Source organism: Mustela nigripes, chromosome 12 (assembly GCF_022355385.1).
Source record: "Mustela nigripes isolate SB6536 chromosome 12, MUSNIG.SB6536, whole genome shotgun sequence".
NCBI lineage: Eukaryota > Metazoa > Chordata > Mammalia > Carnivora > Mustelidae > Mustela > Mustela nigripes.
Window position 1 is genome coordinate 71,868,105 of NC_081568.1, and position 251,742 is coordinate 72,119,846.

General features: G+C 40.8%; 4 protein-coding genes and 3 long non-coding RNA genes across 12 annotated transcripts; 3 read left to right on the top strand and 4 right to left on the bottom strand.

The window, feature by feature from the left end:
• Nucleotides 1-817: 817 nt before the first annotated feature.
• On the bottom strand, nucleotides 818-134,988 carry PPP2CA (protein phosphatase 2 catalytic subunit alpha). 3 transcript variants are annotated; one of them, XM_059417583.1, is made up of 18 exons: nucleotides 134,560-134,961; nucleotides 134,176-134,358; nucleotides 126,399-126,593; nucleotides 112,445-112,623; nucleotides 97,160-97,272; nucleotides 93,531-93,670; nucleotides 87,567-87,655; nucleotides 84,468-84,621; nucleotides 84,044-84,372; nucleotides 82,707-82,800; nucleotides 80,041-80,203; nucleotides 79,143-79,240; nucleotides 9,310-9,519; nucleotides 6,267-6,440; nucleotides 5,660-5,749; nucleotides 4,334-4,495; nucleotides 3,167-3,285; nucleotides 818-2,413 (listed from the first exon to the last, which is right to left on the bottom strand). In XM_059417583.1, the coding sequence occupies exons 2-18, from the start codon at nucleotides 134,338-134,340 to the stop codon at nucleotides 2,341-2,343; spliced, it is 2,547 nt and encodes an 848-aa protein (XP_059273566.1). In that variant the 5' UTR covers nucleotides 134,341-134,358; nucleotides 134,560-134,961; the 3' UTR covers nucleotides 818-2,340. The 3 variants fall into 3 exon arrangements, with proteins under 3 accessions (XP_059273566.1, XP_059273565.1, XP_059273564.1); XM_059417581.1 differs by lacking the exons at nucleotides 818-2,413; nucleotides 3,167-3,285; nucleotides 4,334-4,495; ... (1 more) ...; nucleotides 6,267-6,440; nucleotides 9,310-9,519 and adding an exon at nucleotides 29,133-29,211 and having other exon boundaries at nucleotides 134,560-134,988; XM_059417582.1 differs by lacking the exons at nucleotides 79,143-79,240; nucleotides 80,041-80,203; nucleotides 82,707-82,800; ... (7 more) ...; nucleotides 134,176-134,358; nucleotides 134,560-134,961 and adding an exon at nucleotides 24,057-24,245.
• Nucleotides 24,684-29,147, top strand: LOC132028521 (uncharacterized). Its single transcript, XR_009407458.1, has 3 exons — nucleotides 24,684-24,773; nucleotides 25,412-25,482; nucleotides 29,060-29,147. It is a non-coding gene; the product is annotated as an uncharacterized LOC132028521 (long non-coding RNA).
• LOC132027873 (cleavage and polyadenylation specificity factor subunit 5-like) lies at nucleotides 95,183-96,187 on the top strand. The gene has a single exon (XM_059416595.1). The coding sequence runs from the start codon at nucleotides 95,297-95,299 to the stop codon at nucleotides 95,978-95,980; it is 684 nt and encodes a 227-aa protein (XP_059272578.1). The 5' UTR covers nucleotides 95,183-95,296; the 3' UTR covers nucleotides 95,981-96,187.
• Nucleotides 134,989-137,572: 2,584 nt separating the features above from the next.
• On the top strand, nucleotides 137,573-161,086 carry UBE2B (ubiquitin conjugating enzyme E2 B). 3 transcript variants are annotated; one of them, XM_059417587.1, is made up of 7 exons: nucleotides 137,573-137,754; nucleotides 139,838-139,918; nucleotides 141,420-141,445; nucleotides 145,700-145,789; nucleotides 150,117-150,205; nucleotides 151,304-151,442; nucleotides 157,595-161,086. In XM_059417587.1, exons 1-6 carry the CDS (start codon nucleotides 137,711-137,713, stop codon nucleotides 151,430-151,432), a joined length of 459 nt encoding a protein of 152 aa, XP_059273570.1. In that variant the 5' UTR covers nucleotides 137,573-137,710; the 3' UTR covers nucleotides 151,433-151,442; nucleotides 157,595-161,086. The 3 variants fall into 3 exon arrangements, with proteins under 3 accessions (XP_059273570.1, XP_059273571.1, XP_059273569.1); XM_059417588.1 differs by lacking the exon at nucleotides 157,595-161,086 and adding an exon at nucleotides 153,963-154,675; XM_059417586.1 differs by lacking the exon at nucleotides 157,595-161,086 and having other exon boundaries at nucleotides 151,304-152,643.
• On the bottom strand, nucleotides 144,867-150,110 carry LOC132028524 (uncharacterized). The gene is made up of 2 exons (XR_009407461.1): nucleotides 149,103-150,110; nucleotides 144,867-145,016 (listed from the first exon to the last, which is right to left on the bottom strand). It is a non-coding gene; the product is annotated as an uncharacterized LOC132028524 (long non-coding RNA).
• Nucleotides 161,087-161,266: 180 nt separating the features above from the next.
• Nucleotides 161,267-168,757, bottom strand: CDKN2AIPNL (CDKN2A interacting protein N-terminal like). Of its 2 annotated transcripts, XM_059417584.1 has the most exons (4): nucleotides 168,463-168,757; nucleotides 167,064-167,163; nucleotides 162,123-162,168; nucleotides 161,267-161,519 (listed from the first exon to the last, which is right to left on the bottom strand). In XM_059417584.1, the coding sequence occupies exons 1-3, from the start codon at nucleotides 168,699-168,701 to the stop codon at nucleotides 162,154-162,156; spliced, it is 354 nt and encodes a 117-aa protein (XP_059273567.1). In that variant the 5' UTR covers nucleotides 168,702-168,757; the 3' UTR covers nucleotides 161,267-161,519; nucleotides 162,123-162,153. The 2 variants fall into 2 exon arrangements, with proteins under 2 accessions (XP_059273567.1, XP_059273568.1); XM_059417585.1 differs by lacking the exon at nucleotides 162,123-162,168 and having other exon boundaries at nucleotides 168,463-168,756.
• Nucleotides 168,758-186,023: 17,266 nt separating this feature from the next.
• LOC132027874 (uncharacterized) lies at nucleotides 186,024-190,726 on the bottom strand. The gene is made up of 3 exons (XR_009407234.1): nucleotides 190,294-190,726; nucleotides 187,967-188,074; nucleotides 186,024-187,690 (listed from the first exon to the last, which is right to left on the bottom strand). It is a non-coding gene; the product is annotated as an uncharacterized LOC132027874 (long non-coding RNA).
• Between the last annotated feature and the right edge of the window lie 61,016 nt (nucleotides 190,727-251,742).

The window sequence follows — 251,742 nt, forward strand, 5'->3', positions numbered from 1 at the left end:
GTCATCTACGTTTGCTAAGAATATTCCATCTAAGAAATGAGCACACCATTTACCCATTTCATTTTACCCTTCGAAGTTCCAAAGCAACTTCTCCAAGTTATCAGTATGGAAATCTCAAAGCACTCATTTTCAATTGATGTCTGATTTTTTTTTTAAGAAAAGCTTTTTAAAAATTAATTATAAAAATTATTTTTAATGTTACTAATTGAGAAATCAGCAACAGCAATTATCTATTTTTAAAGGGAAATTACTATACTTACCAAAGCATTTTTTTAAAACTTACTTCATTATCAGGTAGGTTATTAGCACTTTCTAGTTGAGAAGGTTCAAATTCTGGAAACTGTTCTAAACCCAAGCCATTTTGGCACAATCCTTTTCTGCTAACCACAAGAATTAGAGAATTTGTACACCTGAAGGATAGTACCACATGTTGATTAGAAGAAAGGCATTCTTTCAAATCAGTTGTTACCACAGGACCTGAAAAACAGCTGCTCGGTATCTAGATCACTTGGACCCTGGGTTAAAACTAACTCACACCGATGTATTATTTGTTCAAAAAGAAGGGCATAAAATGAGAAAGCAGAAACACAAATAGATATTTCTTACGGAAGCATAAAATAAAATGGAATGGAAACATGTAGAAAAACAGTGTTTTTTGTTTTGGACCATCAACTCCACAAGCCACCAAAAATACTGTCGATTAGGTCCAAGGAGAGATAAAAAGAAAAAGACCTTTAAAAAAAAAAATGTAAGTGTATACGTGCGTTATTTTCCTAAAGCATCTTAGATATGAAAAAACTTCCTTATCAGTTCCAAATTCAACACAATACAAAGCAAAGGAACTTTTATTACTACATTCACACAAGTAATGATTAAGTGCCCTGAAGTTTACCCTGATAGCTGAAGATTACCAAATATTAGTTTCCACAGAAGAACTGTTTTAACTTTCTAATCCTAATCAAAGGAGAAAAGGGTGGGAGGAAACTCAGTAAGTGCTTAGCACTGCCACTTCATTTCAAATGCCATTTTTGTCCTTGGGTGAATGCATATTACACCAAACCATGATCTAGCAATAGTTTTCTATTTGGTTTAACTAGTAGCATTTAAAGAGCTTAATACAGGACAATACTTTAACAGCTTTTTTATCTGAGACAAAGTTAACTCTAAGATAACATGACAAGCAATATACAAAATCTGTCCATCATTTTTTTGAGTCCATCTAACATACAGAGCAATATGGTATTTATAACCAGAAACTGCACTGAGAAGTAGACATATTAGTTTTTCAAGGTCTACCTGAAAACATGATGTTTTATTAAAAGAAAAACCAAAACACTTAAATCTCAAGTTCTATGGTTTTATAGTCCAGTCTTACTGAAGTTGCAGATTTCCTTTCTTGCAGACAAGGTAATATGCAGGAAGAACCCCACAAAGAGCACGCGGGCTCTGACAAATTGTACTATCTGGATTACAAATAAGTCTTGAAAATCTTCTGAAGAATGTCAAGGAGTTGCCATAGAGATTATATAGTGACCTTGATTTTATTTTTCTTTACCTAGAATTCTATAAATTCTAAAATTTATCAATTGATGTATCTTTTAAATAAACAGCACCAGTCTTGCCCATTGATACAATTAAAATTTGACTTTCTCAGTTCTTAGTTCACAAGTTTATTATGAAAAACACTGCAGTGCTCTTGTGCAGTAACATCGTCTTATAGGAGGGGGAAAAAACAGTTCTCTTCAAAACAACTCACCAGGTTCTGACAATAACAAAGAACAACATGAGGCTGAGATTTGAGAAGGGAAATAAACTGAGTGCAGACAAATCATACAATTAAATTAAACGGTATCCCTGAAAATAAACAAAACGATTTCAAAACTCACGGGTAGAAGGGAGGCCTTGGTACTTATTTTTAAAAATGTTCATTAAGCTCCAATGATTGTTTGCTGCTATCCTTATCTACAGTCATGCTGAGTAAAGCTATAGCTAAATGGAAGTTAAATTGTATTCACGAGGTGTTAATGTTTACATCTTATTATCTGCAGTCTCTCAGAGAAAGCAAAAGTAACTACAAATAGCGCTATGCCAGAAACTGGTTTCTTGACCAACAATGTCGCTTCAGCATGCAATGAACTGGTTCATTCTAAAGTGGTCACGGCTGTTGATGACAAGAGGCTTTGTATTTTTATATGGCACATCTTTTGGTCCGTGTGAAAACAAGTTTTTTTTTTTGAATTTTAACTATTCTCTGACACTTTGTGGAGTTACTGTTGCTCTTCCCATTTCCATTAGGTCAATTTATGGTTCATGGCAATACTGTACAAGTTTAAAATTTCATTACAGGAAGTAGTCTGGAGTACGACGAGTAACATGTGGCTCGCCTCTGCGAGGTGCTGGGTCGAACTGCAAGCTGAAACACAAAACATATTTTTTTTTAATACTCCATGTATCAGTGTACTGACAATCAAGAACATTGTTCTTTCAAACTTTACAATTTTGCCTATACAATTTCAGCTTGCCTTTAATGGAAGAGAACCCTATTTGTAGCCTAATCATCCAGTCTTCTAGCTGCGTGTCTCCTCAGAGCGAAGGCAAACTTCAGATAATTTTTTAAGACAAAAATTTTATACATCAGGATTCCTTCTAAGATTATTTAAAAGAAGGGTTCTACCAAATAAATAAAATTTAAAGAGCCCAATGTACTTGTATTCTCAACCCTACGATATATTTTATTAACCCCACAATAAAAACATGTTTAGAAGATAAAATCCTAATAATTCACACAGGTGCCTATACAGAACAAGTTTTTAATTGATGAATTTCAACATATCCTAAGTCTGTTCAAAAGGGGCACCCAGGTGGCTCAGTCAGTTAAGCATCTGACTCTTGGTTTCAGCTTAGATCATGATCTCAGGGTCATGAAACTGAACCCCACACTGGGCTCTGTGCTCAGCATGGAATCTGCCTGAGATTCTCTCCCTCTTCCTCTGCCCTCCCCGAACTCATGGTCTCTAATAAGATCTAAAAACAACAACATGGAAACATAAAAATCAAACTGGAATCTGGATATAGCATGAGCCCTTCAACTCTTAAACTTCCCTTTCCAGCTATACAGTGTGACTCAACCACAAAAGCAGCCAACTACTTAGGTGTAAATACTTACAAAGAGTATTTTAGAGTATCATCAAGTTCCATGATTGCAGCTTGATTACCACAACGATAACAATAGTTTGGAGCACTGAAAATCGTTACTACATTTCGGTCGTGGCACCAGTTATATCCCTACAAGGAAAAGAAAGGTGATAAAAACCTGTTTTACTCCCTTATTTACACAACTAAATGTGACTCAAAAAAAACCCCTTCCAAAAGGCTTATTTTAATAATTTTCTACTCTGTACAACTTAAAAAAAAAAATACATGAATTTTTCCTGAATTGCAGAACTAGATTATAAATAGAAAAGACACTAAAAAAACACCAATCACCAAAGAATAAAGTGTTTCTTCTACATCTGGCCTTCTGTGAATAGCAGTATCTCATCAGCTTCCCACTGCAGTGGCCTTGAATATAATCCAAGAGTGAGTATACAGGCATTCCTTGCAGATGCAGATAAAATACTCCTCAAGACCAAAACCACATTAATTCTCTCAGTCAGAGGTGAAGGTCCCCAAGTCAATCACTGCCTCGGTACCAAGAAAATAGGCCTCTAGAACTCCAGCCTCATTCTAAGTCCATGTGAATACACGAGTTACTTTTTAAGTCCTGTACACAAATACTGTTCCCTATCTTTAACAAAGTCATACTTTTTAAAATAATCACAATTTTTATTAGTATTAATCTAAGTAGGACCCTAATTTTGTAAGTGTGCTAATCAACATCTTATTTCCCTTTCAGTTTCTTCTTTAAAATTACCTATAATCCTACCATTCAAAGGACCACTGAAACATTCTGGTATTTCATCTCAATCTCTCTTCCATACATACACATGTTAAACACATGAAATAAACAAAACTGAGATAAAAAACGTTACAATGCCTCTCCCCTGAACCTTATTCTCCCAGGCTTAAATCCAAATCTCTACCCAGTCATTAAGAATTCTCTGAAAAACATGTCAACTATGAAACTCATTATGATCAAAAGCTTGAGATTTTAATTCTAATGTGCATCTACTGTAAAGGCTCAGGCTACAACAGGAAATTCACTGGAAGGGATAAATGGAGTATCCTCATTAATATCATTAATTAGCACACCCCACCAGAAAAACACTTACTAGTATCTTCCTTCATTACATTTATTTAAAAAGCAAATCAGATTTCAGAGACAAGAACATACCTCCATCACCAGCTGGTGAGCTCTGGACACCAATGTGAGGCCATTGGCATGATTAAATGTTTCAGAAATGTCTTGCCCAAAGGTGTAACCAGCTCCTCGAGGAGATATACCCCAACCACCACGATCATCTGGATCTGACCACAGCAAGTCACACATTGGACCCTAAAAAGCAAGTTAAGTTTTAAAGTGCCTCTTACAAAAATGATTTGAGTATTTCATCAGAGGGAGCACCCTATGAAGTCACACTTTGAGTGGTGTTTGCTAAACAAAGTTTAAGGTTTGTTTTAAAGTCAAGTATCTCGGGCGCCTGGGTGGCTCAGTGGTTAAGCCGCTGCCTTCGGCTCAGGTCATGATCTCAAGGTCCTGGGATCGAGTCCCGCATCGGGCTCTCTGCTCAGCAGGGAGCCTGCTTCCTCCTCTCTCTCTCTCTCTCTGCCTGCCTCTCTGCCTACTTGTGATTTCTCTCTGTCAAATAAATAAATAAAAAAATCTTAAAAAAAAATAAAAATAAAAAAAAATAAAGTCAAGTATCTCATCAAATAAATAAACTATTTCCAAATATTTTTAAAGGCGTATTGGGGCGCCTGGGTGGCTCAGTCAGTTGAGTGGCTGACTTTGGCTCAAGTCATGATCCTGGGGTCCTAGGATCGAGCCCCATGTCGGGCTCCCAACTCAGCGGGAAGTCTGTCTCTTCCTCTGCCCCTCACTCTGCTCCTGCTCTCCCTCTCTGTCAAATAAAATCTTTAAAAAAAAAAAAAAAAAAAGACATATCCTAGATCAATCAGCCCCAAGAGCAGTAAGTCCTATAGTATGCAAAATTCAATGTCAGACAATATAGACAAGTATTTAAGGCAGAGGCTCTGAAGACAACAACAGAGATTCTAGGCCCAGTCCCAAAGGTGTTGTGATCTTGACAAGTTTCTTAATACCAGCTTCTAAAGAAAGAGGTTGATGACAAGAGTGTTCATATCACATAGGGTCATTTTTGAGCATTAAAGGAGAGAACACATATAAGAAAGTAAGTTACGGGGGCGCCTGGGTGGCTCAGTGGGTTAAAGCCTCTGCTTTCAGCACAGGTCATGATCCCAGGGTCCTGGGATGGAGCCCCACTTCGGGCTCTCTGGTCAGCGGGGAGCCTGCTTCCCACCCCGCCCCCCACCTGCCTGCCTCTCTGTCTACTTGTGATCTCTTTCAAGTGAATAAATAAAATCTTAAAAAAAAAAAAAAAAGGTTACAATAAAATTTTTTCCTCTGAAAGGTTTTCTGAAAAGATTTCATTACCAAATAAAAGTCAATACCTCATTAAAAAAAAAAAAAAGTCAATACCTCATGAGGAACTTCTTGTAGGCGATCAAGTGCTCTGATGTGATCCAGTGTATCTATGGATGGTGAGAGGCCACCATGTAGACAGAATATCTGGAAAGAGTGGTTTATTAGGTTAACCGCACATAGAAGAAACTTTGAACATTCTGGACTAAGCTGCAACAGCAGCCCACATCACTTGGTGTTGACTTGTCTTTCTGTATTCTACCAGAACCAGGCTTGTCTCAGCAGGGGCAGTCTTTCTTCCAACCAACTCCAACCTAGTGAATACACTCCCTTTCTCCCAGATAACATTTCTCTCATCTTAACCTCAGCATAAACTATTATCTTTCTCATAGAATTTTCTTGCCATGTCTTCTGTACACTCTTCTACGTGGACTAGTAAATAGCTAATTATATCTCTAAGACTCATCCAGAAACAACTAAGAGGATGGATGGGCTACATCTTCCATCCCTGTTGTCCCAACATACAGTTCAGTGTTTAATACAAAGGTGGCATTTTAGAAGTCTAGAAGAGAAGTAGGGGTGGAAAAATGAGTGGCACCTAAACATCAGGAGAGCAGATTCATGAAAATAACCAGCAATGTAAGTTTTAGGAAGGCCTACATACCTGCCCATCCACCAAGGCAGTGAGAGGAAGATAGTCAAAAAGATCTGTAAAATATTTCCAAACATTTGCATTTCCATATTTCCTTAAACACTCATCATAGAAACCATATACTTGTGTGATCTGTCTGCTCTCATGATTTCCTCGAAGAATGGTGATGCGCTCACGGTAACGAACCTGAAACAACAAAACAGACAACAATATGAATACGTGGCTCCTTTAAAGACTAAATGACAATTCAGCAAACTTCCTACAGGAAAAGCCAGAGTTCCAATTTTGGTGGTGGTGGGGGGAAATCCCGTGCTCCCAAACACTGAAATGAAACCCCACATCTATAGACATCTGTCCGTGGAGAACCGGCAAACCCCATCTCAACTACAATCAAACTCCTGCTACTACCAACTTTATATTTATACTAAGCATAATCAACAGTCACAGAACTCCATGAAATTTCTTCTACAGTTAGATGACTTTGAGTAAACGTCTAGGTATGCAATAACCATAATAATTACTTTAGAACCTTTCCATCAGTCCAAAACTATCCCCTGTGGGGGCCGTCCCAACTCCTACTCCCAGCAACCATTTATTTACTTTGTCTTTTCCATATTTCCTTAAACCTTCATCATAGAAACTGTATTTGTGTGATGCCTGGTCTCATGATTTCCTCTTCTGAGACCTTTTTGTAAAATTTCATATAAATGGATTAGCACAAGATACAGTCTTTCATGTGTCTGGCTTTATTCACTTAGCAGAATATTTCTGGGGCTCATCTGAATAAGTATCAGTGGATCCTTATTGTTCCATTTTATTGCTGCACAGTATCCTGTTGAATGGCTATACCACATTTATTTCTTTATTCACCAGTAGGAGGAACATTTGAATGGCTTACAGGTTTTGAGTATTATGAATATGTTGCTATGGTCTTCTTGCCTATAAGTTTTTGTACAGACAAACAATACTCTTTCACTTCCCTTGGGTATATTCCTAGTCCAATATAACTTGCTGGGTATAAATATGGGTATAATGTTTTAATCTCTCCACAAACTAACACTTGGTATTATCAGCCTTACTAATGATAGTCTTTCTAATGGTTATGACTAACTTTAATTTGCATTTCCATGATAATTAATAATTTTGAGCATCTTTTCATGTGCTTATTGACTATTCATGTATCTTCTTGGATGAAATACCTCTTCAAGTATTTTGTCCATTTTTAATGTCTTCTTACTGAATTATAAATAGGTTTTTATTTTATGAACACAAGTACTTTTTTCTTAGTGATATACTTTGAGAAACAAAAATAAATCTTAATTTTGATGAAGTCCAATATAACAATCTTAATGGATTGTACTTTTCATATCATATCTTAGAAATCACTGCCTAACCCAGAGTTACAAATATTTTCTCCTATGCTTTATTCTAGAAGTTTCATAGCTTTAGCTTTTACATTTAGGCCTCTGATTTTGATCCATTTGTATGGTATGAGGTATCTAAGTCCATCTTTTTTTTGTATACGGATATCCAACCATCCTTGGCACTACTTACTGAAGTTTCCTTCCCCCAATTCCCCCCATTAGTGTGTAAGGGCTGCCACAGCTAAAGTAGAACAAATGGGCAGTTCAAACAACAAAAATTAATTTCCTCACAGTTCTTGAGCCTGGAAGTCCAGATCAAAGTGTGAGCAGGGTTAGTTTCTGCTGAAGGCTTGTCTCCTTGGCTAACAAAAGGTCATCTTCTCCATGTTTCTTATCATCTTCCCTCTGTATCTGCGTCTTAATGTCTTCTTATAGGGACACCAGTCATATGAAATTAGGGCTCACCCGTATAACTTCATTTTACCTCAATTACCTGTTAAAGGCCCTATCACCAAATACAGCCACATTCTAGAGGTACTGGGGGTTAAGACTTGAACATATGAATATGGGATATGGGGAGGTATATGCAGCTCAATTCAGCCCCATAACCTTTAAATATAAATTCTTAAAGGCAGCATATTCATTCTTCTGCTAATCTTTGGGATTCAACCTGGGCTTTAAGTACAAATTAGCTTGCAAGGTTGTTTTCATATTATCTAGAGAAACTTTCCATCATTTAATCCAACTGCTTCGTTTGCAGATGCAGAACTTAGAACTGCCTCCAAAAATGTTTTGTAGCATGTTACACGATTCAGAATAGTAGCTTCATGAACAAATACATTACATATTACCTAAAATTCAGCTCTTGCCAAAACCTATCTTACCACTTCTGCAGTATTAGAGGTTTCTGGCAGTCCATTTATCATTGTGAACATTCTTTAATAAAATCTCCCCCAAAGGTAAAATCACTTTCTTTCCAAGGAAAGGCAGAAAGCCTGCCATTCTAAAAACTAGTGACCACTACTGTGTCTCATTTTCAGATCTTCATACAATCCCTTACAGCTATGATTGGTATAAAGCAACTTGCTTTAATTATCATTCCTATTGTTCTAGGCTGTCAAAGTTTTAATGGCTCCAACTATTCCAGAGAGAAATCATAATTTAGATATTCACTTTTGTTGGATATTTAAATCAATTCTTTATCTAGTATTAAACATAATGCTGAAATTAATATTTTCACACAAATAAAGCTCTTTCCTTCTTTCTTCTTGAATTTCTTCTTCAGTAAAAATCTAATTATAGGATTACTATGCCCTAAGATGTAAACATCCTGACATTTAGTATCTTTTATTTCAAAAGCATCTAGAAAGGTAATTATACAACCTCCCCATGCCCTGATTAAATGAAGAAACATTTTTATTGGACCAGCCTTCTAACATTTCTCAAGTAACTTGAATAAGAATAACCTTTTAACTTTCATTCAGAATGAAGACAGGCGTATGATTTTTAAGTCCAAAACCTAAATACTGCATTCCTAAATATGGAATTTTATTCTAAAACGTAACATTCAGAGAAAAATCACAAATCACCAGGGTGAGGGGGGGAGATGGACACCAAAACTGAGAGGGGAGAGAGAGAGAAAAAAAAAAGAAAACCCAGTACAAAATGACCCCAAACAAAATCGAAATTACCTTAAGAGCTACAAGCAGAGTAACTGTTTCAACTGAATAATATCCTCTGTCAACATAATCTCCCATAAACAAGTAGTTTGTATCTGGCGATTTGCCACCAATTCTAAACAGTTCCATGAGATCATGAAATTGCCCATGTACATCTCCACAGACGGTGACTGGACATCGAACCTCCTGCACATTGGATTCTTTTGTCAGGATTTCTTTAGCCTACAAATGGAAATAAAATAAACCAATACATGTGTCATTAAACAACATTAAAGAAGATGTTTACTTAAACATAGCATAGATTGAAGAGCAGACTTAGTGTAAGATGAAATCGTAGGCATCGATAATTCCATTAAAGAGCGCAAGATACAGGCAGATTCCATCTACTGGTTATGCCATTCCTGATACTTAGAAAAAACAGGTGTCAAGATGTATAATTCCATTCCACTAATCACTATCAGTTTTTAGGCCTATTAGTTGCCATCTAACTAAATGCTAAAATAGTTCATTATGAGCAGCCATATAAGAATATTGAAAATGGAACAAGACATTCAGATACCTAGTTCCTTAGCTTTAAACTTCTACTTATAATATGCTGGCACTCCAGTATTCCAAGATGTGAAGAAAGGTTTCTAATTTCTGCTTAACTGGTTTTTTTGGGGGGAGGGATGGTGGGGGGAACAACAGATAAAAATTGCACCTGCATTTTTATACTTTTAATGCTAAAAATACAAACTTTTTGTTCTACAACTGTAACTATTCGATATACATGTTTTTTTTTTAATTTTGAAAAATGGTGCTATATTGTTGCTGAGTTGTGGTTTTCAGTTACATAATATCTGATAAGTGTAGAAGTAACATGAGCGTTACATGACATGAGAAATGGTATATAGTTAAGATATTTTTAAAAGTACAGATAAATACAAATTGATATACATGGTTTTTATAAAGTTGTTTGGTAGCATATGCATTCCCTCATATAATCACAAATTCATACATTACTTTTTTTTTTAAAGATTTTATTTATTTATTTGACAGAGAGAGATAGATGACAAATAGGCAGAGAGGCAGGCAAAGAGGGAGAGAGGAGGAAGTAGGCTCCCTGCTGAGCAGAGAGCCTGATGCGGGGCTCGACCCCAGAACCCTGATATCATGACCTGAGCTGAAGGCAGAGGCTTAACCCACTGAGCCACCCAGGCGCCCCCATACATTACTTTTTAAGGGCAGCATAACATTTCACTCAATCAAAAGCCTATCAGTCATTCAGCATGCATTTACTGATCATTTACCTTACCCCCAAAACCAAGTGCACTGAAGAACACCATTTACTTGCTCATCATCTGAGTGATAACAATGTCCCAGGCCTTGTGCTAGCCACTGGGGACCAGAGCATACAAGATGGGTCAATGGAGACAGGGGACCACAAATAAGAAACCAAGCAACAAAGTACAGGCTACGTTAAGTGATAAAAGGAACAAAGCAAATGGCGGAGACCCATTTAAATAAGACATCAAAATGAACAAGACAGCCCATAAAAGCACAGTGCAGCACCAGCAGCAGACAATAAAATGATCAGGTCAAGTGCTAAGACATGCTAGAGTAAGCAGAGTGTTTCAGGATCACAAACTGGGACAGCTAAGAAAACTGCCTCAGGTCAAAGAATGGGTGGGACTCAATTACAGGAAGGGAATGCCAGTAGGAAATGGGAGGAGGTGCAACATAGGCAAAGTGTGATCATGTGTATAAATTCTCAGGAAGAGGAGAAGATCTACATGGCTGAAGCATACCACTTAGTGCAGAGAAAAGGGTCTATTGGGGTAGGTTCAGGGTGAACCAGCTATCCTGGTTTTAGTGCTCAAAGTCTGGCATCCTAAGAAATATCTCAGTTGTGCTCAAGTAAACCAATAATAGCTGGTCACCCCAGGGAGGATACAAGGAGGAGAACAGGGCATGGACACAGACTGAAGAACAAGTCTAATCAAAGCACTTTTAGAAGAAAGATCCCCTACTGGAAAACTTGATGACTGAATTTAAGATTCCAGAGGTAGGCCTATACATGTGGATATCTGAGACAGAGTAGAGCTTAAAGGCCACTAGTATTCAGTGACCAATCCACCAACAAATCTTGCCTAGTCTCCCTCCAAAACATATCTCAAATCAATCTGTTTTTATCTTTTTTGCTACTACCCCGGTCCAAGCCACCATTACTTCACCTGTATTATGATGCTAGTCTCCATACTGAACTCCCTGCTTCCATTCTTTCTGCCTCCTATCTATTTTCCACCTAAATATCCAAGTTAAGAGCTAAGACTGTTCACCAGGTTCCTTTAATTCACCACTGCATACACAACACCTCAGTAGGGCAATGTGTTAGATATAAAAGGCATTTAATATCTGTTTGCTGAATGAATCTAGAACTTATTTATATGGTGGTACTGGTTAAATCATCTTCAGGGAAAGCCATGGATGTCTCTCAGGACATCAAAGTACAGGCCTGGAAAATGGTACCAAGTTCTCTGGAGAATGAAGAAATAACAGGTGACAGTAATAAGGAAAGGTGCCTGGATATCTAGGTAGATAAAATAAGCCCCCAAAACAGGGAATTTTTATCCTAGAGGAAGGCAGCATCCATCTACCTGGAGGGTTATTAGAGAAAGTATAGGACTTCCTCAGGAGGAGTCAGATTTCAGTTAAGCTGACAAGGTGAAAGAAATTTGTTCTGAAAATTATTTAAAAGTATTTACTTCACACATTCTACATTTATCGAGCATTTTCTTCTATGTGCAGCTAGCATTATGAATTGGTGTTCTAGAATGTACAGTGAGAGACTGGATCAGGGGAAGGAAACACACTAGAACACGGAGTTAAATTGCTACAGCAAATTGTTGCTAATGAGCCACGCTCACTAGATTTTAAGCCACAACCAAAGGTAACAAGGACTGTTTTTTTTTTTTTAAAAAAGACTTTATTTATTTATTTGATAGAGAGATCACAAGCAGGCAGAGCAGCAGGCAGAGAGAGAAGGGGAAGCAGGCTCCCCGATGAGCAGAAAGCCTGATGTGGGGCTCGATCCCAGGACCCTGTGATCATGACCTGAGCTGAAGGCAGAGGCTACTACTGAGCCACCCAGGGGCCCCATAAGGACTGATTTTAAGGCAGTGGTATGCAACCTTAGCCATATATTAAAAATCACCTGTGAAGTTCTTTTTAAATAAATAAATAAATAAATCACACACACACACACACACACACACGCGCGCGCGCGCATGTTAAGGCTACTCCTCTCTCAAGCCAGAATCTTTGGTAGTGGAATCCAAGCATCAATAGTTTTTTAGTCTTCCCTCCTTATTCCACACAAGTGTTTTCTTAGTTTAAGGGGGAAAAAAAAATTACACACACACACACACACACACATATATATATATAAAAAAAAATTTTTTTAAAGATTTTACTTATCTGAGAGCACAAGTAAGCACAATGGGGGGGGGGTGTTGCAGAGGGAAAGGAAGAAGACTCCCTGCTAAGCAGGGAGCCCACTATGGGGCTCCATTCCAAAACCCCAAGATCACCACCTAAGCTGAAGGCAGACGCCCAAATGACTGAGCCACCCAGGTCCCTCTAACCACCATTATTTTCAAGTCTCAGAAATATTTAAGGAGCCTATTTCAAGACCCTGACCAATCACTGACATCCAAAAACTAGTCATTATTTTGTTCTAAGTTTAGAAAAAATTTCTGCTATGCCTCAAAAGTGATTTATCTTAAGAAATATATATAATACATCTTGCTAGTGTAATTCCGATTTCCCATGATTTATTATTGCTAAAAAAGCAGAATTTCTTTAGGCATATCCCATAAGACTGTTTGGCATTAATACCATGTCCAGTGTTTTTAGCACCTGGCACATAGTAATGAAAATAGCCATGAATACCATGATAGGTCCCACTTCAAAGAAATTTGTAAGTTATTCAGAAGTTTTAAAAGGGCAATGACATAAGAAACCAGATGGTCACAACCACATAAATCTTGCAGTTCTATGAGAAATTAAATTCTAAAATACATCTCTTGACACCTGCTTACCTGCAAGACTATTCTCTATGTAAATGATAAAAAGTTGCCATTCACAACTGCCCAAAGTTTCTTATTACTATCTACTCAAAATATAAAAGGACAATTAAACCTAACTGCTAGTTGTTCCTTTTATTCCAATTTCGACATATCCTAATGACAAACACTGTACCTTTACTTCTATTCTATTTCTTAAGTAGGCTCCACTCCCAGTGTGGAGCCCAACACGGGGCTTGTATGCACAATCCTGAGATCAAGACTTCAGCTGAGATTAAAAATCAGATGTTCCACTGACTGAACTAGCTAGGCACTCTGATCTTTAATTTTACTTTTAAAATTGTGCAAGTTATAGTGACACATTGTCACATAAAAAAAAATTAGCAGCAGATAAAACCAAATGTCCCTTTTGACCATTCTCCACAATCCCATTCCTCTTGGGCAAAGTAACCACCAAGAGTATTCTGATGTACATCCTTTGAAACCCCGTTTACTACAAGTTTTACATATATATTATATGCCTACAAGAACATAATTGTTTTCTTTTGCACTTTTAAACTAGGAAATGTATTATTCAGCAGCCTGTTTCTCTCTCCAACAGTCCATCCTGGAGATCATAATGCACACATATAGACCTGATTAATTTTTTGTGCTAGAGGTAGCATAGTCCCTGGGATTATAGTAAGGGGAGGGCAAGGATGAAAATGTAAAAATGCTGCAATGTATATATATATAAAACTTCACAGAACAAGGTTGAAACTGGAATAAGCTAGTCCAATAATAACAGTTTAACTAAAAGTTATTTTTCTACAGTCCTAAAATTCAAACAATTTGGAGATTCACTTGAAGAAAAGAAACCTTTAGAATTTATTATTAATGTCCTGCTTTATGAGTTCAGATTTAGAAATCCTAAAATTTTCAACTTACCATCAGGTTTCCTGGGTATGGAGAACATTAAAATGTTGATAGACTTTTTTTTTAAAGATTTTATTTATTTGACAGAGAGCACAAGTAGGCAGAGCAGCAGGCAGAGGGAGAGAGAAAAGCAGGTTCTCTGCCTAGAAGGGAGCCAAATGTGGGACTAGATTCCATACTGGGATCATGACCTGGGCCAAAGGCAGCCGATTAATCGACTGAGCCACCCAGGTACCCAAAATGTTGATAGATTATGGCTGTCTTTTTTTTTTTTTTTTTTAAGATTTTTATTTATTTATTTGACAGACAGAGATCACAAGTAGGCAGAGAGGCAGGCAGAGAGGGAGAGAGGAGGAAGCAGGTTCCCTGCCAAGTAGAGAGCCCGATGCAGGGCTCGATCCCAGGACCCTGAGAACGTGAACCGAGCCAAAGGCAGAGGCTTTAAACCACTGAGCCACCCAGGTGCTCCAGATTATGGCCGTCTTAAATCTACCACACCAACAAAAACTACTCTCATTTCTTTGTATTCCCTTCCAGCTTTTACCCACATATAGACCTCTTGCTTAAAATTGGTAAATACCTCAATTTCTGTCCTAAAGTTCATACTCATAGGGACGCCTAGGTGGCACAATAGATTAAGTGTCTGATTTGGGCGCAAGTTGGGATCAAGACCCAAGTTGGGCTCTCTGCTCTGAGGGGAGTCTGCTTTTGCTTCTTCCTCTACCACTGCCCCTCCCCCCACTCATTCGCTGCATGCTTTCTCTCTCAAATAAGTAAAATCTTTAAAGTTCATATACATGAAGCCAATGTCCTATAGCATTATAGTGATCATTTTAAAATGCCGCATAATATCCTCCCAGATTAATATATGTACTGTTTATTTAACTTCCTTTCAGATTTTCAATTGTGGGAATAAAGAGCAAAATAACGCTAACTTTTTTTTTTTAAGATTTTATTTATTTATTTGTTAGAGAACGAGCGAGCGTGAGCACAGGCAGACAAAGTGGCAGGCAGAGGCAGAGGCAGAGGGAGAGGCAGCTCCCCGCCGAGCAAGGAGCCGGATGTGGGACTTGATCCCAGGACGCTGGGATCATGACCTGAGCCGAAGGCAGCTGCTTAACCCACTGAGCCACCCAGGCGTCCCAACGCTAACGTTTTTTGATTACATAGTCCATAAAGTTCAATTATTTCCAACTCACATATGTAATAATGTTAGAATGCACTCATTCACATCTATTTCAAATATAAAATGTTGCCCTCTGATTTAACTGGTACTTTTTATTTTAGAGTTCAAACTTTCTAGTCTGTTTATTTACTATCAGTTATTCTTCCTCCTACACAGATTGTCCACACAATTCTTTGAGTATCTATCAACGGAGAGCTAAGTGATGCTCTTTTATATATTTTTCTATTAAAAATCTGATTATTAATTCAAATGTTCACTGTAACTCTATTTTACTAAATTAAACATTTCACACTTTAATCACAATTGAGTATATCTTCTGCCAATACAGCCATAAAGACATAAGGGAAGTAAACCTAAAGAAATACAAGAACTAATTTTGAATTTTATTTTTTAGTTTCACAATTGCAAACATTTGGAAACTATTTTATTATTTATTTATTTATTTTTTATTTATTTGACAGACAGAGGTCACAAGTAGGCAGAAAGGCAGGGAGGAGGAAGCAGGCTCCCTCCCAAGCAGAGAGCCAGAGGCGGGGCTTGATCCCAGGACCCTGGGATCATGACCTGAGCCGAAGGCAGAGGCTTTAACCCACTGAGCCACCCAGGCACCCTGGAAACTATTTTAAAAAGCAAATTCATGGGGTGCCTGGGTGGCTCACTCATTTAAGCATCCACTCTTGCTTTTGGCTCAGGTCATGATCTCAAGTGTGGTGGGATCTAACCCAGCATCAGGCGCAGGGAGTCTACTTGAGATTTTCTTCTTGAGCGTGCGCACACTCTCTCTCTCTCTTAAATAAAAAAAAAATTTTTTAATGGCAAATTTGCAAGCAATAATAATATTTTTCAATACCATAAGAGAATTTGTGGCATACTGCTTTTATGAAAAATAACAGGTAGGTTTTCTTGATTTTCATTAATTTGCAAATAAATTAAGGTTCATGACAAACTAGTGTATACAGCTAGATTTTTACTTTGGTGTGATACATAATGTAGACATATTACTAGCCCCGGAAGCAAATAAATCTTGAGTTAATCATCTTCAACTATCAAACCTTTCTTCATATTAGGTGTTTTTTCATTAATTACATCAAACAGATGCCTCTAACGTTTTATGAAATATTTTGGTCTTCCATATGATTACACTGTATGCATACTATCTGTGTGATTACACGATAAAAGTACTATAATCCTCCATATAATGTTCTACCAACTAGTAGTTACTACTTGGTTTTAAGGTTATAAAAGGCCAGGGATGTGAATAATTCTAAAATTGTATTAAAGGAAAATACTTAAGAGATAAGTGGGTTGCTCATTCAGTTAAACATCTGCCTTCGGCTCAGGTCGTGATCCCAGGGTCCTGGGACAGAGTCCCACATCAGGCTCCCTCCTCAGTGGGGAGCATTCTTCTCCCTCTTCCTGCTGGTCCCCCTGCTTTTGTGCGCTCGCCCGCTCTGACAAATACATAAAAACTTAAAAAAAATTAAAATATTTAAGTTCATATTCTTCCACTTCTGTCAAATGCACATGTGTAGGAATTAAAAATTCCCATTCCTGCATAGAGGAAAAAAATTATATGTAACAGAGAAATGTTGGTATATATGTAGTTTAAAAATTCTCACCACAACAATCTATCATGAATGATATGTGACCACTCTGGATGTTTCAGTTTCCTCCCTCATCTATACCAAGTGACTTGGCCTATGGTCTTTAAGGTTCCTTTCATCACTGAAATTTTACTAAAGCAATTCTTAAGCCTTTTCACTAAATCATAGATACCCAACAGAAAAAGGGTGGGCACTACTGCCAGTTTACAAACAATGGGTGGCAGACTAATGACATGCACTTGATCACCATTAGCACAAATATTTTAAAACCTTTCCCCTCTAAAGAGTTACTTCAAGTTTAAACTCCTGACTAATGAATGTGAAACCCTACTATTAGTGCAACAAATTAACAAATCCCTAAAATAATGCTATTTAGACAAAACAGTGAAAATGAGTAATTCACATAATAATAGCTTAATAAATTTTGACTGAATGAATTCCAGAACTAAATATACACTGTCACATAGTTAACAGTACCACTGACACTCCATAGTCTTTGGTGAACTATACTTTGTATATAATTCTAGCTAGGTAAATGAACTCTGTCTCCCAGGAGCAGTATGGAAAAAGGTTTACAATCTTCTTGCAGCCCCCTCAACATCCATACTCCCATCTGTAGTAGTAACTAAATGACCGAAGCAGAAGCGAGGACATGGAGTACCACAGTAACTGGCCAACTGGTCACATACAGTTTATAAAATACACAGATTCAGATATACACAACTCTGTCACTGCCTTGTTCATCCATCCCAAACCACGCTACCGATATATAAGTAAGTAATAGTAATTCTGTACTGTTAAGAAATTAAGCAGTTAATCCCAGATTGCACTTTACAATTTTTTCAGAATCCATCCCCAGCCATTTACTGGCAGCCAGACCCCTATTTCAGCTGCTTCTACCACTTCTGCAGAAGCTAAAAGAAACGCTATTTAAAACAGCAAAAAAACAAAATCTTTTCCCTTCATAGTTTTTTTTTTTTAAAGATTTTATTTATTTATTTGACAGAGAGAAATCACAAGTAGTCGGAGAGGCAGGCAGAGAGGGAAGCAGGCTCCCTGCCGAGCAGAGAGCCCGATGCGGGACTCGATCCCAGGACCCTGAGATCATGACCTGAGCCAAAGGCAGTGGCTTAACCCACTGAGCCACCCAGGCGCCCCTCCCTTCATAGTTCTAGTTCAATTCCTATCTCACTTGTGTGGGAAGTACAGCTTGAAGGTTTTTTCAGACAAGGATGGTAATGAAGGGGAAAAAAAAAGGAAATGAGAGATGGGTCAAAAAAGTAAAAAAAAAAAGGGGGGGGGATTCTCTGCCATACCAAACTTTCCCTCTCTTCTGAGCACCCTCAAAAAAGACCCTCCCTCTGTGAAATGTGTAAGCCTGATGATTCATAGACCTGTAACCCTGAGGCAAATAATATATATTAATAAAAATAATTAAAAAAAAACAACAACCCTCAACACAAACCTATTATCTCCAGGTTTTCCTAGCTCAACCTCCTCCAACCTAAACAAAGAATACTTCACAGGTAACTGACAAATAACTTACAATACCAGCAATATCGTCGGCCATTAAAGAGGGGTGGGGCAGAGACACCTGACAGGTGATACAAATGTTACCCACAAACTCTACCAGTGCCTCTCATGCTTTCTATAGCATGAGTTTCACCTGCCAGTATTTGTAGGCAGAACTCTTGACTTTGACAGAGAAAAGAAAAGGAGTTGGGGGACCTGTGTTTCCAAATAGTAGGGCTGTTCACCTTTTCGATGCTTCCACATTAATTCAACCCAAAACCAAGTGCACTACTGCTTCATGACTAGGAGATCATGAAACACACACTGACATGACACATACAGGTAGGTCTGACTACGGAAGCCATGATAAAAAGGCATTTTACAAACTGTACTGAACAATATAAATATTAGGTTTGCTTTTCAGGTATAAAGTTCTGTTTCCAGACCATGATTTGCACTAAGAATACACACAAAATGAACTGGCATTTTCTTCTCACTAATGTTATTTGAGGGGCAAATACAGCCAGCCACACTCAAAATTGAAAAATTAACTGTTTCCTCCTCCAGGACAAAGTGAGACAACACTGTGTGACATAAATAGGAAGGTTTCAAGCAATGAACAAAATGCTTTATTTTACAGAGCTATTGATTCCACAATTCAGTTTGACTCCCAATTCACCTCCTTTTTCATTAACACCACCTAAGAAAAGAGGGGAGCTGTGGAGCAACATTAGAACACTGGGCCGAGAATCTGTAAGCCTGCACATTGCACTTTAGCCCCCAAAGTCAAGTCACTTTACCTTTCTTTTTTTTAAAAGATTTTATTTATTTATTTGACAGCGAGATCACAAGCAGGCAGAGAGACAGGCAGAGGGGGGAGGAGGAAGCAGGCTCCCCACTGAGCAGAGAGTCTGGAGCTCAATCCCAGGACCCTGAGATCATGACCTGAGCCGAAGGCAGAGGCTTAACCCACTGAGGCAACCAGGAGCCCTCACTTTACCTTTCTGAGCCTCTGGTTTCCATCTATCACTGAGGATGATTACTGTCTCATAAACTTAAAAGAACTGTGAATGTGAAAATACACAAACAAATATACAAACATCGTTCTGCATCATGCTTTCCCTTTGTTCTCAATATTCAAATTACTATTATGGAAATGAGCCAAACAACCTTTTAAATGTTTGGGTTTTGTTTGTTTTGTTTTTTTAAGATTTATCTATGCATTCCAGAGGGAAAGAGACAGTGAGGGAGAGAGAGGGTGAGCAGGGGGATGGGGGAAGGGAGTGCTCCCTGCATGAGCAGGAGGGCCAGAGGGAGAAAGAATCTCAAGCAGACTCCAGGTTGAGCTCAACATGGGGCTCATCTCACCACCCTGAGATCAAGACCTGAGCCAAAAACAAGAGTCTGAAGCTTAACCAACTACACCACCCAGCTGCCTCCAAACAATGTTAAATTAAGCACACATATAGGCTCACAAAAATTTATTAACCACTTCATACAGAAATTTAACTTTGGTCAAACATTTTGTAGTTCATCCAGTGAGAAGGAGGGTTTGTTTTTTACCATACTCCTGTAACAAATGTGAGGCCTTAGTGACTGCATTTTATTTATAGTGTTTGCAGAGCAATGGAAAAGAGCATACCTAGGTAAAGAACTCCTTTGGGGAAAGGGGAAAAAAAAAAAAAAAAAAACTGGCTATCAAACAACATTCTCCACAAGTTTGGAAAGACCTGAAAGGACAAAGCCAAAAATCTTACCTAAATTAAACCACTGATGAAGTCACCGTTTACTGTAGTTGATACTATTTACTTCTTCCAATCTCTAAGTGGAAACATACCTTCCAATTATACAAATGTAGTAATGTTACTGACTACAGAACTGTACCTGAGACAAGACTGTATGCACTCACCACAAATTTTCAACAATGAACTAAAATTATGATCCTCAAAATGACAAAGTATACTCCACATACAATCATCTTGGCTTTGATATAAATCTTAATCACACTGTGAAGGGAAAAAATGCTTAACTAGTCAACTGCAAAAAAAAGTATTTACCTTTGTCTATAAACACACACCTAGATTCTCTGCATTTTGAACACCTACCACTATTAACTACTAATGGGAGATCGTAATAATAGTCTCTGAATTTTTTAGTCACCATGACCTCTCATGGTATACTTCTATCTTTACCATTTAAATATTTCATTCAGATCACCTACCACCTTCAGGTGGATAAAAGGAAGGCTTTTGTGTTACTTTTCCTTCTTAAAATTAAAGAAACGATCAACTACTACCAAGTACCTATCTCCAACAAGTGTTTTTTCTTTAAAAGGATAATCTATTATACGAATGAAAAATAGTTCCCTCGAGATTTTCAAAATACATAGTTTTCACTAGATGTGCTATTGGCTGTTCAATTAAGAGTGAAAAGAGAATTTTTGCTGTAGTTTCCTAGTACAAAAAATCATTTCAAGTCATGCATCCTCACTCATTTCACATACCTAAAAAGCTGCCTTAAAACTTAGTTTGCGAAGTTAATATACTCCGCAGTTCAAAAACTTACAAGTTAAAAAGAGTGTGAAGACTGCATAATATTTCCCCTCAAGAACCCATTTCTTGGGCGCCTGGGTGGCTCAGTGGGTTAAGCCGCTGTCTTCGGGTCAGGTCATGATCTCAGGGTCCTGGGATCGAGTCCCGCATCAGGCTCTCTGCTCGGCAGGGAGCCTGCTTCCTCCTCTCTCTCTGCCTACTTGTAATCTCTCTCTGTCAAATAAATAAATAAAATCTTTAAAAAAAAAAAAAGAACCCATTTCTTGGGAACCTTACTTCAAATATTATTTCCACCTTTTTGGCTCTAAGAACAGAAATCTGGACATAGTAGAAAGCAATGGAGATATAAGTATACAGTGGTAAATCTCACTGTATCTTAGTTTTACAAAGATGGGGAAAGCAATCACATTTAGCACATTCATAAATCTTCACACACTCAAACTAAGCACCCACTATTATCTCCTGCAGTCTCTAACACAAACCCTGTGCTCCTCTCGTGCATCTACTACTTACCTACTTCCAACCAGATTCAGGCTCCTTGAGACTGAATGTGATTATACTTCATTGCTTTTCATTTCTCTCATAAAAGTAAGCAATTGTGAATAGTAAGCAGGTGTTCAATATTTAAACACAACATACTAATTTAAATTGGATTATATAATCTCAGATTAGAAGGGAGCCTGGAACATCTATTTTACTCTTAGTTTCAGTAGCAAAATGTGGACTAGGTGATTGTCCCAAGGTCAGTCACAACTGTTCTACAACAGAAAGAGGACTAGCGCCCAGGTCTAACTTGAAGTCCGGTAGTCTTCCAATTACACCATTACCTCTCTTCCGATGTTTTCTACACAAATAACTAGTCACCTCACCAAATGCTGACTCAAAGTCTATATAGCACTGATCCCTAAAAGTCATAAAATCATCACTTAACAGCACCTAGAAATTAAGACTTGACAGTATACGTGAAGTAAGTTTAAAAAGCCTCTTTCTAAACCTTCATACAAACACCATCCTTATCTGATGAGGGTAAAGAAGGAACAGAAGACACTGCTAACATTAAAATTCAGCTCCAATAGGTAATTTGCCACCTCATCAACTAGTAGGAGAGTTGTTCAGGATAACGATAAATAAATCTGAATTTGACTCATTTAAATTGCAATTATTCACAGCACGGTTTCTGAAAAAGCCTGCATTAGGAGTATATACATCAAACTCATGAACCTAATTCTTCCATCAAACCGCAAACGAGTCAGCATAATTGCTCTCTAATAACACTCTTCACTGACACAAAATGCAAATATGGTATTCCGCAATTCTGCACTAAAATGAAATACTACCAAGTTATTTTTGATAAAAGAAGTTAAACTATCTGTAGTGGAGATAAGCATTTTCTATATATTAGAAAACTGAGTCATAAAACTTCAAAAATATAACACAGCCAATAACTAAATAGGCTACCTGTTTCCCCAACCCCTAGGTAAAAGCAAAACGGAATCAGGTAATTTAAAATGGGACTTATGGGGCGCCTGGGTGGCTCAGTGGGTTAAGCCGCTGCCTTCGGCTCAGGTCATGATCTCAGAGTCCTGGGATCGAGTCCCGCATCAGGCTCCCTGCAGGGAGCCTGCTTCCTCCTCTCTCTCTCTCTCTGCCTGCCTCTCTGCCTACTTGTGTTCTCTCTCTGTCAAATAAATAAATAAAATATTAAAAAAAATAATAAAAAATAAAATGGGGGGCGCCTGGGTGGCTCAGTGGGTTAGGCCGCTGCCTTCGGCTCAGGTCATGATCTCAGGGTCCTGGGATCGAGGCCCGCATCGGGCTCTCTGCTCATCAGGGAGCCTGCTTCCTCCTCTCTCTCTGCCTGCCTCTCTGCCTGCTTGTGATTTCTCTCTGTCAAATAAATAAATAAAATCTTTAAAAAAAAAAAAAAATAAATAAAATAAAATGGGACTTATTAAAAGCTCAATCAACAGCTATTATTACTATCCATACTTACAGCCTCAAAAATACAATCAAGTAACTTTCCCACCAAAGAGCCAGTGTACAAAATTTGCTGCTCGCAGTTTATGTTGTTCCTTTTTAAAAATAGATGGCAAAATGCCAAGTACGCTCAGCTCACAGAAGGGTTTCACAGTACCTAGTTTGAGTCAGCATAGAATTCATAGATTAAACCAACACTTGATTTCCAATCCCAAAGCTCCTTATGTGGTATGACTCACCAAATTCTCCACTTCTTCCAACTCTGAAACCCAAGTTGTAACTCCTCCCTGCACCTACCACCATGACCTTCGTAGAAACTGGGTTAGAGAAGTATTTTTAAATTCTTTTAACACACATTTTTAAGTCAGTCTCTGGAAAGGACTGCTCAGTGAATTTAACAAAACCACCAGGGACAGCAGGGCTAAAGGTCCTGGGATGCGGGTATAGGACCTTTAGACAAGTCTTGGGGTCCGGCCTACGAGCTTGCCTTTGGGGGATTCTCTGGACAGCTCTGGAACCAAGAATGAGGCCTGAGCGCAAGTAAAAAGCCTCTTATCCGCCTCACGGTAGAGTCCTACACCCGCATCCCAGGCCGCAGAACCCACGTCCTCTTACATGCACCTCAAAACCGACCCCGACCCGAACACACAGGGTCTCTGTGTGGCCCCCAGCCACCTCGCCCGGCTCCAGAGCGGAGAGGCTCGGAAGCCCCGGAGTAGGGTGAACGGCGCCATTTTAGGCGGCGGTGGCGGCGACAACCAATCCCTGCGCTGGAGGCAGGGGGCGCCGGGTCGTCCGGGAGCCGCCGCCGAGCCGCGCCGGGCGCCGGTCTGGGAAGCTCGGGGGGAACCTGGACCGGCTGCCTCCGCCATGTTGCACCCTCCCCACCGCCGCCTCCTTCCCGAGGGGCTCGGCCCGCGCCGCCTCCCGCAGCCGGAGAGAAACTCACCTTCTCGCAGAGGCTCTTGACCTGGGACTCGGACAGCTGCTTGCACTCGTTCAGCTGCTCGATCCACTGGTCCAGCTCCTTGGTGAACACCTTCTCGTCCATGATGCCACCCGCCCGAACCGGCTGCCGCTCCGCGCTCCTCCCGCGCCGCCGCCCGCACACGGGCCACACGCACACGCCGCCGCCGGCTCCCGGGGTACCTGTGTGGCTGCTGGCGGCTGCTCGGCGCTAGCGCAAACCCGCGGACTCTCCCTGCAGCACCCGGCCACCGGCCGCTGCCCACCTCCGCTCGATCTAGCCCCGGAGCTCGGCTCTCTGTAATGGCGGCCGCCGGCGTGGTGACATCACGCCCGGCGTCAGGAGGCGGCGGGGTGGAAGGGCCGGGACTAGAGCTGCGCAACTGCAGAGCCAACTCCGGTCCGCCGCCAGAGCGGCTTGGGGGGGCGGGGGGTGGGAACCAGGGGCCAAGGCGCAGGCGCGACGTAGCCGGCTGGTAACTGAGGCACCTTCGCCGGTAGGGCGTGGTCGTCCAGAAGGGAGGGGTCCAGAGAGAAAGGGAAGACCCAGGCGAGGCGAGCGCCGTTCTTACGACAGAGAACCGGGTTAATTCCGGAGCACAGCGTACTGCGCGGCGCGGGCGCCGGCGTGGCGCAGACACCGCCCCGGGGTCGGAGGGTGCTGGGGGAGAACCTAGTTGCCGGAGACTTTTTCCGTAAGGTGAGCCGGCTCTGCGCTTTACCCCGCGTTTGCATCCAGGTCACAGAAACTAGAGTTGTGACCCCGTGGTGCGCTGGAGTTGCATGGGATACCCAAATCTTTGGGGGCAGGAACGGGCGCCTAGTGGTAGCCCGGTTGGGGTGGCCGCCTCCGCCTCTGGGCGTGGCAGGCACCTTCTAATTAGGTCACTCGTGGGCGGAGGAGGGTGTGTCGGCCCTGGGAGTGCCGCGCCGTGCACCTGACAACTCCCCGTCCCCGCACACACCTGTCCTCGGGCCTAAGGTGGACTGTGGGGTGCGATGCCTGCGGCCGAGGCTTGGGCTTTTCCCTGAGCCTCCGACCGCGCGCCTGGCTTCCACAAACCCCACGCAGCCTCGCCCGTTGTTGCCTCCCGACCCAAGTGTGCGCCTTCCTATCCCTCGGGTTCCTTGTGGGAACGAGGAAGGGACAACACCCCCCTCAACCCCTACCTTCTCTGGCCTACTTTATAGAGGGGCGGCGACCCGGCGGTGTTAGAAGCGGCTACAACACGCGCTTTAAAGAAAGCTCAGATACCTTAGGATAGGATCTCGGTCTGGCTATGAATCTCTTTGGGGTTTGTGAAATGTTTTCACATCCCCATATCCCTGCATTCACAGAAATGTTTGGCTCCTTAAAGCTGTTATGTCCTGCATCCCACGCTTGGGAGAGAGAAGGGTTATCCAGACAGGTAAGATACCCTGCGTTGGTGGAAGCTTGTATTCTCCCTATAGTCGAGGTACAGATAGAAGAGAGAGGATGATGTCCACAGGACCTGGCAAATGTAACTTTCCAAAGGACATTTAACCTTAAAACGCAAGGCAAGAGCTGACCCTGGTCACTGATCTTCTAGACTTCCTACCCCCAATAGCAGTTCACTCTGCTGAACCCAGCTGCTCATTCTACATCTCTGACGGCATCATCCCAACCAAAAGGCTGAAGAAAGCTCTGGAGGCCTGGATCAGCCGAGGATGAGACTGAAAATTGTCCTTCATCCAAAACAACCTGCCTAGCGAGGCTGACTGGCTTGGCCTTCCTAGACTGAAAATGACAATTCTGCTTTCCCTTCTATCTCCCAGCAGCATGCCCAAAGGAAAGTGTCTCAGATCTACTCCCCCAAAGGCTTGTGACATAATTTACCAGACTTGGAAAAAAAATTATTTTAGCCCAAATTCTGAACATGTTTTGCAGTTATCATCCCCAAATAATAGAGGAGTAAGAGTTAAGATCATGTAGAATGTATGAGGAAAAAATCATCACTCAGTGCTCATGATTATAAAGCCATGCCCAGTGTGCTGTTCACTGTTGCCCTGTACTGTGTGAGAACTGGTTCTGTCTCATAGGGCAAGAAGCAGACAAGCACTCAGAAAAGAGAAGGGACTTCCATGGTAGTGATCAGGATTTGAAACTTTATACTCCCAAGTGCAGGGTCTCAGCCACACTCACACAACTGACCTCCAAGTACTGAAATATGGAACAGGGTCAATATGATTTCCCTTTGCCTGAGTTATCTTAACTAGTAAAGTAGGGGTGATATTAGTTTGGTTCATTAAAAAGTATTGAGCACCATAAGGGCTGCATTTATTCAGTGTTTCAGAGGTCCTTGAATGGGTGCAAATGTGTACTAGGACATCAAAATTTTTGGCATCTACAGCAGCATTTTACAAAGTGCCTCCATGGACCATAGTTCCAATGAGAAACAAATTCCTTTCAAAAGGAAATTTAGAAAATGCCATATTGTCAGAAGTTGTGTGGTTAAAAAAAAAAAAGCAAACAAAATAAAAACTTAATGGGTATTACCCACCCTAAAAACCAGTATTGAGCACCTACTATGTGTTAAGATTATAAATGAGTGGGTTTTTCCAAAGTAATGTGAGCTCCTGGTTGGTAGCCCTAATGTAGGTATTATTTTCTCTTGATGCAGATTACTTGGCTCACCACCACAAACTAGAGGGAAGATATAATTATATATACTTAAAACATCCTGCCAAATAATTAGATGCCATGACTTAACTTCTTAAGGAATGAATTCTAGGAAGCTCTTATTAGCATTCAAGCCATGAAGTAAAGCATATGTGATTACAAACAATACAGAACTAAATCAGAATGTCTTTTCCTTCAGAAAGATTCTAGAACATTTTCCTACTCTGTGGAACTCAAACTAGCTGTGGATCTAAAATGTCGGTTTGGTTAATCTGGTCTTGACTAATTGGACCTGACTGTTTAAATTCTAGAGCTGAGGAATACTTGGAACAAAAAGTTAAAAGCAAAAAAAAAAAAAAAAAAGTCCTTTAATTTCTTGGCAAAAACCAGAGAATGAATAAAGCAAATATGCTTTGAGAAAGAATTTTTGCTCAGATGGCAAACTCAGTATACAGCAAGTCTAAGTGTTGCCTATGATGTTTAAACATAGCTATAAATGAACATCATCTGATGATGGGGGCAGGGTAGAAGGAAGATGACTTTCAGCAAAGAACTTTATAATAAATACCTTAGCCAAAGTATAAAAATTTACATTAAACATAGAGAAGAAATGAGCTATATCTTTTTGTCAGCAATTCTCTTGGCCTTACCATTAGTTTTATTTTGTTGTTGTTCCTTCCAGTTCCCTGACTTTTAAGCTTTACTGAGACAGAAAACAGAGCCATGTAGGTAAGAAATGGTTCTAGAGTCAGATAGGGCTGATTTGAATTCTGGTTCTGCATGAAGTTTGGCAAGTTACCTAACTTCTCTGAGTTTCAGTTTTCTCATTAATAAAGTGGAGATAATCGTAATTGCCAAATAATAGGGTTCTTCTGAGAATTAAGTGAAATTATAAATATTAAACACACCACAGCATATAATAAACGTCCAGTATTAAAGTGTTCTATCCCTCCTCCTCCTCCTCCTCCTCCTCTTCTCCTCCTCCTCCTCCTCCTCCTCCTCCTCATCCCTTTCCTTCCCCGCCTCCCCCTTCCCCCACCCCTTTCTCCCCTTCCTCCTCTTCCTCCCCCTTCTTCTTCTTCCTCCTCTTCTTTTTGTGAGAGGGAAGGAGGGGACAGGGAGCAGAGGGAGAGGAAGAATCCCAAGCAGACTGCACAGAGCCTGACTTGGAGCTCCATCTCCTGACCCTGAGATGACCTGAGCCGAAATCAAGAGTCAGATGCTTAACCACCTAAGCCACCAAAGCGCCCCTAGGTATTCTTATTCTTATTACTTCTAAGTGGTCTCTGATCCTAAATATCCTTTAATGCTACTTGGAGCACCTCAATGTCTGCCATGAAATAGTGGTCTTTGGAAACAGAACATAATTGTATCAAAAACATCATATAGAGGGTGCCTGGGTGGCTCAATGGCTTAAGCCTCTGCCTCTGCCTTCAGCTCAGGTCATGATCTCAGAGTCCTGGGATCGAGTCCCACGTCAAGCTCTCTGCTCAGCAGGGAGCCTGCTTCCCCTCCCCACCCTCTGCCTGCCTCTCCGCCTACTTGTGATCTCTCTCTGTGTGTCAAATAAATAAATAAAATCTTTTAAAAAAATCATATAGACACAAAGTCATCAGATGAAGTGAGGATGGGAGGGGCAGGTGGGAGGATTCAAGAAATGAGGGTAGAGGTGAAACAAAAAGAACACCCCCTTTCTTCCCTTGACATCATGCAAACATTCAGGAAGACCTGTTGTATAGAGAAAAAGGCAATGAGGAATAAATCCAAGAATTAATACAGTTGGTCAGTCTTACGTTCCTGTTGTGCCAGAATCTTTTCTCTGAAAAGGGTGCCATATCTGATAACACACACTTTGCACCAAGGCCTTCTATGCCCCAGAAGCTCCAAGATAAAGACTTACTTAGTGAACATTTTAATGGCTATGCCCATGAGAAACCTGCCATGCTCTGGCTTATTGGACCTGCCCAGCTACCAGAAGATTTTGGTATCTATCCCCATTTTTCTTTGTGATTTTCAGAAAAATTAAACTTACATTGCCCTTTCACCTGAAATTAGAATTTTATAGATGTGGCCAGAATGTTGTGGCCAGGAATTCTGCCACAAATATAATAAAACTCTTTCACCCAGCATAGATGCAAAAAGGGGTTTGAGTCCCAGCTCCAAGAATTCTAGGACACCATGCCCCAAATGTTACAGCTGTCTGTTCCAAAAGCAACATTTAATTAGCACTTACCACATAGCAGGCTTAGGGAGGCACATGGGGTACAGGTGATGGGAAGAAGTGCAGAAAAAGTGGGGGAAACCCAAAGGTGCATAAAACACAGCTCACTGAGTTTATGCTCCAGCAGGGGAAGACAGACGTTATGACAGATAAACAAATCATTTATTAAACATGTACAGAAGAGGAACAGCCTTGTTGCTTGAGGTGGCTTGGGAAGTATTTCCACAGACGGCGATGCTCGAGCTACATCTTGAAGGAAAATCCAGAATTCTTCAGCTGAGAAGAGAAGAACTAGCTGTTTAAATCACTCCCACGTAAATCATATCTATTCTAGATGTTTTGAAAAAAAAAAAAACATAGGAAACTATGCCTCCATTTGTTTATTCTACAATGTTAAGGTATCAGATTCTTCAACTCCTGTGTGTTCGTGTTGAGGCCGAGGAATTTTTCCCCCCAAGTCTGTTTTCCACTGTCTTGTCCAAATGGGATACCAGATCCTGCTGCTTAGCTTGAGAAAAGCATTTTATCTCTGGTGCCTTGATCACATCAGAGCTTATATTTAAAGCATGAGTGATGAGAAGAGACTGCAGCTGAGTCCCTGGCTCTGTCCCATCCCTTGAGCACCCTCCTCTCCTCCTCTCCACTGAGGGCTCTAGAGGCCATCCTACAGTGACTGGTGGGGACCAGAGCTCATCAGAGCCATGAGTAAAATCTCTGTTCTACAATCCAGGCTGCATTTACTGGGATCTGCCACAGAGGCTCATCAGAAACCCTCAAGGAGTGGGCTACCTGGCTTCCATCCATGTGTGCCCCTCTACATATACACCCATGTTTGATGATTGGCTGGCTTGTGTGGGCTCAGGCTCAGACACCCCTTGGAGGCCTCAACCTGTGTAGGTTTCAGTTACATATCAAGCTGTTCAGTTCCCAGTGGAGATCATTCTGGTGCAGAGGCCAAGACACTATCATCAGACACACCCTTTGAAGAGCCTCCTAGAAATCTGACTCAGGGCACCACTTTTTATGGTTTCTGTGTACTCATGCCAAGTTCTTAAACCCGCTCACCATCAGTATTTTCATCTATAGGATGGGGGTCATAATTGTACCATTCCCATAAGTTTATTTTAAGCTTTAAATAAATGAATCCATGTAATGCTGTTAGCACGTAACAAGTACTCCATCTACATTAGCTATTATTATTATTAACTATTTTATAATAAAATTATTTCTGATTGTAAAAGAATCAATGATCACTGCAGAAAATTTTTGAACTACTGACAAGCTTAGGAAGAAACAATCACAGCATCCAGAAATAAGGGCTATAATCATTTTGATGTATAGTCTTCTCAGCTTTTCTAGGTATGCATATATATTCAATATATATAATATAATGAATGTAATATATAATAAATATAAGTTCTCACTTATACTAGTTCACACTGTTCTGTAATTTGTTTTATTCAACTGATCTATCATGACATTTTCCCAATATAGTTAAATACTCTTAGAAATTTTTTTTTTTAAGATTTTGTTTATTTCTTTGAGAGAGAGAGCACGAGATGGGGGAGGGTCAGAGGGAGAAGCAGAGTCTGGGCTGAGCAGGGAGTGTGATGTGGGGTTCAATGTGGGGCGCAATGCAGGGCTTGATCCCTGGCCCCTGGGATCATGACCTGAGCCAAAGGCAGGTGCTTAACCAACTGAGCCTCTCAGGCATCCTTAGAAAATATTTTTAAAAACTACTTTGTTTTCAAGTATATCAATGTAATACAATTTATGTAACTAATTCCTTATTTTGGTATTTCCTATTTTTATATTTATAAATACCACAATAAGTGTCCTGTTCATGAATATTTCTCTGCATCTTTGTTTATCTTTGTTTATTCCTTAAGATAAATGCTTAAAGTGGGATGACTGTGCCAAAGGCTCTATAACCTGTTTTTTTTTTTTTAAAGATTTTATTTATTTGACAGAGAGAGATCACAAGTAGGCAGAGAGGCAGGCAGAGAGAGAGGGGGAAGCAGGCTCCCTGCTGAGCAGAGAGCCCAATGCGGGACTCGATCCCAGGACCCTGAGATCATGACCTGAGCTGAAGGCAGCGGCTTAACCCACTGAGCCACCCAGGTGCCCTCTATAACCTGTTTTTGATGGCAGGTATATAGAATTGGATTAACCATAATCCTTTGTTCTGATGCTCTCAAAATTGGTATGGATGGCCTGATTTTGTTGTTAGGTAGTAAATTCATCAATTTTAATAATGCATTTGGTACCTGTCAATCCACAACCCAAAACAAAAGTTAGGGCCTCAGCAATAACCAATATTGAAGCATAAGGCTCTCCACCCCATCTTCTTGTGCTTGCTACCCAAGGGAACCCATTCCAAATTGTATGTTTATTTCCTTTTCTTTTGATATGATTTTGCTGGATCTGTATATCTTCCTAAAGAGTAATTTTTTAGAACTGTCCTTGGCTTTATAAAAACGACATCAAGCTGTATGTAATCTTTGGGGACTTGCTTTTTCCACTTACTTTGCTAAAATTCATCCATATCATTGTAATCCGCTGTAGTCATTTTGCCTTGTATTAAATACCAAATGTGTAGACGAAACAAGGTATATCATCTAGTCTCCCAATGATAGGCAAGTACCTTGTTTTTTAGCTCTTGCTCCCACTGCTGCTATGAACATTATACTGTAAATGTCCCCCATTGTATACGTACAAGAGTTTGTTGAGGGAACCAGTTTGCACCCCCACCAGCTATAAACGAGAGAGCCTCTGGATACACATTCTCTGTTGTTCAAGGGGCTGGCTCAGTCTACTTCCCTCCAGCAATATATATGAATGGCAATTTCTGCAAACTCTTTCCAGCCCTATGGATCATTAAAAACTTTTGACCTTTTGACAAGGAAAAGATACCTCTCCCTTCTGTGTAACTTTGTTGTAAGGTTCTGACTCCTCTAAAAGCCAAGAGGGAAGGGATTTGGCTCAGAGCATTGTTTCCAGTCTGATAACTTCAGTGACATTTCTGGGACTGATTCCCCAGTAGCTCAGCTGCTTTCCCATGTCCTAAAAGAGGTGACATGGTTGGAAGGAGGGACTGAGGGGGGCCAGTATGGGAAACAAGCCCAACTCACCACAGTGGAGGCTTGTCTCCTAGTCCCAGCCCCTGCCAGTGTCAGATCACTCTTTCTGCTTGATGAAGCAGCCATTATCTCTTCCCTACCCCCCACCCGAGAAAAGCTGGTATAATACTACCCTTTGTTACTTGAATTGATAAATTCAAACCTCTTTCCTAGCTCTGCAGTAAAAGAACTTTCTATTTTGGGCTTAATGACATAGCCCAAACCAACCAGAGAGCAGCAAGCTGTAGCCTGAGTTAATAGTCTTTCTCCAACGGAGGGAACCTACAAGCAAACAGAAGGACCTTCTAAAGTCCATCATCTGCATATCAACAGGCAGCCTATTTGCTTTTCTTTCTGCTGACAGATCTATTTCAAAATTCGAAATTGAACAATCCCTAATCTTCAGGGTAAGTTGATGAGTAAATCCTGAACAATTTCTTATATCATTTTGCCAGGAATTCATGGATAGCCAATCGTGTACTAGGGCTGGGCTAGGTATTGTCAGAGTAGAGAATTCTGTCTTCAAGGGGAATTCTAGCCACCCCAAAATATACTGATTTGAGGAGTGCCTAAAACATTTACCTAAGAATATGCCTTCCCCCTTAGTCCTTTTCCCTGCCCAAAATCTCACATTGCTACAGTGTCCCGGGTGTCAAGAAACCTTCAGGAGTATACAGAAGTTGTGCTTATAGGAGGAGCAATCTGTTTAAACCATTGGCACTGCTTAGCACAGAACCACAGCCTAGAACAGGACAAATGACAAGTAAGCTCTCTCCATCTTTGTTTTGGCAAACTTTATCTTATGGGAAACTTCAAAGACACACAAAAGTAGACATAATAAACCTCCACCTACCTATCACCAGGCTTCAGCAATTACTTCGGCAATCTTATTTTATCTGTACCCCATCCTCCCTCATCTCCATTTTAAATCCAATTTAAAGCAAATCAGATATTTTCATCCTTAAATACCTCTGTATGTATCTGTAATAAGGGCTCTTTTTTCAGTAACCATTTTATCACATCTTTAACAGTAATTCCTTAATACCATCTAGTATCCAGTCAAAGGTCAAATTACCCTGGTTTTCTTAAATGTCTTTCTTTAATGGTTTATTCTAACTAGGAGTCAAATGCTGTCATTTGTATTTATTGATATAGCTCATCTGTATGTCTAATTTTTAAACTTTTAAACAGCTTATAATTCTTTAGTTTTTAATTTTTAAATTTTTATTTATAGCAGTTTCCTCTCTTTCTTTTTACTGCTCTTCTTTTTGGTGTTACTGAAGATAGTGGGTCTTTTAGTTACTATTGCTGTGTAACATAAAACAAACAGCAATTTTTTGTGCTTATGTATTCTAGGTGTCAGAAACTCCGTGCACAGTTGGGATAGCTTCTCTCTGCTATCCGGGGCCCCAGAACTACCTGGGGCCCCAGCTGGGGAGATTCGAAGTCTGGTGATGAATTCATAACTGGGAGCTAGAAGCATCTTGGGTTTGTTTACTCACATGTCTGGTGTCTGAGCCTGGAGCACTCAAAAACTTGGACTGCTGACCAGAGCACCTACACACAGCCTCACCATGTAGCATGGCTTCCTCCCAGTTTGGGAGTCTCAGGATAGTCACCTTAGGGCTCCAACTCCAAGCATTCCAGCTAGCAGCTGGATGCCAGATCATCACTTTTTATCACCTAACCTCAGAAATTACATTCTTGCTTTTGCTGTGTTCTGCTGGTGGCAAGCCAGTCCAAAGCTCAGGCAGACTCCAAAAGAGTAGAACCAGACACCACCTGTACCGAGGAAGGGGCAAAGCTGCAGAAGAGCCTGGAAGGATGGCAGCTATTGTTGCTCTACTTGGGCCTTTCCAACATCAACCAGAGAAACGTTGCAAATCATGGAACCCCTGTGGAAGAGAAAAAGTTGGGGGAGCTTATTTGTTTGCAGGGTCATGTCCTACAGCTGGGTAGATTATACCCTTAATAACCAAGGGGGTGACTGGGCTGAGAGCCAACTCCACTTGCTGTAACTGTGCCTGACTCTGGGGCTGTGTCACTGGGAAGAAGAGGCGCCTACTCTAATACACATAAGACACTGCAGGGACAGGTTTCCCTGGGTAGTAAAAGGTCATTCCATCCACCTTACACTTCTCAGATCTCAGATACCTATTGAACACACGCCACTTTAAAGAATATTGTGTCTATTTTTTGTTGTTGTTTAAGCAGCACCAAGTTGACTTAGAAATATCTCAAAAACGGTGCTGGATTTACTCATATATTTGTTAAATGATGCAAGTTTTTAGCCATCAGGCACTTTTTGATTGCATTGGTCTAGAATGTTCCAGATGTATCTTGCAAGAAGCTTAGACACTGTGTCCCAATCTGACCCATCTCCTCAAAGCCTTGAGTGAATGCAAAAAGTCAACACAGGATGCACAGGAAACCAGGCCAAACAGAACCCAGGGCTTTCTTCTCTTCTTTGCAGTCCCTATTCTTCATTAACATAGCTTTTATAGCTTGGTTAAAGCCCCAGGGAAGTAAGTACTTTCATTTCTGTTTATGGCTATTAGGAAAATAAAATAATGTAGATAAGGCCAGGTAATTTCCAAGGATTTTAAGGACCAGGAGAGCACCAGATCAACCTGAGTTTGATAAGGACAGGTGTGTTACAAGGAAGCTCACACAAGTCCAGATAGAAGTCTCTCCGATGATGAGATTATTAAAAAGCTATGATCTCCTTGATCTCATCATGCTGCTGGTCAACAGGGGGGTTGAGGAAAGCCTCAAATGGCAAGGACAAAGGCACCTTTTTAAAAACTTATTAGGCCTCAGGAGTGGAGTGTTAAATTAATCGCACTTTTCAGTTCAGGACACATTCTCTTGGTCAGTCCCTACAGGGCCTCTCTTATGTACGTATGCCTGTATTTTCTCCTATTCCCACTCCTCACTCCTGTCCTTCCTCCCAAACATTCTAATCCATTTACTTATATTTTTTGGCTTCTATGCATTCTATGAAGATGTGTATTATTGTCTGCTCTGCATGTATTTTAATTTACACGATAGCAGTGTGTGTTACAGATCTTCCTCCGTGTCTTAGTGTTTCCACTCCTCACTTTGTTTTTAAGACCTCTCACATTGCTCTGTGCACATCCAGTCCATCCTTCCTGGCTGCTGCAGAGTACTCCAGTAACGGGCACCCCTAGGGCCTCTGACTTCCCACCACCCAACACAATGCTGCCATGAGCAGCCTCATAGGTGACCAATTGGAGACATGTATAGCAATCTCTTTAGACAACGTCTCACCCATAGATGTTCTTAGTGCATTAGAAAAGACACCTCCTTCCTCTTGGAGAAAAGTGCCCCAGAGCAAAATGCAAGGCTTGGCAGGCTGGAGCTCAGGCTGGGTTTCAGCCCCATGTCACCCCCTCAGTTGGAGTCTTGTTCAGGGCACAACTATAGGTGGTGGCCCTAACAACAAGCATTCCCCGGTTCTTCCAGCAGGTTTCAACTGTTTGCAACATCACTCCTGGTTGGTACACGAAAGGGAAAGGTGCCAACGAGCACAGAAATCTCCTCATGGAATCTGTGTCTACTTCATTTGCTCATGAAGGGCTGCATTCCTTGGGCACTTGATACATGGGTTGACACAGTTTGTGGGAGCACCATGGCTAGTGTACGAGCTCCACAAGAATCAGGGAGTCAGACACGATCTGACAATACACAGAGGGTAGTGCAGATATACCTGCCTGAGGCCAAGGCAAAGGGCCCAAGTACTTCACTCCCTCATTTTGTCTTGGAGATGGCAGAGAAACATCTTCTCTCTTGATGTTGTTGTCACAGGACACAGGTGGTCAGGCTCATATTCACAAGGCAGCAGCTCTGACTGGCTTTGTCACAAATGGTGGATATCTGGCCCTGAGCCATCCTGCCCTTGGCCCTTGGAGAACATTCTGTGGCCTACAGAACTGAGAATTGATGGTCCTTAGGTCCTTACTCAAGGTCACCTGGACAGGACAGGGACAACTCCTTTAAACAGGTCAGATTTCAAATCCATCAAAAATCCTTAGTGGCCATTGAGAAATATCTAAACCCTCTTAAAATAACTGTGTGTGGAGGTCAGTGAAATACCCAAGTTATATAGAAAGCTGTTTTTTTCATGCTGACGTTTTCTCAGCTGTCAAGTGAGGATAAACAAAATGAGAACTTCTAGAAGAAGACAGAAGTCTTAATTTACAATTTTTCAGAAAAGAATCACTACATTTCTGGATTATTGTTGTCAGTTTAGAACTACACTTAAGTATTCAGAAGAAGCCTGGATAACAGTCAGTTGTGCAAGGTTGTGAGCCACACTGAATACCACAGACATTACTGTAATTGTGTGCAGTTGTGAATAAGCAAGCGGTAGGCTTTGAAACAATGCCCGAGAACAAAAGTACAAATCAGTTGCATGCATTAACATCAGGGACTGGAAAATATTGACCACTAAGTGGGCCTATGAAAGGAAAAAAAACATAAGTTTCACATTCAGAAAGAGGAGCACAGGTTAACACTTGGAGATGCTGCCATGTGACTAGAAAGATCCAGAGATTCGCAAAATGGCCTGGCTGCTTCATGTAGGACAAAGTATCCACCATCATGGAGACCTGACTTATCCTTCTCAGATGGTTCCAGCATTACTTCATCCAATTCCATCCCTCACACCAGAAATACATGGCCCATCAGGGTCCTGGAGCTTACCTGTTCCATTGTGTCTCTTGGTTAGATCCCCATCTCGATATCCTGGAGTCACTAACTCACATCATTGGCTTGATGTTTAAAGAGTCTGGGGAGCCCTCTACACCATATGAATCAAAAGTCAGCATTTCTCCCTGCTTTGTCAGCCCAGGCCCCTGCTTTTTTTCATTAAGAATGTTGGAGACCACAAGTAGATTTCAAATGTTCTCACACAAAAAAGAAAAACGGTCAATATGTGCTGTGATGTAGGTATTAGCTAAAGCTATGGTGGTAATCATTTTACAATACAGAAGTGTATCAAATAACACATTGTACACCTAAAACTTACACAATTTTCTATTTCAATTATATCTCAGTAATGCTGAAAAAGGAAGGAAGATAGAGAAAGGAAAAGAAAGAAGGAAAGAGGAGAGGGGAGGGAGGGAGGGGAGGGGAGGAAGGTCGAGAGGGAGGGAGGGAGGGAGGAAAGGAAGGAAGAAGGAAGTGAGGAAAGAAATGACAGAGACCAGAATTGGCTCCTGTAACTCACTGCGAGATCTCAGACTGAACTTGGATTCTGAGGCTACCTTTTCCACTTTCTCTCCTATTTGATTCCTAGTCTAAGGTATATCATATTTATTTATTTACTTGCTTGTTTATTGAATTTAAAAGTATCTTTCTTCTGGGTGAGGGAATGGGTGAAATAGGCCATCGAGATTAAGCAGTGCATTTGTCGTGATGATCACCAGGTAATATGAGGAATTGTTGAAGGCTGAAGGGTATATCGTACACCTGAAACTAATATAACACTATATGTCAACTAACTGGAATTTAAATAAAAACTTTTTAAAAAATAAAAATATATTTCTTCTGAGAAGCTCAACTCATAAAAATTTTTTAAGAAGGGTGCCTGGTTGGTTCAGTTGGTGGAGCAGGTGAATCTTGATCTTGGGGCAAAAGTTTGAGCTCCATGTTGGTCATAAAGATTACTTAATAAAAAATAACAAATAGCCTTTTAAAACAATTTTAAGGAATAGCTACTTAATAATGATCAGGAAATTATGGTGTCACCAGATGACTAATTAAGAAGAAATGAGCCCAAATTAAGGCAAAGGAGATTTGAGTTGGCTCCTGAAGTATGTGGTGAAAGAGAAAAATTCAGGCTGGATTAGGCCATGGGCAGAAGGATGGGAAGTTCATCTCATTCCATAGCCCTTCAAGGAAGAGACAGAGCAAGAGACCTTATATAGTCTAGACTCAAGACATGCTTGCCTGCAAGCAGGGAAAGGCCACGGCTCTTTATACATCTGGTAACACTTCAGAAGAAGTGTTGCTCTAGTTCCTAGTTGCTCTAGCCAGCTGAAATTTTTTATTCCTAACCACTGAACAAGAACCTATTCCTAGAAGAAAAAGAAGTCCTGGGAGCCTGTCTAGGATTCCAAGAGCTCAGATAACCTTCTATGTCTGCCCTCCTGAGTTCCTAGAGAATGGATATGTTCGCTATTGATTTTCCTAACCACTTTTTAGAGGCCAAGGGAAGGGGAATCATAACTGTTATTGTCCATTTAGTGGCCACAAGTTTCAAAGACTCAAATAAATGTTACCTGTTTTATCAAAGCTACATTTGGCAGTTATCCATGTAGAAGCAGTATACAAGGTTTCTCCTAAAGAAAACTTCCTGGAGGATTTGAACAAGGCCAGACAGAGAAGACACGACATCACTGCAGTTCCCAGTGAGCTCCTCAGAGCATACAAGTGCGTGGGTCCATTCCAGTGACTGGCAGTTTCCTGTCCTTTCTCAGTGGGGGTCCAGCATGTGCCTGAGAAACTTTCCCTCTGCTGCCTCAACCAACAGCTAGAGAATCAAGAATTCTAAGTCGGCATCCCAGACTGCTTAAGCAATGACAAATCTGCTTCACTTCCTCCTTTGTTTCCTAACCGAGAGTGTAGTCCGGTTTCAGTGTGGAGGCCAGAAAGGGCTGATGACGTCACCACTTCCCCAAAGCGGTTCATTCCATCATCTCAGCAGGTAAGCCACCTTCCCTACACTTCTTTTGAAAGCCAAAGCTAGAGATTACAGTCCTTAAACAAGGCACTCAACACATCTCTTGATGCCTGGCAGACTACAATTTTCAAAACAAACCTCCAGAATGTGGGGAGTTGGCCAATAGAATGGAGACTTGGGGACTACTATGGGCCCAGCTGCATAAGTGTTTGGCTTGGAGCAAATCTGTGCACATTCAGGGCCTTTGGATAACCTTTAAAGCGATGCTTGGATGGGTGCCTTTGGCTTAGGTCACAATCCCAGGTCCTGGGATCCAGTCCCGCTTTGGGCTCCTTGCTGGGTGGGGAGCCTGCTTCTCCCTCTGCCTGCCTCTGTCATTATCACTCTCTCTCCCTCTCTCTCTGACAAATAAATAAATGAAATCTTAAAAAAAATAAAGCGATGCTTTGACCTTTTCCAGCAATAAGATTTTCTACAACTCTAGATTAGAAGAGGAAAAGGGGCTACAGTTACTGCAGAAGACTTCTGGTGGTAATTTCACCTACCTAGAAGAATTAGAGTTCTGTAGAGCCATGCCAAGAACAGGTATGTGGTATCCACCACTTGGGGAGGAATTTTGGAATAACCACTAGCTCGCTGGAGAACATGCCTGCCATTCTCATCTGTTTCCTTCCTTTTTCCCTCCTTTCTCTTCTCTACCTACCCAGAGGCCAGATTATTTCTGATTTACAAGAAGAAAAAGTATAATGTATTCCCCCTAGTTTTAGGGAAAATCACTCTGGGGATGGAATTGAATTCAGATGTTCTTGACACATAAGCTGATATTTAGATAATCACCACCCTTTTTGCAAATCTTTTTTTTTTTTTTAAGATTTTTAAAAAATTTATTTGAAAGATATAGAAAGCACACAAGCAGGAGGAGTGGCAGGCAGAGAGAGGGAGAAGGAGAAGCAGACTTCCCAGTGAGTAGGGAGTCTGATGTGGGGCTCGATCCCAGGACCCTGGGGTTGTGACCTGAGCTGAAGGCAGGTGCTTAACGACTGAGCCACCCAGGCGTCCCTTTGCAAGCCTTTTGAAAAATACTGGCTTACACTGTTTGATCTACTATCTTTAACACTTTATCACCCTTGAGAAATCATAGTACCATGTGGATGAAGAGCTGATTATGTGGAAAGTCCTGCCGTGAAGAGATTACTAATCAAATTGAAGATACAAGCCAGAGGAGAAAAAGCACAGGCAAATGCATAGGAAAATAATCACAGCTCTACAGAGTTGCTTAGAGATGGGGAACAGACTGACTAGTATGCTATGTACTGAGAAGAGAAATGACGGCATGCATGTTTTTCTAGAAACAATTCATTAATATTTCTTTTTCATTGCAGTACTCAGCCCAAAATCTAAAGAGTGGTCATCTAAAAATAATGTATAATTTCAAACATATACATGAGTAGACCTTTTGTAAAGCTAATAATTATTCACTAATTCATGTAGTATTATAATGGTCCCCCATGCACTCATTATCCAGCTTCAACAATCACCAACTCCTACCCATTGTACCCATCCATTATTTTATCTGCACTCCCACCAACTTCCTCCATCCAGTGTTGTCTGAGGCAAATCCTAGGCATCATATCATTTCATGTATAAATATTCAACATGTATATCTAAAAGATAAAAATTCATTTTAAATTGAATCACTCTTACACTTGAAATTAATAATTTTGTAATAATCAGGTGATCATGTTTTGGTCAGCATATAAAAAGTGTTGACCTGTGTGGAGAGGTGTGAAATACTGCCATTGCCACAGACTGCATGATGAAACGGGACATATTCCTAGCTTTGCCAATAAAACATCAGAAATTGGGTGATGAAATCTCATAATCAATCTAATATTTATTGTTTGTCTATTCTGCATTTCAGAGTGGAGAATCGGGGGATGGAATCCCCCCGAAAGGAAAATTAGAGAGCCTGCCTCCTAATGAGCAGTTCTCTTAGGGCAAGAGGAGACTCCATGTAATTAGTCAATGTCATGGTGTCACATGTTGCCTCAGAGCTATACACACAACTCAGGAATGTGAGCCAGTTCTGTGGGCGAGGGAATTACTTGTAGATCCAGAGCCAGACCAGAAGCAACAGTCTATGAGAGTTTTTCCAATGCCTAATTCTACTGGTTTCTGTTTCTTTGGAAATATTTTAGGAATTTATTGGACATGTGATAACATTTAGTTTCATTCACAAGGGTGAGAAGAGAAAGTAAAATCATGTAACAAAGGGGGCGGTGCAAACGATATATACATATTCCCTGTATTCCTTTGTACTGATCAACAAATGCTCTTTTAAGAATGTTATATGAACACAAAGGTTAATTTATGCAGTTCCCAAAGATTTATGTGCAAAATATTCTCTAAATCAAATCCTATTTTTTAAGTTTTCAAATAGAAAAGCTAATTCATGTTCTCTAATTCATGTTGTTTGTGAGACTAGATTTTTTCTTGAAGATTTTATTTACTTGAGAGAGAGAGGGAGAGAGGGCATGAGTGGGGAGAAGAGGCAAAGGGAGAGGAAAGAGCAGGTTTCCCAGCTGACCAGGGAGACCTACACAGGGCTCGATCCCAGGACCCTGGGATCATGACCTGAGCCAAAAGCAGACGCTTAACCGGCTGAGCTACTCAGGCACCCTGATACTGAATGTTTTTTCTTTTTCCTTTCCTTTTCTTTTTTTAAAAAATGTTTTATTTTCTTAACATGAAACAATTCCAGTGAAGCTTGCAGGAGGAAATCACATATTCTTGGGGCTGCACATGCCTTCGCTCCTGCACCACCGCCGCCAATAGCCACGTAACTGGTTTGTATGCCTCTCCTCTTCCTCCTCCCGGAGTTGTCTTCCTAAAGCACTTAGCTAGTTCTGCCACTTCACTTACAGGCATTGAATGCTTCCATCACCTTTCAAAAATCCCTAATTCTCTAGGATAGCATTGCGAGTTCTGAGGTTTGTCCCTGACTTACTAGAAACTTGTTCCTCACTGCTCTCTACTCTCCACATGTCTTATTCTCTAGCCACATCAACTAGTAAATGTTTTTGGAACATAGGCCATGTTTTATCAAATAATGAAACACTGAATTCACTTCTTAAAATAAAGGACAGTATAGACCAGTGTTCGAGAGCATAGCCTTCATGTCAGACTGGTTCGGATCTCGGCTCTGTCACCTACCAGCTGTATGACTGATAAAAATCAGCTAATCTGCATAAGCCACAAGTTTCTTCAAGCCTGAAATGAGAATGATGAAAGTACCTTTCCCATAAAGTTGCTGGCAAGATTTGGTTGGATTAAGCAGGCAAAATGCTTAACACAGCGCCTGGCACATAATAAACATCCAATAGATAACAGCTGGTATTTCAATCTATTGAGGTCCATCTAACATCAAGAAACACCACTCCTTGAAGCCTTTAGAGTTCCCCTAGCTGAAGGTCACCTCTCCGCCAGGATCCTACAGATCATTCATACCTTTCTCAGCACTACTTTCTGCCTTGTATTATTATTATTCTGATACACATCTTTCTTGTTCTATTTTGTTGAATTCCTGCCATGTACTAAGTGCCATGGGGAATAAAAGATGAAGAACACTTTGCCATACAAGTAGTGCTCAGAATCTAGTTAACAAACAGACATAGGCAACTCAAATACAACTCACCAATGTTTGTTCAATAAAGTTGTGGTTCATTAGCATTATTAAGATATTGTTTCCCAAAGGTCTTCTTTTACAGAAGAATCTCAAAAGACTGAGCTAGATTTTAATACAGAGACCATTTCCCCTATTAGTAAACAGAATTTATGGGGCACCTGAGTAGCTCAGTTGGTTGGGCACCTGCCTTCGGCTCAGGTCATAATACTGGGGTTCTGGGATCAAGCCCCGCATTGGGCTCCCCGCTCAGTGGGGAGCCTGCTTCTCCCTCTCCCTCTGCCACTCCCCCTGCTTGTGCTCCCTCTCTCTCTCAAATAAATAAAGTATTTTTTAAAAAATAGACAGAATTCACTTTTGGAGAGCAAATGCAGTAAAAAAAAAAAATTGAGGGGCACCTGGGTGGCTCAGTGGGTTAAAGCCTCTGCCTTTAGCTCAGGTCATGATCTCAGGGTCCTGGGATCGAGCCCCACATCAGGCTCTCTGCTCTGCAGGGAGCCTGCTTCCTCCTCTCTCTCTGCCTGCCTCTCTGCCTACTTGTGATCTCTCTCTGTCAAATAAATAAATAAAATCTTAAAAAAAATTTTTTTAAAAATTGAACATAGCTGAGTTTAGTGAACTATCAAGGGAAAACTATTATAAGTGTTGTTTTGAGATTGAGATGATAAAATCAGACTATGACTTCCTCCGCTCCCAAAGCTTTTGCCAAAATAAACACACAAAGTGTTAGAGCTAAAACATGGCACAGAGCTAGAAGTACTTCTATCCTCCTTTTCCTGCTGATGCAATTGTGATGTCCATTCTTGGTGTATTTCTAATTCAAGGGCAGATGAGATGGTGAAGGCTGCACAAATATCTTGGATTGTCTAATGCTGCCTATAGATAGTCAAGACCATGAGGTCAGTGACTACAACTGGGTTTCAGCTGCAGAACACCAGCAGTCCTAATTGCTGAACAAGTCCTCTGCCTTGTACTAAATAATGTTTTAAGACAGTGCCAAGTTCGCAATGTCAACAAGCCTTCAAGTGAGACCGCTCAGGTTCCTGCCTCACCCAAATACCAGGAGATGACACCTGCAACTCCTATTACAACAGAAAACAATGCAGCTGAACAGCATAGTTTGACCATATGACTGGGCATATGTCATCAAGAGGGCTCCATGAAATAATTAATTGCTCTGGGCTGCTAAAGAAAGAGGAGTGGCTTATTCTTCTGGACAGAGCTCGCCACTCCCTTTCTCCTGCTGCAGGCTGGCTAAGCAGTACAACCTTGTGGCAGAGCTAAGCTGGTCTCCTCAGTCTATCTCCATAATTCTAGTTCTGTGGGTAGCTGTGAGAGAGGAAGCTCTACTCCACTATGGGCAGTTTTTTGTTTCCAAAAACAGATTCAAATGTAAAATATATGGTCAAGCAATGGATTAAATGTTTTAAGGACAGTTCATTCCGAGAAAGCTAAAAACATCAAAAAGCCCCTAATTAAATCTTGTGTTTTAATTATAGTATTAAACAATTTGTTTCCAGAATTTGTAGCTCTTCTTCCTTTCTTTTCTTTTCTTCACAACTGATATGTCATCTGGCATCTTGAGTATTACATTAGGAAAGTGATGCTTTTAATCACAAGCATCAGTAGCCTTATGTTTCCATGCCCAGTAATTTCTATTTTACCCCTAAAATATTCAAATTGCCACATGGTCACCACTGTGCCAACAATGAGACCACAACTTTCAAGACTGTGTGATGGGCCTGGCAGAGGATGCCAGTCTGTATTAGTTCAACTGGTCCCTGAGAGTCTGAATGTTGGACAGGTAGACTAAGGAAAAGCTGAAAGTACAGTGACTACAAAAGTAAAACATGTGAGAGGTGAGGGCTTCTGGTTGTATTAAAACCACCTTTGTATAGCACCTTACGGGTTTGCAACCTACTGGCATGAACATTACCTCATCCGGTCATCACCTCACTCTTTCGTCTCATCCGACACCCTTCTTCAGTTTCAGGAAAGAACCAGAATGGTAAGATGACAAAATCAACATTTGCTTAGCAGGAATTATTAGTAAACAAAGAAGTCTTATATTTCTGTCTTACCTGATGGTAAATACTGAGTACCTGCACAACCATCTAATGGGGTGTTACAAATAAAGAAATGTCACAAGCATTCTTTACACTAGGCCTACACATTGACCAAAAAACAACATTATCACAGAGTTAAATGATTACCAGTGATGAGCAAACCAGGTCTATCTGTGGAAATGGCTGCCAGGTTCCACAAGCCACCTGAAGAAGTCTAGATTCTCAGCCCATCAATGGAGTGAGCAGCTGCCTTCTGCTCAGTGAGATCTTCAGCCCAACACATGTTCAACAGAACTTCACTGAATTCCTTGTGCAGAGCAGCCCATCAGCAATTAAAAAAAATTAAAACAGAGATCTGATTCAAACAGAATGTAGAAATACGAAATATGGAAATTTGAAGACTGAACAGTTGATGATATTAACCAAGTGTTAATAACTGTTATAAAGACCTATAATTATGTCCTTGTAAGAAGAGGTCTTAGAGTTGGTACATATTGAAATGTTTAGGGGAGAATTACATGATGTTTTGGATTTGCTCCAAAATCATGTAAGAGAAGAAGAAATGAGCAGGGAAATAGATGAAACCAAACTCACCACATGTTGATAACTATTAAATCTTGGTGATTTAATAGTGGGATAACATTATGAGACTCGGCCTACTTTTTTTTTTTTTTTTAAGATTTCATTTGTTTATTTGACAGACAGAGATCACAAGTAGGCAGAGAAATAGGCACAGAGAAAGGAAGGGAAGCAGGCTCCCCGCTGAGCAGAGAGCCCGTGCAGGGCTTGATCACAGGACTCTGGAATCATGACCTGAGCAGAAGGCAGAGGCTTTTTTTTTTTTTTAATTTTTTAATTTTTTTCAGCGTAACAGTATTCATTGTTTTTGCACCACACCCAGTGCTCCATGCAATCCCTGCCCTCTCTGATACACACCACCTGGTTCCCCCAACCTCCCACCCCCCGCCCCTTCAAAACCCTCAGATTGCTTTAACCCACTGAGCCACCCAGGCACCCCAACACTCTGCCCTACTCTTGCATACATTTCAAACTTCCCATAACAAAAAGTTTTGTTTTGTTTTTTAAATTTTGGAGCACTGTAAACATAAATTAAGACTGGATGTAAGGAATCCTGCCAGAGATGCCTGGTTGGCTCATTCAGTAGAGTGTGTGACTCCTGATCTCAGGATCATGAGTTTGAGACCCACACCGGGTACAGAGATTACTTGAATAAATAAACTTAAAAAAAAAAAAAAGGAATCTTGCCATATTAACATGGATCAACATTAAAAAGGTAAAGTATTGCAGAAGGATATATCCTGAATGATGCCTTTTATATAAAATGCCAAGCATGTCAAGCAATACAATAAAACAATACAAAACAAACTCTTAAGGGCACATGCATAAAATTAGGAAGACAAGTAGGGGAATGACAGATACAAAATTTCAGAACCATGGTTATTGGGGTGCAGGAAGGGAATGTAATTGGGGAGGGTTATACAGGGGGATTCAACTATTTTTGTGAAGTTTTACATAAGGTCATGAACACATATGTGATTATTATATTTTTCTCTATTCACTTTTGTCCTTGTGAAATATTCCAGAATAAAAGGACACAAAAAATTAAAATTGGGCACCTGGGTGGCTCAGTGGGTTAAAGCCTCTGCTTTCAGCTCAGGTCATGGTCCCAGGGTCCTGGAATCGAGCCCCACATCAGGCTCTCTGCTCAGCAGGGAGCCTGCTTCCCTCTCTCTCTGCCTGCCTCTCTCCCTACTTGTGATCTCTGTCAAATAAATAAACAAAATCTTTTTAAAAAACCAAAATTAAAAATGAAATGGAAAATGGAAAATCACCTAGGGATGTTCTAGAAGGGTCCTTCACTTCTTGTATTGATTTCTAAGAACAATACCCATTGCCACCCCAACACTTAGCTTGTAAGAATTGCTTCTTTTTCTGTTAAAATATTTTTTAGTATCAAAAAATCATACTAACAAAAATATAGTTAGCATACTCACATAATAAAAATGAAACAAACTCCCATGAAACATGATTCAAGAGATCTGACAGCACTAGTACCACTCTAGTTTCTTGGTGCTCTCTCTGTTCACATTCCCAGCAGACAACTGCTATCCTGAATTTTGAGTTTATTATTCCTAGCTTTTCTTTATAATCTAATCATACATTGTTTATTTAAGATACAGTTTTGCATGTTTTTAACTTGTACATGTGGAATCACACCTTGACTTGCTTTTTTTTTTTTTTTTTAAGATTTTACTTATTTATTTGAGACAGAGATATAAGCAGGGAGTCTGGGGGAGGGGCAGTGCAGATGGAGAGAGAAGCAGACTCTCCACTGAGCAGGGAGCCTAATGTGGGGCTTGATCCCAGGTCCCTCAGATCATGACCTGAGCCAAAAGCAAAGCTTAACTGACTGAGCCACCTAGGTGCCCCTTGATTTGCTTTTTTGTTGAGAGATATCATGAGATTCATTGATGTTGATGCATGTGTTGTAGTTCATTCCTTTTCACTGTGTATGTATTAAATTACTCTTTATTTATCCAGTTCTATTGCTGATGGACTTTTGGATTGTTTCCAGTTTTTAATAAACAACACTCCTGGGCACATCCTTATAATCATCTCCTGAAGTCCATGTGCAAGACTTTCTCTACAGTAGACACCAAAGAGAAGAATAGTTCAGCGTAGAGTAAATCCATCTACAACTTTATTAGATAATGTCAGGTTTTTCACAGTGGTTGCCCCAGTGTACCCTCCTACCAGAACTCTGTGAGAGATCCTAGCACTCTATATCCTCACCAGCACTTGGTATTGACAACTAGTTTTGCCTACTGAGTGAGAGTGAGAACTGGAATCTGACGTTTTAATTTTCATTTCCCTGCTGTGTTTAGTTCATTAATTTTCAGATATTTTCTTCTGATAGAGATATTCAAAGTGACACATTTCCTTAATATCACAAATCTTCTTTAACTTTTATATAATACAAAACACAAAAATGCACAAATCATAAGAGTTCAGCAAATTATCACAAAGTGAGCAGAACACATGTGACTCCCATGCAGGTCAAGGAATAGAACGCTACTAGTACCCCTGAATCCTCACATGCCTCTCCCAGTTCCGGTCTCCTGCTTTCTGGGAGGTAACCACCATCATGATCTTTGTCACTACAGATCAATTTTACCTGTTTTTGAATTTTATGAAAACAGAATAATGTAGTATGCATTCTTTTTATATTTATCTTCATTTGCTTGATATTATGAGATCTAAGTTGTTCCTTGTGGCTATTTTGTTCATTTTATTGTTTTATATAATATTTTATCATATGAATATACTAGAATTCATTTATCCATTGTTCATTGTTGATAAACATTTGTATGGTTTCCAGTTTGGGGCTAATGCAAATAATGTGGATGTGAACACTGTTTACTTTTGAAATAATTTCAAACTTGTAAACAAAGTCACACAAATAGTACAAAGAATATTTTTTCCTGAACCATTTGAGATTAAATTACTGATATGATGCCCCAAATAGCTTAGAATTTATATGTGATTCCTGTGAACAGTGGTGTTATCTTACTTAACCCCAATATAATAACCAAAAGTAGGAAATTAACATTAATATCTTACTATCAGCGAATCCACACATCCCATTCAGGTTCTTCCAAGTGTCCCAATATGTGTTTCATGCAAAACACTCCAGTCAGGGATCACGTGTTTTATTTGGCTTTCAGATCTTTCTCCTTCAGCATGGAGTATTTCTTCAGTCTTTTCTTGACTTTCAAGGCCTTGGCACTTTTGAATATTACATATCAGTTATTGTTTTGTATAATGCTCCAAATTTTATTTTTTCTGAATTTTCTCATGTTTAGATTCAGGTCATGTATTTTTGGTAGGGATATCAGGGAAATAATGTTGTTATTTTCACTGCATCCTATCAGGTTGTAAATTAGGTCAATTTGTCCCACAACTGAGAATGTTCACTTTGACCAATTTATTAAGGTGTTTTCTAGCAAGTTTCTCCTCTATAAAATTACTCTTTTCCTTTTATTATTAGTAAGTAAGTACCTTGTGGGAGACACACTGACACTCTGCAAATATCCTATTTAGTTTTAGCATCCATGAATGACTCTAATCTGCAATAATTATTTGTGAGATGGCAAATGATTATTTTTTTCCATCATTTCTTTCACATTTATTAAATGGAATTCTGCTATAAGAAAGAGCTGTGTTTTCTCCCCCTACTTACTTATTTTTTCAATTATTTATTTATATGTATATAGACTCATACTCTATTTATATTATACTCCATTGCTATGATTTGTTTTGTTGCTCTCCCTGTCACAGCTGACCATGAAAAGTTCCTTCTAGTTGGTGACCTTTCAAAATGTTTTTAAAAGACTTCCTTACATTCTGGCACAACAGGATGTTCCAGGCTCATCATTTACTTCCCCTTCCCTATCCCTGGAATCAGCCATTTCTCCAAAGAGCTCAGTCATCTTTTACTACAGAATAATATTTGGAAGTCAAGATCTAGGCATTAAGTGCAGTCATTGCTAGAGCTGTGTCAGCAGAAAAAAATAGGAAAAATATAAAAGTATGTATATAAGCACATATAAACATCTCTATCTTATAAAAAACCATGAATTCACTCCACAATATACTTGTTTACTCAACCCTAGAATATACATAATATATATAAATGTTTCAGAATTGCTAACATATGCTCCTGTGAAACATGAATTTACTAACCAGATGTAGTGTATTGTTCTTTTTTTTAGCTTTACAGTACATAGACAAAATCATTTTCTAAAGTTATTTAGGTTAGTTCTTTTCTTCTTTATCCTCTCCAGTGTAGTTATGTTATTCATTTGTTACTATTTGTATCCAATTTTGTGTCCCCCACCCCACCACCACCAGGCACACCCTGATTTGAAATCAATTAAATGGGGGAAAGTAAAAGTTTTGTTTTTTTTTTTTAAAGAATGTATTGATTTGACAGAGAGTGAGAGGAGAGAGAGCACAAGCAGGGGGAGCAGCAGAGGGAGAGGGGGAAGCAGGCTCCCTGCTCAGCAGGGACTGGAGACCATAACCTGAGCCAAAGGCAGAGGCTTAACCCACTGAACCACCCGCGTGCCCCGAAAGGAAAAGTATTTTTAGTGATGGTGATAGAATATTAGGATATCTGTTCGAGGAAATAATGAGCCTCAACCTCTATTAAACTCCCTATGCAAAAACTAATTTGAGATTAGATCTAAATCAATCAAACATTACTACTATAAAACTTCTGGAAAAATACATAGAAGAATATATTTGCAACTTTGGGGCATGCAAAAACTTCTTAGCTCATAGAAAACACTAGCCATAACAGAAAACATTGATAGTTGGACTTCATCAAAATTAAATATATCTACTCATCAAAAGATACCATTAGAAAAACTAATAGGGGGCACCTGGGTGGCTTAGTTGTTTAGTGTCTGCCTTTGGCTCAGGTCAAGATCTCAGGGTCCTGGGATTGAGCCCTGCATCCAGCTCCCTGCTCAGCGGGAAGCCTGCTTCTCCCTCTCCCACCCCCCTGCTTGTGTTCCCTCTTTTGCCGTGTCTCTCTCTGTCAAATAAATAAATAAAATCTTTAAAAAAAAAAAAAAGAAAGAAAGAAAAGAAAAATGAATAGGCAGGCCATGTGGCTGGCTCAGTTGGTTAAGGGACTGCCTTTGGCGTGGGTCCTGATCCCAGAGTCTTGCTCTTCCCAATCACCCTCCTTCTGCTCATGTGCTCTCTCATGTGCTCTTGCTATCTCTCTCTCTCTCAAATAAATAAATAAATAAATAAATTTTTTAAAGAAAAATGAGTAGGCAAGCTATAGACATGTAACTGGAAAAAATGTTCTCCATTTATCTATCAACAAATATCTACCTGTATTCAGAATAGGTTTTAAGTCCCAAAAGTCAACAATAAAAAAACACAAACAACCCGTTAAAAATGAATAGAAGTCTTGAATGGGCAACCAAAAAAGCACACTCATCAGAGAAATGCAAATTAAAATCCCCGTGAAATACAACCCCATACCCCCTAAAATGATTAAAATAAAAGAGATGACAAACTCAACACTGGCGAGAATATGTAACAACTTAAATCCTCAATCACTGCTTTGGAAAACTCAGTTTTTTGAGAAAGTTTAACATACATCTACTCTATGACCTAGCATACACAAAAACTCAAAATGGATTAAAGACCTAAAAGTGAGTCCTGAAACCATAAAAATCCTAGAAAAGAATGCAGGCAATAATTTTTTTGATATCAGCCATAGCAACATTTTTCTAGTTAGGTCTATTGAGGCAAGGCAAACAAAAACCAAAATAAACTATTGGACTACATCAAAATAAAAAGCTTTTCCACAGTAAAGGAAACCATTGACAAAGCAAAACGACAACCTATCAAAAGGAAGAAGATATTTGCAAATGACGTATCTGATAAGGGGTTAATATCTGAAATGTTACAGAACTCAACATCAAAACAACAAACCCAATTAAAAAACGGTCAGAGGACCTGAAAAGACATTTTTCTAAAGAAGACATACAGATAGCCAACAGACATATGAGAAGATGCTCAACATCACTCGTCATCAGGGAAATGCAAACCAGAACCACAATGAGTTATCACCTTACACCTGTCAGAATGGCTAAAATAAAAATAACAAGAAATAACAAGTGTTGACAAAGATGCAGAGACAAAGGAAAACTTGTGCTCTGTTGGTGGGAGTGTAAACTGGTATGGAGTTTCCTTGAAAAATTAAAAATACAAATGGCATGTGTTTCAAGCATTCCGCTACTGAGTATTTACCCAAAGAAAACTAAAACACGAATTCAAAAAGATATCTGCACCCCTATGTTTACTGCAGATTATTTACAATAGTCAAGATATGGAAGGAGGGAAGAGAATTTTATCCATTCTACCATAGAATGGATAAAAAGATGTGGTATATATATATAATAGAATATTACTCAGCCATATTATTATTATTTATATGCATATTACAATGAGATCACATCATTTGCAACAACACGGATGAACCTAGAGGGCATTAAACTAAGTAAAATACGTCAGACTGAAAAAGACAAATGCCATATGATTTCACTCATATGTGGAATCTAAAAAAAAAAAAAAAAGAATAAACAAACAAAAAGCAGAATCAGACCTGTAATATGATCACCAGAAGGGAGAATACTCAGGGGATGGAAAAAATAGGTGAAGGGAAAGGGAAGTACAGGCTTCCAGTTATGGAATGAATAAGTCATGGGAATAAAAGTCAAGCATAAGGAGTACAGTCAGTAATACTATAATAGTAATGGTGACAGACCTATACTTGTGCTGAGCAAAACATAATGTATAAACTTGTCAAATCAGTATGATGTACACCTGAAACTAATGTAACATTGTGTGTCGATTATACTCAAATAAAATTTTTTTAAATCTATGAGCAATCCAAATTGTATCACCTGGAGAATGAATCAAGAAACTATCTATGTGGAGAATGGATAAAGAAACATATTGGAAGGTCTGGTTGGATCAGGTGGTAAAGCCCGTGACTCTTCAACTCAGGGTCCAGAGTTCAAGCCTCATGTTGGGTATAGAGCTTACTTAAGTAAATAATAGTTTGGGGTGCCTAATAGTTTGGGGTGCCTAGCACCCCAGCTTAGTTGGTAGAGAGTGTCACTTTTGATCTTGGGATCATGAATTTGAGCCCCATGTTGGGCATAGAGATTACTTTTAAAAAAGTAACTGTGGTATATTCATTCACACAGCAATTTTAATTGCTGGACTACTACCAGCAATTAAAAAAAACTAAACTACATTAAACGGATAGCTTTTATGACACATTAGACATTTCTCAATAAGGTTGTAAAAAAGGAATGAATTGAATACACATGTACAACATTGATGAATCTCAAGAACACTGGCAAAAAATAAACTAGGTACAAAAGAATATTTACTATATGGTTCATTTACATATGTACTATATGATTCCATTTATATAATATTCAACCACAATAATACTAATCTGTGGGAACAGAAGTCAGATAGCTGTTGCCTCTGGTAGGACATATTGAATGAAAAAAGGATAAGGTGGGATATAATTGTTCTATATTCTGTTTTGGGTGGTTGTTACATAAATCTGTCACAACAAATGAAGCTAAACAGAATCTGTGCATTTTATTTTACATAAACTATACCTCAAAAAGAAGATATCATTAAGAAAATGAATAGACATACCACACTTTGGGAGATAATTTTTATGATGTATATTTGTGGCAAAAGACTAATATCCAGAATATATCAAGGACCTCTAAAAACTAGCAATAAAAAAGCAAACATTCCAATTTAAAATGTGCAAAAGAATGCACAAAGTATTTGAAAAATCAACAAAAAAGATATGAAGATGTCCAATAAGCATGTGAAAAGATGCTTAACATCATTATTTATCAGGGAAATGCAAATTAAAACCTCAATGAGATACTACTATACATTCACTAAAATGGATAAAATGAAAACGACTTATAATATTAAATGTTTATAAAGATGAGATACAACTGTAACTTTCATCCATTGCTGGTGGGTATGTAAACAGTTCTCTCATTTTAGAGAATTGTTTGGTAGTTTCTTTTTTTTTTTAATTTGTCAGAGAGAGAGTACAGCAGAGGGAACAGCAGGCAGAGAGAGAAGGAGGCTCCCTGCTGAGCAAGGAGGCGATGTGGGACTCAATCCCAGGACCCTGGGATCATGACCTAAGCCGAAGGCAGACATTTACTGACTGAGCCACCCAGATGTCCCTGTTTGGTAGTTTCTTAAAATTTTTAATATATTAAAAATTTTTAAATATATACCTACCCTATTACCCAGGAATTCTACTTTTAAGCATTTTCCCAAGAAAAATGGAGGTTTATTCCACAAAAAGGCTTATACAAGAAAGTTTATAGCATCCTTAATCATAATAATTAAAACTCAAATATGCATCAACAGGAGAATGGATAAAGAAATTTTTTTATATCCATACAACAGAACACTACATAACCCTAAAAAGTAACAAATAACTGACACTTGCAAACCATGGATGAATCTTGAAAACATCACACCAAGGTATATATACTGCATTCCATTTATATGATTCAAATTTCATGAAGCCTAAAAATGGACAAAACTAATCTATGGTGTTGGAACTCAGAAAGTGTTTGGGTTCAAGAAGAACAGAAAATTCCCTGGAAAATGGACTAGGATGATGGAAATGTTCCAGATCTAATTTCAGGTAGTGCTGCATGGGTGAATACAATTGTCAAAACTCATTCAAGGGAAGTCAATTCAAAAAGCCCTGAAATGAAGATAAAGACATTTTCAGAAAAACAAATGTGTAGGTTTTTCACCAACAGGTCTGCACTAAAGAAAGTGTGAAAGGGTAGTTTTCAAGCAGAGAAAAATGATCCTAGATGTAAGCCTGGAGATTCAGGGAGAAGAACAGAAACAAAAATGTTAAGTATTAACTGTCTAAAACAATAATAGTGTAGGGACACCTGGCTGGCTCAGTTGGTTGACTCTTAATTTCGGTTCAGGTCATGATCTCAGGGATGCTGAATGGAGCTTCCCTTGGGGCTCTGGGCTCAGCACAGAGTCTGCTTGAGATTTTCTCTCTCCCTCTCCCTGTGACCCTCCCTACAAGTCACATTCACTCTCTCTAAAATAAATAGTGTCTTTAAAAAAATAAAAAATAGAAAAATAAAACGATAACAGTGTATTGCAGAACTAACATAACTAACATAAACATAACTAAAGTACATGACAAAAATGGCACATAAGTCAGGAGAGAAGTAAAAGGAGTTAAAATATTTTCAGGTCCTTTCATTGTCCAAAAGCAAGTAAAAGTTCTAATTTTATTAAACTCTAATAAGTCAAAGATGTGTGCAGTAATCTACAAAGAACTGTAAAAGAATATATAATTAACAAACAAATAAAAGGGAAATAATAACAAAACACTCAATAAATCCCAAGAAATAAAGGGGAGAAAAAGAAAAACAATAAAAAGAACAAATGGAAAGTAAATAGTAAGCTGATAAATTTAAAACCAAACATATCAGTAACTAAATATAAATGGTCCCAAATAAAATGCTTCAAATAAAAGACATGAATTGTCAGACTGGCTTAAAAACAATTAAACCCAAACATATGCTGCTTATAAAAGAACCATTTAGGGTGCCTGGGTGGCGCAGTTAGTTAAGCATCTGCCCTCAGCTGAGGTCAGGATCCCAGAGTCCTGGGATCAGTCCCATGTCAGGTTCCCTACTCAGCAGGGAGTCTGCTTCTCTGCCCCTCCCCTGGCTGGTGCTTTCTCTCTCTCTCTCTTACTTACTCTTTCTCCCTAATAAATAAATAATTTAAAAATCTTTTTAAAAAAAAGAATCATTTAGATGAAATATAAATCCATAGGAATATTCAAAGTCAAAGAAAATTAAACATGTACCATATAAACTCTAAACAGAAAAAGCTAGTGTAGTTGTATTGATAAGAGATGAAGTAGACTTTATGATAATAAATACTATATAATGAACAAAGATGAGAGAGACTTCATAATGTAAAAAGGTACAATTCAGCAGGAAAATATAATAAATCTATATTTTATGCACCTAAAACACAGCCTTAAATGTACATAAAGAAAAAAAGTGGATAGAATTAAAAGGAAATAGACAACTCCATAATCATAGTCAGAAATTTTAAAACACATCCATCAATACCTGTTAGAACAGGCACAGGCCAAAGAATCAAAAAAAGATTTAAAAACCTGAATAATACAATTAACACTCTTGACCTGATGCCTGTATAGCACAGTACCCAACAACTACAGAATACACAGTAAAGTTTGAAAATTTACTACATACTGTTACATAAAACAAGTCAAAGGACTGAAATAACACAGACGGTATTCTCTGATCACACTCTAATTAAGCTCAGTACCAATTTCAAAGATTCTCACATATTTGGAAACTGAGAATTGCATTTTTCAATAACTCATGGGTCAAAGCAGATATCACAAGAAATATTAGAAAATATCTTTTACTGAAAAATAATGAACAGTACATATAGAAACTTGTGTGACACAGTTAAAGCTGTGTTTAGAGGTAAATATATAGCTTATATAAAATGCTTATTATAAAAAGAACAGTGGCTGATAATGACTTAAGTCAGAAAATGTACACAAAATTTATGCTAATGAAAGTAGAAGGAAAAAATAACAAGGATAAAATTGGATATTAATGACATAGAAAGCAAACAGAGAGAGAATCAACTTCATTGAAGACTTTGAAACTGATTGTCAAAACTTACCAAGAAAAAAATGAGAGAATATAGAAACTACCACTATCAATAATGAAAAGGGACTTAATTAAAAATATTACAGACTTTTGTAAGATAATAAGAGAATATTATGAACAACTTTATCCCAACAAATTTAAAAATGTAAGTGAAATGGACAAATTACTAGAAAACAAATTCCTAGAAAAATATAAAAAACAAATAGCAGCTGCAACAAAAAAATCTTAATAGGCTCTAACTTAAATAAAATGAGTTCATCATTTAAAATTTTTCCACACACTGCTGCTGTTGTCAACATCATACCAGCCCCATGGATTCTAATGAAGTCAGGTGATGCTACAGAATGAGCGACAAGCCAGTATAAGAAAAGTTTGGATCCAGCCTCATCTATAATTACTATTAGGTATTTGATAACAACAAACCCATCTAGATGCAGATTTGGACATTTGATACATTTTGACAATGTAAGAAGGACAGCAGTGGCTGGGGAGTGATGAACTCCTGGTACCATAGCACAAGACCAAAACCTCTAGCCTGTACCAAAAACCTACATTCTCAGCTCAAGAGCAATGTAACCCCCCACTTTTTTTTTTTTTTAAGATTTTATTTATTTGAAAGAGAAAAAATAAAAAAGAGAAGCACAAGCAGAGGGAGAAGGAGAAGCAGGGAGCCCACAGGGGGCTCAATCTCAGGACCTTGAGATCATGACCTGAGCTGCAGACAGACACTTAATGGACTGAGCCACCCAGGTGCCCCATAAACCCCATACTGGCGCAAACCAAGCCCCAGCTTTGCGCCAATCACACATTCAGGTTTGTCTTCTACAATTTCAGCTATCTCTCAGCCAGGTGGCTATACTATTTCCTCCTCCCTCCTCTTCCTGAAATAATTCACAGTCCCCTAATGCTCCAAAAATTGTGCACAAATAAGTAGGCCTGTAGTGACAGTGATGCTATTGTGCTATGGCCACTGAAGAGTCATATATTATATTTGGATCATATTTTTTTTGTCTGACATAAGTTTGTGTGATACTAGAACAACTTGTAGAAAGAGTACATAATGAACTTTAAAAATATCTATAGACAAGTGGAGCACCTAGCTGGCTCACTCGGTAGAGTGTGCGGACTCTTGATCTCGGGGTTGTTAGTTCAAGCCCCATATTGGGCACAGAGCCTACTCAAAAAAAAAAAAAATCTATCTATCTATCTATCTATCTATAAAAAAATCTATCTATCTATATCTATCTATCTATCTATCTATCTATCTATCTATCTATAATCACCTCAGGATGCCTGGGTGGTGCAGTCCCTTAAGTGTCAGACTCTTGGTTTTGATTCAGGTTGTGATCTTTGGGTCATGAGATTGAGCCCTGTGTTGGGCTCTGCACTCAGTTTGAAGTCTGCTTGAGATTCACTCTCCCCCTACTTCTGCCCTTCCCACTCATGCTTACTCTCTCTCTTTCTCCCTCAAATAAATAAATAAAATAATAAATAAATAATGTAAATAAGAAATAAATAAATAAAAATAAATGAATAAAAATAAATCTTGAAAATATCTACTGACAAGTTTCTTTAATAACAACAACAACAACAAAATAAGTAGCTAATTCACAGCCCGGATATCAATTTGTTTAGATGTATGAATGTTTCATTATAAAACAAAACCATGAAGACTAAAAGAAAAGAGAGGGGAGAGAGGTCAGAGGGAAGGAGACTAGAAGATACTCCCACAAAGAGAACTCTAGGACCAGACAGCTTCACTGATGAATTTTATCATGTTAATAAGAAATAAATCTAAACTTACAGAAAATGTTTCAGAGTAGAGTCAAATTTTTCTGTCTTATACTGTGGAAACAAATGATCCCTAAGTCTCAGTGACTCAAAAAACAACGGAAATTTATTTCTCATGTTACATGTCAGATGTGAATTTGCTGCAGCTCTTCTCCAAGCTGTGGGTATGCTGTGGCTCTCATCCCTGTGTCTTTTTTGTTCAGGATCCAAGCTGAAGGACACCCCATATTTGGGACTTACTGTTCTCATAATCTAATGTCAGAAAATAAAGAGCAAGGGAGCTGGCACAAAGACAGAATGGCTCCTTTCAGACATGGTGTATGGCCTATCGATTTACATGTCATTTGCCAAAGCAAGTCACCTGTTCAATCTCTACTCAGTGGGTCAAAAGGAAATGTACTTCATTCACAGGCACCACTTCAAATCACACCATTACAAATCACATAAGCAAGGATGAATAATCTTTTTAGAGAAAAGGGGAGTGAATATTTGAATAGCAATACATAGCACACTTTCCAACTAATTTTACTAAATCAGCATGACTTGATCCAAAATCTGACAAGGACATTGTAAGAAAGGAAAATTAGAGTTCAGCCTCACTCATGACATAGATGTGGAGGTCCTAAACAAAATAGTAGCATATTGATTTTGCCAATTATTTGGCAATCAGATATATGAGGTTTTAATAACCTTTTCTGTCTCTATAGATTTCTCTGTTCCAGACATTTCATATGAATGTAATCATATAATATGTGACCTTTTGTGACTGGCTACTTTCACTTAGAAAATATCTTCAAGATTCACCCATGTTGTACCATGCATTGCTATTTTATTCTTTTAATGGCCATAAAATATTCCATTCCATTCCATATGGAAATGCCACATTTTGTTTATCCATTCATCAGTTGATGGACATTTGGGTTGTTCCCACTTTTTGACTATTGTTAATGCTATTATAAACATTTGTGTACAAATTTTAGTGTGTATAGATATGTTTTCATTTCTCTTGGGTATTCTAGCAATTCTAGGGATAGAATTGCTAGGTCATAAGGTAATTCTGTGTTTAGTTATTTGAGGAACTGCCAGACTATTCTTCCAAATTAACTGCACCATTTTATATTTCCACTGGCAGAGTATGGGGGTTACGATTTCTCTGTATCCTCACCAGCATTTGCTATTATCTGACTTTTGGATTCTAGTCATCCTAATAGGTATGGAGTGGTATGTCCCTGGGGTTTTGATTTGCACATTCCTGATGATTTATGATGTTGAGCATATTTTCAAGTGCTTATTGGTCATTTTCTATGTTCCTTGGAACAATATCTGTCCAGATCCTGTCTTAATCAGCTCGGAATACCATAATGAAATACCATAGACACGTGGGTTAAACAACAGACATTTATTTTCTCACAGTTCTGAAGGCTGGAATTCCAAGATCAGGGTGCCAGCATGGTTGGTGAAGTCTCTCTTCTTGGCTTATAGATACCACCTTCTCACTGTGCCCTTACATGGCCTTTCTTCAGGGCATGCACATGGGGGTTGGAAGAAATAGGAGAGAGAGAAAGAAGGATCTCTGGTGTCTCTTCTTAGAAGGATACTAGTTTATTAGATCATGGCTATACCTTTATGATCTTATTAACCTTAATTATTTCCTTAAAGGTCTTATCTCCAATACAGTCACAGTGGGTGTTAGGACTTCATCATATGAATTCTGTGGGGGAATGCAATTCAGTCTTTAGCAGATCCTTTGCCCATCTAAGAAATTAGGTTGACTTGGCTTGATAAAGCAGCTGAATCTTGATTTTGGCTCAAATCATCATCTTAGGGTAGTGGGATCCAGTCCAGAGTAGGGATCTGCACTCAGCGCAGAGTCTGCTTGAGATTCTTTCTCTCCCTCTCCATCTGCACCTCCCCATGCTCGCCCCTCTCACTCTCTCTCCAATAAATAAATAAATAAATAAATAAATAAATAAATAAATAAAATCCTTTAAAAAATTGGGTTGACTTTGGGGCGCCTGGGTGGCTCAGTGGGTTAAGCCTCTAACTTCAGCTCCTCAGCAAGGAGCCTGCTTCCCACTCTCTCTCTGCCTGCCTCTCTGCCTACTTGTGGACTCTCTGTCTGCCAAATAAATAAATAAAAATCTTTTTTAAAAAAATTGGGTTGACTTTGTATTACTGAACTTCTGAGTTTTAAGAGTTCTTTATATATCATGGATACTACTATCTTATCACATATGTGATTTGCAAATATAGTCTGCCATTCTGTGTGTTGTTTTCCTCTGCATTTCCATTTTCTCTATATCCCTGCATATTAATCATATCTTTCTATTCTCTGTATTTGCTTTGGCATCTTGACATCTTGCTGACTCTGGAGGGACTGCCCCTCCTAAGGCTAGCCAACTTTTGGAGATTGTAAAGAACTCACCTGTAAGCACTCTTTTCATATGCAATATCCCAACTACCTCGTTTATTAGACTGTTAAATGGCAGGCCGCTATTCCCTTGGCTTAATCACCCCAGGTCCAGGTATGAGACAATTAAGGAGAGCCCCTACATCCCAGAGCCTCCTGAAATTATTCAAACTAGCCAACCCTAAAACTGCTTACCTGACCTGTATATTCCTTCCCACAGAAACCGAAATTAAAGCCTCTTCCCTAGGTTTCCCGTCTCATTCTCCCTACCTCCTGACCAAAGCTGGTGCTTCCCCAGGTGGGCCTCTGTGGCATGAAGTGATCCTTTTCTCTTGAGATCTATGAATTTAACAATGTTTTCACTGGCAACCTCCTGATCTGTTGACTTCACCCTTCCTCAATAGTAGTAACCCTTTGTTTTAATACATCCTGGTTTTTAGCAATTTATTATGTGCCCTGCTGGAATTTTCTTTGTGTTTATCCTGGTTAGGGTTCATTGACCTATCTGGATCTGAGGATTTATAGTTTTTATCACATTTGAAAAAAAAGAAAAAAAAACCTCAGCCACTCTTTTTTCAAATATTTTTTTTCTGCCCTTTCTTCTCCTCTATTTCTGAGAACATATGCATTAGAATGATTAATATTGTCCCGCAGTCATTCTGGCTTTATTTCAATTTTGTTTCATTATATTTCAAACTCTCTCAATTCTCCCATTTGGATGGTTTCTATTGTTATGTCTTGAGGACACTGATATTTTCTTCTACAATATCTAATCCAATTTTGGATTCAATTCAGTGAATTTTCACTTTACTTCAGATATTGTATATTTTAGCTCTAGAAGTTCCATTTGGATCTTTTTTTGGTATTCCATTTCTTTCTTCATTATTTTCATGTTTTCTTTTAAATATTTGAGTGTTTTATAACAGCTGTCCTAAAGTTCTTATCTGCTAATAATCATCATTTCTTTATCTCTATTGACTGATTTTTAATTTTCATTATGGGTAATTCTTTTCTGAGTTGTTTTCAAATCTAGTAATTTTAATTTGAATGCAGGCATTATGGCCATTTTAAGATTATTAGGATTTTTTGTTAATTTTTCTTTAAAGAGTTTTAAGTTTGTTTTGACAGGCAGTTGAGTTACTTGAAGATTAGCTTGCTCCAAAAGAGCTTGTTTCTAAACTTGTAAGAGCAGATCAAACTTGGCCTTTATTCTAAGTTTAGTTTAACCCTACTACTAAGGTATAATCCTTCTGAGATTTCAACTGAATGCCCCAGCTATCCAGCAAGATCTTTCCACAATGGCTGTCAGAAACCTGAGTCTTTTCCTAGCACTATGTGATCTCTAAGAATTATTCAGTTTATAGCTTTGAAGATAGCCTTTGATTGGTCATGTAAATTTCACCCTATACATGTCTTGTTGGTCTGAATATTCCAAGAAGCAGATGCCAAGAAGGGACATGTAAGAAATTTATTGAAGTAAGTGCCTATAGGGAAAAATGGGAAGGGAGCCAGGGATAACTAAGACAGTCATAAGACTGCAATGCACATGTGACCTTCAGAAAGAGAAGAATGAAAGTAAGGTTGAGTGGAAGATAGATTGCACCACAGTTCTAAGGAAGTTTGGGAACCTGATGGAGAATCTTCACACCAAAGTTCCCCATCAAAGCAGCCCTGCATATCTCAGGAACAGGCCTGCCATTATCCTTGATGAACTCAGTCATTAGCGGGATTAACACATGGGAAGTGTGGCTTTCTTGTATATGTGGTGCCAAACTTCACAGTGCAACAACTGGAGCCACTAGTCAATTATGCTCTCCACAGTCAGAGATCCAAGAGGTACATTTTTGTGGCCACCAGAGATTCACTCATTGCAGCACATAGATATACTTCACCTCACAATTTAGAGAAAGACTCCTCCATGATTCCTATTATCCTTTATTCCTGAGAGGAAACTCAGAAGTTGGAGAAAAATGAGACAAATTAAAGCCCTCATAACTGTAATGAATCTCAGGACTGCAACTGTACTCCTTCTCTTCCATGATTCTTTCTGAATTCTCCTCACCTGTATCTATAATTTTGGCAGGTCTTGGTGGCTTACATGGTAGTGTGACCCAAACCTACATTCCTGGATAGTCTGAAACCTTGGTAATCAGACCCTTCTCAGTCAGAAGTGGCTGCATGTGTCCATTCCTGGTTATAAAATGTAAGGAAGTACCAGGAGGTGCTCAAATGAATAGCTGGGTTTAACATATATCCCTGACCTCTTCACAAAACAGCAGTTCTATCTCCCCCTGCTGATTAAGACCAATTACCAACATGGTGATTCTTCTTTTTGACCATTAGACCCTAGGCACAAAGAACCCAAAATTCCACAGCAGCAGCTATAACTTAGTTCAGTAGCACTCTTGCTGTGGCCTCTACAAGAACAGGCCCCTTTTGAAGACCAGGAATTCCCAATTCCACCAAAGCCCAATTGTGTAAGGATGAGAGTAAAAACTCCCAAGTAAAAACTTCCAAAGTAGGTCATTGGAAGTGATGGGAACCTCTCCTTCTTCGACGCCTTGTTTCCCAGATCCAGGGAAATACAGCAGCCTATTATTTCTATTGGGATATAGAAATCTATAAATGTCTCTGATTTATATATATTCCACCTCCCGAGGAGTGGCACATCATTCTTTTATGAGATTGCCTCTGAACTGCCACTTGAGTTGTACCTTATAAAGACTGGTCCAGTGTTCTGTGAGACTGGTTGCTTTGAGATGGTACCATAGGTGGGATACTATTAGCAACTCCCATGGTCACAGGACCACTGCCACATCTCCTTCAATGTGAAGCAGTTGGATGCTACACTGTGTGTATTTACATGCTTGTGGATCAGGTATTCTGAAGGCCCCAGGCTACTGAGAATCTTCAGGTAGGGAAGTATAGCCAAACTCAGAATAGGTATCCCTCTCGTGAAAATGAAACCCTACTCCTTCAAGAATAGAAAAATTCTGACATACTTGACTTGGTGAAGTAGCCAGTTGGTCTTGAGAAAATAACAATGTCTGGAGCTTAACATTAGTCTCTATTGCTACAGTTTTCAGTATACAGGTCTCCCACCTCCTTTCACTGGGACCTACTGAAAAATGTGCCCCCTGCGTCCTCCCATGGAGCATCATTCTCTGTGTGGTCTTCTGATCTTACATAATTTGTTCTAGTATACCCACTTCACTTAGCCTCTTTATTCCATCTGTAAGGCAAATCCAGGATTTCTATTTCCCTGACTGTTGGCCATAGATTTTTTTCAGGCTTCTTAGAGCCTTATTTTGCTACATTTGCTAACATTCTTGCTAGGATGCTAAATCCCATGTTCTGAGATTGGACTCCCAAATCAACTATTCTTCCTTGTATAGATTTATATTCTCCTCCCCTTGATCAAATGTCCTAAAAATCTAATCCCAGGGGTATTTCCCCAGTTCCTACTGGTAGCTAGCTAATTCTTATAGTTCTTTTGGTAAAGTCAATCACACTCTCTGCAGTTGGATTTCTGAGAGATGCATTTTCATGGCTGTCACACATTCACAGATTAGTATTCAGACAAAGATGGGAAGGGAACCAATGCAGATTTCTAAGTTCCTTCTCTACATAGCTTTTTCTTCACTAGTATGCTGCCTTGCAGACTATAGCCATGTTGGCCTTCCTGAGCTTATATCCATCCCTACCTCACCAACTCAGCAAAACTGACAGGCTCTCTTTGGATCACTACCTCCCTGTGTTGTGATCCAGAACCTGTAGAAAGCCTGTGTGATCATAGCAACATAGTTGTTTCATATTTTTTTCCATTATCTTAGCAATTGCAGGCAATAAAGCAAACCTTTTGACTTATTAAACTTTAATATAAATTACTCCCTTCACTACTTCTTTGATAAGGCTAACAGTAAGGAAGGCTAGGAAAAGTAGTCTTTATTCCAGGTATTCATGGTTCAGTTAAAAATCACGAGTTTTGGGGTACCTGGGTGGCTCAGTGGGCTGAGCCTCTGCCTTAGGCTTGGGTCACAGTCTCAGGGTCCTGGGATAGGGTCCTGTGTCAGGCTCTCTGCTCAGCGGGGAGCCTGCTTCCCCTCTTCTCTCTCTCCGCCTGCCTCTCTGTCTGCTTGTGATCTCTCTCTCTCTCCCTGTCAAATAAATAAGTAAAACCTTTTTAAAAAATCATGAATTTTACTACAAAAGAAAAAGCAAAGGACATATATTGGGAGATGATGGTTAATCTGCCTTAGTATTCTGGGGTTACAGCTATTTTCTCTTGGTCCTTGGAAGATATTACTCCAACCATCTTTTGATTTCCATTATGCTGTTGAGAACTCAGTTACCATTCTACCTGTCATTCATTTATAGTGCTCTGCCTTTTTCTCTGACTGCTCTCAACTTTTTTTTCACTAATTGGTGTTGTGTGCTTTCAGGACAGTGTGTCTGAGAGTAGGTTACATTTTCATTATTCTTAGGATTCAGTGGGATTCCTGAATCTGAGAATTTTTTTTTATCAATTCTGGAAAAGTATTAGCTACCATTTCTTTAAATATTGCCTTCTCTCATTGTATGTCTTCCTTTCAGAATTCTAATAGTTGCATATTAGACTTTCACACATTTCATCCATGTCCCTTAACTTCCACTTTATCTTTCCACTTCTTATTTCCCTAGGCTATAATCTGAGTAATTTCTTTAGATCTATTTCTCAGTTCACTAATTCTCTCTTCAGTTCTGTCTAACCTACTATGGGACTATCCACCAGTATTCTAATTTTAATGATTATATTTTTATTTCTAGATGTTTCACCTTGTTCTTTTTCTAAACCTGCCTGGTTATTTGTGATAGTCTCTTGATTTTCAATCCTACATTTAATAGTCTCTTTATCTCTTTACATATATTAAATAAACCTTTGTCAGTTAAGTATCTGACAAGTTTAATTTATAAAGTTTTTGCAGATTCTGTTTACTGTTTCTGTGAACTCCCATTCATGTTAGCTTATTTCTTTGTGTTTCTTTTTTATTTTTAATAATGAACTTACATTCACAGGAAATTTATCTGTGAAAATTCTTTAAGATCCTAGTTTAAAATACACTCCTCCAGAGAGGATTTGTGTTTGGTTCTGCCAGCCACCTGGTTTGATCACCACACATTAGTACTTTAGGCTACATTCTAATCTCGGGTTTCTAGGGTAACACATGTAGTGTGAATTCTGACATCAAAACTGTGTGAAGGATGGGTATGGATTCTCAAGGAAAAGCTGTTTTGTTTGTTTCTTTGTTTGTTCACCATCCAGAACCAAGGACAAGACAGACAAACTTCTCTACAATTTGTCTTTAAGGAACAGATTTATTCTAATTCACCCTTTACTAAGTGTATCCCTTTTTAAGGACTCAGCTTTATGTGCAGTTTCCAATACAACTCCCACCTTGCCTAGGACTAGACTTCATCTGATTTCACCTGAGTGACCTGCTAAAACATTCTCTAAACCACCAATACCTTTTGGCCTTTGATGAGATGTATTATAATTGGAATTTTTTAGGATATCCAGCATACATGTTGTCAGGAACTTGGTAAGCATACTGCCAGGAATGAAAAAGTAGCTTTTCTTTTGATCTAAGAAGTCTGAAACTTCAGAAAATATTCAACTATACCTTCCTAAAGGCAAACAGTTGTGAGTGCTCTGAAGTTTTAAGGAGGAACTGCAGCATGACACCACTAACTCCCCTCCCAATATTTCTTCTTACAAGCTTGCTCAGAGACAACCATGCCTCAGATTCTTACTGATCATTTTTAATATCATTCATTGATTCTTCAGCAAGTTTCTACACTACCAAGGTTGTTTTGAATTTACATATTAAGGTATTTAATTATATAAAAGTACTTGGGGCTGAGTGATAAAATTACAAAGATATAATTTAAGGGGTAACTAGCATCACAAAGCAGGATGTGAAACATATTATTTGTTTAGACATACTATGTATAGTATAAGCAATAAAAAATGGGAGTCTAGAGGAAAAATAGAATCCCAATCATATGAGAGGCTCGTTATGTTAAGAATGAAAAGTTAATACAATGTAGTTAGAAAGAATGAATCAAGTAGATCTGATGCCCTAGTGGCTATCAGATACATGGAAAATGAACAAAAAAACAAAAAACAAAAAAAAATCAAGCTGATGCCAACTTTCAACCAGGTAGACCATGCTACCATTTTTAGAAACAAGTAAACCCAGGAGAGAAAGGAAAGCTAGTTTGGGGGAAATTAATCTAATTTAGATAGGGTCAAGATAGAAGAGCAGCATATTTTCCCAAAGGAAAAAGGGAAGAGTGGAAGGCCTAAGAAATGAACTTCAGGGAATGGTGACAGAGAAGAAGGTAGGAAGATAAATTATTAGTAGAGCAGAAGAGTGTTCACAGGTGAGAAGAAAACAATGATGTGACAAAGAAAAGATGAGAGTGTTTCAAGAAAGAAAAGATGATTCATGGTATCAAATGTGACAGAAAATCAGGGAAAATAAAAACTTAAGAAAAGCCACTGAATTTGATGATTAGGAAATAATTGGTGTCCATCAAAAGCAAGGTTTTATTATGTGGTAAAAAACAGAAGCCAGACTCAATATGTAATGGATCATTTTAAGAAAATAAAATGCCCAAAATTCTAGTCTCAGGGTACCTGGGTGGTTCAGTCAGCTGTGTCTGCCTTCAGCTCAGCTCATGATTCCCAGCTTCTGGGTTAGAGCCCCACATCAGCTCCATGCTCAATGGACGGGAGGGCTTCTCCCTCCCCCTCTGCCCCTACCGGCTTCCCTGCTCATGCTCCCTTTCTCTCTCTCTCTCTCTCTCTCTCTCTCTCTCTCTCGAATAAATAGATAAAATCTTAAAAAAAAAAAAAAAAGAATACCCTAGCAATTTTTGAATGACAATTTCTTATTCTTTCTCTCCAAAAGGGGCTCTGAAATGTGAAAGCTTCAGGCTCCATCATACCTGGATCTCCCTCTATTAGCCACTAACTCATCCTCTCAACACCTTAACATAGCCATGTTTGTTACATCACCTTACCTGCTCCACTAAGGTAAAAAGACTTTGAGAAATTCCAATGTAGCCTCAAAAGATGAAAGTTGCGATCTGCTGATCTACACTGGGTTTTCCTAGGATGGAACAGAACTACAATACAAGTATCTCACATTTAACATAGCACAACTCTAGAAAGTGATAATGAATCTGCAGAGATTATTTTTTTCCCTAACTACAAAAGGAGCTATATTATACAATTCTCCTAGAGCTCTAAATGCCAACGCTCTCTGCCTTTTGGCTAAGATAAAGTGTAAAGCTCTAAAGCCACTGTAAAGCCATGCTTACTCTTATATTTAATGAAACATTTTATACTCGAAGAGCAGATAATTGATGTATTTTTCTCTACAGCCAACTTATCTAAACAAATGGGAGACCAAGGCACAAATACCCTTAGAATGTTCACAGGCAGTGTGCAACAAGAATAGAGAGCATCTCTACACCAAATGTGTTTTCAAAGGGAATGAAGTCAGGATAAGTTCAGAGAACTTGGACAACAGAACTAAAATTACAGAGCATAACTCTGCATCCTTTGGAAACTCCAAAGGTCCTATGAACAGCTAAATTATTTTTTAATTTTTTTTTTTTTGAGAGAGAGTGCACATGTGTGGGAGGGTGGAGGGACAGAAGGAGTGGGAGAGCATCTTAAGCAGGCTCAATGCCCATGATGAACCCTGACACAGAGCTCCATCCCAGGACCCTGAGATCAAGAACTGAGCCAAAGGCAGATGCTTAATCAACTGAGCCACCCAGGTGCCCCAATATGCTTTAAAGATTTTAATAATACTGTTCACTGTAATAATTAGTAGCCACAAAGCAATTAGTCAGAGAAGCCCAAGAGATGCTGCCTGAAATGTATATAAATAATCTACTGCTTGGTTTGAAATGTCCATAGATTTTAGAATCATTCATGTGAAAACAGTCTAATTCCTAGCATGCATTTCTATTGCATCCCTCTTCTAGAGCAAAAAACATTGCTTTATTAGTACCTCATCTTCACACACTGAAGTTCAGTCGAACAGAGGACAGAATGCCTTGTCCTTTGTTAAACCAGGACTGAGACTAGTGCCAGATACTGAAAATGCTGGACCCTGAGCTCCCTCTGGAGGAGGTTAGGACTATCTGATTTCAAAGAGAACTTAAGAATTGTTTTTACTCTTGGACTAGGGGCATATAGACTACATAACCACTGTACACCTGCAATCTATGCAATGCTATCCATTAAATGAAAGCTACTTGTGAAGAGAAATAACCTTAACCTAAAATCAGTATGAAAGTCAATCTAAGGCAAAATTCCTTTTATTTATTGCTTTGAGGTATACATTTCACAGGGTCATTTATTCTTTCAATGCCATGTGTATCCATACACTTAAGTAAAGAAATCAGGAACTCATGGAACATAGATCTAGTGTTTTGTTCATTGCTGTATTTCCCATGTCTAGAAAGGTGCCTGGAATATTTTAGTGGACGGAGACCATTAAAAAACAAATTAAGTAAAGTTATGTAACTTGTCAGGTAGAGAAATGCTATATGAAAAAGTTTAAAAAGATAATAGGAATGGTAAAAGTTATAATTTTAAGTAGAGATGGCTTTAGATATGAGTAAAAGCCAGTAAGGAGGTTGTCCTGTACAATGGGCAAGAAATGTGCATAGGAGTTGAGGAATAAAAAGTACTCAAATTCTGGAAATTCTTTCAAGGTATAGCTGTGTAGGGTATAAGAGAAAAAGAGAAGTCAAGGATTACTCTAAGATATTTCCCCTGAGCCAATGGAAGAATGGAGTTACCCTTAACTAAGATGTGGGAAATATGGAGGAGCTAGGAGGGAGTAAGTAAGAGATCAGGACCTTAATTCTGGACATGTGAAGTTGGAGATACCTATTATATGTCTTAGTGGAGCAGTTGAATGGGCAATTGGAAATGTGAGTATAGAGTTTAGGGGTCAAATCCAGGCTGGAGAGAGAGAACTGAAAATACTCAGTAAGTAAACAGTATTTAAGACCATGAATCTGATGAGTTCACCCAGGAGTACAGACAGAAAAGAGAAGGTCTAAAAACTGAGTCCAAATGCTTTTTGATTATTTAAACTACAAAGCCATTATATCTCTTGCTTTCCCTTTGTTTACAGGGCCCACTAAGCTATTATTAGGAGAAACTAACCAGATAAAAAACATTCATGATGATTATTGTCCACCATCCCTCCAGATAGCTATAAATCAACCGTCTGGTGATTTTTCTTAGGTCTTCAGATTTCAAAATTAAAGAAAATAAATCTATTCTCTTTCTTTTTCCCAATAACATTTCTTTTTTTTTTTCAAGATTTATTTATTTATTTGAGAGAGAGTGAGTGAGTAGAGATGGTAGGGGAGGCAGAGGGAGAGGGGGAGAATTTTCAAGCAGACTCCCAGCTAAGTGTGGAGACCAACATGGGGCTCAATCTCATGACCCATGAGGTCATGACTTGAACCAAAACCAAGAGTCAGACACAACTAACTAAGCCATCTAGGCACCCTTGCCAATGACATTTTAAAGAAGGGTACTACATTTGTATGCCTTCTGGGAGGTCTCCGTAATAATCACTCATAGCTAATCTATAGCAACTATTTCTCAGCAATCTTAGGATGAATGACAATATATTAGGCAAGACTGAATACACCACAGCTACAACTAGTTTTGTTCTGTTCTCTTTTAGTTTGGCTTTCATCTCACCCATTTTAAGTACATACTTCTCATTATCTGACTTCAGGATTACTTTTTTTAGAAAAGAAGAGAAATCATTATAATTCTCTGCTTTTAGAGACCCACCAGTTACCTTCTTTTCCTAACATTGTACGGGGAGAATGTAGGCAGTTAGGAGACTAGTGGGATAGTAGGATATTTTATTTGTTTCTATATTTTTGCTTTTTATTAAAATGAAAAGAATGCTTTCTTGTTGTTTTGTATTATCTTGTGATTTATGTTTCATACATCACCTAAAATTTCGTGACCATTTTCCTATGCAATTCTGCTGGTAGTTTCACTAACATAGGCCAATTTCCATTTAGGGTCCTTCAATTTATACTTTGGACAGCTGTGCAATTCTGTATTAAGCTAAATTGTCCTCTTCTTGGCAACCCTATGTATTTGCTTCAGATTTTCCTATTTACAGAACTATGCACTTAAAAAGTATGACTTTCTCAACCATGAGTTTGATGAAAATGTCAACTCTGCATCAGCAGTCTACCACATTTGGGGCCTTAGTGAGCACTGAAACTACTTTATAAACTACTGTTACTCAGGCCTTGGAAATCCAACTCCTCTGTGAGAGTCGATTAAAGCGCAATAGGAATGGAATAGAAATAACTTAAACACAGAAATCAGGACTATATCATCTTTCAAAGATTCTCCAAGCTCTGGGGTGCTTGGAAGGCTCAGTCAGTTAAGCATCTGCCTTTGGCTCAAGTCCTGATCCTAGGGTCCTACGATCAAGACCCGCATCGGGCTCCTTGTTCAGTGGGGAGCCTGTTTCTCCCTCTTCCTCTGCCTGCCGCTTTGCCCACTTGTGCTCCTTCTCTCTCTGTCAAATAAATAAATAAAACCTTAAAAAAAAAAACTTAAAGAAAAAGAAGATTCTCCAAGCTCCATTTTTTTTTTAAGATTTTATTTATTTATTTGACAGAGATAACAAGTAGGCAGAGAGAGACAGGCCGAGAGAGGGGGGAAGCAGGCTCTCTGCAGAGAGCCCGATGCAGGGCTAGATCCCAGGACCCTGGGATCATGACCTGAGCTGAAGGCAGAGGCTTTAACCCACTGAGCCACCCAGGTGCCCCTCCAAGCTCCATCTTAATGTCATCATGTTCTAGCCACCATGAAACATTTTCAGTTGATGTAACTCATTATTTCAACAATTTGTTTTTTAAAAATGCTTTATAACAAATATTTATAAGACAGAGTCATATGTGGGATGTCTGGGTGGTTCAGTCATTTAAGTGTCTACCTTCAGCTCAGGTCATGATCTCAGAGTCCTGGGATTAAGCCGGGAGCTTGAAGCAGGACTCAATCCCAGAACCCTGAGATCATGACCTGAACTAAAGGCAGATGCTTAACCAACTGAGTCATCCAGGCACCCCTCCACTACCAAAACCCTTAAACTGAACCTCTAGTTCTAGTCATGATGGAGTAGCAGGTATTGGTCTTAACTTAAGCAATAATAAAACCAGACAAAACATGTAAAACAACTGTTTTCATCAGAAATATAAAGGCCCTAAATATATATGCACCTAATAATAGAACTTCAAAATGCATAAAGCAACTACTAATAGAATGGAAAGGAGAAACAGACACATCTACAGACATAAAGATTTCAGTATTCCCCCATCAGCAGCTGATAAGACAGGTAGACTAAAAATCAGTAAAGATATGAGACCTAAATACACGATCAAGCAAGTTGACCTAATTGTCATTTATAGAATACTATACCCAACCTCAGCAAAATACATGTATTTTCAAGAATAATTCTTTTCAGGGCACCTGGGTGGCTTAGTGGGTTGAAGCCTCTGCCTTCGGCTCGGGTCATGATCCCAGGATCATGGGATCGAGCCCCGATTTGGGCTCTCTGCTCAGCAGGGAGACTGCTTCCTCCTCTCTCTGTGTTTGCCTCTCTGTCTACTTGTGATCTCTGTCAAATAAATAAATAAAATCTTCTTTAAAAAAAAAAAAGAATAATTCTTTTCAAGGGGTGCCTGGGTAGTTGAGTCATTTGAGCATCTGACTTTTGGTTTCAGCCTGGATCAAGATACCATGGTTATGGGATATAGCCCCATGTGGCACTCTGCACAGAGTCTGCTTGAGATCCTTTCTCTGTCTCCCTCTGCCCCTCCCCTCCACTTTCTTTCTCTCTCTAAAATGAATAAGTAAAACTTTAAAAATGAGTAAGTAAAACTTTAAAAAGAAGAAAAATTCTTTTCAAGTGTATACATTCTTTTCAAGATCATTCAACATTCACTGAGATAGACCGTATTCTGGGACATAAAATAAGTCTCAATGGATTTAAAAGGGCTGAAATAATATATTCTCTGACCACAATGTAATTAAATTAAATTAAAATGGAATTAAATTAAAAAATGAAAACACTAAGATACTTGAAACAGACCTAAATAGTTGATAATTGGACAACTCACACCTTTTTAAAAAATATTTTATTTAGTCATTTGACAGAGAAAGACCATGAGCAGGGGGAGGGGCAGAGGGACAAGCAGATATCCTGCTGAGCATGAAGGCCAATGTGGGGCTCCATCCCAGAACCCTGAGATCATGACCTGAGCTGAAATCAGACGCTTAACCAACTGACTGATCCACCCAGCTACCCCTCGAACAACACATTTCTAAAGAAATCTTAAGGGAAATTAGGAAATATTTTTAACTGATTGAAATAATACCATTTAAATTTGTGGCCTGCAGTTAAAGGGACATTTAAAGCTTTGACTGATCATATAAGAAAAGATTTTCATTGATCCCAGCTCCACCTTCAGGAACTAGAAAAGAAAAGTAAGTGAAAAAACTGCTTCCTCTACTCATAACATTTCTGACACTAGCTGGAGTTAGCCCACAGGTTACAGGTTCAGTCCAAGACCGTCCCCCATTCCAGACTCCAGTCACAAGTTTGGGCCTCTTCTATTTCTCACCAACTGGCTATAAATCAGGAGTTCCCACAACCTCCTTCTCGAGTCTAATAATTTGCTAGAATGGCTCACAGAACTCAGGAAAGTGCTTTACTTGGTATTCTCAGTTTTTGTATAGGATAGAATTCAGAAACAGCCAAATGAAAGAGATGCATAGGCCAAAATATGTGGGAAGAAGGGCAGATTTTCCATGCTTTCTCTGGGCGTGTCATTCTCCCAAGACCTCAACGTATTGACCAACTGGAAAGCTCTCCCAACCTTTGTTTAGGGCTTTCATGGAGGGTCCATTATATAGACATGATCAGTTAAATCTTTGGCTATTGGTGATGAGTTCAATCTCTAGTCTTTCTCCTCCTCCTAGAGGTCAGACCTGAAAATTTTAATCCTTTTGTCACAGGGATAGTTTCTCTGGGAACCAGCCCCCTTACTCTTGGAGTCACAACTCATTAGCATAAACTCAGGTGTGGTTGAAAGGAGTTTCATTATCATAAACTTAGATATAGGGGTGCCTGGCTGGCTCAGTGGGTAGAGCAAGTGACTCTTGATCTCGGGGTTGTAAGTCTGAGCCCCATATTGGACGTAGAGATTACTTAAAAATAAATAAGTAAATAAATGAAAATCAGGGATGGTTGTAAGGAATTGAATATGAATAACAAAAGATGCTCTTCTCATCCCCATTAGAAAATTATAAGTGTTTTTAGGAACTCTGTGCCAGGAACAGGTGATGAAGACCAAATACACAAATTTCTTATATCACAACATCACAAAGAACAAATTAAACCCAAAATAAAAGGAGGAAAAAAAATAATAAAGATAAATCAATAAATCATAAATCAATAAAATTGGCAAAAAACAATAGAAATAATCAATGAAATCAAAAGCTGGTTCTCTGAAAAAAATTATTAAAACTGATAAACCTGTAGCTAGAGTTACCAAGAAAAAAGAAAACACAAATCACCAATACAAGAAACGATAAAGGGGACATCTTACCCTTAGATCTTACCAACTTTAAAATAACAAGAGAAAAATGATAATCAATGTTATGCCAATAAAATCAGCAACTTTGATGAAATGAATAAATCCTCTGAAAGAGGCAAATTACCAAAACTGATACAAAGAGAAACAAGAGATGTGGATATTTCTTTATTTATTAAATAAATTTAAGGAAATTGAATTTGTATATTAAAATACTTCCACAAAGAAAATCCCAGGCTTCACTGGCCTCTGTGGTGAGTTCTAGCAAACATTTAAGGAGAATATAAAATCAATCCTACACAAATTCTTTCAGAAAAGAAAGAAAGAGGGAACACTTCCCAACTAGTTATAAAGCACCATTAAGACAGATACCAAAACTAAACAAGGACAATAAAAGGAAAAAAAGGGACTAAAATCCTTCATTAATGTAAGTGCCAAAATCCTTAATAAAATATTAACCAATCAAATCCAAAACAACATAAAAAGAATCAAGTGGAATTTAATCCTGGAAATGTAGAGTTGATTTAACATTCAAATATCAGTTAATATAATTCACAATAACAGAATAAAGAAGAAAAACATATAAACATCTCAGTTGACATGGGTGAAGAATTTTTACAAAGTTTAATGCCTTTTCTTGATAAGGACACTGAGCAAAGAGAAACAGAAGGAACCTTTTTTTTTTTTTTTTAAAGATTTTATTTATTTATTTGACAGAGAGAGATCACAAGTAGACAGAGAGGCAGGCAGAGAGAGAGATAGAGGGAAGCAGGCTCCCTGCTGAGCAGAGAGCCCGATGCGGGACTCAATCCCAGGACCCTGAGATCGTGACCCGAGCCGAAGGCAGAGGCTTTAACCCACTGAGCCACCCAGGCGCCCCAGAAGGAACCTTTCTTAATGTAATAAAATTAATGTAATAAAAATCATCTACATAAAATCTATAACTAATATCATACTTAATGGGAAAAAGCTGAATGTTTTTCCTCTGGTATAGGAAAAAAAGGTATGGATGTCCACTCTCACTACTTCTGTTCAATATTATCACATGTCCTAGTCAGTACAACAAGGTGAGAAAAAGTAATAAAAAGCATACATTGGAAAGGAAGAAGTAAAACTATTTTTATCTGTAGATGTTATGATTACTTATGTGGAAAATCATAAGGAATAGACCAAAAAAAAAAAAAAAAGAAGGAAGAAAGGAAGGAACAAATAAAGGAACGAGGCAAGGAAACCTACTAGAACCAATAAACGAATTTTGCAAAGTCTCAGAATACAAGATCAATATAGAAAAACAAATTGTACTTCTGTATATTAGCAAAACTAACTAGAAGATATTTTTAAAAATACCATTAATAATGCATAAAAAACATATAGAAATAAATTTAGTGAATAATGTATAAGACTTCTGTAAAATATTAGAAATTAAAGATCTAAATAAGAAATTAAAGATCTAAATAAATAGAGAGTTTATACCATGCTCATGTATTGCGAGATTTAATATTATTAAGATACCAATTTTCAGGGCACCTGGGTGGCTCAGTGGGTTGAGCCTCTGCCTTCAGCTCAGGTCATGATCTTAGAGTCCTGGGATTGAGCCCTACATTGGGCTCTCTGCTCAGTAGGGGGCCTGCTTTCCCCTCTCTCTCTCTGCCTGCTTCTCTGCCTGCTTGTGATCTGTCAAATAAATAAATAAAATCTTTAATAGAAAAAAAAAAAAGAACTCACTTCAGGAAGCCTGAGCATTAGTAGGAAATAAAACACACTAAAGGTTATGTGACTAGCAGAGGGCAAAGATCAGCCTAAGTACAGGGTGTGTCATATGACAGTATGTGTTACTTACTCAGTAATCATGGCAAGTAAAGAAGCAGGCAGAGAGAGGAGATGACTTCATAATTCTAAACCAACAGAAATCTTAGAAGAAAAATAAGAAAAGAGTGAGTGGCTTGCTGACAAAACAAAGCTGGAGGATGCTAATGTAAGACGTGTGGCTGTCTTAGTAGCCCATGTTACATTTCTATTGTATATAAGATAAGACTTGCCAATTTGTATTTTTCAGCTTTAAAAGAAAAGACACTACCAGAAAAAAAAATCTGTTTCTCTTCAAATTCTTCCCCTTAAAATGGCCATCTCCACCCTAAAATCAGAAACCAAGCCAATAAGAACCAGCAATAAGAACTAAAATATATGCTGCCAAAACTTTGACTGTATTAAGTTATATGATAACAATATATTCTATGTAAACTACTAATTGATAAATGTGCTGGTCAAGCCAAAAGATTTGTGTCAATATTTTCCTCTACTTCTGCCCTTTTAAATGAACTTCATAATATGTTTAAATGCTGTTCTAGAATGTTCAGTGTGGAACCAAATCCATATTTCATGCTTATCAAGTATAATTGTTCAAAAATGTTTGGTGCTCCCAGACACTGGGACTCACTTCATTACACAATTTGAAACTTTTCCTTCTATAATTATAAAGTTCTGAACCAAAGCTAAGAATGACCATTAATCATACATAACTAAGATAATAGATCAAATAAAATTATTTGATTCAACATAAGTTGCTGTTTTATTAGGATGTACCAGTCAGACAATTTGTTTAGTGTTCAAATTAAGAAAACATGAATAATTTAAAGATTAATGTAAAAACAAATTTAGGTGAATATACATATAACTACACAGGATTTATGATATATCTGTAGAATTCTCTAGTCAGTATTTTTTCATGTATGTAATATTAATAAAAAGGATTATTTAAAACCATTCAACAATTCTGGGATTCCCTGAATTTTCAGCAGCTGCATTTTCTACTCTACATCTACTCTACACTCTTCTTCCTTTCAGTTTGTACATTTCCTGTATTCCAAAAAGTAAATAAAAACAGTACCTTAATTGAGGAAATGGTGACTCTTTGGCTAAGGAAATACAGCCACAGATAAGCACTTGTATTTTGCAACTGGGGTTTGTTTTATAAGGGAGACTACTTAGCAAAGTATTACTCATGATCATCATGATAGAATGGAAGGTGGCTTTATGTGGACTTTTTCCTCTCTTATCTAACTCATCAGCAGTAACTTAGGTTTTCTCTTAGATCATATTATCTATTCAGGGTATGTATATACTAACTCAGTATACATTTAAGATGTCTGAAAGAATTGAAGTACAACTAGGAAACACTTGGATCTGAGTAGGTAACTCAAAACCAAGCCAATGACACAGCCAAGAATATAACAAAAAGGTTGCTATTTCCTATCTTGTACTTCTAAAAACATGTCGTACTCTCTTGTGCTTTAAAGTAACAAACTACTGGGGTGCCAGGGTGGCTTAGTGGGTTAAAGCCTCTGCCTTTGGCTCAGGTCATGATCCCAGGGTCCTGGGATGGAGCCCTGCATAGGGCTCTCTGCTCAGCAGGGAGCCTCCTTCCCCCACTTCTCTCTGCCTGCCTCTGCCTACTTGTGATCTCTGTCTGTCAAATAAATAAATAAAATCTTTAAAGTAACAAACTACCAACTCATAATTTAGGACATTTTCCTAATTCTGGCATTAATGTATTGAAAGTGTTTGGACTAGCCTTACATGCAATTTCACTGGCGTCTCAGAACTGCATATGAAGAGATAACACAAAGAAACTACAACCATCATTGATGACTATTCTAATAACTCTGTTTCAAGGTCACTCTTAGAAAGGTCACTTTTACGCAGTTCTACACCACATGAGCAAGGAGAGATTTCCCCTTCCAATTTATTTATGTATTTTTTTAATGAAAGAACTGTCTGAAGAGTTCCTTTCTTTCTGTGTTGGAATATAAATTTAGTGCCAGAGGCTCTCATAGGATAAACACAGGCAGCACACTACTGGGAGCCTAATACACAAACTCAGGAGTCTCATTTTAGTCATTCAAAAAGTATGCAAAGGGTGTGCTGCTCAACATCCTGGGACATCAGTAAGTCACCCAAGTTTAAGAATTTAAAGCCACCTTATCACTTCCTATAGTGAACTAAAAGATGACCATTAAAGACTTTCTTGTTCTGTCTAGAAAATATCTCTTTCCTGCAAAGAGGACTATGGAATTCTTAACAAGTTCTACGCTAAAAATAAGGCATAAGCATCAATATGAAGATGAACAGAACAGTTATCTGGTAACTCTTTAATCCAAATGACTTAGAGACTGAATAGACATAGGGAAAATACCTTTAATATGGTTTGGAAGTTTCGCTATTTTTCTAATTTCTCCAAATTTCCTTAATAACTATGCACTAACTTTATCATGAATAAAAAATGTAAGCAATTTTATTTATAAAATAAGAAACTGATATAATGAAATTGATGACCTTATAAATGTGTAGAATAGAAGGCCATCTACATGATTTAATTAAGTGGGTGCTGAGCACAATTCCCCTCCCTTAAAGTGTCTTTAGAGAGTATGCATTTGGGTACTGAGGATCTTCAAGATTTCTGAATAAAATCCAAGACTCTGGTGGGTAGGGATTGGGACTTTTTTTTTTTTTTAATATTTATTTATTTATTTGAGAGAGATAAAGAGAGCACGAGAGGAGATAGGTCAGAGGGAGAAGCAGACTCCCTGCTGAGCAGAGAGCCCGATGTGGGACTCAATTCTGGGACTCCAGGATCATGACCTGAGCCGAAGGCAGTCGCCCAACCAACTGAGCCACCCAGGTGCCCCAGACATCTTTTTTTAAATGAAGATTTTATTTATTTATTTGACAGACAAAGATCACAAGCAGGTAGAGAAACAGGCAGAGAAAGAGGAGGAAGCAGGCTCCCTGCTGAGCAGAGAGCCTGATGCAGGACTCGATCCCAGGACCCCGAGATCAGGGCCCAAGCCGAAGGCAGAGGCTTAACCCACTCAGCCACCCAGGCGCCCGGGACTGGGACATTTTAACACAGTTATCTGATAGCTGGCTGAGAACAAATCTTATATAGGATAATAGGTGGACAGCAAAGATAAACTGAAAACAGGAAGGGAGGAGCTAATGATAAATACATACATTCTTGTGTCTAGTATAACTATATGTTCACAACATTATTTGTTTCCTCTGGCATGGTTTACCTGCCCAATATTATGTAAAACACATAACATACATAATACTTTCCCTGGGTACCATATATTCTAATCACTCAACCTTCAAATGAGGGCTGGTATTGATTACCCCCCAAAATAACTTTTATTTAACATGTCATTTTAAGAGAATACAGACCTGTTTCTCATGTTCAAAGACTACATAATTTTGAATTTTTATATAACTTTCCAATAGTAATAACTAAATTTACATACCAAGTCAAAGGCTCCAAATGACATTCCATACTAAAACTATAAACAGAAAAGTTTTACCTCATGTTTTTCTTGATTTTCATCCACATTAAGTAAAGTTGGTATTTTAGATGAATCTGTTTTCTTTGATTCCCTCTTCAGCACTTTTATCTGTTTAACTTTTGCAGAAATATATACAATGACAACTTGTTATTCCTACCTTTAAATTTTACTTTCCTTTCTAAGAGTTTCAAATAGAAATTCTGATATCTACTAAAGTCAATTTCTCAGTTTATTATAAAGGAACTGAATAAATCATCAGTTGTAATGGTAAAATATGCCAATCATAAATGATCTATTTTATAACTTTACAAATAGCCTACCAGGTATTAAAAGAAGACATTTATTTTTTAAAAATTCTGCCCATAACTGTTAAGTGGATCAGATAATTCCTTTTGAACTGTACAAGTGCTATTTTCTTGCTATTATAGTTACTTTTCACAAGGTGTCACTGTTCTTCAAAGAAACAAAACATTTACTGTGCAAAAAAAAAAAAAAGTTTCATTTTAAGAGCTCAGTACATGTTATAAATCTTAATTTACTAAATTTTGAATGTCTGAAGCACATACATTCCTACTATTATCTGGGCAAAATTCATGGGGAAACAAAGGAAATTGATTTGCTCTAGATCGTAGACCAAACCAAAACCACATTCCTCAAATACTGTCCTGAAGTTTCATTGAGCCAAGGAAAAATATGCATTTTAAAGTGTTCTCAATTCTTCTTTAAAAATTCTCTCCTTCAAGTCTTACCCCTTATTTGACTATGAGAGAAAAATTTCTCCTCAGCTGATATTTTTCACAGCAATTTACTATCTTTTATCTAAATCACATCATAAATGTAAGTTATCTTATAAAAAAAGATCTTCTTATAAAAGATACTATCTGAAAAATTTTAAAGCTGGACAACAAATACATACCTTCCATTCCTTTCACCTCCTTGGGCTGTACCGTGAAAGGTAGTTCTGGGAAATGGAATTCCTTCCTGTCAGATCTGGAAAAATTCAGCTTTCTTTTGTTTCCATTTGCCATTTGGTCATTTGGACCTGTTCGCTCATTAAATACACTCTTCTCCATTTGGTTCTAAACAAGCAAATAAACAAGAGTTAATTTGAAAAAAAGATGTATAACTGTTTTGGGTTTTTTAAAAGATTTTATTTATTTATTTGACAGCGATCACAAGTAGGCAGAGAGGAAGGCAGAGAGAGAGGAGGAGGCAGGCTCCCTGCTGAGCAGAGAGCCTGATGTAGTACTTGATCCCAGGACACTGGGATCATGACTTGAGCCTAAGGCAGAGGCTTTAACCCACTGAGCCATCCAGATGCCCAGTATACCTGTTTTTTGAATGATGAGCCTAAAATTGCCATCCATTTGGGAGGTAATAAGTAAGATGGCATAAAATGTCTATATTTGCAAAGTTATTTTAATAATTAATAAATAGAATTCTGGGGTGCTTCGGTGGCTCACTGGGTTAAGCAGCTGCCTTCAACTCAGATTATGATCCAGAGGTCCTGGGATCAAGCCCTACATAGGGCTCCCTGATCAGCTGGGAGTCTGTTTCTCCCTCTCCCTCTGCCCCACTGCCCACTTGTATGCTCCATCTCTTTCTCTCTCAAATAAACAAATAAAATCTAAAAAAAAAAAAAAAAAAAGTAGAATACCATTTAAACACATAAACATCAAATTCCAATAAAAGTTTCATGAAGCAAACTTTTAAAAATATACTGGATATTCTAAGAATAATAGTGTTGATCAGGAGAACTATCATCTTAACTTTTAATTTATAATCCTCTTCATTGTACCCTGACTTTGGACAAATTACATAGCTCATTTTATTAATTTATTTTTCTATTTACAAAATGATGTACTCTGGACACAGGGAGAGCCCAGGATTCTAGAAAACCTTTTTGTTTTTATTTTTTAATGTTTAAAAATTTTAAATTTTAAAATTATTAAATTTAAAATATTTAAAAATTTTTTAAATTTAAAATTTTTTAAGTAAATAAACTTTGTATTTTATTTTTTAAAAATAGGTAAACCTATTTTTTTTTTTTTTACCCATTTTTGCTCATTTGGTAACAGTCGATAAAAACTCTCCAAAGTTAAGAACACTCTACCACCATGCAATGTGTAGTATCCCACTGTGTGGCTTTATATTAAATGCTTACTGAGTCACTTGCTCTTAGATAGATTTGTGTTACTCTCTATTTTTTATTATTATAAATAACATTATGCTTCGATTTTCAATCAGCTATTTCCCTATGTAAAAAATGAGGGAATGAATGACACGGATTACATTTTTCTAGTAAAAGATCTGATGTATCTATTTGGTAATTGCCTTTAATCTATAAAATGTTAAAAACATTTTTGGGGGAGTGAAACACCAAAAAGTCTTGTAACTTTTTTTTTAAGATTTTTTCTTTTTTTTTTTTTAATTTTTTAAATTTTTTTTTTTTAAGATTTTTTAACTTATTTGACAGAGAGAGAGAGAGATCACAAGTAGGCAGAGAGAGAGGAGGAAGCAGGCTCCCTGCTGAGCAGAGAGCCCGATGCAGGACTCGATCCCAGGACCCTGAGATCATGACCTGAGCCGAAGGCAGCGGCTTAACCCACTGAGCCACCCAGGCACCCTCTTTTTTTTTTAAAAGTAATCTCTACAACCAATGTGGGGCTCAAACTCATGACCCTGAGATCAAGAGTTGTATGCTGTTCTGACTGAGCCAACAGGTGCCCCAAGTCTTGTAACTTTGAAGGGTGAAAATCTTAACTTTTTTTGTGCAAGTCACACATAAAATACACAAATCAAATTTTAAGAAATTAACCAAAATTGTGAAAGCACTAAGGAAATGATGACTTATTTTCATCTCAGAAAAAAAAGCTAGGTGGCCTGGGTGGCTCAGTAGATTAAAGCTTCTGCTTTTGGCTCAGGTCATGATCCCAGGGTCCTGGGATTGAGCCCTGCATCAGGCTCTCTGCTCTGCTTGGCAGGGTGCCTGCTTCCTCCTCTCTTTCTGCTTCCCTGTCTGCCTACTTGTGATCTCTGTCTGTCAAATAAATAAATAAAATCTTAAAAAAAAAAAAAAAAGCTAAAAGCACATTGTTAAAAATTATTTTTTAAATTTTATTTTAGAGAGATTGTGTATTTGAGCCGGTGGGGAAGTACAGAAGGAGAGAGAGAGAACATCAAGGAGACTACACACTCAGTGCAGAGTCCACTGAGGGGCTCAATCTCATGACCCTGAGATCATGACCTAAGCTGAAATCCAGAGCTGGATGCTTAACCAAGTGAGCCACCCAGGCTAGAGCCCCAAATATAGAAAACAAGGATTTGGTGAGGAGGGAGTCAAGGATAATGTTGAAAGAGGCCATGTTTTAGGGGCTCCTGGGTGAATCATTCAGTAAAGCTTCTGTGGGATAGAGCCTCTCATCAGGTTCCCTGCTCAGCAGGGACCTGCTTCTTCCTCTTCCTCTGCCACTTCCATTGCTTTGTGGACTCTCTCTCTGTGTCAAATAAATAAATAAGAATCTTAACTCCCCCTGCAAAAAAAGAAGAAGCCATGTTTTAATGACTAACTTCTTGCCTTACTTGAGTGGGACCTATATCCTCTTGTTTGCTATTAGGCATAAGCTGTCCAATAGATTGTGAAGAAGTACGTCTCTTTTTTGCTCGTTCAGTCAACCTATTATTTAAAAATGAATACAAAGTTATTAGAACTCCCCAGAAGTACTTCTGTTTTAGCTTCAATAATGAAGAAGTTATATTGTGGTAGTCTAAAGTGTGAATAGTGAGTGGCCAAAATGCAATTGTGAGTGTGTAAGTGCCAACTGCTCTACGTAGGTGAAAAAAGAGCAGAGAACAACCTGCTTATTTATGGCTAACATCAGCGGTAAAAACCATATTGTGGGATTACTCTAGCTGGCCTACTTAGTCACTTATATCTACTTTAAATCTGGAGCTCCCCCTCTTTTGTTTTTAAGTAGGCTCTACACCCAACATGGGGCTTGAACTTACAACCCTGAGATCAAGAGTCATGTGTTCTACAGACTGAGCCAGCTGGGTGCCCATAAATATGGCTCTCCTAACTACTGGGTTTCTCAATTTCTGAGTTTGCTGTCCCATTCTGGTTACAACTATGGCTACTGCAACCATGGTGTTGGGATCATCTCAAAAATGAATAGGCTCTTGCAGTCTGTAGTCTGCTGTACCTTTGGACTGAAAGATAAATGTCCACTTGCCCACCTCTGCAGACCCCTCAGCTTCACAACTTACAGTCTAAACCAGTCTGCTAGTATTGGTTTGGGATACTGAAGGTAGTCTCCTTCCTCAGGTTGATTCACCTAAATTTAGGACTGGCCCTGATGCCTTGCTAGATAGACCCTTGCTAAACAACACACTGCCCTTGCTTAAGCAGACTCATGGTATCGGTCTTACAATCTGTATCAGTAGCTAAATCTACAACTGGCCCAATATGTTGTTTTATTCCCCAAATATTTGACTTCATAAGCTAACTGGCTGTAAAAGATTATTTTCAACTAGTCTATCTCCATTTAGAAAATTTGCTATGACACAGACAAAATGCTTACTATGTTATACTAAGACACATCAATACCAGACCCTAGATCACATCACCTTTTTCCTCTTCAGATGGGAGGAAATTATTCTGAGAGTCTTTTCTTTCTTAAATGAGGTTTTTCCAAAAGGCACTGGTGAACAATTAAATATCTATATAAGCAAGAAAAATTAATTTCTTCTATAGTATTCTTAACAAACAGTAATGGCCCATTGTATGATTATAATTTCAATATATCTTCAAATTCCATTTACATACAGACACCATGATCTTCATTCTTTGAAATACCATTATATAGGAGCATTTTGTTACTTATATCCATTTGCTTCTCTTTCTTTTCTGTTAAACTCACCTTGAATTGGGATGGGAAAGATTTGAATTGGGATTTGAAGCCAAGAAATTATTGCTCATTAGATTGATGGGTGGCATCATCATACTACCTCCAGCGTGTGGATCATCTTTCATGCTATTAGAATTAGTGCCAGGATTGATGGCGTTTAGCGGTTCACTGATTACAGGTTTTGTATCTTGAGACATAGCATGAGCATTTTCAACAGCATCCTGTTGACAATGTCCACCTTCACACTCTGTCTTGTTTGGTTCTAAGATATCTCCTTTTCCTCCTTTGACTTTAATAACTCTGACTTTGATCTCCCTGGGCTTTTTCTCTTTTTCTATTTCCTGGAACAGATACATCCAACATCTGAGTCAGAAGAATAGTTATTTTTGATATGATATGATACAGTTATACCGGCTAAAAAGAAAACAGCTTTTACCTTTCCCAAAACTGGAGTACCAAGCAGTGAATTAGTATATGTTGTTTTTCTTTCATCTTTCATAAGGTCACTTTCTTTAGAATTCTCTTTTAGCTTTATGAATGAATTGACTTTCGCTTCTTGTAGTAATTTAGCTCTCAGTTCTGGTATGAATCTGATAAAACAAGCAATATCAACCAATAATCTTTTTATTTATGTAGATAAAGTATTTTATCTTTAATGGACCATATAATCAATTAATTTACATATCTATAGCATAAATAAGCTATCAGTAATGAATGCCAAGAGATGGTATAATATTTAATACAAATTGCTTCCTGGTAGAGATACATCTTCCAAAAGTTTTTTCATGGGAATTTACTATATAAAATTTTACAGAATAAGTTTATATGAATAAGATTCCTCTTGTGATGTAAACTTTACTCAATAAAAGTATTTTTCATTTTGATAAATTATTCTTTCAAGGAAAACTCAGGCCATTTAATCCTTTTTGTGGTTCTTTAAAGTTACAGTACTTAAAAGATGAACTAACTGGCTTCTGAAATCCTTATTCTAGAGAAATATTTTTAGTACAAAAATTTAACAGAATATATTAATATTGAAGGGAGATCATTTTGGTTGTGGTTTGAATTTTTAAGTTACCTATTTTTTATTAGAAAATCCATTCATATGGCTCAAAATTCAGGAGGCTATATTGAAAAGTCTCCTTACCCTGCCCTGAGTTACACAGTTCCCCTCCCTGAAGCAATTATAAACATCAGTTTGGGGAAATTTAATTTAATTTAATTTTCTTTAAGCTGCACACCGAGTATGGGGTTCAAACTCATCACCCCAAGATCAAGAGTCATGTCCTATACTGACTGAGACAGCCAGGTATCCCTTAGTTTGTGGAAATTTTAAAATATCATTCCATGAGTAAATTCTTCCCCAGTTTAGCCCAATCTTGCCAAAGCTGTGCAAGACGTATGTCTAGAAAAGTGTAGTGTGAAGAGATGAAGAAAACCACCAGTGTGATTCATTTAGCTGAATAAGAACATGTCATACTTCTGTCAAAACGCCCTTGTACTGCAGAAGGTTCTGTGAAAGGGAGAGGCCTCTTATCAAAGGAAAGGGACTTCCCCAAACATTTTCCAAGGATTCCATCATTGGAATTCAAGAATTTTCACCCATCATACTAAAATCTTAGCATCTAAGAACCCAAAAGAAATCAATGTGGTCTATGTAGAACTGATAGGAGCAACTTTTAAATTCAGTAATGGGCACTCTCTTCATCAATGGCATTTTGAATATATCTTCTTCTCATTTTTTTTTTGTTTTATATCAAAATTCTTGTTTTGTTCTATATTAAAATTCTTTTTTTAAAAAAAAACGATTTTATTTATTTATTTATTTGATAGCTAGAGGGGAACACAAGCAGGGGGAGTGGGAGAGGAAGAAGCAGACTTCCCACTGAGCTGGGAGCCTGATGCAGGGCTCGATCCCAGGACCCTGGGATCATGACCTGAGCTGAAGGCAGATGCTTAATGACTGAGTCACCCAGGCACCCCTATATTAAAATTCCTAAAGTTCTAAGTACTCTAAACTATTTTTTTCACCTTTTTCTAGTTCAGTCTATCTTCAATGGCTGTTCCTGGACTTTAACATACCTAACCTTAAGTCCATCACATTTTAAAGTGACATTCATCTTTTCTGACCTCACATCCAAAAGCTAACTGAATGACTCTGTAATTAAAGAAAAAGAATTTCTGGGGCACCTGGGTGGCTCAGTGGGTTAAGGCCTCTGCCTTCGGCTCGGATCATGATCCCAGGGTTCTGGGATTGAGCCCCGCACCGGGCTCTCTGCTCAGCAGGGAGCCTGCTTCCTCCTCTCTCTCTGCCCGCCTCTCTGCCTACTTGTGATCTCTGTCTGTCAAATAAATAAATAAATAAACTCTTAAAAAAAAAAAAAAAAGAATTTCTGTTTCTTTTGAAGCCCAAATAGAAAATGTTGCGGTTTTGGTTATTTGTTTGTTTGTTTTAGAAACACTGCTGATTCTAGCCAAAATATGGAAAAAGCCTAGATGTCCATCAACAAATGAGTGGATAAAGAGGTTATGGTATATATATATACTATGGACTATTACTCAGTCATCGAAAAGAATGAAATCTTGCCATTTGCAATGACATGGATGGAACAAGAGGGTATTATGCTGAGTGAAAATGTCAGTAAGAGGAAGACAACTACTGTATTATTTCACTCATATGTGGAATTTAAGAAACAAAACAGAAGAACATAGGGGAAGGGAAGAAATAAATAATACAAAATAAAATGAAAACAGAGAAGGAGGCAAACTATAAGAGACTCCTAACTAAAGGAAACAAACTGAGGGTTGCTAGAGGGGAAATGGGGGGATGGGGTAACTGGGTGATGGGCATTAAGGAGGGCATGAGATGGAATGGGCCCTGGGTGTTATACGCAACTGATGAACCACTAAACTCTACCCCTGAAACTAATAATACACTATATGTTAACTAAGTTGAATTTTAATAAAAAATTAAAAGAAAAGAAATACGGCTGACTTATAAATCTACATTGCCATTATACAGAAGGGCTAAAGGCATGTTCCCTTTCTTCAGGGAACTTCCACTTTGGTAGGGAGACTATGACAACAAACACTATAACAGAAAGTAAATAAAGCAGAGGGGAAAAAATCATTTGGGAAATAAAAGCCAATTATAACATATAGGTCAGAGATGCTACCAGAAGAGGAAAAAACAGACTATTCTGAGTCAAAGGTACAAACGGGAATAAAGCTAAAAAGTACTGATTGTTTATTTACTATCTGCAGGCCTATGATTACCATTGAAAATATGTATAAAGAGCTTAGCACACTGCCTAGGACGACATAACTGTAATGAATGTTAATTACAATTATTTTTATGGGTAGAATTTTCTTCATGACACCTGTAAGTCTACCATAGACCTTGTTAATAAAGGAACTAAGTCTTTGTTAAACTGAATTTTTGTGTGTGTAACATTAACCTATGTAGCAATTCTCATGCTAGTAAAATTCCCTAACATAAAACACTAAGAAGTCCACACTCACTCAACATACTTACTTTTCAATAAATCCATCTCTAGTAAAGTACTCATGATGCAAAAGATCAGTAGATGATGTCCTTTCAGCAGGATCAATTTGTAAACAAGCCTAGAAAATGAAAAAAAGATTCTAACATTAAGTAAGATCTTACCAGAGCTCTCTAAGGTAAAAACTAAATTTATTTGACATATGTAGAAGTAAATAATTACCTGGAACTAAAACCATTCTTGAAAAGATGGATTTAGAGCTTAGGAATTTCTGACAATGAGTTCTGACCATTTACTTCCCTAAGAAATTTGTACTTGCAAAGCATTAATATAGGTTATATTTCCTAGGATTCTGGCCAAGACAGAAGTTAGTCTGTTTCTGCTGGAATTAGCATAAATTAATTAGTTCATTTTGATCCTCTTATCAGCACTGTAAGGTGGAAAGTTCGTGGATTATTATTTCCATTTTACCGAACTAGAAGACCAATGATTTACTATATTATTAACTCATATTGTCTGAATCCTAACCCATTGATTTTTCTTTTCCTTTTTTAAAAATATTTTATTTATTCATTTGCAAGAGAGAGAGAGAGAACACAAGCAGAGAGAGCAGCAGGCAAAGTGAGAGGAAGAAGCAGGCTTTCTGCTGAGCCAGGAGCCAGATGCAGGACTTAATTCCAGGACCCCAGGATCATGACCTGAGCCAAAGGGAGCCAGCCACTTAAAGAACTGAGCCACCCAGGTGTACCTCCATTGCTTTTTTTATGGCATAATATAACTTCACAAACATTCAAGCCCCCAAATCTTTTAGTAATCCACTATGAGAACAGCTCTTTTTTTGTTTCCCTATCTTGGTAACATTCAACTGAATTAGAGAAACATACAAACAAAAACCCCACAAAACAAAAACAGATGATGGAAGGAAGAGTTCTTAAAATAAGTTGAACATGATAAATTTATATATAATCAAATAACTAGTTGTAAATAGAAGATATTTTTAACCAAAATATTAAATATAGAATTTGAATAAAAGCCATTTGCCTTATAGTTTTCATTTATTCCTTTAGAAGAAGGCAAAACATAATAATAATTGGTAACTTTTATTGATGTTTACTGTGTGCCACACAATACTCTACCTAGCTTTTTCTTATAACTTGATGCCAACAACAACCCTACAGGTAGGTATTATTATTATATCCCCATTGTACAGATAAGGAGACTGAGCCCCAGAGAAAGCAAGTAATTTGTCTAGATCAAACAAACAGAAGAGTAGAATTAAAATCCAGATAATTCAAGGTGATTGAATATAATGTTACATTTTTGTTTATTTCAAAATTTTTATTTTTAAATTGATTCATGAAAAAAGTTGTAAAGATCTGCTATACAACAATATGAATAGAGCTGACAGTACTGTTCTACACATTTTAAAATTTGGTAAGAGAGTAGATTTCTTGTTATGTGTTTTTTTACCACAATAAAAATATACTGACTCACAAAGCAAAATTGAGTTCATTATTTTATGATGGGAGAATACCCAGACCCTTAAAGCTGCAACTAGCTAACAATATGTGCTTATTTTAGAATATGATAATAATCCATCAATAAAACTTAATAAGTACATATTGGAGCACCTGGGTGTCTGAGTTTGTTAAGAGTCTGCTTTCAGCTCAGGTCATGATCCCAAAGTCCTGGGATTGAGTCCCACATTGGGCTCCCTGCTCAGTGGGGAGCCTGCTTCTCCCTCTGCCCCTTCCCCCCTCAACACTCATGGTGTCTCTTTTTCTCGGAAAAATAAATAAGTAGAATCATTTTTAAAATGTTAAAAATTCTGCCCAAGTCATAGCCTACTAGAGGCAGACAAATTAGTCCTTCTTTGAATAATATAATTAGAAAATGTAAATACATGCCTTAGTTTGGAAAATATAAGATACTATACTTTGAGAAACAGACAGGCAGTCTCTTTAAAAATTAAACATACACATACTTTAAACCCACCATTCCACTCTTAGGTATTTACTCAGAAGAATAAAAATATACATCTACAAAGACTTGTACATGAACATTCCTATTAATTTTGCTTGTAACAGCCCAAAATAGGAAACAACCCAAAACAGGGGAATAGACTAAAAATTGTTGTATATCCTTATAATGGAGTCCTACTCAGTAATAAAAAGGAATCAGCTACTGATACCCACAAAAACATGAATGAATCTCTAAACCTTAATGCTGAATCAAAAAGTATATACTATGTAATTCCATATATATATCCTAGAAAATGTAAACTAATCTATAGTGATAGAAAGCAACTCTGAGGTTGTCTGGGAACAGAAATGGAGTCATAAGAGGATTGAAAAAGGATAAGAGGACATTTTAGAGTTTGATGGAAATGACAGATATCTTGATTGTGGTGGTGGTTTTATAGGTATAAAAATCTACCAAAACTCATCACATTATGTATTTTAAGTATGTTTAGTTTACTATACATAATTACATCATGATAAAGTTTAGAAAATTTGAACCTAGAAAATGATATAAGCTCTGACCCAGATATTAAGATGGATTTTAAAGTCACAACAATCAATCAAACTGGTATTTACACTAGAATAAAAAAAGAAATCAATGAAATAGAAACAAACCCAAGCACATGTAAGCATTTTGCCTATGATAAATGTGGCACTCCAAGTCACTGGATTACTCAAGTTGAAGAAAATATTTGCAACATATATGACAAAAGACTAACATGCCTATTATTTTACAAATCTATGTGGGAAAAGGTTAGTCCAATTGACAAATAGTTTAATGGTTCTTTTTTTTAAAGATTTTATTTATTTATTTGACAGATGGAGATCACAAGTAGGCAGAGAGGCAGGCAGAGAGAGAGGAGGAAGCAGGCTCCCTGCTGAGCAGAGAGCCTGATGCAGTACTCGATCCCAGGACCCCGAGATCAGGGCCCAAGCCGAAGGCAGAGGCTTAACCCACTGAGCCACCCAGGTGCCCCTTTTTTAATGATTCTTAAAACAAGAACTACAAATAGTCAATTAGTATTAGTAAAATGTTCAACCTTTCCTGTGATGATATAAATGCAACTGAAAAAAAATGGTATTTTAAACTTACTAAATTGGCAAATATTTTTGGGTGCCTGGCTGGTTCAGTTGGTAGAATATGGTAACTCTTGATCTTGGGGCCATGAGTTTGAGTTCCACATATGGTATAGAGATTACTAAAAAAAAAATTGGCAAATATTTTAAAAACTATAATATCCGGGGCCCCTGGGATATCTGTCTGTCAAATTTTTAAAAATCTTTTAAAAATTAAAAAAAAAACTATAATATCCATTGCTAGATTGAGAGTGGGACTTTATATCCAGTGCTACTACTTGAGAGTATTTGAGTATAAATCAGTGAAACCTTTCTGGAGGGAAAAATAGCAAAATATATTAAAAATTCTGAAAAAGTATAAACCCTGTGGCCCACTAATCACAATTCTAGGAATTTATCCTAAACAAATAATAAAGCAAGTTCAAAAGACTTTTTAAAAGATGTTCACAGGGGCGCCTGGGTGGCTCAGTGGGTTAAGCCGCTGCCTTCGGCTCAGGTCATGATCTCAGGGTCCTGGGATCCAGCCCCTCATCAGGCTCTCTGCTCAGCAGAGAGCCTGCTTCCTCCAATCTCTCTGCGGCCTCTCTGCCTGCTTGTGATCTCTGTCTGTCAAATAAATAAATAAAATCTTTAAAAAAAAAAAAAAAAAAAAACGATGTTCACAAAATCATATCTACCAAGAGGGAGAAAACCTGAAAACAAATACTCAAAACTGTAAGATCAGTTAAACTATAGAACAATCTTACAATGAAATACTATGTAACCATTTAAAAATATGATGTGGTTCCATATTTACTGTCAGGGTTACATAACAAACAGGTCACAAAACTATGTGAAGTATGTCATCTTTTAAAAGCATAAATTTCTATGCACATATTTGGCTGGCAAAAGTCTAGAAGTATATAAATCAAAATGTCACTAATTTTTCCCAGATTGTGGGAGTTGGGAAAATCTTAACTTCTTCTTTATGTTTATCATGTATTCTCTACTTTTTCTATAATCATTATGTAGTCCTTGTATAATTAAACCCATGACATAAAAAATAAATTCAAAGGAAAATGTAGCAAACAAATCTAATTCTTTTATTTTTTTAAAAGAAATTTTATTGATTTCTTTGAGAGAAAGAAAGAGAGAGAACAGGAGTGGGGGAGCGAGAGGGACAAGCAGCCTACATTCTGAGTGAGAGCCCACTGTGAGGTTCAATCCCAAGACCCCAAGATCATGACCTGAACCAAAAGCAAGAGTCAGATGATCGACCAACTCAGCCACCTCAGCACCCCTGATTCTTTTTTTAAAGATATATTTATTTATTTTAGAAAGAAAGTGAGCATGAGTGGGAGGGGGAGAGGGAGTGGAAAAGAGAACGTTAAGCAGACTCTGCACTGAGCACAGAGCCTAATGTGGGGCTCAATCTCATGACCATGAGAGCATGATCTGCACAGAAACCAAGAGTCAGAGGCTTAACCAACTGAGCCACCCAAGCATTTTGAGAGAATCTCTATTTTTTTTTAAGAATCTATTTATGTATTTATTTATTTATTCATTCATTCATTCATTTGAGAAAGAAAGGGAGAGAGCACAGAGGGAGTGTAAAACGGAGAAGTAGACTCCCCACTGAACAGAGAGCCCAGTGAGGGACTTGATCCCAGGACCCTAAGATCATGACCCAAGCCAAAGACAGATGCTTAAACTGACTGAACCATCCAGGTGCCCACTGATAGAAAGAATCTTAAACAGACTCCTTGCTGAGTGTGGATCCCACCATGGGGCTCAATCTCACAACCCTGAGATCATGACCTGAGACAAATCAAGAGTTGGGACACTCAAATGACTGAGCCACCCAGGCACGCCAATGAATCTGATTCTTAATAAACTCTAGTTTTCTCCAGATACCAGTGAAATAATTTTTTCTGTTAAGAATTCCTTTAAGAATACTCTTTTGATGCTATATATCATATGTTTAGTAAGTTTATCTAAGTAACAACAGCAACAATTAAAATAACCATGTTTGTTGACACCTTATTCAAGGCCCTGTGCTCAGAACATTTTCACCATTACCTCATTTAATCTTCCAGCCCCAGAAAAATAAAGACCATTATTGTTATTTTATAGCCCAGTAAACTGGGCATGAAGATTAAGTGACTTTCCCAAAGTTACAAAGCTAATTAGTGACAGAGCTGAGTTTTAGTCTATGTGATTGCAGAGCCCTGTCTTATAACACTACACCACACTTGCTTTGAAATTTAGGTAACTACATTTTTTTAAAAGGGCTTTACATCAGAAATAAGATATCTCAGTTAACCCTGAGAAAGGAAATTAACTAGATAGAGAAAATAAATAGAAGTAGATTTACTTTCTACAGTAAATTCTCTTACTTTTTGAATTTTGCTCTAAATATATTGGTAAACTTATTACCTAGTTTAAAAAGAAATTTACATTTTAAAATAATTAGAAAATGTTATAGTATAACGCTTTTGTTTTCTCCAAACCCCAACTGAATTTTGGCATTAGTATACCCTCAAACAACACTAAAACTGCAGTTGTCAATGCCCGGTAGATATCTCAGGATACCAGTTTACATGGAACAGAGCCCTAACTTGGATAGACTGGCTATTAAAAGGTGGTGATAAGCATGGTAAGTCCTTTGAATTTTTCCAGTTTACCCATAAGTATCGTTAAAATTGGAATAAACTAAAAATGGACAGGATTATCCTAGGGAGTTTTCAGTTCTATCTATTAATTTTAATTTTTCTGAACTAAAGATGTAAAGACAGGAAGATAGTAGCTTCTAACAGATAACATTATGAATCCTTTCAGAATTTCAATAAAGTAATATCTTAAAACTGTATTATAATTTATGCAAATTTCCCAGAAATAAGTTCTTAATTCTTAACATACATGAACTATATCTGCCAACAATCCATTTAACTTTGGGTATTTTTTTCTTGCATTTTTGGGGTGTTGAACTTGAGGAAGGACCAGCCCAGCAAAAATGGGACTCTTGGAAAAGATATTCTGTAAGTGAGGAGTCAAGTTGCCTGAAAAGAGAAAAAAATACGAATATAAGAAAACAGAAATTAATCTACAATCGAAATAAACAAATTGTGGGGTGCCTGTGTGGGCTCAGTCATTAAGCATCTGCCTTCCCGGGCTTCCTGCTCAGCAGGAAGCCTGCTTCTTCCTCTACCACTCCCCCTGCTTGTGTTCCCTCTTTCACTGTGTCTCTCTCTGTCAAATAAATAAATAAAATCCTTAAAAAATAATAAAATAAACAAATTGCTGTGTGGTCTGCATTAAATTACTAAAAAAGAAGAACAATTATGTTCTTTTAATTTTTTAAGGTTGAACAAGAAACTATCTGAATATAGCACAAAAATTGGAAGTTTCCCCAGTAATGTGTTGATAGCATGTAAGCAGTAGAAAATTTAAAGCCACCAGGTTCATTTTCATTTCCCAAAATATAAGACATAATATATAATGCTATCAGGAAAAGCAAACCTTTACATATTTCCTTATGGGTATCTAAATAGTCTAACAAATGTTTATCAGCAAAGCCTTACTCAAAACAGCTAAAATATCTAAATTATTTAGAAACAGAAATATTGCAAAGAAACAAGGCTATAGAGTAGCAGAAGAATGAAAAGAACTGTAAATCGGAGTGGAGAGAGCTAAGCTCCAGCACCAGTTTCATTATAACTATTTCTGTGGCCTTGGGCAAATATCTTCCCTTACTATGCTTCAGTTTCTTTATATGTAAAATGACAGACTTAATCCCATCATCTCTAACATCTTCTAACGTTACTCTCAAAACCAGAACATTAAAGGTGACCCAAAAAGGGTGATGCTTTAAGACTCCAAACTGTATCTGTTGTTAATATTTATTCAGACTTCATGATTATTATAGTTGCTCCAGTACCTTCCTCATGATCCTGTAACTACATGTCTGTATAGCTTCTCTATCACAAAAGGAGCTCCTCAAGCGCATCATACCCAGCAATTGCACTACTGGGTATTCACCCCAAAGATACGGATGTAGTGAAAAGATGAGCCATATGCACCCCATGTTCATAGCAGCAATGTCCACAATAGCCTAACCATGGAAAGAGCTGAGATGTCCTTCAACAGATGAATGGATAAAGAAGATATGGTCCATATACACAAAGGACTATTACTCAGCCATCAGAAAGGATGAATACCCCCAACTTTTGTATCGACTTAGATGAGACTGGAGGAGATTAAGTGAAATAAGTCAAGCAGAGAAAATCAACTATCATATGGTTTCATTTACTTGTGGAACATAAGGAATATCATGGAGGACATTAGGAGAAGGAAGGAGAAAATGAGGGAAGGGAAATCAGAGGGGGAGATGAACCATGACAGACTATGGACTCCAAGAAACAAACTGAGGGTTTTAGAGGGGAGGGAGGTGGGGGAATGGGTTGGCTTGGTGATGGGTATTAAGGAGGGCACAGATTGCATGGAGCACTGGGTGTTATACGCAAACAATGAATCATGGAACACTACATCAAAAACTAATGATGTTGTGCTCTCATGTTAATGGCGGGTGGTGTCTGCTGAGGGGGACGCAAATAACCGCTACCGGCAAGGGAAAGTCTCCTTGCCTGCCCCACTTCCATTCTCCGCAAGTATTTGAGCTCGCCAGCATGTCCGTGGTGCCGCCGAATCGCTCACAAACCGGCTGGCCCCGGGGAGTCAACCAGTTCAGCAACAAGTACATCCAGCAGACTAAGCCCCTCACCCTGGAGTGCACCATCAACCTGTACCCTCTTACCAATTATACTTTTGGTACAAAAGAGTCCCTCTATGAGAAGGACAGTTCTGTTGCAGCCAGATTTCAGCGCATGAGGGAGGAATTTGATAAAATTGGATTGAGAAGGACTGTAGAAGGGGTTCTGATTGTACATGAGCACCGGCTACCACATGTGTTACTGCTACAGCTGGGAACAACTTTCTTCAAATTACCTGGTGGTGAACTTAACCCAGGAGAAGATGAAGTTGAAGGACTAAAACGCTTAATGACAGAGATACTGGGTCGTCAAGATGGTGTCCTGCAAGACTGGGTCATTGATGACTGCATTGGTAACTGGTGGAGACCAAATTTTGAACCTCCTCAGTACCCGTATATTCCTGCACATATTACAAAACCTAAGGAACATAAGAAGTTGTTTTTGGTTCAACTTCAAGAGAAAGCTTTGTTTGCAGTCCCTAAAAATTACAAGCTTGTAGCTGCACCATTGTTTGAATTGCATGACAATGCACCAGGATATGGACCTATCATTTCTAGTCTCCCTCAGCTTCTGAGCAGGTTCAATTTTATATACAACTGAATTCCTGCACAGTGGAGAAGTAAAAGAAGCTGTCTCTGTGAGCACAGCTATACACAGTGTAGAATAAATATGGTAGAAAAGTTTTTTTGGGGTTTTCTCTCTTTCCCAATCCCTAAATTGCTGCCTACTTTCTGTTTTTTGAATAGTAAAGTTAATATGAAGAACTAGATGGTGGTGTAAACAAATGTGATAATGTTTAATTTTGGTTCTACTCATACTTTTTTGTACAACATTAAAGAATATGAACTTCTTTCTATTTGTATTTTTTTTCTTTTTTTAATTTTCACATTAAACTTGTAAAATTCTTACAAAAAAAAAACTAATGATGTACTATACAGTGACTAATATAACATGATAAAAAAAGAAATACATTTAAAAGAAATCATTGAAATAAAAAAAAAAAAAAAAAAAAAAAGAAATCATTGAAACTCCATAAGCAAGGCTAACTAACCAAGATGTTTGTGTATTCATTCAAAGCAGATCATTAAAAAAGTAAAAGCGCTCATCAAATGTATTTTTGAATAAGTTATTTAATTACCTGGATATCTACAGTAGTTTAAAAAAAGTTATCTCGATAAGTAACTTTCTATCTCTAAGTGCTTCAAAAAGATACCTAAATCAACTCTATTATTTAAAAGTCCTCTTAGAGAGATGCAAATATATATAGATGCCAAAAAAATTTTTTTTAGGATTTTATTTATTTATTTGACAGAGAGAGACAGTGAGAGACCACAGCAGAGGGAACGGCAGAGGGAGAGGGAGAAGCAGGTTCCCCACTAAACAGGGAGTCCCATGCCAAGCTTGATCCCAGGACCCTGAGATCATAACCTCAGCAGAAGGCAGATGTTGAAGAAATTGAACCACCCAGGCACCCCTACAAGTCAAAATTTTAAAACAACTTTCAGACAAATTGAAGTAGGTTTCTACTGTACCATTTTTCTTACTATCAACCATTAGCAAATGACTTAGCTATTTGCAATCTGGCAAAGAAAATGCTATTTACAAAAACAGAGAAGAATTTTCTACCTTCCTTATCAGCCCAAGGCATACACTTGCTGCCATCTGTCAAAAAGTAGCTTCCCCGTTCATATAAAGAAAAAACTGAATTTGAAAATCAAGCAGAATTGACAAAGTAATATTTACTTTAAGCATTTAACAGTGTATTTCAGTAGTACCCACCTACTTTTAAAACAATTTTATGAAGTAAATCCAAATCAGAGCTGCTAGGAAGATAGGGGTTTCCAGTGGCCATCTCAATGATCATACAACCCAAAGCCCAGATATCTACAGGTCTGAAACAAACAAGAATAAATCATTTTTTATGGAAAAATATATAAAATGTATCTTTTTTATGATTTTATTTATTTATTTGACAGATAGAGATCACAAGTAAGCAGAGAGTCAGGCAGAGAGAGAAGAGGAAGCAGGTTCCCGTGGAGCAGAGAGCCCGATGTGGGGCTCAATCCCAAGACTCTGGGATCATGACCTGAGCCGAAGGCAGAGGCTTAACCCACTGAGCCACCGAGGTGGCCCTAGATTTTATTTATTTATTTGACAGAGATCACAAGTAGGCAGAGAGGCAGGCAGAGAAAAAGATGGGTAAGTAGGCTCTGCTGAGCAGAGAGCCCGATGTAGGGCTTGATCCCAGGACCCTAAGGATCATGACCTGGGCTGAAGGCAGAGGCTTAACCCACTGAGCCACCCAGGTGCCCCTCTTCTAAAATTTTTTAAAATAATGTTCCAGCCAAAGAAAAAAATCATGATTAGGCAGTATCATTAATAAATTTTCATCTTAATATCATATGCCAACTTTAGGATATATATTAAACATTACCACATTTTTTTTTTTCTAAAGATTTTATTTATTTATTTATTTGACAGAGAGAAATCACAAGTACACTGAGAGGCAGGCAGAAAGAGAGAGAGAAGGAAGCAGGCTCCCTGCCGAGCAGAGAGCCCGATGCGGGACTCGATCCCAGGACCCTGAGATCATGACCTGAGCCGAAGGCAGCGGCCCAACCCACCGAGCCACCCAGGCGCCCCCACATTTTATTAATATATTAAATATCTTATATTTAAATCACATGAGAAGCCATATAGTAGTTCAGATGAAAAGTAACTATAATTCTAAAATTGTTCCAGATACTTACATAAGGACATTATGGAATTCCAAATTCTTAGTCGGGGGGAACATGGAGTTCAATCCCAAACCCTGAGATCACAACATTAGCCAAAACCAAGAGTCAGATGCTCAACTGACTAAGCCATTCAGGCATCCCCCCGCCGACTAGGAATTTTAAATAGATAAAAAGGAGCCAAATCTCACATTCAGAAGAAATATAAATACTACAGTGAGCTTTATCCTTCACTGACCCAACTGATAAAAATTGTAAGGTTCAATAACTGCTATATTGGTGAAGCCATGGAAAATGAACACTCCTATGTACCATCCTGGGAGTGTAAACCATACGACTTCTTTGAAGGGAAAATTGACAAAAGCGACCAAAATTAAAAATGTACCTACTTGGGGCGCCTGGGTGGCTCAGTGGGTTAAGGCCTCTGCCTTCAGCTCAGGTCATGATCTCAGGGTCCTGGGATTGAGCCCTGAATCAAGTTCTCTGCTCCGTAGGGAGCTTGCTTCCCCATTTCTCTCTGCCTGCCTCTCTGCCTACTTGTGATCTGTCAAATAAATAAATAAAATCTTTTTTAAAAAATGTACCTACTTTTGACCAAACAACTTTACTCCTAGGAATTTAACCAAAGATCTACTCACCCATGTGCACAAAGATAAATGATATGAGAATTCCAGAAGCATTGTTTGGGGTAGAAAAAATTGGAAACAACCTAAAATCCTTCATATGAAAACTGCTATGTAATATTTTATACACCCACACTACGAAATATTATTCAGCTATCAAAAAGAAGGAGGTATATGCTAATATAAATTGATCTCCAAGATGAACTCTCAAGCGAAAAAAGCAAAATTCACTGAAGAAATCCAAGAACATGTACATAAATGGAGAGATAATTGTGTGTTCACAAAAAGGAAGACTCGATATTGTCAAAACATCAACTCTTCCAACCTGATCTATAAATTCAATGCAATGCCAGTCAAAATCCAATTTGGATATCAACAAATTGATTCTAAAGATTATATTGTTAAAAAAGAGACAACTGGCCCCAAATGGAGTCACTTGTGCTAAAGCCCACCTCACCAAACTAAGATTAGGGGCCCCTGGGTGGCTCAGTCCATTAAGCCTCCAGCTCCTGATTTCAGCTTTGGTCATGATCTTTGGGTCATGAAATTGAGACCCATGTCAGGCTCTGTGCTCACTGCAGTCTCCTTGTAATCCTCTCTCTCAGGGCGCCTGGGTGGCTCAGGTGGTTAAGCATGCAACTCTTGAATTTGGCTCAGGTCATGATCTCAGGGTTCTTGGATGGAGCCCTGCTTCCAGCTCTTGGCTTAGCAGAGTCTGCTTGAGATTCTCTGCTTCACCTCCGGCCCATGTGCTCTCTCTTTCTCAAATAAATAAGCTCTTAAAAGAAAATAAATTCTCTCTCTCCTTCTCTCTCTGCCCCTCCCCTGCCTCGTGTTCTTTCTCTCTCTAAAATAAATAAATGAATAAGCAAAATCTTCTTAAAAATACTTAATTAGTTTCAACTTCTCCCAGAAGTGGACTCTTAAACCAGTCAATCTGGATTTACATGGTCAACACTAGTGAGGTAACCTACCTGACAGAACCCTGCTATCCCCTAAAGGTGACCTTACCACAAACAATCTACTCTTTACTAGTAACTGCCTTGTTCTGCCCCATTCTACCTATATAAGTCTTTCCATTTTGTACAGCCCCTCAGTGTGTCTTTCTGTCTGCTAGATGGAATGCTATCTCATTCACAAATCGTTGAATAAAGGTATTAAGATCTTTAAATTTTACTCAGCTGAATTTTGTTTTTTAACAATATGGAAAAGCAACAGACCCAGAATAGCCAACACAATGCTGAAGAACAAAGTCAGAGGAAAGATACTACCTGACTTCAAGACATATTATAAAGCTACAGTAATCAAAACAGTATGGTATTATTGAAAAAATAAACAAACAGATCAAGAGAACAGAATATAGAGTCGAGAAATAGACTCACAAAATATATTCAACTAAACTTTGAAAAAGAAGAAAAGAAAATTCAGTAGATAACAGAATGTCTTTTCAAAAAGTGATACTGGAGCAACTGTCATCCATGAATCAGTATCAGGATCCTGAGATCGAGCCCTTAGTCAGGATCTGCATTCAGTGTAGAGTCCACTTGTCTGTTCGTTCCTCTCCCTCTGCCTCTTTGCCCCCCACCCCCCACTGTCTATCTGTCTCTCTCTTTCTCTATCAAATAAATAAATAAATAAGCTTAAAAAAACTATTGCACTAATCGATATTTAGCCAGATGAGTTATATGAAGTTATATGAAGAACTTCTATCCACCGAAAAACCTGAGCATGAATGTTTCCAGCAGCTTTATTCATAACTGCAAAATGCCCTTCATTAGATAAAAGAATAAACAAATTGTCAAATATACATACAATGGAGTACTAGTGATTAAAAAATGACCTATTGAGACATAAAGCAAAACAAAACCAAAAAATGAAGGAAACTTAAATACACATTGCTAGGTGAAAAAAGCCAGTCTGAAAATGCAATATAACATATGACCCTAAACACATGACATTCTGGAAAATACAAGAGTATAGAGACAGTAAAAAGATCAGTGGTGGCCAGAAATTCAGGGAGGAGGAGGAAAGGATGAAAAGATAGAACACAGAGGATTTCTAGGGGTGTGGAAATATTCTGTATAACACTGTAATAGTGGATAAATGACCTTATACAGTTGTCAAAATCCATAGGAATTCAACACAAAGAGTGAACTTTAATGTAAACTATGGATTACATTAACTATGGATTATGATTAACAATAATACATATATAATGTTTTATCAATTTTTAAAGATTTTTAAAAGATTTTTATTTATTTATTTATTTGACAGACAGAGATCACAAGTAGGCAGAGAGGCAGGCAGAGAGAGAGGAGGAAGCAGGCTCTCTGCTGAACAGAGAGCCCAGTGCGGGACTCGATCCCAGGACCCTGGGATCATGACCTGAGGCGAAGGCAGAGGCTTTAACCCACTGAGCCACCCAGGCGCCCCTAAAGATTTATTTTTTTTAAGTAATCTCTACACCCAATATGGGGCTCAAACTCACAACCCCAATATCAAGAGTTGCATGCTCCACTGACTGAGCCAGACAGGCACCCCAGGGGTTTATCAATCTTTTTAAAAGTGCCAAACTAAGGGACGCCTGGGTGGCTCAGTTGGTTGGGCAGCTGCCTTCGGCTTGGGTCGTGGTCCCAGCGTCCTAGGATCGAGTCCCACATTGGGCTCCTTGCTCCGCAGGGAGCCTGCTTCTCCCTCTGATTCTGCCTTCCACTCTGTCTGCGTATGCTCGCTCTCGCTCGCTCTCTCTCTGACAAATAAATAAATAAAATCTTTAAAAAAAAAAAAAAAGTGCCAAACTAATGTAAGGTGTTAACAACAGGAAAACTGAGTTGTGGAGGGGGTAAGAAGGAGGGGGTAGGTATTGGGGAACTTTACTTTCTGCTCAATTTCTCTGTAAACCTAAAAATGCTCTCAGAAAGTAAAGTCTACTAATTAAAAAAAATTTTTTAAAGGAAGATTCTGTACTATATGTAGTACACTTTTATTTCTTTTTTAAAAGGAGATGCTGTGGATTGATATCCAAAATATATAAAGAACTTATACAACTCAACACCAAACATACAAATAATTCAATTAAAAATGGTCAGATGACCTAAATAGATGCTTTTCCAAAGAAGACATACAGATGGCCTATATTAAGAAAGAAGACTTTAGGGCACCTGGGTGGCTCAGCTGGTTAAGTGTCTGACTTCAGCTCAGGTCATGATCTCAGAGTCCTGGGACTGAGCCCCACATTGGGCTCTGTGCTCAGCCGGGAATCTGCTTCTCGCTCTCTCTTTGCCCCCTCCACTTGCCCCATGCACTTGGGCTCTCTCTTTCAAATAAATAAATAAAATCTTAAAAAAAAAAAAGAAAAGAAAAGAAAGAAAGAAAGAAGACTTAGAAAGAAAAAAAATACTAAATCTATAACCTATCATTCCATCTTAAGACAGTGGACAAAGAAAAGCAAACTAAAACTACAGCATGTGGAAGGAAGGAAATAATAAAGATTAGAGTGAAAATTAATGAAGTAAAGAATTTTTTTAAAAAAGAGAAAAATTACCATGCCTGGGTGGCTTAGTTGTTAAGAGTTTGCCTTTGGCTTAGGTCATGATCCCTCGGTCCTGGGATTGAGCCCCGCATGGGACCCCCTGCTCTATGGGAGGCCTGTTTTTCCCTCTCCCACTCCCCCTGCTTGTGTTCTCTCTCTTGCTGTATCTCTCTCTATCAAATAAATAAATAAAATCTTTAAAAAAAAATCATTGAAACTAAAGCTGGCTGTAAAGATCAACAAAGTTGACATTTAACCAGAATGACTAAGAAAAAGAGGGAAGACTTAAATTATAAGAATCAGAAATGAAGGGACCCCTGGGTGGCTCAGTTGGTTGGACGACTGCCTTCGGCTTGGGTCATGATCCCGGAGTCCCGGGATCGAGTCCCGCATCGGGCTCCCGGCTCCGCGGGGAGTCTGCTTCTCCCTCTGACTTTCTCCTTGCTCATGTTCTCTCTCACTGTCTCTCTCTCAAATAAATAAATAAAATCTTAAAAAAAAAGAATCAGAAATGAAAAAAGTAACATTACTACCAACCTTACAGAAATCAAAAGGATTATAAAGGAATAAAATGAATAATATATGCCAAGAAATCAGATAACTTAGGTTAAATGGACAGTTTCCTAGAAAAACACAAACTATTAAAACTGGCTCAAGAAAAATAGAGAATCTAAATAAACCTGTGACAAGTGAAAAACTAGAATTCCTAATCAGAACACTGCATAAAAAGGAAACCCCAGGTCCAGATGGCTTCACTGTTGATTCCATCAATATTTAAAGAAAAATTAAGACCAATTCTTTACAAACTCTTTCAAAAAACAGAAGAGGAAGAAACACTATATAGAACAAACTGGTATTTACCAGAAGGGAGGTAGGAATAGGGATGGCTTAAAGAGGTGATGGGTATTAAGGAACACACTTGTGATAAGCACAGGGTATTATATGGAAGTGTTGAATCACCATATTGAACACCCGAAACTAATTTTATACTATATATTAACTGGAATTTAAATAAGCATTGTAAAAAAATCGATAGAAAACTATAGACCAACATCTCTTACCAATATCTCTCATGAATATGGACAAAAAATTTCTCAACAAAATACTAACAAACTGAGTCCAGCAACAAATAAAAAGAATTACACACACTGTGGCATGTAGAAAACAATAACACAGAGAGAAAGAGAGTCCTAAATATAAAGAACAAATTAGTAAGAGCACCTGGCTGGCTTAGTTGGAAGAGCATTCAATTCTTGATCTCAGAGTTGAGAGTTCAGGCCCCGTGGTGGGTGTAGAGATTAGTTTAATTAATTAATTTAATTTAGTTAAAAACTGAGAACCATAAAGAACAAACTGGCAGCCGTCAAAGGGGTAGGGAGATGGGTGAAACGGGTAAAGGGGATTAAAAGGTACAAACTTAAAACAAAAAAAAAGAGGTAAAAACTCCCTGTTATGAAATAAATAATTCACAGAAATGAAAAGCACAGCATAAGGAACAAAGTCAATAATATTGTAATATACTTACAGTGGTGAACACTTCATAATGTATATAACTGTTAAATCGCTATGTTTATACCTGAAACTATTTTAATATTATGTCAATAATACTTCAATTAAAATGTATGTATTTAAAATATATGAATTCGGGGTGCCTGGGTGGCTTAGTTGGTTAAGCGACTGCCTTCAGCTCAGGTCATGATCCTGGAGTCCCAGGATCGAGTCCCACATCGGGCTCCCAGTTCCATGGGGAGTCTGCTTCTCCCTCTGACCTTCTCCCCTCTCATACTCTCCCTCGCTCTCTCACAAATAAATAAATAAAATCTTTAAAATAATAAACAAACAAATAAATAAAATATATGAATTCATATGTATTTATATGTATTTTTAAAATATTATATATATATGATTGTTTGCTCTTGCTTCTGTGTTGCTATACTCTTGGTTTGGTATTGTACAGAGGCCAATAAACTTTTTCTGTAAAGGAGCACATAATAAATATTTTAAGCTTTGCAGGTTGTACAGTCTCTGGTGCAACTACTTAAACAACTGCAACAGGGTGAAAGTTGCCGTAGATGATATGAATATCATAATAAATGAATGGGTGTGACTGTTACCATAAAACTTTATTTACTTTATTTATTTTATGTATTTTTTATTTTTATTTTTATTTTATTTATTTTTATTTTTTATTTTTATTTATTTTATTTATTTATAGTTTTATACTATTTATAGTATATAAATATATATATTATAGTCTGTTATTTACAAAAACAGACAGTAGGCCAGATTTACCCATTCCTGGTATAGATAGTAATACACTAATCCTTAAACTTAAGAGTGTTCATGTTGTTTTGTAGACCCAATGAAACAGGCAAAACCTCCAACAGAAATAACTTTCAGTACATAATGTTGCATTGTAAATGGCATCTTTCATTATATTTTAGCAAGGTCAAACAGAATCAGGTACCAAAGACAAAAGGAAAAAAAAGAATTATACAGCATGATCAGGTAGGATTTATTTCAGAAACACAGGTTGGTTCAATATGCAAAATTAATCAATGGGATATATCGTATCGATAGATTAAAAAAAATGCAAATGATCCTCTCAACAGGTACAAAAAAAGAATTTGACCAATATCTTTTCATAATAAAAATTCTCAACAAACTAGGAATAAAAGGAAATTTTGTCAACCTGAAAAAGGGCATCTACGAAAAACCCACAGCTAACAAACTTAATGGTAAAAGATTGGATGCTTCTCCCCTGACATTAGGAACAAGACAAGGATGTCTGTCTGCTCTCACCACTTCTTTTCAACATTGTAGTGGAGGTTCTGGCCAGAGAAATTAGGAGGAAAAGAAAACAGAAGGCATCTAGACCAGAAAAGAAGAAGTAAAATTATCTCTCTTCACAGATGACATGATCTTGTATATAGGAAGTCCTAAGTCAAAAAACAATTATTAGAACCAATATGTTCACCAAGGTTGCAGGATACAAAACTAATACACAAAAATCAGGGATTTTTTTTCACATTTGAACATCTGAAATGAAATTAATGGTTCCATTTGCAGTAACATCAAAAAGAATAAAACAGGAATAAACAGAAGTGCAAAATATATGTTCTGAAAGCTGCAAAACATTGTTGAAATTGAAGATCTAGATAAATGAAAAGATGTCCTATGTTCATAGATTAGCAAACTTTACATTGTTTAGATAGCAACTCTACAAATGGATTCAGATTCAGTGTAATCCCTATCAGAATCCTAGCTGTCTTTTTGGGGAAAAAAATTTTTTTAATTGACAACCTGATCCTAAAATTCATGTGAAACTGCAAGGAACCCAGAATAGCCAAAACAATCTTGAAAAGGAAAAATGAAGTTGGAAGACTCATACTTTCCCACTTCAAACTTAATACAAAGCAATGATAAACAAGACAGTGTGATTCTGGAACGAGGACAAACATACAGATCAACAGAACAGAACTGAAATCCAGAAATAAAACTTGCCATTTCTGGTCAAGTGGCTTTCAACAAGGGTGCCAAGACCATTCAATGAGGGAAAAACATTCTTTTCAACAAATGGTGCTTAGAGAAACAGATAGTCACAGGCAAAAGGAGGAAACCCCTTACATTATATCACATATAAAAATTAACTCAAAATAGAGGCACTTGGGTGATGCATTTGGTTAAGTCTCCAACTCCCGTTTTCAGCTCAGGTCATGATCTCAGGGTCATGAGATTCAGCCCCATGTGGGGTTCCATGCTCAATGGGGAGTCTGCTGAAGATCTTCTCTCTCCCTTTGCCCCCCCACCACAGTCTCTCTCTCTCTCCCTCTCAAATAAAGTAATCCTAAAAAAAAAAAATTAAAAACTTTTGTGTGTCACAGGACACCATCAAGAAAATGAAGAAACAATCCACAGAATGAGAGAAAAAATTTAAAAATGTATTATCTGATAAGGAACTGAATCTACAGTATACAAAGAATTCAATAATAAAAAGCCAATACAATTTAAAAATGGGCAAAGGATCTGAATAGACATTTCTTGAAGGAAGATCTACAAGTGACCAATAAACACATGAAAAGATACTCAACATAATTGGTCATCAAGAAAATGCAAATCAAACCCACAACAAGATACCACTTCATACCCATTACGAGAACTAGAAGCCAAGTCAAATAATATCAAGTGTTGATAAGGATATTAGAGAAACTGTAACCCTCACATTCTGCTGGTGGGATTTTAAAATGAGGCAGACACAGAGAAAGATAATTATCATATGATCTCTTTGATATGACAAATTTGAGAGGCAGGGGGGAGGTTGTGCAATAGGGAAGGAAAAATGAAACAAGATGGGATCGGGAGGGAGACAAACCCTAAGAGACTCTTAATCTCACAAAACATGCTGAGGGTTGTGGGGGACGTAGGGGGGCGCGTAGGGAGAGGGTGGCTGGGTTATGGACACTGGGGAGGGTATGTGCTATGCTGAGTCCTATGAAATGTGTAAGCCTGATGATTCATAGACCTGTACCCCTGGGGCAAAGAAAACATTATATGTTATTTTTAAATTAATAACTAATTAATTAAAAGAAAATGATGCAGGCACTTTGAAAAATAGTCTGACAGTGTCTCAAATGAGTGAACATAAGGTTACCATAAGATTCATTAATTCTACTCCAAGGGAAATGAAAACATATGCCCACACAAAAATTGATACATAAATATTTAAAGCAGCATTATCCATAATAGCCAAAAATAAATACAACTCAATTGTCTATCAATGGGTAAATGAATAAACAAAAGTGATCTATCCACATAATGGAGAGATAATTGGGCTATAAAAAAGGAAAGGAAGGGGGTACCTGGCTGGCTCAGTCCAAAGAGCATCTGACTCAGGATTGTGATTTCGAGGCCCACATTGGGTGTAGAGAATACTTAAAAACAAAATCTTAAAGAAAAATAAATAAAAGGAAAGAAAGTACCTACATGTGCCACAACTTGGATGAACCTTGAAATCATTATGCTAAGTAAAAAAGTTAGTCACAAAAGACCACATATTACATAACTCCATTCATTTGAAAATCAAAATAGGGAAATCTATAAAGTCAGAAAGTAGATTAGTGGTTGATTAGGGCTGGAACAAGAGGGGTGGGGTATATGAGAGTGATAGCTAAAGGATACAGGGTTTTTTTAAGGTGACGAAAATGTTCAAAAATTATGGTGATGTTGTACCTACCTGTGAATATACTAAAAACCATTGAATTACATACTTTAAAAGTATGAATTGTATTATGTATGAATTTTATCACAACAAAGCTTTTTTTTTTTAAAGAACAAGTAGGGAGCATTTATTTTTTTATTTTTATGTTTTGCATTTTTAATTTTTAAAATGTTTTTTTTTTTTTTGCCTTGTACCAACCATAATTTTTTAAATTTAAAATTTTACTAGTTAACATAAAGTGCAATATTTGTTTCTGGAGTAGAATACAGTGATTTGTCACTTACATACAAGACCCATTGCTCGTAACAAAAAGTGCCCTCCTCAAAACCCTTCACCCAAGGTATTACAAGTTATAAGAAGAGAAGATAAAATTAAAATACCACCATTTGCAACCCCCCATGAATTGACAGATCTAGTCATTAAGCATCCGAGGCTAGTAACATCACAAAAAGAGACATTCAGACTAACACTTCTCCTGATGCAAGAAGACAATACTATAATCTTGCCAAATAGACTGAATCTCAGACTAACCCAACATATGGACCCAGGTGACAATTTGCACAAAATATAAAGAACAAAGAAACATGTTGAACTCCACTGTGAGTATGCAATCAACAAAATTCAGATTTAGAAACTCAGTGGTCTGGGTTCTTCAACAGGTAAGTTTTAAGAAAAATAAAGGGATAGAGGAAATTACTGTAGTTTAAAAGAGACTTTAAAAACATATAAGGGGGTGGGGCGCCTGTGGCTCAGTGGGTTAAGTGTCTGCCTTCAGCTCAGGTCATGATCCTTGTGTCCTAGGATGGAGTTCTGCATCGTGCTCCCTGCTCAGTGGCAAGTCTGCTTCTCCCTCTATCCCTACCCCAGCTCGTGTTTGCTTTCTCTTTCGTGTGCTCTCTCTCACAAAAATAAATGAATAAAATCTAAAAATAAATAAATAAATATTAGATCTTTTAAAAAATATATTTATTTATTTATTTGACAGGCAGAGATCACAGGTAGGCAGAGAGGCAGGCAGAGAGAGAGAGGAGGAAGCAGGCTCCCTGCTGAGCAGAGAACCTGATGTGGGGCTCGATCCCAGGACCCTGGAATCATGGCCTGAGCCAAAGGCAGAGGCTTTAACCCACTGAGCCACCCAGGCACCCCTAGATCTTATTTAAATAAAAAAGCAAGAATAGTTTTAACAAACATACCACAATAATGTAAGATTATAATGTTAGGGAAAGCAGAAATTGGGTGAGGGCTGTATGGGAACTCTTACTATGTCTGCAAATTTTCTATAAATGTAAAATTATTCCAAAATAAAAAGCATATTTATTTTTTTTAAGATTTTATTTATTTGAGAGAGAGAGTGAGCTTGAGAGAGAGAGTGAGCTCAAGAGAGATACAGAAAGAGAGCACGTGCACACATAAGTTGGTGGGGGGCCAGCAGAGAGAGAGGGCTCTTCTCTGAGCAGAGAGCCCCATGTGGGGCTTGATCCCAGAACCCTGGGATCATGACCTGAACCAAAGGCAGATGCTTAACAAACTGAGCCACTCAGGTGCCCCTAACAAGCCAATTAAAAAAAAAAAAAAATGCCTGGGGATAATGGAGAAAGTCTAGGGTGGGGGCTCCTGGGTGGCTCAGTCATTAAGTGCTGCCTTTGGCTCAGGTCATGATCCCAGGGTCCCGCATCGGGCTCTCCAGCCGGCGGGAAACCTGCTTCTCCCTCTCTCACTCCCCCTGCTTCTGTTCCCTCTCTCTTTTTGTCTCTCTCTGTCAAATAAATAAATAAAATCTTCAAAAAAAAAAAAAAAGTCTAGGGGGGGGGGGCCCCTGGGGCTCAGTGCATTGAGGCCTCTGCCTTTGGCTCGGGTTGTGATCTCGAGGTCCTGGGATGGAGCCCGGCATGGGGCTCTCTGCTCGGTGGGGAGCCTGCTTCCCCCTCTCTCTTGGCCTGCCTCTCTGCCTGCTTGTGATCTCTGTCAAATTAAAAATTAAAAAGAAAGTCCAGGGTGGCCATAAAGAATGATAATAATAACTGTTGGCAAGGATAGGAAGAAATTGGAGCCCCTACCTTCTGCTGACAGGAATGTAAAACAATACAGACACTGTGGAAACCAATCTGGCAGTTCCTCAAAGGATCAAACATAGAGTTACCACCCACAATTCCAGCTCCCAGGTTTAGACCCCAAAGAAATGAAGACACAGGTCCATACTGAAGCATGTACACAAATGTTCACATTATTCATCACAGCCAAAAAAATGGAAATAATCAAGATATCTATCAACTAAAGACTGGATTTAAAAAATGTGTTATATCCATAGAATGGGTATTATTCAGCCATAGAAAGAAATGAAGTACTGATACATGCTACAACATGAATGACCCTTAAAAACAGTATTCAAAGTGAGAGAAATGAGTCCCCAAAAAATAGATATTGCTTAATCTCATTTATATGAAATGTTCAGAAGAGGCAAATCCATAGAGAATGAAAGTAGCCTGGTGGTTGCTAGGCCTGGAAGGCTTGGCAGGAAAGGAAGAGTGACCGCCAACAGATACAGGGTTTCTTTTGGGGTGACAAAAATGTTCTAAAATTGAATGTAGTGATGCTTGTACAACTTTGTGAATATACTAAAAACCACTAAATTGTACAATTTAAATGGGTGAGTTTTATGGTATGTGGATCAGATCTCAAAAAAGCTATTATTTAGGGGCGCCTGGGTGGCTCAGTGGGTTAAAGCCTCTGCCTTCAGCTCAGGTCATGGTCCCAGGGTCCTGGGATGGAGCCCCACATTGGGCTCTCTACTCAGCGGGAGCCTGCTTCCTCCTCTCTCTCTGCCTGCCTCTCTGCCTACTTGTGATCTCTGTCAAATAAATAAATAAATAATTTTTTTTTAAAAAAGCTATCATATAAAAAAGGCTAGATTAAACTAAGTGCATGTACTTAGATAAGTAGATAAAACTATAAAGAAATGTAAGGAACTGAATATAAGAAAAGTCAACATCATGGTCACTTTTGGGATAAGGGGGAAAGGTATAACTGTAATAGGGCACATGGAGAGTCTTTGAAGGGGCAGAAAATTCTATTTTTTTAAATTCAAGTATAATTAATGTAAAGTATTATATTAGTTTCAAGCATATAATATGATTCAATGATTCTATGCATTACTCATTGCTCATCATGATGTTTCGTAATCTCTTTCACCTATTTAAGCCATCCCTCCACCCCAGAATTCCATTTTTTTATCCGGCAGTGAAGCTATACATTCATTGTGAGCTTTTTTTGTATCTGTGTGTTATTTTACAATAAAAGGATTTCTTAAAAAACATGCTCTAGCAGATTTATTTCAAACATAATGTGAAGTCTCATAGAATCCAAATTTACCATGTACAAGTTACCAATTTTATCTCTGTGGACTAAAAGAGATTATATCTGTTCTCAAAGAACAGATATCTTAAGTAGGAAGCATTTTTTTAAAAGAACTAAAACTAGGCCATGCTTAATATTAACTGGCACAAAATTTACAAATAATGAACAAGAGGGTTTAGAAGGGGATATGATTTGGGGGCAAGAATTGGGAAATAGGGGGAGCATCAGAAAAGGAATTTAAACTCTATCATGAAGAAAGGATTAAAGTGGGACATAGATCTTATGGAGGTTACATTTATTGAGCATTTACTATATTCTCATTTTTTTCATTCACTAAACATTATTTGATTCTCACAACAAACCAATGAAGCTGGTCCTATTATTATTTCCATTATACAGATAAAGTATCAGAAGCACAGAGATGGTCTCTGTAGGGCACCAGTGGTAAGTACAGTTGAAAAGTTACTCTGGAGTGACTTGAGACAAACGAGTTTACCTTTCTGTGCCTTAGTAACCTCTTACTTTAAATGGGGATTATAGGGGAATGGGCAAAATGGGTGAAGGGGAGTGGGAGATACAGACTTCCAGTTATAGAATGAATGAGTCATGGGAATAAAATGTACAACATAGGGGATATGGCCGATTATACAGTAATAGTATTATAGGGTGACAAATGGTAGCTACATTTGTAGTGATCATGTCATAATGTAAAAAAGATGAATTGTTATATCGTACATCTGAAACTAATGTAATATTGTATGCCAACTATTTTCAAATAAAATTAATAAAATAACTGAATCATCACTCATAAATTAAAAAAAATAAAATGGGGTGATGATAACAGCAGCACCTTATCATAGGGTTGTTGTGAAAATTAAATGATGTAATGCATGTAAAGGATTTAGAACAGTTTCTGGCGTAAAGCAAATACTCACTGAAGTTAAATATTATTGTAAAAACAGAATAATGGTTTCTAGGAAAAGTGTGTGAGAATTACCCACCATCCCCCCATTTCTTGTGTTAAGTTGGACCACTAGGTCCCTTCATGTACTTCCAGATTTGCTATTGGTTTATTAGACTGCAGTTTCATATACTGTTTCTACGGTTTCACAAGAGACTGAGACATTGCTATTTTTCAAGGCATCTAGAGCAGGACAGTTTAAAAACTATTTGCCAGACTTTGTAAAAAGGGTGCCATATTTCAGAAAATAAGAAACTTGGCAGTTCCTATGGTAACACTGGCAGAGTGAGGTAAATGATTTTTAAATCTCTGCAGAATGTAGAGAATAAAGATAAGCAGAGGAGGCAACTCTGCCAAGGGTGGGACACAGCTTAAAGCAAGCATGGATACAGCCTGAAAGATGTCCGCAAAGGTCACCTGAAGTTGGGGCCCCTCAAGAGGACAGAGGAGGCACGGCAATATCATTATGTAGTAGGGCAGGTGCCTAGAGGGTCTTTTTTTTTTTTTTTTTAAAGGCATCCATTTCTTACCTTTAACCCATAAGCAGAAAGCAGAGGCTATCAGTAGCAGGGGTGACAGATACACAAAGGGAAAAAAGAGATGACCAGGAAAGCCCAGATAGGATCCCCAAATATACATACTTTCCATAAGAGGTATCTTTTAATACCAATTCTGGAGCTCTATACCAGCGTGTGGCCACGTAATCCGTATAAACGTCTCCAGGAGCTGCCAGAGTTCGCGCAAAACCAAAATCACAGAGTTTAGTAATTCCTGATTGGGATACTAAAATATTCTCAGGTTTTATATCACGATGAATGATCTAAAAAACAAACAGAAGATGCAATAGATTAAAATGAGGTTTCATTATCTAGAGGATTGCTCAAATATTATACAGAGAAAATCTAGTTAATTAAGACAGTAAAGATATTTTCCTACCACATGCAAAGTATTAACTACGTAAGGCAAAGGCTAAATAGTTTTGTAGTTTCAATTCTTGACCCATTCATCATCTCAAAATGAATAAAACCAGGGCCGCCTGGGTGGCTCAGTCGGTTGAGCCTCCAAATCTGATTTTGGCTTAGGTCACAACCTCAGGGTGGTAGGATCAAACCCTGCACTGGGCTCCATGCTCAGCACAGAGCCTGCTTGTCCTCTCCCTCTATTCTGCCCTCCATCTCCTGTGCTCTCTCACTTGCTCTCTCTCCCTCTCAAATAAATAGACAAATAAAACCTTTTTTGAAAAAATGAAAAGAAGCCAAGAAAACAGACATAATACTAAAAAGGTAAATCACGATCCCAAAAAGAAATGTAATCAAAAGAATGTAATGAAAAACAGGGGATTTCCTTTAACCCTACATCATTCTAGATATAATTAACTGCCCTTTCTCTCATTCCTTCACAGCTAAATCTCTTGAAGACATTATCTTTACTAAATCTTCTCTTTATCACCACTCATTCACCCCTAAGTAATATAAACTGTCTTTTGCTTTTACATTTCATTAGACTGCCCCAACCAGGGTCATCATGAACTTCATTGTTGCTGTAACCATTATACACACCTCAATACATACCCTACTTGATACTTTAGTGTAAAAATGTTGCCAACTACTCCTCCCTTCCTGATTTCTGGTATCTAAAATTCTTCCAGTCCCTTCTATTTCTGTGGCACTTCCTCTATCCCTATTTGTCTCTTAAAAGTAGGATTCTGGTCTCAGGTTTTCTTTTCTCATACATCATGCTCCCTGGGCAATCACATATACTCATTTGGGTTTTTCCCACTATCACACTGGGACCCCCATAAATAAGGTATTTCTTTCTACTTGCTTAGGTCTTGAATTTCTCTCAATGTTTACAGGTGTTATACATCTTTTGTCAGATCCTCCCTAAGTATTTCTTATATTTAAAGCTGTTTAATGGTGTTTTTTAAAAGATCTTATTTTTGCAGCATCTGGGTGACTCAGTCTGTTAAGTGTCCCACTCTTGTTTTTGGCTTGGGGCATGATCTCAGGGTCATGGGATCAAGCTCTTTCCCTCCCTTCCCCTTTGCTCCCCCCAACCCACCCTATCTCTCTCTTTAAAATAAAGAAATCTTTAAAAAAAATTTTTTTTAAGATTTTATTTATTTATTTGACACACAGAGACAGAGAGAACATAAGCAGGCAAAGTGGCAGGCAGAGGGAGAGAGAGAAGCAGGCTCCCAGCTGAGCAAGGAGCCTGATGCTGGACTCGATCCCAGGACCCTGGGATTATGACCTGAGCTGAAGGCAGCCACTTAACCAACCGAGCCACCAGGCCTCCCTAAAGAATTTATTTTTAAGCAATCTTTTCACTCAAGCTGGGGGTTGAACTCAGAACCCTGAGATCAAGAGTCACATGCTCTATTCACTGAGCAAGCCAGGTGCCCCTATTTAATGGTATTTTTTAATTTGTTTCTTTTTAAAAAATATTTTATTTATTTGACAGAAAGAGAGAGAGAGAGCATGAGCAGTGGGAAGGGCAGAGGGACAGGGAGAAACAGTCTCTCCACTGAGCAGAGAGCCCGACGTGAGGCTTGATCCCAGTACTGTAGGATCACAACCTGAGCTGAAGGCAGATGCTTAACTGACTGAGCCACTCAGACACCCCTGTTTTCTATTTCTGATTCTTGATTGCTAGTATATAAAAATACAATTAATTTTTATATATAGATCTTAAATCTCACAACTTTGATAAACTTACAAATTAGTTAATTTTGTTGCAGATCCGCAGGTTTTTCTAAGATTTTATTTATTTATTTATTTGACAGACAGAAATCACAAGTAAGCAGAGAGACAGGCAGAGAGAGAGGAGGAAGCAGGCTCCCCACTGAGCAGAGAGCCCAATGTGGGGCTCAATCCCAGGACCCTGAGACCATGACCTGAGCTGAAGCCAGAGGCTTTAACCCAATGAGACCCCCAGGCACCTCTCTAAAGGTTTTTCTACATAGATGATCATATTATCTGTTAATAAAGACAGTTTTACTTCTTGAAAAAAAAAAAGACACTATTTCATACCCACTAGAATGGCCACAACCAAAATGACAACAAGCAAATATTGGGAAGGAAGTGGAAAACTGGAATGCATCATTAGTGGGGATGAAAAATGATACAGCCACTTTAGAATACAGTTTGGCAGTTCTTTAAAGAGTTAAAACATAAATCATATGACCCATACGGTATTTTTTTCAATGTAAGCTCTACACCTGACATGCAGCTGGAACTCCTGAGCCCTAAGATCAAGAGTCACATATTCTACTGATGTAGCCAGCTAGTCACTCCTACCCATATAGTGTTCTTTCTTTTTTTTTTTTTTAAGATTTATTATTTATTTGAGAGAGAGTGCACATGCAGGAGTGTAAGAGCTGGGGGAGAGGCAGAGAGAGAGAATCTTCAAGCAGACTCCACTGAGCTCCAAGCACCATGGGGTGGGGGTGGGGCACCTTGATCTCCAGATGCAAACAAGGCCTGGATGCTTAACTGATTGAGCCACCCATGCACTGCACCCTGCTTCCCCACTGTCCCCACATATCGTATTCTTAATTTGCTTATTTTACTTCCCTCTCTCTAGCTTCTGGGAGCTTTGTAAACCAACAGTCCCCAAAATCATGGTGAAAATCAGTAGCCTAGCAGCCACCAGAGAATATAGAACAGATTATGTCTCCTCCAAAAGCCCCATTCCCAGGTAACTATCATTATTTGACCTGAGAAGTCACTGGAAAATCCCACTAGAAGCCTTGCCTTTATTTGACCTAAGGCAGAACTTGCCTGGTGCAAACAGACTTTCTCCTTAGGCGTTGGTCGGAAATATTTTAACAGCCACTTTACAACATTATAGCCACCTGAGGAAGCTGTAACAATTAGGACAAACAACAAGTTGACCTAAATACTTAAAAAGGTAGATTTACAGTAAGATGTCCATAAAGGGCTTGAAAAGCCTCAGCACAGGGGTGCCCTGGGGGCTCAGTTGGTTAAGTGTCTGCCTTCAGCTCAGGTCATGATTCTTGAGTCCTGGGATGAAGCCCTGCATTGGGCTCCCTGCTCAGCAAGGAGCCTTCTCCCTCTCCTGCTTCCCCTGCACATGCTTGCTCTCCCCCCACCAACACCCATGTCAAGTAAATAAATAAATAAATAAAATTTTAAAGAAAGAGAGGAAGGAGGGAAGGAAGGAGGAAGGGAGGGAGGGAAGAAAGAAAATTTGCAACATATTCCTGAGAATCCAAAAGGCCACATGCTGAGCAATGCACATACCCAAGAAAGACTGGAGATAGCATGATAGCTCTTACCTGTGGATGAGTTTGGGGCTCTGAGCAAGTAAGAAGGTAAGTCAAAGAGAGAGTAGCAAGAGCCCCTTGTTAAGAAAGGCTGAGAGAGTTCTTGGTTTCAGGCATTTAAGGAAATCTGTCTAATCATTAACTAATCACTAAACCAAATGAGCGGCGATTTCGGCAGTCACAGGTGAGGAAGAATACACACTTTGCAGAGTTAGTTCAGTAAAGTAACTAAACAACCGCAACAACAAACTCTGAGAGATGGCAAACTCTAATTTCCAGAGTTTCCACATTATTTTATTTTTTTAAAAGCTTTTATTTACTTATTTGAGACAGAGGGAATGAGAACAAGAGGGCGTGAGAGTGGAGAGGTCAGAGGGAGAGCAGACTCCCTGTGAGCAGAGAGCCCAATGCGGGGCTCAATTCCGGGAATCCAGGATCATGCCCTGAGCTGAAGGCAGTTGCTTAACTAACTGAGCCACCCAGGCACCCCTCCACATTATTTTAAATTCTGATTTTCAACAAAAAATGATAAATTTCCAAAAAATTTTCCCTGAAAAAAGTATGCAAAGAAACAAGTATGACCCACTAATGGAAAGAAAAGCAGTCCATAGGAAATCTTCCTTGGGGTGGATCCTAGGTGGATCAGTCAGTTGAGCATCAGACTCAGTTTCAGCTCGTTATGATCTCATGGTTCTTGGTATTGAGCCCTGCATAGGGCTCCATTCTTATTGGGGAGTCTGCTTGCAGGTTCTCTCCCTCCCTTCACTCACTCTCTCTAAAATAAATAAATCTTTTTAAAAAATGAGTGAATGAAAGAAGACAATAATGAACTATTTTAAATATGTTCTAAGTTAGGGGTTCCTGGCTGGCTCAGTCAGCAGTGTGTGTGACTCCTGATCTCAGGGCTGTGAGTTCAAGCCCCACATTGGGTGTAGAGATTACTGAAAAAAATAAATAAAACATTAAAAAACATTCTAAGCTAAAGGAAACAATGTCTAAAGAACTAAAGAAAAGTATGAATACAGTATCTCCTCAAATAAGGAATATCCAGGGTGCCGGGGTGGCTCAATCAATTAAGCATCTGACTCCTGGTTTCAACTCAAGTCATGATCTCAGGGTTGTGTGACTGAGCCCCACATTGGGCTCTGCACTCAGCAGGGAGTCTGCTGGAGAGTCTCTCTCTCTCTCTCTATTTCCCTCTATTCCTTCCCACACTAGCGCTCTCACTCTCTCTAAAATAAATAAAATCTTTTTAAAAAAAATTAAAGAATATGCATAAAGAAATTATTAAAAGAACTAAATAGGGATGCCTGTGTGGCTCAGTCAGTTAAGCATCTGCCTTTGGCTCAGGTCATGATCCCAGGGTTCCAAGATCAAGTCCTTGCTCAGCAGGGATCCTGCTTCTCCCTCTGCCTGCTTGCCTACTGCTCCCCTTGCTTGTGCATGTTCTATCTCTCTCTGACAAATAAAATCTTTTAAAATAAATAAATAAAAATAAAAAGAACTAAATACAAAAGAACACAATCAAGAATGCAAAAAAGGCAACCTACAGGAGAAAATATTTGCAAATTCTGTATTTGATAAGCATCTAATATTCAAAATATATAAAGTACAATTCAATAATAAAGAAACAAGTAATCCAGTTTAAAAATGAGCAAAGGACTCGAATAGGCATTTCTTCAAAGAAGATATACAAATATGAATTTGTCAGCCCCAAAGTTTTCATTTTAATGGAATTTATACTGTGTGGTATTTTACATGTGAATTTCTTAATATGATGTTTTCAAGGTTCATTCATGGTGTAGCCTGTATCAGTACTTCATTCTTTTTTATGGCTAAATACATTTCATTTTATGTATATACCTCATTTGTTTATTCATTCATCAGACTGATATATATTCGAGTTTTTCCCACTATTTGGCTATTATGAATAATGCTGCTATGAATATTCTTGTGCAAGTTTTCATGTGAACACGTTTTCAATTCTCTTGTGTAGATACCTAGGACTAGAATTGCTTGGTCATATGGTAATTCTATATTTAACTTTTTGAGGAACTGCCAAACTGTTTTCCATACCATCTGTACCATTTTACATTACCACCAGCAGTGTATGAATGTTCCAATTTCTCTACTTCCTCGCCAATATTCGTCATTGTCTGCTTTTTAAATTACAGCCAGCCTGGTGTGAAGTGATTTCTCATTGTAATTTTGATTTGTATTTTCATAATGACTAATGATAATGAGATTGAGCATCATTTCATGTGCTATCAGCCATTTATATATCTTGTTTGGAGAAATGTCTATTCAAATCTTTTGCCCATATTTAAATTGGGTCATCTTTTATTCTTGAGTTTTATTTTACATATCTTGGATATTTATCAGATATATGATTTACAAATATTTTCTCACATTCTGTGAATTTTTTACTTTCTTGATAGTGTCCCTTGATGTACAAAAGTTTTTAATTTTGATGAAGTCCAATTTGTCTACTTTTTTCTTTTATTACTTTTGCTTCTGATGTAATATCTAAAGAACTATTGCCTAGGGATGCCTGGCTGACTCAGTCAGAGAAGTGTGCAGCACTACTGTAGGTTCAAGCCCCACAATGGGCATAGAGATTACTTAACAATAAAATCCATTAAAAAAAAGCACTGCTTAGGGATGCCTGGGTGGCTCAGTGGGTTAGGCCTCTGCCTTCAGCTCAGGTCATGATCTCAGGATCCTGGGATAGAGCCTCGAGTCGAGCTCTGGGCTCGACAGGGAGCCTGCTTTCCTCTCTGCCTGCCTTTCTGCCTGCTTGTGATAAAATCTTTAAAAAAAATTACCTAATAAATTGTCACACAGATTTTCTTCTAAGAGTTTTATAGTTTCGGCACTTTTATTTAGGTCTTTCATCCCATTTTGAATTAATTTTTGTATATAGTTTGAACTATCAGACCAAGGATTCAGTTTATTTCCCCTTTACTTTGTAGTAAATGCTCCAGAACTACATAAAACTCCAAGTTGAAATCTGATTTACCACTTGAAAATAATATTACACTGTATGTTTACTGGGATTTAAATAACTTTTTAAAAATTAAAAATATATTTTTTAAGATTTTTATTTATTTATTTGACAAAGAGAGATCACAAGTAGGCAGAGAGAGAGAGAGGGAAGCAGGCTCCCCGCTGAGTAGAAAGCCTGATGCAGGGCTCGATCCCAGGACCCTGGGATCATGACCTGAGCCGAAGGCAGAGGCTTAACCCACTGAGCCACCCAGGCGCCCGAAAATTAAAAGTATTTTTTAGAAAAGTTTTAAAATCAGATGCCTAAGCGGCTCAGCCAGTTAAGCGTCTGCCTTCAGCTGAGCTCATGATCCTAAGGTCCTGGGATCGAGCCCCACATCAGGGTCCATGCTCAGCGGGGAGTCGTCTTCTACCTCTCCCTCTGTCATTCCCTTGCTTGTGCTCTTTCTCGCTCTAATAAATAAAATCTTTAAAAAAATTTTTTAAAAATCTGCTTTATAATACCTCTGCTTATATAGTCCTATATGCTTGAATGTAAACACTCATCCGAAGGGAGAACTCAAATTTCCGTATCATCTAACAGCCTCAGAGAACCTGATTTTAAATCACCTAGAACTTCAGGGGCACCTGGGTGGTTCAACAGTTAAGCATCTGCCTTCAGCTCATGTCATGATCCCAGGGTCCTGGGATCTAGCCCTGCATCAGGCTCCCTGTTAAGCAGGAAGCATGCTTCTCCCTCTCACACTCCCCTGCTTGTGTTCCCTCTGTTGCCGTCCCTCTCTCTGTGTCAAATAAATAAATAAAATCTTAAAATAAATAAACAAATCACCTAGAACTTCAATTTGATAAACTTTCCAGTTGGAAAATTATACAATTAAACACTAATGTGTATATGAAAAAATAAGCAAGTAGCTTCTAGAAAGAGGCTGAATGAGGATGTTTGAGGTAGACCAAAAAACTGGGAATTCCCTTTATGCTGTAAAAAACAAATGGAATATGCAGTCCTTGTATTGGATTCGACTGGATCCTGATCTTTTTTTTTTTAAGATTTTATTTATTTATTTGACAGAGAGAGATCACAAGTAGGCAGAGAGGCAGGCAGAGAGAGAGAGGAGGAAGCAGACTCCCTGCTGAGCAGAGAGCCCGATGCGGGACTCGATCACAGGACCCTGAGATCATGACCTGAGCCAAAGGCAGCGGCTTAACCCACTGAGCCACCCAGGCACCCCCCTGGATCCTGATCTTAATAAATCATTTGTAAGACATTTTAGGAACAACTGGGTACATTTTAATATAAGTTTGGTATTACATGACATTAAGGAATTGTTTATTGTGCAGATGTAATCATGATTCTGAAGTTATATAGGAGAATGCTTCTGGTTTTTTCAAATTTATAATTCAATTAATTAACATATAGTGTATTACTAGTTTCAGAGGTAGAGTTCAGTGATTCATCAGTTGCATATAACACCCAGTGTTCATTACATCAGGTGCCCCCCCTTAATGCCCATCACCCAGTTAGTTCCCCATCTTCTCACCCCTTTCCCTTCCAGCAACCCTCAGTTTGTTTCCTATGGTTAAGAGTCTCTTATGGATGTGCGCCTGGGTGGCTCAGTGGGTTAAAGCCTCTGCCTTCAGCTCAGGTCATGATCTCAGGGTCCTGGGATCGAGCCCCACATTAAGCCCCACATTAAGCCCCGCATTGAGCCCCGCATCGAGCTCCACATCAGGTTCTGCTCAGCAGGGAGCCTGCTTCCTCTTCTCTCCTCTCTCTCTGCCTACTTGTGATCTGTGTCTGTCAAATAAATAAATAAAATCTTTAAAAAAAAAGTCTTTCTTATGGCTTGTCTCCCTCTTCTCCATTCTGATTTCATCTTGTTTTATTTTTCCCTCCCTTTCCCTACGCTCCTCTATTCTGTTTCTTAAATTCCACATATGAGTGAAATCATATGATAAAAGTCTTTCTCTGATTGACTTATTTTGCTTAGCATAATATCCTCTAGTTCCATCCACATCTTTGCAAATGGCAAGATTTCAATTTTTTGATGTATACATTGTATACATATACCACATCTTTATTCATTTATCTGTCGAAGGACAATGGGGCTCTTTCCATAGTTTGGCTATTGTGGACATTGCTGCTGTAAACATTGGGGTCTTCAGATCACTACATTTGTATCTTTGGATTAAATACCTAGTAGTGTGATTGCTGGGTCGTAGTGTATTAACTTCTTGAGGAACCTCCATAATGTTTTCCAGAGCGGTACCAGCTTGCATTTCACCAACAGTGTAAGAGGGGTCCCCTTTCTCTGAATCCTCGCCAACATCTGCATCTGTTGTTTCCTGACTCGTTAATTTTGATTAACTTGTTAATTATGATTAACTTGTTAATTTTGATACCACTTCACACCATTCTGACTGATATGAGGTGGTATCTCATTGTGGTTTTGATTTGTATTTCCCTGATGCCGAGTGATGTGGCACTTATTTTCATGTGTCCGTTGGCCATTTGTATGTCTTCTTTGGAGAAATGTCTGTTCATGTCATTTACCCATTGCTTGCTTGAATGATTTGTTCTTTGGGTGTTGAGTTTGATACGTTCTTTACAGATTTTAGATACTGGCACTTTATCTGATAAGGCATTTGCAAATATCTCTCCATTTTAAGGACCACCTGAGTGGCTCAGTTGGTTAAGGGTCTGCCTTCGTCTCCGGTCATGATTTCCAAGTCCTAAAACTGGGGTCCTCATCAGGCTTCTGGCTCAGCAGGGAGTCTGCTTCTCTCCCTCTGCCCCACCCCACTGCTCATTCTCTGCCTTTCTCTCTCTCAAATAAAATCTTTTTAAAAGAAATATCAACAGTGCTTAGGTACCAGTCAGAATAACTAATAATTCATAAAGGTTACTGAAAATTTAATAAAATTTTTAAAGTTCCATAAAGAAAGGAACAAAGTCTTTTACTCAAGGCTGCATCCTCAGCTCCTACTATAATCAATGACTGCTACCAGATGATGTTCAATGAATATTTATTTATTGGATAAATGAATGAGGGAATGAATAACCACTTCTTCCCCTTAACTAGCCAAATATTTACATTTACACTTTGCTTCCAAAATGGTTTCAAAGAGGCTTATATTTTTTTCAAAATTCACAAAACATTATTCATTTTGAATTAATGAGATCTTTACATAGCACTTAATATTGTTTCACAAGCTTACAGACTTGGACTATTTTTGAAGAATTATTTTAATTTGTATGAAGTTTACAACTTTGTGTACCATATGGTATTTTCTCTGTAAGTAAATAAGCAGTCTGAATTATCACATGAATTCCAAAACTTTGAGTTTTTAACAATTACATGAAATAGAAGTATGGTAAGATTTATTGTTTATACAGTTTTCTTTATTTTTTAAAGATTTTATTTATTTATTTGGCAGAGAAAGAGAGCAAGAGAATACAAGCAGGGGGAGTTTCAGAGAGACAGGAAGACGTAGGCTCCCTCCCAAGCAGGAAGCCCAATGTGGGGTTCAATCCCAGGACCCTGGGATGATGGCCTGAGCCAAAGGCAGATGCTTAACCAACTGAGCCAGCCAGGTGCCCTGTTTACACGGTTTTAATTTGTCAGACCCATTTGCTCTAAAATAATGAGCTGAAATTATATGACATCCCACTTGTGAAAGCCAAACATAGTAGACTTTCACTTGTGTGTTTGATAGTGGGAGACCAGCAGTGCACCTCAAAGCAAACAGCTACATAATTTGGATATTTTATAATATATTTTTAAGTTTTTTTACTGAAGTGTAATTGACACACAATGTTACATTGTTTGAGGTCTAAGAGGCTTATACTACTAACCGGATCAAAATTTTAAATTAAAAAAAAACAACCAGAGTGAAAAAGATAAACCAAATTCCTATAATTAACTAGTTACTGAAACTGAATAGTAAATTTTTATTTGAGCTGCCTAAAAGCCAATGTAAGAAAGAAAACATATTTTCATTATTAAATAAAAGAAGGTAAACAAATATTTCTGGAGATAAAAAGCTTTTTCAAGTACTGAACTGTATCTGACTTCTTAAATTCTTATGAACAGTAACATGGGTATCATGGTAGACACTATCTCAGATATTTCAGTTACATAAAAATATTCATCTGAAATTTGGAGATATAAGGGAAATAAAGTTTTCCTTTCCTGATTTTTGTCAACATGAAGATAACCTTAAATCATCAAGGCCAGAACCCAGATATCCAGATAATAGGCATAACAATATTCTAATGAGCCACTTCATTCATGGCCACCTTAATTCCCCAGAGTAACTAACTTTACAATATTCTGTGAGGTGAGTGACAGGGATAGTTTTCCTTTAGGTCCTTGGTGAGACCAAAAGAATAAAAGAATTTAGGTGTTTCTGTCTAGGGCTTTTTCTCTGCTGCCCCCACAATTCCACGGATATTCTTCCATATTTGGTGCTGAGGACTACATTTTACTTTCCTTTTTGTTCCTGGGAGAATAATCCATCCTTACTTCTTCAACCATAATATCTAAGAGGAAGATTCCCAAATCGGGTTATCTAGTTCTGACAACTTCCTAGAAAGCCCATGTTAAATAATAGGTCAACCACTATTCTGAGTTAGAAATTTTCACTGTCCCTTAAAATATATCAATGTTTCTAAAAGCAATTCTCCCTTGTAAAACAGGTTGCTGCCAGTGGCACCATAATTCTCCTGTACTCAATTAAAAATTTTGTAATTATCTTTGATTTCTCACTTTGTTCACATCCCTCTCATATCTACTTAGACCCCACATCCTATCATTTCCCCTTTGAGTCTTTCCATCCACTGCCTTTGCCATCCTTCCTCTTCCTATTTCAAATCCTTACCGCTTCGTATCTGGACTGTCATAATAGCCTCTCACCTGTTCTGCTTCTACCCATATTTTCCCTCTACACTTGCCAAAATAAGCTTAGGGTTTTTTGTTTGTTTGTTTGTTTGTTTTAAAGATTTTTAATTTATTTACTTGAGAGAGAGAAAGTGAGAGAGAGCATGAGAGGGGAGAAGGTCAGAGGGAAAATCAGACTCCCCATGGAGTTGGGAGCCCAATGCAGGATTCCATCCCAGGACTCCAGGATGAAGATCTGAGCCGAAGGCAGTCGCTTTATCAACTGAGCCACCCAGGCACCCTAATTTAGGTTTTGTTTTAATCCTGTTATAGCCAGATTCAAAACCCTTCTGTGGTCTCCCAATATCCTCAGGAAAAAGTGTCCAAACTCTTCAGGACGAATTTCAAGATTCAGGAAACCTCTCCTCAAGGAACCCATGCAATCTTATCACCCTCTACCTAGTCTTTATAGAGCTCACTCATCACCACTCTCTTAAGTCCCCTGCTCAGGCCTGCACTGTTCTCACAGCAGTACCCCATCTGAATCTAATTCCTGTTCTATTCCAGTGAAATCTTAGCTACAATTCCAAATTCTACTTACTTTAGTTTTACTTCCTCTTTGAAGTCCTCTATTCCAATTATAGCCCATACTGGTGTCTCCCTTGATTCAAGAAACTCTTTCAAACAGGTAAAGCAGAATAGAGATACAGATAACACAACTATTCCTGACTCCCTACCAGCACTACTTATTAAATACTTAAAATATGCTTGACACAATGCTAAACACTTTATACCTACTATCTTATTTGACTGTTATAAAAAAAAAATGTGAGGTACTACATCATTTTACCCATGAGGACAGTGAGGATCAGGGAGGTTAGGTAACTTTCCTGGGACCAGAACATAATGGGGCTACCACCTGTCACTACACTCTACTGCAGTGAGCTGTGAACTGCATAGGTAACCACATGGTTACCCAGAGAAAAGATGGTGGGTGAAAATCTAGGATAGTCTGATTCCACAGACTGTGCTCTTACTATTACATTTTAATGCCTCCCTATGGATCCAGCTGGCAAGGAAATGACAATATCAATTCCAATTGTGATTATAACCACATTTCAAAACTACAAAATGAGGAGTGCCTGGGTGACTTAGTCGAGCTCCCACAGGGCTCCCTGCTAGTTGGAAAGCCTGGTTCTCCCTCTCCCACTCCCCCTGCTTGTGTTCCCTCTCTTGCTGTCTCTCTCTCTCTGTAAAAAATAAATAAAATAAAATTTAAAAAAAGCTACAAAATGAGACGCACTATTAGCAAGACAGAAAATTAGAAATTAAGATAGCGAGGGGTGCCTGGGCGGCTCAGTGGGTTAAGGCCTCTGGTCATGATTTCAGGGTCCTGGGATAGAGCACATGCATTGGGCTCTCTGCTCAGCAGGGAGCCTGCTTCTCTTCCTCTCTCTCTGCCTGCCTCTCTGCCTTCTTGTGATCTCTGTTTGTCAAATAAATAAATAAAATCTTAAAAAAAAAAAAAAGAAAGAAAGAAAGAAAGAAAAGAAACTAAGATAGCCAAAAAAGCTTAGGATATAAGATGTTTTGTCTATATCATTTACTAATAAATTTTTTGAGGTTCTTCCTGTTATTTCCTGAATATATATCTAAATTTCCAGAGAGTAGAGCTGAAGTTGGGAACGAAATACCTCCATAAAAACCTGCTGAACTAAACACTTACTAGGCAGCTGACTAAAATTCAGAACAGTTGATCTTTGTGGTCTTGATTTTTTTCATGTTAAGCAAGACTGTGGGGGCGCCTGGGTGGCTCAGTGGGTTAAGCCGCTGCCTTCGGCTCAGGTCATGATCTCAAGGTCCTGGGATAGAGTCCCACATCAGGCTCTCTGCTCAGCAGGGGGCCTGCTTCCCTTCCTCTCTCTCTGCCTGCTTCTCTGTCTACTTGTAATCTCTGTCTGTCAAATAAATAAATAAAATCTTAAAAAAAAAAAAAAAAAGCAAGACTATGTACCTCTTAGCAACTTTATTTCTGCTTTCTTTCCTTAAAGGCATCTACATTTACTTGCCATTCCCCATCCTAGTCTCTAGTTCCTACCTCTAAACCTTCCTTCATTTGAGCCTGCCCGGCAACATTTTGATGTACTTTCCCCAATAAAAGGTCCCACCTGATGGCTGGTTCCTCCTTACCAAATTACTGATACTTCCTTTAGCACCCCATCCTTGGTCTGTCCTATTGTTAGAGTTACAACTCTATTACTGTGTACTTAACACATTTTGCAATTCTGCAACTAAAGTATAGGTAATGGCCCCAGTTTCAGGATAACAATTACTATTGTACAGAAAAATACTTTTAAAACCTTCATTAAAGAGCATTTACAATTCATATACATCCTATAGTTTGGCTTACTCTGAATCACTTACGTTATTATTGTGAAGATATTCAATTGCTCGAAGGATCTGGAAGAGGTATTTTCTAAGTCGTTTACTCTCTAGTCCGTGACAATAATGTTGCAGCTCATCTAATACCGTGTGGTCAATAAATTCAAACACCAAATGAATTTTCTTTTTCTGCCTAAAAACTTCAATCAGATTGACCAGGTTTTCATGACGAAATTGCTATTGACAGAAGAAACAGATTTATAATACATTATTTCATGTGTAATAATTTATACATATATATAAAATACTTACATAATTTTTATTTTTTTTAAGATTTTTATTTATTTATTTGGTAGACAGAGATCACAAGTAAGCAGAGAGGCAGGCAGAGAGAGAGGAAGGGAAGCAGTCTCCCTGCTAAGCGGAGAGCCCGGTGCGGGACTGGATCCCAGGACCCTGGGATCATGACCTGAGCCGAAGGCAGAGGCTTTAACCTACTGAGCCACCCAGGCCGCCCCGCCTACATAATTTTTAAAAGCATAAATATTCTCAGTCTATTTTTTAAAAGACTTTATTTATTTATTTATTTGAGAGAGAGATCAAGAGCAAGCATGAACAGGGAGAAGAAGTCTCCCTGATGAGCAGGGGGCCCAACTTGGGGCTCCATCCCAGTACTGTGGGATCATGACCTGAGTCAAAGACACACACTTAACTGAATGAGCCACCTAGGTGCCCTTATTCTCAGCCTATTTTACTCCATGAATTTCAATAGGAAACTTTCAACTTATTTGTTTACATTCCTATTTTTTTAAAATGCTAATTTAGGGGCTCCTAGTTTAGAGAGGCTCAGAACAGCATGCAACTCTTGATCTTGCAGTGGTGAGTTTGAGCCCCATGTTGGGTATAGAGATTACTAAAAAAAATAAACCTAAGAAAATGCTAAACTATTTCATAATTAATACATACAGAACAAGGGGAGATGTACTGTCTTACTTCAAGCTGGCATTTGATTATTTATTAAATTAATTTAGAGTTAATGTAGTATAATGCAAGTTGGTATGCTGCTAAGATATACCTTTTTTTTTTTCTTAAGTTTTATTTCTTTACTGGGGAGAGTGAGAGTGTGTACAGATGAGTGGGGGAGAAGGACCCAGAGAGAGAGAATCCCAAACAGGCTCTGCACTCAGTGGATGTGGAGCTCCATTTCACAAGACTGAGATCATAACCTGAGTTGAAATCAAGAGTCAGACACTCAACCTACCGCATCATCCAGGTGCCCCTAAAACAGATCTTTCCTTTTTTTTAAGATTTTATTTATTTATTTGACAGAGAGATAGATACCACAAGTAGGCAGAGAGGCAGGCAGGGGAGAGGCAGGGAAGCAGGCTCCCCACTGAGCAGAGAGCCCTATGCGGGGCTCAATTCCAGGACCCTTAGATCATGACCCAAGCTGAAGCAAAGGCTTAACCCACTGAGCCACCCAGGTGCCCCAAGACATATCTTTCTATCCTTCAACTTGGTTTATAATTAAGTCTAACATCTGGAATTTAAAATGTTAGTTTTCAAATGAGTATGGATTTTTTTTAATTTTTAATTTTTTATAAACATATATTTTTATCCCCAGGGGTACAGGTCTGTGAATCGCCAGGTTTACACACTTCACAGCACTCACCAAAACACATACCCTCCCCAATGTCCATAACCCCACCCCCCTTCTACCAACCTCCCCTCCCCCCAGCAACCCTCAGTATACACAATGGAATACTATGCAGCCATCAAAAGAAATGAAATCTTGCCATTTGCGACAACGTGGATGGAACTAGAGGGTATCATGCTTAGCGAAATAAGTCAAGCAGAGAAAGACAACTATCATATGATCTCCCTGTGTGAGTAAGTGGTGATGCAACATGGGGGCTTAAGTGGGTAGGAGAAGAATAAATGAAACAAGATGGGATTGGGAGGGAGACAAACCATAAGTGACTCTTAATCTCATGAGCATGGATTTTAATGCCACTCAGTACGTGATGATTTCAAAGAAATGATTTTCTTAGTTTGATCCTCAACTCTCAAAAGTGAAACATAAGTTCCAGGTGGACAGTATAAATTAATTAATTACACTGGAACAAATAGAATCAAAATACATAGAAACTTGACAGATACACAAAATAATAATTTACAGTCATAGGAACTTCACAAAAATATACAATTATTTGTGGATACCTTTTTGTTCACTGTTTGTAACATTCTATTAAATAAACACCTTAAACTAGTAACAATCTTAACTTCAGAAGGTAAAAAATGGCATTTATCAGCTTAGAAAACAAATGAGGTTCAGTATTTTATCCTGTTTATTTTTTAACATGCTAACTTAATTATTACCAGTTCTCAAATACTTAACATTTTCAAATTACTAAAAGCATTTATTCATTTGGCTAAAAATCGAGAGGTATATTTTCAATGTTAGATTCATTAGAAAATTAAATGTTATGAAAAATATTTGTCTTTATTCTAACAGCACAATAATAAATTTTTCTACTTATCTGTACTTACACATAGTCCAAAGTCCTTAAAATATGACTAAAAGAAAAACATGCCAGAATATAATGCCAGATTCCTTTCCTATTTTATTCCCAATTTCCCTGGTTGGCAAGATGCCAGAGTGCTGCAGTGACACCATGCTAGTAGCACCAAAGACAACTGACTGCTTTTGGACGCTACACTACTAATCCTTCAGCTAAGGAAAATTACTGGTTCCTTCTCTAGTCTTTATTTTAAAGGCTAAAGCAACGAAGAGTTAATGTAAGTCAATAAGCATTATGGAAGATCCACCAGGGGAAAGAATTCTTTCTCAGATTAACCGTGAAACTCCTAGAAATTCTTCTTTGCTACTCCTCAAGTTGTTTACTTTTGTTTTCCTTCATTACCAGATAACTTTCCTATAGCTATTGTCACTAATTACTCTTAACTGCATTTAATAAAATTCTAGCAGATAAAAATTTAATTCAAATGAAGTCATAATGGCAATCTTTTTAGACTAAAAATGTGAATTAATCCAAGAACTCTCTCTTGTCGAATTAGATAGAATCAATTTTAAAATCCTATAAGAAATGAACCAATAAGGGGCAACTGGGTGACTTGGTTGGTTAAGCCTCTAACTCTTGATTTCATCTCACGTCTTGATCTCAGGCCCAGTGTGGAGCCAACTTAAAAATAAAACAAACAAACAAAACACCAAACAAACAAGTCAATGAGAATAAATAGTTAAGGTGTTTCCAAACAGTTTGTATAATAGTTGTAATAGTTAACTACATCTTCTTCTTCTTTTTTTTTTTTAAAGATTTTATTTTTATTTATTTGACAGACAGAAATCACAAGTAGGCAGAGAGGCAAGCAGAGAGAGAGGAGGAAGCAGGCTCCCTGCTGAGAAGAGAAGGACCCTGGGATCATGACCTGAGCAGAAGGCAGAGGCTTTAACCACTGAGCCACCCAGGTGCCCCGTTAACTACATCTTCTATTTACTTTCTGTGTTCTTGCAACATATTGGTAGTTTTTACAAAATGATAAACTAGAAAAAAAATAATCAGCTTAAATGTAACAGAGCTGAAGAAAGAGCAAAAGATATTGCTTGGGAAAAGATCTCCATCTAAGCAAATTTTCACTTATGGTGTACAACAGTTGCCTTATGGTATTACAATGTTTTAGGTCATCAGGAAAAGCAGTGGCATCTCACAAAATCATAACATCTTCACTGATTCTACCTTTTCTTTACACTGTCTAGAAATAGAATAACTCAACAATACACAAATAGAAATACCTAATATATTTATTTTATTTAAACAAATTGAGGGACCCCTGGGTGGCTCAGTTGGTTAAGGGTCTGCCTTTGGCTCAGGTCATGATCCCAGGGTCCTGGGAATGAGTCCTGCATTAGGCTCCTTTCTTAGTGGGGAGCCTGCTTCTCCCTCTGCCTGCTGCTCACTCTGCTTGTGTGCCCCCCTGCTTGTGCGTGTGCACTCTCTCTCTCTCTCTGACAAATAAATAAAATCTTTAAAAAACAAAAATACAAGCAAAACCCCAAATTGATCCGTCATATCTAATATAGACTTACAAAGAAAGAGGAGAATTCCATAGAACTAGAACAATTAATCCTAAAATTTAGACCTCAAATAGTTAAAGCAATCTGGAGAAAGTAGAACAAAGCTGCAAGTATCACAAGCCCAGATTTCAAGATATACTACAAAGCTACAGTATCAAAAAAGTATGATAGTGACACAAAAATAGACACAGAGATCAACAGAACAGGACACAGAGTCCAAAGGAACATACACATAAACAGAAGAGGCATAATGAAAAGAACAGAAGAACACACCTACATGGTCAATTAATTGACAGCAGAGGCAAGACAATCACAAAAAGACAGTCTTTTCAACAAATAGTACTGGGGGAACAGGACAGCTACATGCAAAAATATGAAACTGTAGAGGCACCTGGGTGGCTTAGTGGGTTAAGCTGCTGCCTTCGGCTCAGGTCATGATCTCAGGGTCCTGGGATCCAGTCCCGCATTGGGCTCTCTGCTCAGCGGGGAGACTGCTTCCCTCTCTCTCTCTTTGCCTGCCTCTCTGCCTACTTGTGATCTTTCTCTGTCAAATAAATAAATAAAATCTTAAAAAAAAAAAAAAAAGAAACTGCACCACTTTATAACACCATACACAAAAATAAACTCAAAATGGGTTAAAGACCTAAATGTGAGACCTGAAGCTGTAAAACTCCTAAAACATTAGGCAGTACTCCCTTAGAGATCACCCTTAGCAACATGTTTATGGATCTGTGTCCTCAGGCAAGGGAAACAAAAGCAAAAATAAACTATTGGGACTATACCGAAATAAAAAGCCTTTGTAGAGCAAAGGAAACCATTAACAAAATAAAAAGGCAACCTACTGAATGGGAGAAGACACTTAAAAATGATGTCTAGGATAAGGGTTTAATATCCAACATATATAAAGAATTTATACAACTCGACACTAAAAAAGACAAACAATACTATTTAAAAATGAGCAAAGGACCTGGATAGACATTTTTCCAAAGGAGATATACAGGTAGCAAACAGACTCATAAGAGATGCTCAACAACACTCCTCATGAGGGAAATGCAAATCAAACCACAATGAGAAATCACCTCACACCAATCAGAATGGTTAGCATTAAAAAGACAAGAAAATAACAAGTATTGGCAAGGATGTGGAGGAAAAGCACTGTTACGGGGGCTGACTATAAATTGAAGAAGGTGCTATAAAAAATAGTATGGAGGTTGCTCAAAAAATTAGAAGTTGAAATACCACATGATCCAGTAATTCCATTAATGGGTATTTGCCCAAAGTGAAAACACTAATTCAAAAAGACATATGTGGGGTACCTGGGTGGCTCAGTGGGTTAAAGCCTCTGCCTTGGGCTCAGGTCATGATCTCAGGGTCCTGGGATTGAGCCAGGCATCGGGCTCTCTGCTCAGAAGGGAGCCTGCTTCCCTCTCTCTCTCTGCCTGCTTCTCTGCCTACTTGTGATCTCTGTCTGTCAAATAAATAAATAAATCTTAAAAAAAAAAAAAAAATATATATATATGCACCCCTATGTTTACTGCAGTGTTATTTACAATGCCAAGATATAGAAGCAACCAAAGCATCCATCATTACATGAATGGATAAAAAAGATATGGTGTGCATATACAATGGAATATTACCCAATCATAAAAAAAAGGTTTGTTTGGTTTTTTTAGATTTTTAAAAAAGTTATTTCTACACCCAATGTGGGACTCAAACTCAACAACCTGGTATCAAGAGTCACATGCTCTACTGACTAAGCCAGTCAGGCGCCTCCCCCCAATATGAGATCTTAACATTTGAAACAACATGGATGGACCTAGAAAGTATTACACTAAGTGAAATAAGTCAGACAAAGAAAGGCAAATACCATATGACTTCACTTATTTGTGGAATCCAAAAAAACACAAAACAAATGAACAAACAAAAAAAATCAGGGGCACCTGGGTGGCTCAGTGGGTTAAAGCCTCTGCCTTCAGCTCAGGTCATGATCCCAGGGTCCTGGGATCCAGCCTCATATCAGGCTCTCTGCTCAGCAGGGAGCCTGCTTCCCTTCCTCTCTCTCTGCCTGCCTCTCTGCCTACTTGTGATCTCTTGTCTGTCAAATAAATGGATAAAAATCTTAAAAAAAAAAAAAAAATCAAGCAGGCTCTTAAATACAGAAAACAAACTGGTGGTTGCCAGAGAGGACAGAGGGAAGTGAGCGGGTGAGATAGATAAAAGGGGATTAAGAGGTACAAACTTCCAGGGATAAAACTTAAAAAAAATTACAGAAATGAAAAGTATAGCACAGGGAATATGGTCAATAACATTGTATGTGACAGATGATGACTACACTTGATGGTGAACACTCAATAATGTATAGAAATGTCAAATCACTACACTGTACACTTGAAATTAATATAACATCGTATGTTAATTATACTTCAATTATAAAATAGAGGTGAATATTACTTTTGTATCAGATAAAAATGAAAGACTTTTCTTCATCACATAAAACATCTAGACTATATTGTCAAAGTCATAAACCTTAAAGCATCTAGATAAATTCTAATAAATAAAATATGTAGACTTAAATATTTTTTTAATCACTAGTTTTGTACCCAATCCCTAAGGAATGTTAATGCTCCTTTCTTCACAGTCCTAAGTTCTTTCCCTTGGGTTGACCTGTTATACCTACATAAAATTCTGTTTTCCATCCCATTTCTAAAACCATACTAGTGAGCTTTATTTAAATGTATTCTTGTCACATCAAATTCAACATTTCTAAAACTGAACTAGTTTCCAGTCCATTTCTCATTTGGGTCTTTCATATTTCCATCAGTGAGAACAGTCACTGAACTTCATTAATTCTTCTGCCTCCCTCTGTTTCCTTCTACATTCTTTCATGTCTTCTTTTGCAATATAGTCTATTTTAACTTTGCTTTTCTAACTTTAAACTCAAGTTGCTGCAACCCAGCAAGGATTCTCATGGTATTTACCAAGATTCTTGAATTAAATTTATAACAGACCTCCCTATTTTTACTGTCTTCCAGCCTATTCTAAAAAATGGTGCTAAATTATTATATATAGTTGCTTTATTTTGAATTCAAAACCTTCCACCTCTTACAAAATCAAAGTTTGTCTTTTTAAGCCAAGACTTTAGAACCTAACTCCAGTTTACTTCTCTAATCTCACCTCTTTCTACTCTGTCCAAAAAACTCCACAGACCAACCAATGTCTCTGCTCTCTGTTCTTTTTCATGCTTGGATATCTGAGTTTATGTTGTTCCCCTAACCTAGAATACAATAGTTTCTCCCTCTTACCTAAATTTTTCACATCCTTTAAGACCAAATACATGTCCCATTTCCTCCAAAAAAAATTTCTCTACTTAACTGGACTTTGTGTTACTCACTTGTCATTTATTACGAGTCACTTTATATTCAGTATTGTTTTCAAGAGACTTTCCATCTTTCTGATTAAACAATAAAAGTACTTTAGAGCAGATACTGTCTTTTACTATTTCTGAAAAATAATAATATTTGGCATAATTTTTGTTACATTATATATAAGCATATATATCTTGTATCCCTATAAAATTTCAAAATGTAGACAATAAGGTATCACACTTTTTTAAGTCTACTCTATGTCTTCACACATGTGTTAAATAAAAGATTCCTTATATAATTTTTTATTCCATAACAATTCCTCTTTTGATTTATAGCAATTAAGGTAAAAGAAGCAAACCTTTAAAAACTTTATTTCTCTCGTTGCAATTTTGTTGACAGATTTTTCCGGTTTTTCATAAAATATCTTAATGGCCACTATCTGCCCAGTATCCTTATGTTTACACTTCATGACTGTTCCATAACTTCCCTCTCCCACTTTTCCGAGGGTTTCATACATCTCCATTTTCAAGTCCGGATTCTTCTTCATAAAAATAAAGGAAAAAAAAAAGTTAAACATTTGTACTTTTATTTATTCAAGCTGGACACTGCATTTCCACAATACACCCGTATTTTAAAAGACATAAAACATGGAAAATATTAATCTTTCCCACAGATACTTGTTTGTCCTCGGTAACTCTGCCAACTAGACAGTAAGGTGTCCCTGTGGGGCTCCAGCGCTCACCAGAAATTAGGGAGCTTCCTGCTGTCTCGGTCATTCCCGTGAACACGCAGATTTCAGATTCCCTCACTACCTGTCACCAATTCATCAAGAATGGGGTCCGCACACTTCCTGTCATGTGGCCCTCAACTATGGGGTTCCCGAAATACTGCCGTGGCGCACAGATTAGGCCCCCGGACCGAAGAAAACCTCAGCCCCACCGGTTCCTCAAACCAGACCTCTTAGGGTCCCGGACCAGTGTTGCGCCACTTGCCCTACAGTAGACCTCGTCCGGTCAACCGCCGAGGTCTCAGCCCATTTTGCAGTCCCGCCGGCCTGGCTCCGCCGCAAACCCGGCGGAACAAATGGACCCCGACCCTATTTAGCTTGCCAGCCCCCTAGCTCCAGGGAGCCCGCTACCATGGCAACACTGCCGCTGACCTCGTGCTTAGGGCCTACTGCGCAAGACCGGAACATCAGCCGCATCCGGCACGACCCGGAAGAGAAAATGAGACACGGTGAAAATGAGTTCTCGGTGCGTGCCAAGTGAAAGCTTTCTTGGGCTTGCGGTGGGAAGTATATGGGTTGAGACCAACTCACAAGGCTGGTTTTGAGCAGAGATGGAGGAGAAGCCACATTTTACTGCACCGAGAGTCTGCGTGTCTTTTAGGGAAGGGCAAGAGGGGCGGAGGCTTGCCCAACCTGCGTCTTAGATGCCCCAGGACAAAGAACTTCTGCCGTTGGCTCAGCGTCCTAAAAGGATGGCTGGAGTTTTTAAGTAGAAACATGTTGTAAAACTAGTCTTCCAAGGAAGTCTTGTGTAATTATAGTCGTCTAAGTTACCTAGTGACATTAATATTTCATAGACCTGAGTTCGATCTCAGCTGTCGAAATTCATTTTTAAAACGAGGTTAAGACATTTGTCAAATCAAGAATGTTTCTTGAAAACCTTTTACTGCTACAAACTTAAAAAAAATTTTTTTTTCGACTCGTAGAACACCTTTTAAAAAACACCCTCTTAGGGAAAACAAGTAAAAGGGTTCGGTAGATAGACCGACGTGGCCCAACATAAAAGGGCGCAGCAGAGCAGGGGGAGGGAGGACCATTAACTATTGCTTAAGAACTGGACATGGGGTTTTGCTGACCTGACAGCCTCCATAAACTGAGTTTCCATAACAAATATACATTGCTAGGTAAGTGACATAATACGGTATTTTTTGGAGATTGTCTTTACCATTTCACTGCGTGTGACCCTACATGTATGTCTTCATCTTTAGCTATATCCTGGGGAGAGTTAGGATCACTATGGCAGGAAGGCAAAAGAGAATATTCAGCTTTTAATTTAGAGAATCTCATTTGTAAATGCATCACAGAACCTATGAAGAGTTAGGCTTGGCTAACTTGATCACCAAAGCAGTTATAAAAGCAAAATACAGAATTCAAGACTTCGGGGGAAAAGGAGGTAGCAAGAAAGTGGGGGGAAATTAACTCTTTCAATTCCCTGAAACTACGGGCAACTTGGTGCGATGATCCCATTTCGCCTTGGGCTGGAGAATTACCCAGAAGTATGTAAAGATCTCTGAGTTCTCCAGACCATGAAAGCCCCGAGGCCAGGAATCAAAGACAGTGGAAGGAGGGAACTCAAGGAAATGTCAAAATCCTCACAGGCTGCATCAACACCTCTGAGCTCCCTGGTGGGTGACACTTCAGACTAATTTGCACCTTACTTGCTGGTGTAGAAAAGTGAGGTGAGTTATCCAGGTTAGATACATAATCCCCACCCATGTCTGCAAAATCTCTTCCCCACATCCGAGTCGTATTTGTAAGGTTTCTTGACAACCAACTACCCTTCTAAATGCTTTGAGTTTTCATCTCCATGTACCCTCATCTTAGCCAAATCCATTGACTTTGACACATTTTTGACACCAGTCCTCAAATGAGAGCAAACTCCTGTTAGAAGTAGTTCCAGGGGCGCGTGGATGGCTCAGTGGGTTAAAGCCTCTGCATTCGGCTCAGGTCAGGTCATGATCGCAGGGTCCTGGGATGGAGCCCCACATGAGGCTATCTGCTCAGCAGGGAGCCTGCTTCCTCCTCTCTCTCTGCCTGCCTCTCTACCTACTTGTGATCTCTGTCAAATAAATAAATAAAATCTTAAAAAAAAAAAACATAGAATGTAGTTCCATAGAGATAATCGACAAACCTTAAGACAATCTCTATCTATACCGTTCTTTTTTGTCCTCAGAATTTCCAACCCTGGCAACCCCAGTGTAATGCACATACAGGTTATTTGGTGACCTTATGGGAGCGTTTCAGGGAATTTTACTTGGTGTGGGCCTTAATATTGCAATGCTGCACTTACTATTAAAAAAATGGAAGTTCCCTCTCTCTGCCCCCTGTATCAGATTTGATAAGCCATTTAAGTAACAAGAAAAGATTTTAAATCTATATTATTTTGGGCTCTGTTTTAAAGAATTAAGAAATAAAACAAGCTTTTGCTTCTGCCACGATCGCCAACCCTGTTCATGAACCAAACTGGAGGAAAAACTAGAAAAGACCTCTCCCCGTCCGCACACCCATAAATTTAATCATTTCCTCCATAGACCTGACTGACAGTCAGACGACGCTCCCACGTGATCTGTTCTAATCTCGTCAGAGGGACACGTGGTTCTAGATACTTCGTCCCCTCCCCCTCAGGGGTGGATTGTTGACAACGCCGCCGGCAGTCACGTGATCTTACGTCATCCCACCTCCTTTCCCTGAAGTCTCTGGCCCCGGATGCGCCTCTCTGTCCCCACCCGGTCGAGTTTAAGTACTGAAAGGGGGAGACACAAGATGGTGTTTCGGTTTCGGGATTTCTTAATCCACACTCTCCAGACTGAGAACAGAGAACACTGACTTATCGATTATATCGGGAAGCCCAAATGGATAGAACTCTGCGCAAAAGCTGCCGTAACGAGCTCTCATACGTCCCGTGCCCTTCTCCCTCACCCCTCACTCCGTGGTACTGGCGGAGGGCGGAGGGATCTGGAGGCGGCGGAGGGAGACGTCATTGCAGGGTTGTTTGTGCAGCCTCGGCGGCGGCGGTGACCCTCAGTGATTCGGCCGCCGCGCCGGGGGGTGGGGGGGCTGCGCGGGACTCTTTTCTTTCAGACTGACCGCGGGGCAGCTGGGGAGCATGTCGACTCCGGCCCGGAGGAGGCTCATGCGGGATTTCAAGCGGTAAGGGCCCTCATCTTCGCCTGGTTGAAGGCTCCTCCCCATAGCTGTGGGGCTGCAGGGCGGGGATCCGGGACACTTTCCTCTCATAACCCTATGAGGGCCGACCGTGGGCCCAGCGGTACCGACGGAAGCCCAGTCCTAACCCGCATTCGCACTCCCCCATCCTTGCTTGCTCATTCTTCCGACGCAAGAAATTTTGATTACCGCCCCCCGCCCCCAGAGGTAGAAAGATGGCTGTGGTCTGTCCAAGGATTCCCCGCTGCCCACTTGGGTCAGCTGCGCGACGTTGGCCCTAGAGCTCAAGCCTCATCTCTGCGCCCTTGCATCCTGTCGTGTCCGCCCCTGTCCCCCAGAAGCCGATCCTTGCAGAATCTTTTTTCTTGCTTGCTGCACCAGTTTTCCCGGATAGCCCTGCGGTCTTCGCTGAGGGGCCGGGTTGGGGCGAAAAGCGCCCCTCCCATTCTTTCTGCAGTGAGGGTGGGGTCTGCAGCGCGAGGTCCGGAGGTTGTTAACCCATCTTCCGAAACCCGACTCTCCCTCACCCGCCCGAAAGGACCTTGAGAACTGGCTTAGAGACCTGGGACTCGGGCTGGCAGCCCGGGATGCCAGTGCCTTCTGGAACTCAGCTCTGTGGCCTGATGTCTAAAGCCCTATCTATAGCCTCCAAAGTCTGGAAAAATGCCTTCTTGGAGACTGGCGCTAACCCGATACTCCCTGGGCCTCCTTTTGTAAAATAGGGTTTTGTTAGGTGGTGCTTGGGTTAGTGAGGAGGAATTGACTTTTTTTCAGTTGTTTACCTTTGATTGAATGCTTGGAGGTACGGGGGGAAAATGAGAAAACTTAGCATTACGATCCACTGCACATTTTTGAGTGTGGTTTGTTTTTGTTTTTGTTTTTCTGGAGAGATCTGCCCTGATTGAGACAAAATATCTAGTATAAAAACTTAGGTTAGCTGCTCAGGAAGTAACCTTTCAACTTCGCCATTATAAGGGCATAGGTGAGGCATTTGGAGGCCGTTCTTTTGGGCTTTGGGCAGTTTTATCATTGAATGTATTTGTAATTAGCCGTTTACCTTTGGTGGGCGAGAAGCAGCCTTATTCTTTAAAGGCTTCTAGTCGTCGTGGCTTGATGTGTTTGAGCCTGACTGAAAACTATTTGAAAAGCCTAATTCAAAGTATCATGTCCTATGACAATCACTACATACAGATATGTGTATAAAGAGTCTCGTTTATTTTTCTGTTGAAATGACAGCCTTTGCAAGGAGATGCTCTGTTTGGTGCAAAAGTTGTCTTCTCCAGCTTAAAATCAAATTTCATGTTAACTCCGATGAGTGAAAGCCATGTAATAAAACTTCCAGTTTATGTCCATTGTTGCTCTGGTTTCTTACTGCCCATCTCCACAGGGCTCCTTTGGTAGTTTTCCAAGGGTTTTCAGGTTATGAGAATTTGATTGTGACAGATGTTGGAAGGTAGCCTTGGAGAGGTAGATTTAGCTGTAGTGCAGATCTTTAAAATAGGGGCAGATGAAAAACATAACTGAGGCTTGATTATTTTAAAAGCTATTGGTAATTGAAGCAAATGGATTAAAGCTACTCTCCTGCTTAAAACTAGTTTGCTAATTAAATTGAATATTAGTGTTTTCAGCCATTTAATGTTTGCCTTGGTGTGGGGGATTGGTGGCCATGTTGCATTGGTAGCAATGGTTTAGACTCACACAGACCGCCTTTTCCATATTTACAGCAGCAAAAAAGATGGTCTGTGAAAATGGTTTTTGCACTTGGGGCTTTTAATTTTTACTGTTAATGGCAGTCTGTATGCATCACTTCCCAAAGATATATCTTGACCTTCATAATCAGAGAGTATTGAGTCCAAAGCTCTTTGGAATTGAGACAGTTTGGAGAGGTATTATAAGTATATACGTGGTTGATTGATTTTTAAGTCATATGGTTTAGTCCACCTCAACACAAGAACAAGGAAATTACTTAGTTTGTGTCAAAGTAGGTAGAATAGTCCATAACGGTTCTCTTTGGCCTGCGTAGTGACCTTAATGTTCAACTTTGAAAATTACTACTGTGGATTTCTAGGTTGCAAGAGGACCCACCTGTGGGTGTCAGTGGTGCACCATCTGAAAACAACATTATGCAGTGGAATGCAGTTATATTTGGGTGAGTAGAATGATAAATGATAGGTATAGTAATTCTTTAAGGAAAGTGAATGTGTCAATTAGGCAGAGGCTGAAGTGGAATCAGGGACTCTTACAAAAGCTGCAAATTTTTAAAAAAAATTCTGCGAAGTGTTTTTGCAGTTAAGTAAAATTTGTGTTGGTGTTACTGCCTGTGATTTTATAATCACTGGGTTTTACCTGATTAAAAATATCATTTGAAACTAAAAAGAAAGGGTAAGTTATTTTGTACAAAATGTACCAAAATGTTTATGCTTGCATTTCATTCTTTTAAAAATACAAAAAGACTAAGAATAAAAAATGCTCAGAGATTCCAGTGTGGCAAGAATTAACAAAAAATGCTTAATACATTATATATATTGTGAGAATTGCTCTTTTTTTTCTTTCTTTCTTTATTTTTTTTTTTTCCCCAATAGAAGCAGGTTGGGGGATGGGAACAGAAGGGCAGAGAGAGAGGGGGAAAAAAATCTCAAGCAGGCTCCACAGCTATTGCCAAGCCCTACACGGGGCTTAGTTTCAACAACCCTAGGATCATGACCTGAGTTTAAATCAAGAGTTGGCTGCTTAACCACATTACATGCTAGACACCCCACGTATATGCTTCCTGATTTAAAATTTCCTTACGCCTTTTCTTCTGTTTTTCTGGGCTTGGTCTTTCTTTTTTCACGCTTTCCAAAACTAGGGTTTGCACTAAAACTTTAAAGGAAGGAACACCTTCATAAGTGGAATTCTGAGTTGCCATTGAATTAGTTACAAGTTAAATAGTAGTGAAAAGTTAGTTTATTCTAAAGAGATTACATTAAATATTAAATTCAGGCTAACTTGCAAAAAATAATTGAACCTTGATGGTGCTGCTTAGGAAAGATGAAATTGGGATGTGGAGGCAGGGAAAAGATTTAGGCAAAAGAAAGTGAGGTTTCTTCGTTACAGTCAGTTCTGTCTAGCTGTTTTGAACAGAGCTGTTGCTTTGTTGGGAAGCAGGACACTTCGGTTTGGTACAGTTACCTTAAAGGGTATTTCTATTTTATTGTTGTAAACTGAAAATACGAGTATTTTTCTCTTAAGAATACACATTTACAAAATGACTGGTTGGTATTTATGAACTGAATTGTGTGCTAAAATTGTGTGCTAAAACATGAAAACTTAGAAAATAGTTACTCCTTATACCTGTGTCTATAAAAATATAGGGCTAGGATAATACTAAACAATATCTTAAAACTCCACAGGTCATTAAAATGAGCCCCTCTTTCTCTGTTTGAGTTTATCCTTTCCACTCTTAAAAATCAAAAAAACGGGGCACCTGGGTGGCTCAGTTGGGTAGCTGATTCTTGATCTCAGCTCAGATTTTGGATCTCAGGGTCTTAGGATTGGGCCCTATGTTGGGCTCAGCACTGGGCTTGAAGTCTACTTTAGGAGAGAGAAAAAAAAAAATCAGGAAAAGGCAGAATGAAACATCTTTTAATCAGAAATCTTTTCGTTTTCAGACCAGAAGGGACACCCTTTGAAGATGGTAAGTCATTCTCAATTATGTTTTCTGTAGTATTAGAACATTGCTTTTAAGTAGGAAATTATAATACTAACATATCTACCTTAAAACTTTTTTCTGTTGTTATTAGGTCAAATTAAAACTAAATAATGCTACTGAGAATTTCTAGTTCATAAAGGTCTTTTCTTTCCACATCAGCTTGACCATCTTCATTGTCAGCTCTTTGTGTCATTTTGGTAATTGGCTGTAGAACTATAGGGCTAGATGGTAGGTTAAAGGAGGATAATCATGCTTTTTTAACATTGTTATCTATGTTGATAAGGTGTTGAACTGAAATTGCTTTTTTTGTTTTTTGTTTTTTAACTGAAATTGTTCTTAAACATATGTAGCTGGGGCATCTGGCTGGCTCAGTTAGTAGAGCGTGTGACTCAGTCACAGGGTTGTAAGGTCAAGCCCCACATTGGGTGCAGAGATTACCTAAAAATAAAAAATTTTTTGAATCTTAAAAAAAAAAGATAACATAGCTGCCAGTAGCTGCATGTACAGCTTACTTTTGATACCCATAAATAGTTAACATTCTGTGGAATCCTTTGCCTCTTAAATTTAGTTTTTCACCAAGAGCCAGAAAAATGGAAAACTGGTTCTGATACATGTTTATAATTGAGCTTTTCATCATTGATTTTAACCAGGTTCTTAGATTTTCCTTAATTATAACATAAAGTTTTAAGAATTGTTGAACAGATTTTTAATGATCAAAATGGCACTAGAACACTAACCCATTGAAGATACTTACACAAAGATACTAAATGTAGGGGCGCCTGGGTGCCTCTTTGGGTTGAGCTTCTGCCTTCAGCTAAGGTCATGATCTCAGGGTCCTGGGATCGAGCCCCACATCGTGCTCTCTGCTCAGTGGGGAGCCTGCTTCCCCTGCTCTCTCTGCCTGCTGCCCTGTCCTGTGATCTCTCTCTCTCCGTCAAATAAAATCTTAAAAAAAAAAAAAAAAAAGATTGATTGTGCTGTTTTTAAAGACATAACCTGAATGCCTAATAGGGAAAAATGGTTTAGCAAATTTATAATGTATTTAGATTGTGGAATAAACAGTAAGGTAGATCTGGAAATAAGACTCAAGAGACAAAGTTTCAGAATGATACATGTTGCATTACATTTTTACCAAATACAGGGATGCAAGTGTGTGTGTATTAAAGGGTTGTATGAACACACTTTTCAAAGTGGTTACCACTAAGGTGGGGATAAGGAATGGAAGAGAAGTACTTAAGGACTTCAGCTTTTTGCATATAGGGGGTTCTTGGGTAGTCCATGAACCCCTTCTTTTAGTCCCTAAGACTGTTCCATGGATTCTTTGTAATTAAAACTGTCTTTACACCAACACTAAGACATTTGCCCTTTTTACTGTATCAGCATTTGTACTGGTGATACAGAAACATAAGTTGCTAAAACTGGACCTATGTAGTTTAGTATCCTGGCCCAGATCAACACAGTGGCTCTAAACTGTACTAATAGTCGCTTTATTTATTTATTTATTTATTTATTTATTTATGAATTTAAAATTTGTTTAGTTTAGTTTTTTTGGGGGGGGGGTAAAAGTAATCTCTACACCCAACGTGCGGGGCTCAAACCTACAACCCTGGGATCAAGAGCCTCATGCTCCACCAACAGAGCCAGCCAGGTGCCCATGTTCTTTGCATTTTTAAAAACTGCCACTTTCACTTAAAATTTTTTTGTCTTGATTGCAAAAAGAAATAAATGTTCTTGTTGAAGAATAGATACTATTACCATTCTGACCCTTGGGTATACATTCTTAAAATATTCTGTGTGATGAAGCAGAAAGTATGCATAAAACACTTCTTGTAATGATTTTCTGGAGGAAAAGCACTTCTGCAGTTGTTTGAGTTGCAACTTAAACTTATTTTCATGGAACATTTTTACTTGAATGAATGAGAGACAAACTGATAATTTAGATTCGACTGTTTGGCAGACGTACTGTTTGGCAGACATACTCAAGTGATTCAAGTGAGCTGTTAGATCAAGGAAAGTGACAGTATTGTTGCTACTGATAAAGTAACCTTTCCCAGTACTTCAAGACATCTCGGATAACATCAGTAGGTGGTATTACCTAATTGTGATTTGTTTTTGGATAGTATTTAATGAAATGCCCCAAGGTTTACAACAATTGTATCATTCATTGAACCAATATTTTCTGAATGACCAGTGTATAATAGAAAATTAGGGATGAATCAGACATTTATGCAGCTTGTAACAGATTTTGGTGTAACTGATGCAAAAATGTGTGTGATTTCAGATTCTACATTGCAATTAACCCTTAAAAACCTACCACTTTCTTACTATAGTAATCAAAAAGGATTATTTACAATTATCTGAAAAAAATAGGAAAATACTTATTTCACTTACATATTTTTGTGAGACTTTGTTTTCTTCAGCCTCCTCCCAGAACAGCATATTGCAACTGATAAAATGTAGAAGCAGCTGAGAGAGTCCAGCTGTCTTCTCTTAAGCCAGTCATTAAAGAGAATTGCAAAAATATGAGACAGTGCTAAGCCTCTCACTAACTTGGTGGGGAAACACATTACTTTTCATTAAATGTCATTTAAGTTAATGTGTAGTGAGTTTACAGTAATGAATGAATGAATATTTGGAAAAATTTTCAGGGTTATGGTGCCTGGCTGGCTCAGTCGGTAGAGCACGTGACTCTTGATCTTGGTCATGAGTTAGAGCCTCACACTGAGCATAGAAATTACTTAAAAAATTCATGAGTTAAATATGTCTAGTGTAAGAAATACTGATAGTTACATTCAGCAGCGTGCTGGAGGCAGTTTGTACTGATTCATAACAGATTGTTAAAAATTGGGAATTTTTGCAAGTTAGTTATTGAGGAGCCAGTATTTAAAAATGAAATTATTTTTCATTTTTGGTGGAAATCTGTAAAATGGTATGCTGTCATATGTGTCCCTTCCCAGCTTCACCTTCAGTTGACTTCCCATTGGAAGTTTGGGAATAAGAGTATAAAGGGGTCCTGAGACTCCATAAAGTGGGCAGAAAAAAACTTGAAAATTGCCGTTCATATTTGTGTGGGCTGAAATTTTTTACAGTAAGTTTTTTTAATTAAAGCAAATTAAAATGTACACTTTGAAAATACATAAAGACTATCTTCACTATTTAACTGTACTTTTCATAACAACTCTGATGTATTCAGAGTATGAAATAGATAACCACTTTTGATTTTGTGTATATCTTTGGCTTCCCTAATCCCAGATTTCCAGCAGCAAAAACAATGTAAAAAGGTAGAGGCTGTATACCAAATATATAGATAAAATATTGGATAAAATAAATACAAGAATGGATTTTTGTTTTGTTTTTTAAAACTACATTGTTGAAAACGGGATGAACCTTCTAGAGACATCTGGAATGGTTTAAACTTTTTTATTGACTTCATTAAGAATAAGTCTTGATTTTACTGAGTATGTCCAAGGGGTTGTAGGTAGAACACCTCTCCAACCTTCAGGTGGATGTCCTCAAAATAAAAGAACTCTGGATAGTGAATAAACAGGATAGAAATCTAGAAAAACATAGAAAACCCCAGTAATAATGGCTATTTCTGCAAAATAGAATTAGAGTTGAGAGTTCTACTTTGTACGCTGTGAACAGATTGACTTTGTTAGAATGCATAATTTTTTTAAAATCCTGTCTGTACTGACCATAAAATACCACTTTACAAGAGTGTATGTACCATGTTGGACTATAACCACAGTAGGCAGTTACATTAATACTTACTGGTTCTTGGCATATTTGAGTGAAAGGATTTGTAAGGGGATGGAAAAGACCTTTCAGAGTAATGTCCATGCCTCTGATCGAAGTCCTTTGTCATGTGGTAGTTAGCCCTTCTTAAAATCCTTTGGCATACCCCCTTCTAAGCTATAATAAACTAGCTGTAGTTTCCCCAAATGTGCATTTTAAATTTCAGTAGCTAGGGCCAAATTGCCTTCCAAAAATATGGCAGTTTAACATTCCCACCCAATAGCACATGAAAGTGTGTGTTCCCAAGTGCTTGCCAGTGCTGTGTGTTACCAGTCTAACGTAAATCAAAGTATATTTCATATGTTTTATGTGCTAAGCCAGAATTGACATTACTTTTTGTGTGGTTGTACAAAAACCAGTATGGGTTGGGAATTCATTGATGAAGAGTTTAAAAAGTAATGCTTTTCTTTACCATAATTATTCTGATTTTTTTTTTCTATCTAGGTACTTTTAAACTAGTAATAGAATTTTCTGAAGAGTATCCAAATAAACCACCAACTGTTAGGTTTTTATCCAAAATGTTTCATCCAAATGGTAAGTAACATTTTATTAAACTCTATAAATGATGGGGGGGAAAGAGTTCTTTCCTTCCTTTTAGGCCTTGCCCCATAACTCTTACTGCAACAGGCCACTTCAGGATGTTGCTTCCATGTCAGTATTAGCTACGTTTTTGTAGCCTAAAATCTTTAGAAGGTTCCAAATTTCAGGTAAAGTTGTTTTGTCTTAATACTTTTGATTTTAAAATAATACTATTTATTTGTAGAAATAGAAGGATACCAAAAAATTTTTGCTTAAAATTTAGCTTTTTAAAAAAATTTAGCCTGGGTGGTTCACTGGGTTAAGCCTCTGCTTTCGTCTCAGGTCAGGATCTCAGGGTCCTGAGATCAAGCTCTGCCTCGGGCTCTCTGCTCAGTGGGAGGCCGCCTCCTCCCTCTCTCTCTCTGCCTACTTGTGATCTCTCTATCAAATATAAATAAATAAATAAAAATCTTTTAAAAATACAAAGAGGGCACCTGGGTGGCTCATTTGGTTGAGTGTCTTTGGCTTGCCTCGTGATCCCACGGTCCTGGGATCAGCTACATTGGGGTCCCTGCTCAGTAGGGAGTCTGCTTCTCCGTTTAACCTTTCCCCCCTTGTGATCTCTTCCCCCTCCCTCTCTCCCCCCTCAAATAAATAAAATCTAAAAATAATAAGTACAAATAAATGCTTGTACAAAATTGAGATCATATTGTATGTAATTAAGTAACATTTTTATGAACTGTGAATATCTTTCCTTATTAAATATTCTTTTGCATCATTCTTAATGGCTGCATAAATGTTCTGTGAGGTTACCATAATCAGTCTGTCCAGTTTTTGGTGATTTTCAGGGTTTTTTAAAGATTTTATTTTTTAGGGGCACCTGGGTGGCTCAATGGGTTAAAGCCTCTGCCTTCAGCTCAGGTCATTATCTCAGGGTCCTGAGCTCGAGCCCTGCCTCCGTCAGGCTCTCTGCTCAGTGGGAGGCCTGCTTCTCCCTCTCTCTCTACCTGTCTCTCTGCTTCCTTGTGATCTCTGTCAAATAAAATCTTTTTAAAAATATTTTTTATTTTGAGAGAGAGTGCAAGTTCGGGGGGAGGGGTGCAAAGAAGGGGAGAGTGAGAATTTTTTTTTTTAAGATTTTATTTATTTACAGAGATCACAAGTAGGCAGAGAGGCAGGCAGAGAGTGAGAGGGAGAAGCAGGCTCCTGGCTGAGCAGAGAGCCCGATGCAGGGCTTGATCCCAGAACCATGAGATCATAACCAGAGCCGAAGGCAGAGGTTTAACCCACTGAGCCACCCAGGTGCCCCAAGATTGAGAATCTTAAGCAGGCTTCATGTAAGGTGGAGCCTATCATGGGCCTCTATCTCATGATATTAAACTGAATATTAATAACTTAATATTAATATAATTTAATATTAAACAATATTAAGATCAAGACCTGAGCCAAAATCAAGATTCGGTTCCCAGCCAAGTGCCCCAGGTTGTTTGTAATTTTAATTGGCACTTAGAACATTCTTGAAAATCTTCCCAAATAACCATGAATATTATTATAGAACAAGTTTTTAGAAGTGGGATTACTGGGTCAAAGGTTCGTACGTTTTTAAGGGTTTTTTTAAGTACAGTTTTTTATTTTTTCTATCATTCCTATTTTTATGTGGAGAAATAAATTTTTTTATTTACATTTTAAGATTTCATTTATTTATTCGACATAGAGAACACAAGCAGGGGCAGGGGCAGGCAGAGAGGGAGAAGCAGGCTTCCTGAGGAGCAGGGAGCTTAATGTGGGTCTCAGTCCCAGGACTCTGGGATCATGACCTGAGCTCCAGGCAGATGCCTAACCCGCTGAGCCACCCAGGCACCCCTGGAGAAATTTTTTATTCCTGTTTTCCATGATTTCTGACTGACTCTTTGTAATTAAATCTGCTCTTCTATAATTTCCTGTTTACTTCTAATACATGTATATTCCTGGATTATAAATTACTGTACAAAAGACTTTCCAAAATATTTAAGCTTTCCTTTTTGTAACCTTGGCTCATTTAAATATGGTCTTCCCCATCAGTTAACTTACTTTCAGAAGGAGTCACTTAATATTTATTCCACTGTAATCAAAAACTTACTACTGAATTGACCCACAATGTAGTAAGAAGGCTCTGTAAATGAAGGTGGGAAAGACTGTACAATGTGCCAGGGGTTCTGTGTATGGAGGTATGGTATTTTCATCCTTGGGGAAACAGTGTATTTGATTATTTCTTACTCCTTCGTAATAGTGGTTTCCCTTTTTTTCTTTTACTGGTACTTTTTTATTAACTTTCTGATACACTTTTTAAGCATCTTTATTTGAAATATAATTCATATATTATGCTGTTCATTCATCTAAATTTTACAGTTCAGGGGTTTTTAGTACATTGAGTTGTACAACTGTCACCATATCAATTTTAGAACATTTTTCTCATTCTCTCCCAAAAATTCTGTGACAGTTGGCAATCACTCCCCTTTATCCCAGCACCCTAGCCCTAGGCAGTCCTATTTTCTTACCTCTGTAGATTTGCCTGTACTGGACGTTTCTTATAAATGAAATCCTGTAATACATGTGGTCTTTTGTGACTGACTGCTTTCAGCTAGCATAGTTTTCAGGGTTCATCTGTGTTGTAATTGTATTCCTTTCCTTTTATTGCTGAAGGAAATTTCATTATTTGGATATATACTGTATCTTGTTTATCTATTCATTAGTTGATGGATGCTTGATTTCTGGTTTACTTTTGGATTATTTCTTAGAAATAGTTACTAGTTCAAAACTTTAAAAATCATTTTGTACTTTTATGGGTCTTACAGAGGTGATAATTGTTTTTTAGACCCGCTAAGTTTGATGTTCCTGTGGGATAGATAATAAGACAATAAGCTGTGCTGTTTTTTTTTTTTTTTTTTTTAAGATTTTATTTATTTATTAGAGAGTGAGCACATGCAGGGGGAATAGCAGGCAGAGGGAGAAGTGGACTTCCTGCTGAGCAGGGAGCCTAATGTGGCATAAATACTTGAAATCAATATTTGAAAATTGTGGGACTTGATCCCAGAACCCAGGATCATGACCTGAGCCGAAGGCAGCTGCTTAACTGATTGAACCACCCAGGCATCCCACTTAGGCTCTCTAAAACTAGTAACTGTAAGTAGCTAGCACATGGATGGTCATTGAGGCCATGAGAGTGAAGAACATCACCCTGAGGGTGTACATTGGGCCAGAAGAAAAAGGATGGAGGATAGAGAGAGCCCTGAGAAATGACAATATTTAAGTATAATTTGCCTCCTCTCTCCCAAAAAGCCTTACTTACTCTTGTCTTTATGTAAGATGATCAGGCTTGCTCAGTGAAGCTTTCCAAAGTTGGCAGTATCTGTAACATTAAATGCATTTATCCTTTGTCAATGTAGCATTTCTACTTTTGGAAATACGTCATGTAGACATAGAGTCTCACAAGAGGGTAAAAATTTATGTTTGTTGTATTTTCACATAATCAGTTCAAGAGGGGAAAAAACTTCCCAAATGTTAGAATTTAAACGTGTTAATCACTGGATTTTTATTTTTTGATTATGAAAGGAATGCATTCTCATTATAAAAGAAATCATAAAATGCAAGAATCCTGTTACTTAGAACCAGGACTTAAATTTGGCATTTAGTCTTACAAATGTTTTTGTAACTACACAGACTTCAAATGAAAACAATTATACTTCAAATGAAAATACTTAAAACATTTTGTAAAAAATGTCATTTTCCTCTAAAATTTGAAAACTTATTAAGGTGGTCTACATTGTGGATGTCTTTCTGTATCAGTTAACAGAGGGTAGATGTGTATCTTTTCTGTTGGCTACATTGGTATTGATTATATAAATGTACTGTTATCCAGTCACCTCTTTAGGTCCATAAACAGTATATAAACACTTATAAATCGTATCATAGTGAACTCTTCCTATAAATAAAACTTCATGTGTCTACATTTATTTCTTTTAGGAATAATTTCTGGGAGAGTAATTATGATGTCAAAAAATAAGGTGTTTGGTTTTTTTTTTTTCAAGAGCTTTATTTAAAGAGTTTAGAAATAGAAGATTCAAACCGATAGGCTATAAGGTGGGTGTTGAAAAAATTGAACTCTGACAAAGTTCCCTGATGAAAAGGTGCAAAATAAGAGACCTTAGTTTTAACACTGGTTTTCCTGTGAGACAGGAGGGTTTGGTAACAATGTTCAGAACTTCTGACTGGGCCAAGCATTCTGTTTGTGGTAAAGATTTCTCTTTTAACTGTTAAATATGATAAAGTTAATAGGTAACCAATTTTAGTGTTGTCTTTGCAGTGTATGCTGATGGTAGCATATGTTTAGATATCCTTCAGAATCGATGGAGTCCAACATATGATGTATCTTCTATCTTAACATCAATTCAGGTAAGGGTGTGTTAGGTTGCATGATCATTTTTTTCAAGATTCTGTGGGATACAGGCAGCTCCTTCAGGAGCAGTAGCAGGTAACCAATGGCATAGCCTGGATAAAACCCCACAATTTGCAGACAGCTGGTCTGCTTTTTTGTTAGTGACCACAGTGGATCAAACCCAGTCATTTTCCTGATCCTTGTGTAAATAAAGTGTTCTCACAGGTAGGTATTTATGTCCATGCAGCATAGCCACAGGATGTGGAAAAGGAAAATACTTCTTAGAAATAGTGAAAGAAAAACCTCTTATCAATACATGATTAGTAATCCAAAAAAAAAAAAAGAAATAGTGAAAGATGATTGCTTAGAAAAACCATAGGGACCTCAGGAAACTGAAGTGCAGAGAATCATTAAGTATGATAGCCTATCCAAGAAATCCTATTAAAAAAGAAGAGATCGTGTTACCATTTGCCAAAAACACTGGCAGATTATTTCAGAGTTGACCTTGAATGACAATTTTGGAGAGGTGGAATGAGGGATGTTTTAGTTTATGTGGATGTGAGAGGAGCAGAAGGAAAATTTTGGTTTGTGACCTTTTTTTTTAAAGCTTTTCCTATCATGTTTTATAAACATTGTTTTCAGCTTCCCTATTTCATTCTGTTGCTGCTAGATGTGTATGTTTTCTTGATGAAACAAGATTCTCTATCCAACTTACTGTCAGACATTTGTAACCACAAAAATAGAGTTTAACTTCGGAAAATGTTAGTTGCTATTTCTAGGTATTGTATATTAACCAAATCAAGCTTTTTATTTCTTGGCTAATAGTTCAGTATGTTGAAGAATATTCTTTCCTAATTTCTTTGAAATTAGACGTTTTAAGGCAGTTGAGTACTATGTGTTTTGGAAGTTTCAGTTCTCTAGCAGGAGGAAATTACTGAATTGATCAAGCCATTTCTGAAAGTATTTAAGACCTGAAAATACAGAAGATACACTAATATCTGCCATTTCTTTACTGAGTAATTTGGTTTTCTGTACAACCCGTATGCTCGGTATCTGACCTATGTTAATGTAAAGAATAACTCTCCACAGATTTTTTCCTTTCTCTTTCCTTCCAGTCTCTGCTGGATGAACCAAATCCAAACAGTCCAGCCAATAGCCAGGCAGCACAGCTTTATCAGGAAAACAAACGAGAATATGAGAAAAGAGTTTCGGCCATTGTTGAACAAAGCTGGAATGATTCATAATAGACAACTGGTCTGTTAATTTTTTTCATCATTGTTGTGTATAATTTACCTCTCAGTAGAAAGGCTAACAAATTTTAAGTGCCACAGGTTTTAAGGATTCTGCAGAAAAAAAAAAAAGTCCTTCAGTTTAGAACCTACAAAAGCTTGTGTATCTTGATTAATGTACTTTTTATTGCATGGTGTGAACTAAGTTATTGCTTACATAAATTTGTAATATATCCTGTTTGTATTTTTTTCCAAGTGTATAATGTTGGTGTGGAGTTTTCATGACAGAATAATACACATTTTGTAAATCTGTACTTTTTTCAAATATTGAATGCCTTATTTTTGAATTCTTTAGATTTTTAAATTGGAGAAAAGCACTTAAAGTTTTTTATATATGAATATTACATGTAAAGCTGTTAAAATACATAACTTCAGTGCAAGAGACTTTGTCACTTATTTCCTTATCTGTGTAGGAGGGGTTAATAAGTCTCTAGCTCTCCCATCAATTAATAGTTTCATTTCCAATTTCAAAAGAACAGATTTATATTTTATCAAGAAATTCTTCAAATTTGATTCTAACCACCAATTATAATTTCAGACTTTATTTTAAATGTTTGAATGAAACTATATCCATTTCACTTGAGCAATTATAGACATAACTGGTTTGATTCTGTCCAACTCTGTATTTAGGCCACGTGTTACTGTTTTTCATGCACTACTTACTGTTAAACTGTACCTTTCGCAATTTCACAGTTTGTACCTCTACCATGAGGAATTGGCACCTCTACCGGAAACAGAGAACTAATGCAACTTATTTGCTGCTTGATAGCACTTTAAAAGATTTTTGATAATGAAGAAAGTAAAACCATAAACATTTACCAAAATCCATGCCCCACTATTAACTGAGTAAGAAACGGTTGCATTGGTTTAGCAAGGCAGATATTTGGAAGGAATCTTGGTGTAACTGAAAATATTTGAAAACTGCCTTTTAATGCAATTGCATATCTGTTTATTCTGGAAAAATGTTTTAATACCAGGGCCTGCTGAGTTGCTTTCTTTCTCTTGTGGAGATTTTTTTTTTTATCTCCTAAGTTGTATAAAAGTTGTACTGCATCTTAGTTTACTGGATAAATTTAAAACACAGTATTGTAGAAAGCTAATACAAAGCTATCCTATGCCTTCAAATAGTACAGAAAATGGAAAATATACAAGTAAATTCTGTTGAACCACCTGTGTAGTCTTTCTAGTAGTTAAAATAGCTATTTGAGTAACCCCAATATAGTTTCTTGTCCTATTCTTAACTAGTTTAGTAAGCTAACAGTTTCTCTATTGGAAGACGAGGATTGCAGTATCTACAGCTTCTATTTTTTAAGCCAAGTTTAACACTGGAAGGATAAGTGCTGATGTTTCCCTTTAAAAGCTATTACCTGGCAAAATTTTGGGTCAGTGTACGATCCTAGAAGCTTTTCATACAAATAAGAGTCCATTTGCTGGAATGAATGGCCAAAAAAAGAGATGCTTACAGGTACTTCTTGGTCATAGTAAATGTGATGCTTTCATACTCAGCTCTGAGACAAAGTGTAGCTCCTGTAGACATCTAATCCAGTGACAAACTCTTAAAATATACAGTAGATATGAGAGTACTCCCCTCTTACTTCATTAAATGCTATTTGGTTGCTGCTTCAAAAGCTATTTTTATCCTAATATGCTTTCCTTTTCCTATTGAAAAGTGAAATATTTCAAGTATTGATAATTATGGGGGGGTCACATCTCCCTTAACAGGGAGTCGCTGAGCTCCAAGTCCTAAATTCAACACATGCATAAAATTCCTACCTCATCCACATTCCCACTGGAGAAAATTCTTAGGATTCATCTTCTCCCAGTTACTCCTGAACTTTTTTCTTCAGCCTTGGAACAGATTCCTATTTCTTTGGTTGAGTACTAGATGTAAACCTTCAATTTTTACAAGGTTATACCATACAAAAAGTGTTTACTTTTAAACTAGGTAGACTTTATAAATGTGTTGTTACAGCAAGAGGCTAGAACTAAGTTGTTTACTTCAGTATGAAGTTGGATTCATGCTAAAGCTGAAATGCATTTGTAATACTTCCTCTGTAACAGTACTTCTGACATAGAATGCTCTGTGTGCATAACACCATTTGAAGCACTTTAACGTATGTGATCACAATTCAGACTTGGAGTAATCCTGTGAGGTAGATACCATTATATTACTGATGAGGAATACAGGTACAGAGAGAATAAGTAAGTGATTTGTTGAAGATAAGCCAGCTAGCAAGTATAGAACTGGGATTTGTACCTGGACAGTCTGGTCTTTTAGCCAAGAAGTAGACTATCCCTCAAGAAATATTAAGATATTGAGTCCAGTTTTAGAAAATCTATTAGACTTAAATATGTCTCTCTCATTTTTTAAAAATGCTTTAGTTGATTTAGACTTTGGGTAGAGACTGGTATCTATCCAGTGAAGAAGTTTTCTTGACCACCATTTTCTATCTCTCTCTTTCTCTCTCTTTTTTTTTTAATATAGGTACACCTTCTGGCCTCTGATATAAAGGACTATAACTTATGACTTATCAATAGACCAATTTTTTCCCCCCTTCATGGAAATATTCTTGAGTCTGTGCCCCCCCACACACCCCAATGAAAGTTCCATGAGTAACTTCTGAAACTGACCTAAAAAATCTTACTCCTGTTAAGTAGGTGGAAGGTAGTAGGGAAAAAATTAAAGGTGCATGTATTTTGTGCTCAGTAAACAAAGTACCTGTCTACTTAATTGATTTATTTAGTACTTGTGAGAAAGAACCCTAGGGCTCATAATGTACAATTTAGAGTTACGTCTGAGGTATTTTGAGCTCTCAGTTCTCCCAGGTTTTAAGAGATAGGGATCAACTTTTTAGTTCTTGGTGGTATTTATTACAATTCCTTTCTGTTGCATTTTGAAATGCAGAGTCCCTGAGGAATCTCAGTTATGTGGGGATTATCATGTAAATAAAGTCAGTAGTTGCAAAGCTATTAAAGGCAAAAGAAATTGCCCATAAGGCAAGGGCCTTATGCCAAAATGGTAGCTCTGTTACTTCAGTTCCCATCTAGTTAGGGAAAAACTGCTGTCAGATAGGAATAAAGATTAGTTTTCTTTAGTTATTCAAGTATGTGGCATGGAGGAAAGATATTAGGAACAGTTTTATTGAGTTTACTTTTTTCTCTGTCCTTTGAAAAAGAATATACAAATGTGTGCCATTCCTCTTTGAGTAATTTTTCCACCTCTCCTCAACCCCAGCTGTATTGGTTTAAAATTTTGTTAATAACTTCTTGAGGTTTTTACATTTCCTATATATAGCATGGGCTAGGGCTTTTTTTAGATTGGGCCAGAAAGACAAATTAGCTGTGTCTTTTGCAAACCTTTTTGAGTATATGACTTCTCAAGCTCAGCAACATTAGCTCCTTTCTGGTTGAAATCAAGAACCCTGGAAGGAGGAACTCCAAGCTTCCTCTTTTTTGGAGGATTTAGCCTTGGGTGAAAAAGCCTGTATGGACTGACTGTCAGAACTGCCACTTAGTTGAGTGGTAAAGCTTGGCCATGTGAGGCTTTTATCAGTAACTTGTACAATAATATGTATGAGAAGACTTCAGAGCCCCTGTGACAAGAAATAATCTTTTAGCTGGTTAGAGAAGTCTTTGTATGGTGACAGTCTTAGCAAGTATGATGCTTCTATAGTCTCTTGGGGAGGGAGGTTAACTACCTAAATTCTTTTCTGGAAGATTGGGATCCTTAAAGCCACTGGGTTGGGTACTTGTCTAGAGGGGATCAAAGCCTATCTATGAAAGGATCTCCTTAGGCCCATCAACCTGTACCATTCAGTTGTCATTCTTCCTGGAATGCCGAAAGGTTCTATGGTGTCTTGAAGGCTGCCAAAATGCAAACATTAAGAGCACTTAAGGCAGACCTCTTAGTGCTGCTTCCTGTCTGAAGCTCAAGGTGTAAGTTGCCCTTTCCCTTCCCCCGTTACAAACAAGACCTTTTGCCAAGAATAGCAGAGCCCCCAGCTGAATTGGACTGGCTGCACTCCTGACTAAGAGAATATCAAATACAGCAAGGTTTGCAGAAATTTGGTCTCTGTATAAAGTCATTTTACAAAACTGAGTTGGGAGATTTTATGTTACTGTAGTAGTATGAGTACAAAGACCACAAGGAACTGGAACTTTCTTTTCCTGATAACATCCTGAGGAGAGTATAGGAAAAGAATCAGAGATTCCAGCCCATGTCACCTTCGGCCATATCACCTCCAGAAAAAGATGGATTAGTAATCCTTGCTGTGTTTTAGTGGGTTATGGTTATAGACCTGTACCTGAACGAGTATGTAAGGCTATGGTTTCAAGTCAAGACTCTCTAGAAAAGGCTGCCTTTAGAATGAAGACGATCTCTCTCCCAGGGTTGGGTACAAGGGTTCTTCTGCAAACCAGTAAGATCAGTGAGGGCAATTCTAGGGCTCGGTGACAGGCTGACGAACCCATCTGTTCAGGGAGAAAGTTCCCCTCCCTGGCTTTTGTTAGCCCTTACACATTGATTCTTTGATGGGCTGCATATTCTTTTGCACTCAGCAGCTTGAGAACAGCACAATCCCCATGGCACCTTCTCAAAACCAAGTCTGACAGATCATGCTGTAAGAGCAACAATACAAGTACAGTTCCAAAGGTTGGAATGTAAATCCAAATACTAGGAAACTCCTTTCCAGACACCTGTGGCATTACATGCACAGGCCTAGGCAGGAGGCCAGCAGGTTAGCAGAGGACCTCTAAAGTTCAAGCTCCAAGTCCTCTGGAGACACTGATGAGCATATTCCAGTTTTGTTACAAAAGTAGAATGTAGTCATTAGAAATAATTTTGGTAAACACAAAGGTAGAAGGAAGCATGAGTCATTGTCTCACCACCTGAGAAGTTGAAAACAAGTAGTTTAAGGGGAAGTGGGACTATAGGTGATGGATCAAGCCCAACAGTTCCCAGTCAGCTGGAGCCCACAGTTCACACCAAAGATAAAGTCCCATGGGTTTACAAGGTGACATTCAGGTAAGCCTGCCATGCCAGTGCTTGGGCAAAGGCCATGTTCATGGGGAGAGGAGCATATCCACACCCTTCACAGACCCTAGATGCAAGTGGTACAGGGGTTCCAAGGCACATAGTGTTAGGGGAGAACTGCAATGTACCTATAAGCTCTGGCCACGGGCTGACCCCCACCCCCATCCTGGAGGTTTTGCTTCTACCTCCCTCTCTGGGACTGCCAGACATCTGATTAAGGCTGAATTGTTCAGTGCCTGTTGCCCTTCATTTTGTCAGCATAGCTACTGAGGACTTAATGGGTGCCAACTCATGACTGGCCCTACCACACAACTGGAACTGATGTGGTCTGCCCTTCTGAAGCCTTGGGGTCAGAGCCTGGTCTTGTGGGGGTGACTGTGGGTGCTCATTTTTCTTTTGTGTAAGTTTTAGTTGAAACATTTTTCCACAGCTTGGCCTCAAAGGGAGAGTAGAGTAGGAGTGAAGCAGGGAGAGCTCACTAAATGCCAGTTACTGAAGGAGAAATTTTTCCACCAAATTCTCCAATAAAGATCAAAGAATCATCCCCCACCTCACAGATCCCTACACAGAGGTGAAGTAAATCAGGAAGAAGGAATTTATCTATCAGTGCACATCTAGGTTCAGTTAAATGTTCTTATTATAAGAAGTTATAAAAGAGAAAGGAAGATGCAGTCCCCGCAGTGAGATTTTGGTGCTAGGATTCACAGCAAAGCAAGGGCTTTAGTCAGTAGGCCCAAACAGTTCAAGGTTGACCTCCTTACAGTTAATCACCCTTTCACTAAACCAGGGAAAGACAAAGTCTGCCTCAAGATGCCCTAACAGCATTTCTCCTAGGCAACTAGGTTGGAAGACCATAATCAAGGTTCTTTTGGGGGTCATTTGCCTACCTTTCCTAGGCTGGGAAAGAAGGATGGAACTTGGGCTGGGACCACCCAGGTTATTTCTAACGAGCCCTCTGCCTGCCAGCACTAAGGAAAAAAACTCTGGTTCACATGTCCATGCCTAAGATATGTTAAGAATTACAGCTCTGTCTAATGGGAACTTAATAATCTCAATTTTTACTTTTCTTATTTTGATTCCCAAAGGTGATGTATTCTTGTTACCCCTGCCGCCTCAGCTGGTCCTGTCTGTGGGCAAGGCTTCAGGCCCACCTCCCTCCCTGACAAGACCACATACGCGAAGGACTCTGCCCCTAATGCTGACATTGTGAGAAAAACTAAACCAAAATGAGAAAGGCAGCCAACATACTGCCACCCTTGGACATGAAAGTCCTAACTTGGAAGGAACAGAGTAAACTTTGGGGAAGAAACAGAACCTCGTCGGGCTTTTCACTTAAATAAATGAATAAATAGGCTCTTTCACTTGCTTGTTCTTTACTTTAATGAAAAGCAAGCCCAGAGAGATTCTTTTTCTTCCCCAAGGAATATGAATGAAAAATATATATGTAAAATAAAGTTTTAAAATATATTGTTATAGATGTAATACATATTTTATATTTATTTTCTATATATAGAAATACATATATAATCTCCATGAGGGCAAATTTTTTAGTGCACATTCAGTATTCATTAAAGGAAGCAATTTCCATATGACCACAATCTGCTTGAGTTCTAAAACCCTTGCCTCTTAAGATTTGTGTTTAGTCTTACTCCTACAGAACCAAAAGGTGTCCCTTAACTAGTCAAGGATAAGAGCCATGACTAGATGACATGATACCTAGACTACAGTCCTCAGATTCCAGAAGTTGAATCTCCAGACAAAAAGGTACCCAGCAGAGATTTGAGCTGAGCAACAGAGAAACACCAAGTTACCTGACATTTAGAATAATATAAATTTCATTTCAGATGTGACAATGTGTATTTTCAGTGCCCTTTACTACAAATAGCAATGCCTCAGAGGATGGGCAGTGATAATGAATCCTCCCCAGTGCCCATAGAATAGGTAAGCCTCAGGTCCGCATGTATCTTGGAAAATCCTTGCCTCCACAATGGTAGACAATTCATCAGGTGGGCTATAAACTCTATAAAGAATACTGTAAAAAGCAATTTTCTGGTTAATATAAAAGGGTATCACAGTTAACTGAGCACCCTAAACTGTACTGTTAGTACTTGCTCCTCAGAGTCTTAAGACTAAAGTCATTAACAGAAAGGATGCTCTGTAGTTTTTACTTGAGGGTAACAGTTTACCGTGTCCCCTCCTATGATCTCATGTGATTCTTACACCGTGCTGGACAGCACTGCATATATCAAGGCCAGTATCTTGCAGTGAGCTCCAGCTTCAGCATAAGAGTGGGCCATTTTGCCTACACTACAAGGACTGCTGCAATGCAAAAATTTAGATTTCTATGCCACTTTCTATTCTAAAAAAACAAAGGATGAAACTTTAAAATACTGCTTAATTTTATAGATGAGATAGCTACAAAATTTTTAAAAAGATAAGAAGAAAGACAGCTTACGCTGAGGAAATGTTGAGAAAACCCATTAGAAAATGGTTATCAGAAAATCTGCTTTTGATTAACTAGAGACACTGAAGAAGAATGGGGGAGGGGAACATGCAATGAGCACACAATTTAAGCTTGCTTTATGCAATGGATACATTCCTGACAGGATACTATTATTTTAATAGGGCACTGTATCTTAGAAAATAGGATCTGTGATGAGAAACCTGTGAAAGATGCATTTTAAAAGTGAACAGCCCCACTCTGATATTTCTCAACTTGTAAGTTTGGTTTTTAAGCCTCACAAATCTGTGTAGGTAACCAGAATAGAAAGAGGCTAGGCCACATTCGAGGAAGAGGCTGAGGCTCGCTGAGCACTGGCTTATCACTGCAATATCTTTTGTCTTTCGCGGCAGTTCTTCTGCATTTCTATGACCTCCATTTCCCAGGTAAGGCTAGGGAGACAAGTGGCTTGCCCGATTAAATCAGAGATCCTGACCTCACTTGGCCTACCCTAGTGATTTGCTACCGATTAGAGCCAGAAGCTGCAGAGATGCGGCCCATCCAAGGTGTGATACTTGTCCTTAGGCTTGAGCAGTGGGTGAGAGGCATCTCACTTGTCTTTTCTTAGGCATCATGCTCCCACAGCCAGCTCTCCTCTTCAACATTCCTGTTTTTTTAGTTATCTGGGTTTACCGGTATGTTCAGCTAAGACAGTGTCCACTGTCTTATTCACCATTATCCCAAATACCAAGCCCAGTGATGAGTGAATTCTGCTGTGACTGTTATATTGCTGACCCCAAATGAAGTCCCTCTCTCAGTATTTATGCCTGGAGGTAAGTTCTTAATGGTGGGTATTAAGTAAATAGAGGGCTTCTGGCTAGCTCAGTTGGTAGTGCATGCAACTCTTGATCTCAAGGTTGTTTAAGTTTGAGCCCCAAATTAGGTGAAGCGATTACTTAAACATGAAATCTTAGGGACACCTGGGTGGCTTAGTCAGTGAAGCATTTCCCTTCAGCTCAATCCAGAGTTCTGGGATCAAATCCTGCATCAGGCTCCTCACTCAGCAGGGAAGCCTGCTTCTCCCTCTGCCTGCTGCTCTTACTGGTGCTCTAACAAATAAAATCTTTAAAAAATATATTTTTTTAATAAAATAAAATCTTAAAAAAGCAATGAATGAGAAGAAGAGGGAGAGGTTAAAGAAGAGATACATTAGGGACGCCTAGGTGGCTCAGTTGGTTAAGCGGCTGCCTTCGGCTTGGGTCATGATCCCAGCATCCTGGGATCGAGTCCCACATCAGTCTCTCCGCTGCTTCTCCCTCTGCCTCTGCCCGCCACTCTGTCTGCCTGTGCCCACTCTCTCTGACAAATAAAATCTTTAAAAAAGAAAAGAAAAGAGATAGATAGCATTGCATTAAACAAGTATTTCTTCAGGGGCTATATGCAAGGCAATTCCTTAAGTCTAGAAGACCAAAACCTTCAGGGTCCCTGTAGAAAAAAATAATGTGGGCTTTACTCAGCTGCCTGGGAGACCCTCAAAAAAATGTATAGGTCAGCTAGGCTGCCTGGACCAAGCTATGGCATGTGATGTCCATTTTAAAATAAGGCCAGGTGACTTTTTATAAACTGCCCTCTTCCCATAAGCTAGTAGGTACCTGAGACCTATAATTTAATTCTCACTCATCTCTTAAAAAAAAAAGATGAGTGTGTGTGGCCAGTGGACATAAAGATAGCATAAACTTCACAACGAAATAAGGATATTGGGCCACCTAGGTGGTTCAGTCAGTAGAAGTGCCTTTGACTCGGGTCATGATCTCAGGATCCTGGGATCAAGCCCTGAGTCGGGCTCCCTGCTTGGAGTCTCCTTGTCCCTCTTCCTTCTGCCCCCCCCCTCATGCTCTCCTCTCAAATAAATAAAATCTCTTTTTAAGATTTTATTTGACAGAGAGAGGGTGATAAAGCACAAAGGGGGAGCAGGAGAGAGAGAGGGAGATACCGGGTCTCTGCTAAGCAGGGAGCCCGATGCAGGGCTCGATCCTAGGACCCTGAGAACATGACCTGAACTGAAGGCAGACACTTAATCGACTGAGCCACCCAGGTGCCCCTCAAATAAATAAAATCTTTAAAAAAAAAAAAAAAAGAAAGAAAGAAGGTCTGGTTTGCCTCAGTGCAGTGTGGGGAAAGACCATAAAACAGAATTAGACTTGGAAACACATTATTGAATAGTCCAAACTGTAAAACTCACTACCTGCAATTATTACAACATTAAAAAAAAAAAAAAAAAAAAGCATTTTGAACAAAAAGTTTGATATTCAAAAAGTGAAAAAAAGGGCATGATTTATAAATACATAAATATCCATGCACACTTTTACAATGATAGCTACTGGAAGAAAGGACCTTTTAAAATTCCAATCTAGACAAGACTGTCATTCCAACTGACTCTTTCCTACATGTTGGAAATACCAGGAATCTTAAGAGAGCTGCTGTGGTCCATGTCACATTCATCCCAGCCTCCTTCCTAAGTCTGTAGCTGATGGTGAAAATGTGATGAATCTTCTGCCTCAGCTCTGATGCTGGGAAAAAAAAAAAAAAGGTTATTTAGCCATGTAGTCCAGCAAATCAAACTTTTAAATTAAAATAGAGCAGTGAGGGTGGGTTATGGACACTGGGGAGAGTATGTGCTATGATGAGTGCTGTAAAGTGTGTAAGCCTGACAATTCACAGACCTGTACCCTGGGGCTAATAATACATTATGTGTTAATCTAAAAAATAAACAAGTACGTAAAATACAGCAGTGAGGGGCGCCTGGGTGGCTCAGTCAGTTAAGTGTCTGCCTTACACTAAGGTCATAGTGTTGAAGTCCCAGGATCAAGTCCCACATCAGGCTCCCTGCTTAGTGGGGAGTCTGCTTCTCCTTCCTCTGCCTCTCCCCCAACTTGTGTTTTCTCTCTCACTTACTCTCTCTCAAATAAATAAATCTTTTTAAAAATAAAATAAAGCAGTGATAGAATATGTACTACCTAGATGGAAAGTACACTCAAATTACTGTTTTACTACATACAGAAAATTCAACAAAACATTGAATGTACCATCTATTTGGAAGCTAGAGCCTAATTTTCTTGTCTTGAGACACCTGTGATCTATAAATGTAGAATTTAAAGTGATAACAGAAATACCTGAAATATAACTTTCTTCATGGCATGCTCTTCAGTGAAGGGTGTTCTAAAAGCAGAATCACACAAACATACACTGTTCTAAATTAAAATCAGTTGAATCCAGGTAGTAATTCACAAGATTTCACACTGACTCAGGATATTTAGGAGATGTGAAGGTTATATATTTTTGGATTTCACACTATTAGAAACTGTAAATTCATGTCTTCAAATAGTGGCAAACTGAAGCAGATAGATTCTTTCTGGGTGCTCTCTAGCACCTTTGGTAAATTTAAACTTGGCTTTAGACAACTTTTAAGCTGGGTGTGAAGAAATCATGTTGGCTGTCACCTTGTATTTGAATGGATTTCCTTAACATTTAGCAGTGTAAGTGAATCAATCTGAGAGTCTTTTCAGTAATCGGAGTTTTCAAGGTATGACCTATTTCCTAGCTAAGTCTGTCACTCCAGCCTTTTTAAGCAATGATAAAGCAAAATTCCTCAGAAAAAGCAAAATAGGAGAAGTCTTTCCCCTTTTAGGAAAATGCAGTATCACCTAAAGAAACCATCATTACTCCAAAGGAAAAGAAAATCCCCTAAGACATCTTTCAAATTTCCCATAGGACAGACCAAGACTACGACAGTACAGAAGCTGCCACAGCTCTGGCTGCTGCGAGAACGGTCTTTGATAACAAGGTCTTGACATGGGATTTACTCATCCTGAGCTCGGGGCAACAGACTGGCCTATGGGGTGAGAATCAGCTTTTCTGCCTTTTTCTCTTTCTAATGGATAAAGGGGAAAAGATAGATCCAGTAATCTGACAGGCTGAATTTGTTTTAATACTCCAAAATACTTGCCACTTTATTTATTTATTTATTTAGATTTTACTTATTTATTGAGAGAGAGAGAGGTAGAGAGCACAAGTCAGGGGAGAGGGAGAGGCAGGCTCCCTGCTCAGCGGGGCTCTATCCCAGGAACCTGAGATTATGACTCAAGCCAAAGGCAAAGGCTTAACCCACTGAGAAACTCAAGCACCCCTATTTGCCGCTTTAAAATCACATCTTCTGGGGCACCTGGGTGGCTCAGTAGGTTAAGCCACTGTCTTCGGCTCAGATCATGATCCCGGAGTCCCTGCTCTCTGCTCAGCGGGGGCTCTGCTTCCCTCTCTCTCTCTCTCTCTGCCTGCCTCTCTGTCTACTTGTGATCTCTGTCTGTCAAATAAACAAAATATTTAAAAAAAAAAAAAAAAGGGCTTCTGAAACTTTAAAAAATAAATAAATAAGTAAATAAAATAAAACATCTTCTTGGGGTGCCTGGGTGGATCAGTGGGTTAAAGCCTCTGCCTTCTGCTCAGGTCATGACCCGAGTATCCTGGGATTGAGCCCCACATCAGGCGCTCTGCTCAGCAGGAAGCATGCTTCCTCCCCTCTCTCTCTGCCTGCTTCTCTGCCTACTTATGATCTCTGTATGTCAAATAAATAAATAAAATCTTTAAAAAAGAAAATAAAATAGGGGCGCCTGGGTGGCTCCGGTTAAAGCGTCTGCCTTCGGCTCGGGTCATGATCTCGGGGTCCTGGGATCAAGCCCCGCATTGGGTTCTCTGCTCAGCGGGGAGCCTGCTTCCAGCCCCCCCCCCACTCTCTGTGTCTGCCTCTCTGCCTACTTGTGATCTCTGTCAAATAAATAAATTAAAAAAATAAAAATAAAAATAAAATCACATCTTCTTTCACCACGGCAGTTGCTTTTCCATTACCTTAGAGCTTGCCAAAATTGGACATAATACACAGAAAAGCACTTCTTGAAATCCAAGTATGCTTGTTTTCCTACCTTCTTGTTCCCATTTCACATCCAGTCACTTTCCATACTGCCATTTTCCTTCTTGGATGAAAATGTTCTCAGGAAAAATGGGCCAAGAAATTAAGTTGACAAATTCTTTCTTGTGAGCCAATAATGATAGCTTCCTAGTTAATCACTCCTCTTTCTCCTTAAGACACTGGCTTGGAGGGTGCCTGGGTGGCTCAGTTGTTGAGCGTCTGCCTTCAGCTCAGGTCATGATCCCAGAGTTCTGGAATTGAGTCCCGCGTCAGGCTTCCTGCTCCATCGGGAGTCTGCCTCTCCTTCTGACCTTCTCCCATCTCATGCTCTCTCTTAGTGTCTCTCTCTCAAATAAATAAGTAAAATCTTTAAAAAAAAAAAAAAAAAAAAAAGACACTGGCTTGGAAATATTAACTCTGAGAGTCCTAGTAATGACAGCCTTCCTGAGTGAGCTGCTGCCTTTTGTTAATTACTGCTCACTGGTGGATAAAGCTGGTCCACCACAAAGACGGCTAGTAGGTGCCTCGGGTTGACTGTTCAGGTAACTGAGATTGTTTGCTCAATATATTTGTATTGAATCCAAAGAAAAATCATACACTGCAACCGTTTGACAAATATCACCTGTCAGAGAACAATGCTCATTTCCTCTCTCAGACAAAAAAATAATAAGAGTTAGGCCACAGAGATGTATTTGCCTCAAAACTGTAGAATATGTATAAATTTTTAAACCTATTTTTGTAAGATTTTATGTATTTATTTGAGAGAGAACAAGCGAGAGAGAGAGAACAAGTCAGCTTGGGCACAGAGAGGGGTGGAGGGGGAGAAAGAAGCAGGCTCCCCACAAGCAGGGAGCCCAATACAGGACTCAATCCTAGGACGCTGAGATCATGACCTGAGCCAAAGGTGGATGCTTAACCGACTGAGCCAGGAAGGTGCCCCTTAAATCTTACTTTAAAGAAATTATGTCCTAAGTTACCTTCACTGTCCAGTCTCAAGATGCCAACAATGCCAGGTGATTCATTTCTACTTGAGAGCCGGCTTTAAAACCCACCTAAACTCTAATTTTAGAGTGGAGGATCTATTCTAGGCAGAACTACGACAAACACTTTCAGGTGCATGGCTCAGTGTCAAGGGGTGTTTTTGGTATGTGGGCTGGCAATGTTGCTTAATGTTTGCCAGCCTCTATTACACGCAAAGCTTCAGACAAGAGACAGAATAACTGCTGGGAAGTCCCCATGACTCTTTCCAGGGTGGGCTTCAATGGACAAAGGACAGCTTTCAATACCACACAAGTCAGTCACAGCACACACATCAGAAGATTCCTTCTCAGGATCGAAATAAATAGAAGAGTCTTAAAAACTGGCAAAACTCTACATACCCTGTAAGGATCTCACTTCTCAGGATTAACGGAGTTTCATTTTCATTGGTATCAATAGTCTAAAACTTGGCTACTAAGAAAACTTAAGTTTTATTTGAAGGAAGCCAAAACACACATAATGCAAAAGTGCTCTAGAAGTAGAGGCTCCCCGCAGGCTTCTTCAAGGTAGCTAGGTGAGTATGACTAGGCTGATGGCATGCATTATCAATTACAAAAGCACTTTAGTTTCCCTTGGTCTGCGACCCAAACACGATAAAGGGTTCTGATCTCTTAATAGTCCAGAAAAACTATAAGGACTATGGCTACATATTAAGACAGAGAAGTATAGGGGCACCTGGATGGCTCAGTTGGCTAAGCGTCTGCCTTCACCTCAGGTCACTATCTCAGGGTCCCTGGGCTCCCAGCTCGGCAGGGAATCTATTTCTGCCTCCCTCTGCCTCTCCCTCTTGCTTGTTCTTTCTTTCACAGATAAATAAAATCTTAAGAAAAAAAAAAAGATAACAAAATTAACTTGAAAAAACAAGTTTTAAGGACGGCAAAATACCTCTTAGGAGTAAAAAGCAAGGAAAGAATCTGCCACATGCAATTAGGAAGTAAAAGCTGATCCTAGTCCCGCATAGGCATACTCAGGCAGCAAGCAACTTATCTATCTGCCCCAGGCTGAGCCCCAGGAAAACTATTTGAAATCAAATGGAGTGTACTTTTTGAGACTGAAGTACTTTCTGGGAAGCTGATAAATTAATGTCCACAGATAAATGAATGGATAAAGATGATGTGCTGTTATACATTTTTATAATGGAATACTACTCAACAATAAAAAAATATCTTGACATTTGCTACATGGTTGGGCCTAGAGTGCATTACACTAAGTGAAATAAGACAGGTGAAGACAAATACAGTATGATTTCACTTATATGTGGAATCTAAAAAAACAAATGAACAAATAAAACATAACAGATTCATAGATACAGGAAACAAACTATTGGTTACCAGATGGGGGCGGTGGGCGACAGAGGTGAAGGGGATTAAGACGTACAAACTTCCAATTATAAAATAAATTAAGTCATGAGGATGTGATGTACAGCACAGAGAATACAGTCAGTAAGACTGTAACAGTTTGACATCCTGAAAGATGGGTAACTGTTAAGAGATTATAATGTATAAAAACATTATGAGGTATGCCTGAAACAAACAAGATAATGTAGATCAATTATACTTCATTAACAAATTTAAAAAAAAAATTTTTTTTAAAGATTTTATTTATTTGGGGTGCCTGAGTAGCTCAAGTCATTAAGCTTCTGCCTTCAGCTCAGGTCATGACCCCAGGGTCCTGGGGTCGAGCCCCACGTCAGGCTCCCCGCTCCTTGGGAAGCCTGCTTCTCCCTCTCCCATTCCCCCTGCTTGTGTTCTCTCTCTCACTGTGTCTTCTTTTGTCAAATAAATAAGTAAAATCTTAAAAAAAAAAAATAAGATTTTATTTACTTGACAGAGAGAAAAAGCGCACAAGCAGAGGGGGCAGCAGGCAGGGGAAGCAGGCTCCTCAATGAGTAAGGAGCCTGATGCAGAACTCAATCCCAGGACCCTGGAATCATGACCCAAGCCGACAGCAGATGCTTAACTGACTGAGCCACCCAAGTGTCCAATATTTTTAAAATTTTTTAATGAAAGGGCTTAGATCCTTGGAGAGTAAACAATATATTCTAACACATCAACATAAAATCAGGGGCCATTAACTCTATACCACTTCAGATGCACTTAGAAATCCTGTTTACCTTTTTCATTAATTCACTTCTGGTAGTAAATTGTGGCAGGTCTTCCACTTCAATCCCATCAGCCATTTCCATCACTTTGTCTAAAAGGTCTTTGTTGTAACTGCACAATAAAAAGTAGTAAGATAAAAACCTTGGAGAAATTATTTGTCACTGTGGGCACAAGTAGCTCAACTGAGCCTTCTGATGTGAATAGTACAGGGAAATGGACACATGCTCAGCATCAGGTTAGGAAACCGTTCCTTGGGCTTGTGGATTCAGAAGTGGCTGTAGGACACTGTTCTGCCAACAGAACAGGTGTTTCAAGATTTACCAAAAAAAAAAAAAAAAAAAAAAAATTTACAAAAATAGAGGCACTATATATCTGGCAGTACATATTCATAGACACCGTATGAGGGCCAAAAAAAAAATTTTTTAAGCACGTGCAAAGTTGGTCTAATGTAAATAACATCATCTGTTCATTCGTCCAATTTTATGACATTTTCCTAGTCTTGCAGCCCATTAACCAGGATTTCCCAGGGGCACCCAGAAAAGAGGAAAAGCCGTTGGCACTGCTTCTCGGAATCCTGTTCTAATAACCCCAACATCTGAAAACAGATGGTTAAAAGGGCTGGAGGAAGCAGGTTACTAGAGTCAGACAGCCAAAAGGGGCACAGAAACCAGGACTAACACAAGTCATCTTACTATCCTAACACAATTTCACGACACTAAAAAGGATGTGGGAGCTTCAACATTTGACACTTTCTTCACTGAGGGGGTACAAGGAGTGCCTTATCGATCATTTCAAAAACAGTCCCTTAAAGGTATGTTATTTTCTTAACAGGAAAAGCAAAGAGGCAAAGGCTGGCTCTAGCTAAGAGTCCAGCAGATTGGGGAGTAGGGAGAAAAAGCCAAAGGACACAGAGTACATTAGGCCATAAATGGTAAAATCCACAATCCTGCCAGAACACTATGGCCCTCTCTCAGCTCTTTCATATGTAAACTGGAGAACTCAGTTTCTGTGTCTGCACATTTGGCACGTGGGTGGAAGGAGCCCAGAAATTTAAAATGTACTCCTCAAAGGTTTAAACCAGTAGTATTAATACAAATAACCGCCCATCACAGATTGAGCTCTTGCTAAATAGTAGCCCCTGCTAGATGCTTTTTTTTCTTTTCTTTTTTTTTTTTTTTTTTTTCTCTTTAATACTGTAGTCATCACAACTCATTTTACAAATGAGGAAATTGAGGCTCTGAGAGGTTAAATGTCCTTCCAAAGAGCTGGCTAGCGTGGGAATCAGCCATAGGCCGGGCCAGTGAGGCGGGAGGTTGGGGGCGGGGTCAGCACTGGGCAGGGGTCAGCCCTACGGGAGGGCTGCGGTCTGAAGGCAGGGGACAGGGTCAGCCAGCCCGCAGGGGTCCGCACCTGCAACCCAGGAAGAGGTGGTTGGCCCACACCATGGAGAGGGACAGCAGCTGATCCAGGCGGCCACCGCCATCGGGCGGGTCGCGATAGTCGGGCAAGTGGCGCAGGATGAATTCCATGCGAGCCTTCCATTGCTTCTCGCTCTCCGAGTAAGAGCGGAACTGCTCCGCGAAGTCGGCCGCCTGCCGCACCCCCGAAACTAGCTTCTCCACCGCTGCAGCCGCCTCGCCACCCACCATGGCGCCCTCCGCCGCTGAGGGCCGCACCCACCCGCCGCCTTCCCGACTCGCACCGCGCCACCTCCCCGCGGCTAGAGGGGCCCCGGCAGCGCGCGACTGCTCCGGACGACAGGCCTGGAGCGCCCTCGCCCGGAGCGGCGGCCTCATCGGCTCCGGCCCCTCAGACCTCCCCAGCCCCCTGCACCTGGCGGGCGTCTACCTGGGGGCTGCAGGGGCCGTTCTCAGTCGACCCCGCGGGGAACCGGTAGGGAAACTGAGGCCCCCAAGCACCAAGACGGAGTGTCCCTTTCCCATTAGGCAGTTGGGTGCCAGCCAGAGCTGTGCTGTGACCTTGCCCTGAGGGCTCCCAGGGCACCCGGCGGCACACGGGTGCCCTCAGTTCTGAGGGCTTTATCTGTGTAGCTCCTGGGGTGTGCTTTTGATTAATTCTCAGTCGTCCCAACACTCTTTCCGGTTGTGGCCCGTCTTCCTGGAGCGAGCCATTCGTCCAGTTAAATAGCTGCCAGGCCCTTTGCTAAAGGCTGGGGATGCAAAAGAGCTAACTCAGATCCCTGGGCTAATGAACTTTGCCGTCTGCTGGGAGAGGCAAACACTGGTGAAATAATTGCTTGAGTGAAAAAGTTCAGCGTTGGCAGATGTTCATGAGGAGAGGTCCAGAGTGTTAGCAGCATGAATAAGCAAGGGACCTGATCCAGACTTGGAGAGGAGGGAGATGTTGTTGGAGAGCCGAGGGATGAATAGGAGTTAAACATGTAACGAGAAGTAGGCCCTGGCAAGACTCGGCCTGGCCTGGTAAGAGAGAACACCAAGCTCTGTGGAACAGGGTCCTAGAGTGGGGGACAGTGGAGGAGGGGAGGCTGCAAAGATCAGCAAGGATAGTGGGCCATGGTAGGGACTGTGGCCCGGATCCTAAGAGGAATGCGAGCCTCTGAAGAATTTTAACCGGAACAGTGACAACCCCTGTTTCTTTCTTTCTTTCTTTCTTTTTTTTTTAAGATTTTATTTATTTATCAGAGAGAGAGGAGGGAGAGAGCAAGCACAGGCAGACAGAATGGCAGGCAGAGGCAGAGGGAGAGGGAGAAGCAGGCTCCCTGCCGAGCAAGGAGCCGGATATGGGACTCGATCCCAGGACGCCGGGATCATGACCTGAGCCGAAGGCAGCTGCTTAACCAACTGAGCCACCCAGGCGTCCCCAACCCCTGTTTCTTGAAAGGAGCCAGAATAGATGTGTGCACATGAGGTGAGCAGGTGAGACTAGCATAACTCTGGAGTCCGTTCAAGGGCCAGGTAGCAGGTCCACTGAGAGAAGGGCTTACTTGTAAGTGGTGAATTTCCCATCCCTGGAAGCATTCAAGTACAGGACTTGGGAAATCACTTGAGCCCCCATCACCCTTGAAAGATTATTGACCTAAAAGGATGCCCCCTCATCCCTCATCAGTTGTGGGGAAAGTATAGAGCCAGGCCTAGAATTCATGATCCAGGTCTCCACCGCAGTATATTGTGAGTAGGATCCAGGGTTCAGAGGCAACTGTGCTGTCTGGGGCTTCTGCAGCTTCTGATGGGATGTCAGGACCCCAGCAGGCAGAAACCCCATCGAAATACCAGGCAGTGTAATGAGAAGTCGGTGCCTTCAGACCCAGCACCAGGCTCAGTGAAGTCCCATTATGGTTAGCAATGGGGAGGCATGCCACTCTCACCCTGGCAAGCAGGGAGAATGTGAACAGTCTCAGCTTCTCCACAGCAATCAGAAATAGGTGCCCACAGCTGGGGCTGTCAAAATTGAGTGCAGATCACACTCCCTGAGGGACTTGTAGAAATAGCAGATTCCCGGGCCTGTCACTGGATGCTCAGAATCAAGGTTCCAGGTAACCGATTGCATCTGCCATTGACCAAATTTTGAAAGGCATTGATGAGGCTCCTCTGAACCAAATTCTTGGTCACCTGCTATACAGGTGAGAAGCTGGTCCTGAAATAGGAACCCAGGCTTTGTTATCAGCAGCTGTAGCCACACAGGTAACTTGGCCACTGGGGTGGGAAAAAGCTATGGGGTCATCCAGCAATAAGCTTATTTAGCATCATTTGGATAATGATGGGACATCTGCGCATACATATATTTACCTACATGCAAATATACTCAAACATGCATGCGAGTTTTAAGAACCCAAAAGTGCATAAATAGGTATTATTAACAATAATATGACATTGTTACATTATTCTTTCAAGATGTGATGTTGTTTAGAAATGTTAGCATTAACATTTTACAAGGCCCTGTCACAAGTCCAATTGTTGCCCAGGTTATTATTTCTAACGTGTTTTTATGATTCAGATTTCCTCAGAATGGAGTACATATATAGACAAGGATCAATTTTCCTACCTCAACTTTTTTTTTTTTTTTTAAGATTTATTTATTCATTTTAGAGAAAGCTTGAGACAGCAGAGGAGGGGGAGGAAGAGAGAAAATCTCAAGCAGACTTCTCACTGAGCCCGGAGCCTCATGTGGGTCTCCATTTCATGACCCTGAGATCATGACGTGAGCCAAAATCGAGTCAGAGGCTTAAACAACTGAGCCACCCCAGTGCCCCTTTACCTCATTTTTTTTTTTAAGATTTTATGTATTTAGGGGTGCGTGGGAGGCTCAGTGGGTTAAAGCCTCTGCCTTCAGCTCAGGTCATGATCGTGGGGTTCTGGGATTGAACCCCACATTGGGTTCTTTGCTCAGCATGGAGCCTGCCTCCCCCTCTCTCTCTGCCTACCTCTCTGCCTACTTGTGATCTCTGTCTGTCAAATAAATACATAAAATTAAAAAAAATTTTTTTTTTAAATTTTATGTATTTATTTGATAGGGAGAACACAAGCAATGGGAGTGGCAGGCAGAGGGAAAGGAAGAAGCCGGCTTCCCACTAAGCAGGGAACATGATGTGGGACTGGATCCCAGGACCCCAGAATTATGACCTGAGCCGAAAGCGGTGCTGAACCAACTGAGTCACTCAGGTGCCCCAACCTCATCTCCATAACCAAACAAATAAACAAACAAACAAAAACTCTTTATTGGGATTGAATTCACATGCCATAAAAGTCACCCATTTAAAGTATATAATTTGGGCGCCTGGGTGGATCAGTGGGTTAAGCCGCTGCCTTCAGCTCAGGTCATGATCTCAGGGTCCTGGGATTGAGTCCTGCAGCGGGCTCTCTGCTCAGCAGGGAGCCTGCTTCCTCCTCTCTCTCTCTGCCTGCCTCTCTGCCTACTTGTCATCTCTCTCTGTCAAATAAATAAATAAAATCTTTAAAAAAAAATTAAATAAAGTATATAATTTAATGGTTTTAGTATGTTCATAGATTTGCACAACTATCAACACAAACTGAATATAGAACATTTCATCACCCCCAAAAGATACCCCATACCCTTTAGCAATTCCTACCCATTCCCTCCAGCACCTGGCAACCACTAATCTATTTTTTTTGTCTCTATGGGTTTCCTCTTCTGGACATGTAATATAAATGGAATTGTATGGCATGTGGTCTTCTATGTCTAGCTCTTTCACTTCCATCATGTTCTCGAGGTTCCTCTATGGTGTAGTTTGTGTCCATTCTTCATACCTTTTTGTGGTCAGAAAACACTCCATTATATGGATATGCCTCATTCTGTTTATCCATTCATCATTTGAGGGGCATCTGGGTTGTTGCTACATTTGGACTATTATGAAGAATGTTTCTGTGAATATTCATGTACACATTTTTGTGTGGATATACCTTTTCAATTGTCTTAGATATATAGCGGGTTGCTGGGTCTGTGTTTAATCTTTTGAAGGACTAGCAGATTGTTTGCCACAGTGTCTGCACCTTTCTAGATATTCACCACCGATGTATGAGGGTTCCAATTTCTCCAGTCCTTGCTATTGATTACTAATTCCCCTCCCACTCTTTTTTTACTACAGTCATTTTAATGGGCACAGAGTTGTATCTCACTGTGGTTTTATATCTCCCTAAGAACTAATGATATTGAGCATCTTTCACGTGGTTACTGGCCTTTTGCCTATCTTTGGAGAAATATCTATTCAGATACCTTGCCATTAAGAAAAAAAAAAAATGTTATTTTTTAGGAGCAGTTTTAGTTTTACAGCAAAAATAAGCAGAAGGTACAGTTTCCATCTCCTCCTTACCTCCCCTCCCTCCAACTATCAACATCTAGTACCCTACATTTGTGACCTTGACACATCATTATCATCCAAAGTCCATAGTTTACATTAGGGTTTACCCTTGAAGTTTTACATCCTGTGGATTTTGTTGAATGTGTAGGACATGTATTCACCATTATAGTAACATACAGAATAGTTTTGCTGCCCTAAAAATCCTGTCTTTTGAAGAGCAAAAATTTTAAATTTTTATGAAATACAGATTTATATCTTTTGAGTGACGCTTTTTGGTCTAAGAAACCTTTGCCTAACCCAATGACATGAACGTTTTCTGTTTTCTTCTGAAAGTTTTAGGTTTTACATTTAGACGTATGATTCATTTCAAGTTAATTTTTGTATATGATGCAAGGTATGGGTTGTCAAGAGGGATAAAGGATATAAGACTTTACCCTACTTGCAGGCTAACAAGTTACCGTGCCACAGTTTCAATGACTGGTGATAAAAGACAGAAGCCTCCTACACAGAGACAAAGAACATTCTGACTCACAGCACAGGGAGCAGCATGGATTTCAGGTTTATGTTGGTTCCCCTTGTGCACAAGTTCCACAGGAGCTATGCTAAAGGGTCAGGTGGATGAGGTACAAACAGATTCACACAGTGGGTTTGTATCACTGCTGAGGAACCCTAATCTTAGGGAACAGCAGTCTTTTCATAAAGGACTGCAGGCAAACGTGCCCAACCTTTGGCCTAGAACAATACATTACCTTTTTAATCTGGACAGTAAACAAACTTGCCCTTTACTCTGAAGGTAGACACTATCTCTGTTTCATGGACAAACATCCTTCAAACAACAGTCTGCAACAAATGGACGGTTAATGTCTAACTCTTAAGATGTGAAGATGCATGACAGACCTACTGAGAAGTATGAGAATTGTCTTCCAACAACAGTTGAGTTTTTTGTTTTTTGGGTTTTTTTGCATATGGTCATCTAATTGGTCCAGTATGATTTGTTGAAAAGAGTTTTTCCCATTCAGTTACCTTAATATCCTTGTAAAAAATCAATTGACCATATTTATGTGAGTCTATTTCTGGTCTCTATTTTGTGTCATTGATCTATGTGTCTGTCTTTTTACCAATACTATACTGTCTTGATAAGGTTGACTCAGGAGTTAGCAAACCTTTTCTGTAAAGGGTGAAATGTTGAATATTTTTCTTTGTTTCTTTTTTCCTTTTCTTTTTCTTTCTTAGTCTCTCTCTCTCTCTCTCTCTCTCTTTTTTTTTTTAAGATTTCTTTATTTATTTGACGGAAATCACAAGTAGGCAGAGAAGCAGGCAGAGAGAGAAGAGGAAGCAGGCTCCCTGCTGAGCGGAGAGCCCCATGCGGGGCTCCATCCTAAGACCCTGGGACCATGACCAGAGCCAAAGGCAGAGGCTTTAACCCACTGAGCCACCCAGGTGCCCTCTTTGTTTCTTTTTTTAGCTGTCTAAAAATGTAAAAAACATTTGTAGGCCTTACAAAAACAGGCTGCAGGCTAGATTTTGCCCATGGACTATAATGCGCCAACCCGTGCCTCTAGCTTTATAAGTCTTAAGATCAAATTGTTTCAGTCCTCAGAACACAAAGAATTGTGTTCTTTTCCAAAATTGACTATTTTATTTCTTTATACACATTATAAGTATATATTGATTAATTAATTTTATTATTATAAATAAATTTATTTGTTTGTTTATATAAGTAATCTCCACATCCAACATGGGCCTTGAACTCAGCACCTTGACTGAGCCAACCGGGAGCCCCCTTTGACTGTTTTAGTCTATTGCTTTTTAATACAAATTTTAACATTAGCTTGTCAATTTCTAGAAAAACAGGCTGCTTGGTTTTTAATTGGGGTTGTATTGAATCTATAGATCAATTTAAGGAAAATTAATATCTTAATAATATTGAATCTTCAAATTCATAAACATGGTATATCTCCCCATTTATTTAGGTGTTACTGTTGTTTTGTATTTTAAGACCTGATGAAACATTAAATTCATACATATATTTACTACTTTATTTGTTCTTCGTTCCTTCTCTATCTCTTACCTTCCATGTGGTGTCATTTTTCTTCTACCTGAAAAATTTTGTTAATATTTCCCTTAGTACAAGTCTGCTGGTGACAAGCTCACTTTTTGTCAGTCTGAAAATGACTTATATGGCTGCACAAGCTTCTCTGAAACCTAATGACTTAAAAAAAATAAACATTTATTTATAAATCTATACAAATCTAACAATTTGTATAAAACAGAAATCCAGGGGACTCCTCAGTGGTGCACTAGGTTAAGCATCTGACTCTTGGTTTTGGCTCAAGTCATGATATCAGGGTCGTGGGGTCAAGCTCCACACTGGGCTCTGCACTCAGTGAGGACTCTGCTTAAGCTTCTCTCTCCCTGGGATGCCTGGGTGGGTCAGTGGGTTAAGCCTCTGCCTTTGGCTCAGGTCATGGTCTCGGGGCCCTAGGATCGAGCCCTGTGTTGGGCTCTCTGCTAGGCAGGGATCCTGCTCCCCCACCCCCTGCCTACTTGTGATCTCTCTCCCTCTCTCTCTTTCTGTCAAATAAGTAAATAAAATCTTCAAAACTGCTAAATTTTTTAAAAAGTTTCTCTCTCCCTCTCCCTCTGCCCACCCTTGCCCCTCTCATGTGTACACATGGACTCTCTCTCTCTCTCTCTCTCTCATGCTAACTATTGTTCTGGCTCAGGGTGTCTGATGGTGTTTCAGTACACTTGTTGGCTGAGGCATCATTTTTGTGAAGGCTTGTTAGGGCTAGAAGAGCCACCTCCGAGATGGTTATCTGCTACAGATCTTGCTTCTCACTACATGGACCTGCCCACAGGACGCTTGTGTGTCCTCCCTCACAGGACAGGGGTCTCTCTTCAGAGTGAGTGAACCAAGAAAGACCAGGGCAGGAAGAAGCCTCAGTATTTTTTATGACAGGGACTCATAGGTTACATACCATCTCTTGGGATTACTCTATTCATTAGAAGTAAGTCATTAAGCCCAGTACACAACTGAGGCAAGAGAATTAGGCTCCATCTTTTGAATGGAGTGTCAAAGAATTTGGGAATATTTATTTATATAAACTAAATAATATTTAGTTTATAATATATTTATTTTGTAATATTTATTTTATAATAGAAATGTTATAAATATTTTAAGCCATTATACTTTCTTTTCTTTTTTCCTCTTCTTTCATCACCGTCTTCCTTTTTCTCCTCCTTTCGCTCCTCTTCTTTCCCCCTTCTCCTCAGATTATCTTCTAGAGGCTTCCTCGCCAGTTCTATTGATTGTGGCCAAAAACCTTAAGAGACTTCTAGAAAATACTCTAGAAAATGATCTAAAGTATTTCTTTTCAGTTTCTTTCTTTTTTTTTCTTTTTCTTTTTTTTTACAGAAATGTGCACATGCACAAGCAGGGGGAGTGGGAAAGGGAGAAGCAGGCTCTCTGCTGAGCTCTCTTCAGTTTCTTTTACTGCAAATTTATTTCTTGTGTCTACATTGCATTGGTTACTTGTCTAACATATCCTAAATATCTGGTCTCTAGTATTTCCCTGTTAAGTAAATTGTTGCTTTTCTGATGTGAAAAAAAAAAACACACTTTTTCATTTTGAGGAAATATCCATTGATACCTGTTTTGCTGAATGTCTTGTTTTTAACCAGAAATAAGTATTTAATTTTATCAAATGCATTTTTAGTATCTATAAACACAATCATATAATTTTATATTTAGAACTATTAATATGATGATTTACATTAGTAGATTTTCTAATATTGAACTTCATTTCCATTTCTAGAATAAACTCCAATTGTTAGAATTTATTATTCTTCCAGTGTGCTTTTGGATTCTACTTGCTAAAATTTTATTTAGGGATTCCTGGTTGGCTCAGTCAGTTAAGCATCTGCCTTCAACTCAGGTCATGATCCCAGAGTTCTGCTTCAGTTCAGCAGGGAGTCTGCTTCTCCATCTTCCCCTTTCCTCCTCAGCCAGCCCCACTTGATATCTCTCTCTCTCTCTTTCTCTCAAATAAATAAATAATTATTTAAAAATAAATAAGATTTGGGCACCTGGGTGGCTCAGTGGGTTAAAGCTTCTGACTACGGCTCAGGTCATAATCTCAGGGTCCTGAGATCGAGCCTGGCATCAGGCTCTCTGCTCTGCGGAAGCCTGCTTCCCCCTCTCTCTGCCTGCCTCTCTGCCTACTTGTGATCTCTCTCTGTCAAATAAATAGATTAAATCTTTAAATAAATGAGATTTTAAAATTTTATTTAGAATATTTGCACTGATATTTATAAGTGACATTGTCCTATTTTTTCTTTATTCTTATTATATTTATTTATATATATTTTTAAAGATTTTATTTATTTATTTGACAGAGAGAGATCACAAGTAGGCAGAGAGGCAGGCCGAGAGACAGAGAGAGAGGAGGAAGCAGGCTCCCCGCTGAGCAGAGAGCCCGACTCCGGACTTGATCCCAGGACCCTGAGATCATGACCCTAGCCGAAGGCAGCGGCTTAACCCACTGAGCCACCCAGGCGCCCCTATTCTTATTATATTTTTGTTTGAATCTACTTGTATTTGCTTTATGAAAAGAAATTATAAGTCCTTATTCTGTCCTAGATTATGGAGCATTTTAAAAATCACTGGAATCATCTGTTCTTTCAATGTTAGTGGATTTGTAGATTCACCTATAAAACTATGGTCCTGGAGTTTTTCCGGGTTTTCTGGGAGGGAGGGGTAAGCATTTGACAAATTTTGTCAAATTATTTTGACAACATAATTTTTTTTTCCTTTAAGGTTTTGTTTTTTTGGTTTTGTTTTTGTTTTAAGTTTTTGTGGTTTTTTGACAGAGAGACACCAAGAGAGGGAACACAAGCAGGAGGAATGGGAAAGGGAGAAACAGGCTTCCCACTGGGCAGGGAGCCCGATGTGGTGCTCCATCCCAGGAAGTGGAGATCTTGACCTGAGCCGAAGGCAGATACCTAACTACTGAGCCACCCAGGCGCCCCTTGACAAGATTATTTGTTAACATTATTATTTATTATATTTCATATAGTACTATATCTGCATATATGTATGCATGATATCTTTCAAATTATTTTAACAAAGTATTTTATGCACATCATTCTATGTTGGTTTTCTACTTTTAGTTTTCTGACAAAATTATACATTTTTATAGGTTTTAAAATTTATTGGCATAAAATTTTATATGGCAGTCTCTTGGGTTTTTTTTTTGTTTGTTTGTTTGTAAGATTTGTTTATTTCAGGGGCAACTGGGTAGCTCAGTTGTTAAGCATCTGCCTTTGGCTCAGGCCATGATCCCAGGATCCTGGGATTGAGCCCCACATGGGGCTCCCCGTTCCACGGGAAACCTGCTTCTTCCTTTCTCACTCCTGCTTCTGTTCCCTCTCGCTGTGTCTCTCTCTGTCAAATAAATAATAAAATCTTAAAAAAAAAAAAAAAAAGATTTGTTTATTTCAGAGAAGAAAAAAAAGAGCGTGGAGATTGGGACAGAGGAAAGGGAGAGACTTTTTTTTTTAAGATTTTTGTTTATTCATTAGAGAGAGAGAGCATATAAGTAGGGGGCAGGGGTGGAGGGGCTGAGGGAGAAGCAGACTCCCTGCTGAGCAGGGAGCCCAATATGGGGCTCCATCCCAGGACCTCCATCATGATCTGAGCTGAAGGCAGAGGCTTAACCAACTGAGCTACCCAGGTGCCCCAGGGGGAGACATTCTTAAGCAGATTCTGTCCTGAGCGCAGAACCTGACCAAGGGATCTCAAGACCCTGAGATCAGGGTCAAGACCCGAGGTGAAACCAAGAGTCAGTTGTTTAACCATTTGAGAGGCCCAGATGCCCTCTCTTACCACTTTTTGCTTTTTATTTTCTAATGTTTGTGTGACTATTTCCCTCCCTCTTATAATTTCTTATTTTGGGTGTTTGTACATTCTCTCTCTCTTTGTTAAAGATTTTATTTATTTGAGAGAGAGAGAGTACGAGAGTGGGGAGAGTCAGAGGGAGAAACAGATTCCTTGCTGACCAGGGAGCACAACTTCAGGCGTGATCTCAGGACTCCAGGATTGTGACCTGAGCCGAAGGCAGATACTCAGCCAACTGAGCCACCCAGGCATCTCTTTGTTTTTAAGATTAATTTAGTTTGTGGCTTACCTAATTCATTAAATTTTTGTCTCTTTTTTCTTTTTTTCAAGTTTTTATTTAAGTTCCATTTAGTTAACATAATTGAATTTTTCTAAGAACAAGCTTATTTATTAAGTTCCACTATAGTTTTGTTGTATTAACTAATTATTTCTATATTTATCTTTATTAAATTTCTCTTTTGCTTTCCTTTGGCTTATTTAAAAAATCCTTTTCTATGGCTCAGCTAGGTGGTTCAGTCGGTCAAATGTCTGTCTTCTGCTCAGGTCGTGCTCCCAGGGTCCTGGGTTTGGGTCCAAATCAGGCTCCTGAGCAGGGAACCTGTTTCTCCCCCTGCCTGCTGCTCCTCCCTGCTTGTGCACTTTCTCTCTGTCTCTGTCACATAAATAAATAAATAAATAAATAAATAAATAAAGTCTTTAAAAAATTTTCTTTGAGCCCATTTAATCCATTTATTTTTCTTTCATTCATGTTGATATAATTCTTCAAGGTAATGAATTTTTCTTTGAGTACTACTTTAGCTGAACTCATAGCTCCTTCTCCATGGTATGTTCATTATTGTTTTTTTCTAGAAATTCTGCAGTTTTGAATTTATATTTTCCTTTTGATCATGGAGTTATTTAATATAGATCCATATATATATATATATATATATATATATATATATATCCAAAAAGAAGAACAATTTTTGTTTGTTTTCTGATATGTTGTAAGTGTCCATGTTTGTTGTGTTGGTATTATAAAATGCTGTCTGTATTATTTTTTACTGTGGGAACTTAATGAGGTTTGGTTTGTGGCCTAATATATAATCTTTTGTGTGTGTGCAAGTGTGTGTGTATGAATTCTGCAGAGCACTTGAAAATAAAGTATGTTCCGTATTCTCAGGACACAATGTTTGAGGCAGATCACTAACACCACCCTTTTGGATTGTGTTGTTTGGACTTCTAGATCATCATTTACTTTTGACCACTTGATCTGTTTTGGATTGAAAAAGGTAAATCAAAGTCTTGTATAATTAGTGTGCCTCTGTCTAAATCTCTTTGTATCTCTATAGTATCTATTATATGAATTCTTGCTCTGTTATTTGGTGCATATTCATAACTTAAGTTTCATGATGAATTGTAGTCTTTAGCATTAAAAAGTACTTCTCTTTATCTTGATTAAAGGGTCCTGAATTTTATGTTGTCAGATACCAAGCTTTTTAAAGTTTACAATTTTTTGGTACACATTTCTTTGCCCATCCTTTCATTATTAGCCTTTCTAAATCATTTTGTCTTAGATGTGTACAGTCTAGAGTTGGATTGGACTTTGAATTTCACTTTGAAAACTGTTTAAAACTGTTTAATTTTATTTAATTTATTTAAATATATTTAAATTCATTTATATTTATTGAGATGGCAGATATATTTGTTCTCAATTCTGTCATTATTTTGTCTTGTGTTTTCATAATATATTTTTGTATTTCCCCTTCTTCTTAATGTAGTTTTGATATTTAGGAAGGTCCATAATTTCATTCTAGAAGTTACCTATGTAAAATACCCTTGATCCACTGTCTTATGGCACGGCATCTTTTGATTCCCTACTATGAGCACAATATAATTATCTTTTATTTTTTTTTTTTTTTAGATTTTATTTATTTATTTGACAGAGAGAGATCACAAGTAAGCATAGAGGCAGGCAGAGAGAGAGGAGGAGGAAGCAGGCTCCCTGCTGAGCAGAGAGCCCGATGCGGGACTCGATCCCAGGACCCTGAGATCATGACCTGAGCCGAAGGCAGCGGCTTAACCCACTGAGCCACCCAGGCGCCCTAATTATCTTTTAATCTAATCCTTTCCCTCTCTTCCCTCTTCTATCATACAGTCAATAGTATTATCAGTCTTAGTGTTTATATTAAATATGCCTAAGCTTCTACTTGATTTGGAAATTTTAAATACTATCCTTTGAATCTATTGATTTGAGGCAATTAGTAAGCTCATTTTTATTTCTATCTTCTCCCTCTCCAGTGTCTTATTAGTAATGAGAAATTTCTGCATTTTTAAGGCATATAATATTTGCATTCTGATCTGTCACCCTGATCTCTATATTTGTTTCACTCTTATTTCTACAGTTAAATACATTCCAGTGCTCAAGGAAGGTCCTTTTACCCTGATTTCATCAGGCTCGGCCAGTGGTGCTATAACTGCTGTTTTATAGTTCTAGGAGGTTCTTTGGAAAGGGCTCATGAAAATATATTCCCTGATTTCTTACGGGTTTTTAAAATATTTGTCTTTAAGCTTTATACTTGAAGATCAGTTTGGTGGATAAAATTCTTGGCCCATGCTTTCTTTCCTTTGAGGGTCTTGCAGGTGTTGCTCCCTTGTTTGTGGTAGTGATTTTTGCCCTAGAAAAGTGGTGGAGTGGAGAGGTGGGACCAGAGGAGCTCACACTGTTACCATAGTGATGGACCTCTGACGTGGCTTCTCTGGGAAGTCACCTCCTCTGGATTTCAGAGTTTGGTTGAGGAGAGCTTCTCTGTCCATCTGTCTCTCAGAATTTTTTACAGACTTTGTTTCCAAGAGTACTTTTAAAAGTTTTTTTCTTCCCCCCCGCCTTTGGTGCTTCCCAGAGCTTTCCACTGTCCCCAGCAATCTCGTTTTGTTCAATTTAGGTCTTGTTCTTATAGTTCCCGTTCGGCGTAGAATCTTCCCCTTCTGAGAGGGAATAATTGCTAGAGAGTTCTGAACTCTCTGAGGCTGTATTTCCCTTCCTCCCTCAAGGTTTTTCACCAGCTATTCTGCTTTTTTTCATCTTTGGCAACTCTTAACAACATTTTGGAAGTTGCATCATGTTTTCACCAAATACGTATTTGGCAGGTTTGTTGTTATCCTTGTTGAGTGTGACAATTCAGAGCCAAAACGCTTCTGAGTTCCTTCTGAAATGGAATGTTCTCCTTTTTTTTCTTTAAGATTTTATTTGTTTATTTGAGAAAGGGGTGTGTCAAGGGGAGGGATGGAGTGAGGAGGATAGGCAGACTCTCCACCAACAGTTCTGGTCCCAAGGGGAAGATTGTCTTCCATATTTATTTGAGCTGGGATACTACATTTCTCATTTAATCATGAATTGTGACTAATAATTTTTTATACATTTGTATTTTTTTTTGAAAGATTTTATTTATTTATTTGACAGACAGAGATCACAAGTAGGCAGGAGAGAGGGGAAGCAGGCTCCCGTCGGGCTAGATCCCAGGACGCTGGGATCATGAGCTAAGGCTTTAACGCACTGAGCCATCCAGGCAACCCTGTATTTCTTTTTTTAAAAAATATTTTATTTCTTTATTAGAGAGAGAGAGAGAGCAAAAGCAGAGAGAGAGGCAGAGGGAGAGGGAGAAGCAGGCTTCCCACTGAGCAAGGAGCCCAATTTGGGACTCAATTCTAGGACCCTGGGGTAATGACCTGAGCCAAAGGAACCGCTTAACCGCTTAATCAATTGATCCACCCAGGTGCCCCATGTTCTTCTACTTTTAAGTTAGATAAAAAATTTTAATCAATGCTACTTATCCTTTCAGTTAAACTTCTATGGACATGAAGAAGTTTATTTGTCTATATTTCCTTCTGACAGACTTCTAGAAGTGACGTTCCTTGTTTAAAGCTTTTGCTGTTTTGCCAAAGTACCCATAGAAAGCTTGTCCCTACTTTGTACCAGTCACGGACTTCCTCTTTAAAGCTAGTGAATAGGGGCAACCTGGTGGCTCAGTCGCTGAACATCTGATTTTGGCTTGGGTCATGATCTCATGTGCCTGGGATTGAGCCCCATATAGGACTCTACAGTCAGTGTGAAGTTTGCTTGTTCCCCTCTCTGCTTCTCCCCTCCCCTTCTCTCTCTCAAACAAATGGATAGGTAAAAATCTTTCAAAAAAGAAATAAATACATAAAGCTAGTGAATAGTTATTGCAATCACTGCTCTCACGTTCTTGAATTCCCAAACTCTCCTGAGCAAAATCTTCCTCCTGTTTGTGCAGCCCCCTGCTTTGTAACTGCTGCACTGAAGCCCCCAGCTTAGATATGTTGGCACAGGGACAGGTGTCTGGAAAAACAGCAAGTCATTTACTATTAAGAGCACGCAAAAGCTCTTCTGTTCTGGTTTTGGTCTTAAAAAGGGAGGCCAAGCCAACAGGTGAAGATGCCCCTGGAAATGGCTCAGGGAGGCCTCCTAGAGGGTGGTCAGATAAGAGCACAGAACCATGGATGCCAGGGTTTCCCATTTCTTCGCACCACAGATAGGCTCAGCAAGTAACCCAAATTCATAGTGGTCCTGCAAGTGTCAAGGGGAGAAAATCACCCATTTTCCCCTCTATACCTGACAGAACTGTTAAATAGCCAAATGGACTGGAGAAGTGGTTTTATTCTTGCCCATCCTGCCTTGGTACACGTAAAAATGCAAGTTTATTTAAAAATATCAAGTGCAGGGAGTTCTCAGAGGCCTTCAATCTGGCTTCCTAGCATGGGTGAGGAAGTTTTTACCAGCCAAAGGCTGGGAAACATTAAAAGCTTTGAAACCTTGTGATCCACGGCTATTAACAGAAGTTTCTAAATGCTGAATATTCCTATCCTATGGCCTCTCTTGTATCCCGACTCACCAACAGCCCTGGGCTTCCACAAGAACAAATAATATGCAAAACTTTTTTTAGTCTACTTATGGTAATTGCCTCAAATTAACATCAGAAGGCAGTGGAAATTACATTCCCCAAAGGCTTCCTAGTGCAGGATGTTACTGTGCAAAGGTAACTGCTAGGTAGTAACATGAAAATCAGGTTAGCTTCTGTGGTGCAAAAGTTTTTCTGTTAATCCATTATTTATATTCATATAAGATGATGTTTCTGTATCCAAATGCATGAATATTTTAATCGGTTGTAAATGGTAAGCTTAAGGTTTTTTTTCTATTGAATGAGACAAGTCTCTCTGCCAGAAACCATAAAGTTGATGTTCTTAAAACAGCAATCTAATGGCCACTTTTACCTAACCAAATGAGTGTTCAGCATTCAGATCACAGAAAGTTACAATTCTTCCTATTTTGTACGCCTGGGGCCATACCAGGAGTTCCGTCTGAGTGCCTTATTTAAAGCACACATTGATAAACCAGCGTTCACAGGGAAGGAGCTGGAGGAGGGGAGCTGGAGACAAGGTGGCGGGCCAGCAGAGGACACAACTGAACGGGCCCTAGGACTGTCTTAGAGCTTTGAAAGGCTATTTTGTGGAAGATAGCTCATTCTTCTTTGCTTTTCAAGGCAGGCACAGCCCCAAAGATTGAGAGCTATATGAAGTCAGATTTTATCTTTCAGTAGAAAAACTTTAAGCAATTATCATTGTCTGAAAAACACAAAATAACTTACTTGGTTTGAACTGAGCTTCTAATCACCTTACATCTACAATAAATTTATGACTGAATGAGATAATGATTAAGTATTTTACAATTAAAAAAAAATATGGCCAAAGCTGTTTGTTTTTAGAAAGCCTTGCAAATGCTTAAGCAAAGTGAACGCTTCTCACCACTAGTTGGTAGAATAGGACCCTGTAGCTAACCATCTTAATCCCAGTCAGATTTCTGAAAACTCTTGCTTGCCTGGCCACCCTCGACATCTACGCACATAAGGAATAAATAATAGCAAAACAAGGAAGATGCTTTATATTTGTGTTCATCCTCATTTTAAAATACCTGGATCATAGCTGATTTCCAAATTATATATTTGCATATTCCAGAGATGATTTTATCTTCAGGAGGACTCACATATCCTTGCTTCTACTAACTCCAAAGACCACATTCCCCAGAACAAAAGGAAGAAAATGATTACATTCCTTACCATTAGTCAATGGTGGTAAACAATCTCCCCACACTTCAAGGGAAAAATCCTCCTTTGAGAATGAAACTCTTCAGCAAGCACACTGTAGACAAGATTAGGCATCTAAGAACTTGTTGAAGAGATAGGTTTTTGTTTTCCCTTTTTTTTTTTTTAATCTTTAAATAACTGCTACCCAACCTGGGGCTTGAATTTACAACCCCGAGATCAGGAGTCACATGCTGTATGGGCTGAGCCAGCCAGGCACCCCAAGAGATAGTGTTTTTAAGAAAAGGAATAAGAAGGCACCTCTGCCTTCGACTCAGGTCACGATCTCAGGGTCTTGGGTTGGAGGCCACATGGGGCTCCCTGCTCCCCACCCCCTCCGCCCCCTCTGCCTACCTCTCTGCCTACTTGTGATCTCTCTCTCTCTCTCTCTCTCTCTGTCAAATAAATAAAAATAAAATCTTTTAAAAAAAAGAAAGAAAGGAATAAGGGACGACGTGTGGAGTCCCACTCCTAAATTTAGGTAAACTAAGGTCACTTGTCCTGCTACCCTTGCCCCTCTTAGGGGAGATAATGTGGCAGGAGTGATAGTGATGATTTACATGAGTCTTGGGCCCAGGTCCTGAGCCCTGCAGGGACAGATGGAGGGAGGAGCTCCAGGTGTTGTGCCCTTGGGGGAACCAGCTGCCAGTCACAGAGCAAGAACAGCACCTCTTTAATACCCTCACAGAGACTGTCCAGGGACTGGTTGGCACCATGCCATCCTTATCTTGACTACATCCCAAATCACTGCTCAGCCTCTGACTAGGTAGTTTTTCCAGTTTCTGTATATGTCCCCTGCACTGCCAATATAACTGCAATGAACTTTCTGGTTTCATTATCAATTTAGCCAGAGGCCTAGCCTGTGGAATAAGCAAAAGGAGAGCCCACATTTTAGAGCACCCGATTTAACAAAATGAAAGTGCTAGACACCTGGTTAAATTTGAATTTCAGATAAACAACAAATTATTTTTTAGTATAAGTATATCCCAAATGTGTTTTCTCTGGCAACCTCACCATATTTTTCAATCCATATTTAAGACTTTGAAAGAAAAAAAGTTAATGAGGGCACAGACGAACAGAATGATCAGACAGAAAGAAATCATGAATGTAATTAATGAATATCTAACATGTTTTTGTCAATTTATATTTTCTTTTTATTTTTCTTCAAAAAAAATTTTCTATTTTTATGACAATAACGTATACACACAAAAATTCAAACAGTACTCAAAGGCATAGGGTGAAAAATAGTAATCCCTTGTCCCATGTAACCCCAACCCCAGTCTGATAACCCAAAGGTACCCAGTTAAATAAACTCTTTCAGCTGTTTCCCAGTTTTAACTTCCTCTTCCATTTCTCTAGATAATACGCTTAGAGTGCTGTTTTGTTGATTTGTCAATTTTAAAGATTATCTGTTTTCTTGCAATTGTGGGAGATGAGGATTTGCTTTAATCCATTGGCACCTGCATCCTCCTTCTCTTTCCTCCAGCTTTCCAACACTGTTTATTACCATCTTTGACTAAATCAATAATCTGTGTTTACATTACTTTGGCTATGTAAATTTTTGTGGTGTTGTGTTTACTTTCTTTTACAGTTTATCTGTCATAGGCTTTTTTTTTTTTTTTTTTTTTTGTAGGTAGTAATTGCCTCGTGTTTTTTATTTACTCAGTTTTTAAAAGAACTTATTCCTAATTCTTACAACTGTCTAATAGCCCTTCAACATAATTTTCTACCTGGGCATACCTGTCAAGTAATCTGACCATCTCTCACATGAAGTTCTCATCCTCTGGCTCAGAGCAGAGCTCTTGCCCCTGGGCTTTCCACCTTACTGTCATTAGGGCTCTCCTTCAGCATCACCTTGGGTACCCTTTTGCTCTCCTGGGCATGTCATCCTCATCTTTGGAATGTTTGTTGTTGTTGTTATTGTTTTAATTTTAGAGAGAGGGAGGAGAGGAGCAGAGGGAGAAAGATAAACAGACTTCCTATGGAGCACAGATCCTGATGTGGGGCTTGACCCCGTGACCCTGACATCATGATCTGAGCCCAAATCAGGAGTCATGCTCAACTGACTGACCACCCAGGCACCCCTCATCCTTGAATTATTCTTTTGTTTGGGTGGAGAACTTCCTGAGAAAGGGAGCATGAGAGGCCCATTATTTGTGATCTCTTTTGTCTGAAAACATTTCTTATTCTACTGTTTCTCCTAATTAATGGTTTGGGTTTATATTTCTAAGCTATAAAAAATTCTCACTTAGAGTTCTAAAGGCCTCACTCCATTATCTCCCAGGTTCCAGTGTTGCTTTTGAGAAGTCTGGTGCCATTCTGATCCCTGATACTCTCAATTGACCTGTTTTTTCTGTCTGGGTCCTTTTAGGGTCTTTTCTGTATCTCTGGTGTTCTGACATTTTGTGGGTAATGAATCTTGAAATAGAAACCTTATTTTCTCTCCCTGGGGATTTTTATAGCATTTTTAAAGCTTTCCTCTCCCTGAACTTAGACATTCTTCTTCTCCTTCCCCTCCCCATTTCTCACATCTGGTGCTTTCCTTAAATGGGATCTTGGCTCTCTGATAATATCAAAGAATTATGCTTTGAAGCAATGATTCGCTGGTCAGCATGCTTGGGTGGAGCTTTCAAACAGTGGACTTCCCCGTAGAGGGGAGTTGGTCATGAGCTGGGTCTTCCATTGAGGGTCTGTCTCCATATCATGTCTGTATCTGTAGGTCTTTCCCTTGAGTTTACTCAGCTTCTACAGAAAAGTGTCCTGTAGTCACCATCCTGGGAGGAAAGGGTTGTGCCTGAAGGTTTTCTGAAAGCAGAGTAAGGAAAAGGGGCTGGGATTTTACCTTTCAGCATCTAGATCTCTGTCTGTTCTCCATATTTTCTGTGCTTTATGCCCATCCTTCCCAGTAAGCACCTCAGGTGACCTACAGGAGTGGGTAAGGTGTGGGAACCCACTGCCCCGGGGACTGTGCTCTCACGGCCTCCACCAGCCCTCCCACCGGCAGTTCCACCCTGGCTGTCCCCCAGAGCACCTGTGTAGGAATCAGGCCTTCAGCCTCCCCCATGCTGCCGTGTGACTCACCACTCCTTCCTCTGCTTCCCACCTTCCAAAAATGTGTTCCATCCTTTGTCTGCTGCCATCTCCTCTCCTGTTTCCATAGACCTTGTGGATCTGTAACTCTTTCTACTCCTGTATAGTTGTTTTTAGTAAAGTTTTGGAAGAGAGCAGATGGAGATTCATGAGAGACTCTTCTGCCACATTTACCCAGAAGTTCTTTCAGGTTCATTTTCACTCTGAAGCCCTTGAGGGGAACAATTTACAGCCCCCGTTCTGAAATAACACCTGCTGTCAGTCAACACAGTCACTTTATATTTTATTTGGGGGTTGGTGTTTCTTTATGGGAAGAGGGTTTCAAAGTCCAAACACGCACACTGTTTAATCATATTAGTAAAACACTCTTGACCTTTTGGACAAGATCCAAATGTGGTCCTCTGCTTTTGTCCCAGGACTGGGAGACAAAAAAACATGAGCGGCATTTTGACACTTGGCCCTGGCCCCAGTGCTTACCAGACCTGCTCTGTCTCCCTGGCTTGAGTAAAAGCAAGGAGAATGCTGAAATACCATCTCCTTGGAATTAATCACAAGCCGGACCACTCCTGCTCTCCTGTGTTTACACATTACTGCGATCGATCGTGTCGTCTCTGCTGGCGGATCTCCTTTCATCTGCAGGCCCCACAAAACTCTCTTCAGTTAAAGCTGCACACGTGGCTCTTGAATTAAGAGGGACATTTGAGCAATAATTCCTCCTTCCTTTTATTGGAGGGCTCAAAGTCTTAAGGAGGGATCTCTGTTGTTTCAGTGTGTTCTGCCAGGGCCAGCTGACACTTAAAGTCCAGATAAGCAACGGAGAAAGAGCAGGGCCAGGAGGCCGTTGCAGGGAGAGGTAGCTCTGTAGCTGGAGGATGGGGTGAACAGGAGAATGAATGGATCACGATGCAGAGGGCCCTGAACACCACACTAAGGATTTTGCTTTCCTGCAGGCAGGGTGAGCTACTTGAGGGTCTTTAGCAGGAGAGTGACACAAGATAAACTATGGTTTAGGAAAACTAAACTGAGAGCTGTGATTGGGAGGGTTCAGAACAGAGAGAGCCTGGAGTCTAGGTGGCCAGTTAGACAAAGTAGCTCCTAACCCTGGCTGCAGAGATCACTGGGAGAGCTTTTTAAAAAATCCAGATGCTACGATTCCCAGACCTATACCCCTAGGGCTAATAATACATTATATGTTAATTTTTTTAAAAAATCCAGATTCTGACCTGTACCCTGAGAGATTTGGTTTCAGGGGGTCTGAACCAAGGGAGGGAGGGAATGAAGAATCTGTGTTCTTAAACATTCCCTGGGCATAGCGTTGAACTATTGTGACAAACCAATAAAGGGGACTAGGCCTCAAAGTGGGGAGACAGAGGAGGAAACAGATTAAAGGGAGGCTGCTCCCGGGGCAGGGGGTGGGGTGGGTGGAGAGTCCCACCTGACCCCTGCCTGTTTCAGGGGGAAGGGTTGAGGAAGACCATCAAACTGGGCTTGGAAAGCCAAGTGGAGACTGGTACCTCCCCTACAGCTAGGAGAAGATCAGATTTGGAAGAAGACGGTGCCAGTGGACATTCAAGTGCCAGTAGAGCCTGGGTCTTGAGCATCTGGGCTCCTACTTACGGTCATGGAATGCGTGGAATTGGAAAAAGGAGACTACTGTCCACAACCCACCGCTCACCCGAGTATGTGGGCACCCCAACGGTCCTCTTCTGCAGGTGTCAGAAAGTGCAGCCATTCAGAGATTGGATTCTGGAAGCCAGCAGCCCTGTTGGTGTGACTGTGAGAGCCACAGCCTCTCCTACAGGAAGCCATTGATGCTAGCAGTCTGTCCATTGGCTAACTTGGTATGCTAGTGGGCACTGAGGCTGGCACACAGGGAGCACTCTGTGAACAGAAGCTGGGAGTAATCCTAAAATATGTGAGCTCACTTCTCAAGCCAGGGAGTCGTAAAGTCTTTCATTCATTGTCTCTCACTCCTGCCGCTGTTGAACTATAAATTATTTCATTCAGTGTTAGGGGACAAGTCCGTAGGAAGGCATGAAAGCTTTCATTTGGTGCTACCCACTCCAGGTGGTATTCTTTCGGTGTGTTTTTGGTGAGTCCCTTGCCTTTTATTTCTAGGACTCCTCAAGAAATGACAGTCCCTTGGTGCTGCATTTAACTGGAGAGGAGCTCGGAGACGGGAGATAGTAATTATGACACCTGAAATGTCAAGCTCTTCAAAAGTCTGCCATTGCCCTCCCTGGCACCCTGAACAGCTCTGGGCACCTAAACCGTGCAGCCCCCTAAAGCATGCCCTGGGACTCTCAGCCAGGCCTCACCTGGGAAATCTGAGTGACGTTGACACGCAGGCAGCAGAAAGACACAGTGAACTGAAGAGACTGTGCTGAGCTCAGAAGAGGTGAGTTGATGATCTGCTATTTATAGCCACACTAAGAGGCTCTGGCGGCCAGCTCGGCATGAGGCTGCTGGAAATGATGCCTTCGCAGAGCTGAGAGAACAGAATGCAATTGGTGATTCATGGGCAGCAGCCACTTGAAATACAAACATTCCTGTGCCCCAGCCCCACCCACCTTTCAGACACCCTCTTTGGAAGCTTGTTGAACACAGTTGCCAGTCTGTGGCCTCCCTGACTGCATGCGTTTGGACAGAAAGTGAGGATAGTCAGGTTCCACTCCAACCAGGGTCCTGAGAAGGGCAGCAGCACTTCTTAGAGGACACCAAGAGCCTGAGTCCGCCCTTCCCAGAGGCCTTGGCTGGAACCCAGGTCAGGCTAAGTAAGAGCCAAGCCCCGGGGTCTGGAGCCTACCTGTGGGGCTGGGCCCCAGAAAGCATGCAGGTCAGAGAGAAAGAACAGTTCCTGCTCCTGCCCTCTGTCTCCAGGGGCAACACTGGTCATGGAGCAGCTCCCTGATGGTGCTTATTCTACTGCACATGCAAAAATGTGCAATGAGGAAATCCTAGTAGCTTTTTACCTTGTCTCCCCAATTCCATAACCCAGCACCTGTCACCTCAAATACCTGTTGTTTATTTTCCTTTGGTAACGTCTTGGCTTTCAGGCCAGTCTGCTTAGAGGCCCCAACTCAACTCACCCTATGCAAGGAACGTGCTGGGAGTCTCTTAGCTTCCTGCAACCATGCCTGGGTTGAAAGGACCTAACCAGGAGTACCTGGGTTGGCTCAGTGGGTTAAGCCTGAATTCGGCTCAGGTCATGATCTCAGGGTCCTAGGATCAAGCCCCACATTGGGCTCTCTGCTCAGCAGGAAGCCTGCTTCCCTCTCTCTCTCTGCTTTCCTCTCTGCCTACTTGTGATCTCTGTCTGTCAAATAAATAAAATCTTAAAAAAAAAAAAAAAAAAAGACCCAACCAGGACAATGAGGCATAATAAACCTGCCAAGCTCTGGGGACAGATTGTTCGAGCTGAAATTCCATCTCTGTAATTGATGGTTACTCAATCTGCATCAAATTTCTCTGAGACTCAGTTTCCTCACTGGGAAGATGGGGATAACAGGACTTACCTCACTGGATGGTGAGGAAGCTGAAAAGAAGAAATGTACATAAAGGGGTCATCACAGTACCTGGCATGTAGAAGGGCTCCACAGGTAGAAACTGCTGCTGCCCCCATGCTGGCTTTTGCTCTGGTGTCTTGGCCCCTATGCTGACACCACTCCTATGGCACTGAGGCTCCTTATGGAGGTGGTCTCAACAGGGACCCTCTACCCATTATGAATACACCCCTCATCAGGCTGCTCAGCGAGATGGAGTTCACCCCTGGGTAAAGTCTGGCCCTTTGTTGCCTGCCCTCCACCCTTGCCTGGGAATGAGATGCTTGTCCCCTGGGGTTGGACCGTGCCTGGGCCTGAATGCCCTACTCCTGCCCTTCTGGGTCCTGGGGTGTTCCCTGGGGGCATTAACTACCACCGTCCAGGGGGAAGACCTCACCTGAGGGTTCCAGGCACTAACCTGAGGTCTGTAGCCAGCAGGTTACCCACCCCACCTACCAGCTGGACACGCATTACAAACTGCTGATTCATGAAGGCTCATGTGGCTTTGGCTGTTTATACATTCTCTCATCTCCAGCTGTCGGCCAAAACATAATTGTAGCTGTCACTTTGGCAGCGAGATGCTGTGATGTGTCCTAATACAACTGCCTCTGCTCCACAGCAGTGAGCTTTTAGGAGGTGGGAGGAATCTGCAGCTGCTCCTGTGGAGAGGGCTGTTCTGGAAAGTGGTTTGTGTGATGTTCACCCAGGTGCAGCCGTGGAGATGGTGGGAACACCAGAGTAAGGCCCTGTGTTAGAACTGGCACTGGCATTTCCGTCTGCAGCTATAGTAATGTGATTCTGGTGACACCAATTAGTAAGAGAGACTGCCGTTCAAATGAGGCATTTTGAGCAGCTAGGAGATCTTGGAAACCACCTTGAGACTCATATGCAAGTTGGACTCTAGTGTGCCTGGGGTGAATGAGGGATTAGACAGTGTGGTTCTAGGTGTAGGGAGATGGTGCCAGAGATATAGGTGGGGACAGACTGGGAAGCAAGGGCCTTGAAAGTCAGGCCGTGGAGCTTGGACTTGATCATGCAAGCAATAGGGAGCCATGAAAGGACTTAAGGGAGAAAGTGATGTAGTCAGATGGCGTTGGGAGTCTAAGCATGAACATCTCCAAGCAGTGACAATAACAGTAAGACTCTCCCTCTCTATCACAGTGGTATGCTCCTTGGAAGTCTTCTTAGCCCCTAGATTCAGGAATGTTTGCGACTTCATGCTTGGTGGGTAAGTGTGGGAAAGGCCGCCCTTGTCAATCCAGTTGAATGTGCAGCAAACAAGGGGAGGCGCATGCTTTCCTTTGTCCTTGGTCCTTCTAGGCCAGAGTTTATTAAGGAAGCACTTGTGTGCAGTTGTGATAAATGCAAGGGATTAAGGACACTTATGCCAGAGGTCAGGGGAGCCTCCTGGGCTGAGAGATGGTCCCACTGCCTGTGGGTATTGTCTGCCCTACTGTACATACACACTTAGAAAACAGCAGAGACTTGGGGCGCCTGGGTGGCTCAGTGGGTTAAAGCCTCTGCCTTTGGCTCGGGTCATGATTCCAGGGTCCTGGGATAGAGCTCCACATCGAGCTCCACATTGGGCTCTCTGCTCAGCAGGGAGGCTGCTTCCTCCTCTCTCTCTCTGCCGGCCTCTCTGCCTACTTGTGATCTCTGTCAAGTAAATAAATAAAATCTTAAAAAAAAAAAAAAAAGAAAAAAGAAAAGAAAACAGCAGAGACAGATGTCCAAGTTTGATTGATAGTAGAATTCCTAGAAGGAAGCTTGTACTTTTACAGGAGGGGGTACTTAAATCAAAGCCAGTTTATAGGTTGATTTAATGAAGACAGAAAAATAAGAAGCGTGGGGACCATTGACAGTGGGGGAGCCGCCCACTGCAATGGAAGCCAGAGCGTATCTGGACCATCATGTAATTCACAAGGAAAACAGGATTCAGTTGACAGAAATTTTGTGTTCCCTTCTCAGAAGTGCATTGTTGTGCAAGCAGAGGTTTGGCAGTGACTTTCCATTTCAGCTGCAAGCTAGGGAGAGCAGGATGCCCCTCAGGTTGTTAGGGGAGGAAAGGCAGAAGGAAGAAATCCCATTCTGGCATCAGCTTCCAGCAGTGTTCCCTAAGTTGGGCTGCCAAAGGGCAGGAGGAAGGAGATTCGGCAGGTGTGGAACAATGAGGAAGTCTCCTCACACAAGGTGGCTGTGGATATTGTCTGGAGTCCTTCAGCCTATGGGTGGAGCTTGATCTTCATCCCCTTCCCTGAGGGCAGGCAGCATGTCATAACCACCTCTGCCTACCCATGGCTGGCTTGTAGCAATAGGCTGAGATGTAGTTTTGCCCTACTTAGCCGGCTTTTTGCTTTAAAATTTGACACATATTAGGTTTGTAAAAGTTTTCTCATTGTCAGAAAAGTCCAAACAACCATATATACAGCTTCGCAAATAATTATACAGTGGATGCTATTTTTTATATAAAGAAAAGTACAGAGGAGCGCCCAGGTGGCTTTATCAGTTAGGCCTCTGACTTTGGCTCAGGTCATGGTCTCAGGGTCCGAAGCTTTCTGCTCAGCGGGGAGCCTGCTTCTTCCTCTCCCTCTGCCCCTCCCCCTGCTTGTGCTCAATCTCTCTCTCTCTCTCAAATAAATAAATAATCTTTAAAAAAATAGAAAGTACAGAAAAAGAAAATAAGTGACACTTACACCTTTCCCTGGACAACTTCCACTAAAATTCTATTAACGTGGGGCTGAAACTCAGAACCTTAAGATCAAGAGCCACGTGCTCTACCCACTGAGCCAGCCACGCACCCCTTCACAATACATTTTAATTTTTTTTTAGATTTTATTTGTTTATTTGCGAGAGAGAGCGAGAGCATGTGCATGAGTTGGGGGGGGGGGCAGAGGGAGAGAGTGGGAGAAGCAGACTCCCCGCTGAGCAGGGAGCCCAACACAGAGCTGGATCCCAGGACTCCAAATCATGACCCAACCCAAAGGCAGATGCCTAACCGACTGAACTACCCAAGTGCCCATGATACATTTTAAAAGAGGATGCAATCATGCCTCTCCTCAGATATAAAATTAGTATGCATCGAAGATTTATTTAAATTCATCAGTTAATGAGAGAAGCACTAAAATATTACAACCAATTCAAAAGAGAACTCAACTTATCACCATAGATAGTCCAATAAGGAATGCTAAAGTGATTTTAGAAACTGGTCAGTCCCACAAGGCAATAGTCAGTTGCACTCCACCAGGCAGTCTGTATTTCTGTGAAGAGGAAACGCTTGTATTCCTATCAAGCTTCTGCAACTTAACTTCCATCTTTAGAGTTGAGAAGCATCTAGGTGGGTTGGTTACTCAAGATGCCCACTTGTTTTAACTTCTTTCACAGTTGTTCCCTCCACTTGTAATTGGCTCCTTCCCTACATCCCTCTTAGGATTTCTACCCACTACCTCCGCTACCCACTACCAGCTCACCCAACCCCTTTGCCCGTGTTCCAGGTGATGAGCCAGGACTGGAAACCCAAACTGAGAGAACCAGCCCTTGCCTGAGTTGAGCCAGCCAAGTACTCCCAAGGCTCTGACTCTAATTTTGTGGTTGTGGGCCCTGGAGTTGTAAGCCAGACCACCTCAGGGCTGGCAGTCACATTGGGCCTTGTTAAAAAATGGTTAAGGCTTTATGAAAAAGGATCAGATTAGAAATGCAAAGAGAAAAGATCTGTGGTCCAGCAAGAAAGACAAAGTGCTTGTCTCATTCTGACCATCTAGTTCCTAGGATAACTTTGTGCATTTGGATTCTGTGAGAGTCCTCCTTTATGTTCGAGTCAGCTTGGGTGTGTGTCTGTTCCAGTAATTCCCTACGTTAGAGAATAGCTGACATGCAAGGTGTGTTATGACTGGTGGGGTGGGGGGGAAGATAGGGTCTCAATCCTCCCTGTCTGAGGCAATTTCCTACAGAGATTGTGGTCTGTGTTGGCCCCCATGGTGCATTACAGCAGCCCCAAAGTTTAGGGGGAAGAATGGTCCATGATACAGAGGAAAAGAACAAAAACCCGACTCGCTTTGCACCCTTGGACCATCACCTCACCTCCTAAGAACAAGTTTCCTTTCCCCCTCTCTCTCTCTCTTTTTTAAATGTGTATTTATTTATTTATTTAGTAATCTCTACACCCAATGTGGGGCTCCAACTCATGACCTCGAGATCAAGAGTCAGTCTGACTGAGCCAGCCAAGCACCCCATGAACATGTTTTTTTTTTTTTTTTAAATCTTAAAAATGGGAGACCGTGCTCCTTTTTGGCTTTCCTCCCAAGGCTGCTGTGGGGTTCCAGTGAGACACTTAGGGATGAATGTACTGCCAAAGCCAGTCATGTGGCAGGAACTGAGCCTACAGCCCCAGCAGGATGGGAGAGCCCGCCCCCTCTGTGCAAAGTGCTTTAGGAGAAGAGGTTTTACACAAATGGCCAGTCATGATTAATTGATGGTGAGGCTCTCGGGCAAAGGATCAGATTTCACAGATAAATGCACACACACACACACACACATGCACACACGCACGCACACAGGCACACACAGGCACAGTTTGGCTCTTGCGAGGAGAAAATGTCCATTCAGGGTAAATCAAGCTTATCTAAATGAAAGTTTTCCATACCTTCAACAGATACCTTCCCACAATCTTCATTCATGAGCACGTACTGAGCATTATCCTAGGCACTGAGGTAGTAAGATGCAGAATTAGCTCCTGCCCTTCCAGAGTTTAAAGTCGGGCATTGCCGGAGTGTTGAGGGAGGTGAGGGACTGGGTGAAGTGGGCAGTGGGTCTGTGGGTCATATGGGGACTTGGGGGCCTCAGAGGGAATTCCATGCTTAAGAAAGTGAGTGTCATGGTCAGATGTGTACTGTAGAACGGTCACTGTGGCTTCCATGGAGCCCAGGTTGGAGGGAAACAGACTAGAGGCATAAGAACCCATCAGGAGATGGTTATAGGCATCTAAACAAGGAGCAATGATCTGAGGAAAGGAGTACAGGGAACGGATTCAAAAAGTGTTTGGGCCAGGATTTAACCTGAGAAACAAGTTGAGGACCCTCAGGTTTTTAGCAAGGGAGATTGTGTGGGGAGGGTGGTGCCATCCTGGGAGAAATAAAGCACAGGAGGAGAAGCTGGTGGGAGGGGAGGGGAGGGGCTGGGCAATGATGACTGTTGGAGACACGTGAGTGTGAAAGACCTATGTGCATCCAGAGGGAAGGTGAATACATGGGTCTGAAACCTGGGGAGGATTTTGGGCTGTGAAGCTGGAGTGACTACGGGCACAGACAGGTTTATAAGAGTGTTGTGGGAAGGAGAGAGCAGGAGATGTGGAGGGGGCACCCTTTGGTGCCAAATGCTCTCCTACTGAGAAGGAGAGTGGAATGAGGGAATAAGGGTGAAGAAAGGGTATTTGGAAGCATCCTTTTTGGAAATAGGAGAGAATCTGACCCAGGCCCAACAACATAAGGGCCCTACTGGCTTTGGAGGTGATATATCTGCGTTGGCACAGATCTGTCCCACTCGGGATTTTCTACAGGACCCAGAAGCCAGGAAGGCAGGCTGGCCTGTAGTGCCTGGGCTGTGGTCTTGCTAGGAGGTTGTAGCAGAAGGAAATAAGAGGCATGGAGCAGAGATAGCTAATTGTTCACCAAAAAACTGTCATCCTCTGCCCTTCTATAAAATAGAATTGAGGGTAGGAAGGGGTTTCCCAGCAGAGACTACATTTCCCAACATTCACCCCTCTTCTCACATCTGTTGCATCTGAGAGGAGTCCTTTGACTTGTTCTTGCCAATAGAATGTTGATCAGGAAAGACATGTGTCATTTCCAGCCCAGGATAGTTAAGCAGCAGACATACCCTTCTCCAGCTTTCCTCTCTCCTGCCTCCAGATTGAGATCCTCTTAGAAACCACATGTTAGAGGTGGCAAGAGCCACAAGGTGGGAGGTTCCTTCTCCCTGACTTGCCACTTAGAGGAAAAATATCAACTGAACAGGAACACCTGTTTTGGTTCAATATGAGCAAGAAATCAACTATATCGTCTGAGCCAGTACAATTGGGATTTGTTTGTTATAGTGTCTAGCATTACCCTAATTAATACAGGGCTTAAGAAGATTTCTGGTTGTTCAGATGGTTCTAATGGGGCCAGGCTGGGGAAACAATATAGAAGGTTTTTGTCCAAGAGCAGGAGTGGAGAATGGACTGGAGAAATCTAACAAGTAGGTGGTCAAGGCTTCTGGTAGAATTCAGGAGGCTAAGATTTCAGAGAGAATCTATCCCACTGTGTGGCAAGAGCCCAGTGGGAAAAGGTGAGGAACAATAAGCAAGTCCAGGAATTGTGATGCTGGGGGCCAGGAATTGTGTTGGCTGGTTAGTCCACTTGGATGTCATAGTCTGTGATGAAGCAGGACATGGGGTAGAGAGGAAGCTTCAGAGGGCTGGCTGTTTTCTTGCCACCAGGACACCAAGAAGGAGTGCTTTAGTAAAAAGAAAAGACTAGCAGGGCTGCCATTCCTCAGTCCTGTGCCATGGCTGACTGGACCTGAGCAGGGCATCTCGTCACTGCTTAGGGTTTGCTCACTAGGCTGGCTACCTGAGATGTACACCTGAAAGCTGGTCCATGAAAGGAACACCCGTAAATGCTGAGGTGAGCATACTCCACCCAGAATCAGCCTGACCTACAGCAGGGTGCTATCTTCAGTTGGTAGAGCAGCTTGGCACTCTCCTTAGTGCTTATTTACATCTCCTTTTGAACCTCATGGACATCCCAGAAACACCCATATGAAGATAGTATCTCTCTGTGCCAGTCACCAAAATGTTCAGTGAGATCCCGGAAGATGGGGTAGAGCCAGGATCTCCTGATCCTTGGCCTGGGGTTCTATGAAATTCCTTTTACAGACATTCATAGACATTAACCGCCCATCACTATAGGCAGATTTAGACTTCAACATGCCATTGGCAGCAGGCATGACTGAGATTTCTCCAAAGACACTCCAAAGATTCTTAGAAGAGTTTCTAAATAATGGTATCAAGAACGGGAGTAGGTATAGGAGCAGCAGAATGCTCAAAATAATCATTGTGAAAATAAGAACAGTTTATTTCTCTTAAAAAAAAAAAGTCTGAGGGGAGCCTGGGTGGCTCAGTGGGTTAAGCATTTGACTCTTGGTTTCGGCTCAGGTCATGATCTCAGGGTCCTGAGACTGAGCCTGGTGGCAGCCTCCCTGCTCAGCAGGGACTGTGTTTGTCTCTCTCTCCCTTTGCCCCTCCCACTGCATGCATGCTCTCAAACCAATAAATCTTTAAAAAGTCTGAGGTAGATCACCGATCAAGGGTTGCTCTGGCCCTCCACAGGTTCAGAGGCCAAGGCTTCTTCACTTTAGTTGTTCTCCTCTATTGTTCCGTAACAAATCACTTCAAAACTCAGTGGCTTAAAAGAATGATAAACATTTATTATCTCACACTTTCTATGCGTAGGAATTCAGGAGTGACTTAGCGGGGTGCTTCTGGTTTGAGCTCTCTCATGAGAGAGCAGTCAGGATGTCAGATGGAGCCCTGGTCATTTGAAGGGCTTGACTGTGACTGCAGCATTCTGCTGGCAAGTGGGTTCCAGCTGTTGACAATAAGCCTTTAGTTTCTCACTACCAGCCATCCTTCATAGGGTTACTTGAGTGTGCTTACAACATGGCAGCTAGCTTCTACACACCTAGAACAAGTGACTGAAAAAGAAGTAAGACAGGGGAGCCTGTGTGGTGCAGTGGGCTAAGCATCCAACCTTTGGTTTCAGTTTAGGTCATAATCTGGGGATTGTGGGATTGAATCCTGCGTCAGATTCAGCACTGACTGCAGAGTCAGTTAAGAGTCAGCTAAGAGTCAGTTTCTCTTTCCCTCTCCCTTTGCCCAATCCCACCCCACCCCTGCTTATCCTTTTCTCTCTCTCAAATAAATAAATAAATCATTAAAAAAAAGAGAGAAGGAGACAAAAGCTGCAATGTCTTTTAAGATGTAGTTTCAAGGGACGCCTGGGTGGTTCAGTTGGTTAAGCAGCTGCCTTCGGCTCAGGTCATGATCCCAGCGTCCTGGGATCGAGTCCCATATCGGGCTCCTTGCTTGGCAGCGAGCCTGCCTCTCCCTCTGACTCTACCTTCCACTCTGTCTGCCTGTGCTTGCTCTCGCTCGCTCTCTCTCTGACAAATAAATAAATGAAATCTTAAAAAAAAAAAAAAGATGTAGTTTCAGAAGTCACATTTCTGCATTTCTGCAACACGCTATTGGTTACACATGTCAGCCCTATTTAATATGGAACAAAACTAAGCAAGCACATGAAAACCAGAAGTTGAGAGTCACTGGGGGCCACCTTGGAAGTTGGACTTCTGCATCTGCCATCCTGAAAGTGTGGCTTCACTTTCCCATTTCAAGATGGCTGCACTAACTCTAGCTATCACATCACCAAAGGTGTTTTTAGCTACCATGAAGAAGGGAGAAAGGAAGAGGGCATGCCTTTTCCTTTTAAAGATACTTTTCAGAAGTTGCATATACCAATGAACTTATATCTCATCAATCAAAATTTAGTTACATAGCTGGAAAGGAGGCTAGGAAATTCAATATCTATCTGTATTTATATATTTATTTATTTATTTGGCTCTATGCCCACCTTTGGGGCTTAAACTCACAACCCCAAAATCAAGAGTCTCATGCTCTGCCAACTGAGCCAGCCAGACATTCCTAGTATTTATTTTTGATGGTCATGTGCTTAGATATTGGGGGGCATTTCTGCCATACTAGCAATGTTCCTGTGTTTACTTCAAAGGAGGAGTTGGAGGAGGGGAGCATAGAGACTATCACTACCTTGGGTTACTGACCTAGCTAAGGACTCATGACCCATCTTGTCTGGTAAATAATTGTGTGTGTGTGTGTGTGTGTGTGTGTGTGTGTGTGTGTGTGTTTCAGCCATGGGGGAGGAGTGTAGATTACTGCTTTACCCTATAATTAGTGAACCTCAATATAAAAAGGAAACAGTCCTTAGAAGAACTCAGGAGATAAATGAGCATTAAAAACAGAACTATTCCTGGGGCGCCTGGGTGGCTCAGTGGGTTGGGCCGCTGCCTTCGGCTCAGGTCATGATCTCGGGGTCCTGGGATCGAGTCCCGCATCGGGCTCTCTGCTCTGCAGGGAGCCTGCTTCCTCCTCTCCCTCTCTCTGCCTGCCTGTCTGCCTGCTTGTGATCTCAGTCTGTCAAATAAATAAATAAAATCTTTAAAAAAAAAACAAAACAGAACTATTCCTAAAACCCAGTCAAGGGTGGTCCCAAGAATGAAGATGATCCAGAAAATGAGGTATCACAGGAGGTATCATGAGGGCAGACTCATTCTTCACTCAGACCTGCAGGTTTCAGTAAATTCTAGGCAGCCCGATTTACTGATCCAAATGCAGAAGCACAGATGGGCAACTCTACCAGCTGTGTTTTTAAAAGATCATATGATTCTTGATCAATGAACCGAAGAGACCAAATGCAGACGTGTTTAAAGCTGAGCTGCAGATTTGCCCGGAGACCTCGTAGAGACCAGAACCAGGGCTTGAGCAGCCAGCTGGGTGCTGACTCAAGACAGGGTGAGGGAGTAGGGAGGGTGATGAGCCATCAGACAGCCAGAGAATTCTGAGGTCTGAGAGGTCCACAGAAAAGCTGCCCAGGCAGAAGTAGGGCAAGGTTCTGGCTTGGACAAATGGCCAGTGACAGGAAGTACTGTTGTCCCAGAGGAATGCAAAGTCTGAAGCAAGAAGCCTGGGGCTGAAGCACCCAAGAGGACAACTGGTACTGCTAAGACCTTTCTGGCAGGGGTTGGTTTGTTCCTTGCTACACAGCCTGCCTGAGGAGCAGATCCTTATCTGGAGGGTGGAAGAGGTAGACTGAGGACTCTGAGGTCCTTGCTTCATGAGGGTGGCTAGGGGTTTCCTACCTGCCTGACTGGTCTCACATGCCCTGCCCAGGGCCCAAGCTGGAGGACATACCTGGGTCCCGAGTCCCTACCTGGCTATCTCCCAATGAGGTTGGCAGGACGCCCTGGGGAGGCAACATACTTGGGCCACAACCCTTGCTCCTTATTGCACGTGGATTGTCAATCATCACCATATTGCTGTTGTCCAGGGGTCAATTTCCAGAGCAGCGAGGGAATCAGCAAAGCTTCCAGCATTTCTAACTCCACTTTGGCCTGAGTCCCAAGTTCACCAAGAACTTGGGGGACCTTTACAGTCTCCTAGTTTGAGGACCCTTTCAAGAGAGACACCTCCAAGAATGGCCAACATCAGGCTCCAATATTGGACAGGTCCCTGGAAGCTGAGGGTAGGCTGGTGAGGGGGGCTAAAGCATCTTAAAGTGGACTTGAATTGGCTTGGGAAATTTGGGACTGTTCATCATGGCTCTGTTGCACCAGTGATTAGTGAGCTCAATAGGGGCAGACACTAGGCTATCTCCCCTGACCACCAGGGACATAGAGCAAAAGACAGTTCATATGCCAAGACTCCAGACACATAAATAAAGCAAAACAGTGGAGGGTGCAATGTGCAGTGATGGGTACAAATATAGAAATAATGGGGGAGGGAGTGTGCTAGCAGAGTGGTAAAGGAAAGCTTCACAGAAAAGGTGATGCCTACAAGAAAGAACTGAAGTTCCTCAGCTGACAGTGGGGCCAGGTGAGGAAGAGCATCCAGATAGAGGGAACAGCAGGCCCCAGAGCTCTGAATCCGAAGCCGCCTATAATAGAGGAAGAGAATTTCCTTGTCTGATGTGTGTACCATACTCAGAAGTTTCTGAGCCCTTTCAGGGTACAGTGTGGACTTGATCTCTTCCACTAAGCCACTGAAAGGAAACAGAGATAGGAGAAGATGCTCCCTCTCTTCAGGGTTTGTTGGCTACTTTCATCTTTGAGTCCTCAGTACCTGATGATGACAGTGGAGGTACCATAACAAGGAAGGAGAGAATGCTTTTCTGATCTTGGAGAATCTACCTCAAACCCAGTCCTTTTCCATGTTAAGTTTCCAACTGACCTTCGATGGTTCCTTAGGCATGACTGACCCTAGTAACCTATGATGAGGCAAGAGGCAGGGCTAGGAGGTGCACTGGGTAGGGCACTCTGGTCTCCCCTCCTGGATGTCATATCCAGTCTGTCAAGGTGTCTAGGATTCTCTGGGATCTTTGGAATCCCCCAGCATTACTGAAGTACCCATCCTGCCTCTTGCAGGTGGCCCTGAAGTATGAAAAACTTCATCCAGCTCAGGTTGGCACACTCTCATCCCTTATTTTGTGGTGTACCAGCTAGCTTTTCCTCCAGGACCCAGGAAAATGTGACATGCAGGAGAGTCACCATATGACCCAAAACCACAGCTGTTCTGCAATTCTTCTATGAAGACAGAAAGAAATAGAAGCCCCAAGAGGTCCAGTGGCCACACCTCCTTTCTGGGTCAAGGTGAGGAAGTAGAACAGAAACAGAGCCATGCTGAGATGCTATCCTGTCTTCAGCTCCAGGTGGACCAGGAATCTCAGGCACAGAGCTACCAGTGCCCAGTGAGGCTATGGGAGGTTTGCAGTCAGATAGGGGGTGGGCCCTGCACAGCTCATTCATTCGCGTGCCCCTTTCCCTCAATTATTGCTCTTCTCACAGGGATACACATAGTCTTCTGGCAGTCTTGGTCTTTCTCTCACCTTTGCCAGCTCCAACCCCAAGCCCTAGCTCAGGTCACATCCCCTGGCTCAGAAACGCCTTAATTATAAACTCCTTGGTCTGGCTTTCAAGGCCCTACCCATTACAGTACTAACTCACCCCCAACCCTGGATCTTGCCTTTATCTGATTCAGATGCCTCCTTGTTGCTGCTGACCTCCTGGTACAACTCCAGTGCTGTGTCACCTGTCAAGTCTTCCTTGTCACCCTCTGCCCTCTGAACCTATGGCCTAAGGCATGGAGCTTTTTACTAGAGTTGCATCTTTAATTACAGGAGTGATACATGCTTGTAAAAACATTCCCACATTATAGACGCATACACAGTAAAATGAGTGTGTGTCATCCTGACTCTCCTTTCCCTGCGGTTGTCCCCAGTTAATAGTCAGGCAGGCACTTGGGTACCCACTTTACCCAGCAGAAGAGGGGCCTTTGGGGGCCTTCCACTTGACAATGGTGGCAGGATCAGGGTGGTGGCAGCAGGGATGAGCAGAACTCACCTAAGTCTTCAGAGGTGGCGATTTGGGCTGACAGTGAAAGATAACCTTCAAGGTCACCCTTGATATCTTTCAAAGAACAGAGCCCCAGGGAGGCATTTCTAGTTTGTATGGGAATATCCACTCTGTTCACTCAAGAACCAGAAACTCAAGTTCAAAGGCATGCAAGCCTCTGGAGAAGCCTCTTGGCCTAGTATTATTCCCACTTCAAGTCCAGGCTGAGCTGAACTGGAAGTCTTCTGTGGTTCTGTACAACTGCCTAGGTGTGCAAGCCCCAGGGCTTTGTCCCAACGGCTAAGGGGAGTCAAAGAAAAGTTTTCAGAAGAAGAGTAAGATTGTAGACACAGATCATGAGCTGGAGGTGATAAGTTTGGATGAAGTGAATACTTTTGAGTAAACAATAATGTTGGCCTGGACTTGGGCAGACACAGTGGAATATGAAAAGAGGCAGACTATAACACAGCAGATGGGGGCAAGGGACAGGAAGGAGACTCTAACCCTGGTGCTGTGGGTATAGGTTCCATATCAACAGTTGCATTTAGCAAATAGTTGTTGACTGGATTTGTATCAGAGTATGAGGACGTGGGCATCCCTACACCCTTTCATAGATTAGGAATTGAAGGCAATGATAAACCCCAGTCTAGCCATGTAGATGACTAGAGAGGACTAGTCAATGAGCGCAGACCTGACTGGGCACCCAGATCTTGACTGCAGGCATATCAGGTACACATAGGGGCCCCTAGACACCATAATCCAGGTACACAGTTGACCACTTCCAGCCAACCCAATACCCCCAGTCAATCACCAAATCTCAGAAACTTTGTTTTTTGAATACAGAACACTGATAATTCATTACCTACTCCATTTCTCCCTGCTCTCCTGTGCTGAGCCTAGATTCTCTGCTGGAATTGTTTCTCTGTCTATAAAACTTTTCCACTCAGAACTCAATCTTTAGTCTCTCATCCTAACTCAAGCCAGGGAATGCCACCAGCTCCCACAAAGCTGAGCATACCCTATATGTTCTTTGCACAATTCTGACATTCTGCACTCTTTAGTTTGTCTTTGAGCTCTCCTGGGTCCCTGAGGGTGCAATGAATGGCCCAAGAGGAGACGGGGGTATTGTCTGAGGCCATGAAGGTTGTGGTTTTGGGGCGTTGGGCTCTGGTTTTGTGGGAAGAATATAGGTAGGAATCCTAAAGCCTCTGGTCTCCAACTTCCTGGGTGACTTTTCTTCTCTGGACCCGTCCTTCCTTCAGCCCCCAGACCTTTGCACATGCTGCTTCTTCTGCCTGGAGTACCCTTCCCTTTCTTTTTCTGTTTGGCTCATCCTTCAGGTCTCAGCTCTGTCAGGGAAACTTCACTGACTTCTTGGTTGAGGTCAGATTAGTTAAATATTCCCATAGACCCCTCTTCCATTATTTCGTTCCCTTCATTAGTGGTTTTTATTTGTTTGTTGTTTGCTACCTTCTGCCTTCCCCAGCAGGCTGTGCCTTCCATGAGAGAGAAGTTCTGTCTGTCTGACTCACTGCTGTATCCCTAGCCTCTGGCATGGGACTTGCCCAGGAGTAGGCACTAAATGAATGAATGAATGAACTAATGAATGAATGAATGGAACAGCTGATGGGAAGATGGATAGCTTTCACCTGGTAAATCAGAAGGCTCAATTGGATGAGATCCTCTCCAGCACTGATATAATTTTCTAGGCCTCTACTCTTTCATCTGTGAAATAGGAAGAATGTTCCCTGCTTGCTGCTTTTCTTCTATATCTAACATGACCCTAGTCAGCCTAATACAATTTGGGGTGCTTTAAAAACAACTTGGATAAGTGTTCCCATTTGGCTCAAGAACCTTATTTTCTGACACCCAATCACATATATATGAACCTCAGGATAGAAATTCGGACTTTGGGGCGCCTGGGTGGCTCAGTGGGTTGAGCCGCTGCCTTCGGCTCAGGTCATGATCTCAGGGTCCTGGGATCGAGTCCCGCATCGGGCTCTCTGCTGAGCGGAGAGCCTGCTTCCTCCTCTCTCTCTCTGCCCGCCTCTCTGCCTACTTGTGATCTCTGTCTGTCAAATAAATAAATAAAATCTTTAAAAAAAAAAAAAAAAAGAAATTCGGACTTTGCCTGAAATCTCAGTTCCCATTGTCAGAGCTGGAGTTAAACGGCATATTCCATCCAGAGCAGGATACATTTCTAGAAGACCCAGCCATGCCTCCTAGAGGTAAGGCAATAAAGGCTCTTGTGTGTTCCCATGGCCGGGCAGGTGAGGCCCTGAGTGTCGCAGCTCAGAATGGGGAATTATGCCCCATGAGGGGCCCAGAGTGTTTATCCTGCTTGTCTGTCCATCTGTCTATCTTCAGTGATGGACTGAATGCAGGAGTTTTTCTGAGGCAAAGCCAGAGGTCTGGGGTACAGCCCAGTGAGTCATCTCTCAAGAGTCTAGGCTACACAGGAAGGCTGCCTATGCCTTCCTTTGCTTCTGCTGCTGCAGGTGGACCTCACCTACTAAGATCTGGGTCTGTGTATAATGTGCACCAGGAAGAGGAGACCGTATCTATAATCTTCAACAAGAGATTCTTCCCAGCCATCCTCTCCCAAAGGGCCAGGAACCTGCTCATTCGTGTTGCCCTCCAGTCTTGAAGAAACATGCTCCCCCAGGAAGGGATAGCTGACTGGACTGGAAGGATGACCTGTCCAGGGGAAGAAGTGAGACAGAGTCTCAGTCACATAAAAAATAGCACTAATGGTTCTAAGAGCCAGGATAGGGAGTACCAGCTCCTAGCAAATCAACAAGAACATGGAAAAGCTGAGAAACCCCAGTGAGGGAAAGGAGGCGGCTTTTGATTCTGGAAGAGCCTTTTCAGTGGCTTAGGAATGCAGTGTCCATGATACAGTTGGGTGAACGCCTTCCCATGGGGATCCATTCTTGATGAAGGCCTGGGAAGAGCCAAAGTAGTCACTATTCTAAAGAAGGGTAGCCCTTTGACCCCACTCTTTGATGTGCCAATCTGTGCCTCCCCTTCATTTCAGATCTCCATTCATTTTCACAAAACTGCTAGTTCCTGATCACTTTGGGATACTCTTGCTGGCCCAGGCCCTCCTTAAAGTCTCAAGGGTCCATATGATCACTATCAAAATCCCAACAGTGTTTGGTGGTGGTGGTGGTGATGTTTAGATATAGAAAAAGTCTATCCTAGAGTTACAGTGGCATATCACAGGGGCGCCTGATTGGCTCAGTCAGTAGAGTGTGCAACTCTTGACCTTTGGGTTGTGAGTTAGAGCCCCACCCTAAGTATAGAGATTGCTTCAAACAAACAAACAAACAAACAAAAATCAAATGGAATCTCACAGAATCCTGAAGAGCCAAAACAATCTTTAAAAAGAACGAAGTTAAAGGTCTCGTACCTCCTGAATGCAAAACTTGCTTCAAAGCTACAGTAATCAAAATGATGTGGTATTGGCATAAAGACAGACATACAGGGGCACCTGGTTGGCTCAGTTGGTTCAGTGACTGACTCCTGATTTTGGCTCAAGTGATGATTGCAGGGATTTCTGGGATCAATCGCCGAGTAGGACTCCATGCTCAACAGAAAATCTGCTTGAGGATTCTCTCTCTCCCTTGCTCTTCAACCTTCCTATCTCTCTCTCAATTGAATAAATAATCATTAAAAAAAATAATAAAAACAGGGTCCCCTGGGTAGCTCAATGGGTTAAGCCTCTGCCTTCAGCTCAGGCCATGATCTCAGGGTCCTGGGATCAAGCCCCACATTGGGCTCTCTGCTCGGCAGGGAGCCTGCTTCCTCCTCTCTCTCTCTCTCTGTCTGCCTCTCTATCTGCTTGTAATCTCTGTCAAATAAGTAAATAAAAGCTTAAAAAAAAAAAAAAAACAGACACAGAGAGATGAAACAGAATATATTGTCCAGAAGTAAATTCTTACATATATGGCCCAATCATCTTTGACAAGGATGCCAAGACTATCCACTGGGGAAGGGACAGTATTTTCAACAAGTGGGACTGGAAATGCTGAGCACCTGCACGTGAAGGATGAAGTCAGATCTTCACTTCAAGCATAAACAAATATTAAGGCAAAGTAGATCGAACACCTAAACGTGAGAGCTAAACTATAAAACTCATGGAAGAAAACATAAAGGAAAATCTTCATGACATTGGATTTGGCAATGATTAAATTAATATGACACCAAAAGTACAGGTAACAAAAGAAAAAATAGATAAATTGACTTTGTCAAAATGAAAAACCTTTGTGCATGAAAGGACACTACCATCAGAGTGAAAAGGAAACCATGAAATGGAAGCAATATTTGCAAATCATATATCTAAAAAGGATTAATGTAAGAATATATAAAGAACCCCTATAACTCAATGACCAAAACAAAACAGACTTAAAAGTGGGCAAAGGACTTGAATAGAACTTTCTTCAAAGAAGATATACAGATGGCAAGTGAACATACAAAAAAGGTGTTGGACATGACTAATTTAGGAATATCAAAATCAAAAGCACTAAGAGATACCACTTCACACCCATCTAGATGACTATTAGTAAGAAACAAAACACATACTACACAGAGAGTAACACATGCTGGCAAGGATGTGGAGAAACTGGAACTCTTGTGCATTACCAGCATGAATGTAAAATGGTGCAGCTGCTGTGGAAAACAATGCCTCAAAAAACAGTAAACACAGAATTACCATATGATCTAGCAATTCCACTTCTGGGCATATGCCAAACCACCTGAAAGCAGGGACTTGAACAGATATTTGAATACTCCAAGTTCATAACAGCATTATTCAGAATAGGCAAAAGGTGGTAACAATTCAAAGGCTCACCAGTGGATGAACAGATAGACCAATTGGAATACAATGGAATATTATTCAGCCTTAAAAAGGAAGGAAATTCTGTCCCATGCTACAACAGGATGAACCTTGAAGACATTAGGTTAATGAAATCAACTAGACATGAAAAGATACATGCTTCATGACTCCCCTTGTATGAAGTGCCTAGAGAAGTCAGGTTCATAGAGACAGAAAGTAGAGTGGTGGTTGTGGGCCAGAAAGAAGGGAGGAATGGGGAATTATTGTCAATGGGTATAGAATTTCAGTTTGGGGGTGATGAAAATGGTCTGGAGATGGATGGTGGTGATAGTCGTACAACAATATGGTTGTGCTTAATGGCACCGAACTGTACACTTAAGAATAGTGCAAGTGGCACATTTTATGTTAGGGATATTTTACAATAGTAAAAAAAAGAAAAAGTCACATGGAAATGGGGCACTTAAATTTGTAGGTGTTCTCCTTTGGGAGCCTACTCGGGACCCTGGGAGATATTGAGGGAGATGGCCAAGGCAGGGGCAGAGGAAGGAGGCTGTGGCCATCCCCATCACCAATCTCCCCTTATTTCTGCTTCCTTAACTCCTGCCTGTCCTTCAAAGCCCAGCTCTGGCTCTCTCCCTCTTCCTCTGGGAAGGGGCCTCCAGCCCTCCTTGCTCCCCCTCAGAGCTCAGTAGAACGTCCACTCCCGCCTGCCCAATAGTCCTGCTTTCTTTGTCCTGGGCTCTTTTCTCAGGGGACAAAAGCCTGTCTGTGACTGCGGCAGCTTCTCTCCCTCTCAGGCTGGGGGAGAGGCCACCAGTAGAACTCAGTATCTTCGTCTGCAAAATGGGACACTGGGTATCTACCTCTCAAGGTTGTTGTAAACATACAACAAATGTAATAATAAAACAAATAATAAATGTAAAGCTCTTAAACACAGCGAAGGGTCCGATATATTATCACTACTAGGAGTATTCTTCTTACTAGTCTGGAGAAATTCCCCTCATCCCTTGAGACCCAGCTGCACTCCTCCTTCCAACACAGAGTCTTCCGGTCTACTTCAAGCTCCCTAGACTCCCCACAGGGCATCTTAGAAATGAAGGGAAACCTGACTTCATAGGATTGTCATGAAGGTTAAACAACTTGATCCATGTAGAATACTTACAACAGTGTCAGGCACATAAAATGTACTCAGTAAACAGTTCGCAGTGACGATGATGATGACCTTAATGATGGGCTGTGGTTATTTCACATGTTTGTTCTGTGTGTTGTCTTGATTATAACTGCCACTCTCAAGTAGGTAGACTGAAGAGTAAAAAAAAAAAGATGACAATCAGTTGATAGGTGTTGGGGAGATAGATTCCAGTTTGGCCTTGGATGGGTTTGGCAGATCAGTAAGTATTCGGGGTCTCAAAAGATGAGTAAGTGACGTCTGGAGGCCAGGAAGATAGGAGAATCATAGTGACGCTCCGGGCATGCAGAATGAGGTCACTGTAGCTGGATGTTGCAGGCTAGGTAGCAAGAAAGAGCCTGGAGCAAGTCTGGGCAGGACCTTTACCCAAGGGGATCACAGCCCCCTGGAGGGTTTGCAGCAGGAGACAGACCCACTTGGCTTAAATTGAGCTCACTCTGGCTGCTGGGTGGAGAACGGACAGCAGGGGGCATGGATAGGAGCAGGCAGGCAGGAAGAGGCTGCTGCAGGCATCTACAAGAGAAGTGATGGTTGATTGGCCTGGTTGATAGCAGTGGGGGTGGAGAGCTAGGGACAGTTTCTGGACATCTTTCAGAAGAAGAGCGGCTGGATTGACCTTGGGGCTCAGAGACTTACTGCCCAGGGAGCTTTAGTGGATACATGGATGGTAATGCCATTTCCTGAGATCTGACCAGTGGAAAAACAGGTTGAAGGGACAAGGTTGGCATGTGGTTATTGAGAGTTGAGTGATTAGTACATTTTCTCTCAACTATCACAGTTCTTATCTTCAGAAGGTTCTTTGAGTCTAGCCCTGACCTTCCAGCTGCAGTGTGAGCTCAGGCCATTCTGTACTGCCCTTGGTGAGTCTGCTTGGTGCTGAGAAGCAATGGGACGGAGGCATGGGCTGGAGGCCAAGGGCTTGGGTGGTGGACATGCCTCTTGCATGACCACCATCAAGCATGCCAACCTCTGGTGCCCGTCAGACTCAGACCCAGAGAGCCTGTGCCAGGGTGCGTGGGCCGGAGGACCTGGTACAGAAGCCTCCTGCCCCAAGTGTTTCAGGTCCATACATGCTCCTCATCCTGCCTCTGGAGACCTCTCAGATCAGAAGCAACCCCCAGGGCCCTCAAGAAAGTCCTTCTTCATGATTCGTTCAGAGGTAGGAGGTGGAGAGCAAAACCTCTGATCTTGATGCCAGACACAAATGCTAAGAAATTACTCACCAGAGGGCAAAGTTTCAAAAACCCAGGCAAGGGGCCCTGCACCACAGTCTAATGAGAATGGCTGGTCATCAGGGGCTATGGCATTGGGAGCTTTCAGGGATAGGGCCAGAGCCCTGCCCAGGCACAACTCCTTCTAGAGCTGGGCTGCCCTACACCTCGTCTTACCAAACCGCAGGTGGGTGAGTCAGGAACCACACACTGAGCTCACCTTTGTCCTGCCCCTCTAGCTGACCAGTTGGGACCCTCAAAGCCCCCAGATCTACTGAAGATTGACTTGACATGTATTTAGGATCTCACCAGCAGATTCCTCATCCTTGATCTCTGTTTTGTCCTTCTGGAAGCCTTCCCCCCAAGACTCTCAGGAAAGAGTCCCAGGCTTGTCCTCCCATAGGGTCCTCATCCCCAGGAGTCGGGATTGCATAACCAGCTTTCTCCTGTTTCCCACCTGCTACTCAGCTCTCCTGGGCCTGGCTTACATGCATGCCTGGTGCAGTCACAGGCCTGCCAGAGAGTAAGGAGTTGAGCACCAGGAAAGGAGTCAAGTGATCTGGGTTCCAGCTGCTGGGACAGAGCCAGGGAGATATCCCAGCAAAGGTAGCATTTTGGAAGTCATTCAATGTGGAGGGGCAGGGTTGATTAATGAGAGTAGTAGCTCTCCCTCACTCCTGAGCAGAGGCATCTGGTAGAACCTTGAGAGGCAGGCCTCTAAGGAATGAATAGTATTGTGACAGTGTGTTCTGTCCCCATGACACCTCCCACCCTGTGCTTTTGTAGCTTGAGTGGTAAGGACACCTTCCTTATAGGAGTGGAAGTCTATTTTATTCCTAATATCTCCCTTCTCTGCCTGTTGTTCATTCCGAAAACCCACTCTCTTAAGTGAGGTTTTTTTTTTTTTTTTTTAAGATTTTATTTATTTATTCGACAGACAGAGATCACAAGTAGGCAGAGAGGCAGGCAGAGAAAGATGGGGAAACAGGCTCCCTGCTCAGCAGAGAGCCCAATGTGGGGCTCGACCCCAGGACCCTGAGATCATGACCCGAGCCGAAGGCAGGGGCTTAACCCACTGAGCCACCCAGGTGCCCCTCTTTAGTGAGTTTTGATTAAGCATTGCCCTAGTCGGATACCCTTGAAAGGTGGGGCACACAAAGCTTCTCATCTTTGTGGGGGGATGCGTTCTTTTGATGACATTGTGCCCTCCAGCCTCTTTCTCCCACACTGGCCATGTCCCATAAATTAAAATCTCTAGACGACACCCTTGCCTACTGCCCCTGTGCTATGCCCAGATGATTCTGAGGCAATGGACTGGAGCTTGGGCAGAGATGTCAACACAACATTCCTTTGCTAATGGGAGCCTAAGCTGTCATTGGCCCAGACAGAACTCTGACATTCAGCCACACCACCCTCTTTCCCCACCCTCTTTGAACCAGGACCTATTGGCTGAGCCCTTATTTTGTGCCAGACACCTTCATAGACTGAGAATCGGGGAGTGGGCAGAGTGGAAGGTTTACCATGCCACTGCCCCCAGTGGTCTCCACAGACCAGTGGTATCCTCATTGACATAGCACTAAGGTTCCATCTAGCAAAATCCTCAAAGAGGGGACTTGTCTCTGGGAACCAGGTACGGAGGACATGGAAGGTTCAGCCAGGTTGCCAGGCTTAATGAGACACACCCTTAATGAGACGGCAGTGCCATTGGATGTCTGGTCCAGGCTAACAGTGCTCTCAGGCTAACCAGAGAGCACTGTCTCCCAGTTTAAGGAAAAATAGTATGTTGGGTTTGCTATCAGGCTCAAAAGTAGGGAGCTGGCAATAAATCAAGAACTGAAAAGCAATGTCAGTGCTTCAAACTAAATTTCCAAGCCCAGGAAACAATTGCACATTAAAATCCATCGGAGGAAAAAAATCTATTAAAACTTCAGGAGAAATGCTTTGCTATAAATTAGATTTTTCTGCCAACCAGGATAATTCAATAATTTCCCCTTGACATTCTCAAGATTGCTCTTTGGGGGGGATTATGATGCTTTGAAGTTGGGAGCAATTTGTTTCCAGGGGAAGATGAAGAGTTCACTGGGAGTGGAGAAGAGAGGACAAGGAGGGGGCTCTTAGAGCTAAAGGCAGGGGACCCATTTGGAGCCCAGAGCTACTGGACAGAGGTTTTCCATGACCGCCAGGAGGTCTACAATACAGGGCTTTGATCAGAGAATGCCCCAGGCTAGGCTGTGATTCTGACAGGAAAATAGGGTGTAGGGGGCTTGGAGCCCTCCAGTATCACCTTGTACTTGGGGCAGCCCCAGTCTTACAGCTTCCCCAGTGACTGTCTAAAACTTTCCCCAGGGCACCTGGGTGGCTTAGTTGGTTAAGCACCCAACTTTTGATTTCAGCTCAAGTCATGACTTCAGGGTCATGGGATGGAGTCCGTGTGGGGCTCTGCACTCAGCGCAGAGTAGGCTTGGGATTCTCTTTCTCACACTCACTCTACCTCTCCTCCCCACCCCAGATCACTTGCTCTCTTGCTCTAATTAGTTAATTAATTAAAATAAAACCTTCGCCAACCCTTATGGAACCAGAGTTGGTCTCAGGTTTCAGGGTGCCTAGGGTCATTTTTAATTCTGAATTCAGGTGGGTGGGGGTGGTATCTGGCCTCCCAGTCTTCCTTTCTCCTTTGCAGTGCAAAGCTGAGCACCAGGCAAGACCCCTCCCCCATATCCTATCTCCTGTCATTTGGAGCTTTGATTCTAGTCCCTGTCTCTCTGTTCAAGGTCCAACACAGCCATGATGCCACACTGTTTCTGGGTGGCCAGAGCTGCTCTGGCTGGACAGGGCAGCTGGCAGAGAGAGAGTACCAGGCTAGAGCAGGGATCTTGGGGAACTGGGCACATTCTGCCTAGCCACTGAATACCAGCCTCCAAGAGAACTGTGGGGGCAGGGACAAGGGACCTGAGTCAGGATTTGGGTATGACAGGGCTCCAGAGTCAGCTTGCCTGGCTGTGCCTTCTGACTCCTCCACTGACAGCTCACCAAACCTCTCTAAGCTTTGCTTTTTGCTAAATGTAAAATGGGGTGATAACAATATCTGCCTTGTAGATAGAACTAAATGTGACAATGTTTGGGAAGCACCTAGTGCCATGCTGGCCCATAGAGGCAGTATTTGGTATCTTTAGGACACAGGTCCACTGACCCCAGATCACAGCCCTTCCCACTGCAGGAAACCCATCCCAGCAGCCCCCAGTCAGGGCCCTTTTTCTCTCCCTCCTCTCCCACCCAAACTTGCCTGCCTTTGGGGGACTTGCTTCCTCAGATAGAACCATAAAGAGTGGTGTCTGCCTATGGAACTGGGCTGACCATCGGGCACATCACAGAATCGTGTTTGGATAACCTTACCCACAGTGGTCACTCATTGTTGCTACCAACAACCCTCCCAAGAAAGTGGTTGATATTAGAGTTCTCTCATTTTACAGAGGCCCTGGGAGGTAAAGTGGCATTGCTTAAGATCACGTGTCTGGGGGAGGAGGATGGAACTGGGATAGGGCCAAAGGTCAAACCAACTCAACCACAGAAGCAGTCTCCAGTCTCCAGATTTCTCCCTCTCTTTGTCTGTTTCTTTGCTTCCTTCTTTACTTCCCACGAGTCAGAGCCTCCCAGAACCCACGTAGTGGCCACTGAGACAGACTTGCAAACTGAGGCAGGGATATGTAGGAGAGATCTTCTTCCCAATATTCTTTGAGAAAGATCATGAGCCCAGAAGAAAGAGGTCAAAGGGGAAGGAAGTGGGAGAGTCTGGGAAAGTTTCAATTTAAGCAGCTCTCAGAAGATGCCATTCCCTTAGATACTGCCTGACTCATAGGATAGAGGAATCTGGGGTTTAAAAGGTCATCTCATCCCACCGTCTTTTTTGAATCATCTCTTCCACAGGTGCTCCTCCACCCCAGATAACATGGAGCTCACTACTTCCCAGGACAGCCCTAGAGTACAGGTTGCACTCTGCTCCTTGACCTCTTCTGGGCTCAGACTCGGCTTTCTGTGGCACTGTCCTGTCCCTGACCCCATCTGGGCAGGGCCAGCCAGTGGCAGTGGGGTGATGTGTGCCTGCTGCTTCTCACTTGGCAAGGCCCCAGAGTAAGGGGCTAATCTGTAAGCAAGATAGGGGCTTTCTAGAGAATTGCATCTCTCCAGAAGGAAGGGCTGAGTGTTGGTGTGGCAGTGTTCCCTGGGGGCCCAGCCCTGTGCTGAGGAGTTTCCCTCCCAGTGAAGGTCAAAGGGAAACTCGGGGCTGGGGAATTTTGGGGCCGGGAGTGCGGGGCAGGGGGGCGGGGGGGGGTGGAGTTCAGGAGAAACATAATCAATACCACTGGATTTACCCCAAGATGATAAATATTTATATTGTGTTAGCCGCCAAGCCAGGGGATGTCCTTGTTCCCTGGGAAGGCAGGACATGGCACTCACAAGGGCTTAAGGGGTTAAGGGGTTTTGTAAACTCTGGTCCCCACTACTCAGTAGCCCTGTTACCTTAAGCAACTAGTTTGGCCTCTCAGGGCCTCAGTTTCCTTGTCTCTTATAGAAATAGTGGTGACCGCTTCAGAGCCTTGTTGGAGGTAACAAAAGACATGACTCCTGCTAAGTACCTAGCACAGTGTGAGCGCTCTGAAAGTGCCAGCCTTTGTTACTATTTGCAGCAGGTGGGGAAACCCGTGGGAAATCCGGGCGCCTCTGGGAAGCTGGGGGTGGTGGGCCGGCTTTCCCGGAGCCGGGGGGCGGGGCAGGGCGGGGCATCGCAGACCGGGCCCCGCCTCCCCCGTCCGGCTCCTGAGGGGTCGACGGAGCTTCCCTGCAGCCGGAGGGAGCTGAGTCACTGCGGCCGGACAGGCCGTTGGCCTTATCTCTACACGTCGCTACCCGCGAAAGCCCCCAGTCCTCCCTGCTACAGATAATTTGCGCCAAATCCCTCCGGCAGTCCTAGAAAAATTCCCGGGGCCCAGGAGTTTTGGGGTCCCGAGGAAAGAGGGAGCCTCCTTCGGGGCTGTCTGGGGGTATCCAGGAACCCCTTGCCAGAAAACTCTCCCTGCGCCTGCTGGCTCAGTGCCTATCTTGCCACTATTAACTACACTTTCCTTGAGACTAAACGTTGTCTTCTGCAGATTTTTCTTTTTAAAATGCTTATTCCCTCCTAATGCTTTGAAGGGGAAACCAGAAGACTGGAGAAGGCGCGGTTAGACCGTAGGCGCCAAGAAGGGGAGGAGGGCCGAGGGGCTGGCCTACAATTTGGCTGCCTCCTAGCCTCGCTCAGGCCCCGCCTGCCCCTCTCCCAGCCCCCAGGACTCTAGGGGAAGTGCCTGATGGGGGAGGGGGAACAGAGCTGACAGATTCTGTAAACAGAGCCTTTTTGGGCCTCGGCCAAGGACGGGGTGTCCTGGCCCAGCCTGGGTGTGAGGCCCATCCGCGGCTCTCCAGGACACCCCGCCCTGCCCGGCTGGCCCGGGGGGTGCCCGGCCCACAGCCGGCTCCAGCCAGGATGTGTTTTGAGTTTTGGGAAGTGTCCAGTTCCCTCAAGTGGAATGTGCACCAGACTGGGGTCTGGGGAATGGGGGCTTCTCTCTAAGAACTGTCATCAATCCTTCATTCACCAGGTGCCAGGCTGAGGCATGGGGACAGCCCTCTGGTCCCTGCCCATGGGAGAAGCTGGTACTGGGTTGTGGCCCCATGCCCACTTCCAGCTCTGATCCTGTCCATACCTGGCTTTTCTGCTGCCTGAGGCAGAGTCCCTATGGGGTAGAGAAGCTGAGAGAGGTGGCTCAGGTTCTGAGAATCCTTCAGGGTACACCACTGCCCCCTTGGCCAAGTGTGGCTTCTCATGCCCATGACCTCACCTTATCCAGAGAGCAGCAAGGAATGACCTGGAAAGGAGGATCGAGAAGGGACAGGCATACTGAAGGACACTTGATGTTAGAAGCAGTAGGCAGCTGTGGGTATGAGGTAGGGAGAGGGGTCTTTGGGTGTTTAAGGGAATAACTGGCTCAGAGATACTGGCATCCCAGCAGGTGGAGAGAGCTGCAGGCTTAGCCTTAGAGGAGACTGTGTAAGGCAGGGAGGGAGAAGAGTCCTGCTGAAGGAGAAGAGAGGCTGGCCATTGAGATTTGTAGGCCAGGCCACAAGTACCTGTTGCAGGTTCTGGACTTTATTGTCGGGGTGATACGTCCCTGGATGATTGTGAGTGGCGTGGACAAAAGATCCCAAGGACAAATATATTTGGGAAACACTGTGTTCAAAAAAGCTAAACACATGGGGCGCCTGGGTGGCTCAGTGGGTTAAGCTGCTGCCTTCGGCTCAGGTCATGATCTCAGGGTCCTGGGATCGAGTCCCGCATCGGGCTCTCTGCTCAGCAGGGAGCCTGCTTCCCTCTCTCTCTCTGCCTGCCTCTCTGCCTACTTGTGATCTCTCTCTGTCAAATAAATAAATAAAATCTTAAAAAAAAAAAAAAAAAGCTAAACACCACTTACTAGACTTTATCAGAGCCTTTGTTTCATATGCTCATTAAAAAGCATATTTTGTTTTCCAAGAGTGGGGAGGATATGGAGAAGGTCCCCTCATATCTTTACTGCAGCCTCATGGGAATTATGCTCTTATGAAAACAGTGGAGTCTAAGGTTTAAATAAGTATGTCTTTCTTGCTGGCTCTGGCCCATGTGGAACGGGCCACTAAGGAAAGCATGACTTTCTTAGAAACCCAGATTCAATGACCATCTCCTCAAAGGGAGGCCAGCCCATAGAAGGCTTTAGGCTTGAGTTTGCCAGGCTCAAGGTTCTGGGTCCCAGGCTCTAGGCAATGTCCTACTCCCCAGATCAGGTCCCCAGCACAGCATCAATGAATCTAGAATACCTGATCATATATGATACAATATAGTGATATTATCATGTATGCAGTATGAAAGCAGGCTGAGAAGGGAGATGTCAGTGGGAGCTGGCACCTCCAGGGGAGAGCTCCGGGATGAGGCAGGGTGTGGTAAGACTTTCCAGGTGGCTAAGTTTTAGTGGTATAGGAAGACAGGACTGGCCTGGCAGGTCTGGCCAGCGTCAGGAGAGAATGCTGGAGAGACTCAGAGAATCAGCTTCACCAGCTTCTTTGAGGAGCTGGATCTCTCTTTTTTTTTTTTTTTTTTTAAAGATTTTTATTTATTTACTTGACAGACAGAGATCACAAGTAGGCAGAGAGGCAGGCAGAGATAAAGGAGGAAGCAGGCTCCCAGCAGAGCAGAGAGCCTGATGTGGGGCTCGATCCCAGGACCCTGAGATCATGACCTGAGCCAAAGGCAGAGGCTTTAACCCACTGAGCCACCGAGGCGCCCCGAGGAGCTGGATCTCTTAAGATTTTATTTGTTTATTTGAGAGAGAAAACAAGCGGCAGGGGCAGGAGAAGCAGACTTCCCACTGAGCAGAAAGCTGGATGCAGGGTTTGATCTCAGGACTCCTGGGATCATGGCCTAAGCCAAAGGCAGATGCTTAACCAAGTGAGCCATCCAGGCAACTCAAATGTGATGTGTCTTACATGAGCCTACAGAATACATGTCCTCAAGCCCTCCCTTCCATCAGGTTTCATTTCTGCCTTCATGGCCAGATGAGCCTCCTAAGTCTTTTCCTTTCTTCCTTGCTCACATTGTATTTTCCTTTCTTCCTTGCTCACATCACTCCCCATCCTGCCACTTTCCAACCCCCCACCATAGCACTGAAATGCTTTTCGTTGGCTGGGGTCACCAGAGTCCTCCTGATGGTCAGATCCATTGAAATTTATTATTTACTTATTTATTTTTTATTTAAATAATCTGTATACCCAACCTGGGGCTCGAACTCACCACCCCAAGAACAAGAATCACAAACCCCTCCAACTGGGCCAGCCAGGAGCCCCTGAAAATTTTTTTTTAAATAAATAACTTGATTAGGAAATAATTCACATACCATACAGTTCATTTACTTAAGGTATAGAATTCAGTGGTTTTTAGTATATTCATAGAGATGTGCAACAATCACTGCAATCAGTTTTAGAACAATTTCATCACCCCCCTTCTCAAAAATCATATTCATTAGGAGTCATATCACTTTTACCCCCATGTCCCAGTTCCAGTCCTAGGTAACTACTAATCTGCTTTCTGTCTTTTTTTTTTTTTTTTTTTTTTATGTAAGCTCTGTGCCCAACATGGAGCTTGAACTCATGGCCCCAAGATCAAGAGTTACATGTTCTACCAACTGAACCCGCCAGGCACTCCTACTCTCTGTCTTTGTGGATTTGTCTGTTTTGGATACTTCATTTAAGTGGAATCAAACAGTATGTGGTCTTTTGTCATTAGCTTATTCCACTTACATTTTGTTTTCAGGTTTTATCCATGTTGTAGAATGTATTAGAACTTCTTTCCTTTTTGTGGCTGGATAATATTCCACAGTACAGGTATACTTCATTGGTTTATGCATGTATCGCTTCATGGGCACTTCGGTTGTTTCTGCTTTTGGGGTATTATGAATAATGTTGCTAGGGACATTCATGTACAAGTTTTCATATAGACATAAGTTTTCATTTCCCTTGGGTATATCCTAGGAGTAGAAATTCTGGATCATATGGTACCATGGGAACTGTCAGATTGGTTTCCAAAGCAGTTATACTATTTCATGTTTCCTTTTCTTTTTTTTTTTAAATATTTTATTTATTTATTTTAGAGAGTGATCACAAGTGGGAGGAGGGGCAGAGGGAGAGAGAGAGACAAGCAGAGTCTCCACAGAGTGGGGAGCCCAGTGCAGAGCTTGCCCACAGGACCCTAAGATCATAAGACCTGAGCTGAAGTCTGATGCTTAAGCGACTGAGCCACCCCTTCACATTTCTATCAGCAGTGTATGAGGGCTCCAATTCCTCCACATCCTTGTCAACATTTGTTATTATCTGTTCTTTTTTTTTTTTTTTTATTTTTTGTGTTTATTTTTAAAGATTTTATTTATTTATTTGACAGAGAGAAATCACAAGTACACTGAGAGGCAGGCAGAGAGAGAGAGAAGGAAGCAGGCTCCCTGCTGAGCAGAGAGCCCGATGCGGGACTCGATCCCAGGAGATCTGTTCTTTTAATTATAGCCATTCTAGTGGTATAATGTAGTACCATATTATGGTTTCGTTTGCTTTTCCCTGATGGCTAATAATGATGAGTATTTTTCATGTGCTTATTGGCCATTTATATATATTCTTTGGAGAAATGTACATTAAGATCCTTTGCCCATTTTTTAAGTGAGCATTTGTCTTTCTACTATTGAGTTTATTTTTTTAAAGATTTTTATTTATTTATTTGGTATATATAGAGAGAAAGCAAGAGAGGGAACACAAGCAGGGAGAGTGGAAGAGGGAGAAGCAGGCTTCCTGCTGAGCAGGGAGCCCAATGCGGGGCTTGATGTGGGGCTCCATCCCAGCACTATGGGATCATGACCTGAGCTGAAGGCAGACACTTAATTACTGAACCACCCAGGCACCCCTCTACTATTGAGTTTAAGAGTTCCTTACTTATCTAGACAAAAGTGACTTGTCAGAGACACTTGGGTGGCTCAGTCGGTTAAGCGCCTGCCATCAGCTCAGATCATGATTCCAGGGTGCTAGGATTGAGTCCTGCATCAGGCTCCTTGCTTGGCAGGGAGCTTGCTTCTCCTTCTACCAGCCATTCCATCTGTTTTGTGCCCTCTCTCTCTCTCTCTCTGACAAATAAATAAATAAAATCTTTAAAAAAAAAAAAAAAAGTCCCTTGTCAGATATATGATCTGTAAAAATTTTCTACCATCATCTAGGTTGTCTTTATACTTTCTTGATGATATTCTCTGTAACTCAAACTTTTTAATTTTGAGGAAGACCAATTTATCTATTTTTTCTTTGGTTTCTTACACTTTTGGTGTCATAGCTAAGAAATGATTGCCTGATCCAAATAACAAATATTTACACCTATGTTTTCTTTTAAGAGGTTTAGAGTTTTACTTCTTACATTTAGCGCTTTGATCTGTTTTGAGTTATTTTTTTACATATGGTGTGAGGTAGGGGTCCAGCTTCATTCTTCTGCACATGAATATTCAATTGTTCCAGCACTACTTGTTGAAGATTTTTTTCTCCTATTGAGTTGTCTTGATGTCCTTGTCAAAAATAAGTTGACCTTAAATGTAAGAGTTTATTTCAGAATTTCCACTTTTATTCTATTGATCTATATGTTTATTCCTTATGCCAGTATCACATAGCTTGATTTCTGTAGCTTGTAATAAGTTTTGAAAGCAGAACATGTGAGTCCTCCAACTTTCTGTTGTTCACCCAGAATGTTTGGTTGTTCTGGGTCCCTTGCATTTCCCTCATGATTTAGGATCAGCTTGTCAGTTTCTGCAAAGAAGCCCATCGGAATCTGATGGGGATTGCATTGGATTTGCAGATTACCATCTCAAAAATATTGTCTTCTGATCTATGAACATAGGATATCTTTTCTATTTATTTAAGTCTTATTTAATCCCTTTCAAAAATGCATTATAATTTGCAGTATATTGTACTTGTACTACCTTTATTAAATTTATTCCCAAGTATTTTACTCTTTGTGAATTATTTTCTTAATTCATTTTAAGAATATATTGCTAGTATATAGAAATACAACTGATTTGTTGTATATTGAGCTTGTATTCTGCAAACTTGCTGAACTTATTTATTAGTTCTAATAGTTGTTTAATGGATTCCTTAGATTTTTCTATATACAAGATCATGTCATCTGTAAATAAGTTTTGCTTTTTCCTTTCTGACTTGGAACTCTGTTCTTCAAAAAGGATAATGAAGGGATGCCTGGGTGGCTCAGTCACTTGAATGGCAGATTCTTGATTTCACCTCCTGTCGTGATCTCTGGGTCATGGAATCAGGGCCCACACCCAGCTCAATGCTCACTGGTAAGTCTGCTTGTCCCTCTTCCTCTGCTCCTCCCCCTACTCATGCTCTCTCCCTCTCCCAAGTAAATAAATAAGTAGATAAAATCTTAAAAACTATAATGAAACAATAAAACTCTGGTGAGAACAACAAAGAGAAAAAAGACAATGAACAAATAATAGTAAGAATGAAGAAGGGGACATTACTAGAGATCCCGTATACATCTAAAAGATACTAAGAAGATATTATGAACAACTTGTTGCCAATTGATGTAACAAGTTTGGATGAAATGGGAACATCCTTAGAGATAATAACTTACTGAAGGTGACTCATGAAGAAATGGAAAACCTGAAAAGTCCATAACTATTAAAGAGATTCTATCAATAATTAAAATCTTTCCACAAAGAAAATTCCAAATCCAGATAGCTTTACCTGTGAATTATACTCAAGATTCAAGGAAAAGAAAATTCCATTCATATACAAACTTCTACCAGTTTACAAGTTTCTGCTTCCAAAAAACTAGTAATCCTTCTCAACACATTTCATGGAACTAATATGACAATGACCCCCAAATCTGACAGGATCAATATAGGAAATTTGTAGGCTGATCTTGTTTATAAATGTAGAAAAACTCTAAACAAAGTATCACTAAACAAAATTTATCATCACATAAGAAAGAGAGTGCATCTGACCAAGTTTTAATTAATCTTAGAAATTTAAGCATTATTTAACTTTCAAAAAACAGTTAATGTAATTTATCACATTAACAGATTAAAGAAGAAAAATTTTATGATTACCTCAATGGATGCAGAAAAAGCATTTGGTAAAATTCAACATCCATTGTGTTAAATGGGTAAATAATGGGGGTGGGGGAAAAAAGCTTCAATCAAACTGGAACTGGAAAGAAATTTCCTTAGTTTTATACAGGCTGTCTTTAAAAAATAATAACTAATGCAAACATCATACTTAGTGGTGAAAGATTGGAAATTTTCCCTTTGAAAATTGGAACAAAACAAAGATATCCATTACCACCACTTTTTAGAAAAGATTTATTTATTTATTTTAGAAAGAGAGAAAGAGCATACATGCATGAGGGCAGGAGGGCAGGAGGGGAAAGGTCAGAGAGAGGGAGAGAGAGAATCTCAAGCAGGCTCCCTGCTAAGAGAGGAGCCCAACTTCATCTTGATATCATGACCTTGAGATCATGACCTGAGCTGAAATCAAGAGTCAGACACTTAACCAGCTAAGCCACTCGGGCACCCCCCACCCTTTACCACCAATATTTAACATTATACTGGAGAGCCTAGCCAGTGTGGTGAAGAAAGAAAAGGAATTAGCATTGGAAAACGAAGAAACAAAACTGTCATTATTTATAGATGATATGATAGTGTACAGAGGAAATTTTTAAAATGCTCTACAGATAATTAGAATTATTAAGAGAGTTCAACAATTTTCTTGGACTTAAAAAAAATAAATATGTAAAAATCAGTGTATTTAACAGCAACAAAGAGAAAATTATATATATATATATATTTAAAGACTTTATTTATTTGAGACAGAATGAGCAAGAGAGAGAGAGAGCACGAGTAGGGGGTAATAGTAGAGGGAAGGGGAGAAGCAGAGTCCCCACTGAACAGGGAACCTGATGCAGGATTCGATCCCAGGACCCTGGGATCATGACCTGAGCCAAAGGCAGATGCTTAACCAACTGAGGCACCCAGGTGCCCTGAGAAAACTGTATATTTTTTTAAAGGTTTTTTATTTATTTATCAGAGAGGGGGGGGGGAGAGTGAGCACAGGCAGACAGAATGGCAGACAGAGGCAGAGGGAGAAGCAGGCTCCCCGCTGAGCAAGGAGCCCGATGTGGGACTTGATCCCAGGACGCTGGGATCATGACCTGAGCCAAAGGCAGCTGCTTAACCAACTGAGCCACCCAGGCATCCTGAGAAAACTGTATTTTAAAAGGATAGGATTTGTAATATCATTTTAAAATCTCAAATCACTAGGCATAAAGCTAATAGAACTTGATTGAGTCTCCAATGCAGAAAAATTTAAAGCATTATTGAAATAAATTAAAGATCTTAATAAATGGAGCTATGTTTTTCATGGATCGGAAGGCTAAATATTACGAAAATGTCAGTTCTTCCCAAAGTGATCTATAGAGTCAATTTTATTTCTATGAGAACTCATGAGGATTTTTTGTGGACTACAACAAGATGATTCTTAAATTTATGTGGACATGCAGAACGTCAAGAATAGATAAGCCACTTTAGAGGAAGAATGAGATTAGAGGAATTGCCATTACTATACCAGATTACTATAAAGCTATAGTAATTAAGAGAGTGAGGCATGGATTTGGAAATAGATAATTCAATGGAATAGAGATGAGGTTACAGAAACAGACCTGCATACATCTAGATGCTTGATTTGTGACAGAGATGGCATGGTATAGTATTGCCAAAAAGACAGACTCTTAATAAACTTGGCTGGAACAACCAGGGATCTATATGGAAGAAGAATGAAATTGGATCCCTACCTCACACCATACACCAAAATCAACTCCAGATGTGTCTGGATGTGAATAAAAAAGGAAAAATTGTAAAGTTTTAAAATAATAACATAGAAAAAGTAATAATAATGTAGAAGGATATCTTCATAATCTTGGGTAAGAAAAATTTTCTTAAAAAAATTTAAAATTTCAAAAAGCAATACCACAAAGGGAAGATGGATAAAACGAAGATTTTGTATTCATCAAAAGACAACATTAAGGGGCACTTGGGTGGCTCAGTGGGTTAAGCCTCTACCTTCAGCTCAGGTCAGGATCTCAGGGTGCTGGGATCAAGCCCCACATCAGGCTCTCTGCTCAGCAGGGAGCCTGCTTCCCACCCACCCCCCACCTTCTCTCTGCCTACTTGTGATTTTTCCCTCTGTCAAATAAATAAAATCTTAAAAAAAAAAAAAGACATTAAGAGGGTGAAAAGTCAACCTACAGAGTAGCAGAAGATACTAGTAACAGATAAAACTATCAAAAAGCTTTTATCCAGAATATATATAGGACACGCAAGAATTAATAAGGGTGCCTGGGTGGCTCAGTGCATTAAGCCTCTGCTTTCAGCTCAGGTCATGGTCCCAGGGGCCTGGGATCAAGCCCTGAATGGGGCTCTCTGTTCAGCGGGGAGCCTGCGTGCCCCTCTCTCTCTGCCTGCCTCTCTGCCTACTTATGATCTCTGTCTCTCTCTGTGTCAAATAAATAAATTTTTAAAAAAAGAATTAATAACAAAAAACAACCTGAAGAAGGATGTGCAATCCAAACTCATCAAGTTGTATGCTTTAAATATGTACAGCTTTTTGTATGTCAATCAGTCTGTAATAGAATGGTTTTAAATAAATAAGTAAATAATAAAAAATAAAATAACTTGGGAAAAGGAAAAATGGGCAAAAGACAGGTACTTTGAAAAAGAAACCCAGGTCATGATCTCAGGGTTGTGATAGAGCACTACATTGGGGTCTGCACTGGGCATAGAGCTTGCTTAAGATTCTCTCTCTTTCTCTCCCTCTGCCCCTGCCTCTCTAGAACAAAGAAACAAAGGCCAATAACATAAAACATTGTTCAGCTTTTTCAGTAATCCGGGAAATGTCAATTAAAATCATAGTAAGATATTACTATATACTTACCAAATTGACTAAAATGTATTTATTTATTTACTTTTATTTTTTTAAGATTTTATTTGACAGAGACAGAGATCACAAGTAGGCAGAGAGGCAGGCAGAGACAGAGAGGGAAGCAGGCTCTCTGCTGAGTAGAGAACCTGATGTGGGGTTCAATCCCAGGACCCTGAGATCATGACCTGAGCAGGCACCCCTCAATTTGACTAAAATTTAAAATTTAAAAGTCACAATACCAAGTAGTAGCAAAAACTTTCATCTATATAAATTTACATAAACATGTACAACCATTTTGGAAAACAGTTGAGCATTATTCAAGTGAACTGAAAATAACATACTCCTTGAGCCAGCAATTCCATTCCTAGGCAAATATCCTACAGAAAAGAGTGTTAATAGGACAGGAAACATGGACAAGAATGGTCATAGGAACTCGGTTTGTCATAGCTCTGTCATAAATCTGGTTCCCAGGAAACAGATGCTGAAATGGAGTTTGGAACACAAGATATTTATGAGAGACAATAGGGATCAACATCTATGAAAGGAAGGGAGAGGAAGCAGGATTGAGCAGAAGTCAAACTGTGATGCAGGTTCATGGACGTCTAAGCCAAGTTGGCAGGGAACTCTGGAGCAAATATTGTGCATCTGGATTGTCCCAGATTGGATTAAAACGGCCCAGCCTCTCTATCCCTGTTTTGTTCAGTCACTGGATGCAAGCTGCTCTGGGAAGGGGCAAGGCAGCCCTCTGCAGCTTAAGCAGACCCTGAATAAACTATCAGCTGTTCGTTTCTGCTTATCACACTCCCTGCAACTGGACCGCAAATCCTTCCTTGAGGAAGGATCTGGGTGACACATCTCTGCGTCAGCCACAAGCCCAAACTGGCAACAACTGAAATGTCTATCAACTGAAGAACAGAAGGTTTAACTGAAGGTTAAACTCTGCCTTGTTCGTACAACATGCCCGTAATTTCCCGGTGTTTCATCATGCATTTTTGCGAACCATCTGTCCCAGCACTTGATTCGGTCAGTCTTATTAAATTCTGGTCCTTCTAGCAGGTGTGTAGTTTTAATCTCTTTTTATTTCCCTAAGGACAAATGATAGTGAGCACCTTCTCATGTGTTTGTTATCTCAATATCTTCTTCAGTGAAGTCTTCTTCGATTCAAATCATTTGCCTGTTTTTACATTGGGTTGCCTATCGTTTTTTAAAAGATTTTATTTATTTGAGAGAGAGGGAGAAAGAATATGAGTGGGCGAAGGGCAGAGGAAGTAGGAAAAGCAGACTCCCCACTGAGCAAGGAGCCCAACGTGGGGGTTTGATCCCAGGATTCTGGGATCATAACCTGAACCGAAGGCAGAGGCTTAACTGACTTGAGCCACCCAGGCACCCCTGGGTTGTAGGTCATTTTTGTATAACATATGTATATGTAATTTTGGATATGGCTCATAACTATAGGCCTATAATCCACATCAAGTTAATTTTTGTATACGGTACAAATGGTATTTACATGTGGTATAAGTTTTACATATGGCTATCCAATAGTTCCAGCACCATTTGTTGGAAAGATTGTTTTCTCCCCATTGAATTGCCTTGGTACCATTATTTAAACATCAATCGATCGTGTGTGTGGGTCTATTTCTATCTTTACACTAATACCACATTTTCTAAAAAGATTTTATTTTTATTTTATGTATTTGGCAGAGAGAGACAGATCACAAGTAGGCAGAGCAGTAGGTAGGGGTGGGGAAAAAGGCTCCCTGCCGAGCAGAGAGCCTGATGTGGGGCTTGATCCCAGGACCCTGAGATCATGACCTGAGTCGAAAGCAGAGGCCCAACCCAGTGAGCCACCCAAGCGTTGCACTAATACCACATTTTTTACACTAGTTTTTGGATCATTTGAATGCATTTAATGTAAGATTTAAGGTAAAGAGCTGGATTTATTTTTTCTCAAATAGTTAGGGAATTGTTCCGGGATGGGGAGATATCATGCTTTTTATCTCTACTGTTTTGAGAGAAAACTTTATTAGATACAGATTTATTATGCAATATATAAGGATCTACTTTTGGGTAATTCTCTTTCTCTTTTTGCTTAAAGATTTTATTTATTTGAGAGAGAGAGAGACAGAGAGAGCGTGTGTGTGTGTGTGTGTGTGTGTGTGTGTGTGTGTGTGTGTGTATGTGAGCGGGGGAGGGACAGAAGGAGAGGAAGAGAGAGAATCTCAAGCGGACTCCCTGCTGAGCAATGAGGGCTTGATCTCACGACCCTGAGATCATGACCTGAGCTGAAATCAATAGTCGGTTCCTCAACTGACTGAATTACCCCTGGGTAATTCTCTTTCATTGGCGTGTCTGTAGTTTTAGTATCGGTTCTATGATGAGTGTTTTGATTAATATTCCTACCTAGGAGTAAAGAGGGTGCCCAGGACTCCACCTGCTCTGGGAAGACTGCTCCTCCTCAGCCCTCCTGACCACCATCAGAAGGAGTGAAGGGGGCTCCTGGCAGGTGCTTTCTCCTCCCACCTCCCAACAAACCCTGCCTGGCCAACCACCCTCTGTCTTGGTCCCTCAGGACTGCTCTTACCAGTCCCTTCATCCCTATTCATACCAGTCCCACAAGATGTCCAGAATTTTCAGAGCATCCCTCATCCCAGGAGTCTCAGCCCCATTTGGCTCTACATTACCCTTTTCTGACCTCATCGCCTACCCTACCCTATGTCTAGAAATCCTTTCACTGGTCTCTACAACTCATGGTCTGTCATCAGTAAACTTCCCCATCCTCAACCTCATTTCAGAATGTCCCCTTTGTTTTCTTGTTCTAATGGGAAACTACCTGTCCTGTAAGGACTCTGCCTGGCCTTCAGCCTCTCAAAGGGTGGCTCTTCTCCCTCCTGTGGTATTTGTGTTCCTGAATTTGGGGAGGGGAGTGCCTGTGTTGCTCCTCAGTGTCACAGTTGGCCCTCCTCCTTGGAAACACCCACATCTGGAAGCCATGTCATCAGACAAGACCACCTGTTCCCTCGCTTTTGGCAGCCATTGATAGACCCCTGGTCTCTACCCCCTCATTCCTTGAAGATTTTATCTCCTGGCCCACAGTCCCCCTCTCCAGTGGGCACTTCTGCCTTAGTATTTAATGTTCACATTCATGTAGATGAACAGGCTCCTCAGCCCCTTGGCTTCCTCTTCACAATCTTGGCTTCTTCACAACCTCAGTCTCTAGCTCCCCAAACCAGACTTCCAAAGAGTCATTATCTGTCAGTGCAGTCCCTTCATTGACTGGTGTCCTGTGTCCCTTCTCAGTAAACACTGCCTTCTCTCCAGCTCACTCCTTCTAAGTGCCCCAACTCCAGTTGCTCTTCATGGAGCCTACTGATCTGAACAACTGTTCATGGTCTCTTGCCCCCTCAGGTCCCATCCCTCCTTACCCAGCTCAGAGTCCATGGTCCAATGTTATTACCTCTCCCTCACCCCTCACTGCAGAACCTGGCAAAACCATAGCCCTGGTTTGCTTCAGCCCTCTACCCACCCTCTACACCTGCATCCACAGGCCACCTGAGACTAAAGAAAAGCCCACAATATGGGCTTCCCAGTCTCACTTTGAATTAATGAGCCCAAGCCCCATTCAGTGGGACCTACAGGCTGCCCAACAGTAATACTATACCCCCAAGGGCACTTACACCCTCTCTCCCAGCCAACTGCCTCACACCCCTTCTTCCATCTCACTCTCAGCTGATAACCTGTTCCTATTTCGCTAAGAAAACAGAAGCCCTCACCAGAGAAGTTCTGCGGGCTCCACCACTATTTCCCCCACCCACTTGCATCTGTGCTCATCAACTCTGGCTTTCGTCTTGTTAATATGGGTGAACTATCCATGCTCCTATTAAAGACAGGCCCCTTTTTTATACACCAGATGCCATCCCTACCTGTCTACTCAAGGACTTCACTCCAACATTTATCCTCTTTCTCACCTATATCATCAAAATTCCCCTCTCTCCAAGATTATCCCCATCAGCACACACAAAAAAAACTGTGGTTTTTCCATCTTACAGAAAAACCTCCTCTTAGCCTTATATGCCCCTCAAACTGTCACCCAATCTCTCTGCTCCTCTTTACAGCCCAACTCCTAGAAGGAATTGTCTCTTCTTCTTGCCTCAAGTCCTCTCCCTGTTTCCTTTCTCCCACTGCTAGAGCAAGACTGCATTTGTCAAGGACTCTCTGTGGTCTCAAATATCAGACTACATCTTCCTTGCTTCTCAATAACATGTAAGAGTTCATCTCTCCGTGCACCGGGATCATCACAACCTCTCCTGGTCTCCCTCCTACCTCTTTGGTTGCTCCTTCTCTGTCTCCTTTGCTAGCACCTTTATCCAAGTCTCCCCCCTTTGGACCTCATTTAATCTCTTAACTTTAATCACTCCCTTGATAATCTCCTCCAGTGTCCTGGTTTTAAATAACATTGCGTTGTAGACAACTGACAAATTTATATCCCTATCCTAAGCCTTTTTCTGAATTCCAACCTATATTGTCTCCAGGCAGATTCCTGAAGCAAATCATGACTGCCTCCCCTCCCCTCACCAGTCAAGTTCAAGCTCACCAGCTCTACCCCCATCCATAGCTGGCCCACTTCTCTTGGAGACTTTGGGTTTTGAACCTGAGGCTAGAGGATGAAAGACTTTCCCTCTGCACAGGCCTGTGGAGCAGGGCAGTTGGAGTGGGAGCCGGTGGCTCTGTGCAAATCGCAGGCTGCTTCCCTTGTCTGCTTTAGGCTGGCTGAGCAGCTCAGTGTGGAGCACTCCTGGCTAGCTCAAGGTGGCCACTGGAAGTGCATCTCATGGGCTTACGGTACCTGCCCCAACCCCACCGACACCTGTACGCTCTGCCTGCCCTGTGCCTCCTTCCTGCCTTCCTCCCCAGGTACAAGGACACAGTGACCTTCCCAGAAGGCCGAATCCTGAGGACATTTCCCATTCATCTGTGGCCTCCAGGCAAGCTGGGATTATGTCTCCACTGGCCTTCATAGCTCCCTGAGACTCCTTAGGGACCAGGCCCGTTGAGACCGACTGGCCCTTCCGGCTCCTTTCCCACTTTCTTGGGGCTTATTCCCCCTGAGCCATACCTGACCTGGGAACCCACCTGGGCTTTCAAAGTAGATTACACCCCTCGAGCCCAATACCCAGAAACGGAGGCTAAGAGTGTGGTTCACTGAAGCAGGAGGTGCCTGTCTTCCAAGAAGCTTCTTGAGTAGGCTTCTCAGCAGCAGCTGGGATGTAGGGCAGTTTTCCCCTCCCCACACCACTCAAGGCTGCAATTTTGCAAACCAGGAATTAAAGGCTGGAATACTCAACGCCCTGTGGTCTCCCAAAGTGGGAGGACCCTGAAGGAGGATCAGCTTCCCTTAGAAGCCAGGCACATTGGCAAGAAGTACTGGATAAACAAGCGATCTTGGGGCAATGCTAATCTGCTTTTTCCTCTTCTTCACAGTGTCTGAGTCTAAATTGAATTATTAATCCAGTCCTGTGTGCCCGTGTCACTTTTCCAGACAACCAGTTTATTCTTGACTCGCCCACTATCAATTTCAACATGCAATTTGCAATGAAATTTGACTGATCAGCACTACCATAATTAGTTGCAAATGTCTGTGCTTGTATTTGTTTGGTGTAGGGGCTTTTCATTAAAGTGACGGAGGCCAGTAAACGCCATGACTTTTCTCTGAGACATAGGACAAGCAGCAGTTGTGTTTTGGGCCAGGGAGAGGCTGGCTCGTTGAGGAGGGTGGGGCCTTGGAGCTGCAGGACCAGGAGCCATGTTTTCGCCTTAACACTTTTGTGTGCACACAGAGTACTCTCAGCTGGGCAGATGATAACATGTGCAATCCACAAGGAAGAAGGGAACTGGAGTTCCCTCACTCAGCCTCTCCCTTAAATCTCCAGAAATCTACTTGCACGCCTCCAGTAATAGGGGACTTGCTCACTGGTGAGGCAGCACTACTTGTGAGGAGGTTCTCCCTCGCCTGGGCTCCCACCTGCCAGTTGTAGGATTGTTCCCCTGGCCCAAGGTTCTGCTCTTGACTCAGCAACTGTCATAACTGCATGAACTTGTTCCAGCCTCCAAGCCTTAATTTATCCACCTGAAAAAGGGGAATTACCTGGTGGCTTTGTCTCCAGGATTATGACAATCAGAGTTTCTAGCTGCAAGCAACAGAAATAGACTCTTAAGCAGATTGACTTAATTGACTTAAGCTAAATTGATTTAAGCAGAAAAATAATAATTTGAGCAGCTCAGAGAATCTGAGCAGAAAGGCAGCAACTCTGACGACACAGCTTGAACAGGGCCCCAGATCATCCTGCAAACTGGCTTCATCAGGACCTCCCTACCCTTCCTGTCACCACTACCACCATGTGCCATGCTCTGCAGGCAGGGCTGGTGCCTTACGCCCATGCTTTGTGCTGTCCCCATCTCCACCCCCCTAGCGACACTGACATGCTACACCCATAGTAACCACTGAGGAGAATGCTCTGTGATCCCTGTTTCTTTGGGCCACTAGCTCCTATATCAGTTTGGGGCCTGTGTGTCTGATTGTCAGAGCCTTGGTCATGGGCCATTGCCCAGCCAAGGGTGGGGGAGGGGTCTGGGAAACAGATGCACATGGTACTTTCAGCCTTTGTAGTGGGAAGTAGGCTTTGCCTCAGAATAAGGGGAATTCCCCATCACAGGAAGAGGGTTCAGATCCTGGGTTGCCAAAAAGAAGAACAAAGAATCAAATAAGACTGTAGGTGTTAAAAGAGGTTTGAAAGGGTATCAAACAACACACCAGCCAAAGATGAGTATCCATTCTATTAATATCTCTGCAGATACAGAGGAGAGAAAGTTGTGATGCCTGCCCTCAAGGCACAGGACAATCAGGGAGCAAGCAGGCCCGGGCCAGATGACTCCTTTTCTAGTCAGGGGCGTTCCCTATTGAGAACTGTTATGGTTTTCCTGCTTAGTAACCATTCCTTCTCTTCTAGGAATAGCACCCCAGTTTTCATCTGAGGAATGGCTCCTCTTATAATTTTGCAGCTCAGAGGCTTCAGGTGCAGTAATGCCCAGGCTTGAGAGTCTCATGTCAGCCAGGCCTGGACAGTCAGAGTCGCAGAGCACATTGTGCAAACTTATGCAATGGTTGGTTTAGGGATGGGCGTGTGATGTAAGTCAAGTCTGATCAGAAATACTAAGAATTTGAGTATCCTAGAAAAAGATGTTGTCCTTTCCTTTGGACTTGGAGGTGTGAGGGTATCAGCCTGGAGCACTGACAGCTGTCTTGTCACCATTGTCACTACAGTGTAAGAATAGGCCCAATCCATGGGGCACCTGGGTGGCTCAGTGGGTTAAAGCCTCTGCCTTCGGCTGGGGTCATGGTCCCAGGGTCCAGGGGTCCTGGGATTGAGCCCCGCATTGGGCTCTCTGCTCCGCAGGGAGCCTGCTTCCCCCTCTCTCTCTGCCTGTCTCTCTGCCTACTTGTGATCTCTGTCTGTCAAATAAATAAATAAAATCTTAAAAAAAAAGAACAGGCCCAATCCTTAACAAAGCAGAAATGAAAATGGCCTGGTCCTAACGACATAGTTGAGCTCCTGGATCAAGTTGTGCCTGAAGCCCCTGAACTTTTTTCATTATGTAAACCAACCAAACAAACCAACACATAGTTTTCTTTTGCTTAAGCCACTTTGGGTAAGTTTCATATCACTTGAAGCTAAAAGAATTCTAATTGACTCTCCCTCATAAACCCTACCAAAGCATCAACCTAGAACCAACTCCTTGGGAATGTCCACAGTGAAGTCATCAGAGGGTCTTCTTTCTGGGACAGTTTCTCATTGCCCCATGGTAAGACAAATCCCCCACAGTCATCCCATTTTATAGACAGGAACACGGAGAGACAACAGAGCAATAGCCTGGGGTACTCAGCATGGACCTAAAGGCCAGGTCTCTGAATGAGGGGACCCCCCCAAGCTCTCCACATCTCAGCAGTAAGTCCACAGAAGCCAGGCTGGGGATGTATGGCCTAAAACATCCTGATCATGTGGCTGATGGAATGGTTGGTAGGATATTGAATCAAGCACACACATTGTCTATGTAGAGCTGAAGAACCTAGCCTAAGCCTGTGACAGAATTCTTCCTGGCAGCAAGGTAATAATTAAACTGGCCCAGTTCTTCTCTGAGACATCTCAAGGGCTCTCTCTCATACACACCCCCACAACTTGCCCTCCCCAAGAGGGCCGGGAGTACTGGTGAAACTTCATCACTTCCCACAATGAGCAGTAAGCTAACCATGGTATTTGCTCTCAGTGACCAGTCTCTCAAAGTAATGGAAAGCATCAGTCAAACTTTAAGGAAGCCACCCACCTTCCCAAGTAAGATACCATCAGGGTTTTTTTATAGAGATGTGATCAGCTCTGTCCATTCCAGGGTTTGAAGATCTGGGCCAGGGAGAGCAACATGAGGGCATAATCCACCTGTGAGAAACCATACTTGCAGATCTTGCTGATGGCAAGGAATCAGGGTCCCATGAACTAGAAGCTGCTCAGAAAGGAATCAGTTGGGGCCCTTTCCTCGCAGGCTCTGGGAACGGCCTGCCAGAGCTCCAGCAGACTAGAGCTGCTCCATCAGTTACACAGGTGAATGGGCCCTGGTGCAATCAAAAAGACCTGCTGAGGTACACAGGGCCTCTGCTGTATTTATGGCACTGTGGGACAATCTTGGGCTGCCCGATCCCATGTGGAGCTGCACTCTTCTTGCCCATGGTCAGGAAAGCAGGTTTCATAAGATGGTCCCAGCTTTGAATATGCTACCAGTTGTCAGACCCCATGTTCTGATTTGGGGTCCTGAAACGTTAGGCCCCACTTATGTCTCAGCAGGACTCTCTGGCCTCTAGGCCAAGGATCTGGTACTGCAGTTCCCAGTGCCCCCCAAAAGCCCAAGCTCAGCACAATTGTTAGAAGGCTGGGGGTAGGGCCTATGCGCATCATTTCTGAACCATTTTTGGAATTGGGCTGGCAAGTATTTGCAGCCTGAGAAATGTCGAGACATTACCTTTCACCAGCGACATAAGTAGTTCTAGAAACATTCAACTGCAGTTTCAGCCTGAGCTTTGAAAAAATCACATGAAAACTGTTAGTAAAAAGTATATTTTCAAGCTAAACATAGGCATATCTGAGAGCCCAACAATTCCACTCCGAAGTATACACACCAGCAGAAAGGATACACACATGTCCCAAAAGACATGCACTATTTGTAATAGCCAACGTTGGAAACAACCCAAATTTCCATTAGCAATGCTATCAATAAATCAGTGGTGGTATATTCATAAAACAGAGAATGGCAAAGAAACTGAGCAAACTATTTCATAGCCAGTAATATGGGCAAATCTCACTGCACAAGAGAAGCCAGACAGAAAAATGTATGTACTTTCTGATCCCATTTACATAGTTTTCAAAAACAGGCAAAACTAATCTGTGATGACAGAGGCTTCCATAGTGGTTAACCCTGGGAGCAGTCACTTACAGAGGGCACCAGGGGGCTTTGAGGGCTGGCGATGCTCTGGTTTTGGTCACACAGGTGATAATTACATAGGCTTGTTCACAGGAGCTGTACACTTCTGAGCTGTGCACTTTTCCCATGGATTTTAGACTTCATTTACAACGTTTGTTTAAAAAAGATAAGTAACCCCTCAGACCCAGTCTACCCCAAGCAGAAATTTCAGAAAACCTGGAAATTGAGCATCTCTTTCTGCGGTACCCTCCACTGATCCTTAGATATTTGGGTTCTCAAATATCTAAGCTGCGAGGACGTGGGCACAGAGGAAGTGTGCCTAGTGGGACAACTGTGCCCGGGAGGGAGTGGAGGGGCTTCGAGGGCACACAGGCCTCCAGAGGACTTGCCCTAGCCTTGTATGAGCAGACCAGACAGACCCCTGCAGGTGCTGAGCTGGGGCTCCTGAAGGTCCACACTGAGGTCAGCCCCCATAAGCCTTTTAAGAGTCAATGCTACTCAAATAAACTCTGTCCCCAGGCCTCTGAAAGAAGAAAGGGAGCACATCTTGTAGGGCTGAGGTAGGGAAGGGGCAGAGGGGCCAAGTTAGGGCCCACTTTAGACTTGGCATTGAGTCCAATTTTACTAGAGTCTCTCTACATTGTTCAAGCTCTCCCAGACCGTCAGCTGTCCACTGCCTCAGCTCAGCAGCACATAGTACATGACCTGGCACTTGTGAGGTTTCTAGTGTGTTTATCCCTACCCTGCCTGCCTCCAGAACAGGGGTCCGCAGACTATTTGCATGAAAGGCCAAGTAGTAAACACTTGAGACTTTACAGTCAATGGGTCTATACAGTCTCTGTCACAGCTCCCCAGCTCTGCCTTGTGATGTGAAAGCAGCCAAAGGTGACATGTATGTAAGTGAACGAACGGGCAGGGCTGTGCTCCTTGGTTTATGAATAATGAAATTTGAATTTCCTGTAATTTCCACGTGTCATGGAATATTATTCTTCTTTAATTTTGTTTTCAACCATTAAAAAACGTAAAAACTGTTCTTAGCTCATGGGCTTTACAAAAATACGTACAGGGCCAGAATAGGCCCTCAGGCCATAGTTTGCCAATTCCCTATTCTAGAATGTGCTGTCCCCGGGCCCATACTCCAGAGTCAGTGAGGTGATAAGTCACGTCCTACTGAAATATGGGTGGTAATAGAGTGACCAACTGTTCTGGTTTGCCCAGGGCTGAAGGGTTTCCTGGGATGGGGTTTTTGGGTGCTAACAACAGGACGGATTCAAGGAAAAAAGAACAGTTGGTCATCATTAACCCAAAGAGGAGACAGGCTTCAGGAGGCACCAGTCAGGGTTCTACCATGGCCCCCTATGGCCTGTCCCTACGCACCGCCTAGTCCCTGTGGTTTGTGGTGGAGACTTGACCCGCTCTGCCTGGCCCAAGGCAGGGAGATGCCCCCCTCCTCCAAGCAAGAAAACCTCTGTGGTCTGGGCGCTCTCAAAAGGCAGGAAGTTGAATCATCGGCTCCGGTAACGTCTCCGTCAGCCGTCAGCCTGTGGGTCTGCCCGGGGAGCTCAGGGCTCTAGGCCCAGCGGGCTGGCTCTGCACTTTGTTTGCAGCTTTCTCTGAATAGGAAAGCTCCGGAGTGAGGTTTCCAGTGAAGCTTCTGGAGAAATGAGAGCTGTTGAGTCAGGCAGTGAGAAGATCTAGATGGAAGGACCACTGGGGCTCTTGGCCAACTCCGGCCTAAGCTTGCTGTGTGGCCTTCAGTGACTCCTTCCTTCTACCACAGAAATACCGATTCTTGAAATCCCCTTGAGTGGTGACTTAAATGAGCGCATTCTGGGTCTGTGATGGCTCATTCTAGGCTCTACAGCCAGAATGCTCAGACACACATCCCTGTCTCCACTTACCTGGGAGGATGACCTGACCAGCTACCCCCACTTACCCCCATTTAGACTGCTGAAGCAGAAGGTGACAATTCTGAACTCAGGGGTCTAGAGGAGAGGGGCAAAAGAGGAAAAGCAGGTTAAAGATGGATACCCACAGATAATGATGATAATCATACCACTTGTTTATTAAGCATTCTCTATGTGCCAGCCCTTGGACAATATGTTTGATCCTCACAGTGACTCTTCAGGATAAGGGCTGTCATTATTTCTGCTTCATAAGTGAGGCCAGTAAAGCTCAGAGAGGTTAAGTATCTTTCTCACAGTCAAACAGCTACCAAGTGGTGGGGCAGCCATTAACCACAGTTTTAGGCTGTATCTTTGAGTTTCTGGGGCTCGGGAAGCCTCATGGGGAATGGGGGAGGGATTAGCTTCCCAGAGAAGTCAAGGGTCCAGGGAGGGAGAAAATGTTCTTCCTGCTGCTGCACAAAGACCGCAAGATTAGGAAGAAGTCTGGTGGCTGCTGACCTTAGGGACTGTACCCCTGGAGGAGGCAGGTCATGCTCCTGCAGATTCCCCAGTTGGTCTCTGAGAGGTGAGGAAGTAGGACACACGGGAGGATTTTACTGCAGAGAAGGAGCTGAGCGTTTACTTTCTGAGCAAAGGCGGCAGGCTCAGCTCCCTAGGTGCCCCCTGGGGGTCTCTGTATGCTGTTCCTCGCGGTGGCATGGCTGCTACGCTCAGGGCTCAGAGCATGGGTTGCAAGACCCATGCCACACACTGCTTGTTCTCCCACTTCCTCTATGAGACAGGGGACTAAGAGAATTTGGCAGGTCTAACCATGCTTAGCAGAGGAGCAAGCCCAAGTGAGGCCAGGGAGTGCTTCCCAGGGCAGGAGGCAGCCCCCACCTTAGTTGTCCTCAGTAACCCAGCAAAGACGCCACCCCAGCTCCCCAAGCTACTGACTGGACCCCCGTATAGACTCGGGCAAGGCCCGGAGATGCCTTCTCTCCGATGAGCAGCAGGTTCAAAGTGAGGCTTATCTAAACCCCTGATCATTCTTTACCCTCTCTGGGGCACCATGAAATTCTCCACACAGCTCTTAACCCAAAAGGGGACTTATTAATGCCTGCTATGTGGGCACTGGCTGGATAGGCAAGAGTGGGCATTTGAAAGGATTCGTTAGCCTGAGGACCTGGTAGGGGCTAGGCCTGGACTGGTGCCTTGGCATCAAGGTTGGGGCCTGGAATCTGGGTGCAGGGGTTGAGGCTACCCTCCTGACCCCCACCTGGGTGTGCACTGGACCCCAGGCCTCAGGAGCCAAACCATCCTTGCAGACATTTGGCTTTGATACCTGGCTATTTCAGACAGCCCAAAGCTAGACTTGATTATGGCAGAACTGAAGTAGCCCATTAGACATGGCTGGCTCCCCCTTCCAAAGGAACCTTTTTGGACCTTTGGGGTCTGATGGTGAGCACACCACAACAACCCCCCAATCCTACCCTCCAGTCCCTCTGGCAGGAAAGGAGAAGCCCAGGCAGCCCAGCCTCACCCAGAGCCTCCATGCAGAGTGTGGACTCCACGGGCGCATGTGGGGCTGTAGGCCCCTGGCAGCACAATGCCTCCGGCCAGGTCTGGGCCCTGCCATCTTCCGTGCCCCCAACTCCTCCCCATGGGAGAAAGGGTAGAACAGGACTGGCCGGTTGAGGACACTGTGGGACTGTGCCCAGGGAGTGACAGTTCTGGGCCTCTCCCTGCTCCTGATGATTGCCAGCATGGGTGTGGGGCCCAGGAGGGAGGCCCCAGTCCTTCCCCAGTCCAAAGGCCACTAACAGACCAGTGGCTACAAGTATGTCCGAGGGGCCGGGTCTTCAGGCAGGGAGGTGCAGAACAAAGGAAAGCAGGACAGGCAGGAGAGAAGGAAGAGGCTGGGCTTAGTGCATAACCTGGGGCCTGAGTGAGTTTCTGCCTGGGCCAGGCTGGGCCTGGGGCTGCCCTCAGCTACCCGCATTGTGCAGCCTGTAGCCTCTGGACAAAGCTCTGCATAATGGCCCAAGTTCTTTGGCCCCTCCTGCTCCTGGATGGCAAATCTCTTGTAGGATTTGAGTGAAATATCGCCAGGCTGCCAGGCTCCCAAGGCAAGTCTCTGTCCAAGTGGCTCCTGGCAAAGTCTCCCCTCCGGGGCATTTGCCCTCATCACGGGTGGATGCTATCAGACTTGCTCACAGTGGGATTTCTGACCCAGGACAGGTAGGTGAAAGAGATCTTTGGATCTGGGAGCCCTTTGTGAGCCCCTTAAATTGCCTCAGCTGGGTAGTGTTCCCCTCATCCCTGGTCACTGAAGGGGGGAGGCAAATGGATTCCATGGGGTTCCATGTGATGGAAGTGGGTGGACCTCAAAACTCTCAGGGAGCTCCTAGCAAATGCAGTGTGGTCAGAGCAAGGGAGACGATCTGGCAGTCGGGGCCATTTGTGCAGAAGTCAGGGCTCTGCCTCCCCCTTCATGGAGATACCCCAGCTGAGTAAGAAGCCTGGGCAGGGATGGTGTTGAGGGAATATAGAGATAGCTAAACTCAAGGCCTCTGGCTTCCTGACTCTGGACTTGGCATGGGGTGAGGAGGAGGCTGAAGGGGACAGACTATGAGCCCACAGTCTGAGCATCTCAGAAATCAGGAAGACCTTCTGAGGAGGTAGGCTTGCTGAGTGAAATGGAAAAGCTGTCAAGACAGGGGAGCTGGGAGCAAGTCTGGAGGTAGGAACATGCCGGCAGGTGTATGGACCAGTGAGCCGCCCCGGGGGAAATATGTACAGAGCCTGTGGGTGATGAGATGGTAGGTGGCAGAGTGCTCCAGGCCTGAGCTCCAGGCCCTTCCAAGTCTTCAACCACTGTTACAGGTTGAATTGTGTCCCACCAAAAAAGCCCTAACCCCCCAGGACCTGTGAGTGTGACCTTATTGCAAAATAGGATATATACAGATGTAATCCAGTTAAGAAGAATCATTAGGGTGGGCCCTAATCCGATATGACTGACATCCTTAGAAGTGGAGAATTTGGACATAGTCAATGGCACACATGGAGAATGCCATTTGAAGACACACAGACACAAAGGAAGAGAGCATGAAAAGATGAAGGCAGAGACTGGAACATCACAGCCACAACGAGGAACACCTGGAGCCATTGGAAGCTACAAGAGGCAATGAAGGACCCTCTCCTTGAGGGTTCAGAAAGAGTCTGGCCCTGTCGACACCCTGATTCTGAACTTCTAGTCCCCAAAGCTATGAAAGAAGAGTTCTCTGCCTTGTTGAGCCCTTCAGCTTGTGGTACTTAGTTGTGGCAGCCCTGGGAAACTAACAGAGCAGGCCAGTTCTGCTGCCTGCGATGCCTTCAAGCTCATCCTGTCACTGCTGTCACTCGGGTGGTCAGGTGTGGCTTCTCTGTGAGCCCTGATGCAGAGCCCTCCAGGAGATCGGGAAGGTCTGCAGGCCAGCCTGCCTCCTCAACTAGACTGTAAGCTCCTGCAGGGCAGGGCCTGACCTGTAGTAAGGCAGCATGGTTTCTGGTACACCATGGATGCTAAGTCCATGTGAGGTGAATGAAGACGTAGCTGAGGGGTAATGAGACCCTCTCAGAGCGGGACATGCCATCTACTCTTCCACACCCAGTTTTAGCTTGGATGGACACAGGGGCGTCCACAGAGAGGTTCGAGCATCATGCCACAGGCCATATCTAGCTCCTCCAATGCCCGCTCCCACCTGGCCCCGCGCGAGCCTGAATAACTTGGGGAAATTCCTAGCCTTCCCTTTCAGCCTAGCCATTGGCTCTAGGAGTTTGCCCAATATAACTGCTCAGGTCCCTCCAACAAGGGGACTGTGTCTGTGGCTCGATGACTCATGCACACTGCTCCATCCCGCAGCCTTGGGCGGGACCCAGGACTGGGGATAGTGCCAGCCAGGGCAGGCTAGGAGCTGGGACATCCCATTGCACCAGCCCCATCCCCAAGAACGGAGTGTGCTCAAGGCTTCAGGACAAAAATCTGGAAGCAGGGAGGCAACACTCACTTGAACAAAGATCTGGGTGACAAAAGCAGACAGAGGATGCAGTGAGTTCAAAGGCCCTGAGGTAGGAATGAGCTTGGCCCGATCAGGAACTGGAAAGAAGGCAGAGGAAGTTGGGCTATGCTGAAAAGGAGGTCAGTGGTAGGACGTATGATAAGACTGAGTACACCTGGTTAATCCAGGATCATCTCTCCATTTTGAGGTCCTTAATTTAATCATGTCTGCAAAGTCTCCTTTTCCATGTAAGATAACATATTCCAGGTTCTGAGGAGCACAACACAAACATCTACCCACTGCAGTATCCCTCTCATCCTCTTACCTGCCTTTCTCACTCCATTGCTGCATTTCTCTTTACTTCCCCATCTACCTATTCGGATCTGACCATGGATCTAATAACCTTGTCACCTGGCCACAATTCATCTTTCCTACCCTTTTATCAAGTATCAACAAGTTATTTATTGATCCCTCATTCTTCCAAGGCTTTCATCTTTCAGTCTGATAACTGCATCATCCCAGTTATCAGACTGGGATGATATTAGACCCATCGGTCTAATAAACTTATTTTTATTTATTTAATTTTTTAAATGAGTTTATTTATTTATTTGACAGAGATCACAAGTAGGCAGAGAGGCAGGCAGAGAGAGAGGGGGAAGCAGGCTCCCCGCTGAGCAGAGAGCCCGATGCAGGGCTTGATCCCAGGACCCTGGGACCATGACCCAAGCCGAAGGCAGAGGCCTTAACCCACTGAGCCACCCAGGCACCCCAATAAACTGATGTTTAAACTCAATCTATCATTTAATTCTCTTCTGTCCACGATGAGTTATCAGTCATCTAGCTCCATATTTGCACATGCATCACACATGGGGATATTCTTTCTCAATGTCTACAAATAAATTCAATAAATATTCATGACTGCTTGTCATGGGCCCAACTCTAAGTCATGCATGGGTGAGATAGCAAGTTGATGACACCTCCCAGTAGCCACGCTGGGCCCTTCTTCATCATCGTCATCGTCACCGTCAATCCATGCACACTCTCCAGTGTGGGATCATTCTGCCTTTTGCTTACTAGCCATCCTGTGCATAAATAATGCAGACTCATTTTAACTTGATCTTAGGTAAAGTGTAGGTAGAAAACTCTATCTGCTGGGCAAGCATCTTATGCATCAAACAACAAATCCTAAAGTTAATGGAAATTATTTTTAGGTTGTCTAGACAAATAGCACAGAGGAGAGCGACTCCAGAGACCATGCATCAGTCAGTATTTGGGCCCATGCAGACACACAATACACACATGCACATGCACATGGGCATACACAAATGCACACCTACAAACAATCTCTCTTTGCTCTGCCCCCACTTAGTGACTCCTTCCTGGCTCATTCATACTCTTGTGTGTGTGTGCACACACGGTTGAAGTGGACACTTCAGCGCTGACTCATGCCCTACCTCATCTTGTTTCCAGTAGAGGAATCTCACCTCCCCACCTGAACTGTGAGGTCCTCTAGGGCAAGGTGGTGCCTGCTCTTCCTCAGACAGGCCCTTCCAGCCTGGCCAGCCAGAGGACGAGAGACTTAAGAGCTGCTTCCCTTTCCTTGAACTCTGAGGGCAGCTAAGGAGATAGATGCCCAATGGCAAAGTTTCCCCAAGAAAGCCACCACTGCCCAACACAGTCCCCTCCACTCCCTCTCATTCTGCCTCTCTTGCTTCAGTCGGATGCCAGGGTAATGCAGGCTTTCCTTCCTCTGTAGAACTCTTCCTAGAGGAACTGTGTTAGGTGGATCATCTGCCTGGAGCTGGCCTAGCTGAGGATCAGTTTGACAAGAATTCCCTTGTTTCCAAGCATCTCTGTTGCACAGGCATCCAGCCCCAATTCCTGTCCAAGACTCTCCCCAGGATCCCTGGCTGGAGATCCAGGACATTTAGAAGCAGGTTACCACCTGCTAGAGCTGCAGGTACTGGATGCCCACCAGTTATGGTGTCCAAGGCCAACCCAGGCCTACAAGTCCCTTTATCCACAGCCCTAAGGGAGGAGCAGCTACCTTGGTAGTAGCTGTAGGAGGCTCCCAAGGCAGCCACCTTGTACCCTGGAGCACTTTCCAGCACGGGGAGGCTGGTTAAGGCCAGGACACCATTAACAAAGCCTTGACTGGAGTGAGGCCTCTCAGGGCCAGCTGTCGGTGCTGCTTCCTGTTTCCACAGTGACGCTTGATTCCATACACGTACTTGACCCCATCCAAATCCAGTTTATGCCCCTCCTCCATCCTGTGGTATCCTTATCTAACATCTAACATCTAACATCTAACATCTAACATCTCTGTAACCTGAAGCCAGCCCAGACCAATCACAGGAACTGTATGCAGAACAGATCTGTCCCTGTGCACAGTTTGCACCAACATCCTGCACACCTAGGGCCCAAGTCTTGGCCTCAAGCAGTCTCCACATCTGCCTCACAGCCCAGAACCCTCACTCAGTGGGTTTCATTAACTGTTTAGAGTCTAACAGGTAATGAATTATCCCCACATTTTTTCCTGAGGGGCCAGGCTGGGCCAGGTATCCTCAAGCCAGATGTTCTGGGAAGCAATGATATTCCACCTGTCAGAGGAGGGAGCTCCTCCCGGAGGCCAGGCTGCTCTGAAACTTCCCTTCTCATACAGGTTCCCAGTCCCAGCCTGGCCCATGTTCAAGTCCCAGCAGTCTAAAGGCCAACTGGAGCTTTTCTCTGCCCCTGCTACTGTTCAAACTCCATGGGAAGACTTTGGAATGGACTTGGAATCCCAGGTTGGGCCAGCTGGAGAAGCCCAGAAAGACACTGATGCTGGGAACCAGAGAAGGCCAAATAGGACCCAGGCCACACGGGAGTCAGCAGTGGGGCTAGACTAGAGGGCAGGCTTCCTGTCCCTTCCCTCCAGGACCACACTGTAGCCCATCAATGGGCTACAGAATCATGACCCACCACCCCCATGATGCTTCAATCCCTGGAGAATTCTAAGCACCTGTGGGGCAAGCAACACTACCCAAATGCAAAGAGCTTCTTAGGACTCCCTCAAAAACCACAGGGTCAACTCCACCTCTTCATCCCCACAATTCCTACCCCAACCCTTCCCAGCTTCACTTCCTACGCTACAACACAGGCAACCAGTCACTGATCTGATGAGTCTCTTTCCAGATGCTTTGTTTTTTCTATGAAATTACGTATATCTGTGTGTCTGTGTTCAAAAAAAGAAATGTAGACTTCTTAAGGTATTTTTTAAATTTTTTAGGTATTTCTTAGGCTTTTAATTTTTTAACATGAGGTCATATTGCACATTGTACCCTGAAACTTGCATTTTGTTTTCAGGTGTACAATATGATGTTTTAATATTTGCAAATCCTGAAACCTGCTTTTCACTTAACACTTTTATTAGGGCTCTTTCTACATGTGAGACGCAAAACCATACAATGTCTCTTCCCTTGCTGCCTTCTTTTTAATAAGCTCTGGTTTATTTAGCCCGTGCTTTGGTAATGGACATTCAAGCTATTTCTAGTTTTTCTTTTTTAACGATTTTATTATTTTTTTAAGTAACCTGTACACACAACATGGGGCTTGAAATTATGACCCTAAGATCAAAAGGAGTCTCATGCTCTGCCGACTGAGCCAGCCAGGCACCCCTGTAATGACATTCTTAAACAGATCTTCTTGGGCCCACATCAGAGGGTCTCTCTGGGGTGGATTCCTAGAAGTGGACTGTAGGTTTTCACTTGATCTTAGCCAAAAGGCCGAGAAGCGATGGACTGTAGGTTTTCAACTCTTCGTTCCCGCTTGGGGCAGCTGCAGGTTCTCACCTTTAATCCTCACACAGCTTACAAGTATATTTTCCTGTACAAAGTGCTGCAGGAAGAACCCTAGGGTCAGCTATTAGCATCATGTTCTGTGGCCCATTGCACTGCTGTGAACCAGACAGACACTCCTCATCTCTCTGGGTGATCTTTCCCCCTCTCATCTCATCTAAATTGCTATCTATATGCTGGTCCATCTCCAGACCCTTCTCAGACTCTCTGGACCATTCTACCCCACAGAATCCCAAGACTGCTTGACCATTCTGCATATGCTTAAGGACTTGTCTTCCTCAATGGGCCAAAATACCCTGAAGGTAGGATCTGGACCTGGAACTCACTGTCATAAGACAAAGCCTTGTTTACATAGGTGCTTGTTCTTTCTAATAAATGCATATTCTTTCTCATAAAACCGGATTACCTCCAGCATGGCTATGAATTCATCAGTAAACACGTGGGAAGGGTCTTTCTTTGTAAGACTGCCAGATGAGGGGATATTTGCTTCAATTTATCAGAAACTCTGGGGGAAAGCCAAAGAGTTTTGCTTACACTGTTCAACTTGACTTGGAGCCAGTGCCTTTGGTTCTCAGTGGTTTTTGGACTGAACCAGGCCCCTCAGCTCCACCCGGGGCGTCTCACACGTTGATGAGTGTCTGGTCAAACTGGCCCCTGACTTGGCCGGAGGTACTGCCTGCTGCCAGTTTCTGGGGAAGTGTTTAGAGGCCCCAGGGATCTTCTTTGCTTTCTGCCATCTGTGGCCACTGGGCTGGGTCTGAGAGTCTGAGAAGAGACAGGTGGCCTGGCTGGCACGTCATCCAGACATCTCCTAGAGCTGGTCAGTACCATCCCTAAACCAGCTGGTGAAGGCTCCAGAGGGGTGCTTCTCCCAGGCATGCATCTATAGCACCACAGAAAGTGGCCAAGCTGGATCTCGCCAGGACAGCGTCTTAAGCCACAGATGCAGCCCCGGGCAGCTTTTCTATCTGTCCCAGACTCCACCTGCAGCTCCTGCCTGGAGTCTCAGAGGCAGAGCTGCTGGATTTGTCCTCTCCTGAGTGCCAAATTATGCACTTTGCAGAAGACTTGGCACAGAGTAGGCAGCCAGGAAACACTGACTGAATGACCAACAGAAAGAATTTCTACAGATATGTGACCATCCATGTCTATAAACATACATATTACAGAGAACTTCTCATTTTCAGGTAGAATCTTGGAACAAGCTGTAACAACTATAAATTTTCCCACTCTCTCTTAAACCCACTTAATCAGACTTTTGTCCATGCCACTCTGTTGACATGGCTTTTATCAACATTACCAGTGACCTCTACATGACTGAAACTAACCATCAGTTGTCACTCCGTATCTCACCTTATTCCCCTTGGTAGCTTTGTACATAGAGTTTTCCTCCCTCCTGAAACTCTCTTACCTTGGTTTCCAGGACATTCCTCCTATCTCTCTGGATACTACTGCTTCCCTTTAACTCTCTCCCCTCTCCCAATTTTAACAAAATTATCACTACTATTTTTGAAGATTTTATTTCTAAGTCACCTCTGTACCTAACATGGGACTCAAACTCACAACCCTGAGATCAAGAGTCACATGTTCTTGACTCTTGAATGAACCAGGCAGGTGCCCCTCCCCCCATTTTAAAAAAATTGTGGTGAGATACCCATAACATAAATTTTACTATCTTAATCATTTTAAGTGTACAGTTCAGTGATATTAAGTACATTCACACTGTTGTGCAACCATCACCACCATTCATCTCTGGAAATTTTTCATCTTGCAAAACTGAAACTGTACACATTCAATGATGAGTCCCCATCTCCCCTCCCTACCCCAGCCCCTGGCAAACACCATTCCTCTTTCTGTCTCTATGAATTTCACCAGCCTAGACATCTACAGTATTTGTCTTTTTGTGACTGGCTTATTTCACTTAGCATAAGGACCTAAAACTTCATATCCATGTTGTAGCATGTGTCAGAGTCTCCTTCCTTTTTAAGGCTGAATAATATTCCATTAGATGTCTATACTGCATTTTGTTTACCCATTCATCCATTAACAGACCCTTGGGTTGCTTCCAGTTTAGTTATTGTGAATAATGCTGCTGTGAACACATGTACACAAATATCTCTTCAAGATCCTGTTTTTAATTCTTCTGAGTATATACCCAGAAATGGAATTGCTGGATCATATGGTAATTCTATTTTTAATTTTCTGAGGACTGGACATACTGTTTTCCACTGTAGTGGTACTATTTTACATTCTCACTGATGGAGCACAAGGGTCCTAATTTCTCCACATCCTTGTCAACACGTGTTATTTTCTGTTTTCTAAAAATAGTAGCTATCTTGGGGCACCTGCCTGGCTCAGTTGGTAGAGTACTCGACTCTGGATCTCGGGGCTCTGAGTTCAAACTCCATGTTGGGTGTGGAGCCTACTTTAAAATAAAATGTAAAGGGGCACTTGGCTCGGTCGGTTAAGCATCAGACTCTTGATTTTGGCTCAGGTCATGATCTCAGGGTTGTGAGACTGAGCCCTGGGAAGGGCTGACCCCTCAGCATGGAGTCTGCTTGAGATTCTCTCTCTCCCTCTCTCTTTGTCCCTCCCCAGCTTGTGCTCTCTCGCTCTCTCTCTCAAATAAATAAATAAAATCTTCTTAAAATTTTTTTAAAAAGAAATAAAATAAAATAGTAGTTATCCTACTGGGCATGAGGTGGTACCTCACTGCTGCTTTGATCTGCACTTGCCTAATGGTTAGCAATCTTGAGCATCTTTTCATGTGCTTATTGGCCATTTGTATTTTTGCTTTGGAGAAATGTCTGAATAATTCCTTTTCACAATATCTTGGCTGATTCCTCTTCATCTTTCAGAACTCTTAATCTTGCAGTGGCCAAGGGCACCATCCTTGGACCTCTTTTCTTTCTACACTCACTTCCTGAGTGATCTCAAACAACCTTATATAGCTTTAAATACCAGCCGCCTGCAGACACCTTTCAAAAGATAGCTTCAGCCCAGAACATGCTCCTGAGGTGAGGCTACCATTTCTAGCTGCCTACAGGATGACTGCTTTTGGACGTCTAGGAGGTATGTTAACCTTACCACGTGTAACACTGAGCTCCTTATCCTCCTCCAAATCTACTCCTTCCCTAGTCTCCACATCTCAGTTAATGGCAATTCTATTTTTCCACTGGCTCAAGAGAAAATTTTTTTGTCATTCTTGACTTCTTGTTTTCTCATACCCCATCAAGAAATGTCAGAGCTGGGACGCCTGGGTGGCTCAGTTGGTTAAGCAGCTGCCTTCGGCTCAGGTCATGATCCCAGCATCCTGGGATGGAGTCCCACATCGGGCTCCTTGCTCGGCAAGGAGCCTGCTTCTCCCTCTGCCTCTGCCTGCCATTCTGTCTGCCTGTGCTCGCTTGCTCTCCCCCCACCCCGATAAATAAATAAAATCTTTAAAAAAAAAAAAAAGAAATGTCAGAGCTATCTTCATAATATGGAATTTGACCACTTCCACTGCTACCTATTACCTTCTAACCTGTCCTCCAGCTTCAGCCTTTCTACTTTCAGGCTGTCCTTCCTCTGGCAGCAAACTACCCTGTAAAATCCAGTGTCAGATCATGTCACTCCTCTGCTCAAATCCATCTTTATTTTGCCTAGCAAAAGCCAAGTTCCTAATAACGCCCTATATAATCTTTTTCTTATACATTTACATAGTAAGCACATTGCTGCCTCAGGACCTTTGCATTTGCTGGTCTCTCTGTGGAGACAGTGGTTCCTTTTACTTTGTACCATGGACCCCTTTGGCAGTCTGTGATGCCTGTGGATTCCTTCTCAGAATATCTTTAAATCCATAAAATGAGTTTCATGAATTATAAGGAAAACCAATTATATTGAAATACAACTCTCAAAATATTTTTAAAATATGTAATATAGTAATATATGTGTTCCTTATTAATTCATTAAATCATAAGAGCTAGCAGCACAATTACGAAGTAGTGACAACTGTCATGATATTTTAAGATAGTTGTAACAGGGACGCCTGGGTGGCTCAGTTGGTTAAGCAGCTGCCTTCGGCTCAGGTCATGATCCCAGCGTCCTGGGATCGAGTCCCACATCGGGTTCCTTGCTCAGCGGGAAGCCTGCTTCTCCCTCTGCCTCTGCCTGCCTGTGCTTGCTTTCTCGCTCTCCCTCTGACAAATAAAAAAAAAAAAAAAAAAAAAAAAAAAGATAGTTGTAACAACTATAATGTGATATGAAAATATCTATGATTGCTACAAGCAACAGTGTCACAGGTGCTGCTAATAATACTGTAATTTGCTGTCTGCATTCATAGTAGAAGAACATGCTAAATGTTAATTAGTGAAAATAAAGATATAATTTTTACCCCATCTAAAGTCAAGACCCCCTGGATTTCTATCCACAGATCTCTGGAGGGGGGTGGTGACCTTGTGGACTCCATGCCAAAGAAACCCCAGCTTAGAATGTTCCCTCTTCCCCATAAGCCCTCCCAGCTCATTCCTTCATTTCCTTTTATTCAGAAGCCACATTCTCAGGCAGTTCTTCCCAGAGGACTCTATTTAAATTGCATGACCACATTCCCTATCCCCCTTTCCTACTTAATTTTTTCAAAATAGCACTTACTCACCTTCAGATATAATATTTTTTAAAAATTTTATTTATTTATTTGACAGAGAGAGACAGCAAGAGAAGGAACACAGCAGGGGGAGTGGGTGAGGTAGAAGCAGGCTTCCCGCTGAGCAGGGAGCCCCATGCAAGCCTCAATCCAGGACCCTGGAATCATGACCTGAACTGAAGGCAGACGCTTACCCAACTGAGCCACCCAATTGCCCCTAAATATAATATTTTATTTTTTAAAATTTTGTATTTCTTTCTACTAGAAAGTGAGTTCTGTGAGAGGGTGTCATTTTTGTGCTGTCCTCAGCCTCTAGCATGACGCATGGTATACAGGAGGCACTCAATAAATATTTGTTGACAAAAGTGAATGATTACATCTCCAAGAACTTTATGTTTCTTATTTTTTTTTCTGTAATAAGTTAATGATTTGTGAGACTTTTACTAAAGACTAAGGAGTTATAATTAGCTCCATTGCTATTATTCTGTTAACATTTTCTTCTTTTTTTTTTTTTTAAGATTTTATTTATTTATTTGACAGAGAGAGATCACAAGTAGGCAGAGAGGCAGGCAGAGAGAGAGAGGAGGAAGCAGGCTCCCCGCTGAGCAGAGAGCCTGATGTGGGACTCAATCCCAGGACCCTGAGATCATGACCCGAGCCGAAGGCTTAACCCACTGAGCCACCCAGGCGCCCCACTGTTAACATTTTCAAGGTTAACCTTAAACAGTAGCAGAGAGCAGTGGAAATCCAAGAATTCTCCAGTCCTAAACAAGAAGTGCCTTCCAAGGACTCCTTCGGGGACCTGGCTTTCCCCCAAAGTCAGTGAACCACCTTAGAGGCAAAATGCCACCCACAAAATTCTTTCTTGCTATTATGACAATCAGGCCCCCATCCTCAATGAAACCAATAATGCTAATACTTTTTATTTCTGGCAGTGTGGTAAAACGGAAAAAATGCAGTCTTTGAGATCATCTGCTAGGTGCCAATTCTATATAACCACTTGCTAGCTTGTGTGACTATTTGTAAGTCACTAAACCTTTCTGAATAGGTAAGATGAGATTTTTGTGAGGACAAAATGGAATGAGTTGCATAGTGCACAGCACAGAGCAGGTGCTCTATAAACGGTCATCTTCTCTCTCTTCTATCTCTCTAGGTCATTTTATAACTACTTACCAAGGTCACAGGATTCCGACCGCTAAGAGGAGGAGCCTGTCCAGCCTTTTGGTGCACATTAGCCCTCTGCAATTAGACCTGATCAGAGCAGTTTCTTTAGGCTGTGCCACTGTCAACGGGTGCCTCGATTACCACTTCAGATGTGTGGTTGAGACTGTTATCTGGACCTTGACCATGAAGCCCACCACGTACCCCAGTTTTTTCTCCTGGCCTTTCTTTTTGCCCTAACTAGGAGATCTTGTCTATGTTCTCATGGAGAGCAAGACAGAAATCATTGTTCTGCAGTTTTTCAGTGTTAAGAACCTTCAGGGAGCATATTCACCCTTCCAAAACTTAAGCACTAGAGAAAATGCTCTTGTGTGATGTGCACTCTGAGCCAGGAGTGTTTGTATTTTCACAAACAGCATATATATACAGACACACCGCTTCAGGACCCCTCCAGCCATCCTGTTCTACAAAGAGGAAAGAGACCCAGAGAAATGAATGCACTTGTCCACATCAAGTAGCTTCTCAACTGCAAACCTAGGATAAGAATTCAGGTAGTTAACCATTTTGTTACATGCAGACAGCCTGCATCATGTTTTCTGCCATGGAGCTTGGGTTTGAAAAAATCCTAACAACTGACCACTCAGAGCTGGAGTCAGGTCTAACCAGGAGGTGGTACCCCAGTTCCTCAATCTTGCCAGACAAGCCTCCCCAAACTTTGTGAATGAAGGCCAAGGAGGAAAATGTTGCAGTGCCTCCCTTTGAGTACATATTTCTTTCTTGTTGCAAAAAGTGCTTATTTCTGCATTCATCATCTCCCTCTTTGTTGTGTAGACAATTTACCCTGTCAGAGGATTTGTGCTGTTATTATGAGTTTGTTTATTATTAGATTTATTTCTCCTATAAGGAAATGTGTTCACAACATTCCATCGGGGGATCTTTTTAATTGTCACATAAATGTCATCTTATGTAAATTGAATATTTATCTTTCCACAGAAGGGGGTTAGAAGGGAAAGAAGGAAAGAATAAACAACCTTCAGTCTTGGAGAGGGAAGGCGGTTCCTGATCCCGTTCACCAACTCACCCACGTGCCGTCAAAGCCAAAGGTGAGTTGAAAAAAATGACTGTATTATCT

Excerpts from the sequence above, each read along its gene's own strand:
- PPP2CA (XM_059417583.1), bottom strand. The coding sequence starts at position 134,340 with ATGGAGATGTATGAAACCCTCGGAAAAGTGGGAGAGGGAAGTTATGGA. Across the intron at positions 9,520-79,142 it reads AAAATCAAGAAAAACATGAG|GCTAAAGAAATCCTGACAAA; the intron begins GTAAAACTTTTC and ends TTCCATTTGTAG. Across the intron at positions 3,286-4,333 it reads CTCACCAGCTGGTGATGGAG|GGATATAACTGGTGCCACGA; the intron begins GTATGTTCTTGT and ends TTTTCCTTGTAG.
- CDKN2AIPNL (XM_059417584.1), bottom strand. The coding sequence starts at position 168,701 with ATGGTGGGTGGCGAGGCGGCTGCAGCGGTGGAGAAGCTAGTTTCGGGG. Across the intron at positions 167,164-168,462 it reads CACCTCTTCCTGGGTTGCAG|TTACAACAAAGACCTTTTAG; the intron begins GTGCGGACCCCT and ends TTTATTGTGCAG.
- LOC132027873 (XM_059416595.1), top strand. The coding sequence starts at position 95,297 with ATGTCCGTGGTGCCGCCGAATCGCTCACAAACCGGCTGGCCCCGGGGA.
- UBE2B (XM_059417587.1), top strand. The coding sequence starts at position 137,711 with ATGTCGACTCCGGCCCGGAGGAGGCTCATGCGGGATTTCAAGCG. Across the intron at positions 139,919-141,419 it reads TGGAATGCAGTTATATTTGG|ACCAGAAGGGACACCCTTTG; the intron begins GTGAGTAGAATG and ends TTTCGTTTTCAG. Across the intron at positions 141,446-145,699 it reads AGGGACACCCTTTGAAGATG|GTACTTTTAAACTAGTAATA; the intron begins GTAAGTCATTCT and ends TTTTCTATCTAG.